General features: G+C 45.1%; 6 protein-coding genes and 1 long non-coding RNA gene across 13 annotated transcripts; 1 reads left to right on the top strand and 6 right to left on the bottom strand.

Annotated features, from left to right (window-relative positions):
- Positions 1–29,168: 29,168 nt before the first annotated feature.
- Positions 29,169–30,256, bottom strand: LOC113748284 (uncharacterized). Its single transcript, XR_003464223.1, has 3 exons — positions 30,198–30,256; positions 30,048–30,093; positions 29,169–29,322 (listed from the first exon to the last, which is right to left on the bottom strand). It is a non-coding gene; the product is annotated as an uncharacterized LOC113748284 (long non-coding RNA).
- A 98,492-nt stretch (positions 30,257–128,748) lies between these two features.
- LOC104928572 (transmembrane protein 182) lies at positions 128,749–132,560 on the bottom strand. The gene is made up of 5 exons (XM_010742879.3): positions 132,356–132,560; positions 131,445–131,550; positions 131,243–131,371; positions 131,030–131,167; positions 128,749–129,264 (listed from the first exon to the last, which is right to left on the bottom strand). The coding sequence occupies exons 1-5, from the start codon at positions 132,524–132,526 to the stop codon at positions 128,993–128,995; spliced, it is 816 nt and encodes a 271-aa protein (XP_010741181.2). The 5' UTR covers positions 132,527–132,560; the 3' UTR covers positions 128,749–128,992.
- A 369-nt stretch (positions 132,561–132,929) lies between these two features.
- LOC104928563 (actin-related protein 3) lies at positions 132,930–137,568 on the bottom strand. The gene is made up of 12 exons (XM_019273356.2): positions 137,372–137,568; positions 137,000–137,055; positions 135,732–135,856; positions 135,546–135,656; positions 135,356–135,451; positions 135,144–135,251; positions 134,918–135,061; positions 134,222–134,395; positions 134,041–134,133; positions 133,830–133,955; positions 133,639–133,722; positions 132,930–133,531 (listed from the first exon to the last, which is right to left on the bottom strand). Exons 1-12 carry the CDS (start codon positions 137,413–137,415, stop codon positions 133,436–133,438), a joined length of 1,257 nt encoding a protein of 418 aa, XP_019128901.1. The 5' UTR covers positions 137,416–137,568; the 3' UTR covers positions 132,930–133,435.
- Positions 137,569–142,870: 5,302 nt separating this feature from the next.
- LOC104928564 (ly6/PLAUR domain-containing protein 1) lies at positions 142,871–149,453 on the bottom strand. The gene is made up of 4 exons (XM_010742873.3): positions 149,070–149,453; positions 146,989–147,123; positions 144,333–144,594; positions 142,871–143,461 (listed from the first exon to the last, which is right to left on the bottom strand). Exons 1-3 carry the CDS (start codon positions 149,116–149,118, stop codon positions 144,359–144,361), a joined length of 420 nt encoding a protein of 139 aa, XP_010741175.3. The 5' UTR covers positions 149,119–149,453; the 3' UTR covers positions 142,871–143,461; positions 144,333–144,358.
- Positions 149,454–150,737: 1,284 nt separating this feature from the next.
- LOC104928573 (nck-associated protein 5) lies at positions 150,738–266,515 on the bottom strand. 7 transcript variants are annotated; one of them, XM_027291374.1, is made up of 20 exons: positions 266,277–266,515; positions 257,674–257,776; positions 227,844–227,917; positions 203,576–203,639; positions 193,250–193,383; positions 181,959–182,049; positions 179,085–179,285; positions 176,998–177,066; positions 175,540–175,578; positions 175,327–175,446; positions 171,104–171,208; positions 170,036–170,224; positions 165,906–169,489; positions 165,322–165,427; positions 163,247–163,334; positions 159,972–160,295; positions 159,061–159,170; positions 158,845–158,974; positions 158,578–158,753; positions 150,738–152,644 (listed from the first exon to the last, which is right to left on the bottom strand). In XM_027291374.1, the coding sequence occupies exons 1-20, from the start codon at positions 266,405–266,407 to the stop codon at positions 152,333–152,335; spliced, it is 6,150 nt and encodes a 2,049-aa protein (XP_027147175.1). In that variant the 5' UTR covers positions 266,408–266,515; the 3' UTR covers positions 150,738–152,332. The 7 variants fall into 7 exon arrangements, with proteins under 7 accessions (XP_027147175.1, XP_027147177.1, XP_027147176.1 ...); XM_027291376.1 differs by lacking the exon at positions 266,277–266,515 and adding an exon at positions 259,101–259,192; XM_027291375.1 differs by lacking the exon at positions 266,277–266,515 and adding an exon at positions 258,894–259,001.
- Positions 266,516–273,130: 6,615 nt separating this feature from the next.
- LOC104928565 (glycerol-3-phosphate dehydrogenase [NAD(+)], cytoplasmic) lies at positions 273,131–277,420 on the bottom strand. Its single transcript, XM_010742874.3, has 8 exons — positions 276,994–277,420; positions 276,404–276,581; positions 275,530–275,670; positions 275,227–275,365; positions 274,926–275,038; positions 274,612–274,845; positions 274,399–274,505; positions 273,131–273,665 (listed from the first exon to the last, which is right to left on the bottom strand). The coding sequence occupies exons 1-8, from the start codon at positions 277,032–277,034 to the stop codon at positions 273,569–273,571; spliced, it is 1,050 nt and encodes a 349-aa protein (XP_010741176.1). The 5' UTR covers positions 277,035–277,420; the 3' UTR covers positions 273,131–273,568.
- Positions 277,421–277,981: 561 nt separating this feature from the next.
- Positions 277,982–287,730, top strand: osbpl11 (oxysterol binding protein-like 11). Its single transcript, XM_027291425.1, has 13 exons — positions 277,982–278,397; positions 278,616–278,684; positions 278,801–278,976; positions 279,224–279,303; positions 279,781–279,969; positions 280,936–281,134; positions 281,928–282,073; positions 282,205–282,345; positions 283,380–283,812; positions 283,927–284,113; positions 284,213–284,395; positions 284,487–284,640; positions 284,892–287,730. The coding sequence occupies exons 1-13, from the start codon at positions 278,282–278,284 to the stop codon at positions 284,946–284,948; spliced, it is 2,130 nt and encodes a 709-aa protein (XP_027147226.1). The 5' UTR covers positions 277,982–278,281; the 3' UTR covers positions 284,949–287,730.
- Positions 287,731–288,358: the final 628 nt, after the last annotated feature.

Raw genomic sequence — 288,358 nt, 5'->3', positions numbered from 1 at the left:
CACACATTCACGTCAGGATTCCACGGAGAAGACTTGAACCAGCTGAAGACGGATTTAGTTTAAGTTCTTGTTGGACTGTTGTGACAATCCACACGGTAACGTCACATCGTCCACACATCACCCATCGCTTCATCCTCAGAAATAAGAGACACATAAACAACTAATTGGATCCATACATGCAAGATACAAACACAGCTGTTGGTGTTTTCTAAGAGCCCCCCATCTCCTCGCAGACACACATCCACCCACAGGCAGAGAGAGGTAGGTGGGGAGAAGAGGATGAGACATCGAGAGCGATGATATCACAAATCACAGGGACAATCAAGCCGGTGTCATCTCCGAGACTTCACAACGAACAGGCTGTTAAGAAGAAGAGGAGGAGGTGGAGGAGGAGGTGGAGGAGTGATGGATCCTGAAGGATCTCCTGTTGTACACCATTAGACAATCCCTCCACACACTCCAAACGTCTCTCCCGCCTGTAGCTTCATGACAAATGTTACGCGTGGTAACCCGCGTCGCGATGAGACGCTTAAAGAACGCCTGTTTTGATCAGCTTCTGTGGAGTCGTATGATAATGCGACACAATATGTGGACACCCAACACAACATCTCATGCATTTATTAATTTGTTTAGCATAAAAGCGCTGCCACATCCGCAGCGTTTTCTTTGACTTTCCCCAATGTGTGACAAAACGTACCATCAGTTGGCGTGAAGCGACGAGGCTGCACGTGCGAGAACTCAGAGTCCGGCCTAATGAAGTTGGAATATCGCCTTCACTTCAAAACCAAGACTCAGCTTTGAACCTATGGCGCGTGCGTGTGAGCACGTCTTTACAGCTGCCTCTTTGAGGCAGAAAGACAAAGAAAAAGCAGGACCGGCTGCGTGTCAAAGGATCTCTGCATTAACCTTGCTGCTGGCTATGACCCCAGCCAACACACACACACACACACACACACACACAATAACACACACATTTACTCAGGCGCTGGTTTATCCGAGGCACCGGGCCGCCACCGCTGCCCTCTTCCTCTTCCTCGCTGTATGTGTGTAAAAGCTGCACTTAACCTCGTCCCCACCGCCGCCGCCTCCACCCTACTGACAGCTCACAGGCAGGCCGCCTTCAAAGGTGCAGCGCTTCAAACAGACAGCTCGCACACACACACACACACACACACACAAACACACATTACAGTACTTCTTCTTTTTAACCTTTATTTATCCGGGGAAAGTCAAACTGAACTTTTTCCCAGCAAAGCCACTTTGACTTCACACCTGCAGGCCTCACAGTCCGACCACACTCCGCTCCAGCCGTGCACGCTCAGAGTCTGAGGCAGACCTCTGAAAGGTTTGAACCAGCAACCTTGTAGTCATACACAACACACACACACACACACACAAGACATGTAACTGCACCAGAACAGCAGTGACTCATAACAACACGAGGAAGGAAAACCAACGAGCTATGAAACATGCGCTGCCTGGCACGCTCGCTGAAACATATACAAACACGAGTCTGATTATTGTCTGCGGACACAGCGCAGATGATTTCATTCCTCGCTGAGAGAGAAGACGGGCAGAGGCAGAGTAAATAAACTTTTTCAGAAAGGAAAATGCACCAGTTGGTTTTTGTGGGGAAGTGAAGACAAACACCAGAAATGACGGGGAAAGTTACCGACACGAGAATTTACTTAGAAAATAACTAGTTACTTTTCAAAGAAAGTAACTAAATGCTGTACTGCTACGGCTGAACTTTTTAGTACAAACATGACACTAAATAATCTGACATGTGACCTGCCCCCTCACCGCTAACTCTGGTCCGAAAACTCTTTTAAAGATTTAAACGATTATGAAACATGCTGATCCACATGAAATAACACAAACCTGCATTCATATTTTCAGGACTCATCCTTCTACAATCTGTTACTGTATCACTGCAGTGTGGAGTGATGAAACACTTTGAGGGACCCAGAAATCCTGCACTGATGAAACCCTTCGAGAAGCCTCGAAATCCTCCGTCGACTGCTATCACGGCCGTGGATCTACCTGGCTGTCTGTTCTCATCAGCTGCAGCCTCGGCAGACTCCACTGCAGGGAGGGTTCAGCGCTAACACATGTCGGCCTAACTCTCCCTGTCACCATGAAATAACTGACACCAGGCCCGGCCGAGGCCGGCAGCAGCAGCAGCAGAGAGGCCGTTTGAGAAAATAGCCTGAGCTGCAGAGGCGGGGGTGGAGGAAAAATACCTCTCTGACTTGTCACAGAAAATGTTTAACTGTGAGTGAAGGAAACATTGTTTGCCAGGGATGTGTGTGCATGTATTATCTATGCATCTCACACTCAGGACTACCGGTGGAGGTCTCGACAGGCTCACATGGCAGAGGGATGTGGGTATGTTACAGCCACCCGGGGCCCTGCAACCTCAGACTGCAATCGTACTGGGAGCAAGTGTACAAAAGGCCCCCATCCTCATCAACACAACATACCTCTGCCAGACAGAACAAATTACAGCGCCAGCACCCCCTGACCACTGCCGCCCCCACCCCAAAACAAGCTCGCATTACCTCACAACCAGACTACAGCGTCTGCATACGCTCTCGGTGCAATGGTACTTCTGTTGTGAGAGACGAATAGGGGAAGCGCGGCCTGATTACTCAGTTGGTCCTATTTGTTTTCATCTGCTTGCCATACTTTATCATACAATCTAAGGCCACCTCCAACCCCGAAACCCCTTTAACAGAATCAGGCCGATTCATCTGCCGTACGCTGATGGATGGATGCCCGCTGTTTATATTCCGTTTCTGGTTCCAGAAGAGGAAACTCCCATGCCCAAAAACAGAGCAGGCTTTGAGCGGTGGTGTACACTGTTGTGGCTCTGGACAAGGTTTTTACAGTTTGTTGGAAAAGAAGAAAGTTCAGCCACAGTAATGTCAGAAATAATGTATAGTGCAAAAACCTATCCTCTACAGCCACACCAATGGCTCTATGAGTTTGATTGTTTGCTTGAATCAGTAGTTTTGGAAATATTTCAAGTCTGACCTCATGATGGAATCAACAAAGTTCTCATGGTTTTGAGAAAAGGTCAACTTCCTGAGGGCGCAGCATGAGAAGTCAGGATTTATTGTCGAGATATCAACATGATGGACTGGCACAAAGTTTGATTCAAAACATTGTTCAAAACAACAACAACAACAAAGTCATCAGGGTTCATCCTCTGGGGATCATCAATGTTTGTCCCACATTACACGGCAATCCATCCAGGACTTGGTAGATATTTCATTATGGCCCCAATGTATCCTTAATTTGAAAAACGATCCGTAAAGTAGGACAACGATGGCTGTTTTGTTGTTGACATGTTTTTGTGTTGCTTCAATCAGAAGTTGATATCAGTTAAAAATATGAGTACTGAAAAGAAAATGTTTTGTCTTTTTAAAGATGAATTGAATAAATACTTTTTAAAAAGATGGCTATTTATTTAAAAGAGCAGATAACAAAGTGAGAATTTCAAAGTGCTGCAGTTTGAAGTTTCAGGTGCTGGTTCATTTGCAGTTAATTACATTTCCGCCCAATGAATCTGATACGGTAACTGTTTTTCTTCCATCCACTCGTCTCACATCTTCAGCTTTTTGATGGTCTGATGGTGTTAAAAATATATCCTCCTCAAACAAAATAACACCTTTTTGAATCTTCGGTCCAAGCAGAAGCGCTGAAATAACGTACATCTGTACAGCAGATTGTCCCTGTGCCAGGTGTGAAGTAATGTTCATTAAAAGTGACAAATACCTGATTTGTAAAGAAGTCATTGAAAGCAACATGTGTGATGTGGATGGTGAGAGAGAAACTTGTGAAAATTTCAAGGCTTTGTTTTGAAACCCAGGAAGTCAAGCAAGAGAAGAGATGTAACAGATTCTTCAGCACATCTGTGTTCAGATGCTGATGAAGCCTCCATGTCATACACAACCAAATGTTAGTCATTGCTTCACTATATATCCACTTTTACTCCAACTATGGCTCCGTCATAAACCTCAAGAGCTAATGAACCACTAAGGACGTGGATCCAAGGGCGTAAGCGCCAAAAACATGAAAATGTGTCCATCTATCCATGCTGTAGAGGCGTTACAGAGATGAGCTCATGAGCACGTTTCCTGCTCAACCAACAAAATCACAAATCAAAAAACCCAACTTCCTCTTTAATTTGATATCCAATATGTGGCCTTTACCAGGACAAACAGCCTATGTGCAAAAGCCACAACAACTCTGTCAGTCCTCCCCGACGACTCTTCTGCAAACTCTCCCCAAGAAAACATCCTCCGCCTCCATCCCACATTGTTCTAACAAACAATAATGTAGTAGTAGGTTGCGTCTTTGGCAACATTTATGAAAAAACATCTTCGAATTTATGTAGAAAAGTCACAGCAACTCTGTTAACCGGTGAAGTCTCCCCAAGAAAGGAGCCTCCGTCAGCTCTGGACTTAATTTTCTGTCCCTGTATCAAAAATAATTAATTCCAGCATTAAGGTTTGTGCCAATATGTGGCCTATTCCTAAATGAATGATAACCAAAAGAGATGAAGATACAGAGGGTTAAACAATGGACCTGCAGCCCTGAGACAGAAGATGAGCTTCATCCATCCACGAGGAGAAGAAATGGAACGTTGCTTCAACGCTGGTGGTGCTGATTTAATTTCATACCTTCATTTGTTATGAAGAAACTGCATGAAGACATTTATGTTGGTTCGAGGACAAACTGATGATCCGACGATCAAACCTCAATTCAACCTCATCGACAGAAATGTCACACTAGTGCTCTGCAATAAGATGTTGGTCATCTACATTCAGGTTTGCTGGTCCTGCACATGAACTAGCTACTGCTCGCTGTGAGGTAGCAGCTCTCCAACAAACCGGACTCCAGGAGCTCTGCAGCGATGCGACTTGTGACCAGTGTTAGGATGAAAAGGACAAAATCAGACGATCTGATGCGCTGCGGTATTAATCTAATAAATCTGAAAGTCTGCTCTTGATCCAATTTGTGTTCCACGTGATCAACATGTTCATTCATCTTTTAATTACATATCATTACTAAGTCATTGTGATACCAATGGATTACTCACTGCAGAGTGTAACTAATTGCTAGACACACTTGGTACGAGTTAATCAAGAGTTTCCCCTTTACTGTAATCTAATATACAGGAATGTTCTATTCTGGAGCTGGCCACTTCCTCCTGCCTCCTCTCCTCCACATGTAATATTCATGACAGTGAGTTCTTCCCTAAAACCCTCTCCATCTCCTCACCAGGTGGGGAAAAAGCAAGCATGCGTCTCCCGACAAAAAGCAGCCAGCCACTCTGTGCTTTTTATAGACTCTCCCTCTCACTCTCTCTGAACGGTTAAGCTGTCCCTGGGTTCCTCTTAGCTATTGTAATCCATACACAATACCCACACATTTAATGGGAGAGACGCCTGCAATAAAGCAGAGGGTGCATTTCGCAGGGAGCAATTTAGCCTTCAAACAATATGCCAAGGTTTGCTTCCTTGGGACAATACTGCTGCTGGCTTTTTTTCACTCGTCTCAATGCAGAAGACGCGATATAGTCGTTACAGACTCTGAATGTGAGCATATGCCCCTTTAGTGGAAGAAATGTTCTGGACGACGGGGGCGGCAACAGCCCAGCGGTTTGTCCTTTTAGAGAGCGAAGTGTCCGGCCGCTATCTCTCATCTCAGCCAGCTTTCAGGCTAAATGCGAAACCCACCTGGGCTAAAGGAGAGGCCCTCGCCACCGCATGCTTTGTCCCCGCCCTTCTCCCTCTCCACCACGAGGACACACAATACCTTCCTCGCACTAACCTGTGGGGACAATGGACAATAAAAAGCAATCATTGTCACTTCAGCAGCACAATTACTGTACAACCCCCCCACTGCTGGCAAAAAGTGAGAGTACAAGAGCGATAAAAAATAAAAAAAGATCTTTTGATGCGAACATGGCTGCGACTTTCTCTGCTGCTCGCTCCTCTTCCCTCCATTTCCCTTGGTGATAAGATACACAAGACTGAGCACACTGGCACGGTGCATGCTGGGATGATGTGGCAGCGTGCTGCTAAGCACTTCCTGTCCACGGCGAGTGCAGCGGGGTTATGTCGCGGGGTTGCAACGCGTTTCCTTCAGCTGCGATGGTTTCCTTAAACTCGGCGAATTAAAAGTAGAAGAAGAAGTGCACAAACATGCGTGTAGCATCCCGAGACGGCGGCGCTGGCTGGCTGTACTTCATTAAGATGGCACAGATATCAGTATCTCCTGTCATTAATAATGACAAGGCCCACCGCTAAATACATGACCACTGTTAATTATCAGAGGCCGTGTCTGTTAAATATCAGATTCCTCCCTCTAAATAGTGGGCAGTTCTCCCTTGCAGTCTCATCTGTCACTGTAAATGTCATCACTTTATTCTCTCGTTGGCGACCGTGACAGGCCCCACTTTGAGCCCCGCTTTATCTCCTTTGCCGTCCATTCTCCCCGCTACAAAGATTCCCCTTTCTCTCGCTCCCTTTCTTTCTTTCTTTCTTTTTTTTTTTCCACCACTCACTGCTGTATCCGCTTTCCACACGTGGCAAATGATTGCCCGGGTAAAGGTATTTTCTGTTTCAATCTTACACTTTTCCCAAGGGAGAACAAAAAAGGGGGACAAGCTTTCTGCAGCTGGTTTCACTGAGAAAATTGTTCAGAATTGCCTCATTCCAGGGCAGATTAGCGAATGCATACAATCCCAGGCTAAGTGCTATTGTGCACCACAATTTGGCCATTATACTTTGTCTTTTCCATTTAGAGAACCCCTACCCAATTAAAGTAATACAGCCCTTCCAATACCTGCTCCCAATTAAATCTGGGCGGTATTACCTGCCTTGATAGAGCTGGCCATGGCTCCTCAACACTCACTTGCATTCATTAGGCCTATTCAACGTGACGGAGCTGATGACAACGATTCAAGTTGCTCTCCCTCCATCCCTCCCCCTTGCCACTCTCTTCTCTCTTGTTCTCCCCCTCTTTCGGACGGGCTCTCACTTTCTTTCTCTGTCACTCCTCTCAAGACTAGAAATGCCTGCCGCTTACTCTGAGGACTCCGAATTGGCTGGGGAATAGAGGGGAGTGAGGAGGGTCCCCCACCCTCCACCCTCCTCCACCACCTCCACCCCCTTTTCTCTTTCTTCGACATTTTCTCGCCTGCCCCTGGTTTTGTTTCCCAGGTAGCTAGGATTTTTTTTTCCAGCTCATTGTGCCTTTTTCAAATCCTTCGTCCATGCTGCTTGGTTGGCACCATTTTAAAGCCCCAGCGTCACAAAGAAAGAGCTTGTCCAGGCCACTGACTCGATTGACAATTTCAGAGTGTTAAAAAAATCCACAAAAGCCGGAGCTCGGGGTGTTGCTGAAGTGGGAGGAGAGGGGAGGAGGGGGGAGCCGTCAATATGACATGTCTGCTGTCCAAACCCATAACCACCAGGTGTTTGTAGCCTTTCAGGAGAAATCCGTCATATCCCACTGTTCCAATTGAACTCGCGGCTCACGCAAAGAAACTTTTCTTTCACTATTCACAGTGTCACATTTCATAAAGCCACAGTCCTAATGAGCCGGGCCAACAGAGGAAATATGCTGACAGCAGTCCGACTTATGTACTTAAAGCTGGGACCATCAAACGTGTGTGTATTCTGTATTTAACATGCTAAACAGTCCCGAGAATATTAGTGAAATTCCCCAGAGGGGCGCGACGAGGCGAGCGGGAGAGCGGCTCCATTTCAGTTCATGAATAACAGGAAGGAGAACCTGCAGTCATCGATGTACAGGAGGTGAATGGATGGAGTTATTATTCCATTATCCGACAGTAAAGATGACAGATCGACCATATTAAAGTCTGCTGATATTCTATATTTTTGTTATTGTCAAAAAAAATAATATTTTGTGGCTCTGAGCTCCTGAACCGTCGTTTTTATTGAAGACGAACATTTTAAATTAAAGAACATCACATTTTATTTTAAAAAATGCTTCTACTACTTCTACTTAAACTTCAGTAACAAGGCGTTTGCTGGGGACTACAATATCAAATATGTCTGATGGCACAGAGGAATATTAATGTCAGGGTTTAGTTGAATAAATAATACTTTGTTATTGATTGTCGCATTGGTATTTTTGTGGAACTTGTTGACAATAATAAAAATCTTTTAAAGGCCGTGAAGACGTCACATATCTAAAATCGAGTACAGACAAATAATATTTCTGAGCCTTATGGAGTAAAAGAAGAATTTCAGAGACAGATATAATAAGTGGAGTCGCAGCCGCTCTCTGTGTGATAAATGTATTTTACGTTACGTGGAGCTAGAATCGCTTCTTCAGGTTTGCATGCTTCCATCAAACACCTTCCACCCAGAAGAGCAGAGTGCCTTCTTGATAAATCCTCCCTGTGCTGTTGGTTTTACTCTGTGACATTTGGAGATAAAGTAGGTGAATATAATGGCAGGAGGAGGAGGTGGTGGAGGAGCAGGAGGTGGGGTCTCCTGTATGGGAGTGACATTCTCAGGGCCCCCCATGAGGGGAAACCTCTGGGTCCTGCTCAGCCGACAGTGGGAGCGATATCAACTTTCCCTTGTCAATCCGCCGGAGGATCAGCGGCTCCCTCCGCCCGCTCGGAGCCCGAACAGCTCCGATAAAGCAGTCAGCTGAGCTGGGGGACGCGAGGGGTTTATTCCAGCCTGACAGACTCAGAAACAAACTACGTGTACGTCATGTGTTCGGATGTGTTTAGCATATTTGAAAAGCTTCGTTTGAACTTCCACATGTTTCCTCACTCTGCATATGCAAAACATTTTGTCGCCTTGATGGAAATTCAATTTACAACAATGTGATAAACAAATAAAAGGTAGTTAAGGGATTGTGTGCTATTTCATCATAATTTACAGTCAAACAGCTCCACAGCACGTTCATTTGTGCACTTTGATTACTTGTTTAGGGGGAAATACATTTTCTACCTATACTCTAATGGAGCCCTTTTTTCCACTTAGGCAAATATGCAGCAGCACTGAAGCAGCCAGCCAATCAGAATCAGGCGAAGTAGGTCTGTGTGTTCCCGACCTTGGGAGCCACGGCAACCCAGGGATCGCGCTCCCCCTTTGATATGCCAAAATCAAAGATCCCGCTCCTGCAACTGAAGGCTGTTTTTTGTTGCTCTAGTACTTGTTGTTTTTCCCCGTGTCCATGTTAAAAGGGAAATTGGCCGTGACTTCCATTCACGCAGCTCGCTTGTAAAAAAAAAGAAAAAGAAAAAACAGATCCACCTTTCTCACCTTGGGGGAGATTTTAAAGTGAACGCTGCGAGGATGCTTGACATGCTAAACTGGAGCTTCAGTAACGAGGCACTGAGAAAAAAAACATTTAGATAATAAGTAAATAAAATATCCGAGATGCCCCCCCCCGCCTCCGCCTCCGCCTGGTCTGCAATTTTGCTGCACTGGACTCTGAAGACACATGTATGTATGCAACCACTTAGCAAAGACTGAGAGTAAGGAAAGGAAGCCGGATGGGAGAGGAAGATAAAGGATGGCTAAATTCAGACCACATGGCTGCACAAGTGGAGTCACCAGGGGCTACTTCTAGTCACGGTAGCTTTATGAAACTGGGATAAGAGAGCGAAGAGATGCTGTTATTCATACTTGAGATTATCATTACTGAGAGTGTCGTCAAATTCCAGCGGGAAAGCTCGGCGGGGTGCGTTTGTTTTGCTGCTTTTACACCAGACAGGATCTTATTTCAGCTGATCTCTGAAGACGAAGCTGCACGCGGCTGATCAATACTGGAAATTTCAAGGTTTCACTTTCACCTTGCACACACACACACACACACACACACACACACACGTGTGACACTCCCTCCCTCGTTTTTTTTTTCTCCTCAGCAGATGTTAGTGACTAGCCAGCATTAGCGCGGACACTCACCCCAGCCGGCTTTTAATTAATTTTACACAGACAGTAGTGCAGTGACCCCGTGAAAAAGGACGAGGCACACCCGACTAATCAGCCTGAACCCCATGACATCACTCCTGGACCTGCCGAGCCAGCCAAAACAGGGGGAGCGTCGGTAGTTTACTGTGGATACAAAGCGCCAATTTATCACTATAAGCAAATGCTAACCTAGGAGCGTTGCCCCCGGCAGAATTAATTGGCCCTCTCCCTGTCTGTGAAGTGTCTGGCCTTGTTTAAAAAGACAGGCTGCCCCAGAGACCCCCGCTCTCAACATGCTGCTCTGAGGAGCTGCGCTGCTATTGGCTGATTGATAGCCATGGAAACCCCTGCTCTGCATAACCAGGAAGTGCTCGGCGAGGAAAAAAATGATTGGACGCTCAGAACCTGAGGCGAGCGGATGTTGTCGAGAAGTTTCACTGATGATTTTATACTTTAATATTCCTAATAATTGTTTATTAAATCTTGAATTTAATCAGCTGATTGTCACATGTCCTCTGAGCACACACACACACACACACACACACACACACACACACGCGGTGGTCAGAGCAATCAGGGCGTGCAGCGAGTGCCACGTTTAATGGAGTTCCTGGTCACTGCGCCGGTGCTTTTCCTGCCAAAAACACCATCCACACGACATGCTCCAGGGTCTCACAGCGGAAACACAAGGATGGAGGCTCTTTCACGTGTCCTGCACGCCGCCGCTCGGCCTGATAGATGGAGGGAAAAGAGCAAAAAGGCCTTGTGATTATCTACGCCATTGGCTCTTTCAACCCACTCTACTGTGACTAAGAAAGTGTGGGGACATTGTTAGAGCAACTTTCTAGTACATTAGCTGAGAGCTGGAGATTTAAGGCTCCTACTGTAGGCTGAGGGAGGAGGGGAGGGAAAAAAGGGAGACAACAGAGCTCTCCCCCCTCCTCTGCCTCTCCGCCACCCCACCACCCACTCTCTTTATCTGGCCTCTCTCGTTCAGTTGAGAGAGTGCAGCCCTATCTTGCTGGCCCATCCGCGGTGTCTCCTTTCCCTGGCTCCTGTACTTGGGGGAATAATTAATCGGGCTAACAGGTAAGAGATACCGAGACGTGGCATAAGAGCAGCTTTCAGAGCTTTGTGTGTGTGGGGTTTCCACGCTGAAATGGATCCGCTCGCCACTCAGGGCCCTTTTCACCGGAGGAGCCGTTGAGGAGGGGAGGCAGCTGTGAGCGGATCTCATCGGACAGCTATAGCAACGCCCTCCCCTCCACCTCCTCCACCCTTCACCTCTCCAACCTTTCCTTTCCTTCCTTCATCCAACTTTTTTTTCTTTCCCCTCCTCCGTGTCTCAGAAACGAGGCTCATGCACGCAGCGAGGACGCTCGGGACGCTGCAGCAAACTGGAGGGTGCTTGGACACTTTCCTTCAACTGTCCTCCACCAGCACCACCTACACCTTTCACTCAAAGCATGACTCACCTCCACACACACACACACACACACACATGGCCTCAGCACTAATTCACTCCATTTCTGAATTGATTTTTTATTTTACAATATCTAGTCTGAGCCCAGAGTGCTGGCTAACAGAGCCTTTCAAAATAAAACAAACAGAGCTGATGTGACAGCAGAGTTTGTGCAGCGGTGTGTTTCTGAAGGATTATTTCCTGGAGGAGGCTTCAGTTTCTTCCTGTGTGTCAGCTGATTGACAGCGAGCAGAGTGTAAAGCAATACTCGTGCCGGTGTGAAACAAGCGAGTCGATACGCTGAAACTGGGATAAAACGGAAACTTTGACAAAAACCAAAGCGAGGCTTCGTGTCTGCAGCTGTTACAGACGCTTCAAAGTCGATTCATGCAAACCTAATATCAGAAATTTGCTTTACTGTTGATTCGAAGGAAAATTTCAGCTTCATTTAAGATCTTGATTCTTGTAGATAGAGCTGGCAGGAATCTGCTGAAACATTTCAGCATCACACGTGGCAGCAGCTGCAGGACGAGTACAGTAAAAGCAGGATTATGCCAACAGCACACGTCTGCACGACTTCTCCCTTTTCCCCTCTCCTGTTCTTTTTGTGAGCAGCGTGTCACTTCAACAGCGACGCTCAATGAGACTCCTGCAAAGAGGGAAAACCTTCACAGCTCTTCCCGGTGTCACACCCCGAAAATAGACTGTTAAACTCTTCGATACTGAAAATGAACTAAGTGAAATATTATTTATAACAGCCGACACCGAGGTGAAGCTGCTCGTCGTTTTAGGAAAGTGCTGCTCAGGGACGAGTTTGACGAGACAAATGAGTTCACATTGATTTTTTTATCCGTTCAAATGCAAATAATTATTTTTTTTTTGGACACGTAACCCCCCAAAGAAAACAGACAACTCCACCGGCCTCCGACTCTTTCTGATATGACAGATTCAGAGATGAACAAAAACAAACTGTTATATCATTCCTGTGTCATATTACTGAAGTCACTTTAGAAATATTCTGTGTATTTACTTAAAAAGTTTATACTAAAATAAAATAAAATAACGGTGTAAATAAATGTGATCGTTTTCCAGCTCCCCCCTCGGTGTCCCCCCTCCCTCCCTCAAAGGTCAGCGGTGTTAAAGTACAGCTGGACGTGTCCAAAACGCCGCACTGTCCTCGCCCGCAGAGCGCACAGCTGGACACAGGAAAGGCCAGAGCGAAGCCGCCCTCGCCATGCCGCCCTCGCCATCGAAGGGGGAGGTCCGACCAGGCTGCCACTCACCCAGGGGCGCGCTTGATGCACGACCAAAAACCAATGGGATGGACTGGAGCCCCATGCACAGAGAGCCTCCCCCCTCTCTCTCCCATCCTTCCTCCGTCTACCCTCTCCCACCTCTCTTGTACTCCTTTTACTTTTCCTTTTGTCTTACCTCCCCCTGCTGGCTGCCTCTCTTTCTTTCCTCCTCCTCCCTCTGAAACTCTCTCATGGCTTTGCTTTAGCATTACAGCTCCAGAAGAACATAAAGGAAACGAGCGGGCGATGCTGTAACGCACATTTGCATTTTGCCAAGTGCTGTGTCATGAGTTTGGGAAATGCAGAGAATCCCTCAGCGCTGCTGCAATTAGCATTATTTTTACATTTTACATGGCAGAGAAGCATCAAATGCTGCTGAGCAGCTCGCAGGTCTGAACGCTCAGAGCGCGGCCTGCAAACATCCCACTGTGATCACTTCAGATTAAAGCAGCACGCGTTCAATCAATGGTATTGATAAGACCTCATCGCAGATGAAATCAATCGTGTAATGTCAGCGATGATGCTTCATCATCTGACTCGGGTTCATCAGCGGCGGTGATTGACAGGCCGCAGAAGAAGCAGGGGAATAATTAATGGATACAGATATCCCTGTGACTGTTAGCGATCGCCTTCATCATCATCTCCACGCCGTGGCGGCTCTCGTGGTTGAAAAGGATTCTGCTGACAAATTCAATTATTGAAGGAAGACGGGCTAATGGTGCGCTGATGATTCATTTCAGTATTTCTGCCGTATGTTTTAATGAAAGCTTACGATGTCACCGTGGCAAAGGCGGCGGACGCCTTACACCAATTACTACACTGTCACTGAGGGTGCATGTCGCAGCAATAATCCTCCCCTAGACCTATATATATATATATATACATATATATATACATACATACATACATACACATACACACACACACAGTGTATTAATTCACACAGCCCAGACGTGTGTGTGTGTGTGTGTGTGTGTGTGTGCACAAACCACAAACAGTCTGCTTCCCTTTTGTGCAAACACAAAGAAACAGGATCCTCTCTGTTATTCTTTATTCCTTTGGTTCTTTCTTCGCCGGGGCTGGACGCGGGGGTCCGGGCGCAGCCTCTGCCCCACCACGCTTCACCATGCCTGGGTGTGAGAGGTAGAGGCAGGGGCCTTAAGAGTGTGGAGGTCCGCAGGTCTCAGGAGGTGGTGGTGGTGGTGGTGGTGGGTTTGGGTGAGGGGGTTGGAGGCTGACATACATCTGCAGCCCAGAGAGAGAGACGGGCTCAAAGGCTTGGGGAGAATGAGAAGGGGGTTGCAGGGGTCAGTGACAAGTGGCACACACAGGGTGGGTGTGCGGGTGAAGTGGGGTGGAACAAGTGCTATAGAGGGGCCAGGGATTGTGTTTTTCCCATGGTCCGCTACCCCCTTCCCCCCCATTCCAAGTTCCCCTCATGGACCCCCACCCAAACCCCCAGAACCAGCCTCCCCCGCCTCCTCCTCCTCCTCCCTCATCCCGTGGTACTCTCTCTCTCGTTGGCCTGTCAAGAAAGGAGCGGGCAGGCTCAGTTTCACTCCACAGGGCCGGCGTGTTTTCAATGAATTGATACAGATGAAGAAGTTCAACACAATGGATGGATTACCTCAGCCAAAATAGAGTGGACCCCCACCTCACCCCTCATAACCCCACCCGCCCACCTGGCTTTTTCACACAGCACACTGACGCAGACATGAGCTTTACAAAGTGATATATGGACTTCAATATTCAGAACTTTTGCAAAGCATCAATCCAAAAACTGTTTAAGGTGCATTAAACACAAATATCCATATTCAGACTCTGTGTCCCAGTTTTTGGACTTGTTTGTGCCACAAGCCTAAAAAATGACGTCCCCAAAATAAAACGGTTCCCGCTTGTGAACCCAAATGTTTAGTGTGATTGGACGTGTCTGAATTCTATTTTTAATCTGAAGCGTTTGTTCTTACTCTAACCCTGAGGCCGACGTTCACTCTCCTTTCTTTTATAATAACGTACGTTATTTGGTGGAAGCCCAGCTTGCTGCACCATGAGGGCATGCGTACCCTTATTCTTGGTGGTTTCTGAGGCCTCCCACGTGAGCTGCAGAACTATTACGGAGCCAAAGAAGCTCCGGCTTCATGGAGGTGAGCGTGACACACGATGCATTTGTGTTTCTCGGTCCACTTTCAGGACGTGGAGGAGCTTCTCCTGCTTCACGTTTCTGGATTTTAGCGAGGACGCTGGGCTCTTTAATCCAAAGAGCTGTCAGCAACATCAATACTTATCAGAACCTGTGAATACATGCTGGACAGAATGTACCGAGCATGGTGGGCTGTGAACCACAGGACCCGCCTCTGCGGCGGCGTTCTTAGCTGTCCGGCCTAATGGCTACGAATGGGCCCTAATGCACGCTCCTCCCCATAAATCACATGCACAGCGCCCTGCTTAGACATTCAGCAGCTTGGCCGACCACTCTGCTCCATCACACACCCTGAGATTAATGAGCACACGCCCATTTACCTTGCACTGCTGGACAGCAGGATACACAAAGACACACACACACACACACACACACACACACACACTCTCCTTAAAGCCTTCGAGGGATAGAATAGATTTATTTTGGCACTTCTGAGGACATTCATGACACACCGGTCTGCTTTTACATGCAGGTGTACACACACACCTTCTCAAACTTGCGTTCTGTCTCGGGGACAAAATGTCTCATCCTGAAGATCCGCCGCCGCCGCCACTGCGTCGGCCAGACGAACGAACACGCTGACAGAGGGAGACGAGTAATAACGCTGGGCATGCCGATGATTAATAGGAGGAATGCACGAGACACAAGTCCTCTCTGCTAGTTTGGGTAAACTTCCTCCCTCAGGCGGCTGCAGCGTCTTTTGATCCTTCATTTAGAGTTATTACAATAAAACGTTTCACGAGCCCAACGTTCTCCAAATGTTTATTTTAGTGAGAAATAATGCACTCAACTAACCATATCTCCGCCGTGATCATCATTGCCCGGGCTATTTACAAACTGTATCTATTAATCATTTTTGAGCATGTACAGCAATTAAATTAGGCCGGGTCACACTCGAGCAATAATAAGATTTTAATTGCGCGGGGCAACGCTCTAATTCAACTATCTCCGGATCGCTGGACGGGGGCAAACACAACACATCAGGGGCACGAAGGCAGGAAGAGAGGAAGGGAAATAAAGAAGTGGAGAAAAGTTCCATAGGAGACAGTCTGTCTTTTTTTATGCACCTGGGTGTTTGTCTGAAAAAGACAAGTGCAACTACAATAACAAAGCGGGGCCAGACATCTGGATCTGCCTCGCCTCCCCTCCGTGAACCTCCAAAACGTTTCAATACAACTCATCTCCAATCACCTTCAAATACAGCTCTGCCATCCGCGGGTCAAACCCCGTCTACACCTGACGAGCAAAACAAACACACACGCAAACATGCAGGATATGAGTGTGTAGGGGGGGGCGGGGACGGTGGTGCAGAGAGAGAAATGGAAGAAAAAACCAAAAGACGAGGCGCTCCGCAGCAATATGAATGTTTACTTGTTGAATCTTTTATCAGTTTTGTTTTTATCTCTCGCCTCCTCCTCTCCTCTCCTCCTCCTCCCTCTCTCCCTGTTATCTCTGCAGCAGGTACTGAGCTCTGCATCGGGCTGCGTGGAGCTGATTAGAACAGTGATAGATGGGAGGGTGGATGACCTTAGCTTCCGACTAAACACAAGGTTGGACATTTGTCTCCTCGCTGCATTTGCATGCTTTCCGCCCGTTTATGGCAATTTGTCACCATACTCGCTTTGCCATTGAGGAGACGCTCTGAAAAAAGAGAAAGGAAACAGTCGGCGGTGCAAGGCTACGTTTCCCCGGAATAAAAATTCAAAGCAGGCTATGATGAAGCACTTTCATTGGGATAATTCCACAAAGTGCAAAAACTCACAGAGTGAGTCCTCCTCGTGCTCGCCCTTCCCTGTTAGTAATGTGTTAACTCATGGGAGTGTAATTAAGGGACACTGGTGCAGAAATTCATCTTGGTAGCAAAACAGGGACAACACCAAACATGTGGCGCTCTGTTCGGAGGCCGTCCTCCTCAGAACCCTCCGCTCCAACCTCCCGCTCTCTGCGCCACCCACGAAAACACACACGTATGCCGACACACACGCTGATGAATGGCCTGTCATGCTGTTTGGTGATCAGTGAATTATTTACACTCATATGCTTTTAATAATTCAGGAGCCCGAGTCTTAACAAATTAGCCCACCGCTCCCCCAAACCAACAGAGCTCACTCAGCCACAGCGCCGACACGCAGCAGCCCGTTCATCCACCCGCCTCCCAACGCGCCCGCGGAGGATGACGCCGACGTTTCTGTGGGAGTGTTAATTTGATCATTTCCAAAGAAGATCAGCTTTAGAGCAGATCTCCACTGTGATCGCAGGAAGTGTGTTTGCTCAGTCAGAGAGCTCGTTTCACCACGACGCTGGAAAGTCGGTTTCTACAGGTGGAAACATGAAGGTGTGGATCATCATCTAATCAATCGGCATAATCATTAATCAATCTGTTGATCATTTTCTGGATTCGATCACAGATGCAGCCGCTGAGAATCGATGGTTAGCAGGTCTCTCACACAAACAGTTACCTGTCAGAAAACGTTCAAACAAACGTTGAGCAAACGTTTTGTTTGGGCCACAACCCAAAGAGATTCAGTTTACTGTCAGAGAAAATATTCAGATTTTAGACATTTTGATTTAAAAAGAGTCAAAACAATCAAAATATCTGGAGATTCATTTAATAGTTGACGACTAATGGACTAAAGACAAGTGAGAGGCATCAGGGCTGAGTCATCATGACATAAGATCTTAGAGAGAAGTGAGCGCCTCGTGTCTGGACTTTTACTGAAATAACTGTGAGGACAGACAGAAAAAAAAGAAGTCCTCATTCTCATTTCGAATCAAACAAACTGGAACCAGAAACAAGTCATACAGATAATAAAGAGGAAACTGGAGTCAGATCCAAACGGTTCTACAACGTTCAGCTCAGATAGAAAATGTCTGCACTGCAGCTCAGTGACAGAGAAGAAACCAAAGAAAGCGACAGGACGTGCAGCTGACTAAGTCTGTGTTAATTTCAAACATTTCATACATACATCAATCAGCTGCTCTCTCAGGTGTCTCAGGGCAGGAACAAAGGCCCAGGTGAGCTTCCCTCCATTTTCTATAAACCCCGCCCCTTTGCCTGACTTCCTGTTTCCCTCCCTTTCACACTAAAAGCTGCAAAGTCACAAATTTGCACCACAGCCAGTAACCTCTGGTCTTTGAGCCTTGATTGAGTCCACACTGAAAGTATGGATGCACAACATGACAAAATGATAGGTTATAGTAGACAGACTGTAGAGAGTGTGAACACAAACATTTAAGATTTTTAATCTGACGTTGAGACATGAGACTTCAAAAAGTTACAGTTTGTATTCGTGTGTTTCAAATCTTCATCTCAGCTTCACGGTCGTGCAGTCGTGCCTGTTTCAACTGGAGAAGTCTCACAACATAAAGTCGGTGAGTTGTCTTTAATATGTACATGTGTGTGAGCTGTCACATGTTTGTATCCACGGCAACGGCAGCTGATGGAAATCTGTTCCCATGACTTCTACGTCAGCTGTTTGTCCCCGAAGCAGAATCAGAAACGTTCAGCCTTCATAAACACGTCGCTCAGTTTAGCTGCAGACGTCTAGATGCCATAGAAACCTCCACCGCCACCCACAATGCATCAGCACACACGCACACACACACACACATCAACCAATTGACTCACAGTGTGAGCATCCTGTCAGTCACACAGGGTAAGCTGGTCATGTATACATACAATGAGAGATTAGGCCCTTACTCCATGGCTTCTCAGTTCTTCTACTCATCAGCTAACACACACACACACACACACACACACACACACACACACACACACACAGAGGCCCCACCAGACACTTCCAGGTCCCTAACGAGGTCGCTAATTAACTCTCCCACTTGCGCTCGCTCGTTTTCATCCGAGGTGCACATTGCTTTTTTGACAGGAGAAAATTGCCGGGCAATTAAATCATCTGAAGACGAACACTCCAGCAGCTGGTATTAACAGCTAAATGTTACATCCATTTTCAAAAATGCGATTGTGGAGAAAGTGTACAGTGGAAGAGAGTGACTGCGACGCTCTCCTTAATAAGCCACAGCTGAGGCTTTATGGAGCCGTACTGTAGTGATGCCGCACGGCGTGTTGATGCTCCAAATATCCATTCATGCAAACCACCTCTGTTATTATTCTGCTGCCTGCTTTCTACAATTATTTATCACACACAGAACACAAATATTTAATCGGAGGCATATTTTATGTGAGCGCTGCATCTAATGCTTCTTTTCATTATTAATAATCTGGATTATTTATCAGCCAGGATGTCTGACCGGTGTCAGAACTCAAAGATATTCAACATACGTTCATATGAAACTGAGAGTTCCCACATTTAATTTAACTGTCACTCATAGAAACAGAATAATTCTGCATTTTAGCACTTTTAAGCTGATTGTTTTGATTTTCTGAGGCCACAGGAAGTTGTTTTGGATCAAATATATTTAAATTTATATTTTAACATTAGGATCTTTAAGCTCACTGTTTTGGTTTTCATGGAATAGAGGCCACAGGAAGTTGTTATGACGTTACCGCTGGAGAACACTGACTTAACAAACAGAGACCCGGCCGTGATGATTAACAACGTGTTTGACATGTTGTCGCCTCGTTGAGTTGTTATTGTGGAGCGTGTTCTGCTGCCCCCATGTGGCCAAAAAAAACTTTATTATTGTTCTAAATAAGTGAATCATTGTGTCAGCACGGCGCTTTAAAGACATACATTTAAAATTAATTTCACACTTGTAGACCTCGTCATGATGCACCAGGCCTGTACGTGCACACACACACACACACACACACACACACCTGGGTCCCCGTCCTCTCCTCAAACTGATTTTTGTCTCCTATTTTGTTAACCTCGCTCACAATTAACCCCACGCTGCGAGCCAGCCACACATGGGCCAATGGAGGCGGCCTACAGTATGCGAGTGCCCGGCCCCGTGTGAATCACCGCATTGTGTCATCTGTCCTGGAAAGAAAGGAGTGGGGAGAAAGGAGAGTGACACACAGGGGGAGAAGGAGTGCTGTTTTTTGGGGGTCCACTATTCTGAGCCGGGTACCCCCAAGGGGCGATGACAGCAGCGTTAGGGTGGAGGTTTGTTCGTGCAGCGAGGCAGGAGGGGGGGTTCCCTCCTGACAGGTTCTTTTGTGAGGGAGGTTTGGGTCAGAGAGGACGGAGGGTGGAGGAGGTGGGGGTGAGCGTAGGTGAGGGCCGGTTTTGTGGTTTTTGTGGTGCCGTCACGAGCGTCGGAGATGGCGTGAGTCGCCAGCGATGGGGGGTCATTGTACCCACTCCATTCTGTCTCCACACTCTGCTACTGCTCAATGGGCGGATTAAAGAATACGCCTGAGTCTTAATCTTTGAACTGCACACACACACACACACACACACACACACACACAGCTGAATCCAGTCTGTCAGCTCATGTGTGTGTGTGTGTGTTTAGCTAAACGTTCACCTCGGCGGTTACACTCCAATCTATAGGTCTCATCTGCATCGCTGAATGCGTCGTAATGATGTTACCCGCGCTACGGCGCATACTGTAACGCTTCTTTTTATAGATCCCTCCGTGATTTTCCCCCCTCTCCCTCGTAATGAGAGAAAAAGGTCAGCGTGCGGGGGGAGGAGGGGAAACGTGAGAGGGTATTAAGGCAGCTCCTTGGTTTCTTTACAGTTCTCCAAGTTCACCAACTCCAGCAAATGAGCATGTACAACAAGCCACGGGGCCTTTTACTGCAAATCTAATTCATTTCTCTAGACAACTGTGAAATTTGCCATTGACATTAGTCATTACCCCAAGGCTAACGAAAAGATGATCTCAGTTAATAAATGATCCCTAACAAGGAGCTCTCTCTCTCTCTCTCTCTCTCTCTCTCTCTCTCTCTCTCATTGTGTTAATGGCAGGGGCAGCTGTTAACGGCATGCAGTTACAGAACAACACTGCTAACACCGACTCTGGCTGCACTCCCCTCTCAGTCCTTCTGCTTTCATTTGGCTGCTGGGTACCCCCTCTTTCCTCATCTCCCCATTTCTCTCCTCCACCCTGCACCCAGCTCCATCTCCTTTGCCTCCCTCCCTCCCTCCCTGCATCATCATCACCCTGCAGATCCTGCATTATGCAGTGGCATCATTAGAGCCTTGATTTCAGACGCTTCCGGCGCAGGTCCTGGATTGCGGCCGCGGAGCTTCCGGATGCCGGGCCGGGCTCGGATTCCAAGGCGAGCCGTCGGGAACAGATGTGACTGACAGGAATAAGAGGAGACGGAGAGAGAGAGATCGCAGCGATTGGGGAGGGAGGAGGAGGGCGGCTAATCATCTGGAAGCGAGTCTGACCCTCCAGCTGGCCCTGGCCATCATTGATACTAAACAATGAGGAAGCTGTTCTAAGCAGCACGGATGAGGGTCAGGCCAGAGGACGGACGGCGTGCAGCGCCTGAGCGTTTAACAATACACAACACTGTGAAGCGGGTCACTTCTAAGAGACAAAGAAGAAGGTCGCCAACTGTAATCAAGCACTTTTGTTCCCGTCAATTTCCATAATTTGAAATAAAACCTGAATGGCGGCTGTGCCGGTTTATTCCCAGCCTGTAATAATTGTTTCCTGAAAAGTGAAATCCATTATTAGGGCAGCGAGGCATCAGCGTTCGTCTATCTCTCAAACAACCAAGTCACATTTTCTCATCGGAGGAAAATGGAATTGTTCAAATTGTGTTTGCAGGAGAGGGGTCCCCACGTCTAGTGTGGGAAGCACATAATACGATATTCACATTTTTACCCTACTCGCAGTTCCAATTTATTGAAGTAACCGAGCAGAAAATGCACTGACAGCTGTAGCACTTTATTGCGAATTAGTATATACATTCTACACCCCGCGAGAAAAGCCAAGCCTCATTGTATTTCTGTAATTGCTGGAGCCTGGGAAAAAAAAACGAAGGGGCAACGGCAACTCAAGCAATTACAAGCTAAAGATGACAGGGTATACTTTTAGCTTCAGATCCTGCTCCGAGCCGGGGATGAAAGTTGGGAGGAGGAAACAGCAGAGAGGTCTCGTAGTGGGAGAGTGGGAGAGCGAGCAGGTGTTAAACTAATGAAATGCAAATAGTGTTGGTCAGCGACGCCGGTCAGCAGCAGTGACGTCATTATTGTCACAGCCAATCAGATCGAGTGTAGCTGTGTTTTTATAGGTGGACGATAAAAAAAGGCTTGTCGTCTTTATATGGTTACAGTGTGGACAGCATGAGCAAATGAACAATGTTTGATTCCCCTCGCACAGAACACGCCAGAGTACGATCTGCAGTCCACACAACACTGTGACAACAGAGGAAGTGCTAAAAAACTGCAGTTCCTCTAACGTCCACTTGAGGCTGGCTCCAGAAGTGAGTCAGTCTCCATAAGTCCCCATGTTTCACAGCAGAAATAAACATGTTTACAGCCTGGTACAAAAAACAGTTTTGGTCTCTGTAGCTAATTTAAAATCTTTAAGAGCAGATGACAGTTTGTTTCTGAGCTTGTCCGCAGTACGTTATGAAGACGTAGAAATGTGCACATGTATACGGTTAGAAGAGGAGACGAGAACACGCTGCTTTGATTGTTTCCATCAGTCGGCTCTGCAGACACGCAGGAAAGTGGAGCGGAGAGGTCTCCGGCCTGATTTGATCCTCGACCTGCAGGTGCACGCTGGATCTCGAGCGGCTACGCGCTCCCCTGACGGCTCCTTTCATGATTCCAGGTGACTCCTCGCAGCGCCCTCGCAGGCCTGTTGCTCTTTCGCAGCGTGTGAAGAACATGGTGTTTTCTCAGTCTTCTGTATTTGTCAGGCTGATGTGCTGTTTGGTGTGCAGAGCTGCTGAACTGTGAAGTGCCCGGGGCACTGAGAATAAAGGAGGACTGCTGGTATATGAACCAGGCCAGGCTGTCCTGTGTGCAGGTGAACTGCCCAAGGCCCTTTATGGACTGTACAGAGAATTGATGTCAAATGAGAGTGACTTCAGAGGTTGGTCAGCGGCATGAAATATGTATCGAGATGTATTCCAGCTTGAGTCAAACTGTCTTTGAAATCCTTTTCTCCGGTGACTGATGGATTGATTTAGACTCTCAAACTGGAACCAGTTGAAGTGAAAAATCTACCAAAACGATAAAAATCTGCCTTTTCAATTTGCAGCATAGTTTCATCAGATCAGCCGTGCGCGTGTTTTTATTTGCTCCTTTCCTCGTGGAGAACTGTATTTCAGTTGTGTTGCATACGCTCTGCTAACAGTGAGCGCAGCCCGGGGGATGCTAACACAGAGATGGAGAGTACTTAGGATGTAAAACGCACAGAGCTGCAGTGTAAACACTTGTCCTCCTTCATATTACATTTTCCATCATCTTCATTGCTCCTTCTTCTTTTTGGCGAGAAGCACATCTCACACTCCGGCGTTTCAATTTGCAACGCCGCCGTTCCAAAGTACACGTTCATTTATTGCTGTTATTACTTTGTCATGTCGGATAAATTGATAACATGACATAACTTGTTTGCTGCCTTGTTGCGCCGGCAGTCTGATTATGAGGTCAAGCGCGTTAACAAATGACAAAGCGCTGGAGATGTTGCCATCCATTCTCTTCAAGTCTCTCTCTTAAAATTAAGAGCGGTGCTCTGCCAGGCGCACGTTCCTGTTCACAGCTAATTCACTCCTTCAAATGACTGTTAGTGAGCGGAAGAAGACAGGAGATGAAGAGTTTTATCACCGTGAAGTCGATTGAATGCCCCCAGATGTGATTTAACGCTCGTGTTCTTTCGTTGTTTTGAGCGTTTTTATTGACGCGTTTGGGGAGTTAAAATTTGGTTTCCAGATTCGTCCTAATGATCAAATTTTAGAGGGAGTTGGCAGTGATTAAGAGGACAGAGCAGAAGGAAAAGCCCTGTCAAGGTCACGCAGGGCTCATTATAAAGGTTGCTAAGCTACAATCTGTGACAGGCGGAGAAACCAGAATAGGACGAGAGAAACTGTGACCCCAGAAATCTGCAACATACCTCCCGGTCCTAATTTACAGCGGGCTGCCGAGCTCTTCTCCCACACTGCTTTATTCAGGCTACTCGAATGGTCGAGTTAAACTCCAAATTAGCTCTCACGAAGCATCCGAAGGGTTCACGAGGAACACCGCGTGGATGGAAAAGTACCAACATCTGCTTGAAAATGTGAATCCACGACCCCGAAGATCTCTCTGGCATCACTCGCTGTGCGCATATTTATTAAAACAGATTTTATTTGTATTCCATTAAACAGCGAGAGGTGCACAATTTGAAGTGACCTCTTTTATACGGCGGCAGTGAGCGGTGCAGAGAATGTGGCGTGGAAACACTTAATGAAAAGGGAAACGCCTCGCTCAATAGAGCGCTTAAATGACTGTGAACGATGCACAGACAATGCGGGCCGTACCTTCAGGGTGCAAACATATCTGCTGTCCTCAGGGGACGACTATACTGTCAAAGAATCCCCCATTATGTGTTATCACAAAGTCAGACAGCAGAATCTTCAAACCCAATGTCTGTGATGGGCTAAGAAAGAGCTGACAAGAGCGCGTGAGCCGCCCCTCTCCTTCCCCCGTTTGAGTCACTTTGAAAACTTAGCGGATCCACCTTTTAACAGTCCTACGGGGATGAATCAACCTTGCGCTCCTATCTGAGACGGTACAACCAGCACACCTAGAATTACAATGGAAGCACATCAAGGGACGGCCAAGCCTGACTGACAAGCAGCTTCCCCCTTCATAAAAGCGCCGGGCTGCCTTCATTTGCATGGCACGGTTTGGACTGGTGGAGGGAGTTAATCAGGGCTTTCCATGGTGCCGTAGCAGGGGCTCCCCCCTCTAACCGGAGCACCCTTCCCCACGAGGGCCAGGCGCTGAAATCCTCTTAAAAAAGAGGAGTTTGCACCCACCTCGCCTCACGGGACGAGGAGGGGGCTCCGTCGGGACTGACCTCCCCTCCACCGCCCGGCACCTCCCCTTTGAAAACAGCTTTAATTACACAGAGATGACTCCTCCAGTCCTCCCTCCTCCACAGACTCACACTCCCCCCTCCGCCCTCCCCACGCCTATCTCTCCCTCTCCACGGGGGAGCACTCCTTGTCTCCTCTCCATTAAGATTGAGAGAGTGAGGGGCGAGGAGCCTGCAGAGACTACCACTTCCACGCATGCAGCAGGGAGCAAATACCATTTTCAGCTTCAAATGTCTTTTCACAGACTCGCTTTATTTCTTTTTTTCTCCCCTCTCCCCCCCATAGATGACACATTTTTTGATCCATGAAGCAAATTAAAAATGATTCATGTGTTTGAGCATGTTTGCGTACACGCTTTCAGAAAAATCCAGCCGGCTGGGTTTTTTTTGGACAAACTTTGGGGAAAGATCCGGAGCTTGTCGACGTCAAAATAAAAGCTTGGACGTTGTCACGTCTTCCTCTCTGTCCTCTGGCACGAGACTTCATTTTCTTTGTGTTGAGGTGGTAACGTCTCCGCTGTCGTCCATTCAAACCTCGATCACCTGAGCACACGCTTCCTCTCCCCACCCGCCCCACCTCGCACTACTAACCAACTGTTATCAGTTAATTCCAGTGAGGGGACGCTTGATTTATGTTTCCTTGGATAATAAAGTACAGTATCGCTAACATGTGTAAAGTGTTCCCCAAGCGCCACCTCTGTCTCCTTGATTAATGCCGATTTAATTAAGCGGCGCGCTAATTAAGCAATAAATAATGACAAGGTGTGCGTTTATGCAAAGATAATAGCAAACCGATACCCGGGAGAAGTTGCCCAATCGGATCACTTCTCTGGACAACAATGGACCGAGATTCAGTGTTTGACCAAACGTGTGTGATAATCATCATAATGTCTATTAGCCCTGAGTCTATTAGAATATTAATTAATACAGTAATAATCACCAGGCAGTCCTGAACAAAAGGAGGCCTTCTGTTTCTTTGTGTGTTTTTGGAAACTTATTTTAGCGGCAGTCCTCCATCGTCACCCAAATTATAACTCAATCGATATTCCAGAAAGTGAGACGTCGTCCTCAACACGGGGGACGTCCGATGGAGCCATTAATCAAATCACAGGCTACTGTCCCCCCAAACTCCACAACCTGAGCCCCGCAGCAGAAAATACCAATTTCCTCCGGGTGAGCGTCAGCAGCACTCGTCGCGAGGCGAGTCAGCTCCTCGCCAAACATCCGCGAGCCGCTTTTCTGATCATCCGGTCACACGCCTACTCGCTGCAAATGTGCTTCGCCTGCCGTTCCCCCGTGTCAAATGTCTCCGCGTACGGACTCCTGATATGTGTATAAGAAGAGCGTTATTTACACTGATTAATGGTCCCCAGCTTTGGCGGGGTGTAAGCTGCTCGCGTCCAGACAACAGTGACAAATAAATCTATCAATCATAAGAAGGATTTTCTAATCCCCGAGCCATCAGACAGAGTTGCAACCTAAACACTTTGTCACGGAGCGAGCGGCCCTCCCATTTGCACACTTAGCGTATAGTTAACACAGCACTTTGAGCGACAGAGCCGCCTCCAGGTCGCCACACAGAGAAGAGAGGTGCTGGAGTGTTTCACATTTTTAAGGAGTTGCAGAAGCAAGATCACACCACAGACATTCATATAAATACAGCTCTGAAGCTGAATCCCACCAGTCCGTCATCAGGAGTGTCAGACGTCGTTAACACGCCCAGGTTTGTTTGTTGTTTTTGTATATGTGATTTTAAATATGCTAAGTAGTTCATTTGTTTCCCGCTTGGCTGTTTTTTAACGATCTGTGGTTTTCACAGAGTGTTTTATTTTGAAGATCTGCTGGATTCTCTATGCTATGTTTGTGTGTCTGACTTCCTGTGCAGATTGATGCTGGCTGCTCGTGGCGTCCATGGAACGTAGAATTTGGCAAGCACGTCCTCTCAGGTTGAGGCGTCTGCTCAGACCCTCCCTGCGCTTGTTTCACCAGCCAATAGGGAGACAGCTAGAGTGTGGACCAGTGTGTCCCTTCGCCCTTTTTGAGCGGGTATATGGTCTGTTTGTAAAACTGCAGCAAGAGTGCGGCGGCCGGGATGTGAACCGGCGTCCCATGGTTCAAAATGCAACACACAGCAATGTACCTAACCATTCGACTGTTGTCACACTGCTGTGCTAGTAAGAGTATTTATAGTATATAAAATATATCCCGTGAATATAAAATTTGGAAAAATCTAAACTACGATAACTCTTTTTAGGATTACTTAGATTAATTATACATAAATAAGCTGGTGTTTTAAATAGGTGACGATTCAAACAGCTGGCTAATATGGTAACTTATTATTATTATGTATTTTAAGAGAGACAGAGACGTGGATCATCGGCAGACCCGAGGTGGGCCGATGTATTAATAAATCATTTAAACGTGTCTTGTTGACGCTGTGATCCTCACACTGACTAGGTATGTAGAATATATAGAGCCCTTACACTGTACACTATTTGAACATTACTATATTATAAATCCAGCAGAGTAACTGTTGAGAGCAGAAAAGCAGAAACATTTTGATTCTCTCGACGCTCCCACAAAATAAATGTCTTCAGCAGAACATTTGAGCGGCGTCTCAACCCAAAAGAGAGAAGTTGAGGTACATTGCACAACGCTAAGTAGAGACATCAATCGGCATCCCGAGTCCTCACGGGTCCATCAGCTCCAGTGTAACAGCATGGCGGTGGATTGCACAACAAGCCCCTGGTTGCTCTCAACCATCTGTGACTGAAAACAAAGACTGTGATCACATTAAAACGCCATAGAGGGAAGAGAGAATGTATCAAACCACAGCACTCTCCATAATCTGCTCACAGGTCTCGGCCATTATACAAACACAGGGCGGATTCAATAAACCCACAACTGCCATTTAATTAAACATTTGGCAGCCAAAATTCAATTAGGCAATAATAGCTCGTTTCCAGAGATGGCTAATATGTTAGACACAGATAGGAAACTCGGGGTTGATATCCTGTGTCAATTCCAATTATTCAGAGCTCCCCTTTAAAGCCGCTTCGCCAGATTATGTAACAACTATTTTCAAAACAGCCACCGTGTGCGTGTCCCTCAGGTGGCGACGAGGCAATGTTATTATTTTTACCTCCTTCCAAGAATGCAAATGAATAGTTGTCATCTCGTGGCGGAGATGGCCGCGCCACCGCTCAGTCCCGTGTGGAAGTCAGAGTAAGTAATGCTGAGGGAAACCTAATAAGATCTTACAGGAGGGGGGAAAAATGATGATTATCTTTAATCACTAACCTGCCTCTAGTGGCGCCACCGCATTATCCAGCACCTTCATTCCTTATAAAAATATCTATCACACACAATACCGGGCCCATGAAAAGAAGCAGCGGCGGCGGCGATGGGAGCAGAATGCCAATGGCCTCATTACTTGTCATCGCACATTGTAACTGGAAATTGCTTCTTTCAGGTTTTGTTTGCTCAGGCAATTACAATAAACTCTCGGCTTGACACGTTGTTTGCACAGATGTAGGACATTAATAAACATGAGCTCTAATCTGAATTATTGAACTGCTCGCCATAATTCTGACAACGGATTTGGAGCCCCTGACGGATGGAGGGACAGGAGGAGGAGAGGCGACGGGATCCCTGGGACATTGCCCCCGCTGGCTGGCCTCATCACCTGAGAAATCCTCTAATTGAATGTGGGAGAGCAGAGCAGCGCTCGGCAGGTTCTGAAAAACTTTAGATACTGCCGACTGCCACCACACAGATTCACAAGGAAACTGATTACACCAATAAGAGGAGGCGACGTCCTCCAGATTGAAGTCCTCCTCTGTAGATATTTACTATCTTGATCATCACGTGTAACGGCTGCAGAATGGATGCTTCAATGTGAAGACACACAGTACACACACACGGCTGGACAGCAACAACCGTGTGAAGAATGGACAGAGTGAGAGTGACGTCACCTGTGGGTTCCCAAAGCTGAAAATATGTTAGCTGTACATCAGCGTGGATCATCAGTGGACCTGATGACGCCTGTGAAACCAATGTCTCCAGGTAAGTGCAACCAATGACTTCAAACTGGCTAATATCAGAACTCTAGGTACGACTGCGGAGCCTGAAGTAATAAAAGGTCAGCAGAGAAGTTTAAGATATATATATATATATTGTACAAAGTTATAAACAGTCATTTACACTGCCTGCCTATCATCGCCGGCTTCCTGAGTGCACAGACGCACGATAATGAGGCACAAAAATAAATAACTTCAAAATAAATAAGTTCATGATGTGTGTGATCTTATCTGGGATGCTGACGGGTCCAAAGATGCCACGGCGGGCCACACCAGGCTCTCGGTCCGGTCACTGCTGACTTCAGGTTCAGGTTCAGAAGATCTCTCATCAAAAAACATTCTATGCAACATACAGAACGCATTAGTCGCTATTATTGCCTCATTTCTGTTTAAACTGATCTCCATCATTCACATGTCACATCAAGTAATAACCACGTGTAAAGGATATGAATGTTGTAATCGTTATGTAAATGAACAGATACACATCACTTCAGATAGGTCAGTGCCAATGGACAATCAATCAATCAATCAATCAATCTGTCGTCATCAACAATTATATATGTTCAATTAAATATATATATTATATATATATATATATATATATATAATTATTTATTTAAGCTTAAGTCTCTTTCTGCATCTTCTACATCAAACATATAATATATAATATAATTTTTATAATATAATAATATATATATAATATATAATATATTATATATATATAATATATATAATAATAATATAATAATATATATACTATATATATATATATATATAACGGCGCCTGTGACGTGTGACTGCTGCTAAGCAACCGTTACCAAGGCGACGAGCTTAGCCGAGTTAGCAGCAGAGCTAAAAACCAAAGCTAGCGATTAGCGATCTTTTATAAACACATAAAACGACCTGAATCCGAGTCTGTGTGACACCAAACACCGAACATCAGGGTCACGGCTCCGAACATCAGGGTCACAGCTCCGAACATCAGGGTCACGGCTCCGGTTAGAAGAATTTAAACTAAACTAAACGAAATAACGGCGCTAGCACTGTTAGCATTAGCATCCTTACCGGAAGCTATCTCGGTGAGCGCGCGAACTCTCTCTCAGCTTTCGACCTGACAAACAAACAATATAAATATAAATAAAATAAATATAAATATTTACACTCATTATTCATTCATTTAGCTGCTATAAGACTTTATACTGGAGATTTACATACCAGAGTGTAGTGTCTTCTAGTTAATTCACAGCGTGTGTGTGTGTGAGTGTGTGTGTGTGTGTGTGCGCCCCCTCTGGTGGAGTAGAGGATTGCACTGCAGTACCACATTAATCCTGCAGAACTTTAAACCTTAATATAATGTGAACAGAGACCAAAACTGTAAGCATGTTGATTTCTGCTGTTGGACATTTGAACATGGGGACTTATGGAGACTGACTCTCTTCTGGAGCTAGCTTCAGGTGGACATTTGACACTTGCATGTTCAAAGATAAAACATAAAACAATTAACCGTATTAAAAGAGCTCCACATGCACAGAGATGCAGCAGAAACAGAACCCAAGCCGTCAGGACTTCCTTTCAGGGTTTGAATGATCATTTACAAACTCTGCTGTACACGCTGCACGTGAACCGACGTGCAGACGAAGTCTGGGGCTTTTCTTTCCACCAAAAGCTGCTTGTCCTTTACTTTCCTTCAAAGTTTCAGCCTAAAAACGCTGGAGACCCGGCAGCTTCCCAGGCAGGCGTGCGGTGGGAATATCTACAAGAAGAATGCAGGAATAGCATTTTTTTTTTGTCAGAGGAATCTTAAGATGTTCAAAAGGCATAGCAGAGGGAGGGCCTGGCTATTCTAGAAAAATCAAAAAGACTATGCGGACTTTGATCACCTGCATCTCATTCAATGCAAAATTACTGCGCCGGGGTCCTCGGCTTCTCGACATGTGAGCAAGATGGAAGCTTATTATACTGTACACAGAGGCAGACAGTGAAATGAAAGAGGTCTTTTGTCAGTTCTTTGATTACAGTGAGGCATTGTGACTGTTAAGCAGACTACCAGCAATTACAAGAGCCAGGGCGAGCGGCGGCGGCAGAGTTTAGAGGGGAGAGGGACGGAGACAGACGGTAGAAAGAAATGATCCCAAACATCTCAGCCCTCTTCTGCAAACACAAGCGGAATCAGCCGTGAATGATGATTCAGGCATGCGCGGCTCATGAAAACGCCACTTCAGGAACAGATCCAGCTGCACGCAGGCGGCTCGGGTGTTCGCCGTGGGTAAACTCGGCTGATTTGTACTCTTTGATTCCACAGTGAGCAGCATTAGCTGAGAAAGATGAGGCCTTGCTCGAGCGTCTCCGTGTTCAGGCCTCCCATCCTCCCTTTCTGCCATAAATATTGACAAAGAGCGTGAGCCATCGGCCCGTCACAGGTTGTTAAAAGCAAAGTTTATTGTGCGTTCGCTGTCTGTGAGTGTACAGTACGTGTGTGTGTGTGTGTGTGTGTGTATTTGCATGCACATTAGCATATCAGTGTTTACTCCAGAAGTTACTGTGAAGCGCCCGTTTCTCCTTGGGGAGAGCTGCTTGGCAAACACCTCGGAGTAAACAAGACAACCAGTGACAATATGCTAATGGAGCGATTCATTATTCTGCCGCAACAAGCTCCGCCTCACCAAAGACACCTCAGATCTCCGACATCTCCATCACATCGCCGCATTTAGGATCCGAGCTCAACAGTGCTGCTCCACCCCTCCCGCCGCTGCCTGATTAATATCTCATCAAGCGCTCCACTTTTCCTCTGAGCGGGCCCCATCAGTCATGTGGCTCAACCATGTTTCACTTCTGACAGTATCAATCTTCCCAGATTGCACCGAGGTGATGTTCGTTTAAAAAAAAAAAAAAGTGGCAGCAGATAAAGTTGTTCACCTTTTAAATCTCTGAGATGGATGCCCGATTTGACAGAGGTGCCCCCCAAAAGTACCGCGCTGCGTTCGAGTGCGTTGATGAAGACGTTTGAAGCCACCATGACCACGAGCGGCTGGATGAACCAATGGGAGGGATCGGATCGCAATAAGGTTCCCTCTTAATTCAATTGGACAACAGATTAGATTTATTAACTCCACAAATATTTACTTTGTTGCCGGTGGCCTAAACTCATTACTCTTCTATGGATTTCTCCTCCTACACATTCACTGCTGTAAGTTAATAAAAGTGCTGTTCACAATCATTTCCACGAGCGATGCCGAGCAAAAGAAGACCTCTTAATGATGCACACATATGATAGAAGCACCGCGAGCTCGTATTGATTTACCAACAGACTGACTGTAAACGTGACAAAGCGTCTGAATTAGCCCCAAAATGTCAAGAGATGTGTGTCGAGCGGGGTGCATGCACCATGTGTGACCAAGCAAACCCAAATTATGAATGAAGAGAGGAGAGCACAGACTGTCTGTGGGAGCTGGAGCTTCTTTAAATGTGTTGTTTCCAGAAAAACAGAAATGTATCAGTGTCACATTTGCATGTTGGAATAATGTTAAAGGAGTGCTGAGAGCGGGGAAACTGGGGTATGACTCATCTACACGAGCATGGAGCTGCAAGAAAGCAAGAACCACGTCCGACCCGCTCTCACTGATCAGCTGGCGGGACACTTAAGTCCACCTGAGACTAACTTATCACATCATAACGTGAAACTTTTCACGTTTTAACAAGAAATTATCGCGATATATCGGAACGTATATCAGCTTATATAAACCCCGTGGCAGAGTGGACATGTGGAGCCTTCACCCAGAGTTTAAACTCAGATTTTCTTTCCCATCATTTATTTTCTAAGAGCGTTTTCAGATTGTTTGTTTAACTCAAAGTATTAATGAACTGCACATCTGAAGAGTCCAGAGGGGGGAAGGTAAATCAGGTGATGCTCACCATCTTCCAAAGAAGATTTCCAGGCGTTTCCAGCTCCTGAGACACAACTCATAATTCATCAGAGCACCGGGGTAATTTATTTCCCTTGGTTTTAATATGTTACAGACGAGTGCTCGTGTGTCTTTCTGCCGTCGGAGCTTTACAACACGGAGGCCAGGCGTGTAGCGCGCCACGCTACAGCACGCTGCTGCACGCCGTACAGCCAATACCTGTGGTGCCTTTCATGGTTCAGGGCCCTCTAATTTCAACGGGAAGTTGCACATATTTCATGGATACATCCCTGCATCAGAGGGGAGGACGAGGAGGGAGGGAGGTGGTGGTCTCACACAGGAGGAGGCTGATGATGGACTGTACCTCTTCTTACTGTGCATCGCAGGCCGTCCACTTCACAACAGAAGGTTCTGGATCATTCGGCCGCTCTGAAGCTGGCACGGTTTGATGTCACCGACCAAGACTGTTTGATTGGACAGACAGAGTGGACGACACAGAGTCACCATGTCTCACAGCAAAATTCACATCTAAAATCCTGTTTTATGATACATACACACACCATGCTGATGATGGAAATCCACGTTATCTTACAGCTGATCACCAAAATCAGGTAAATGTAAAATGACCCAACATAAAGATTGGCTTCATATAGGCCCAAAATACAGCCATACAAACAGTAGCGATACCCTGAGAGCAGTGAGAGGTTCTACCCGTCCACACTCCACGCTGTGGTCCGTTCTGGACTTGAACCAGCCGTCCTCCAGTTCCCAGGCCAAGTCCCTAAAGAGCTACTGCTGCAGTCACAAGTACGATGCCTCGTATCTGTGACCAAACAACAGGAAGCGTGACGGGACTCCAGCTGATTAATGAAACGTAACGTCTTACCTTTAAGCAGATTTCAGACAAACGTTCTTGTTGCCGCGTGCAGCCTTCAGTTCAGTCTCCATCACTGTGGTGGAGATGTTACAATCAGAGCTAACACGCAGCAGGTGTGCCAGCTGATTGCTCACTAACATCAATTAGGATAATGACGACACGGGCTCAGACATGATGGTGATTTGTAAGACAGAACAACATAAATACGATTCCCAGACTTCAATAAACAGCCGCAGATCTTCAGAGCCCAGCAGCGGCTCGTTGGAGATGTTCTGCAGCCACCTGATGGAGAAGTGGATGCACTCTCCATTAAACAGCGTATTTTACACATGTAGGTTTCACTGCATCGTTCCCCAGGTGTGTTGGGACCTCGAGTGTTATCCCAGCTGTTTGGATTGCCTCTCCTCAGGGCTACAATAATGTGGTGGGTTCTAATCAATACCCAGCGCCTCGAGAAGAATAGATCACGGAGCTACAGCTGGACTCCACCTCACCGTCCGTCCCTTTGCTAGTTATGAATCAGCATCGTCTTCCTCTGGAGGACAAAAAGCCCACAGTGCATACATACACATATACACACAGAGTTAGAGAGAAGCTGAACTTTGACCCCTGACATTTGGCCCGTGACCCGTCTGTCTGATGGCCTATCGATTACGTCTGGCCTCGCCTGGGTAATTGTTGCCTCGTAATTACTTCACGTGTTGTGTTTGGAGCCACAAAATGGCAATTTCGCCGTGCCGAATATTACACGAGAGCACTTGAGACCACGGGACACAAGTCTGGCCTCATTTCAGCAAATTACACCACGCACTGCACTGGACAGACGATTGCAGAGAGTTCTTGTGGCTGCGATGAAAAATAATTGCTTTTTTCCTGCAAAAAAAAAATTCAGATTGGAGGGAGAGGCTGAAATAAAGATGGCAAAAGTAATCAGGCGTATTTGGGGCTCCTCTAAAAGGACTCCTTGGATGGTTTTGAGGCATGTCATATGGTGCACTGAGACGCTGCCTCCTACTGTCCAATTTCCTGGCCTCATTGCCTGGGTAACCATGAGGAAACGAGGAGCCGACCTCTCTCCGTTTTGGTGGCAGTTCACTGGAGTGGTCTGTTTTGCTATGAAATGGATTCAAGTGTCTTTTTTGGATAAAATGCACGATAAGGTCTCACCCCCGAATATCAATATTCATATAAAAACTCTGTCCACCTTTAAAAACACAACTCGACCTGTCACCATTAAAAATGAAAGAAAGGATCTCTGTTGTCTGTCATCGACACGTCCATGAAAGATCTCACAATCGCCGCGGCAAATTGAGTTTGTTGTGTATACAAGTACCTGCCAGATTTAATATTGAATGGATGATCCAAAATGGATTTTTGATCCCGGGAAAATGAGGGGAGATGTAACAACAACAACAACACACACACACACACAAAAACAGGGAGGGAGAGGAAGAAAAAAAATCCATAACCCTCTCAAGCTAAAATCCTGCTCCTGGGTGCAGAATATATTATTCTCTCCCCTCGCTCTGTCTTTTTCCCTTTTACGAGTTGTTTTCATGTAAAGAAAAACCTATAGGCTTGACCTCTGCGTCAGTTTGCCTTTGGCGATCCGCAGATTGCAAGTTTTCAATGCTTGATCCTCGGGGAGGGATCCAAGTCAAACCCTATAAATATTTCAAGACTATTTCTTGCTCCCAGGACCCCTTCGCTAACACACTCGCCTCTGCTGGCAGGCGAATCTGGCCTGTTTACACTCGCCACTTACTTGTCATTGCTTCAGATACAGAGTGTGTGCAGTGGCTTAATGAGACGACCAAATTGCACGTTTAAATGTTTTGCCAGCAATCAGAAAGGATGCATGGATGACCATCAATATTTTTCAAGTTTAAAGTGTTTTTCCCTTAAACCGATTTTTTTTCCTCCTCTCGTGTGTGAATGACAGACCGAGAGAAGAATCCGGTTAAAAAATTAAAATGTTGAAGTGTTGGGAGTCTTTAGAGATACGTCTCGACATCTGGTCGCCATCTGAGGGAACCTGGAGGAAGGCCAAGGATACAACAAAAAAAATGAAAATGACTTCATTATGAGGGAATTATCACCGGATAGCTGGAACAGTCTCACATGCTGAGGGAGCCGCGATGAATCTTTAAAAAACTTTACATTTATGTAACGGACACTTTTTAGTGTGTGGAGCAGAAACACACACACACACACACACACACACGACTCGTAATATAAAGTGACATTATTTGTTCACATGAAAACAAGTGCTGTTCAAAATATGGTATTTTTATCAAGGCTCTTAGACTCTTTGAAGTGATATAAAAATGCTCTTAGAGGGGAAAACACACAGCAGCGTGTGGCTTAACAGTTTTAATTGTTGCTTTAAACAAAAGGGATCGAGGCGCTGTAAGAGGATCAGTGTGACAAACAGTCCCAGCGGTCCCTCGATCATACTCGCCGCTCAAACGGTAACAAAAGGCGAGAACAAAAACAGCGCTGGAAAAGTTCCAGAAATCCATTTTAACACTCAGGAGTCGGACTCGACGCTGACGCTGCCTCCATACAGCACAAACTCTGATGAAACCACGTACAGCAGGATTTAAATCCACTGCCACAGATCCAGGTCTGAAAGGATGATGGGTAACAAGCTCGGCTCGCTAATTGTCAGCCTCATTATTTTTGTTGTTTCTGGGTTAAAACCAGCAAAAGTCCAAAATCTGTTGATCTGTTGACGTCCTTCAAATCTCTGTGAAGTCTCTGCAACATCAGATATTTATGATAGAAATCAATAAAGGTCCCTATGTTCAAATGCCCGGCAGCCAGAGTCTGTGGGTGACGTCACAGAGACTGCATCCAGGTTTTAGAGTCTCTGAGTTTGACACTCACACGCTTCATCAGATGTGACTGACAGCGAAAAAACGACCTCCTAACTCGTCATTCAAATGTTGCTAAATCCTGATCGGCCCGCCGTCATGTCGGCCATGTGACCCGAGCCCGTTTGGAAACTTTAAACTGAAGGAGTCCGTCACAGTGTTGAACATTGTGTTTGTTTCAGTCCTCCATCCCTGAACAACACTCACCAGCTCGAGGTTCTTACTCTGATTTGTTTGTTAGCGGCGAGCGAATGCACGGATAAGTGATACAAATGGCTTACATAATCCTGTGCGACGACTCTGACGTAAATTTGGTGGACGTGTTAAACCTATTGACAGGAGCAGAGGATGCTTGGGATGGATGGCCCACTAAGTTGTGTTTTAGTGCTACTGTAAACAGGATTAGCATTGGCAGGTATCAGGCGAGGAGGGATACTAACAGCTCCTCGCTCCGCAGGGAATGGACTGATGCAAATACCGGCTAATGAACTCGCCTGTTGTTTGTAACGAGGGAAATAGATGAGCAGGGGGGAGAAAAAAAAGAAAAGTTGAGGGGACAAGATTGATTAGTTTGGAAAATGTCCAGCAGGTCAGTTTTTAACGGCTTATGGAGGATTTCCAGAACTTCATTTGCAGCCTCCGGCTTTTGTCTTTCCCGCGCATCCTGAGTTAATGGCGAGGCGAGTTGATCTACTGTATTCCCATCGAGATCGGAGGGTGCTGCATCAAGCTGTCTCGTCTAAAGACGGGACTTTATTGGGCCGTCTAAATCTGTCCTGTACACAGAGCCGAACAATGAGGCCAGGAGAAAAATGGACGCCACCTGGCAGTTTGAAAGAAGGACAGCCGTTTCCCGCTGTAATCCATTCAGCGTAATCACCTGGGGGCCCCGCAAGAGAAGCATCGCCCACCCCTCCCTCTGCTCCCTAAACACCATTCAGCAGCGACACAGTGATGAAGTGCGGGGCGAGCAGAAAGCCAAGTGTCCCTTTTAGAGATGATCAACTATCATGTTTTTACAAGCGCTCTTCTTTCCCCTTCCTCCTCATGTCGATGAACTCTTCTTCTTCTTTCTTTCTGGTACACTTCCTCAACTACCTGAGCGTGAGAGCAAACTGTGATACATTTTTCCTCGCCTTGCCCACACACACACACACACACACACACACACACACACACACTAAATATTTGGTGTCACCTATTCAGGAGAGGAGCCGCTGTAAATCGCATGTCTGTGGGGAGAGATCGAAAGCAATTACCATTAGATGGTGGCTATCGTGAGCCAAGTGTGCATCACCCTAGTGGCTGACTCTCAGGGCTCCCTCTCTCCGCCCGGCTCGGTGTGCATGCAATTTAACCGACGGATCAATAGCTAAAGGCAGTTAGCAGCCTCGCAACTCCCTTCAAACTGCTTCGGAGCGAGCAAATGTCAAAGCGAGACGCCGTGTGTGAAAAAGCAGCCAGAGAAATTGTTCTTGTGAAACATTATTGACACGCTTTAACCTGCGTTTCCACCTCGCACGACGCGGCTAAGTCAATTCTCATTTGGAAAAAGGTGGTGGTGGTAGCGTGGCGGCTGCAGGGACCAGCACGAGGGAAGGAGGTGGAGGAGGAGGTGACGGGAGGTCAGCAGAGGCTGCAAAGGGTCACGAGGTCAGAGGTCAGGGATTGGCCCAAGGTCAAGGTGACAGCAGGGTATCTGAGCAGAGAGGCCTTCATCTCCACCGTGGCCTTGGACTGGATCAATACCATTAGAGAATCTGTCTGATCCATCACTCCCCTCCCTACCCGCTCCTTCCTCTTCCTCCTCCTCCTCCTCCTCCTCCTCCTCCTCCTCCGCTCTCCGAGGCTATAATATCTCCTATTTTCACTTCCTTTTTCTTACTTCAGCCCTATTCACTCTTTAGTGGATTCATTTAATCGCTTGTCGCCTCGCTCCCTCTCTCCGCTTTTCACCGCCACTTATGAAGGAGCAGATCTTGATACTGACCCCCCGTCTCCCCGTGCAGAACCCCTCGACTCCCGGGCCCCGCTGGAAACGGACAGGCGGAGATAACTTGGACCCCATATTGTTTGAACAGCATTTTATTAAGCTGAGCGCTCTCTTTAATATTTACATTGGTGCATCGGAGGCTTCAGAAACGCTTTAGGCAATTACACACATGACCAAGTCGATAGCCACAGAAACAGCAAAAAAGCCTTTATCACGCCGCCAGGAGAGTATTGCCAATTCCGCGGCCCGGCCGCTGATGTAGTTTGCATTTCAATTAAAAAAGGGCTGCAATACTGGTCTTTTATTCAAAGTCAATGTCGTAAGAAGGATCCACAGAATGCAGCCAGAATAGAGTATTTTGTGTGCAGTGTAATAATGCGGGGACATCACACAGGCCGCTGTTTGGACTCATAATGCAGGGTTGCAGTATTTCAGTGTCATGGCTGAACGGGGAAAGTTTTTAACTACACGAAGCAGAATGACACGTTGTTGAAGAGCTGGAGAGTTCACGACCCTTTTTCACGCTCAGGTTGAAAATATGACGATGAAATATGTTCTGTTGTCTTCTTAAAGGGAAGGGACGGCTCGTTTAAAGGGAGTGCGTCATGTTTTTCTTGATGGTACTCGAGCATTTCTATAAGCAGAGCAGAAGATGGAGGAGCACATAAACTACACTAACCATACTATATATACTGAAGGCCGCGTGCAGACCGTCCCTTCCTTTGATTGCGACCCAAACACTTCACCCTAAACACACATTTTCACTTCAGCCTCTTCAAATTCAAATCAAACCTGCCTCCGTCTCTCCTCTCGTATATTTTGCAGCTGTGCTGAAAATGACCCCTCGGATTTCAAACAGCCTCGGCGCCCAACAAACAAACAGATAAACAAAAGCAACAGAGAGGTTTGGCAATCAGGGGATTCTAATAAGGTCTATGAGGTAGGAAGGAAGCGAGCGCTTCCTTTGAAGAGCGCCCATCAGCAGACAGGCAAGGCGGCGAGCGTGTATGCTTGGAGGATCATAGGTGGCTTTGATAATCACTCCCATACTCCTAAAACAAATGCAATTACTAAGTTAATTGTGTTCAAAGTGGAGGCTGGCAGTGGAAGGAGAAGTCAGCAATCATGACTGTGCTGACGGTGCAGCGAGCGTGGAGAATAATGGATGCATGCGGGGCAAATGCCGGGGGGGTTGTGGTGGTGGCGGTGGTGATTGCAGAGGGGGTTTAAGGGGAAAAGGGAGCGAGGGGGGTTTGATGAGCGGTCGGGAGTGTGGGTGACACGGCGCTGAGGGATGTGGCGGTGAGCGCCACCCGGCTTGACCTGCCATTTATCAGAGGATAAACAGCGGGTCACCTGACCACGATCGGCGCGGCGCCATTGGCCGGCGGAGCTTATTAGTATGCAGGTGCCATTGCGCGGCCGGCGCTCGCCATGCACACACCGCGTCCGCTCCATCACGATGAATTATTGGTCAGAGGAATGATCAATTTGAATCGGCTGCATCCTAAAGCCGCGGTCAGAGGAGGAGTGTGTGTTTGTGTGCAGGAGGGGGTCACAAAGTTGTGTGTTTTCAAACTCCGGGGCTCTCTTTGCTTTTTCTCTTCTTCTTCTTCTAAATTTTTTTTCCCTCACTCCAGAGATAGGAAAAGTGGGGAGGGAGCAGGGGAGCGAGGAGAGGAGGGGTTGGAGGGGTGACAACAGATGTGCTCCCTCCTTCAGAGAGCTGCTTGTTTGATGGTGACAGTGGAGCGTATCATGTAGCCTGAGGTGCTAACAGTAAATATTACAATACCACAAGATGCTCACTGCAAACACCATTTCTTGCTCTCTGCCAGTCAATTTCTCCTTTTTTACCCCTGTGGTGCTGCAAGACAGAGAGTGTGTGTGTGTACTGTGTATGTGTGTATATATATATTTATATATTTATATGTAACATGAGTGTGCAGGACCAAAATATTCCCTCTGTCAAACACATTACGGTCAACTTAAGTCATGATGGAAAAGAAAGTAAATCAACGAGGCACCATCAGCGATAAAAAACGGCACTTTAAAAGGGCTTTCTGCAGAATAATAGGCGAGCCCGGGATTCGTGGGATTGCATTTGGCTTCCTGCGGTGCCGGGGTGTCTTTGGCTCGCTCAGTCATTTCAGACAGAGCAGTGGTGCCGTCCCACCCTGGGCGCCGTACAGATGGGCTCATGTGTGGAGAAATGAGCCGCGAGCAATCATTCTCTCCTTCTCTTTCTTCCCCCCTCCGTCTCTCCGTGTGTGTCGACTTCTCCTTGCTTTCTGTTTACCTCCTCCCTCCTCACTCCCTTCTTTCTCATCTCTGTCCCTTCATCTCCTCTACCTCTCATTATCTCCCCCCTTACCCTTCATGCATCTTTTTCCTCTCTCCTCTTTCTTCGCCCTCCCCTCCCTCCCTCCCTCGGTTATATCCCCTCTCTCCCCCCGTGGTGACTGTGTCCTGGGGGCTGCAGAGTCTTGTGTCTGTGCAGCGGCAGTAGGGGGACTCGGCGGGAGGCCCCGGCTGAAACGAGCTCACCGAGACGCAGGAGCCCATCTCAGGCTTGTGCTACCGGAAAATCTGCCCGTTCACGCTCCGACGCGCAGCCAGACGCGCTGATGGAGGATGCGTGATGGGGAGATGTTGCAGAAGGAACACGCAGCCTCTCTGCTTTTGTTTGGTGGAGTCTTTCATCCCAGTGGCTGCAGTACGCTCGGGCTGTTTGAATACCTCCACAGTGAGCTCCCTCGTCTTTTCTCTTCACCCACACTGACCTGCAGTCTCTTTGTTTTTCAAGGCCTGACTTCACGGAGCTTCAAATATCTCAGAGCACAGGAGCCGACCATGTGATGAATTATGTTCACTTTGCCTGAGTAAAACTGGATTTGGTGAAATGCAAACACACATTTTAAATAAATTGATGAATCAAAACAACCTTTTTGAATTGTGACATCATAAAATGAAGTCACTGCTTTGTCCTGGCGGCATTTTAAAATGTTTCATGGGCCTAAAGAGGAGTAGAAACATGTTGAACGCATCCTTAAATCTGTACAGTCATGACATGACTTACAGTTATTCATCCACCTTCATCTTCTTCTGCAGATTTACATGTTGTCACCAGACTGTTCCTGATATCTGAACTCTTCATTTCCTCGATGATGAGTCCACCGCCCGAATCAACGGAGCGGGCTCGGCGAGGTGCCGGAGGCCGCCGAGGGTCAGCCAGTTAAAGTTTCTAGTTGAGGACACCGGAGCGCCGTCAGCATTCTTTCTTTCGCTCTCATCCTCCAGCAGGCTGCGACGGCACTCCTATCAGGTTCACATGCATCCTGGTTTAAATTACAAATAGCTTTCGGAGGAAGCGGGCAATAAACAGCGAGCAATAAAAGAAGAAGAAGGTTTGGATCTCTCGGAGAGCTTTGTTACCGGGAAGAAGATTAAATAATGTATCGATCAGGCGATGTGTAATTAGTGCGGTCAGCAAATGTTTTAACATAATGATGTGATTCTTGTTTCTCTGCAGGTCGTTATGGACAGATCAAAGATTCTCCTCCACCTTTTGTTCGCTCCATGTGCGGCTGCATCTCTGCATGTTCGTACATATTTGTGCTGACTGTGCCAAAGGAGACAAACACGAGCGCGCTTCTACTCTTGTGAGGACACGAGGCTGCTCCTTCAGTCTAAACCGGATCAGAATCAGACCAAGGTTAACGTTGAAGGCGTGACTGTGATTCTGTGTGTCTTCTCCTAAAGACCACACTCTGAAGAAGACGTGCTCTAATTACTGGTTTCATCGATTTACAGAAAAACGTTGCCGTCTCAAATATCCCAAATATTTGGTCAATTTCACGTGAAATTCCCCCAAAATAGAGCATTGCATTTAAATAGAGATACACATATTTATACATGTGCATACATACTAATCTTTATGTAAACTCCATGTTTTCCTCGTGTTGTGTACCTGAATGAGATCCTCTGACGTGCACAGCACTGTCTCACTTCACCACCTCGCTTTATTAAATCACACCCTCTTAACCTTCAGCTTACAGGGCTGCCACCCTGCTCACTTTTATTTCCTCCCACCTCTCCTCGTCTAGTGTCCTGCTCTGTCTTGTTGCATTAGGCTTTATTGTGTCCTCCTGCCCTCCTCCATCACACATCGCCTCTCCTTTCCCGCTCCACATACGCCACATACAGTACACGTGAATGAGGCGGGGGGCAGGATAAAAGAAAAGGAGGTGAAGGTTTGGGCTACAGTTTGTCCTTCCCCTCGAACTCCCCCCACCCCCACCGTCCACTATCTGGAAAATTCAATAGACTAACCTTAAGAATTTAATTGATGCTGCCAACGGGATTACAAAAGGGCTGGCCGGCGCAGGCCGGGGACAGCTGATTAGCAGCAGGGGTAATTGTTAATTGATTGATGTATCTCCTTACCTCTCTCGCTCTATGGGTCTTTTACAGAGTGTTTTGTTTGCCACAGCGGCAGCGCCAGTGCAGCCGGACAGCGCATTACCATACATCCACTCTGCTTTATTCTTCCCCTTCCTCCTTCTTTAAAACTCCTGGTTATCTTTAAGACAAAAGGCTGCTAAGTGTGCTGGCTCTAAGGTCACTGATATGTGCGGAAAGGTCAGCGATTCCCATTTCTAGTTGACGTGCTCGAAGGCGACAGCCGCAGGAGGTGGATTCCATTTTTGCTGCCAAATTTCGTTTCCCGCTGTGTTTTGTTTGGTTATCCTGATTCTGCAAACCTGCGTTTTCTATTTCCAGAAACGAGTGCAGGAAAGATAAAAGCCGGGTGATTAACAGGAACAACAATAATGATTTTACAGGAGAGAAAAAAGGAGCTCTGTAAAAGAGGAAGAAGGCGAGAGGAACCCAGCGAGAGATTTAGATTTGTGTGTGTAAAGTGATGCTTTTGGGGTAACACAATCCTTATTGGGTTCAGCAAACAGAAACAATCTCTCCATTATACCCTCTTTTCTCTGACTACAAGGCGCTGTTTCATTGGGGCCCCTCTCAGTGTGAAAACCCTCGGCTGTAACTGTCCAAACGGCGACTCCGAAAGCTTCCGCTGCAGCTATTTCTGCTCACCCCTGTCCGAGCCAACACCAGACTGACTGCCAAGCGCTCCCCCCGGCTCTGGCACGACACCGGGCTGACCATCAAGCAATTACACGGGAACTTGGCAATCAGGAGGAAATCCAGTCATTAAAAGGGCTTAACACTGGCAGAGGGTCTCCGTTGGTGGCGAGCCGAGGCGCCCGCTGCACCCGTGTTGAATGGGACCACTGGGGGGCTTGTATGAGGGGTTTCATATACCAAAGATTTGGCAGGGATTGAGTGGGTTTGTGTCATTGTGTACATGAACACGCAGCTGTTCACAAACACACACACACTCTCCCTCTCCGACCAGATGTTCTCATTCACACACCAGGCTTCCACAGCAGGATACTATATCATCGCTGTAGGGGAAAAACCTTGTACTTCTAAAATGTCAACTTTTCAGCAACTCCGAGAAACAGTCTGGCTTTTAGCGTGATGACAGTGTGTTTTCCACGTCGCCCGGCTGCCTTTGAAAGAGCGTTGTGAACCCCGAGACGCTTTGAGATTTTTCCCTCAACCCACAGCAAAGCCTGCACTCTTTCAACTGAGGTGAAAACATGAAAACCAGGCCAGATCGCAGTCGTGAGGTTTGTGCACGATGACAGCGGCGATGTGAAGGCGAGAGCTGCGCCCATGTCCAAGGTGACAGACGATCGACCGCAGCAGACATAAACAGTATTGGATTAGAAGTAGCACCGGTTGAGGTTTCAACACATTGATTGGGCTTCTCATCAAGGCAAGGCCAGCACACTTTGGTTCGACACCAAACAAGTGTGTTTGGTGTGCATGGTGAGTACCGAGTGAAATATTAAATATAGTTTTGCATTTGTGTGTTGATTTACATATCGCATATCGTTATAGCAGTTACATCACAGCAGCTTTCCCCACATGTGGATGTTCACAATGCAGGTGAGTTTAAACCAGATCTGCCTGAACCTGACCTCGACTTCTGATCTCAAACATCTCCTCAAAATGCGAGCTGACATGTTTGATCAACGCGGACATGTTAATAATGAATATACCTGCAGACTGTTGCCAAGAGGAAATGTTCTTACTGTCAAGAAAGTTTCTGTTCAGAAACTCTTTTGGTTTGGCAAGGACAGTAAAGTATTCGTGCACATGATGGGACGCACTGAAACGTCCAACATTAACAAATGAAGTTAATTAGTTATTAAACATAACAAAACAAAAATAGCATTAATATTTGTAATTTTGCTTCGAGTATTTTAAGTTTGATGCACATCTGAGTGAAGTATATTTTTGCCAAAAAAAAAGTGCACTACATGTGCCAAATATTTGATCTATTTCACATGAATAACATTTAAACATTAAATCAATGATACCTAAAAAATCTACATATATGCAGATGATATCGATGTTTATCTACAAGATTCCAAACTAATTGTGCACAAGAAGAAAACAAAGTTTCCAAGTAAATTTAAATGTTTCATTTCTGAATACCAAACTATACGGCTGCGTACGCCTCCTTCCCTGTTCAGTCAGTGCATATCTCTCCCACATTTTAGTCTAGGTATTGTTGAAAACACCTGGAACCTTCACAGCGGCCTTCAACGTGACATCCCTCGTCCATGTTCTCCACTCAACATCTACATCTAACCAACAAAATCCCATTAAACCCTTAAATCAAATATTGTTGTGGCTCATGAATCTCTCTCCTGAAGCTTAATCAAGTAATCAGAAGCCTAAACCCAACAACACCTGCTGGACAAAACAGCTCGTCAGTATCCTGACGAGTTATATTAGTTATATATCTATGTTAAGTGATTCTGCGCCTCGTGATTTACGTCCAATGCCGATGTTCAGTGTCGATGCGAGAAGAGCGGTTTACAAGGCGGAAAGTAAGGGTGTGAAGGTCAGGGTGGAGGAAGGGCATTGACTTTAATGGAGGAGACTGGAGGATGTGTCGCTGAAAACGAAGCACAGGTTTCCAACAACCGAATGAATTCATACATTCTCTGCAAGGTTTTTAAATGAGACCTTTATTAAGGGATGAAACGTGAATTTGTAGATGTACGTGAACGTTAACCTGACGTTACTTTGCTTGTGTTGTCCAGCTCTCTATGGGAATAAACTCCAAATCAAAATACACCAAGAAACATCAAGAGAAACAACAATTTAGACTTCTGATTTCTGATCTGTTCACGTGTCCAAGGGTGCAGCGTTTCTTGTATATTTGATGGGTCATGGGATCTTTAAAATTGATTTTATTATGAAGGTTATCCATAAACCAAGGTTGGTCCAGCTTTTAGGAGGAAAGCCGTCCTGCTATTCAAACGAGATGCACAACAAACACCGAAAGCACATCAGCACCACCAAGGTTATGTTGACTTCACTAGAGTCTCTGCACGTAAGCTGCAATAAATAAAGCTCCATGAAGAGACAAGTGTTTTCTGGTCATGTCAGTATGAAGAGGGAGAAAAAGTTTGAACACCACTGATGATAGCTCATCGTTAAAGGTTACAACCCTCTAAAATCAGCGTCAATGAGGGCGCTGCGGACACCAGCGTCCATCCGACATCGCTCTGCCGAGGCCTTGGAAAGTGCACTCCATGTTGAACTGCCATTGAACTCCTCACAATTAGTTTTTTTTTTTTCTGTTTCTTTCCAGCAGGGGCTCTGAGCGGAGAGCCGAGCACTTTTCAGATGAAGGTATCCCTTAGAGATATTTAAACTCCCTCCGTGCCGGCGTTGCCTCCGGGAGTGTGGATGGGATGGTTATTAATGCATTATTTACACACGCTTCCTGCTGTCTCCTATTGTGGCTTGGCTTGATTAAAAGGGATATTGCTAAGGAGGCACTTTTTGCACACTGTGATATGAGGAAGAGAAGTTACTTTGTTGTCAAGGACTTGTTCTTTCTTGAAGTTTCGAAAATGGGGTCCTGCATTAAAAACAAGTGTTGATGCACCAAGATTCAGTGATTAGGTTAAATGATTATGTTCAGGTACTGTAGCACATTTTTTACCTGGTGTTAATGACCATGATGGAAATTCTACATTGTCCATTTTCACGAAGAGGACACGTGAAGATGATCATCTAAATATTATAAAAATGTGGCGTTACTGAGTCCAAATGTGTCTTTTAACGCACGCTGAATTATTTTTACATTCCTAATTGGACTTAAATGCTTCATGCTCCTGTTTTAATTAGAACATTGTCTCCGAGCGCGATGACGAAGGATGAAGCACGGCCTCCTCGTCCCCCCTATCGTAATCCCCCAGCTAAATAAATAAAAGTCCTCCTTACGTTGGACGGTCATTGAGGAGCATGTTTTAGTGGTATTCTAATTGAAATACATGATTCCGACAGCTTGTTTCTGCACTTAGTCGCAATGAACCATATCTGATTCGTCATTAAGTAATTATGAATGCTAATGCAAATAAAGCACCTTTCAAACAGAGCTCTGCCTCTCGCTCTGCCTCTCCTGTATCTCTCCTTACGAGGGAATTAATCACTCGCTCCTCGGCGGAGGGGGAAGACGAAGGCGAAGGAAGACAGCCAGCTGTGGGACGGTCACTTCACTCTCTTTCTGTCGAGATATGAAAGAGAGGAGAGACATTAATGATGTCTCGGGATTCCACCGGGGAAAGTGGAGGGACTCAAAGGGAAAATGAGAGCACTACTCGTCTTTTTTTCCCTCCCCCTGTTCCTTGTTGCTTTAATAAAGCAAGGAAAGAGGGAGAGAGGGGGGAGGAGGGGGGAGAAAGAGAGAGTCGCTTAGAAGTCTCCCATAAAGCACAAGCCGGAGCATTTTGCAGCAATTACAGACAGATTGGGGATTTAGATATTAGTGCCCGGTGGTCCATTAGCTGGTAATTTGCCTGTCTTTTTTCTCCACTCTCAGCAGAGGAGTGTTCGTGCTAAGATCTCTACCACTCTAATCCTGTAAATAATAGCTGCATGGAAAGAGCTGCTCTCTGATCGCTGAGTGACACTGAAGATAGCTGAGTGGATGGATGGATGTCTTCATGGTAAATGTACACAGTTAGAGCTGGTGTCTCTGCACTGTTAGATATCAAGACATAGTAGCTTGTCATGAAAGTGTGATGCATAAACAGCTAAATGTTGGACTCTTTAATGTAGGATAGATAGAAGGAGGACAGGAGGACATGTCACATGGACATTCATCTGCATTAAGCTGATTTCAGTCTGAAATGATTAGGCCAATGTGCTATCGATAGTTTGCCAACTGAGGTGCACGTAAACTCAGAACGACCTGCACGTGGTTGCTCTTCATCAAACAGCAACGACGTGAATCTCAGAAATCTGAGTCACAGTTAGCTGGAGCCAGTCGCAGCTCATCATCTATGGCGTCTTTGGACTGTGAACCTGGAGAACATGCAAACAGCCGAGTGTCCAACCAGGAACCTTCCTGCTGTGAGGCGACAAATATAGTTTGAAAGCCACTTCATAATGCTGCTGATGATCAGCCTCATTGGTCGACCCTGATGTTGGACAATTCTGCCAAACACTGGACACAGCTATGTTTGATTAGAGCACATTCATGGATATTTAGAAGGTTGTGGTTAATAAACAGAGAACTGAGGAAGCCTCGAGGTCTTCACAGATCTACGACCAAGTCCAGTTTCCTCAAAGAAAGACGACCATGACCTCCATGAGGGCGGTCCAACTCCATCTGCACGTCTCTATCTTTTTGGCCCTTCCTTCCAGCTGTTGTTGACTGTTATGAAGCAGTATGAAGACATGGAGGAGGAAGCTCGGAGTAAATCGTCTGCCGTAAAGCAGCAGTACAGTAATTGGCTTGTCCATAAAGCCGGTTATGAGCCGCTGTTAGCAGTGTATCGAGGGGGGACAGTAGTAGTCCCTGTGGCCCAGCCCTGGGACATGCAAGCTTGGGGTGACATTAATCACGGTCCCCCTCTTCATCGATCGCCTGGATAATGGTTCCGCTTATCACCTCGCTGGTTTCTAAAGGGGCAAAAGGCGGTGCGTTCAGGGACATCCTCGGCGTCTTCCACCTCTTTTCTTTCTTTTGTTTATTAACAGGAGTTCATCCTCTTTTATAATGAGATGTTATTGCTATAGAGTCCAATTCATATTCCAGTCAGATCCACTGAAACAAGTACATTCATAAAAAGCCAAGTCAGTCTGCACTTATTAAAAAACAGGTTTTTTCCACATTGTTTACATAATGAGTCTGTTGCATTGTAGGTTTACTATATCAGCAGTGGCATAAAGAGTACCCATCCATCTTTCTTGTCTCCACCCCTTTCTCTGTCTCTAATCTCGCCTCTCTCATCTCTCTCTCTCTCTCTCTCTCTCGCTGCAGAAGGAAGAAGGTTAGCTGAAACCTCCACAGATCAATTAGGAAGGGGACCTGCCCTTCAGACGGAGGGAGGGAGTAGACGGAGTGATGAGAGTTTAAGTGAAGCAGAGGAGTTGTAGAGGTGATGAAGGGAGGGAGGAGGAGAGAGCAAAGGGCCCGGACAGAAGATAGGAGCCGACGATGGATGGAGAAGAGGACGATGGTGACATTTGCATATCGGCGCTGCAGCCCACAGCGGCGTGCACACGAGCCGATCTCGGTAATAAGTCAGCAGCTAGTTGGCCGGTTTCCTGCTCGCTCCCCTCGGCTCTCTGCCCTCGCGGGCCGTCTCCACGGGAGGAGAGGCGTTCACGCTATTAGTATCTGTCAATCTGGCTGAATTAGGCGAACTCTGGGAACCCTCAAGATCAGTGGCCCTTTGGGAGAGACTTAGCAGGGGCCCTTAAAGCCTCAGGAGAGGCGGCCCCTGGAAGCTGTGAGAGATAAGACCTGATCTTGGAGGATCTGGGGTTCAAGGCAAAGAGAAGAGGAGGCAGTGGAGGGAAATATGAAGACAGAATAAGACAGCAGAAAACTAAACGAGCCTCATGATCATGTTTCTAAATCTGTGCACAGAAAGCAACGTTTAATGATCAGCTGTCTTTCTGAGCTAGAAAAGAACCAAGTCGACATTAAAGAACACATTTCACACAGGATTCATATCCAATATTAAGAGGACTGATGAACCAACGTGGGTGAATCTCAGGCGTATGATCGACACACGATCTCTGATGAAATAACCTGCAGGATCTCTAACGTGACGCAGACGCCTGCAGAAATATTCTGACACTCTTTGATCGTAATGACGGCACAGATCTGCTCGTCCTCGACTGTTTTCATATATGAACAGAGTGGCATTAAGTTGGGAATAATCATGTTCTGCCGCTAATTTAAGGTAATGACAGTGTGAGTATGTGAGTGCATACTATCTCCATCTCTTCCCCCACAGCCCTCCCTCATGCATTGGTAATGAGGCGTAGGCTTATTGACTGAGGGTGGAGATATGATTATCTCTCCTCCCTCCTCCTCCTCCAGCTCCCCTCTCTCTACATTCTCTTACACTCTCTCCACCCTGCCCATTCATCAGAGGGGATAAGGCATGTTTGTTGCATGTATATTGATTTGTGCTGATTGTAAGAAAGCGGGCTGACTCATTACGCATCAAAGATGGAGGCAGAGCCCGCCGCTGGTGGTGTCTCTGCAGGCCTGCACGGTCTCCAGCGTGGATGATGTGGTGGAGCTTCCTCTCTGGGTGGATGCTCACACAGGCGATGAGTCCTCACAATGTTTTCGCTTCAACGTTTCTCAGTTTTCTCACGTTGGAGTGGCCGATGAGAAAACGTGGCATCATCGATCAGACGAGCCTTAAAATCAAACTTTTCTGTCAAAACAGTGAAAAATGTTCAAACACAAAGCGACCTTTTAACGAGAGTGTCGCTTCCTGATTCAAGATATTGACGCTCTGTTAGAGAGAAAAGTGATGCTGCATGGAAATATATATTTCCTCCCATATTTCATTGTTTTGACTGTCGACCTGCAGCCAGATTCAACTTTTTAGAGAAACGCAGCCTGATGTCACGCTGTGGCGTCTAATCAGATGATCAGAGTCTGACCCGCTGCCTTGGTTGAGCAACATAGACAGTGAATGAGTAGAGGGAGCGCTGGTATCGATGGTTTCAGAGCAGTTATGTTGGTCACCTCTACACATCGCTGTAGTCCCACCAAAGTTTTTACAGTGCGTGCAGTATATTTCATAGCACTTGGAATAATGCGTGGCACACTACAGTCGCACAATGCACGCTTCATCTTATCAATGTGACCTGATAGCCTCCAAACCGGGAGGAATCGGAGCACTTGAAAACTCCGAGCGTTCAGAGTATCCTCTACGAGTGCATTTGTTGCTCGTGTTGTGACTATACGAAGAGTTGGGTCACTTCCACTCGGGCTAATGAGTTTGCTGGCAGCGTCGCTCTGTGTCTAATGACATCGTTGACACTGATGCTACATATTGTGTCACGGGCCTCTGGCAATCGCTCAGCAGCTGATGTCCCCACTTTGCCACCGGGGGCACACCGCCTGGCACGGTGAGGCTCACGCTTTTTGGCAGGCCTCGGAGTAACCCGCTGCTACCGTGGCACAGTTTGCAGGACACATCAATTTGTTCCCCGCCATTGTGAGAGAGACGATCTTCTCTGGCGCCGATCCAGAGCTCGCCGCCTCGGCCCTCATCTGCATATCTTTGTTATCCGGTGCCGGTTCTGAGGCGAGAAGAGAAAAGGTAGAGAGGGAAGACAGACAGAGGGATGACGAGTTGTGCCTCGCCATCTGGGCTCTGTTTCTTCAGCGGCCACAAATTAAAACTCAACCTGTGTGCAGAGGAGAGGGGGAAAATAGAATTGTCAAAAGGCAACAATACTTCTAATCTCTTTCTCCCTCTGTGCGCTTTCAAAAGGGACGAGGGGGGAGAGGAAGAAAGGCGCTTTAATAATTAGAGGGGTAGAAAGCTCAAACAGATGAAACAATGTCCCCCTCCTTTTTTTCTCCCCCTATCGTCTGTAATGACTCGCGCGCTGATGGAGAGGCCTCTTTGAGGATGACATTCAAATGCTGACATTTGAATTATGTCTGTTTATCAGAGGGAGAATGGCCCGCCCGCTTTTGTTGTGCCTCCTTCTGTGCGCGGGCTCGCCGCCGGTTGCAGGTACTCAAGCTGGCAGCGGCGGCTTCATCTCAATCGCACGCACGCGCACGTGCACGTAATGGCTCATAGGAATCCTGAAGGGGCAATTTTAGATGGTTTTGTAAAAGTACGGGAGAGTGTAGAGACAGTGTACACTAAAAACTTTAATGGGTTTTATTTCAAGCATTTACAGCGGAAGAGCCATCAAATTGTAACAACCAACATAAAATCAGTCATCGTCACTAATCCCCGGCTGGATTGCCAGTTTATCTGCGTGGCGTATTTCCTCACGAGGACGAGCACGGACGCCGTTTTGTGGCTAAAATGCTAAAATTCCATCACAATCCATGTTAACCTTCAGGAAGCATCACACACTTAAGGGGAGATAAAAATTTGCATGGAGAAGATTTATTGTCTATCAGTAAATGGGCTGCAATGCAAAACAAAGGCCACTCCACAGTGGTGTGGTCCCTCCTCGGCTGCTTGTCAAAGTTGGGGATCTAAAACATCGGGACGATCCATCACGTTGGCACATGAAAAATTATGGAATTCACCCCGAGGAAATGTATTCACGGGACGCGGGTGTAAATGGCTGTTTAACAAAGGCATCCAGAAGTCAGCGGTAAACGCAGGTCTGCTGCAAGGTGTGCAAAACAAGACGGGGAGGGGGAGGAGGGAAGGAGTGAGGAGAACTACACCCTCCCATAATCAAGCTCGCCATCTGAGGGTGATTTCACTGCTGTACCCCCCCCTCCACCCTGCATATTACATATTGCAAGTGAAATATTTAAACAAGCATACATATTGAAACAATCAGCGGGGCTGGTTTGATTGTCAAAAGGAGCCCCGCTAAGGCTGCTGGGAGACAAGTGGAAGGCAATTATCGACATTTCTCCATTAATTATTGCAAGAAAGTTTTGGACCCGTGAGGACGCCGGTAACGTGTGTACACTACATGATTACAATGTATGCATATTTATATGTGAGCAGACTAAACCTGCGTGTCAGTGTTTGAACGCAGCCGGACGTTTTAATCAGATTTATGCTGCCTTCAAAATACGAGTCAGTCTCCATAAGTCCCCATGTCCAAATGTCCAACTTCACAGCAGAAATAAACATGTTTACAGCCTGGTACAAAAAACAGTTTTGGTCTCTGTAGCTAATTTCCCCGTTCATGACAACTGTACTGAGGGTGAATTTATATACAACTCACCTGTTCACATTATATTAAGGCTTAAAGTTATGCAGGATTAAGAGCGTGGACACTTTGATTGACAGGTGAGCGTGGTTACAGATGACTTGTTTGAGGAACCAGGTGTCACTCAGCCGCCTCAGGTCCACATCTCTGGAGGAGGCAGGACTTTCACCACACCTGTGGTACGTCCAGGTTTTAGACAGTCTGCAGCCCCAGCTCAGGTCACCTTCACAGTTAAATGTAACGTATTATGTAACATGTGAGTTACCATCACATATATAACACTTATATATATCATATAACATTTATACATATATCAGGACATATTGCATCCCACGCTGAAGTCTATGAAACAACTGAAAGTATGTGTGCATGTCTGCACACGTCATGTCTGAGCGTGTGTTTTTCATTCAACATTCACCATGAGAACCTGTATGCTAATCCCTGTCCCCTCCGGTGGATGAGCTGTATGATCACCATATTGGCATGTGAAAATAATATAGATTGGGAACGTGAGAGGGAGACCAAGTGGAAAATGAGATGATTGCTAAAGTATGTTCTGCCCGATAAACTGAAATTGCATTTGTCTAAGTGCTTGCAGGAGCCAGTCCATATAAACGTCTCGATGTGGAGACTCCTGAAGGAGGATGTTGATGGACGTGGCACAGACCAGTCGGGACATCCTGCAGGACAGACTTCCAGATAATCACAGCCACATTCTCTCGCTGCGTTTCTTTTGGTGGCTGCAGTTTTAGCGGTTTGTTCCCGTCTTCAGGTCACACTCAGATCCTCTCTGTGTCAGACATCTCTCTCTCTCTCATTGTTCAAATTCACTCTGTTTCCCAGCAGGCCTGAAGGCCCAGCATGCACTGAGTGCCGCCTCATGTTCGTGAGTCTCTCAGGTCGGTGGGGGAGCCTGGCTCTGCCGCTGAGTGGACGCCGGCTAAAAACACAAGCAAGGTACTTAAAGCTCAGCTGACCGCTCGGTCAGTCCCAGAGGTTCAACCAGACTTCTCTTACTGCCAACACACGGCGTGAAGTGTAGTTCGTTTATTTTCATTTGATCGTGCAGACATGTCCTGCTGTAAATACTGGCCACAGCACCAGTGTGTATTAATCCACCGCTGAAAATAGTCCCAAGCAAATGCACCGTTTCCTCCAGTTTGAGTAACGTTTGATAGAAACTACAGTGCCCAGATGTTTTTGGAAATCAGTGAGCTGCTTTTAGAAGTAAAACCTTAAATATGGGACTGTTTTTAAAGAGTCTGTATTTATATATATCCATAAAATTAATCCAGCCTTTTCTGAAGCACACAGATGAGAAGACGACACACACACAACCTTTCTGTGATCAATAACTGATTATATGAATTAGATGCATCTTGACTTTGTTCTCTAATATTGACGTATTGATGATTGAGAGATTCTTCACCTGAATTTAAGACTTTAAAACTGTTATTAATTATTTCTTATGACCTTTCAAAGGTCAGTTTTTTTTTTGTGTGAAGTTTGTGGACCAATCAGACATGAAGTCGCGTGTTCATCTTTGAGTAGTTCTGTACAGATATTCCACATGTTATCAGTCCTGAGGTGAAACATGGTCACACACTGACAGTTAATCAAAGATTTCACGTGATGCTGTGACTGACAGCAGCTTTGTGGTCCAACACACGAGGTGTAATGTGTCATTTCCAAACAAACAGCGCCTTCTCTTACAGGTTGGGGTCAAGCTCGGCTGAGGTCAAGGCCCCCGTACAACACCGGGGTTGTTGAAAACACACAACAGCTCCTTTGTTCTGGCAGTTCCTGCTTGAGTGAACACGCTTTGGGTTGAGACTGCTGTTTTCATTTAGTTGTTGCTCCTGGGGCAGTTTTTCCCCCTTCTTCCTACTCCTCCCTAGATTTCATCGCCCATACGCTGGGAGATGATTTTGTGAATGAAACCATGCATATCCTCGCAGCCTTTATGATGCTAATGACTAGCAGTGCAGGAACAATGGAGGGAGAACGCTGGGATTCAGAGGTTATGGTTGTGGGAAATAGAGGAGGTGCGTGTGAGTGTCTGTTTGTGTCACTGATGGGTGAAAACCTTCAAAATGTCAAAACTGTTGGTTTTTTTTAGCTTGCAGCCAAAATATATTTAACATAATCCACAAAAAAAAACAAGTTTCTCCACCCAGAAAGAAAGATGGAGGCCCAGAAAAGTATTTTAGTTTCATTACTGACAACTTCAAACTTCATAACGACAGGTGAAATCTAATATTAGATTTCATTATTTACTTATATTGTTTCATATTTAGAATCATGTTGAGGCCACACTGACGTAAAATCAGGTGATGTAGCGCACACAGCAGCAACTATCTCACTGATTCTGGTGAAACTGGATCATATTTTATGGAGGAAATGTTTTCTGGTTTTCCCTCTGATGTCCTCCGGCTGCTCCGCCTCAACTCTCTGTGATTTACAGAGTTTATGATGGACAGTGAAGTAAACTGCTGACAGCTGTAGCTGCTGTTAGCTCATGTTAGCTCAGTCTGTTAGCCGTGCTGCCTGGACTGTGAGCTCAGAGCACCGGGGCAGTGTTAGTGTTTGTACCGCAGGCGTTTTGGACCAACGGGAGGAAGAAGAAGAAGAACGGGGGAGCGGCAAACTTTTACTTTAACTTTTAACTCAGCGTGCTAAGGAAGAAAAAAATGGGCAAACTTCATTTGAAGATCACAGGATATGAACAAAAGCTCCAGAATAGCGACTCAAGGTTTGATTCCCAGCCTCAGTCACGATGAATAACTTGATAAAAACAGGCCCTGATGTGAAAACGTGGCAGTAACTCTGTTTTCACACAAATCAACGTATCTGCGTAGATTTGTCTGTCTCAGAGGTCAGAGGTCAGAGGTCATCGTCAGGCATCCTCCCTTTCTTCTTCATTCATTCACGTCCCAAACTGCACCGCAAAAAAAAAAAAAAAACTGTCAACACACAACATGCCTGGCAATGATCCCTCTCGCCATGGCAACGGCAAACAAGGAAAAATTTCATCAGTGGCGGGCGAGAGAGAGAGAGAGAGAGAGAGAGAGAGAGAGAGAGCTGGCAGGAAGTCAAGAATGCCAAACGTTCTGGCCGCCCTGCACCCGACAAAGGGCTCCGACAATTAGGATGAAAAATAAGCCTGCTGTCGTCCGCTGGTTGCCATCCTTCAGGTGCCCTTCACGAGCGCGCTCGCTGGTCATACCGCCTTAAAAACATCCTGGAATTCAAACGTGTCCGTCTGCTGCAGCCGAGTAAAACATGAAGATCTGGCAACGTGCAAGCAGCTCATGAAAGCTGATCTAAACATCCTCTGGACAGGAAGTCACCTGAAACTGAAGAATGCCATGTACGCACACACACACACACACACGCACACACACACACACACACACACACACGCACACACACTCAGAACATGGACAACCTGCTGAACCGTCTTCATGACGTCCACAAGTGATGAGACAAGATCTCGGACAAAGGTCGAGATTTTTAATTAATCAAATATCAAACCATCGCTGTCCCGTTTATTAACACGTTAACTCATCTGATTATTTCTGGACTTTATTTATTGATCACTAACGAAGCCCTGAGAGATATTTGATCGCCTTGTGTCCCTTCTCACTCCCTGAGGTCCTCGGTCGCGTCGTTCTTGGTTGTTCCGGTCCGGTTCGTACTCGTGCTGCAAACTCTGTCCTCTAATAAAAACAGACTTTAGTCATTTTATTTGACTCTGTTTGTAGATTTAGAACTTTCAGTTCATCGTTATTGTGGAAAAGTTTCATATTTTCATCCTCCTGAAATGTGAGAATCTGATTTTTAATCGCTAGAAATTAAAAATCTTTGGGATTAAATAATAAAAACAGACTTTAGTCATTTTATTTGACTCTGTTTGTAGATTTAGAACTTTCAGTTCATCGTTATTGTGGAAAAGTTTCATATTTGCATCCTCCTGAAATGTGAGAATCAGATTTTTAATCGCTAGAAATTAAAAATCTTTAGGATTAAATTTAATTTTTAGACTTTTTAAATCATCTTAATGATTGAGCAGTTATTTTTAGAAACAGCAGTTAAGTTGATTTATAATGACCCTAACTGAACTCTGAGCTAATTCACTGAATATATTTATTTATTTATTAAGATGTAAACGAGTCAATGTGTTTCTCTGTTCATATGAAACAGCTGTAACACACACACACACACACACACACACACACACACACACACATCTGGCAGCGCTCCTCTCTGCAGTCAGCGTCCGTCGTGACACCGAGCGGCTGAAAAAAAGAAATTGAGGGGCCGCCGCGGTTTAATCGTTACGTGATTGTTTGAACATGTTACAGCTTGTAAGGCATGTAGACGCAGACCACACCAGCAGACACACACACACACACACACACACACAGTCACAGGTGTCCACACACACACACACATAGGCGTACTGTATGTGGAGAAAGCAGACGTCATTGATCCTGACATGTGAGATTAGCCAATCATAAAGCTGTGTGTAAGTTTGGGTATGCCAGCATTAGCTGTGTGTGTGTGTGTGTGTGTGTGTGTGTGTGTACAGTGCTGGTCGGGCTGCTGTTAATCCCTCACAGTAGGTCAACCACTCAAGGAGCTGCAGCCATTATCGGCTTTAGCTCGGTTTTATTAAATCATCGCTGCGTCCCTGTTGTGTGTTAATGGGCTAATTTGTAGCGACGCCGAGCGAAGGATACAATCAATGATTTGGTTTTATAAGGACGCCTAATCAGATAACAACTTTGTTCCAGCCGCTAATTAGAAGCAGGACTCGAGCTGGAAGAGCAGACCTTTCTCAGCCTGTGCCCCGGTGCACCGTGGGAACGCAGGTCAGAGGTCAAATTCAAAATTAGTTAAGCTTGACGGGCTGCCACTGACCTGCACAGGTGCTCCCACTTCCCCTGCCGCTCTGTGCTTCCTCCCCGCCGACCCCACCACCCTGGGGGTCACAGACACTGGGCCTTTAGTCTCCATGTTATCCCCACCCGCCTCCATCCGAGCTCCCCAGGACCAGTCTGGATCCATTAGCAGAACCAGGACAAACTGCAGGCCTGCTGAGAGGACCAGAGACCACCACAGGGCTGCTGCAGAGCTGCAGCACATGCAGCAGAAGAACACTCAGGCTAAGTGTTTGCACACCTTCCACTGTATGGAGGTGGACTCATGAATCCTGATCAATGCATCATCTGAGTTCAATCTGCTTTTAAACACACACACATGAAAACAAACCCCCCCCCCCCTCACCTCCTCTCGGCCTGCCGTCTGTATGCTCAGTATGTTGGGGGGTTTGGGGGGGGGCTGGTTGTTATTGGCGCGTCCGACCGAGAGAAGCTCGGCCGTTGTTTTTGAGCCCCGCTGCGGTGCGGCCCCCCGCTGCTCGGCCTGCCATGTGTAATTAAACATTTGGCCTCCACAATTACTCAGCAGTGTACACATGCCAGTGTCGGCCTCGCAGAATATGCATTTCAAAGAGCAGCAATTCCCTTAAAAGTGCTGAACTGACAGCGGCAAGGAGGGGAGAACCTTCGGGGTGGGGTGGAAGGGAAAGGGGGAGGAAGGAGGAGGGTGAAATTGGGGAGTCCGCAGGGATGGACTGATTAGAAAATAAATTAAACCTGAAGTAGAAGTTGAAAGCGGACCGGGCCGGTGAGGCTGTGTTTGACAGGTCCTGGGCACAGCTAACATGCTAACAATACACACACACACACAATAACTCCCATCAGTCCTCTGTGTATCAACAAAAACAATCACACACACACACACACACACACACACACACACACACAGCTATATGCTACGTGCTCATCAGCATGCCAACAAGTGAAGCTCAGTGTGGTCCCATCCTGCAGCCCACGCTCTGAATCCTGCACAACTTTAAGTCTGAGTATAACCTGAACAGGTGAGTTCTATAAGCATTCACCCTGACTCACTGACTCACTTCTGGAGCCAGCCTCGTGTGGACGTTAGAGGAACTGCAGCTTTTAGCACTGCCACAGACTGAGACAAACTTTTAATAATTCCTCCATCAGCTCCGTCCCTGCAGACGTATCTCCTGACGTGGCCGTGCTGGAGGAAACTGGAGGTGGTGGAACATCTCTACATCAAAACCATCTTGGCGCTGCCACTGGCCTGCTGTTTACCTCGCTGACAGTAATGAAATTCACACACAGCCGTCGTCTGACAACACAACTCCCGGCAATTTATGCGAGCACATACATTAACATTTGACATTGTGTGTCCACGGGTGAAAAGGTTCGAAATTGCAAGCTGCCATTAAAGGAAATAAATAAATAAACTGAAAACAACCAATCGGACGGCCGCTGTTGTTCTGTGGACGGTTTACGCCGAGCTCGATGAGGAGAGAGAAGGTTCCAAAGAGTCTTTAAGACTCAAAGCTGCACTGCATCATGCAGACTGATGTTTGGTGACGTCATGGCCATGATGCTGTAAGTCCGTCCTCCATGTGGCTTCAGATCAACCAGGAGAGTTTCAGAACACTTTGTTAACTTGCTCACATGCTCACATTTTCTCAGTTTATGCAGCTTCTCTTGTTTCAGGCTGCAAATATGTAGAAACACAACAGAAACCTGGAAGACTGCTTCACAAGCTCAAGCTATGTTCAGAAACCAGATGTCAGCAGCTTAATAACAGCATCACAACGTAAACTTGTAATGGTTCCTTGGCAACACAAGGTTCCCAGATTATCACAGATCATTTTTCTCCTTTCAGGATGAAATGATATCCAGGAAAGACGTTTAACCAAAAATCAGCTGCAGACTGAGATGATGTATTTGCACATTTAATTCAAGGTTGGATAAAGACACATTGGTTTGTAACGTACATCCACCTGGAAAATACAAGATGCATTTTTAGAGAAATTATGAAGCATCAAATCCAGAAAAATCTGATGTAACACCACCTGACACCTTTGTGTTCAACCAAACTCGATGCATCGCTCCGACTTCCAGACTCCTCCATCACGCTTCATTTATCGCAGAAGTCGGTAAATACCTTCTCGTCTTCACTGGTCGCCATTTTGTCTACGTAGCTGAAGGTGGAGGAACCACACATGGAGGAAACGGCGGCTGAGGAAGCTGAAGCTGGAGTTCTAGATATAAGTCGTACAAATGTTTCATTTTTATATTTTGGTGCTCATGCTCCGCCCGGCTGCAAAATGTTACAAACCAGTTACAAGCAGTACGAGGATGCAGCATCAGCAGAAAACATGTTTGTCTCATTTTGTAGTTTTGGATTTTATTTTGTAGAAAATATTTTGAACGTGACCTTCAGGGACCTTGACAGCGCCGTCACACACCCTTCAACTTTGTGTAACCCAGCCGGAGCCTCCGGAGACGCTGAAGCTCTGTGAAATGACAAACTGGCAAAGAGCAGCCAGACAACATACGACACCGTATCGTGACTGGAGGAGCGGCACGCCGGCATCCTGACTGTCACTCACGCTCGCTGAGAATAAAAAAAATCCTCTCCTTCCTCTCCAGTTTACCACGACATGTGAATGTGCCACTTCTCTCTTATTGATAAGCTCTGACAAAAGTCTGAAGTCGGCGCCGTAATGTGCAGTAAGCTGCAGAGAGGTGAGGAAGTTCTGGGATGTGTGTGTGTGTGTGTGTGTGCTTCATGTGAGAATGAGCGCACTAAGCTCCCCGGCACACAAACACTCATCCTCTCGAGTCCCCCCGTGAACAATGTGGATTTTAAAAGAAGAAACCTCTCTGCCAGCCCCTTGTCAGCACTGAAAGCTGCCGACACGTCACAGAGACGTTGGCAGCACCACCTGCCTGTGAGGCCCCAGCATCCCCTCCTCAGCCTCTTGTGTGCCATAGAGGTGCCTGTGTCCATGTCCCTCTATTGTGGCGTGGACTAGAGGGGGTATTGTGAACCTTGTCAACGGCGCTGCCATCTCCGTGCCAGCTGGCCGGGTGTGAGCGGCGAAGGGAGCGCTGGGAGGAGGAGGAGGGGGCCGAACAATGCAAAGATCTGTGCACAATGGGCAGCAGTGGAAAGGCGGCATTGTTCCGCCATGATCGGCCATGCCAGCCTCCCCGTGCCGCCGCCTCCTCCTCCTCCACTCGTTAAAGGTGGCCTACATCGGCTGAAATTTTACCCAGAAGCGCCGCTTCGTATTCGAGACGTCGAGCAAGGTGCAACCTTTTCATCGACACGGTTTCCATTTTCTCAGTTCTCTCTTAAAAACGTCCACATGTGCGCGGACACATCCACAGATCAGCCGCTCAGCCTGTGGCCTGAAGCCGGCCCACAGTCGCTTTTAAAATCAAAGAGTGAAGGAAGGGGAGGAGCGGCTTGAAGGGAACGTCTGGAATCCATCTGAGATTGAGAAATCCGACCATCGTGGTTGGATCCAATTGAATGAGGCAGGCCTGAGTAACACGCTCCGACACGGCCTTTCTTTTCCTCTAACACCCCGGCCATGTGGTCCCACAGCTCTGCCAGGAAAGCATGTCACAGCTCATCACAGTTGCAAATGAATATTCATGCAGCCTGTGTGTAAAGTATTTACGTGTGTGCCACAAAGACAGAAAGTGAGTATGTGCGTGTACTGCGAGTTTTTTTAGCAGGATCCTGTAAAAGTGATTCCCGCCGCCGGCCGCGGCTCTCGACATGGCCGCCGCTCGTAACACGCGGCGAGGCTCCCGGCGGCTTGCTGGCCAAACACAGCCCGAGTTAGAGTCAGTGTTGGCTGGAATGTGAGGTCTCACGACACACACACACACACACACACACACACACACGCATGCACGGGCTGCCAAAGCTCCACAGATGTCCTGGCTGTTGCTGCATGTGAGTCAGCGCGGGCCGAGCTCTTTGATGGCGAGGTCTGGTGTGAGGTTCGGGTGTGAGGATTGAAATGCGAGGCAGGTGCACTGCCACATTCGGCTTCCAGGACATTCTGATGCCCAGATTGGCCCCTGACCTCTCGACAAACAGCAGGCCCGACATTTTCGGGTACAGGAAGGTGACGCACTCGACTCCAAACTCCAAAACTTTGGGACACGTTCTCACCAAAAATCATGCTCACGTCGTGACACCAAATGACAACTGTAGTTTGTTCCCACAGTGACTAGATTAGCATTGCGGGTAGCGTCGACAGCGGCACCATAAATGTGAAAGGTGGTTACTTTCTCGGATCATAAATGTACTCTCAGACGCGCAAACCTCACACCGAATTTGGCGACGACCGCGTCGCTTGATGCAAATAAAAAATGGGGAGCAATGAAATCAAACTGGATCAAAGTCGCCTGCAAGAAACTGCAGAAACTTACGTGTGCGTGTCCGGGTCAGACTCTTTATTGAGTAGAAAGGATCGCAGTGAAGCTTGTCCTCCATTATGTGCCGGTATTACCTCCAACATTAGCTGCTTTTTAGAAGGCAATCATCGCTGAGATGATGACGGCTATGACAATAAAGTAATTGCCCGTACCGTCCATTTTTGGACAATTGGTTTTTAAAGATACTGAACATAAAAAGGTGGATGATGTCAAACTCTGCAATCCTTCACATGCAGGGAAGTCTGCAGCCTTCATGAATTTATGATATATGATATACTGTATATATAGCAGCATGAGCAAACACTAACACACACACTTCATCTCCTCATGGGGCTGATAATTATATAAATATCTTATTAGTCAGAAACACGTCATGTCTGTTTTTATACACAGCAGAGCTCCATCTTCTTCAGTTGTTGGGTCTCTAAATATTAGAATAATTCAGCGTTTCTCAAACTTTTTACACCCTCAGGAAACATTCAACTCTTAAAATGTAAACTGTTGATTTATTGTTGACTGTCGTTGATCAGAACCGGTTCTGGATCATGAAAGTATTGAACAAATTAAAATGTCGATGAAGACGCTCGGTTCACTTTGTGAACATTTGGACTGAATTTTGTTGCAGTCTGGCAGGGCACGCCATGGTTCATCACAGAGCTGCATGCATGAACGTGACTTCTCACACTGTAAGACTGTTACACTGTTACTGTATGTAGCAGGTACACAGGACAGTTTGAGAAGCAGGTGTTGAAATTATTACAATCAAGCTCGTGGAGTGGAGAGATGATTCAACATGAATTTTATTCAGCTTCATCCAGGATGCATAATGCATCTCAAACAGAGTCGAGAAGCATCGTTTGATTTCTAGAAAACTGAATTTTTTCTTTGCGCCGCTTCAAGAAACGACACAAATCAAAGACGAGGCGCTCTGGACTTTTTCCTTTCGTGCTATTGTTTTTCTCCGCTCTTGTAATGAGATGACGAAAATAACACTTTGCGACGCGCCTACAGCACGCCGGTTACAAGCCGCTTGGCAGAGAGTGAGAACGAAGACTCCGACAAAGCCCGAGTACAGGTGTCAGTGTGATTAATTGCACCAGGGAGGAGAATTAGCAGTCTGCTAATCAGGTCGACCAAACAAGGAGGGAGAATTAAGTTTTTAAAGTGTTAGTTTTTCTTACAATCATGGCCCGTTGGAACAGCACAGGGAAGTTTGTTAATGGCTCATAAGTCCATCCCCGAGGACCAAATTATCCTGAAGGCAGCGCTGTGTCTGGGAGTGCCAGCTCGGATTCTGCACACCCACACGGCGCCCAGCGACGAAGCGGCGACGTGCAGAGATCCTCGTTAAAAAACAGAAAACGTCTTCACACTAATTGAAGCAAAACAAACTCCAACGTCTGGCCACACATACAACAGGAAGTGGAGATCACATCCAATCAGGTGTGGCTATTAATTATTGGAGGTTTTCGCTGCCCTTCGTTTATGAAAACAAGCGCTAAATAACGACTTCTGACATCGGGGTGATGAATGATAGAAAAACAACAGCGTCCCGCAGGTTTTTTTCATGTTTGCATGTTCACGCCGATAAAGTGCGAGAACATCTGGCCTCGCCTGAAGAGAGGCCGGCTTCGGATGTGCAGACATTCGGGGTCAGTGGAAATGGCCTCCACTCCTGCCCCCTTCTCTCCACGCCTCCGGGTGAATATTTAAATTTTGACTTCCTCGATCAGAGAGCGCTGCTCCGTTCACACCTGCCAGTGTTTTTGCCCTCGGATGAAGAAATATGATCTACCCATGTTCAAATGTCCAACTTCACAGCAGAAACAAATTTCCCCGTTCATGACAACTGTACTGAGGGTGAATTTATATACAACTCACCTGTTCACATTATATTCAGGCTTAAAGTTATGCAGGATTAAGAGCGTGGACGTATACTGCGTCCATTCTTTTACCATCTGTGGCTAAGACTGAAGGAAATGTCATGCACGCTGACTGAAAAGTTTAGGGCTTCATCCTGAGGGGAACATGAACATTTGGACCCCATTTTATTACAATCCATCCAGTATTTGTTGAGATCCTGGAGCCAAACCCAGTTGACATTGGCGAGTGGTGGGGTACGGCATGGACAGGTAGTTAATTCATCACAAAGCTGGTGACCAACACTGCCATCCGTTTACAACGGAGCTACAAACACTTGATAAGAATAATAGCTGTCAACGTGCAGATTGTAACCAACTGAAAACCCCTCACCTCACTGTCCTCACAGAACCTAAAGTGGGTGGGAAACTTGTGATAGACCCTATCTTAGAGTTTGTGTTTGATTTGTCTGTTCTGGGCTGCCGTAGAAAGAAGAAGTCTCATTCTGAGGTGACAGGAACAAAATAATTCTTATTTTCAGGTGATTATACACAAACAAAAACACACTCATGGGTTGTGTAGTCCATAATTAGCCCTTTGATTTGATAAATCTCACACACTGGACCTTTAATTCTGATGAATCCAAATTAGTTTGCACACTTGGAGTGGAAGAAAAATGAAGCCTGAAGTGGTCTGATGGAGTTTCAGCTGGAGTAAGTGAGCTTTTAATATCCACAAACAGAAATCACCAAAGTGAATGTGACAGTGAATACACCGTCCTCACTGTGTTTGTGTTAAATGTTAATGCCCAGATAAAGAGCAGAGTGATCTGGTATTCGGCTTCTTGCCGGCACACCTCCACAGATACAACAAACAAAGCTGACCGTGCTTTAATATTTTAAACTGTATCGACTGCGACGTCTCAAAATGAATTTCAGGCCCTCAATCATCCGCCTTCAAAGAAACTGATCATGTGAAATATTGATGCTTCATCAGGTGAGTCAAGGGTTTATTGATGCTCCGTCTGGCTGAGGCAGGATATGAATTTTATTTTGAAATAGTCCAAAGCCAATCACACGGCAGCAAGAAAACTATACCTGATTATTACCTTCATGTTCTTCTCCTTTATTTAAACCTGCAGCGATGAATTTTCACTGAACTAACGGGTCGTGACATGAAACCGAGTCCTTGATATGTTCTTCAAATGTTAAATATGTTAAATATCTGACACAGTGAAATGACACATCTTATTTATCTCAGGCTAGTTTATCCAAACTGTTTGTTTAAAACTATTATCTTAAATTATTGATGAATGAGAAGGTGTCATACTCTGAAACTCTCAATCCACTCGAGGTTGGACAGACTGGAGGGAGGGCACTGCATCGTGTTTTCTCCACCTTAAGGGCACAGTATTTCATTTTCTCCACCTTAAGGTCACTGCAGAGGGCACTACATCACATTTCACTCAGTGGAAGGATGTCCCTGAGGGTGTTTTCTCCACCAGAAGGGCATCAGTGGCACCGTGTAGGGCACTGCATTGAATTTTCTCCACTACAAGGACAATGTAGAGGACGCTGCACCAAGTTTTCTCCACTGTTGAGGCACTTTATAACTCCTAACCACTGGAAGGTTACCATAGAAGACACAGCTTTGCATTTTCTCCACTAGAAGGGCACTGTAGGGGGCACTGCACCAAGTTTTCTCCACTGCAGAGGCCTTTTTTCCATTGGAAGGGCGTAGGAGCATCCAAGAGGACACGTCTACAGCATTTCTACGAACCTGTGAACTAATCCAAATCAAACAGAGCTGATAAATGTATGTTTGATGAAGGTTAGGTTGGACTTGTTGTTGACAGGAGGACACAGCTGGGCTGGACTGGCCCATTGAGGTAGAGCCACCCTGGGAATAGCTCTAATACCTCAGCGCACAATGAGATTAATCCAGCCACTAGATTGTGTCACACCATTCAGACATAGCAGCACACAGGCCATGAATGAAACGTCTGAATCCCTTCACTGTCATCTGCTCCCCTCTTCCTGGCGACGTTCCTCTCCGGCTCCACCCCTTCTCCTCTCAACCTCCTTTCTCTCTTTTCATTCAGTGTGGTTTCATCCCCCTCCAACCACCACCACCACCACCACCACCCACCCGACTGTCTGTTAGAGGAGAAGGAGTTCCTTTCAACGGGCGAAAGGAAGAGAGAGCGCGCAGGCTGGACATGAAACCTCTTCCCAACCGTCTCGCCCACCCAGGCCAGAGCCTCTCAACTCTCAGGCCCTTCAGCGGCATTTTCCAGCGCTGTGAATTCTTGTGCAGGTAAAGATTAGCAGAGAGCCCTCGGCAACAAAGCATTCAATCACATTCAAGTAGGGCCCTGTATCAAATACACCCTCCACCTCCACCTACTTTAGGAGTGCAGGTCTTTCTTCTCGTCTCCCTTTTTACTCTCTTCTTCTCTCCTCTCTTTGGCCTTTGAAACAGGCATCTCTTCTCCTCTCCCCCCTCCTCCACCCTCACCCTCCTCCTCCCCTTCATCTCTTGTCAATCTGAGAAAGCCAGGAAATGAACGCTCTTTGTGGGATTAATTAATAGCGGGAGCTGGTCAGTGCGCTAGCAGAGCTGTAATTGCTACTCAGCAGAGGAAGGAGGACGGCGGTGGTGGTGGTGGTGGTGGTGGTGGAGGGGGTTGAAGAAAAAGTTTGGGTTGCAGTTTTTTTGAGTGCGAAGGGCGGCGGGCGGGCGGGGCGGGTGGAGGTGGGGGGACGGTTCCTGAGCGCTTTGAACTGAAGGGCTCTGCTGCAGTGGATTAAAGTGAGAAGAGAGAGATAGAGGAGGAGGGAGGGGGGGCTTTGAAGTCTGCTGAGAGGTCTAGGAGAAGAAGAAGAAGTGAAGTTGGGTGGTAGAAATTCTGTCTGGCAACATCAAACAGTGTTATCGCCCACTTTCACCTGTTGACACTCAAGGGTGAAGACACTAGATCCTGCAAGGCTCCGTCTTCTTCTTCTTCTCCTCCGTGCTCACACTTCTCTCAGCTCGAAGACGCTGATTCGTTTTGTTTGCGTGGTTCACGCCAGTTTATCAGACTCGACTTATTTGGTTCCTTTCCAAATAAAAAAACGTTTTTCTCCACCTGAACTCGCGGGGTCAACGCCTGCATGAGCGCCTGCATATGTGCGCTCGCATCATTAGAATATTTTCTTTTTCCCAGCACACTCCCACACAGAGGCCCGGCCGAGCTAAAAGGTTTTATTCAAAGTGTGCGGCTGATTGTGAAAAAATAAAAAATCACAAGGTCGTCAGCTGATTACTGAAGTTCACCGCCTGAATTTTTTATTCACGATGCAAAAAAATTGAACTTTAATTAATTCTTTACAACTTGAACAAATAACAGAAGCTGTGATGTTTTCTTGGCTGCCGCACATTCACAAGTTTTTGACTTCTGGTGAAAAGTTCACGACAAAATAAAATATGATTAAATACTTTACCGAGCGCTCGCATGTGATTTTAAAGCTCTCAAACGAAGCTGATGTTTGTCTTCATGTCGGCATGTAAAGTCTGTAACACACTCGTGTTCATACCTCCTTGAAAGTTTATGTACGTTTTTTAAAAACTTTGCAGAAGTCCATTTTTTCTTCTTTTCTTCTGTTTTTAATTTTTTTTTGCTGAGCTGTCAAACGAGCGTCAGAGCCGACCGTGCGTACGGAGACTTAATCACCAATAATTATTCAGATTATTCAGCGAACAGAAGAAAAAACTGTTACAATGTGTCTTTGTGTGACGATCAGCTGAAAATATAGAAGTGCTGATCATCTTCAGTAAAATATATGAATAGAAACTGAATATTTTTGATGAGTTATATGCTGTAATTAATTAAATTGAAGGTTTTGATCATTGTTGAGATGCTAAATCATTAAACTGATTAAATAAGTCACTAAACGAGTGTTTGCTCATCGACAAAAATGAATTTTTCTCAAACAAACATTTCAAGAAGACGCTGTGATACGAGGCCACGCAGAAACTTTAATCCATGGCTGTTGGTTTTTTTAGTTTTAAGTAAACACAGGTTGTGATTATGCTGCCAGTGGTCGACTGAAAATAAATAGATCAAGCGTGTGCAGCTCATGGGAGTGGACAAGTGCAAATGAACACCCTTAAAGTCAAAAATATGCACTAGACGGAGAAATGGTATGCATATCCAGTGAAGTGAGCCCACGTTCACTCATCCATTATACTAGCTTGGCACATTTTAGACACACACACACACATACACACACACACACACACACACACACTGGACAGTAATATCAAAATTCAGGAAAGAGAGAGATGTAGTGAGGGGGGAGGTGGAGGTGGAGGTGATCCTTGATTTTTATGCAACGCCTGTTCAAAATTCAACTATCCTTGAGGCGCGCTTGTGCAACACTTTGCTGATGTCTGGAGGCCTGTAATTGTGCACACACATCAATTATGGATCGGGGCTCGGCGCTCCTCGCCTCGTCCTCCGCCGGCTCCAATCAGAGCGGGGGCCTGTAGCCGGTCGCCCTCCACCCGGTGCTTTTTTTTGGGAGCAGTTTGATTACAGGTGTAGTACAGGCCGCCTTGTTATAGACTGCTGGATGGATGGAGGGATGGATGGATGGATGGATGGATGGATGGAGGTCCCCTTTTACTTCTTTCCTGTCCACATGAGGGGCATGTTGGTGGGTGGGAGGGAATTAGAGAGGAAGCAAGGGTGGAGGGAAGGAATAGTGAAGGTGGTGGTGGGGAGTGGAGTGGAGTGGGTGGGTGCGTCTGATTCGGCCATCACATCCCGCTAACAATTTCTGTCAGGTCCCCAGAGGTTCCCTAATGAGCCCCACCGACACGGCCGAAGGCGAGATCCCCGCGCCGGCCCACTGAAGTGAGAAGCCAGAAGATCGGCACCTAGCAGCCTCGCAATTATTAATCAGACTTCTCCCTTCTTTTTTTCTCCTCCTCCTCCTCCTCCTCCTCCTCCTTCCCCTTTCACTCCCTCTTTTCACTCCCTCTCTCCTTTACTCTATTCATCAGTTAGTCAAAGTGTTCCCGTCTCCGTCTGCAGAAATCTGTGCGTTAAAACGTGAAGCTGGATCTGAACACGTCCGTGCAGATAGCAACAGGAATGTTTTAATTCCTACACGAGTATTTTCATTTTAGAATACTTCATAATATTCTTCTTTTGTCTCTGACAGCTACAGTTTGACTGGAATATTAAAGCGCTGCTCCTGGATTATTAATCGTTAAAGTATTATGTCACAGAATTATAAAACACAGAATTCATTTTAGCTGCTCAGACTTTTTCTGCTAAATTCTGAATGTTTTGAACTTTTTTTGTTGGTTTAACTCCAGTAAATAATCGATGATCAATATTCGGACCGACTTCTACACTGACAGTTAGTGATTCAAGTCAATTTTTGACATTGTTATTTTATTTAGAACTTCCTGTCAGGTCACCAACAGGAAGTCAGCATTAGCCTAATTTCTGATCCTAAAGAGACGTTCAGGTTCATTCTCCCTCCACGTTTGTTTTCTTTGCTCGTGTTCTGCAGCAGTGTTAAGACACACACACACACACACACACACACACACACACACACACACACACACACACACACACACACAGGTTGATTTCCTGACGCCTGATTACTGAGTTTAAAATCAGTATCCTGCTGTGTGCGCGACAGAGTCCAACTCCAGAGTAATGAGTAAATAGCCCGTCGAATGGAAAGTGTGAATCTTTATTTAAAGACAGAAACTTTCTATTAAAAAAGGATTCTCACATTATTATGAGTTAAACTGTGTCAGCGTGTTATTATTCATGTCCTCTACATCATCTCAAAATTACAGATTTAGACTAAAACATCCTGTATTCATTTTTTAAAATGTGAAATAATAATCATGTATCTGATTTAAAGATTTCACTGTGACCTGGTCCGGTTACTGGTCCACATACCATGTGTTTGGAACCACTACTGTTCTGCTTTTGTATGATTGACGATAAAAGAACATACATGAACCTCAGATGATACATTTAGACTGAAATATGATCTGTATGTACGGTACATAGTGAATATTATCGGTTTAAAAGTCAGAACACGACACGTCGGTTTGGAGAATTTATTTTCGTGCACGATAAAAACAGAAAATGTTTTTATTTATAAAAGATGTAAACAAACCAGTTATTCAAAGTTTAAAGACGTCTAATGTCAAGATAAATTAACTGGTTAAGTGTACATATAATTATATATCATTATTAAAGTCCACTTCACGTGTGGCCTGGTACCGGTCCACATACCAGGAACACACGTTACATTAAAGTTGAAGATTTATTGTTAAATATTATTCCATATATATATTTAATATGTTTATAAAACTGCATGTAGGAACATGTTTGTGCACTGTAAAAACATTTTTAAATATTTTAACAGAATATTTTTATAAAGCTGTGTTAGCCTTAAAGCTAACTGTGTCCTCTGGACAGATGATCTTGATTTATTGTGGAGAAACGTGACACCGTGAAATATTTAGAATCTTTTTGAATTCAGACTTTGTTCGTGTGTTCGTGTGAATCCACGTCCAACATTTTGAATGAGTCTTTACATTCCTCCTCTCTGACAGTCGTTCGGCTCGAAGACGAGACAAAGAGCGAGCGGCGAGGGACTGGGTGGCGCTCTGAGCGAACGCCCCCCCGCGTGGCCGTTAAACAGCCCCATTAACAGCAGCATAATGTACAGGGTGTATCTGGACCAGCACACACACACACACACACACACATGTGCAGGCGGACTCTCGCCCACACACACACACACTTTTATCCCTCCATGGAGGGAAAAAAAGGGAAAGTTGCTTCTCTAAGTCTGGGCTGACTTGGCCTGAGGCGAAATCTGACCTTTGCACCACAAAGGTGAAACGCTCTGTTCTCATTGGTTTGAGAAAAATGCCTCCAGAAGTAACATTTTCCCTCCTCACATCTCATCTTTTCATCGGTTATTGTGGTTTTTTCCTGCCCCCTTTCTTTCCTCCGCTGAGTGAAAACCTCCCCTCCGAACCCGACCCCTCTCCCCCTCCCTCACCCTTCAGCCTCCCCCTCCTGTCGACTTCCCTGACAGGCCCTGATGCTGCGGTAACATTTTTATCACCGGGCGGCTGAACACCTACGAGCTGTGCAGGACGGAGCGTGTACTGTAGCTGGTGGGATGAACACGAGGTGGAGGAGGTGGAGGTTGAGTGTAAGCGCTCGCTGAACAATGTTCCAGGTAATTCTCGGGAAATGGCGGGTCCGCCGCTTCTGGGTCAAGTTCACGACCTCGCTAAGAAGAGGCTCGTTGACCTGGACCTGGGCGCAATTACAAAAATATTTTCCTGTGCATGAGAAGAGAAGCGTGACGCTAAATATTAAACTCAATATTAAATGAAAGGTTCGATGCATGTTCACTGTCACGATGCATTTAAATGAGGAAGAAAGACTTTACTCAGAAGCAGATTGATTTTTACATTTGACATTAAATTCTAACATGTTTATATAACTAAAATATAATTAAATATATTTCTCATTAAACCCAAATAAATTTCTACATTGCATCAAATTTCCAAAAAAAAAACAAAAACATAAATATAAAAACATTTGAAGCCTTTGCAGCCACCTTATTTTAGTTTACGATCATTTGCATGTATTTAAACAACACTAACATAAAGTGTTAACTTTATTTAAATATAAATAAATGTATTCGATGTTTTCTAAGCGTTCAGAGACTCTTTAAAGGTTCAAATGATGCACACATCTTTAAAAAGGCGTTTCTGTCGGGCAGTGCAGACATGAATATGTGTTTACAGGTGAGAGGTCAGCAGGTAAATCCAGACGATGGAGTCACAGGTTTGTAGAGATGAATCATCACTGGACTCTGAGCTGCTGATTGATGACGGTGCAGTCGACAGACTGAGTGTTTCCTAAAGAGGAGAGAGAGAGAGAGAGAGAGAGAGAGACGATGAACAGCGTGGTGATGAAAGAAGAAAAGTGTCTGAGCTGCTTCACAAATCGATGAACGTAAAGAAATGTCACGTTCAGCCTACGACCTGCGCCGACGTCACATCCACATCAACACACTAAAGCTTACGTAAGAGGTGCTGACTCCAAGGTTACGTGAAGAAACATTTGAGTTTAAGCTGCAAGGAGACGGAGAAGGAAAGGAGGGAGGGAGGAAGGAAGGAAGGAAGGAAGGAAGGGAGGGAGGAGGCCATCCACTTCAGCTGAGTGGCTGGAACTGGCACGGCTAACGGATGGCGAGGTGGAAGGATGATGACGGTTTTTATTTTGAGCTGAAATCTTTAAAGTTTTAACGACAAACTTGAATTGGTGCTTTCACACAAACAGCTCAGACGTCACGGACACGGTACATGTTACACGGGACATGGTACACGTTACACGGTACACGGTACACGGTACATGTTACACGGGACATGGTACACGTTACACGGTACACGTTACATGTTACGGTGTGAGGAACATATAAAGACACCATGAGACAGGAAAACAGCTTACTGCAAGTTCATGGTAGAAATCAATTAAAATAAATGAAATGACACATTTCTACACACACAGCTGTAATTTACATCACACTCTATCTTTATTATTATTATTATCTTAATTTATTGTTGTTAATCCAATGACAGTGAGATATAACGAGGTCACAAATCAACATCAGCACTTTTTAAACTCACTTACTCGACATTTTTTAAATAAAACTTAAAAGTTTATTGTGTCAAAATAATCCGATTCTTTAATTAGTGTAAGTAATGAACAAGTGAAGCTGCTCAGGCTGTTTTCATTTATTTTATTTTAATTCTAATTTATCTTTATAGGTCTGATTTTAATTATCTAACTATCTGTCTGTATAATTATCAGGATGTTCCTTAATAATAAAATACAACATATGTGTCTTACCGTCTGTAAATATTATACATATTCAATTTGAATATTTCACATCCTGACGGTTTTACAATCTATATTAAATCTTTTATTTTCTCGGATTATTTGGATTTGTTTACGATATTTAAACAATTAAAAATTCTATAAAATCGTATTTTTTCTTGGATTTTGCCACCTGTGGCTCCTGCTGACGGACACGGGAACTAAATCATTTTATATTCACAGACTTTGTGCACAAATGATGAAATGTCATCAAAATATATTTATTTATATTTTAAAGTAAGTTTTAAAATCATCTGCACGTTACTATAATTAGAATATTTTTATAATTTTCTGTTTGCAGTTTATTTTTTCACTCTGAGCGCTCGTCAGCTTCGTCCTCATCAGATGGAGCTTCATGCTACGTCCACACAGGATAACCACGTCAGGTGTGAAGCCGAAGATCAAAAAGATAGTGTGTGTGTGTGTGTGTGTGTGTGTGTGCGTGTGTTCATGGGGGTGAGTGATGGAGAGAGAGAGGCGAGGTGGTGGTGGAGGTGGTGGAGGAGGGGGGCTGGGTGGTAGCCCCGCTGTTTGGCCATACGCTCCTGCCTTCTCTTGCCTTTTCAGCCTGGCTGACCAGAGAGCTCATTTGCATTAGTGGTGTGTGTGTGGGGTGATGGAGGGGAGGTGGAGGCGGAAGAGGAGGAGGGTGGGTGGATTTCGCTTGAGGCCTGTCTACTCTTCCAGGCAGTAGACTGGTGTGTGTGTGTGTGTGTGTGTGTGTGTGTGTGTGTGTGGCATGTAGCGGGGGGGTAAATCGTGCTCTGGCACCGAGGACGTGTCACATCCGTGTAGCCCCCGCTAATCAGGGCCGGCTTGAGCCGCGGCCAACAAGCCGAGGCCTCGCTCTGCCTCGCTCTGCCTCGCTCTGCCTCCACGCCATGTGAAGAAATGCAGATAATGGCGCCCGCTACGGCAAGAGAGAGAGGCATGCTGGGAAAAAAAACACACACAAAAAAAAGCTACATACGTGTAGCTGGTGGAGTGTGTGTGTGTGTGTGTGTGTGCGTGTGTGTGTGTGTGTGCGGCTACGCTCTGACAATCCTCCAGCAGCAGCAGCAGCAGCTCCTTTCCATTGCAAATCCTCAGTCATTTGGTGAAGTGCTACTGACCCCTATGGGCAAGACGCTGTGAATTTTGGCTATTCATGATGTGCATGGCTGAATTTGCACTAACCCAGAGAGAGAGAGAAAAAAAAAAAAGAGGCGTGGGGGAGGTGGAGGAGGGAGGTGTGCACGTGTAAAAAGGGATTGCAACATTGCAAACACTCCCCGAGCTACAGCCAAAATGGAAAACCTCTGCTCCTCCTCAGTCCACGAGCTCCTTCTTCTCCTGCAACAAACAGCCGTGAACATCCAGCCTGACCCCGACCTGTGAGGCCGGGGGACGGAGGCAGACCTGGCAACCCACAGACGGCATAAAGCGAGTTCCTTCAAAATAAAGCTCTTTTATCTTTGACTTGTTCTGGAGTATTAGCAACATTTTCTCCAGCAGTACTGAGGGTGGAGTGTGGGGAAGGATCAGGACAGTATCAGCGGCGAGCAGCACCCACCTCCCTCAGGTCTCCACCCCGCCTGAGCCGAAACCTGCCGCTCCTTCTCCATCATCCTCTACAAACAAAAAGCAGCCGAGCGAGAGACAGGGACAAGGAGGAGGAGGAGGAGGAGGAGGAGGAGGAGGAGGAGAAAGGAGAGGGAGAGTAAACCCACAGGGAGAGGTTTATCCAGGGTGGGTTCAGGATTTGAGGCGACCCCTGTGTGTTCCTTCTTCACCATCAGCTGCCCTCGACGTGGTGAACACACACACACACACACACACACACGCACACACACACACACACACACACTCTCTTAAAGCGTCTAATCCGCATCTTAACTTAAATATAATGTATTCCAAAAAATAATATGACACAAAGGGCTGATAAACAGCAGGATGAGGCCTGCATTAAGCTAAAGGGGCTGTGTGGATAATAACCTCTGAGCATGGAGGAGACCGGGGCCCGGCGTGTTCCTCCTCTGCCTGCCCGGGAGCTCTAATCCTGGGCTCTGAGAGGAGGACGGAGGGGCTGGAGGCTGAGTCAGTGTAAGATGCATTAGTGTCTTCGACACATGTGCGTCCTAATCCTCTGCTCTCCAGCTTTTTCTGAGCTGCTTTTGTATTTCATGTCTGCCTCCCTCCGCCCTCCTCCATCCATCCTCTCCATCCTCTCTCCTCTCTTGACCAGTTAAATCCCGGCGGGGCTCGGCCGAGTGACAGGCCCCATTCAGCGGTGTGCTGGGGGTGACAGCTGGTGAGAGGCCCGTGTGAAAGAGCGCTGCCCCCGCGATGCCTCCACCACCACCACCCTCCTCTCCAGCCAGCAGCTGAGCCGTCCCTCGTCGCTTTAACCCCCTTTAAAGTCTCTTCGGACCGGGCCAGGCCGGACCCGGCGAGGGGCGAACAGGTAGTAAGAGTCAGTCTGTGAGTTTGAGTTCAGGTGACGTCTTCAGCCTGTCGGTCTGCAGATATCTGCTCGTCATCACTGCTGCTGCCTGGAAGTGACTCTGAAGCTCTGCAGGTTTATCAGCAGACTGGTTTGATTTATTCAACTTTATTATTATTATTTATTAAAGTTTGAAGAGTTGTAGTATGACCGGCAGTCTACATCACCTCCTTTAAATATTTAAAATTTCTGTGTTTATTTAAAATATAATTAATTTTCTTTACAATTTGGATCTTAGTTTTATTTTTTCAGTTATAATGACGCTGCTGTCTGTCAGGATCATTCCTCATAATTCTCATGTCATGACGTCATTTCACCCACACTGTCTCTTTTTAATGATTTATGATCTGAATTTTGTAAACAGAAAAATAAATCATATTATGACCCTTCAGATGTATCTTGTCTTCCTGACCCTCAGAGCAGAAATGATTAAATAAAACTTGAATTCTCTTTTTATTTGAATGGAAATCATTTAAATTTTTGTAGAATTTCTAGATGAGGAAAAACGTTGGAGCTTCTTTCAGATCCTCGTCTGAACCTGCTTCATTTTTATTTTTCCTGAACTTAAACTGGATTTCAGTGATGACGAGGGCCGCGTGTGTCGGCTTGTTCATTTTTAGCAACACTCGAGTGTCCAAACACGTTTATCTGCGTAGAAAGAGTCAAGGACAATGACTCCAGCCGTCACTTTGCCGTAACCTGGAACGATTTGAACTTGCTTGGTGGGTTTGAACGAGGCTCCACAGCGTCCACACACTTGATCCAGCCGCCCTGCCTAAAGTAGGCGAGCTGCTCGGCTCTCAGCACGGCTCTCTAGTCAGTTCACTTCATTAACAAGGGGGAGCCTGTGCTGCTCTGAGGCCTGTAGTATTGTGTGTGTGTGTGTGAGACCTACAGGAGTGTGTGTGTGTGTGTGTGTGTGTGTGTGTGTGTGTGTGTGTGAGGCCCGTCTGGTGCTGCCCTCATGTCGACCATGACAGCATGTTCTTTCTCTGCCCCCAGCTTGCTTGCGTTGCCTCATGTCCATCAATCTGTGAGAGCGCCCTCACCTGCACCTGTTTGTGTGTGTGTGTGTGTTTCATGAGTTTCCTCCCACATTTCGGCTCGTGTGTGTGTGTATGTGTGTGTGTGTGTGTGAGTGTGTGTGTGTGTGTTGCCTGCCCGCCTGCCTAACGAGGGTCCCTAGTCCATATGTGACTTCCTCATTAACGGGCCCACATGACAGGGACAGAGGCGCTGGCCGCTGGCCCAGAGTCGGGCTGACACCGCCGGACCCCCAGACGCCAGCGGGACCGTGTGTGTGTGTGTGTGTGTGTGTGTGTGTGTGCGGCCACAGATGCCCTAACCATGTGGCCCCCTGTTCTCTCTTCCAGTTAGGACCACTAATTACAGGCTGGATCTCTCCCCTCTCCTCTGCCTCCCTCCGTCCCCTCCATCCCTTCCTTTCTCCGGCTCTTTTTGTCTGTTTTTGAAGTGTTAATGGCGTCATCGGGTCATAATTGGCCGGCTAAGATTGATAGTAATTGATAGGAAGGGAACACGGTGTGCTGCTGCAGTGATGCGGGGTTGTTAGTCGACGTTTACGGTGCAACTGGGGGCGAGTAAACAGAGAGGCAGAGGCTGCAAATAAAAAAAAGTTCAGCTTGTGACAAAATGACAAACTAGTTGCGCACAGCAGTGCGAACAGTGGATGTTGGCAGGAGTGTGTAAAGAGAGCTGCACCAGGCAAGCCGCCACAGGCAGTGATTGACAGGCTGTCACGGGGAAACCGGCTTTTTCGGGACTTCAAGTCGACTTTCGCAAAACGCCGCTCTGCCTGCCGTACCTGGCAGAGGCACAACTGGATAACAAGCGAGGCCTGTTTGTGCCGCCGGTGCCACATTGAGTGGGAATCACGGGCGAGAACAAATAATGTCAGTGCCTCTCTCTCTCTCTTTGTGTGTGTGTGTGTGTGTGTGTGTGTTGTGCAGTTAGTGGTCACAGGGAGTGTTTTTCCCATCATGCTGAGCTGCAGAGAGGAAACACAAACACGAGCTGACACTCACCTCCACCAGCTCTGCAGCTGAAAATAAGACGATGATCAGAGATCAGCACAAACACAGACCATTACTGCGGCATCATGGGTACCACAGGGTTTGTGTTTGTTTGTTTTTACATATTTACACACTAAAAATACTCGATTACTCTGGAACCACAGCTCCTTCATTCCAACAGCTGACAGACTCTTTAACACCAGCAGGACTTTCTGATCACCTTTGTGTTCACGATCTTATATAATCTGATTATTATGAAGAATTAATCTGCTGATTATTTTCTGCATTGATCGATTTATTATTTGGATTCAAATCATTTAAAAGAGGAAAGCAGCAAAACGTCCAGATTCTAAAGGTCGGATCATGAAATGTGTTTTTATTTGGTCTGACACTGATTAAAACGTCATTAATCAGAATAAATCAGGTTTGTTTGATAAAGTACACATGTATTCAAGTTGTTGTTGTCATAGAACACTTCTCAGTGTGACGTTCAAACATTATTGGTCTCACCAGCGTTTCTAAAAACATAACTGACTTTATATTTGGTCAATCGCATTAATTTCCTCTGATGAAACATTATTTGAGTTAATTACGTCCTGCCCGTCCACGCGGTCTCTCTTCAGAAATCAGCACTGACTTTATCCAACGCGTGTAGTTCAGGTTCAGTCGGTCAGAGTGACACTCTGCACAGCTGCGTGCAGATGTTCACTCCAGCGAAACATGACAGCGACACTATATCGAGGATGTGCAGGAGAGACTGATCTCAGGTCTGCGTCCTGGAGATGTCCGCCGCCTTTGACAACCGCCACCTGCTCCTACCTGCGACCTCGTGATCTCCGGGCGTGAGCTCTGAAGATTCGCCCGACGACTGTACCTGTCCAGTTCACACGTGTAACTCTTCTCCGTTACACGTGCGATCATTTCTGGGTCACGGGAGAGCGTGTGAGCAAACCTCGACTATTTCCATTAAAAGTTTGTCACGAGCGTTTCGTCACTTCCAATCAAAACCTCCGTCAACACGGGGGTGTAAAAACACACAACAATAATTAGAATATGTGATTATTCACATTGTGGTGGTTTGTGGGCAAATGTGCGGCAATCATTAAGGTATTGTTTGGCTAAGAAAGTATAATTTGCAGACTGTGCTATTGTACAGGACTTAGCTGCTAATTACTCTGTGCATGTAAGACTAAAGATCGCAGAGGCGGCTGATTGTGTTACACAGCTATTCAAACGTTTCTGAGATTTTTCTGTTTACTTCAAAATAATTACCTGTCACACAAACGTCCAGGCCTCAGGGGAACTTTAACATCCTCAGCAGAGATCATTTTCCCCCTAAGCGGGTCTTAAACTGCCTCCCGGTGTTAAAATTAATTGCCCCCCGCCCTGAACCGCCCCGGCCTAGACACAGGGTTGACCCCAGACAGCCGTTCTGACCTCCGACCTTCCAATTGTGTTGTTGCCTTTCCAGGGTAAACAGAGGCAGAAGGCGGCCTGTCTGCCGAGCTGATGGTCCGTCTGTCTGGAGCTGGATGCTCGGCGCTGACAAACATACGTGTGAGCTGAAGAAGAAGACACAAACATAACAGCACACTGAGTTACAGCTTACACCTCTTAAATTCAGCCTGTGGAGTTGTGCTTTGGGGTTAGAGTTTATCAACCCGCCCGTGTGTCTGCCAATCAAACGGTCCGTCTGTCAGCCAGTCAACAAGCTTCACAGATAAAAACAGAATCAGCTGTTCTCTCAGGAGGAGCACTCCTCCTCCTCCGACGCCAGCACAGATAAGACGGAGATCTCCTTTTCCCCTCCAGTACGATGGAGTGAATGAGTGATGGAGCGAGCGGTCACCAGGTGCAGCTTCAGGCCTCACAAAGCTTCGTCCTCTCGCATGTCATTTCTTCACCCACCCTCCATCTCCAACATGCCTCCCCCAACACACTATCTCCGCCCTCGAACGCAGCCTGCGGTGTTCAGGTTCGAGAAATCAAGTGAAAGAGGAAATTCATTTTGTTTTAACTCATCTCACCTTTGAACGTGCCCCCGGATAGCCGCGAGGCGTCGAGGAGAGAGGTTGGACGTGATAACGGCTATCTGCTTATGGCTCTTTATCCCCCACAATGCACTGCCACAAGGACTGTTCAGGGGTCAGCTGAGATACAATTAATGTCAGCGCCCTTCTGTTGAAACACTCGGAGCTGAGGGGCCACTCCTGCACAATGACGGAAGTCCATCCAGATTTTTTGGAGTCGTTCATTCGTTATGTAACCTGCAGTTTATGTCAGCTACACTTTCATCTCTACAAACATTAACCTGAGCCCCGTCTGTTATTGGCTGACGTAAACCTCAGAACATCTTTGAATGGCAAAGATCCAGGTCCAGGTTCGATATCTGTTGGCCAGCACTGAAATATCCCAAGAACTATTGGGTGGAAACTGGAAGTAACAACAACAACAACAACAACAATAATAATAATTCATGCTCTTTTGACTTTTCCTCTAGTTAAAGCTTAAACCCAGACCAATCCAGGTCCCAGGTCAGATCTTTCGGGTCTCTTTGTGGTTCCTCGTATCATATTTGCATAAATATGAAGAACTGAAGTCTCATTTGGTTCAAACTTGTCGCCACATGCCAACGAAGTCTAGAAAGGACTTCCTGCCTCCTCTGGATTTATCGCAGCAGGAGTTTGTGTGCATGCATGTCTGCCGTCTGTGGCAGACTATCCATTTGATCCTGTGCTGTTTGCATTTTGTGTATACATTAGTGGACATGAATGAAAAAGAAAATGAAAAGAAAGGATGAACTGATAGGATCTGTGGAAAGAAGCCTGAGGTTGTTAAAGGTAATGAATCTGTACCTGTGTCTCTGCAGCCATTGTGGCGTATAATTGAGGCGGTGTTCTTCGGTGGCTGAGAAATGCCAAAGAGGGACGCTCAAACAAAACACCTGCCCCAGCTGTTATTTTACTACAATATTTCCTCCCTGACAATCCCCCGTCTCAGCCTTTCACAGGCTTCCCCCGCTAAGGGTCCGCCAAAGAAGAAGAAGGAAAAAAAACAGTGTTAGTAGAAAGAAAGCGAGGAAGGGGCGCCACTTGGGAGACAAAAGGGAAAAGTGATGACATTATGACGTGCCTGTGATGTTAATTAAAGTAAGAGAAAGAGTGCATTCAGCAATGTTTCACAGATACCAAACAATAACCTTTTGTGTTCAAAGAGACCCTGTACGGGGGTTTCACTGAGGTTAGCAGTGGACATCCCCCCTTCAATAATAAGCTTTACAATGAAATGTCACTTTTCTGACATTTCTACAAGGATTCAGGCTTCTGTGCTGACGGGTCTGTGTGAGGTGAAGCGTTCCCGTTTATTTCCTTTGCTTGTCATTTAAACATTTTGTCACTGGTTGTGTATATCGCTCTGCTTTGTCTTTGCTTGTCATCTTTCCTGAAGGAGTTGATGTGTGTTTTTTTAAAGGCCCTTAGGGTTTGTTTTATTTCACGTCAAGAGAATTTATATTTCTGATGCGCTTCATCACTGAGCATGTAAACACTGTAAGCCAATCTGAACGTTTGGATGTCAGGCGTGCGTCCTGTCACTTTCTATCTCGTCCTCATTGGCAGGATGAACGCATTAAAACGGACTTAGTGTCTCCAAACTATACGACCATTACAGTCCAACTCAAACTATATGTGTGTGTGTGTGTGTGTGTGTGTGTGTGGGCATACGACAGAAATCAGTCCAGAAATATACGAAGACATTTCTAGAGAAGCTTGAGTCCATCTGAGGTTCAGCAATGTTTAAACGTGGTGATGCAGGGTGACGTGGAAGGTGTTTGACTTGCTGCTCATGAATCCACTCTCCGGTGTGAACGGGGACATCATCATCTCGAAATATGGAAGCTTCATGAATGAAAAGCACTTTCACCGCGGGGTGCACCTGTAAAAAAACTACATCTATATCCTCGTGTCATTTTCCCACCGTGAGGAGGAATCAGCGGAGTTACGGCTCTCTGGAGATTGTTATGCATGTGTCTGTAGTTCATATAAAGATCTACCAGAGGTTGCTGTTGGGATGTTGGTGCAACACTTTGGGCAATATCTCAACAACCACTGGACGGGTTCATCAATGGGTAAACATAGACAGAGTAAGAGTGGACGTCGTATCCGTGACGTCATCCAGCTGTTGTGGAGCTCAGTGTGCGCCAACGTAAATATAACACGTATGTACTGTATACTGAAGTATTCACCTCGCCGTCACTGTTTGGATTCATGCTGCTTCGGTGTTTCATGTTGTCAGTCTGCTCCTCTTTATTAATAAGAGTTTGTATCGCAGTACAAAGACTGTATGGATCGTCTTTGATTTGACAGTGACGGAAATAAAACTGAGGAGCTCTGAAAACAGAACTGGGCCATTTCATATCGCACATGATCATTTTATTTCAGCCTGCACGGATACAGTAACAGCTAAGATTTCCTCTCACATGATGACTGCTAACAAAATAGTTTCATAAGTTATTATTTGATTATTTTTTGCTTTTTCTCAAACTGAGGATGATGGACAGTAATGGCCGGTTCCAGCGTCGCAGAAAAGTTACAGGTTAAAAGAGAAAGCGTATTCATCTGCTCACAGCGCTCGTGCTGCCTTTTGTTCCTGGTACGTTGAATTTCTTTAAGTGTCTAAATGTCTAATTACTACTTTAATAATCCCTTCCTCTGTAACTCCAGTAAAGATCGAACAATCGCTGGACAACAGACAAATGTCCGTCAGCAGTGTCCAAAGAAATGCAAGCACCCACCAGAAATGCAGAAAACTTGAGTATGAACTATGTTAGTCGACTTTGGCACACTGCAGAGGTGGAGGAGGTGGATGGAGGTGGATGGAGCAGCCGATGCGTCGACCTCCAGCTCATTTAACTTCACTGAATGTTTAAGATGCCAAAACCTAAAACTAAGTTTTTGTTTGCAGCGTTCCACTTTCCAAAGTTCTGTTCCCCGTCCTCCGCTCAGTCCGGGCTGAAGCGGAAGAAGAATCGAGACTCTGACAGCGAACAGAAGTGGCCCGACATGGATGAAGCTGCAGGAGGTGGTGAACGCTCCGTCACACACTCTAAAAACTGCTTTTCCCTGTCCTCTTTTCTCTCGTTTTACCCCTCTAGGACACTATAGGTAAACAAATTCTGTACTGTTTACTCGGTTGCAGTCACCTGGGTACTTGTCAGCATCAGGTACATCTGAGTGGTCTGCGGGATCTGAGGCATCAGGGAGGCGAGGAAGACGAGGGAAGAGGTGGGGGATGTTGTACGAGGGGAATCGATGCAAGCCTCTTTTAGGTTCAGTTCCCCGGCTGTGCAGCTGCTAGCAATTACCTGCAACGGAGAGGAAAGACTGTGAAGTAACCCAGCGCTGAAGGCCTCTCCTCGGCTCACACCCCGAGGCTCTCTAATTACTCCGCCAAACGCCTGAATATCTGTCAGAACCAATCAGAGGCGGCCAGGAAACAGGAGCATGGCGAGGCATTCATTTGTTTGCGAGGCAAACACTCGCCAGGTACTTAGCGCTGAATCAATGTTTGATTTATTAATGCGTGTATGCAGGTCAGAGCGCCACGCTTTATTATGACAATTCTCCCACTTGCAACAAAAACTGTGGAAAACAGAATTATTAAGTGCAACCGCCTTTGTTTGGCTTTTTCGCAGAAGCTTGTTTCCTAAACGGGGAATTTTCACTCAGCTGAAGAGAACAGCGTCGACCGAGCGAGCCGAGGGGCAGAACGTGAAGTCGGAAACAAACACAGGAGGTGATAATCTTCATCCTCCTGTTCTTCATCGTCTTTGCAGGATTGGTTCGAGTGCAGCCGCCGCCGCCACCCTGCCATATGCTCGGCGCTGCTCGTCTTTTAGAACCACTTTGTCACTCTCCTCCAGTTCGGAGGTAGACTTTGAAAGTGATGTCGCAGGATGCAAAACACCCAGAGAAGGTGGGCCAGCACCAGACAATGATTAATACCGCTCCCAGGCATCTCCTTGAAGGGAACTGAGGCATCGCTGCATCGCAGGAGAATTACTTTGGCTTTGGAGGGGAGGGTGGAGGGTGAGAAAGCAGCGCCATAATTCTTTGAATCAGATGTTTTTTAATTAAAATGTTTAGTGAATACACATTATTCACAACCTTGAAACTTAAACTTTATGCAGCGGGAGGAGGAGGAGGAAGTGCTGAGACTTTGTCACATTCACGAAAGCCTCATCTTGATCTCCGCGCTCTCCCTCCAAGGTCTTCCATTTGTGTTTTAAAAAAGTGATAAATGGTCGGAGTAAAGTTTGCACACTGTTCTGAACTCTCACAGAAGAATTGGACACTAATGTTGGATTTTTGGACTTTTTCTTGTTGGGGAATGCCGGAGCGTGCCGGTGCATAAATAAAGTTTGGAGTGTTGGCGATGTGTGGCCGATTCTCCCCGCGAGGCCTGGTCAGTTTGAGCTCTGCGAGGTCAGAGATCGTGTGTTCTCAGAGGCTCGCTAATATGTGTTGTCACACTCTTTAACGTACTAATTAAGACCAATAAGACATAATGATCAGGGCGCCCTGTGAGTCACACCTCCTGTGGGAGGGTGGAAGGTGTCTGTCGGCTTTCTTCAGGGACTATACTTAAATACGTCAGTGTGTCTGTATGCCGGAGGCACACGCAGGTTGTCAGTCTAAAAGTCTAGCTTGAATTTTAGTGATTAAATATGAGACACTCGCAGACAGTTTAAGTTTCACATTTTTAACAACATGTGGCAGAAACTGGATGATCATGACAGACAAGAAGACACAAAGCACGGCAAATGCTGCTTAAATAGCAAAAAATCAGATGTTCTCTATTTAGGTAATTAACACTGCACCTGGTAATCACACGTTTAGGTAACGACCAATCAGCATCCAGCATTGGAACAAAGAGGAAGCAGGAGGAAGGTGAAAATCAGAAAATCTAGAAAATGCTTCACGTGGCTGAGCCAGGATTCAAATCTTTAAGGAATACAATGAATCAAATAAACATTAAGTGATTTTAAAGATGTTGATGATGAAAATATGTAATCTGTCTCTGTAACCACTAAAGTCTACAGTGATGTCCAACCCCTTTAACATTGTCACGTTGTTTTATATAATAATATTTATTGTTTTAGGGACTTTAAATACTTCCACAAATGGAAACACTGGAGCAGAATTATCTGATATAGCTGAGGTGAAAAAGCTACAGTACAGGAACGTTGATCATTGATGCAGCCACCGACAAAGACCGCATGTTTGAAACAGTGAGATGCAGCCGCCTTCACAGGATGAAATATGAAAGAGGTGAGTTATGGAGGGAGTAACGCAGGAGATCATTTTGAAAGAGTGCTGAGTAATACTTTACAGAAACAAAGGCTCTTAGTCATGACTCACTCACTCACACACTCAATAAACCTAACTACTGTTCTTTCATGAAGCAATTCATCCAAAAAAATTAGAGGCTGCGACTAACCCACAGATGAAATCTCACTTAGTGCCTACCATGCAAATTAACACCACGCAGTCCATATTCCATTACACATATCATTACAAACGCCGGCCCACTTCAAAGCCCCGGTGACCAATAATCAATCTTACCATGTTGGGGAATAAAATGCAGAGCGCTGAATTAACAAGCAGGCGTGACAGGCTGATTATTGATTTAATGTCAGCGGCTGGCTGGCATATACATCTCTGAGGCACGGCACACTATTAAAACGTCCTAACTAGGGTAATTGCATTAGACACCTTTTTATACCGCTTTGTGCAGCTAATCGGCATGTAATAAGGAGAGCGAGGAGACAGGAGCCGAGCCAGCCGCTGAGTCAGTGGACCTGTGATGTCACTCTGGAGGTGGAGGGATGATGAGGAGGAGAGGGAGGATGGCAAGTGTAGAGAAGAGATCACAGGAGGAGGAAAAATTAGGTCAGGGCTCAAACGTCCACTTGAGGCCGGCTCCAGAAGTGAGTCTGTCTCCGTAAGCCCCCATGTTCAGAATTAGGAGCGTGGACGCTTCGATTGACAGGTGGGTGTACAGGGAAACAGCCTGGTTCGATACAAACCAACAAGTACAGGTCTCGAATATCCTTCAAGCTCCATGCTTGGACCACTTCCTGTTGCAGCTTCATCACGGACCACCCTATGAGGATTTTGAGGGGGGGTGGCCAGGTGCCAGGTGCTCTCTGTGACGGGACTCGGGTCAGAGGCCACGAGGTGGGAGTGGTGCCGCAGAGAGGGCGTGTGCCAGCGGGGTGGCCGGGCTTCGGCATGAATTACCCGCCCGCTGAGCCGGCGCTGCTGTGGGGATGCTGGAGGAGAGGTCACGTACTCAGTGGCCCTCAAACACACACACGACAACAACAAGGCTCTGTGTGCGGCCAGATACTCTGCATTTAGTGTACACACACACACACACACACACACACACACACACACACACACACACACACACACACACACAGAGGATGAATTAGGTTAGCTTGGCTGGTCACAGAGAACGGCTCCGTCCACAGCGGGGAACTAAACACAAATTATTCTCACTAGAACGCTTTTAACATGAAAGACAATCAGCTGGACCTCCAACATTTGGACTGTCCCAGCGCTCAGTGTGCAGCCACAGCTTGTCCAAAGAGCACCTGGACACAACAACACCTGAGCACAGCGCGCTGCACTCAAGGTGAGAGAACGTTAAAGTCTCCAGGAAGTCAAACTCCATGTTCAAGAGTTTATGTCCCGTCTGTCCTCCAGAATCTGGACCACCTCCAGATACAAAGTCTTTCAGGACTACAGTGGAAATAAACGAATCATCTGAAGGCCTCACAGGCTGAATGATGGAGAACAGCTGAGTCGAGGCTTTGTTTGAGGATTTGTTGCATTTTCTTGAATTTATTCGGAAGTTTTCTTCTTCGTCTTTCTCAAAGTCAAACAGTGAAATAAAAGATTTGACCTTCTTTATTAGAAAACTGTTTCTGCGGATCAGTGAACCTCCTCCTCACTGCGATGATCCCACTCTGTCGGAGGAGGGCCGGAGAGAAAGCGAGAGTCCGGGCCGCGCTGTTCATCGCCGAGGCCAGAGGCCGCTGCGTCTGCCTCCAGCCGCCTGACTGCCAGAGACCCTGGATCAGTGCCTCCATCATCTGACAACCTGTGAGAGCGACTCATCCATTCAGTCCTCTCCTACACACCTCGCAGCGTAATGAATCAAACAGTCTGCCAGGAAAACATGAACCCCCGCACACACACACACACACACACTAATGATTGTCAGTGAAGACAAAAGAAAGTTTGCTGACGAGTTCACGACTTGTTCTGACGGATGCACAGCGGCAACATCGCCGTGCTACGTTCCATTTTTTTGATATCTAATCACGGCAGACGTCAACAACGCCGTCCTTATTACGGCGGTAATGAAAAGTGAATCAGTCTCACACGGATTAATTTGTAAAAGAGAAATAATTAAGACAAAAGGTCCAAATCAGAACGACAACAAAGTACAACGCGTGACACTTTCCCAGAGTCCTCCTGCGGCGATGCAGGCCTGTCCTTTGTGTCATGACTAGTCGCTCTCTGGCATTAATCAGAGCGTCGTCCTATCTTATTAGGCTGAGCTGGGAGATGATAGGGCGACTGCAGGTCTTTAATCAAGGTTAGAATAATCTGTGATGGTAGCTGATTATAAAGCTGATCATCAGCAACATATTGTCACCTCCTAATCATCCAAATAAACAGAGAGCTGCCCTCGTCCCCCGACGTGGAGGAATAAATTACAAAGGCGTGCACGCGCTCCTCCGCGCAGATATCAGCACTTTTACATCAAATACTTTTAATGCAAATACAGCGTTTGGAAATGTTTCGCTCTCAGCGATGGGGAAATGAATGCACGGCTTGAAAGACATCCATCAAGACGCTGGATAAACAATGAAACGGGCCCTCTCAAGTCCAGGATAACCCCAACTTCTTTCTAATCTACTTTCATGTGCTTTGTCTCCTTTTTTTATTTACTCCCACTCTCGGGGTGACTCTCTCCTCTTCCTCCCTCCTCCCTCTCTCTCTCATTACCTTGGGACCGAGAGTCTCGGCTGTTTTCAACACAGCTGAAATTATAACACGACCGGCGACGGCACTCGTTAGCAGCCTTGTCAATCATCCGCTCGGGCACGGGGAGAAGCAATCGGCGCCGGGGTCAGCGATGAAGATGTTCATTCTCTATTCATCCATCACATCTTCCGGGGAAATCAATTTACACCGCATCAGCGTCACGGCGCCTCGACAACAGCGGTGATATGAAAGAGGAGGGAAACAAGTTCTGAGGAGAGCTACATTCGTTTAGATACAATCTAATAAACGTCAGTCATCTCGGCTTCCCGTCACCTCGAGGTGAACACACTCCATTGTCCTCTGCTGGAATTACTATTAGCTAATAACTCTCATATATATCTTCAAGTAGCAGCAGCTTTAATAGCTACCAATAGCTAGTTAGCATGTGTATGGTCCTCACTCTGTATTCTGTTTGGGACGTGGCAGGTGACAAGGCAGAGATTTGGGACGCCGCCACCGCCGCCGCTCACGTTAATGTAGTTGTAGCTTTTCTTGCAGGTGTCAGCTCCACGGTTCATTAATTTGGTTTTGAAGAAGCCCCGAAAGAAAGAGAGAGGATGAAAGAGTGAGCAGAGACAGGCAGAGACGGAGGAGAAGTAATTGGCAACATAAACGAACCCGGTGGCGTCGCGCTGACACCGTCCACGTTAAGACTGCGGATGAAAAACGGCGATTCTGAGCCGGACATGGCGGCGCAGAGAAAACCTGAAGTGTGAGGTGAGAAACAGTCGAGTAGAGGGAAGTGACTGAGCAAGAGGAGGGCGGCGTGCCAGTGTGTGTGTGTGTGTGTGTGTGTGTGTGTGTGTGTGCTTTCATTCCAGGAGATGTCATGCTGTTTGAGCAAACGGTTCTCCGTTAAGGCCATCCACCGCCTGCTGCCGGCGTCGCCACCCCTGCTGTACCCAGCCAGCCTCGTGCCAACGCCTCCGACACGGCAGTCGCCAATGCCAGGAGCCCGCCGCCTGCCCCTCGTCTCAGCAGAGCAGATGTCACTCAATTGCCCTCCACCTCCCCCTGAAAACCACCACCACCACCACCACCACCACCACCCTAACAGGCAGCCGTGCCGACGTGCCAAGCAGGCGACACCCGACGTGTGAAGAGAGGGAGAGAGGGAGGGGTGGCGGTCGTATCGGCGGGAGGCATCAGGCAGCGACGCTCAGCGTGGGAGCGTTGTAGATTTTTCGCCCCCCCCCCTCCTCCCTCCCCACCTCCGTTGCTTCCCACTCTGCCCCCGAGCCACCCACTCACCCACCTCTCCCTCACAAACACCATCGCCACACCACACCACGCCGCACATGGCACATAAACACATGCACCGTCTATTCTCTCCCTGCAAAGAAAAAAAAAAAAAAAGTAGACACACTTTCCCCTCTTTCTCCCGAGATGACACCCCCTGCAGGCCTTTGGAATATTCTAATTCTGTTTCCTAACTCTTATTATGTGTGGAGTGTGTGACATGTGAATTGTAATTAGTCGCTCTGGGGTGAGCAGAGAGCGAACCCCCCCACCTCCACCACCACCACCACCTCCCCAAAAAAAAGGAGAACCAAAAAACACTGCAGGGCGAATCCAATTTTAACCCCCGAGTCACCACCCGCTCCTGTCGCGCCTTTGATTCTCTCACATAGGTGTAGCACACACTCCCTCCTCAGCCTCTCTCCTTCAGCGCTCTTTGTTCCCCCCTCCCGGCGCTGATCCAAGTCCATTCACCTCCCCTTAAGATCCATATGGTACAGGAGCGCTGCTTCCATCTTATCTGCAGCCGAGGCCTGTATCAATAACCCCGCAGCCTCCGCTGCACTCCGCCACAAAAGGGCCCGGGCGGCTGGGGCTGGCTGTAGGGATGGAAGATAATGGTATTGAGGTGGTACTTAAATCTCAGCGAACCACAGCAGCTCGAGTAATTAGTGGAGGGGATCCATACTGGGGGCGCTAAGCAGAGCTAATGCTACCCTGGGCTCTGCTACCGGAGCGAAATTAGCAGTATGGGAATGTGTGGAGCTATCGCGGAGGATTATCTTCCTTCTGTCTCTCAATCTTTGTGATAGACAACTTCCAAAGAAGCCCCAACAGAAAGGAAGGAGGGAAGGAAGGAAGATGGAGGAATCAAGCTGGCAGGGAGGGAGGAGGGAGGGATGGCGAGGAAAGGGGATTGTAATTTCACAGCAGTGTCAGAGGAGCCAGCCGAGGCCCTGTCTTTCCATTGAGGCTTCATTAGGGCGAACAATGGACTTCCCTGCCATCTAATTAGACGAGGTTAATGAGGAGAGGAGGGCCGCGGCGGATCCCCGCCGTGCACACTGTGTCGCGGGCGGAGGAGGTGGTCAAGGGGCTCCGAAAGGGCACGGAGGGAGGGTCACCTCGAGGCCGCGGCACAGATTATTGTGTATTTGATCAGGAAACGAGGAGCAGCGTCGAGGCTAAACGCGCTCCTGCGTGGGAGGAGGCGTAAACTGCATCTCAAATCAGACATATTGATCCCCGAGGAGGGAGCGGAGGGAGGGAGGCGATCACAAAGTCTGTATTTTCTATTACCGCCGTACATTTTCTCAACATTAGAGAAGAATTAGAAAGTGAAAAGCAGTTTCTAAATTATGCAGAGACCTTTAAAGAGCGAGCATTAAACTCATCTTTACAAACACAGGATGTTTGGAGATGCTCAGCTTCACTTTGGATTCATTTAAATCTGTTTCCAGCTGCACTGCACCTTTAAGTGAACCCTTTAAGACTTGGCTTGTTGCACAGTCAGCCGGTCATTAAAGGCTGCAGCATGCATCCTCCATCCCACCGGCTATTGAAATTCATGGGTCAAAGGAGCAGCTCACCAAAATGTTATCAGAGAGAGAAAAATGGTTTCTCTGTTGAAACGATGCTGCGTGTATGTGAGGAATCATAACACACATGGTGTATGATCATGTTCAGACCAAGGCTGTGTCAGATTCAAGGGGAACGCCTCTAGAAGACGGCGAAACGAGGAGGTTGCAGTCAGTAACAGTAACACCACCAGGTGTCAGACTTAAATTATTAACACAAACATGTGATAAACAGGTGAGTTCTGATGCATTATAAACAGTCTGGTGATGCCTGACCCCTAAAATACACAGCATGCGGACTGGCTGCAGAACCGGAACAACTGCGCCAACTCACACATAATCCGTTTGTGATGCGTCCAGGTGCGTCTCCGCCGGCTACCAAGCGTCACGAGAACGCACGAGATCTCGTGAATTTACGCATAATCACGTGATATTTCCGGATGTAGTCTCTTTGACTCCTGCGATGACATTCCACGCCGCATCTTTTTTCTGGTGTCCTTATAAAAAGGATGTGAGGTGTCATCAATGATTACACCTGAAAACCCCTCACCTGTTGACTTCAGGTCGGCCCCGCCCATTATGACGTGTTCCTGTAATGAAACTCGATCCATGGTGAACACGGAGTATTTTATTTTGAAAAATCAACCAGGGTTTTATTTTGTATTTTGTAGCTGATTTCCTTCCCGCTGATGATAACCGAACTAACCTCTGTGTGTGGCTCCAGAAGGGAGTCGGTCTCCATAAGTCCCCATGTTAAAATGTCACAAAGAGACACACAGGAGCACAAGACAGGACAACTAGACACAGGTGAGACTAACGAGTGGACAGGTGAAACAGCCAATCAGAAACTGGCGGGAAAACACAACAACGAAGACAGGAAGTAGAAATACCCAAGGCACAGAGAGGGGAGGACTACAAAATAAAACAGGAAACACAAAACAACAACCTTCATGACAGTTTTAGTAATCAGGTTCTGTTCAGGACTCTGAGCTCCTCATAAACCTGGATCAGGTTTCATATATTATCATGACACATCTGCAGAGCGAGTACTTCTACTTGTAACAGAGTATTTCTGCATGAAGGTAATGGTACTTCATTCACAGCTTGTTCTCCGTCTACCTGAGGGGAAGTTTACGATCTATCGATGCTTCTATCGAGTCTTTGGTGTTTATCGTCACGTTTAATCACAAACAGGTGAGAAGAACATCACACCTGTAAAGAGACGATCAGACATGACGACGACAAACAAACTACAATCAGCTCGTTAGTGACAAAGTCATCAACAACAACGTAAGGATGCGGCTAATTAATGGGTTAGGTGTGAGGGAGGTGAATTCACCACTAGAGACGCGACAGACGACGAGGGGATGAACGGCGTCGCGTGGAAGAGGCGAGAAAGACAGTGACACTCTGGTGACACGAGGCACAGCTGGCGCCGAAAGCACGAGCTGTAACGTACAGACGGAAGTTAAAGCATGGTTAGAACACGGCGTAGGACATCTATATAAAACCTTTTACGCCGCATTACAAGAGACTGAGGCGCCTCAGCTGGAAGATAGCAAATGGGACGCTACTCTGCCATTTCTGTGAGCTGAAACAATATTATCACTGCACATCATGACTCCAACAGAGTGCAGCCTATAGCCCAGACCGGGCTCTCACAGATTCAGGTAATTTCCAGGTCATGGTGTGCCGTAATGACCATAATCACAGTTGCTGTTAGGCTAATTTCAGATAGATTTTATGTGTCCATTGTCACCAAAAAGCCATTTTGTTTTATTAGACAGAGATAGAAGTCTCTGCCGTGTGTTCCACAGTTTGCACAGCCTCCGTCTCGCCTCTTTTCATTTCCCCACAGAAATGACGCCGCCGAATCTGACATGCGCGAGCAAAATGTTAATCAAACAAACCCCATTTCTGCTCAACAGCTAAACCAAACAAACGGGCCTCAACTTTCCCATTCAAGTCAAGAATGACAGCGTAACACAACACAACAGCGGGCGAACGCAGCGCTTCTTTATTCAGGGAACGTCAGCCGAGCGCCATTCTGTTGAAAATATCAACTTCAGATGTTGAGGGGAGGAAAGAAGACGGGCGTTTTGTCTGCCTTTGTTGGCTCGGGCTTGATATGCCGCGTGAGCCTTTCAAGCCATTTGTTAGACTCAATTTCTTCCTCTGTTACATCTGCAGATTACGTTTCAAGCAAACAACCAGCAACATGAAGGCACAGAAGCGCTATTATGGTGAGAGAATGACAACTTGCATAGGTGGAGAGCAGGCGGAAATACAAGAGAAGAATGGAGAGAAAAAAAGAGTTGATGTAAAGAAGCCGGGGAGATTGGAAAGAGGCGGAGAGAGAAGTGATGAGATACTACAGTGATGGGATGTATGCGTGTGTGTGTGTGTGTGTGTGTGTTGTAAATGCATGTAGGATATGCAAATCCAGCTGCTTTGATTCTCGGCCTTAAACATAGTCGCCCTCTTGTTGTTTTCTTTAAGTCTCCATCTCGGTTTTTCATGTCTCTGCTGCAGGTTTCTTCTTCTGGAAACGTCACAGAAAGTTTCAGACGAACCTGAAACTCATTTATATGATCACACACGGTCCACATCTGAATATCCATGTAACAGTGCCCGACAAGAAGCAGCATGGGTTTGACTAACCGGCCTGTGAAACAGCAGAACTGGGCTCAAAGTAACTAAAACGGGAGCTAAAGCTGCTGCTGTAAAAACATCCATGTTTTTCTGTCCATAAAAAAAGACGTTTGAACGCACCAATGAGAGAAAAGTCATTAAGAGAGGAGTTCAAAGTGCTGGAATAATAGTTAGAGGAGTTATCTAGTTATCCTGGCTAATCTTCATAGTTCAGTGTAGCCGAAACAGACTCAGCTGAACAGCTGAGAAACGTCCTGAAGCTGCTGGAGAACTCGTATATAAATAAAGAGATGTTTGCATTTCTTCTGTAGGCTGGAAATATGCCGTCACAGCAGATATACTGTCACAGAAACAGAATCTCAGAGACTGGTGGTGGTGAGATCTCACTCGGTTAAACTTAAACCCGACCTGGCTCGGTTAAACTTAAACCCGACCTGGCTCAGTTAAACTTAAACCCGACCTGGCTCCATATTCTGCAGCTCTACATGATGAGCTGCAGCAGACTGCCGAGGCGTTCCTGCTGCCCAAAGCCTCGACTGCTTTAACCTAGATCGCCATCTAGTGATCAGGTCCAGTACACCACACCATCCTCCACACACACACACACACACACACACACACACACACACACTCGAACACTGACTGTCTGTGAGGCATTTTCAGGATTTCTAAGTGTTTAAGACAAACGCTCTTTTGTCCTGACATCTTTTATAATCAGTTACACATTTTTCATCTCATGGTGAAAATATGACTTTGATGACGATCAATACGTCCTCGTCGCTGCTGCTGACAGTTAAATTACTGATTTCCATAATTTGTTTTCAGGAAGTAAACAATAGACACTGAGCGCTGTAACCTGTATGACTGCGAGTGTATCTGCTTCCTGTTAGAGCTGCTTTCAGGCTCCAGACCAGTTTCATATTTCTTAATTTAAACATTTTCCTTATGTGGATTTGAATAGATCAGGTACTGCAGCTTATATCATGTCAATCCTAAACATAACGTCACTTTAGTTTGTTTCTGGTGTTTGTTGTCACTCTTATATTCCTGGTTTGTAAAAAAAAAAATGAATTTTTTATGGATTTTTATTCATGTAAATTTGAATGCAGCTTTTTTTGGTCTTAAAACTACAAAACACAACCTGTTCTTTTGTAGTAAAATGATTCCTGGTTTATGAAATAAAACAGATTTTTATTAATGTAGTTTTGGTTGTATCATGTCATTCCTGTCTCCACAGTATAACGTTATTTTGTCAATGCGATTTGAATGGAGCTCAAACTGCAGCTTGTTATTTACAGTCTCACATCTGCAAAATAAAACCTTCATTTTCACTTTTTATAAATGCAGTTTTGAATGCAGCTCAAGCTGTAGCCAGTCAAGTCATTATTCATGCAGTTTTAAATAGGATAAGATATACTTTATTAATCCCTCGATGCTGCACAAACTGCAGCGTGTATCATGTCAGTCCTGAACACAATCTTAGTTTTTGTTTCTTCGTTATTCGTTCTCCAAAAAATATTTGCGGTTTATGAAACAACAAAAAAATGAATGTAAATATGAATGGAGCTCAAAGTGTAGTTTGTTTCTGTGTCACAGTTTATCTGCAGAATAAAAGCTCATTTTTATTTCCTCAATGCAGTTTTGAATAGATCACATTCTGCAGCTTGTATTTCATCAACGCAGCTTCATTTTTTTTAAAATGTATTTTTGAATAGTTGAGATAAATTATTTTTGTTTGTTTGTTGTCTGTAGTTCAAGCTGCAGTCTGTTTGTGTTGCTTCACATTGTCACAGCAAAATAAAACCTTATTTTTAAAACTGCAGCTTGTTTTTGTTTCATAATTTCAGACTCGCTCTTTGTTTTTATTCATCGTTTGAAACGTCACACACACACTTCATTTAAAGAGACTTTATGTATGTGCTGATGCATATGTTCGCCCGAGTGTACATATATATGCCTCAACTGTATTTATGCACATACCTCCTTGTGTGTGTGTGTGTGTGTGTGTGTGTGTGTGTGTGTGAGTGTGTGTGAGTGTGTGCAGAGGCCATGTGCCTCACCTCTCTATAATGAAATCATGCGGGTCAGTGAGGCCGGCGAGGCTCGGGCAGGTCACCCAACAGATCGGAACTAAGCTGCTTTGACCCGGCCTGGTACTGCATGCCAAACACACACACACACACACACACACACACACCGTACATACACAGTGCTTACAGCACAATGAAACCACTGTACAGAGGAGAGATGGGTGTGTGTGTGTGTGGTAATGATTAAACACACACACAGGACGAACGATTCTTTTTATTTGGCTCCAAAACTAATAAAAGCGATCAGGGGACGTCGTCCTTTACAGGCGGTTTGAACGACGACGTGGTGGAATGAAATCAAACGACAGACGCGTCTGTAAACGCTGAAATGCTACATTAGATTACAGTAGAGCAAGTCGTGTTTGAGCCGGGTTATTACGGAGGAAGCTTTAATCATTTCTCTTCTATTAGCTGCTGCTCGTATCGCCCAGGGACTTCCATTAGAATTAAATTAAACAGTGGAAATGTAAATATTGACAACATATGCATAATTATTTATTCCACAAGCAACAAGATCAGAAAATTATTGCTACAGCGTCGTATTAATATGAAAACAGAAACATTTGCATCCGCTGCTAATAAAAATGCAAATCACATGACAGAGCAAATAACAACAACAATAATGTCGGATATCATAAATATTATGAACGTCCACTCCTGATCTCTACTTCAAACCCGGCCACAGGTCAAAGGTCAGCGCCCGCCCTCCTCAGAGGATAATCAATTACCAGAAGCCGATCGCCGCCGTCATGTTCCCGCTCCAGCACGTCGGCCCCCCCATAAATCTGAATGTAAAACAAGCGCACCCGCGCGGGGTTAAACACGTAATTAGCCACGACAAGTGAATATGAGGAGCAGACTTTAGTCGGGAAGAGAGGCGATGGTAATGCGGAGGAGACTTCACGGAGGCCCCTGCGAGGCATCGAGACGGGACGAGGAGGAGGAGGAGGAGGAGGTGGAGGAGGAGGAGGAGGGTGAAGAAGATTTCACTTGCAGATATTAGAAATGCAATTGTCTTCTGCAGACGGAGCGTCGGTCTGGAAATTGACTTTTTCATTATTCAGTTAGTGCAATAATTAAATATTCGATGCCCTGGGTTTGGTGAAGCTACTGAACCACGCCGCGGATATTTAACCGGGCCTGACAGATGTTTTAAATAATGTTTATTTATCAATACTAATATAAACTGCCCTAAACTGTCGCTCTCCTGTGACCTGCTGACGAGTTCTGCAGGCTTTGCATCAGCAAGTCGAACCGACATGAGGAGAAGAAGAAGAAGAAGTAGAAGAAGAAGAAGAAGAAACTTCCAGAACTCATAAATCACGTGTCACCCCGTCTGATTGGCCGATCCGACTTCCGGTGATTCAAACTGAAGCGGCGAGCGGCCTCGCTCGTCCACACGACCCAAATGTATAAATTAATAAATGAATACGTGAACAAACATCCACACAGATGAATTAATACATAAACACACAGACATATTTATTCATTATCTCCATGGCAACGCATTTTCTCCGGCCCCGGCAGATGTGAGAGGGGAAAAATATCATTATACAATAATTAGACTTTCCATCGGCGGTTAGCAAATGTGAAATATTCTATGTATTTACATCTGAAAATGTCAATCCTGTTCAATATCACGGCGGTGATTTGCAAGTCAGAAGACCCGTGAAGGGCGAGGATAAAAGGCAAAAAGGAACGAGGCGAGCGCAGAAGGTGTGTGAGCGGGCGCGAGGCGAGGCCGACGGACGGCGCTCGGCGAGGTCGTCCCTCGTGGCTTTCATGCGGGTGAGTACTCTTGTCTCCGCGCTCTCCTCGTGTTTCATATTGGAACGTATCACCAAACGTTTACCTCGGACACTTTGAACTGCCATGTGCTTCCTCACTATATGCGCCTGAGCGTAGGGCCCCGAGGGGCCGCGCTCGACCTTTACTCCCCCCGATCTCGCCGTAAAGTAACATGTCCACTCCAAAGAGGCGAACAGAGCGGACTCCAACGCTCTCAGCACTGGAACAATGCGCTTCCTTCCTTTGGATCTTTTGAATCTATTTGCATTGGCAACAGGTAGCGGCGGCGCTCGATACGGGGCCCCATAAAGAGAGAAAGAGTTAGAAATTCATCTGCTCCTTCACATCAGAGATCTGCAGCCGGCTCAACGAGGGTGGAGGGGGGGACAAAGTGGTGGAGTGCTTTTGTTGACGGGCTCCCCAACAACTTCCAGCGATCCTTCATCGGCTGCGTTTGATGGACGTCTGAGCACCACTTGTGAAAAAGTGTGGGGGAGGGTGGCGGGCGGGGGCACGGGGTGTCAGCGCGGGGACTGATGGAGTGCATTGAAAAAAATAAACAAATCAGAAACAATTAAGTGTGAACTCTCATGGAATATTCATAGGCGGCGAGCAGCAGCAGCCTCTGCGTGACAAGCCATCACGCCACCTTTTTTTTCTCCATCTCCATGTCCTGCACACATGGAGATGTGCCTGCCACTTAAATCAAATTAGTCATTAGCAAATTGAATCAACAATTAGAGCAAAAGAGCTACATGGCATTAGCGTCAGCTCAGTCAGGAGTTTTTCCTGCGGTCCGGCTCCTCCGCGGTGCGTTCAAAGTCCGGACTGTAGCTCAGGGCCGTCCTTCCTGCCACGGTCACCTAGCATCAGCATGTCACTCTGTGTGTCTGTGTTTTGTTGTGTGGCGGCTGACCTCGCCGCCTCTTCTGGATTATTCGTATCGACGTTTCTCACTCCGACCGCGGCTGTTTTAGTTAGAGGCTGTCACAAACATTGCTGGCGGAAATGGAAGTATCCTCATTATGCAAATGTCCGGCTCCACTGATGGCTCGTTCTGTTTTGTAAATTGCATCCCTCCGTTTGTCAGGAGTCAAATTGTGTTTGAGTAACTTCAGAGAAATTGTCACAAGATTTTCAATTTGGCAGTTTAGTGAGGACGAACACAGATGTGTGTCTTCACTTTAAAACTGGAGCGTGTTGTTGTGGGACATTATTTTACAAGTGCAAAGTGTGAGAGAATTCATTTCACATATAAAATATGATAAGCAGCGGCGGTTAGCGTATATTTTGAAATGATTGTCTGCTCCTCCGACAGAGTTGACGGGGCGTCCTCCGTTAATAATCGTGTTTAGGAGCGATCTCCTCTGAAGCCGCATGAATAACCTGATAATTGTAAATCTGATTTGTAAATTTCCTTTTTGGAGTCGAGGATTGCTCGCACGCATCGTCGTTGAGTTCATGAATAAAAACCTGATCAGGGTTTGAACTGGAACTTTAGAGAAATGAAATTTAACTCTTCATCGTATAAAAAACGGAAACCTTTAATCCTTTAAGGCCAAAAAACTCTTTAAAACTTGATCAATGCTCGCAGGAGAACTTCCTAACCTCGGTCTTATAACAGCGAACGCTGAGCTTGCACTTTAAAACTAAAAATGAAACTGAAAATAAATATGGAGCTGCGGATGCAAGCAGCTCTGTCAGCACGGGTCAATAGAAATCCACTTTACAGGATGCAATTTCAAACAAAACTTCTTTAACAAGTTTCCTCCCTGAATTAAGGAAGTCTCCGAGAGGCTTGGAGGGATCAGAGAGGACTCGTGTTGATCTCAAACCTCGGCGATCTCTGCGTCTGCTTCACTTACAGGCCTCCGTCAAACTGCATCCAGAGCGAGCGACGCCAATAAACCCGCTTCAGATTTGGCAAAACGCAGGACTCTGTTGTCGCCCGCTAACCCCTCCGTCATTGTTACAGCAGCGAGGAGTGGGAAAGGAAACGCGACGCCTTAACATCTCTGACAGCAACAAAATAAATGGCGCCTGGCTACTTACTGCTGTAGACAAGCCAACACACACACACAAGAAAAGAAAAAAAAAGGAGAAAGCGAAAAAAAAAAAAGTCAGGGTCGATTTTAATATTCATGAATTTTCTACCACCAGCTCAGTTCAGCAGTTTCGATTAAGCATTAATTAGGAGCCAGAGGGGAAACCAAACAAAAATAAGGAGCTGAATGACTAATGAAGGTGCTGGAGATGTGGGTAGACTGCCATGCCACTAATGGTTTGGTGTTATGGGTGCTACATGGGCAGGAGTGCCAGCGGATGTGGGCGGCTAGACGCACCTCTGCCCACACCAGAGATCACACTCTGCTGGGAAGAGAGAAAAAAAACTCTGGCCGTGGAAGAAGAAGAATAACATAACTCGCCTCCAAACAGCGAGCAACCGCTGCTTTTTCCTCTCCGTCAGAAAAACTCCAAAGTCCTCTGGGTGATGGGAAATTCCTACAATCTGGATTTCCAAACCAGATGGATAAACTTAAAAACGTGCACGCCGAGGTCAAAGTGCACCGCCACCTCCGCACGCCACACGCAGCAAAGTGTGAAGAAGTGCTGTAAAACTTCACACGAGGAGTGAAAGGGTCGAATCGATCGGGCGATTTTAGGTTTCATACAGAAACGATGAATTCCAGCCTTAACAATAAAGAAAATGAAACATAAGCAAGCGGCTGCAATTTAAAATAATCTGGCTCTGTGTTCAAATGTTGTTGGACAAACTACAAAAAATTTAAGTTGTTTGAATTTGGTGACAAAGCTGCACTGTAAAAAAAACAAAAACAAAAAAAAGGTTTTTGTCCATCAGAAGAAATGTACATGTACAAATAAAGGTTTCACTATTAAATAAAGTGTTTTACTGTAAACATGTTAAAAAAAACTGTACTGTTCATTTCACATTTAAGGTTTTATTTCATATTTTATCGTGAAAATATTTTTTTTTCACTTAAAGAAATGCTGTTGCCATATAAGTATAGACACTGCCTTGAAATATTAGTGTTTTACTGTTTAATCAACAGCCTCTAATATAAAATACAACTTTATTCTGTATAAATTCCTTTAAAATTCTGTATTAACAAAGATTTTTCCATTAAACATGACTGTGTTTTACTGTACACTGTAAAACAACTGTTGTTTCTAAGGTAACTATTATGGAGTAACTTTCCTCTGCTATGACATTAAAAGGTTATTAGTATTGTTGATTTCATGTTTAAGGTTGATGTTTTAATCCATATTTTACTGTATAAATACGTATTTTCATCAAAGAAACGCTGTTTTGCCGTATAATAGACACTAAGGTATTGCCATTAAATATCAGTGTTTTACTGTAAAATACTTTAAAGACTTTCCTCTGTGTAAATTCCCTTAAAATTCTGTATGAATAAAGCTTTTTCCATTAAATATGACAGAAGTGTTTTACTGACAAATAGCTGCATCAGTGTAATATTTTAAGTTTTTTAAATAATACCAGAGACATCTCTGTTTTATGGAGATTTACTATGAATATTTAATGCCATGGTGACCTTTAGAAAAGAAAATATAACTATTATCACCATCTTTAACATTATTATGGTTTTTATTTATATTGTTCTTTTAATTTCATCAGTGCAAACAGCAGCTGCAGGATGACTTACACTGCATGCAAGTAAAACAGTGTATTATAATTAAATGCAGTGTCAAATACTGATGCTTTAAGTACAAATTATATTAAATTTTACAGTTTATTAAATTGGATTTTATGCTAACACCAGACAAACAACATTATTAGTTCATGAATTAGAGTTAATTTAGTTAGAGGAGAAATAATAACATAAAATACATATTTATTTTTCAATAAATAGACTGAGTTATATCAGATTATTAAAGATGTTAATTTCTATTACAGCTGTATTTATTATTCCTACATAAAGTCAAACAGCCCTCAGGTTTGTTGAATATGTCAGCACTAATATGAAGCTTAATTATTAGGGTGCTTCATGCATTTACAAGAACACTGTAATGTATATGTATGATTGTGGATAAACAGCATAAATATGAATCCGGCATAACATTTTCATTCATTATTGTCATGACTCCAAAATGTCAGCCAGGGCACGATTTACATCACATAAATAATATTATGATACAAAATAAAAAAGAGAGTTCGAGTGAAGCAAAGTTTAAATATTATTTTTCTTCTGGGTTTTATTTTTATTGGCACTTTATGAAAAAGTGGAGAGGGGAATAATAATCCGGTTCAGGAACAGAGGAGGAGGTTATCTTTACTTTTATCTGTTTGAGGAAAGGCTTTGCAGCCTCCTCTCTCCGTAAAACAAGGATAAAGGGAACACGGAGAAAAATAAATGATATTGTTACAGAGGTATTATCCTTAAGCCTGCCCATGATATTTGAATTGTATTGGTGAATTGTAATCAGGTATTTTAGCTTAGCGCTTAGCGCCGGTCTCGGCGTCGAACGCCTACCATCTGGTATTGGACGACAGCGTGACAGACAGAGGGGGGCCGGCGGAGGAGGAGGTGGAGGAGGAGGTGGAGGAGGAGGTGGAGGCAAGTCTGAGAGAGGAAGCCGTTATCCGAGTGAAAAGCCGGCTGACTTTAGTTTCCACAATCTCTAAATCTACACATTGTAATGTAAGTCCACAGACAGGAAGCCCAGAGCAAACAGTGTCTGTACGGCCTCGCATGAGGCTGCAGATCCTCCAATCAGGGAGCAGAAAGTTGGAGACTTTGGCGAGGCTTTGTTCGCTCCGGGTAGGTGAGGAACAGAAAGAAACAGTGTTTAAGTTATCGGATGTTAAAGCCCCCGAACATGTTTTCATTATTCTGTCTTCACGTGTTACACGGGGTGAGCTTGTTTTCTTTTTAAATGAAACTAATGAACGCGGCGGGACGGGAGGAGACACACAAACACACCTGATAGGACGACAAAGGTTAACAAACTTTTAGATTTTAACACTTTAAAGATCAATTCATCAAATTACCGACTGACACCCAGAGAATTGAAGACGTTCAGTTCGCATAAAGACTCAAATATGAATCATACTTCGCCTCAAAAACAACATTTGTTTCACATAAATGAGCCTGTTTCAGCTTCGATATGCGTCTGTGCTCGTTTAGCTTTGCTGCTTTGATGAAGTATAAGAATCTAAGTGTGCAGCACATGAACATCTCGTTTCAAACCCAACGATCAGCTGCAGAGCTGCACGATCTGAAGGATGCACGGACTCGGTTTCATTTCTGCAGACGCTAAAACGAAGCTTTAAAAAGAGCCTCGCTCTTCTAACACGTATATCTGCTCTTCCTCGTTGGTGCCTCACAGAGAAGCAGACAGAGGAGCTCATCTGTACCTCCGGGCGCTGTGGTTTGACCCCTGTGACCTCTTGGCCCCGTCTAATGAGAACTCTTGTTTCCGTTGACGACGAGAGAGTCCTGCTGTCGGCCCCGCGACTGAATCATCGCAGCAGCGGCGGCGGCTCGAGTGCTCGTCACCCGCTTCACTCTGCCAGAACAGAGCGGAGCTCGGAGAGCACTGTGTGCTTTCTGTTTGGAGGTTGTGCAGAAAAACTGAAGCCACCAAACGGCGTCAAGCTTTTGTTACATGAACTCCCCTTCACGGGCTCGGCTAACGCTTTACATTTGTTCTCGTGGAAGCGAACCTGAATTGAACATCTTATCTGGTCAGCGAGGGTCAAACACGGAGAATAACACTGATTATCAGCAACACTCCGGGTGAGCCCTAACAATTAACAAAAGGAAGTGTGTGTGTGTTCGACGGAGGAGGGGTGAAGTTTTCTTTTCTTTCTCTGCCTCGCCACCTATCACAATTCATTACTACAAATTAGGGTTCAATAAAATTGCTATTCAGAGATAATTAGGAGTTTGCGGCGGAGGAGGAGGAGGAGGAAGGGTGAGGTAAGAGGAGGGGGGAGGAGGTTCCACATGTCATCCTGACCCAAACCAACAAACCAAAGAGGTCTGCAGCTGGGGCAAGTGAAGTGAGACCCCCGATCCGCCACCAACGAGACCCCGAAAACCAGCGCACAAAAACACTTTCTCCCCCCGCCGTCCTCTCACCTGCTGAGCTGGGAGCCGCTCCAAATTAAACAAATTATTTCAGGCCTCTTTCTTTCAGCCTCCCCCTTCAATAAAAAAAGCAACGGCTCACCGACAAACAGTGGTCCCACATAAGGACGGCGGCTAATAAGGCTGTGTGTGTGTGTGTGTGTGTGTGTGTGAGTGGCTGTCTAAGTGCCTGCATATGTGCACCGCGCTGAAGAAGGTTTGTCTTTCATTAATTAACACTTTCCTTACCCATCTCCGCATCGGGAGAAGGAGTGAAATATTTGTCGGGGTGACAGAATTTGCCTGAGAGCGGTTAAATTTAATTAAGACGCAGAGCTTCTTTTGTATGAATTCATTCTTAATTATTAAAATAAATTAGTCATTTGATGTGCGAGCAACAGGCCTCAGATCTGTTGCTGCTTTAAATTGTTTTTCTTCTACAACAATGACAAAAAGTGAACGCCGAGTTTCTCTCCATAAATAATTAATAGACCCTCTGATTGAAAATATTTAAGTGCACCATCGAATCAGTGCAGAGCGCCGCTCCTCAATGTTTTATCCTCTTCTCAAGATCGTCCTCTTCACTCAACAACTCTTTATTCGACAGCCGAGCGCCGCGGTTTTAAGATTCAAGTGAATTATTCGCAATAAAATACAAGGCTCGTCCTCTCGAAGGACGCGGAGAGTTTAAAGTTTGACATGTTGGGTTCATTTGTTCATATTGTTGACTGATGCATTAAAACCTGTTTCAGCTTTATTGTTTTAGAAATGTTAACTGACTTTATTCAATTGATATTTTAACATACAGGTAAATAATTCAGACAGTTTTCTTCTGCAGTTTGCATCAGATACGCTGGTCTAAATGTTTATTTATGTACTATAAAGAACATTTTGCATTGAAGCTTGATGTCTAAATATGATTAGCTGTGTTTGTCATTTAGCTTTAAAACTTTAAAACTGACACTAGAACAAAACAAACATTAGCTTGAAATAAAACCAGAAAAAAATACAAAATAAAAAATAAAAAAAATTGCTGTAGCTTCTGTTTGTAGCTCCAGGAGCTAACTTTAGCACATCATGAACATTTATCACTTTAGCACGATGATTAGCTTTTTTTAATTCAGCTTATTAAAAACTAAAACCTCTACGTTGGCCGTTTTTGTGTGTCCACGTCACTGCAGATTTATTTATTTATTTGTTTATCAGACGCAGATCTAAATGTGATTTAAAAACACACTGACCACAAACAAACATAAATGAAACGTTGTGATGTGTTCACTGCTTTGGCTTCTGTTAGTGACATTCAGCTGCTCCGCTGGACCTGTCAACTTTAACTGTTTTCTCTCATGGCTGTTTGTGCCCTCCATCCTCCTCCACCTCCTCCATCCTCCTCCTCCTCCTCCAGCTGCCTGCGTGTGACTCTGGCTGCAGCCCGAGCGCCACTGGAGGGGCCGTGTGAACCGGCCAGTCCGGTCACCTCGCATCAGTGTCGGGCTGGAATGTGCCGTGGCCCTGGCCTTGGACGGGGACACCACTCTGGGGGCTGGTGGTGGTGGGGGTGTGGTGGTGGTGGTTGGCGGCTGAGCAGGTGCTCGGTTAGGAAATAATGTTGATGTCACGTCCCCGCGATCCTTTGTGGTCGGTGGGGGGACATGGACACCAAGGGACACAGAGAGCCTGTGGGTGTGCCTCTCTAGAGGTCACCGTGCCAGATCACAATCACACTGTGAGCCTTTACTTATTAAGTGGCTTTCTGTGCACCCGATGGTTAGCCAGCGCTACACGACAACCAAGCCTGTTCGCTCGCACAAAAAGACCCCGGTAAAGAGATACCGGCCCGCTATTGAGACAGCCACTCTGCTGTTGTGTTTGTCCCTGCTACCACCAGCCACCGTGAACAAATATGGCACATGATACCAGAGGTGTAGCATTCCTTCCCCCTTCCCTTCTCCACTCCTTGTTGAAAGAAGTCCTTTACACACCAAACAGAGCATCGCAGACTCTCTGATCAGCAATTATGCACTTTAGAGGTATTAAATACAGCTGACGGGAGGGGGGACAGGGGGCCTCCAGGGACCACCAACAGTCCGTAAATACACTTCTCTGCTGCAAATGAAAGGAAGAGACCTGCCACTTGTAGACATTATTCATGCATTAAATGTAACGTCTGGGTAAAACAATTATGCCGCATATATTTCAGCTTTATTTACTGCGTCTCGTCTCGTCTGACAAGTTACTCGCCGAGCCTCGTTTGTGTTGTGGATCTATATTTATCACCAGCGCGGGTCACAGATCACCCATTTCTAAGTGGTGAACTGGCACAAAAGATTATCATCAATTAATATGCCATAATAAGTGGGTTCACTTTCATATTCGCTGTGTGCATTTGTCTTTTAAAGTGATCCGGTTTGGCAAATCGAGCCGCCTCTCCTCTAATATATGCTAATGTGAGTAAAAAACACTCTGGGTCGTCTCTGAGGAATAAGAATCCATATCGGGATTCATACCAGCGTCGAGAAAAGTTCTCCAGCAGCCAGGATGCCTCACCAAACTTCACGTTGTTTCCCAAAAGTTGAAGCCTGGTGAGCAGCCAGAGCGTCTGATTATTCAAACCGAGGTCCTGACACCAGTTTATGTCTGAATTACATTAACTCGCATGGAACTCCTCTTCAGCTGTGAGAAGGAATTGTTAATAATCACCCCAAACTCAGCAGCGTTGGCTACCCTCGACGTCCTTTGGATATTCCATGTGACCCAGTTCATTCACCCAGCTGCACCCCACACGCAATAAAGATATCAGCTGTTAGAGGAAGAAGATACGTGTAAAAAAAAAAATCACACTACTGCATGTGAAAGAAGCTTCAATTAACTGAAACTGATGCTATCGCCCGTCCTGCTTTGTGTTTTTGTTGCACCTTTGTTGGCAGTGGGGAGGTTTGCAAAGTTTCTCGGCTGCTTTTAAAAGATGCACGACAATTCAGGTCTTCGACGAATCTTAAAAAGGTTCTTATTTATTTTAAAAAAATAAAACTTAAATTGACCAAATCTGACCAAGTTAACAAAGTCTGGCAGGCAGATCGCTGCTGGTGGGGTTTGAAGTCGCGTGGAGGATGAACGTCAGGGTTACGAGGAGAAATCAGGGTTGTAGATGGATCGAGGAGTTCAGAGAAGGACCGGTGTCGGCTGGTGGTGACAGGACGACGGTAGAGAACTATGAGGAATTCAAGAACCATCTCTTCATCGCTTCGGCACCATACTGGTGTAGCTTCGTTATGTTTCTCTTCAGACCTTTTGGTGTTAACTTGATGTTCGATGTTATCTAACAACCTTTGTGGATCACACGTTAGATCTCGTAACCTTTGATGACTTTGGTTAAAGACTTCCAGAAACAAAGTTTTAACAGATGCTAAGCTCTGGCCTCCCACCAGCACAAGTCAACATCTTCAAACTCTGTCCTACATGAAGACAGTGCAGCTTGTTGAGCGGCGAGGCCTCTCGAAGTGCACTCTGCAGTTAGTGCGGCACTCCAGCTGCACGGTAGCTGAAGCACCCTGGGCGAGAGGGCTTAAAGGACGGCGTGAGTGACGCAGCGCCTCGGCGAGGAGAAGGGGAAGTGACAGGAGACAGTTGCTACACACTGTGTCAGGCTGGCGGTGTCACACCTGGCAGCTGTCAATCACCGCCGCGCTCCCGAACACCTCGCTTCCCTGATATCGCCGGAGCCGCTGCCAAACATGCCTTGAGTGGTGTCATCCATCCACACATGAGCACTGGCTTCACTCTGACTGCACTCATCCTGTCACTGCAAGTCAGAGACGAGGGGAGAGGAAGAAGGGGGGATAGAAAGAGGGGAGAGAGAGGGAGGGAAGCATCCATCTATTTACATATGGAAAGGTCACAAATAGCCTGCAGGCACTGTGCTAATTAGAGAACGTGGTAAAAAAACTCCAAAGATAAATTGAAAGACAAAAATGGAGAGTTATCTAAGTATGCTGGCGTAATGAAAGTGTTGATAAGGTGAATGAAAGGAGAAAGGAAGTGGCTGAACCCCACAGGAGGTAGAAGGTGGAAACCCGAAACACAAAGTTTGAATCTGAAACCACGGCGTGGTCTTTAAAATCCTCTCAGGAATCATCGATTCACGTCGGGGCTCTGCGACCGACCTCCAACGGTCCCGGCGATGATGTAGCTTCAGCTCGGCGTGTTTCGCACAGGTCTCCACCGGCAGACGTTGACCATATGATGGTGTTGGTGTGTGATCTCCCTTAGCCAGATAAGCGAATCAACCTTTATAATTCATTGTGACAAGCTGACAGGGAAAATGAGTGTAAAATTTTATACTTACATGAATTTTTGTGTCACGACGCCGTCTGGTGCGCTTGTTTTTCTGCCCTGGCCATAGCCGAGGGCTCCTTCCTCTGCGGGCGCTTCACGGACTTTGTTTCCAGGCCTTCAGACACATCGCCCTTCGCCCTAGTGAATTTGCTGATTAATTTTGGATGCTCCCCTTAATTAACACCCCAAAGGAAAAGTGTAGATTTCCTAGCCTGCCTTTGCTGCGGAACAAACAAAAAATGAGAGAGTCTGAAGAAGGATGACCTCGGGGAGACAGACGTGCTGATGTCCAAAATGACATTACAGGAGCGATGTGAAGGCCCCATGATGCCGAGCCTAGACCTGGACATGGGCGATGCCTCAGGAGCTCCCAGGCCTTTTAATCAGCGGCTGGAAACGAGCTCCCTATTAGTCTCATTTCATTTGCTTTAGCGTCGGTGGAGAAGCAGGCCTCGCATGATGCCACCCGACGCCTGAAACATGCTGTTCTTGTGCCAGTGCTGGTGCCGCCTCCGGCCCACGGTCATTAATTGGTGCCACTCTCTTACTTCCAGTGAAATTGGCAGATGACGGACATTTCTTTCTCTTTTTATTCCCCCTCTCCCCAACATCAGAGTGGATTTCACTAATTGGGTTGAATGGCGCCCATCTCGTCTTGTGACAGCCACGCAGGATGCATGAGAAGCTGCGGGCAGCTTGGAGAGCTCTCACCCGCCACGCCATGCCAGCTCGGGAAGACACGCCGGCAGGAGGCGGCGGCGAGGGCGGCGGGGGGGTGGTACACACTGAGACAAAAGAGCACAGCGAGAGATCGCACACTCACTTTTTCAGAGAGACCTTGAACAAACAAACTTGCACTTTGTCTCGCTGAGGGCGAGAAGGAGACGCACATCATCAGTCAACCAGAAGGTAGCAAATCAGCTCAGGAAAACACTCGGGGTAGGAGTCCTCGGAGACTTTCTGTGTCTCCTTGGCCTGTGTGTCGTCAGTACTTCACTTTGAATGGGTAATAAAAAGGTTGAAGTGAACACAAATAGCAACGTGGACGAACAGGAGGCCACAAATCCACGGTTTGTGTTCATAAACTCAATTTCTCATCATGTTTGGACGTCTGGACTCTTCAAATGAATTAAATGTGAATTAAATACTTACATAATTGAGGACTAATACAGTGTCCAATTAGGGCCATTAAAAGCACATCCGATCCACCAGCCTCCAGTAAAACAGACATGGATGTTTGAGCAGGTCGTCTCAGCTCCATGCTGGACAATTGTCCACTTTGTGTTCGCGGAGATTCTGGGAGGGGAGGGGAAGAAAAGAAAAAAAAGCAGAATTCCTGTTACAAAAGGACAAGAAGTGCAGGTGTAATTGGGATATTTGGGAGTGTCTAGTTTCAGGACCCATCAGAGCTGCAGTGAAATGAAGCCTGTAAGACTAGAGCAGGAGAGGCTGCCCTCTCGCTCGCCTCACCGTCTCACTTTTTCGTCGACTCTCTCTGTTGCATCACCCGCCTCACCTTCTCCATCCTTTCTGCTTCACTTTCTTCACATTCTCTCCATTCTTTTTGGATAGGTTCCTTCCCCTCTTTCTTTCTGACACCGGCCCTCCACTCGGCAATGATAGCAGCTTGATCGGGCGGGTATGGGTAACAAATGAGATCAATTAACGTGTCCAAGAGGGGCACCTACCCGAGAGTCCGGTTGCACTAAACGATCTCCTCATCTTTTGTTTCCCTCCGCGGGATTCCATTTGCAACCTCATCACTTTCCCGTCCCCGAACAACGGAGACGATTGTTCCACCCAACCCTTAATGGGGAAGGCCCAAGAAAGGCCTGGCCTCTTACCCTGGCAGCCTATGTATCTTTACTATCAGGACTCCGACTCTGGACAGGAGGGCAACCTCGCTCGAAATGAATCCTCGTCCCCCTCCACAAGAACTCGCCCTCTCTCCCCCGTGTCGACTTCACGGGACATCAACAGGCTCGATTTGTAGCAAATTTGTTGCTTTAATTGGACAACTTTGGCACTAACAAGGAGCTGATTGAGCTCAATAATGGCGCTGTTGACGGTAGAAGGAGGCCAGAGCTGCATTACAACCTCAGATTACACACGTCTTTAGCGAGGGGAGACGGATGTTTCAAACAGGTATATCACACGCGTCAACGCCGAATGAGATGTCAAATCAATCCTCCAACAGACGTTGTACGTTTTTTCCAATATTCAACATCCTCTTATTTTTGACAAATTGACGGCCACTCTCGCAAATTTCATCCCTCCTAAATATTACAGGCAACTCGACGGAGAGAGATGGGATAACTGAGTGAAGGTCTGCAGAGAGAAATCACAGAAATAGGGGCAATTATCATGAGTTAGAGAGACGGAGGGGAGCGAGCGCTGTGATGGCAACCATCGAACCCTCCGTGAGCGTTCGTTTAAATCTGCTTGATGAATGTGATGTTCGCTCCTTCGTCTGTCCGCAGCGGTTAGACGGGGATTGTTTACTATAACCTTGTAATCAACCTGGCTTGGTTTGACAGCTCACCATTACCCCGTGATAACAGGTCTGCTGCAATTTGTCCCCCAGAAAGAAAATATATATATTTAAAAAAAACTCTTCTCTGATGCCTTATTGATGGAGCACCGGCCCCGTTATCTTTGTGCGTAATTTGTTTTCAAGAACTGTGATTTACATTTCAGTGGGATTACACCTTTTAATGCTACACGCCGGCGAGAAGTGGGCAGCCGCTGAATACTCCACATCTCCACCACAGGAGGAGGAAGAGGGATGGAGGGACGGGAGGGGGTTCAAACGATGCATTTCCAAGTCCTCAAGTGGAGAGGATTACAATTACAATTAAAAATCAAAAGGCCTGTGTGTCCATCAAACGACTGCCCATAACCCTTTGTGTACCTACTGCCAAATAATTGTGGCTAGTGGAGGGTTGGCAGATGCAAAACGCTTTCCAGCTTTAATTGTGGTGTATTACCGGAGCTCGTTCATCGGGGATATTATGCAATAAGTGTTATTTCAGGCAAGAATGCAGCTTTCTAAATGGCATGCTAATGTGAGTCCCTTTTGGCAGCATGTTAAAGAAAATCCATGCATCACCATTAAAAAGAAAAAAAAAAACACACACAACAGGCGCTGGAGGAGGAGGCCAGTGGCAAAGTTCAATCATCTTGTTTTGGATGTCGCCTGGATGTAGTACAACAAAGTTCAGCTCGAGTCCAGCTGTCACAGAGGAGGACGCAGCACAGGTAGATGAATAAAATAAACAGCTGATCACGTTTAATTACCAGAAACTCTGCGTGAATCTATATCACCTAAAAATATAACATCTTTTTATTTCCACCCGTAGCTCCACCTCCCCCTCCGCCCTCCACATGCATCCTAATCATGTGCATTATTTCAGCAATTCAGACGACAGCATTTTACATAATTCTTTGTTTATTCATTTCTTCCTTAAACAGTCGGTAAAATTATGTAAAACAAGCTCTCGCCGGCGCTCGGCGCGTGTAATAAAATGCATGTTATTCCAACACGTTGGCTCACTTGGAGGCAGAGTGTCCCATTTAAATGAGAATTACACTTAAATGTCACATGGGTTTATCTAAATTTATAAACAGTGCATTTATTATATTAAATTTGGTGAATTGTGAACGTGGATTTCGGGGAGCTCCGAGGGTTATGACTTACTAATGCCTATTTGAATTGTAAACGCTTCCTCCTCTGTTTTATTTACCCACCGAAAAAAGATGACATGGCACCTGAAGAATTGCCCTTTGAATTTTCCCAGCGAGGCTGCCATTGAGACCGAGAGAGAAACATCATTTGCTTTTGTTGAATTAATTCACTCATTAGCTGCCAGTCTGAAACCTGCAGCTCCTCCAAAGAAAGGAAAGCATAATACCATTTCTGCCATTCACGGCAGCCCAGTGTCTCCTGATAGCCGGCAATCTTATCATCATTTTCTGGCCCAAATTGTAACACGGGAATCGTCATTGAGCGAGGTGCAAAAAGTGTGAATGCAACAGTGAATGGTGGAGGAGGTGGAGGAGGATAAAGACCCCCACACCACCCTCAAATGTCTTCTTTCAGAGTGGCAGCAAAACAAGGAGATTACAGGGGAGCGGGTTTACCTCATCAGCGGCCTTTGTACGCCGTGAGTCAGCTTCTGAACACAGAGTAGTCCCTCCACGTTCACAGACATTTATTAAAAGTGTTTGAAAAATGTTTAAAAATATCACGAGTTATTCTTGCAAATCAACGTCTCCCTCGCCGTGCACACACACACACACACACACACACACACACACACACACACACACACAGCGAGCCTGCCTCCTATTTCATAAACACACACCGAGGATTGTTTCCATATGGGACGGCGATATAACAGCAATAGGGTACATTAGATCCCCTCCATACAGATGTTCACCTCAATTTCTGCAGCAGTTTGGTCCATCTGTGTTAACAGTGAGCTGCTTAGCACACGCCTGTGTGAAGGGAGGCATATCAAGCATATGGACATTTTACAAAAGGTTACCCTGCATAAATTAGGTTGAATGGCAATCTGTTGAGGAGAGGTGGCTTACTGTGAGCACTAGGTGGTTCAGAGTAAAAATGGATAGTAAAAGGCATCTGGTCTGAGCTGTTTATTAAAGTGGGCGACACAAAATGATCCAAAATGAAATATAAACAGTTTGAATTTGTTGGACTAATATGAGATTTAAAAAAAAACAACAAACATCTGGGAATGTTTTAATTAACACAGTTCATGTTAAATAAACATAAATAAATTCAGTATTTTGAATATTAGCTCCTCGCATGTTTAAAAAAAGATTAATTTATTAATTTCTTCAGTCAAAAACTGAAACATTCAAATCAAACCAAAAGCATTTGTGCTTTAAAGTTTATCTTAGATCAGCATGAAATGTTTTTAAGTTGTATTTAATAATAAAAACGTTTTTATTGATGTTTTGCAACTTGCTGATATTTCAGCTCAGGCTGGCTTTAGATTTTAATCACGTCTTAGAGTGACATCTAGTGGCTGTCTATGTCATGACACCACAACCCCACATGTGCACTTTACATTAAAAGGTGAATTTTTAATAGCTTATCTTGACCAACAGTCACTTTTATCCACTTTTTATGTTTAATAATGTGAGTTTCTATCAAGACATGTGATGCTTTGAGCTCCAAGACCACGCAGGAACATGCAATTTAGGATTTTTCATATGCCAAGATTACAAACTGCATACGTGCAACCATTTCCTTCAACCTCGATGTGCTTTGAAACCATTTTATTAGTAAAATTTTAGTGTTTTTCATCCCAAGTGCACCTTCTCCTTCAAACAGCTGCAGAGTTTCCTTGTGGCACAACACTTAAAGACATTTGCCACCCATCTGTTCCCGTCTCCCGTGAATATGATCTAATCAATCAAATAAAAAAATAAAATACGCTTTTAAAAGCTCTGAAAACAAACCCACGTCTGCTGCACCGAAGCATCACGCTGACCGCCCTTTCATACATCCACCAACGCATCTAATACATTCAGTCTAATCTGCCTCTGTTTGCTCTCATCTGTGAGTTACCTTCATCACCGTGTGGGTGGTTAAGATTGATTAACAATAACAGCAGCTGACTAGGCAGGAATAATTCACCAAAAACAAAAGCGGCTGTGAATCAAGAAGACCCGTGATGAGAGCGACAGGAGGAGGAAAGGGCCGTTTCCTACGAGTGTTCTGATGTCGGCTAATTGAAGCTTTGTAACGCAGATCGGGCCAGACGAGGTTCAAAGGCCGCCCGGGCGACAACACACGGTTTTCGTGACGCTCGGCGCCTTTGATGTGCACCACTTCTTCTGCTTTGATACAAGAGGTCACCGCGGCCGGTCGAGAGGGCTTTACCGGACACAACGGGGCCTCGAGGGAAAAGGATCGGATGCAGGTCACAACAGGAAGAAGAGCAAGAACCGGACACGAGAGTGCTGAAGTGGACGAGATTCATATTCATGCAAAGATCACACGACATCAAACAGGTACAGTAGCTGCGGAGACAACAGGCGCTTTTTAGGATAATTAACCTCGTCCTTTGGCTGCCGTGTTGAAACTACGGCCAGTAACTCAAAGAAAGGCCGCAGACAGTCAGGACGGGCAAACTGACCATTACTTCATTATGAGATGACATACAGCGTTACTAATTAAATGTAGAAGCTGTAGGCTGCACGTTAGCTCTAGCATTAGTTTGCAGCTCAAGTCTTAAACTCTAGTTTTTAGAGTAGAGGCTTCACCTAAAGACATGATTCAAGATTTGGCACCAAATCTTAAGAGGTGGAGGTGAAGTTGGAGTAAAGGCAGCAGGTGGTTGGTGGAAACTTGGAGTGGAATCTCCCAGAACAACCTGGAGGTAACTTTAGTGATGGGACATCCAGGGAACGGAGGTCAATGGCCACATGTGGCGACACTAACACTTTTTTCAGCTTCCTGTGCAAGGATCTACGATTATAAAAGTTTCCAGAATAAATGATGTTGATCTATCATGCATTTCTCTATTTCTGTGCGCTGTACATTAAACATGAAGGTTTGTGTAGCTTTACAGTAGCCTTTCCATCCACCCACGGCTCTATTGTTTCCTCAAGCATTCACAGGTGATCTGTATTGACCTGAGTTGAGTGATGCCAGAGCCACCTATAGAGGGTAAGAGATAAAGACGCAGAGGATGGATGGTCCTTCCCTTCAGCCTCATAAATACGTCTTCAGCAGAACTTGGTGACAGCCAGTCGAACGCCTCCTTTTGGTTTTGTAGCAGAACGTTAGCAGCCCTTAACTCACCCGTCCAACGTCTTTTCATGGCCGCCTCTTTTGTTCTTCAGCATAAAAGGACGAGGCTCTACATGGAGACACTTTGAATAACGCACTGATCAATAAAGACCATCCAGCACGGAGATAATGTTGGGAAATTTAGAGTGCGAGTCGTTCAAGTGTCATCGATAGCGCTCGTGGTGAGAAAGGGTTCAGGCTGCAGGTCGTCCGCTACGACGGCTCGTTTGACCAAATGAGGCTGAAGGTGACGTGATGTCAGGCCTGCTTTACAAATCTTCTCTTTGATGGGGAATGAATGAAAGTGGAAGGTTGATGGTTCGAATCTTGAACCAGTGCTGGGAAATGTTAATATCAGAGCCCTGAGGTGCTTAACCCGCAGACAACGTGGGTATGGACGATGTTTGGAAGTGGTTTTTACTAGAACTTGTTGGATTTGTTGGAAATGTGTCAGAAAATTATAGATTGGTGCAGTTTTTACTAACAAAGAAACGTTTGCCACGTTTAGAGTCACATTTCATTAGAACAACGTCTTTTATGGCTGATTGTGTTTTGTTACGGCGTCTAAATCTGGACATGTATCAACTTTTTAGACAATATCCAGCCCAGCTTGTGAAGTACCATTTACATCATCTTATTTATGTATTGACCTCTGCACATTAAAGATTTGCTGTTATAATAAATCATCTTTACAGTCTGTCTGCAGCCTCTGTAATGCTCAGTGACCTCTCAGAAGTACAGTGCGTCACCGTAACAGCGTGTAGTTTAACTTAAACTCTGAAGTCAGGTCTGCAGGCCTCACGGCGTCGCCTGCTGACGATGAGGTCTGCTGAGCGAGGAGGATATCAGCATTATCGCCGCTCCTTTCACTCTCCCCATGATGAGCTGTGCTGCCGAGTGTGTTGTTGCCTAATTCCCTCTAACTACAGCCCTGTGTAATCACATACCCCAATTAACCACCTCGGCTCCCCGTTTCCTGCATCGTGCACGCCGCCCCGTCTTCTCGCCACGCCGCGTAATTAGCTTTCATCTGAAAATGAAAAGAAAGGAGCACCTCAGCAATTGTGCAGCCACTCTCTCTCTCTCTGTCTCCACGTCTCCACCCGTCTCTCCAGCACTCCACTCCTCATATCATAATGGCCTGCAATTTCAATCAGATGGATTTTTATCGCTGACACTAAGAAGAATTGGCCCTCATCCTAGTCCCTCCTTCCACCACCCCCAAACAAGCAATCCGCCTCGTTTGATAGCTGCTGCTCGTGAGACAGCGATCCAGAAGAGTCCTTGTTGTGACGGGGAGGTCTTAGTTTGATATTTACAAAGGATTTAATTCCCTTTTGTGGATGTGTGTGGCATAATGGAAGGATCATGTTCCACCAAGGTGTAGTACCAATTAATTTGCATCCACCTAAACGAGGGAAAAGGACAAAATAAATCCACAGGAGGTTTTTTGGGTTTAAACATTTTGTTGGTTCATTTTTTAAAACCTGTGTTCATCATTTAGATTCTTCACATCAGGCCTAAATTTCAGTTGGTCCCATTCATCTCTGTGTAAATATGTTTGATATGAATGAACACCATGATCTTTACTTTGTTACAATATGAGCTCATCTCTGAATGTGTACAAGAAGTGATTGTTTAAAATTTATTTATATTATATGTACTGTATGTATGATGTCTTTTTTAATCATCAACATGATTTCTTATTTACTTATTGGAATAACACTGAATATAAATGATTCCAGGTCATCCTGTATACTGTACATAATAATTAGCAGGATGTAAGCCAAAAATATGAATGTGATAAGTGTAATCATGTAAAATGACAAAAAGACGTCAAATGATTTGGCAGTTCCACCTTTTTTAAGATGGAAACAAAGTGTTCAAACACTCTTTTCACACTACTGACACCTTTAAAAAAACACAAGATAAAAACAGTACGCTTTGATTGACAGGTGGGTGTCGTCACAGATGGTTTATTTGTTGTGTTCAGATGGAGAGAAGAGCTCGGTGCATCATGGGAAGTCCCCCTGCAGTCCACAGGCCTACAGCAACATAAATAAGACTCACCTGAGCCTGACTGGACTCCAGATACGAGGCTGGAGCTGACGTCTAACTCCGGCCTGAGCACAGGGTGTCAGTAAAGATGCTGAGAATCCACAAATATTAAGAATTATCGGATTATTACTGATGCATCAGCACACTAAAACATTCTACTGGTTAAACTTTATTATTGACTTGATATGAGTATATTTCATGTTTGGCACTTTCAAAGACACATTCAAAGATTAAAACACCATCAGGTGTTTAAACTGATCTGATTGTTCCTCTTTGGAGTGAAGCGGCACCAGAAGTTCTGCAAACAGGCTGAAGAAAGTCAGACGACTTATCACGAGAGGAAAATGAATAAACGTCTGTGCGAACAAAAAGCTGCGTGTCCTGCGAGGCAGAAAACGAGGATTGCATCAGGTAAGAGAAAAGAATATTCCTCCTGTTAAGATGCTGACGACACCTGTTCTACGAGCCGCGCGCCTGTTTTAATCTTGTTTTTTTTAGGCACACGCGTGAAGCTTTGGGTTCCCGGGAATCCGGTTCTGTAGCCTGCCAAGTGAATTCGTAAAACATCATCAAAGAAGAGGATGAGGAGGAAGAAACACCGGGGTTTGTGTTCCCACCAGCAGAGAGATAAAACGAGTCACGGAGACGGGTATGGAGAGGAGAAAGAGACAGCCAATCTCCCTCTCGGTGCATTCTGGGAGTTGAACCTGGCAGGAGAAATTAGCGGCGTGCGCACTAAGTGAAAGGGATAATCCCTCTCTGACGGAGAGGAGTGCAGCAGTGATCCCTCCTGTGTTCCTGTGATTTTAGGTTCCAGGTTTATTTATTAAGAGGATAAGCCCTTCCTCTGTATGCAAACCTCGGCGGTTACAGAGGGGTTGCCTTCAGTCGGCGTGGATTCGAGGGTCGGCTGCTGGCTGCACTGCAGCCGAGCGTGGCCTCACAAACTTCATGGAGTAAAACAATGAAACCCTCTGAGGGCTGCTGCAGTCATCTGTGGCCCGGCCTCACTGATGACCTGCTGAAGTCGCTAGACTTTCAAAATAAAGCTCATGTAATGTTACAGCATCACTTTTTGCAGTACAGGGCCATCGATCGGGACTTCACACAGAATAAAGCAGCATGTTAATGCCCACGGGTTTGGAGCCAGATGTTTAGCTTTGAGTATCCACACGTCCATTTGGATCTGCCACGCAGTATTAATCTATATTGTCTTAGAAACGGAGGACGCCTCACTGACTCTGGGTCAGCATTCACCAAACGATGGTAGGAGTGCTTAATCTTAAAGCGCTCCCACCTCTGATGTAATCTTATTTGCGACACACAAAGGTGAGTCGCCATACGGGAGAGACGTGCAAGGCGGGACCAGCTGCACGTCTGTGACTGGCCAGAAGAATGTCAGATTTGGACGGACTTAAAAGACGAGGCACATCCCACGTACTCAGTGTTGATTGAATGATATCAAAGACTAACACAAGATCAGCCTCCTACACGCACCACGTGAATAGAAAGTACACAGGAAATGGCTGTATAAATTATATGACAAGCAAAGAAGCACTAATGAAAAATGAATGCATTGCTTGGCAAACACAATCTATTGAAACTGAAAGAGCGTATCAACTGCATAAATATGTTTACCCGCATTGTGTTTGGTTCTGTTTAGGACAGTAATGACATCAGAGCGCTGTGGTTTATGTTGTTACTCGTGTCTATCTGTCCATGTCTGCTCTGCACCACCACGACCACAGCCGCTCACATCAGTCCTGTGCTCGCAGGAAGTTTGTGGATGTTATTATCTCCCCAAATGGAAACATTATTCAGTGGAAATTGTGCTGAAATAACAAATGATTACACATTCCTCTCCCTTTGCTTCAGCTTCGGATACATATTCATGCTCAGGCTGCCTCTCGTGTCGATGAAGCCATAGTTTGTATGAAGCTGCTCCACTCATGTGAGATGGAGAGCGAGTTGTTTTAATGAAATGTGACGAAATGCTTCATCACCACCTTTTTTTCCTCTTTAGGAAGTAAAATGAACTATGGTTCCATCTCTGATTATTTGTAGGATGTATAGATCCAGCACTTGTGCAGACGTTCATGTCCACGCAGGGCTGCTGTAAGTGTTTGTTAGTGCACCTCCACACATTCCTCTCTCTGTTCTAGGCCAATCTCTTCTCAAGGCGAGCGCTCGCCGATGAACATCCCTGAGCTAACGAGCGCCTCATCGATTCGTTCAGGACAAGGAGAGATAAGAGAACAAACAGGCTGAGAGGCGGAGGAGGGGGATGGTGGGGTAAAGAGGCGAGAAGAAGAAGAAGAAGAAGCAGGAATGCAGACAGCCGTCGCCGTGTTTCTGAACTGAAAGGTCTGCGGTTCGTTCCACCTGCAAATCGCCCCCGAAAGGAGATCTGGGTGAAACACCTTATTCCATGTTAAATGTCAGGCCTGTGTCATTAACAGGCTGCTCACTTGTATGACTGAACAATGATTCACCCGGCTGGAACTGTTCCTGGTGACACAGTGAGGTGTTCGTGTCACATTACCGCTGTACCTGTGAGGAGCGTTCACGCTGCTGATAACTTCTTAATGATATCATCTCTCTGTTCGTCTGCAGGGAAGCCTCTCGCTAACAGCCCGCTCAAAGCGTCTGTCTTACCGAGCGTCAAACTTTCTCTTCCAGCTGCGAGCGCTCGTCACATGATCACATGTAATACCTACAACAAAGGCGAGCGATGCTGATGCTGATGCTGATGCTGGTGCTGATGCTGATGCTCGCCATCACAGACAGTATGAAGCATGGACGTCCAGTGTGGAGGCCATCTTGGCAGTCCTGCCAACAACAAGCAGAACAACGCCCACCTGTCAATCAAAGCGTCCACGCTCCTAATCCTGCATAACTTTAAGCCTTAATATAATGTGAACAGGTGAGTTGTATATAAATTCACCCTCAGTACAGTTGTCATGAATTGGAGCCAGCCTCAGGTGGACTAGTTACCGAATGACAGATATTAATCATACTGTGTGCTCTTTTCAAAGAATGAAATAAAATACTTTGACTTGTAATCAAGTATTTTTTGATATGATGCACACACACACTCTCTCTCTCACACACACACACACACACACACACACACACACACACAGGGACTCTGATCGTCTCTGACCAAACTAAATATTCCACCGCATGTCCCATCAACCCCAAGGCACTATTGGAAATTACATTACTGTTCAGGAAGCCAGGAAGGCACCATCCATCTAACCTCAGCCACATGTAGACCTCGGAGTCTTCAGTCGGCGTGTGTCCTGGGACTCAGCCTGCTGATTTGATCCGTCCCCGGCTGTAAAGGCGATGACATATATGGGTAATCATGAAAAAAAAAAGATTCACAGCGGCAGGGTTATATCTTTTCTTCACCTTTCAGGTGTGTATGTATTTATATCCGCTGTGTTTACTCAGCTCTGTCTCTCACCTCCGGCTAATTCTCACACCTTGATGATGAATTCCACATCCGGCTGTAAATCGTATAAGCCGGAGAATATACAGTAGGTATCGTGGTTTTCATGCCTGCTCAGCAGGTTTGGTTCGAAGGCGGGTGGCGGAGAAACATTTGATAATCCACACAAACACTGCAGGTTCGTGTGGGTGATGGGTGTGGACGCATGGACGCTGCTCGCCCTCAGTGGAGGGCTGAATGAAGCCTGGTTGCAGAAATAAACCACCTGTAACCACGCCCACCTGTCAATCAAAGCGTCCACGCTCTTAATCCTGCATAACTTTAAGCCTTAATATAATGTGAACAGGTGAGTTGTATATAAATTCACCCTCAGTACAGTTGTCATGAACGGGGAAATTAGCTACAGAGACCAAAACTGTTTTTTGTACCAGGCTGTAAACATGTTTATTTCTGCTGTGAAACATGGGGACTTATGGAGACTGACTCACTTCAGCTAAATTGCCAGATAGACCAAAATCAGAGAGAATATTTGACTTATTTACTATTTATCACGAGACCACAAACACATTTAGAATGAACTCTAATGGTGTAGTTGCTGATTGCAACCCCCTTACCTCACCCTCTCCTTCCGAGTACGAAGGAAAGACGATGGTGGCGGCAAACCCAAAAAAGTCCTCATGACAACATAAATATTATTATTTTCAGGTGATAATACAATAATAAAAACATAGTTAACGTTTATGCCATATTCTGTAAATAGAAGCCTCTGAATCTGACATACTGGACCTTAATGTTTTGTTGTTTTTAAGCCAGAATACTCATGATCGTCACATTTCTAACATCCCTGTCTGTAACAGACACAATAATGTAAACGTCATGTTGACCTGCTGTAGTGTCCTGATACATTTGATGTCTATAACCAACAGGAAGTCATTGAAACTGAATGGAATGATACCGATTTCTACCCACTTCCTGTCAGTGTCACCCACGGCCTGGCTTTTTCTCCCCCCTTCCACCTCTTCAAGAAGCTTCCTCCCTCTGTGCCTCCCCCCTCCACCTCTTTGTAAACCTCAGTACGCAGGGGGGGGGCATCACAAGTGTCGCCGCCACAGCCGCCGCCGTTATCCCGTCTCTCCCCGGCTCACATCGGCTGCTGCTGAGCTGTTTGTTTAGGAATCTGGGCCCGAAAATTGTATTCCATCGACCATGCTCGCTATCAACACACAATTATCTGGGTTAATCATGTGGAACTGTGGCAAATTCACCTGGGGCTCAGGAACTAATGACATTCGCGTCTGGCCCTGCTTTAGTGAAATGGCCCCAGCACCTGCAGCAGGAACACGGAGATTGCCAAAGAAAATTTGGTCTCATTTCGTCCTCCCTCCCTCCCCCATCACCCATCACCCACTTCCTCCCTTTCCAACCGCCGCCCATCCCCCCTTTCAATCTCTCTCTTTCTCTCTCTTCCCACTTTGCCCTTAAATTTATAAATCTTTCTCCTCGTCTGCTGCTCCTCCTTTTGCACCTCCGTCTCCTGGCGAAAGCAGGGACGCCCAATCACAACGGCTCGTCGTCTTCACGCCTCTCGTGTAATCGCTGTATTTCCGGCTCCGCTACCTGGCCCGTGTAACACCTGAACAGTAGATGGCGGAAAAGTGAGGAGGTGACATCGAGGAGATGATAATATCTCGCAGCGAATTTGTGACTTTGGTTCCGGACAGACAGCGACTCGTGTTCTCGCTGTATAATTAAGAAAGTGATTGAGTGCAGTCAGCGGGGTGTTGATGCTCTTTCTCGATCACACTTGCTCTCTTTGTCTTTCTCTCCGTCGCACACACTCAATCACACGCCGCCGCACAGAGTCATTTCCAACCAACTTAGAGGAAGTCGAGGAACTCAATGCTCATAATTATACATCAATACAAACATATGTTTCCCAATCACAGATGCCATCCATGTGTGAAATGGGTGTCACACCGTTGGAGGTCTCATTACTTGTGAAGTGTGCGCGTGTCTCAACACTTTGACGACCACCCACACCGGTCACAGTGACTCTGTAATGTACCCACCTCCTCTGCTGATCATCATCTCCAGCAGCTCTTTGCATGCCGGGCGCGCCGTACGTCTACGAGTCTATTTCCAACAATGGAGGTGCGAAACAATCCTCCGTCCTCGAGGGGACGCGTTGGTCATTGAGGATGGACTCCAGATGAGTTCTTCTCATTGGGTTTGTTTCTTTTTCACACCTTGTGTGAGAAATAAATGATAATTGTTGGGGTGTTAGAGCTCGCCTCACTGCCCACTATGAAGCGTTGAAGCTCTTCCAGTGGGTGACCACCATCCGGGGTCAGGTCAGCGCTGTATCTAAAAATGTCGTCACCATAGAAAGAAGTCAATTCTTCTTGATTGATGATTTGCAAGTTTTTTGGGCTCCAAAGTTTTCATGTTTGATGCGTTTAATTTGGGTTGTCGTGAATGTCCGGAAACATGATAGATGTCCTCTGTTGCATCTCCAACTACATTCCACTGAAGGCAACATCTACAGGAGGCGTCATGTCACTGGTAAAGAATACAATCAAACACACCTGTGTACTGCTCACGAACTCTTCGGTTCCTCTGCACATCAACAATCGAATGTCTGTGCTGCACGATTCTTTGCTTTGTCGCCTTATTACAGCCTCTCTGAGCTTTAAATACCCCGTCTGCACTCTTACGTTTGCACACAGACACATTTCTGTTGCACAGAAAGATATTTAAGGCCACGATTGTGAGGCTAATTGAAAAATGTTCACCAAAATAATCAAATTTAAAGCTTAAGGATGCATTCGAGCCCACATAAGAAGCACACACAAACACACTGGGAAGCTCGTCTTGTTGCTCTGGAGTCCATGACATGGTTTAACAGTCTCACAGGATCCATAAAACGCCCCCGAAGGCTTCATATAATCTCTCCTTTTTTTCCCGCTTAATAGGAGATAATACAAGCGCGCACCCTGATGAATCAATATGCAACAGCAGCTTTAGTTTGATAATTAATACCAGTGTCGGAAATAGATTTGTGATTTGGCAGCACAGGTCTGATATGACTCTGGTCTCCTCTCTCTCTCTGCATCCACATCTCATTGAACTAATCTCATTCCTTTTTATTATTATTATATTTTTTTCTCCTCTCAATAGCGTTAATTCTTTGACTAAAGCCTGTTATCTCATTAAAAAGGGTCCCGCGATGGGATTCGATGGCATCCTGACATCTGTATTCATTCCCCTCGAAATTAGTCCTGACACAAATTTAATGAAAAAACACTCAGAACAGTGGAGATTAGACGTCATGCCAAGTGTGCAGAAGGGGGGAAGAAAAAATCATCGATTTAGTTTTGGTTACATTTTTGGAAGGCTGGATTAACGTTCAGATCTGTTGGCCCACCTCGAACTCGCCTGTTTTGACTCTTTTAAAGTCGGATTGAGATATTTAAGAGTGCGCCGGCTCTCCGTAAAGTGTTTTAACTGCAACATTTAAGCGGTGATTCAACACTGTAAGAAAAAGTCTGTAGATTTTAATGGTGAAGACTGTATTTCAAAGTCATTTATACAAAATGAAGTCATATTTTAAAATCATTCATATGTATATATTATGATGTAAAAAAACAACAAACAAAACTGCATTTCTTTGATGTATTAATACCGTAAAATACAGAATAGAAGGCCAACATTAAACTGAAACAGTACTAACATCCTTTTACTGTAATATTAGACAGTTGTACTACATTTATTACGGTAAAATTCTGTCAACTACAGCTGCCAGTTTACCGTAAAGACAAGTTGTGGATTTTTTTGCAGGCATGTTTCATTGCAACACCTTTATTTATACGACATGTTATATTATTATAATATTTTAAATGAATGAAGTAGAATACTGTAATATTATTTGATGGAAAATGTGTATTTATACGGTAAATTAAGGAATAAAACCTCGACCTTAAATTAAAACGTAACATCTTTTTACTGTAATATTACAAAAAGTTTTTATGACGGTAAAATTCTGTCAAATACAGCTGCCAGTTTTTTACAGTGCAGGTGAGAAGACAGAGCAGCTGCCCTGGCTTTCAGCAGATAAACCCAAGAAGGATGCAGAGAAGTGGATTCCCTCTCCGATCTGCAAACTTCCCACCCCTCCTCGTCTTCCTCCTCCTCCTCCTCCTTCTTCTTCGCCATCGCCCTCGTCAAAGCCTGTGTCGGCTGCGGCGCTGATAATTCCCTCTGTTTGAAAAAAAAAGATGAAAGCGTTCATGGATGAAAGAAACTTGGATTTAATCTTCCTCGCCGTCTTTCGCTCTCTCTTCCAGTACACGCTGTTGATGGTTTTCTTGAGGAAGAAGAAGAGGAAATAGAAAAACAGCTCGGCGGTGAAGCCCGTTTGGAGCCACGAGGCTCCGGCTTGAGGAAAGGTTGAACAGAATCAGTTTACCCTCTGTGATTGTACCCACAGTGACCTGATGGAAGAGGAGGAGAGAGTCCAAAGATAAAGAAAAGCCATTGTCTTCTTCCTGTGCCTATTTGGCCCTCGCCACGATAAGGCCTTCAGCTCTCTGTATGTGTAGGCACAACGTAAGAGGCCTGTCATAACGGGAGATACAGAGCGGACTGTGAGGACAAAGACCAAGCAGGATGGACACGAACCCATGAGGTGACCACGGCGGGTCTCAAACACACTGTCTGCATGTTACAGCTGCAGAAATGTGAAATTCAGCCATCTTACCCCATTAAATCAGCAATAAAGACGTTTGTGAGGCCATGTTGGAGGTCCAGTGATGATGACCAGCTGCTGGAGTAATGATGTGATGCCCAGCGGTCAGTGTGTTTTATAAACAGTGACATGAAAACTACTTCTGTGCAGCCAAACAGACCATGAGGCTTTTATTCATGCAGTCAGGACCAGATGAAATCAACATCAGCTGCAGAATTATCCATGAATGCACCCACTGCTGATGACTGTACCCGTAAATCCCACAGGGCACGGCTGCACCACGGCCGGCGCCGGCGCTTTAAACAATGATTCAGAAGCAGAAGAACACATGCTGATCTATGATTGGACGAGGATGTGTATGTACATGTGCTACACATGGATATATACAGTCAGATGAATAAAATGAAGCAGCAGCAGCAATAAAAGATGCCATGTGCACCTTATGTTCGAATGCAAAAGAAGAAGAAGAGATGCCACAGAGATTTCAAAATAAAACATCCTGTGCAGAGAGGGGTCGTTCTAAAGTTTGATGCTGACTTCCTGTAGACGTTCTTTTTACAGCGAAGCTGCAGCAGCCTCAGACTGGCTCTGCTGGAGATCATGAAGTGAGAAGTGATGTCCATGATGCTGAGCAGGGCGATAATACAGATACACAGTGTAAGAACATTTCACACGTCTAATTAAAGACAGCAGCAGCAGCAGCAGCAGCAGCAGCAGCAGCCTGTCTGATGGAAGCATGTCTGTGTTGGTGTCTGTGATGAGGACGTGTTCAGGTCGGCTCATGAGCTGGTGCTGAAAAACCAGCTCACTAAAGCTGATAATTAAGAGTCACTGAGTCATTCAATTAATAAAGCCAATATTAAAGCTGTAATACAGATTTTATATTAACAGTGGATTCAATGATTTATCCTCCATCTCTGTGAAGCTGTTTGGCGTCTTTCAGCTCGTTGTTTTGGTTTTATAATCAGTGTACGCTGCCTGCAGACGAAGTAAATAAATATAAAATATCTAATTATTGCAGCTTTAAGTCTCCACATGTATTTAACACATGATCCGGTTTCCTCTCCTGTGACTCTGAGTTTGAGCGTCAGTGATTCGGGACGTCTTGGTTGCATCTTTGCTCTGAGCGATGCTTCTATAAAGAGCATAAGGTTAATGTTATGCATCAAACGTCGCTGAATCAGGCACACAGTGGAGAGTAAAGCACAAATAACGGACGTCTCCACTTTGGTAACATAAAGCACAGATATAACGAGCAGCCATTAAAAGCTGGACATGAGATTTTCTGATGAAACTCCTCCACGCTGGAACACTGTGCTCTACCTCCACGTTACCCAGAGGCCAACCCAGGGGGCGCAATTATTCAGGCCTTTGCTCAGCCAAGTAGAAGAAATTAGCCTCTTCTCCTGAACCAAGACCTTCTAACCTGCACCAGGACCCGGGGCTGCCTCTCTGACTAGCATGACCCCCTGTGACTTCCCTCTCCAGACCTTGTTTTCCATACATATGAGCCCGGGCTGGCCGGAGCCACGCTTGGCTGCCATATGGGCTCTCGCTGCCCCGGCTGGCAAAGTGGGACTACAGGGGGGCTGCAGGCTATAAAATCCAACACCCCCACACCTCCACCGCACCACCGCCGTGCACCCCTCCTGGAAGGATGCTCGTGTCCTCGGGCCGATGATGTGCTTTTACAACACTTCAAGTCGAAGACGGTGAGCAGCTGGGCTGAGATGTGTCATCACTGTGGCTTTAACGGCAAATTAAAAACTGAATTTGCAGAAGAAGTCGTGCAACGAATCGTCAGAGCTTTCAAATTACTGCAGGTCGGCGTCTAAATGAGCAATTACGGAGAAGAATAAAGTTATATGATGAGTTCTGTGATGACGGAGTGTGTTCTCGGGGTGTAAGGCCAAAGAAGAAGAGCTCTCCTCCTCCTTTTATTCTTCTTCTTCATTAAAATCATTTCCAGTCACAGGTGAGTCCATTTCCCACGTCTCCTCCGCTCAGACCTTTTTTCTTTTCCCTCTCCTCCTGTCTGTCTTCGCCTTTTCCCACCTTTCCATTTCATCTATTCAGGACAGCCACTGGTTGGATAATGAGGTCTGTGGCCTGCCACTGTGCTCCCTGACTCACAGAGCTGGAAGAGCTCTGCAGGTGCATTACGAAGGCTGCTACAGGAACACAACAGATCGGCCAGTTTGCTACAGATTGTTGAGATTTTGCTCTTCTGCTGACAGAAACACAACCACATCTGACTTTGATGCGATCGATGCACCAACGCTGCAGATGCAAATTTATTGCAGCGACTTTCTCGTGTCATGCTAAAAGGAATTAGCATGTTGGTCCCATAAACATAGAGATGAATGGACAGGTGTTTGTGTTTGTGTGTTTCTAAAAGCTAAATATCAAGGGTCATAAATTAAATTCAATTTTTACGTCTTTAAAAAGCAAAACTAAACTAAACCTGACGAGTTTCTTCAGTTGCGTCTTCGTTGGCCTGCAGTAATTGCCGTGGACAGTCCTATCTACTGAGGACAAAGACCCAGTGTGATGATGTGATGTAAAGGACGATGAGGTGATGGTGCAGAGTGTGTGTGTGTGTGTATACTATATATAAAGTGTATGTGTGTGTGAGAGTCCACGGCTGACAGCTACAACAGCACCACATCCACTCCTGGACCTGCAGTAATGAATCTGCCACGATGCTGCAGTGAAAAGATTGAAACCAAAGTGATATGAGTGGAAAATAAAGATGGGCCTTTAAACCCTCTGACTGTGCGTTGGCTGTTGGCGGCGGCGTGACGAGGGAGGGGAGGTGACAGATGTTTAAACACGGCGAGGGCCGGGGAAGTGAATGTGACATGCTCAGGTGTAATTATACTCACCTAGTTCACAGCGGAGATTAAGAAGAGAAGGGATGGAGAGGCACGGGCGCGTCAGACATGAAAGAATATTGAAAGACTCACTGATGAGCAGTGTCAACTCTCTGCTTCTCCCTGCCTCACCCACCTCCGCCTCCCTTTCTCTCCCTTTTGTCACTATCATTGCAAGGTCTCACTTCTGTTTGCCTTTTCCAATTATCAAGGTGTGACTGTGGGCTTCCACCAGCCTCCTCCTCCTTCCAATATAATAACCACACTGAACTTGAACGTGGGGGGAGAAAAAAAATCTTTTGTTTGTCAGGAAAATTACAAGTTGAATTAATTATCACTTACAAATTTCTCTGCTGTAGGTTTAATCTGATGCGAGCGCAACAACTTTTGTTTTTTTTTTTATTTCTGCTGCCGTTATGTTGTCGGACATCATCGTAAAGAAGATGGCAACATTATCCTGAGACAACACTGTCCTCTGCTGGCTGCACCGTGTTTTACAGACACTCTGAGGTGTCCCTGAAGTGGTCCTCCTGTCAGAAAATGGATTATGACAGTCTAATTTATTAATATCTCCATCCTCTCTGACCCAGTATCTCAGAGCTTCAACCTGATGTCCTCATGACAGACAGGCCTGGTCGCACTCAATCTACTCAGTCTGCTCGTCCACTTTTGTCCAAATTGATTCATCAGTTCTGATGAAAGCCGAGCGGAGGACGACGACTCATCACAAAGGGATCTGTTAAATTGATTAGAAAGATCTTCAAATTAAAAGATTCAAATTATCCGCGCAGATGGAAGATCCACATCTGTGATTTTGATCTTTGGTCATCTCTGAACAGTTTGGAGCGACCGGCTGTCAATCATGTGTGGCTCTTTGTCTGTTAACTCAGGATTTCAATGGTAAAAAAGCATGTTTTGTTTTTCCTGACTTCTCAATTAGTTCTTCAAAATATCAATTAATTGTCAACACTCTTAATTCTGCAATTTTCTGTTATTTGTTATGTGCAAATAACATTTTGGTTAAAGGTATGGTTTGACTTTTTTGCCCAGATTCAGACGAGGAGACTGACAGCGCTCTCACACCTGTGCGGTCCATGCTGTTAATCCTGAGACCAAAACTGTTTTTTGTACCAGGCTGTAAACATGTTTATTTCTGCTGTGAAACATGGGGACTTATGAAGACTGACTCACTTCTGGAGCCAGCCTCAGGTGGACGTTAGAGGAACTGCAGTTCTTCAGTTTTCAGCTCCGACATCGGACTTGTCTGGACTTATTTTGGATTTTTGCAGTCAAACACTTCACGTCTGAATAAACGAAACACAAAAGAAATAAGAACAAATGACGTTTAATATGATGATATTCAGTTTATAGGTCCACCAGAAAAACAACACGATCATCTCTGACCATCCTGATATAATCCTCCAGATTTCAGAGGGAATCACAGACAATCAGAGGCTGGGACTTCTGGAAGTTTCTCTCTTTTATCCGGCTGTATCCTCTCAATACTCCGTCCGACCATGATGAAGAGCAGGCCGGCCAGCAGGCAAAAGAAGACGGCGACCGGAGCCAGCAGGAAGGACGGACCGTGCTGGACGCTCATGTGGAACGAGGGGCAACCGGAGACTCTCTGATGGTGGGCGAACTGTTCCAGAGTGTCCAGGACCTGGACCCACATCAGATACATGACCACGACGGCGAGCAGACCGAGACCTGACAGACAGAGAGGGAAACAAACTGTCTGTCAGACTTATTACACTCAACATCTTTGATGATTTACAGAAAGTTAATGCTGCAAAACACCCAAGAGTTCATTTTTAATCCTAGTTGCTGATTTCTGAGCTCATAATTGCAGAAGCAACATCAACTTTAGTGAAAATTCACATCAAACTTGTATTTTTTGTGTAAATTTGCTTTATCATTATTTTTATTTATTTGTCCTGGACAGCAGGAAATCTGCAGAACGGCTGAAGATTTACAAAGAATGACGTGACACGGCGACCAAAGACACACAAGTTTAGTTTGTGTTTCCATGTCACACCTGGACTTCCATGTCTTGCATGAAGAATAATCTGAGGCATGTTGGCTCACAGATAATGTTTTCTCTGTGTTGATGTTAGCGAGGCTTTTGATTTATAGTGAGTGACAGCGAGCACATTCTCATTTCTCGTGGTTTGGCAGCCACAGAGGCCGAGGCTGAACACAGTGATTGTGTGTGATGGGTTAGTCAGATTCTGAGGTTTCAGATTCGAGACTTTCCGAGAGATCGCTGTCAACTTTGTTGTCTTTGTTGAGCAGCGGCAGGACAGAAACTGTGGGAAAACTACGACCCTGAGAGAGGACGGAGGAGAAGGTTCAGCCAGGAGCTTCGAGAGATGCTCAAAGCGTCCTGAAACCAGAACAACAGAAAACACTCAGAACCACGACACGAGCTCCGTCAGGCGGAGGCTTCTTAAAGACTTTGACCAAGCTGTGGCTAATGAAAGCTAACGAGCAGCCACCAGCCTCCAACGACGTCTAATTAGTGACTTTTTTTAACCTTGAAAAGTTTGTTTAAGCTGAATTACGTCTAGATTTTCCAAATAAACCTCCAGTTTAGTCAAACTTCTCTCTTCTTTAAGATCATTTTCAGAGAAAAAGATACAAAACAAACATTAAAATATAAGAATACATTGAAATAAAGCAAAAGATAAAAAGTTAATATTTACATTTAAACAATCATTTATATTAAACATTGAACTGTTCACACCACGTGTGCCATGTTTTTAACCCACACATCCATATTATACACATAGATGCTTTCAAAATAAGAGCCCATCAAATAAAACATACCTCCAATCTAATTTCTAAATATAAATATCTTCAGACACTTTAATCAAATATCTGGATATAAATAGGATAATAAAAGCCTGATCAAGCCAAAAACACTTGAGATATTTTTATGATTTAAAGCTCTTAAACATTCACAACACTCAACATGAATTTATTCTAAATTTGAGTGAACAGACTTTGGATATGCGGAGGTGTAAAACTGGATGTTAAAGGGTTAAAGAAATCTCAGAATCTGGTTCCATCACTGTGAATAAACAAATATTTTGGGTCGAGGAAAGAATGACGAGAATCTGAAGCCGTTCAAACTTTTGGCTGAAATGTGCTGCAGTTATTTTTTCCATTATTACTTCACGGCACGCATGAACGTGGCTCAGACTTCTCGGGCATCTCACAGATCAACCAGAGAGAGTTAGTTTAGAGCATTCAGGTACGACGTGTGCAGAGTTCAGTCCATGAATCCACCGGGATGCTCGATCGCTTGATGAACTGCAGCCACAGAGAGCTCACACGTTACACTTTATATGTCTTAAGTTATCGTGTCACCTGACCTCGATCAAGAACTTCTGGAGGTCGTGCGATCCCAGTCTAAAACCAAAAGTTTCGCTTCGACTTTTGTTACGACATATAACACGTGTGTCGATGTTACCGCCACAAAGCTGAAGGGACCCGCCCACTTTATAGAGCTTGTGATTGGCTCCTGGGGCAGCACAGATGACCACGAACCCACCAACGGCGACGGCCGTCAGGCCTGTGACGAGGAAGATGCTCCAGAAGGTTCTAAAGACTGAGAGACAGAGCGAGGTGTCATGAAAGATCTGAACATGAAATAATTTGAGGATTCGTTGGAGGAAATACAAACCGATGGCGGAGCGGTGTTCGTACGGTTCTGTGGGTAAACCGTGCGGCTCTACCCACGAGCTCATTGGCTCGTTCACAGGAAACGGGAAGAGGAAGGCGGCCTGGCAGAGCTTTGATGGTGGCTGGTTGGCTGAAGGAGAAAGAGGCGGTTATGATTGTTCGCCTTTAAGTGTCAAATGAATCTGCAAAGTGACGAGTCTTACAGATCCAAAGGTCCCAAATGGAGAATTCATCTGAGAGAGCCGTGAAGGAACAGCGCCAGAACAAACCCTCGTGGAAGATCCTCACACCGTGTGGACCCTGAAGAACCTGAAAACCAGACGAGATCCTTTAAATCTGAAGAACATGTCTGCTCAAGTCCACGGCAGAATGTGTGTGTGTGTCAGCTCTCTGGAAATAGACGGTGTTTGATTGATGGCGTGAAGTGAAGACAGCAAACCACAGCCGGCAGGAAATTCCTGTCTGACCACCGGGTGCGTTAATGAAGTAAGGCTTTAATAATGGGACGAGGCCGACGGAGCAGAGCAGGATGTTTGAGTTCAGAACTGAAGCATGACGGAGAATCTGACGGAGATTTACAAGAAATAAAGTTTATTCATTTTACAGGAAAAAGTCGTTCATTGTTGTAGAAATGTCAAAACTCACACTTGCAGCCGTGGACGAAGAAAAAGTAGAAATACTCTGACAGAAGTACTTCATTCAAAACTTTATTTCATTCATTTAAAGTATTGCTCGGAAATATTGGAATTTTAGTCATTTTTTCTGGAAATATTCAAGTTTTACACGTTTTTTACAAAAACAAAATGTAGAATGACTTTTAAAGGTTCAGTGTGTCAGATGTAGATTTACAGAATCATCACCTGAAGTATCAGAGACATGTGGCGGAGTCCACCACGTTTCCACAGAAGCCTAATAACAAATGAAACGCCGGCTGTAGACGCAGACTTTGGTAAACACATTTAGTAGTTTCTCCATCAGACGATGAAAGACCGGCTGAAACCAGAGGGTCTAATCAACGCTGCTAAATCCTACACACTGGACCTTTAAGGTCTGATTACTCTGAGTGAATGTATCTTCCTGATGGTTTGAAAGGAGCTCCACAGACTTTAAATACCTCCCTGCTGCTCCTCCCGTCTCCTCCATCGTGGTCCTCCGCCCGGCTGCAGGACTCGGTGGCCAGCAGCCAGTACTCAGTGCCGCAGGAGAGCAGCGTGAAGAGAAACCCGACGGCGGCGAAGAACAAGGCCAAGAAGAGGAGAAGCTTCAGCCTCTCTGCAGCAGACATGTCGGTCCGACTTCATGCTCGGACACGGAGCTTCAGTGGAAATAAACTCTGACATCATGTGTTGGTCAGTTTGAAGGGATACAGTTACAGGAGTGTGTGTGTGTGTGTGTTTGGGTCACACACACTCACATAAAAATAGCTGTTATGTTAACACCTTTAAAAAAAAAACAGATCACAACTGTAGAAATATCTCGTTGGCATTTATTGGAATGCCGGCATTGAAATCCAGATTTGGTACAGTACAAGGCTATCCAGTTTAACTGAGATCTTCTAGGCAACAGTGACGGTCCAACAACAGTCATCCAAACTCATGTTCATATATTAATACGACTTTTGTTCAAGAGATGATTCATTAATAAAAACAGAGACAAACATCAGGAATGATCAGCTGATTGTTGCTTTCTTTTTTTTTTAAACACGTTTGTTTGATGATTTAATGAAACAACCATCGTTTTTTTTTTTTTTTTTTAGAGTACATAACATATCGCAAGAACCCGACCCATATACACAGAGAGGTGCATTTATACAGGACTCCATGATTAATTACATATTACAACCCTGTGAGGATATTAGATGAACGAGGCACGCAGAAACTATTATTAACCTACTCGCAGTAAACATTTGATCAGTCGAGGATCCTTTGGGCTGAGTCACCTCTTTTCCTCTAAAATATTTCGCCGCTCTTCTTCTTTTTTTTTTCCTTTTTCTTTTTTGGCAGTTTGTTTGGTCCGCTGTCGCTCGGTCCGATGATCTGTCGGAGCATCCGTGCAAAAGGCTCATGGAGTTTTTCCACAGCATGTGAGGTGGGAGGAGTCTTGGCTCCCCCGTGTGTGTGTGTGTTTGTTTCCTCCTCGGGAAGCCTCCGCGTGAATACGCTCTCTCGCCCTCGACGACCTTTTATTTTATTTTTTAAGACATGACGCCGAACACGGGGTTGTGGCGGCAGATGCTCGGCCCGATCTCCTCGTAGTCTTTCTTGGTGTGGCACACTTGGTAAAACTCGGGCTGCAGAGACAGAAAATGAAAAATGATCCGTTACTTTGACATAAAACCAACAAAAACTTTCACGTTTTAATCGTCCGACGATGATCATCACGTGTTTTTATACTCACAGTCGACGCCAGCATTGATCCTCCGAACCAGACGGCGTACCGCTGCATGTGATGAGTGATGACCTGCACGTCGATGGGTTTGGGCTGCAGAAGAAGAAGAGTTAGAGTCAGACCAGCGAACATAATGCTCTCTGCTTCATAACCGGAGTCGGTCGATTCAGCCTCATTCCCTCGTCCCCTCGCTGCCTCACCTTCAACTTGCCGCCGCTCAGCTCTTCGCTCATCTTCAGCCGAGCGTCTACGGTCCTCTTCAGGTCTCTCTGCAGGCGTCGGCCGAAGTCCCTGAACATGGTGGATCCTCCGGAGAGCACGATGTTCTGCGACACAGAACAGAGAGGAGGTTCACTACACCACACCGACAGTTCCATGAACTGTGAGCGGCTGAGCCGGCACGTGGCGTACCTTGTACAGCGGGCGTCTGACGTCGATGGGGCAGTTCTGGATGACTTCGTCCACGACCTCCGAGATGGGCTGGGTGAAGTCTGGGTTGGCAAACTGGACGAGAGCAAACAGTGAAAAATGAACCGTCAAATCAGAAAAAGACGAGTCAGCGTGAACACGGCGTGTCTGCGGATCGTCGTACCTCCGGGTGGAAGAAGATCTCCGGGCCCAGGAAGCGCTCGTAGCCGACGTCGATGGTGAACTCCTTCTTGGTGATGGCGTTGACGCCCGTGTACTGTTTGATCCACTTCGAGCCGTCTGTGTCGTACTTGTTGAACTCCTTGACGAGGTCGGGGCAGACGTAGCTGAACCGCTCCTGAAACATACGAGACATGCGAGATTCAGACAGACGAGGGGAAGCAGTCTGAAAGGAGACTCGTCACGCAGGAATAAAAACTGTTTCCTGCTTTCCACTGAAGACATGGACTGTCTGTGGCTGCACTGACCTCCTGTGGCCAAACTGAGAATTACACGACAGTCTGCTCAGGTTTCACTTCTTCTTATTTACATCCTCGTTTGGCCGGTTTCGATGCAGAAACGAACTAAAAATATCAAACAGATCGTCTGTTTGCTTCCCAAACGTCTCGTCTGCCTCAGGGTGGAGTTTGAAACGGTTCCTCCAGTTTTACCACTTAAATGCTGTCAGGCAATGTTGGAACGCTTGAAGGAGTTCAAGTATCTTGCCAACAAGCGTGAGATGGACAAACAGGTGGGCACAGCGTCTGTAGTACTGTGGACGCTGCTCTCCATCTTCCAGTCCATCTACATCCCAGCCCTCACCTCTGGTCTGCTCCCCAGATAAGTGAAAGACAATGGATGTCAGGGTTTGGACACTGACCTTGACCGCCTTCGCCGTCTCCAGGGACTGCTCCGGAGGAATCCCCACCTCTCGCTCCCTCAGCAGCTGTTGGGTAAAGTACGTGATGTCTCGCCCAGCGATGGGGATGTGCTTAATGCAGCTGCCAATGACGTAGCCTTCAGCCTGGAACACAAACGCAGGTTTAGGGTTGAGAACGAGGACACGGTGAAGAAGACGAGCCTGAACTGAAGCCGCACAAACTCACCACCGGGATGACGTGCGTGACTCCGTCTCCGCTGTCGATCACAGTCCCCGTCAGCGTCCGTTCTCCGACCTGTCTGGAAGTCCAGGAGGCAGCCAGCGCCAGGACAGCCTGAGACAAAGTCAAGAGACAGAAACTCAACAAAGAGGAAGCGACACTGAACACTTCCTCATTTCAAATATCAGCCAGCCGCGCTGAGATTCACGGACTCGTACCTGAACGGCGATGTAGAGACCGGGCACGTTGAAGGACTCGAACATGATCTCTGCTGTGTACTCTCTGTTCTCTGGAGTGTTGAGCGGAGGCTCCGTCTGCAGAGGAAACGATGTTAACACAACAACAACCAGCTGAAGCAACTTCAACAGTTTGTCCTGAAGACTCAAACTTAGTATTGACGTCTGTTACCAGAAGGAAGTAATGGTCTTCAGGTTCTGCCCGCAGATACTTGAAGATGATCTGCTCCATGAATCTCTCCATCAGGTCCCAGTCCTCCACGATGCCGTGACGGATGGGCCACTGCAAACCCAAACAAACGTTAGTCTCTAAAGATCAGATCCAAGACTCTCAGAGTTCTTCTTCTCCTCCGTCTACCTTTGTGGCATACGACGGTTTGTCGATGGCTTCGTCCCCGATGAAGAAGTCAAGGTCGTCCACGCCTCTCATCATCCGGCGCTGCGCCTGGTCTCCGACCTTGGCGGACTCTTTGATCGCGATACCTGGAGAGGATCGGATAAAAGTGCCGGGTTGGATCCTGAACTATAAGAACATCTAATTAAGTTATTTAACGAACAATAAAACAAGAAATAAACTTCATGTTTTCAGATTTTTCTCTTCAGGGAAGCTTCATGTTCAACAAACAGCTTTATCGAACACGTCACAAGTCACCGGAAATATTTTAAATAGAGCTAAAACTGTCAAATCTGTGAGTGAATAAGTTCTGTTCGTCTTTCTTCAGGAAGGTTCAGTCTGCTTGTCGACCCGAGAAGACATGTCAGCTCTCATCCAGTGATCCGGTTCTGTGTGTTCATACTGGGACAGCTCGCTGTCTGAGAGACGAAGCGTCTTCATGGATCTACAAACAGTCCAGCTGACCCAGACTGAAGTTCATGAAGACAACATGTAAATAAAAGTTATTCTCCTCATTTAAATTTGCTGCTTTTGGTCGTTAGACAGACTCTGTGTGTGCAGTGATCAGCAGCGTGTCACCTTTACGACAGAATATTCATGTGACACATTTAAAGAGACTCAAACTCATTTAAAGAGACTCAAACTCATCATTTAAAGGGACTACAAACTCATTTAAAGAGACTTCAAACTCATTTAAAGAGACTACAAACTCATTTAAAGAGACAAGAGACTCAAACTCATTTAAAGGGACTCAAACTCATTTAAAGGGACTCAAACTCATTTAAAGGGACTCAAACTCATTTAAAGGGACTCAAACTCATTTAAAGGGACTACAAACTCATTTAAAGGGACTCAAACTCATTTAAAGGGACTAAAACTCATTTAAAGAGACTTCAAACTCATTTAAAGGGACTCAAACTCATTTAAAGAGACTTCAAACTCATTTAAAGGGACTCAAACTCATTTAGAAAGACTCAAACTCATTTAAAGACTCAAACTCATTTAAAGAGACTCAAACCATTTAAAGACTCAAACTCATTTAAAAAAGAGACTCAAACTCATTTAAAAAAGAGACTCAAACTCATTTAAAGACTCAAACTCATTTAAAAAGGGACTCAAACTCATTTAAAGGGACTCCAAACTCATTTAAAAAGGGACTCAAACCATTTAAAGACTCAAACTCATTTAAAGACTCAAACTCAAACAGATGTTTTGAAGTTTCTCTGACTCACATGACGGGATGATGAACTGTGGCTCTGTGTTTCCCGCGTATCCAAGCTTCGTGTACCTGAAACAAACACACAGCGACAGAATCTCATTAATCCGGATTATAGCTCACATTAATCCGGATTAGACTCTCCGTCCAGGAAGTGACATTAGCTTCCATTAGCCAGCAGCGGCTAACTCCGAAGCTAACTCTCAGGTCAGACTAAATGAAGGTTAATTAATTAATCTGCGAGTTAACGAGTTAATCTGCGAGTTAACGAGTTAATCCGGATTACCGGACGGTAAACACGTCGCCGTGCTAACGTTAGCTCGCAGGCTAACGGCCGTTAGCTCCGGTGTGACAGCTAGGCTAACGCTAACGAGCTCGCGCTGCTCACCCCGTGCCGCAGTCCACGACGCACGCGGGCAGCCGACCAGCCATGCTCGCTCTCCGGTGATGTAGCTGCAGGTAAACGCGGCAGGTGTCCGGTACGAACGGGTCTCGAGCGTTAACGGAGGACCGACCGAGGCTCGCGGACTGAATGAGGCGCGAGCGCTTCCGGGTTCGGTGGGTTTTTCTTCTCGTGTGACGTCAGCAGCTTTAACGGAGAGCGCGAGGGCGCCGCCGCGCGGCCGGAGAGCGCGAGGGCGCCGCCGGAGAGCGCGAGGGCAGAACAGCAAAAAATTACAAATAAAAATAGCAAATAAAAAAACACCAGGAGAAGTCATGTTTACATTACTGGTATTATTATTATTATTATTATTATTATTATTATTATTAGTATGATTATATTAGGTCATTTCAGAATCAGAACCAGAATCAGAAATACTTTATTAATCCCCGCAGGGAAATTGTTTTTGTTACCGCAGCTCCCAAACGGTGACTGACAGCAAGAAAACAGTAGTAAGAAAAGAAAACCTTAACAATATACCCTATACAATATCCTATTTTAAACAATATATACACATGTATAAATAACAGTGAAATGGAACCAGTAACAGTAAAACATTTATAAGAGACTGTTAAATATACACATAATCATTTTTATTTCTACGCCCCCTTTCTATTTTTATATAGTTTTTGTAGCACAGCTCAACTTCTTAACACAGTTATATATTTATTTTCTATGTAAATGTTTAACTCCTCTGCACATTTTAATTGCTCTGTACATATTTAAATTTAGATCTATCTGTGGTTAATTTTAATGTATGGATATTGTGTTATAAGTTAATTAATCATAAATTATTATAAGTAATCTATCTATCTATCTATCTATCTATCTATCTATCTATCTATCTATCTATCTATCTATCTATCTATCTATCTATCTATCTATCTATCTATCTATCTAACCTTTATTTATATGGCATTCATGCAGTATTTTATATGGCAAACAAGTGTTTGTTTCCTTTGATGGAAGTTAACTTGTATCCATACAGTAAAATACGGAATAAAACAGCAACCTCTAAGTCTATCTTACTGTATTTAAACTTTTTTATTTTTATGTTTTTTATGTTTTTTATGTTTTTTTGGGGAAAGATTTGTCATGTGCCGTCAAATGTCGGGTGAAAACTTTGTGCAATAGATCATAATATATAGGATGAGAGTGGATAAAAATTAAATAATAAATATAAGGCATAAAAATCATAGATATGATTTAAAGAAGAGAAAAGGAAGAACATATACACACATTAAATGACCTGAACGTCTTCATGAAGTACAGTCCTCCACCACCTCCACCTCTTCACCCAGGATGGAAATCTTTCAGGTTAGGCCTCCTGAAGTCCACGAGCATCTCCAATGATCAGTTAACACTAAAGCAACACTAAAATGACAGAATATTTTATATGCATGTATTGGAGCTTATATAAGTGTACAAAGTCAGAAACGTTGTTGCATCCAGGTCTCTTGTTTGTATTTTTTGCAGCCTTTTTTTCATTGAGCAAAAAATAGTAACCACCTCATCTCGCCCTGCTGACTCCACCAGATGATATCAGTGATTTAGGTACCATCAAAGGGCCAGACAAACCTCTCCTCGGCCTCCACGATGCATGCAGGGCCACTGATAAAGACGATAGATGAGCATGAAGCAGCTTCAGGGAGCCCGACGCTGGTTTCAGAGCGCCTTACTACATTAGAGCCAATCCCAGGCCTGAGAACATTGGCTCTTTTGTCCTCGGGCAGGCTCATCACTCACACAAGAGACTCTTCACCCACTCCGACTCTCCTAGAAAAGCCCTTGGCTCTGCAGCTTCTGATAGAAACAGTCGGCGCGGAGCCGAGGCCAAACTCTCCATCAAGAAGTGTAGTCGAAACAATTTGTTTCAACGCTGTCAGCGGCGGAGCAGAGATTCACCAGCAGCTCGCCATCAAAGGAGAACTTTCCTTTGACGCCGCTGAGATGAATGGTGGAAAACACAAAGTGATGCCTTTTGTTCTGTTTTTTAGCCAAACCGAGCAACAACACTGTAAATCTCTCTTTATTATTCACAGGAGGAATCAACTTCAGATGAAGCATCATTTATAGACGAGGAGTTTTATTTAAAAACCCAAGAACAAGATGGATAAAATAACAGCGACCATAGAATTGTCTGTTTTTCTGCTCATTGAAGTCTCGTTGGTCTGGTTTGACCTCTGTGGCTTCTCTGCTTGTGCTACTGTTTCATAATCATCCTGCAAGTGTCACATGACTGTTTCAAATCAATAACCCAAACACAATCTTAATAAGTAACTTTAACTTAACTGGCTGGTTGAGGTGAAACTAAACCAAATAATCTGTCTTTCCATACAGATTTGGTCTATTATGAACACTGAAGCTTGGTTTCCATCCAAATGAAACTCCAAGTTTTGAGAAAATTGGGAAAGAAATGCAAGTTTTCATCCACTACTGTTATGCAATCATTAAAGGATCCAGTCAGGTACCATTGAACTGTGCAGAAGGTGACTTTAATGTCACAGTTATATAATTACGTTTAATAACATGTCACCCAATAAAAGTAAGAGAATACTGACACAAGGTGTCAGACTGTGTGGAGATGTGTTTTAATTTGCCTGTGGGGTCTCAGCTGATAAACACCTGAACTCTGAAGCTCATGTCAGATCATCTTCATCTGCAGGTGCTTTCCATGCCTGGTCTGAATACTAGAGGGCACCAGCGCTCTGGTTTCTAGACGAAGCATCGTGAGGAAGCAGTAACACACAAAACATGTTGATTTGTGGTTTTTATCTCATGTATCAAACATCCAGTAACGAGGCGTTTTCACAGCCGTTCTTCAGGACCGCTTTAGAGATGCAACATATTTAACACTAGTTAACTTTCCCCTCAGCCACAGATTCATTTCCCGCTGCACCGGTGCAACTTTAATCCTGTTTGCTTCTTTTTATTGGCCCTACTTACTGGAATGAAGATTTGTGTTGCGGCACTAAAGTGGATTGAAAATAAAGGAGCTTCGGGTTTGTGTTGCTAAGTCATCAGATTTAGGCTGACTGTGAAAGAAGCTCCTTCTCAGACTTCATCTCATTTATATCTGATGTAATATTTCTAATGGAATTTGTGATTGAATTTCTTCGTCTGTAATCAATCGCACGACGAGGCCTGTCGATGCGTGGGTTAATGTGTTTGATTCATGCATCATAGCTAACTAAATAAACAAGATTTGATGCATTTAATGGAGCAGCTATGATTCATTATACACAATGTATGGTATCTGTACAGCTGAACTCTGGGTAATTGAGTCTCAGGTGGGTTTGATCTCGCTGTCCTCTGTTAGTGCTGTGATCTGAGCCGCCCACACCAGAACAGATCATCCCCCTCCGCCCCTCTGTCTCATTTCCAATACTCTTAGCCTACACAGTAAACAAAGTAGATGAGTTGAGGTCCCTCATCAACTGAAGTATTTCCAGCACCGGAGCTCCTAATATGACTGTGTTTGCACGCACGTCATTAGAGCAAAAGGCAGAGGTGGGCCTTATTATTTTTAATAATCTCCTCTTTCTGCTGCTTCTTAATCCCAGGAGATCTGCAGTCGGCACTTCCCCTCTGTGATCGTCAGTCCTTCCTCCTCCTTCTGTGTTCAGGCTTAATGATGCTCTGTCATCCCGGCGCGCCCTCACACTGCACGAGTCTTTGTGCTGCGAATGGACCCAAAGTTTAGGCTGCAAACTGCTTCTGATATCGCAACGTTTGATTTGTGTTTGAAGCTCATTTCTGCAGGATTCATCCAGAGGGAGCTGCTCCATTGAGTCTCTAACAATGCAGAGCTGCATTCTTAGGAAAATAATTGAAAATGGTTACTTGGAAACACTTTACAAGTCGATGCAAGTGGACTGTGTCTTTAGAATAACTCCAGTCTGAGTGCTAACGTGCCAGATAAGCAGCTCTCATGCTGTGTTTGTCCTAAATAGACCAATAACTCTGAGGCATGTGCACATTTCTCATCACGTCTTTGCTAAATTACCCAAATTTGAGAGACAAACGCAGCCAAACTGCCAGACAGCTGTAACACAGAGTGGATTATGTCTGATCTGTATTCTCTGCTTGTGCTCACAAACCTTTAATCTTCTGCTTCAATATTATCAGCGTCAGTGCACGCAGGTAGGAAGCACCACAAAAAGGACTCTCCACTCAATAATGCGATGCAAAAAAGTTCGTGCATGCTGATTTTGGAAGCCACAGAGGAACAGCATAATCAATAGATGAGTAATTGAGTGATGGTAGCTTACTGAGATGTAGCTAATTTAATAAAATGCAGCTTTCACGCCGTCCTGAGCTCCACCCTGTGAAGGTTAAACACACAAAGAGAGCGTTTAAGCCTAAGTATCCTCAGAGGGACGCCGGCAGAGTCAAGTAAAGTCACCCCCCCCTCCAAACACAGAGAAAGTTCATCAGTGCACCTGAGCTGAGGTGAATGGATGTACAGTGAAGATTTAAACTCTCTCCAAACTCTTGGAAACGTGTCAGCTCCACTGCTGGGATGTTACAGGTCTCTTTCATTTCCTAGAAAGGAACTCTCAGGTAACTAAATGTGCAGGAAGGCTGAAGGCTCTAACGTGGTGCTAATTATCGTATAGGGAAAATGAAAACAGGTCTCATTGGGATACTTCCAATTAATTAAATCAAATTAATTGCTCAGAGGCCTTTAGTCAGCGCAGCAAGTCTGCAAAACAAAATCTGATATTTGCCTTCTAGAAAGCTCCAATAATAACTGAATAACTCATGAATGTTTACTTCTAAATATTTGAATTACAGATTAAACTGATGCTGACAGCAGAAAGAATGGACGTCGGTGTTGGGGCTCAGCCACGGCCACGATCAGCTACATTAGTGTTTATCTGGATTTATGTTCATGTTTCCAGGGGAAGGGTTAGACTGAAGCAAAACAAAGCACCCAGCCTGACAGCTCCATTTTTCTGCAACATTTATTTACATCACACAGCAGCAGAATACAGTGTTACTCTTCACAGAAGACCAGTCCACCAGAAGACCACCAAACAAAAACTGCCATGAACATTTACTGGATGGTCGTCTCATCATTTCTTTCTTTTAGTTTGTGTCCAGAAGAGTCACACGACGCTCGGAAACAAATCTTATCACGCTGATCGACACATCCTTTTTCAAACTGTTCATCTGTTCATGTGTGGCGTTAAAACTCACTACATATAAATATAACACCAATATTCATCCAAATCCAAATTTCATGAAACAAATAAAGCAGCAAATCAATAATTTTGGGATGGACGACGCCCAAACATGGACGTCTTTTCTCTGGTGGTGGTTATAAAATGCAATATTTGGTGTACAGCGTTGGCTACATGCAATATAAACTATGATTTAATTTAATATCACCCTGAAGCATTTCTTCAGAGAGACTTCACTTGTGCTTATAGCTTATTCTTACACTGCACTACATCTATGTAATAGGAATTACACAGATTTCACAAAGGAATATTATAATTCATTTGTCTGATCGGCTTCTCGTGTCACAGAATCAACTTTTAAAAGTTACAGTCGAGGATGATTAAGCGCCAACGCAAACACAGTCGGTAAATGTCAGTTAATACTGTGTGGAGTGGAAAATATGCAGAAATATGATGGACAGTGTTCGCCTGAATCAAAGTGCCTCCTTCATCACAACGTATCAGGAATATTTGAGGTTTGTAATCAGTTCAAAATATGAAACACAACAGTGCTGCCTCGAACTAAAGCTCACAAAATAAAAGCTTCAAAATATCATTTTCTACAACGACTTCCACCAGCGTGTAACAACCAGAAAATAACTCCAGAGCCGCGTCCTCACACAAAACGCTCCACTTCACAGAAAGCAAAGAAATCAAAGATGATGGTCCGAGAGCGATGAAACCATTCAGAAAAGCTCGATGGCATTCTCAGTGATTACATCAAACAGTTTTTAAAAAAATGTTTTCATGACGCTGAGAGGATACGGAGCCGGTGTGGAGTCCAAAGCTGCTCCAGAGATCCAAGAAGAACCTGTGACAGGAAAGAGACAGGACGTGTGATTAATCAGCATTTTCTGGTCACTTGTAGCATTAAATAAGAGCAACACAACATTAATGTGCTTAATGTTTTAACAGTCTTTAAAGACCATTTAGAACTGATAAGACTAGCTTAAGACTGTCCTGAGGTCGTGGTTCCAGTTCATTGGAAGGTGTTGGATGTGGTTGGGGTCAAGGCCAGTCCAGTTCTTCCACAACAAACTGGGAAAACCATTTATAGTATCACTGTGAGATATCTGTCCATTAAACAAAAGGCTACCTCCAGTAGCCAGTTAGCATAGGATTGTCAGTTGTACCAAAAATGTGTTTAATTTAATTTAATTGGAAAGGGGTCGAGTCCAAACCAAGAAAAACAATCCCAGAACAGAACAATGAGGTCGAGATCGTCCGCAGACACAAACTCGATTTGGTTGGAGGTTTTTTGTGGACACACTCTGATGTAAGCTGCAAACTCTGGTGGCCTGATGGGAGTTTGTTAGGAGAACAGACGGTAAAACAGAAAATAACCTCACCTGAACCCCGTCCACTCACCTCTTCATACCCTCAGTGTTGCAGAAATCCACTCTTATTACTGCTGGGATGCAGCTGCCTCTATTTGTTGGCATCCAATATCGAGCAGCACAAAAAAGTGCAAACAAGTTTATCCTGTTTAGCTGAAGTTGCAAGGACAAACTGATTTGACTCCCACTCGCACTGTCAGATCTCTAACCCTGCAGGACGACGTGTCGCCAAGATTCCGTCTGTTTACAAGTCTTAATATAGTTTCAACTAAGCCGTGAATGAACCAAAAACAAGCACAACAAAGTGAGAGTTCTACGGTTTGGACTACAGAAAACAAACTGTACAGCAGAGACAGGATGGGCTCCGTGGTCTACGTCAAAGGTCGGAGCAGGAAGAAGGTCAGGAAGAGGAGAAGGGGCCGGTTCGTTCGCATTCCTGCCGCCGCCGCCGATGGGATGGGACGCTTCTTCCTGGGCCCGTTGCACAGCGGGGTGCTGCAGCAGGAGATGCACACTGAGTTCATGTTGCCGGTGCAGAACTGCTGGTAGCCAGAGGAGGCGATGAGGCAAGCCCCGGAGGACGCGCAGGACTTCCTATAATGTATCCCTGCAAATAAACCCAAAAACAGACGTCTGGTTTCTGGTTTCTAGTTTCTGGTTTCTGGTTCGGGTCTGATTTTTAGTGAGTCCGGACAGACACTGGAGCTCTAAGATGCTGCAGATTTCCCCCCGCTGTAATTAGATTGCTTGGACATAACCTATAAGAGCCTTGTATTTTGCAATGCTGCAGCATTTTATTGCACTATAGGGTTATGGAGCTATTGACTTCCTGTCTGCTCTTATTAACTGATGTTTGTCAGCGTGCTGTATATGTTACTACAGTTTATACGCTTGTATGAAGAAGAAAAACTCATATTCGGCAGTGCTGTAACTTTTTATTGCACTCCAGAGCCGCTGACTCCTTTATCAAGTGGAGTTTCTCCGTCTGGTATCCACTGCTGTGTTTCTGTTGTATGTTATAGCAGGTATTTTATCATTTATGTGGCGGTTATTGCGTTATTTATCTTGTGTTTCTGGTTTCGATTGAATCAAATTTGGATAAATTCAATGGCTGTAAGCCGAACGTTCCACTGTCTGGTGATGCTTTTTATTGATGGAGGAGAAATATGAACAAATATGTGTCTTTGTGTTGCATGTTTCTGCACAAAACATGAATGAAATTAAGATATAGAAGATATAAAACAAAAAGCTGCTGCAGACCCTGAACCTCCAATTATAAGATGCTGTTTCTCACCACCTCGTCACCTGTCTGATATTCTTCACGACGCGTATGGAAATGGAAACCTCAGGCTTGACGACTGAAAACAGCTGAGTAATGTGACCTTGGACGCACGGCTTTAAAAACATCTCGACATGTGCAATTACAACTGACGAGTCCTTGATTTCACAGACAGAGAGAAACAAAAGCAGCTTTCTCTTTTTTTTAATTTAATCTTTTTTTAATTGATTCTGCTGATTAAGATAATGTTTGACTAACTCTTTAAATGCACAATCTGACTTCAGCTCGGTCGCTTTAGATGTGGCAGACCTGATTTAATTTATAGATCTGCTGTTTCGTCAAATACAGACTGTCATTTCTGTAATTATGTGCAGATGACATTTTGGTTAAAGGAAATATTTCTGCTCAGATTTAGACGAGAAGATTGAAATCACATTCGTGTGTGTGCACTTAGCATAGCTTAGCACAAAGACTGCAAGCGGAGGGAAACAGCTAGCGTGGCTCTGTCTGAAAGTTACAAAATCCACCTGTAAACACGTTTAAAGCTCGCTGACATTTCATTTGTTTAATCTGTACAAGAAGAGTCAGAGGAAGAAGCCGGTTTGTTTAAACGTGAATGAGTGAATGAATCTTTTCTTTTTTACTTTTAAAACCTGTAATTAATTAATTCATCTAGTCAGTAAATGATGAGTCTTTGACTTGAGTCACTCAGTTACATTAAGCTGGTTAGCCACATGTGCTGATGGCAGCTCAGTTACTCTGTGGCACACAATCCTCCAAACTCTTTAGCAAATGGTCTGGTTGGCGGCCTGCAGGTTGAAGCATTTTATTTTCAGTTACATGGTGCAAAACTAATCTAATGTCGTGTCAGAGGCAGCGAGAGAAAGTCTCTCTCCACTCTGACGAATGAGCTGAATAAAGCATGAGCGTAAAAACAACCGAGGGCCGTCCATTTGTCTGAATAGGGTTTACGCTGCATGTCTGTAACACAGAGCGAGTCCGTCCACACATCGATCAGCGCTTCTCTCTGAGGCACACGGTCACAGATACCAACGTCATTACACTTCAAATCACGGCAGATTGTTTGGACCTCTTCTGCTGGGTCACGTATCAGGATTTAAAGGTGTTTTAAAGGTAAAATGCCAACACCTGGAACATCACAGCTCATTTCATTTGATGTTTGTGTCGGCTGTGCTTGTGCATGACTTTAAATAAATGTCACATTAGAGCAAAGACTTCAGACTCGGAGGTCTCGTACCTCCTGAGCGCTCAGCCTCGTGTCTCCGGCTTCCAGACGGTCACCTTTCGTCTACAGATAAATATAAATGTGGATACTTTTGGCTGAGCCCGACAACTATGAGCCTATAGCTCCACCAAAGATGCAGCATAGAAAATAATAAATCTCCCTTCAACATGATGATCATCACTTCATCATCAAGCAAGATGTCCACAAAAGATATCGAACAATGTCCTGTTGTCCTTGACCATGTCTGGCTGCTCTGAGCTGATCCAAAGTTCTTTGTAAATCCACCACCAAGCACAATATGTCTGAATATTTACACTCAGGCCATAAAATTCAACATCAACATTAATTCAAGCTTCTTATATAAACGATTTTATTATCTGACATTTGCTTCATTTTTTATCTCCTTCCTCTTTATGACGGGAACATTTGTTCATCCAACCAAATTAAATTTTTCTCAGATTTAAAGCGTCGCTCACCGTCGGGTTTGACCAGCACCTCCTTCTGACACGTGTCCTGTACGTTGACGGTGCAGTTGACGATGTACTCCGGCGTGGAGCAGTCATTGTGCTTCATCTCTTCACACTGGTAGCACTGGATCTGAAGGGCATCTCCTGCAGAGGCGAAATATTCAATCGTTAGTGATGTGGCAGATATGACTGAACCAATAAACACAGCAGGCACCAGATAAGAATGCTCTGATTATTGATTTAACTTATAGATCTGCTGTTCGTCATCATGGACTGTAGACTGACAGAATGCAAATAACATTTTGGGTAATGGAAATATTTTTGCCCAGATTTAGACGAGAAGATGATTCCAGACTCGTGTGTGTGCACTTAGCATAGCTTAGCACAAAGACTGCAAACGGAGGGAAACAGCTAGCGTGGCTCTGTCTGAAGGTTACAGACAGAGCTTCAGGCTGACTGTGGAGCTTGGACTGGTCTGATCCTCTGATTCGTGACTTCTCGTTATTTGAAGGACAAACGGACGACCTGCTCTGGAATGAATGGAACAACCTGCATTTTCCCAAAATATGGAACTATTCCTTTGAGATCAGAATAAAGTTGGTTATTAATACATTAAAATCAGTTTAAATATTCAATTGAATGTCATCTACTTCCTGTTTTGTCTTTTCTTGTGTGCGTCAGACCTTTGTTCTGTCTTTGCTCGTGTTTTGGCACTCGGTGAGAGTGCAGCGTCATCGACTCTGTCTTCTGTTCTGACATTAACGTCCGTGAACAGAAGGGCAGCACTGAGGCGACTCCTTCAGCAAAGTCTAATCTGTTTTTATTGGCCGTCTGAGTGTCAACAGAGAGGTCATCTATAGATTCACACGGCGAGGTGAGAACAAGCTGGAGATGCATTTTAAGTCATGCATTTACAATACAAACAGGCACTGAGAGGCACAGAGTGAATCTCCATCAAATGTGCAAACTGAAGCTTTTAAAAGCTGCACGGACGTGTGTCCAACGCAAGGGACCTGAAATGGAGGAAGAAACTGACGTCTTAGTGCCATTTAAGAATGTTTGAGCTTGAAAAATGTGAAATAAAATGACTTATTTTCCATTTTTACAAAGCTAAAAATGAAAATGACTCACACAAACTTCTTATTCTGCAAGTTAGTGATGACTGAGTCGTCAAATTTGCCAGATTTATTTAGATATCTTCATCAGGACGGCATCATTCAATCAAAAATAACTTCCACGCCTGCCCTTGTCTTTTCTGAAATATCCCACACAGGCTATCCGTCCCTCCTGACATATATTAGTGGTGTAATTATTGAAATGGCACCGAACATTAATCTCAACTCTTGACGGCGCCATCATCTGATAAAGGTCCACATATAACATCACAACCACACCTAATTATTTTAAAGCAAGCAAAGCTCCATCCATCACCAGTGATAACGCAGAACTTTATTATTTCTGGAGGATTTCTGTCACACTGGAGGGCAAAATAAAGATGATCATCCTCAGAGAATGAGTCTAAATCTGTTTTCCACAGCAGTAAAACAGAAGAGGAGAAGAAAAAGAAATCTTTTAAAGCTTCAGGTGCAGAAAAAAAAAACACAAAACCAATATTTTCTGATCACAATCGTATTCACTGTAATCACTGCAGGCGCCAGGAAACAAAGTGAGATCATAAAAATCAGACAGTTCTGAAAAGAGCATCAGATTTTCTGATACAAACAGCTCGTGGGTTGCAGAAAATCACAGATCTGACCGCGCCACCAGTGCGTAAAACCAGCACTTTGTTGAATACTGCGCATTATTTCAGCATGTTGCTTCGAGTTTTGAAGAAAGTGTATAAAGTCAGCAGGTAAATGTTGGTATTTAACAGATCTGAGTTACCAAAAGTCAAAATTTGAACTGGAAGCTGAGAATATCGACATTATATCATAATAAATATCATGCAAATAAACCATATAAATGATAATATTTGTATTTTCCCCTTCGTTGCGCATGAATGTGTGGAAACCTTTTGCGCAATCTGCTCCAAACTGTCCCCTCACCGCTGCCTGAGAAGCGGCCGCAGTCTCTCCAACTTGGCGCCTTACCTGCGTCGAGAAGGACTCCGAATAAAGTCACAAAAACGAGAAGACGCATTCTCTCCCAGATGACGCTCGGAGGGGAAACATCCGACCAAATGAACTCGTTCAGACGGAGGCATGGAGGACGAACCGCCGCGGAGGAAGGAGCCCAGACACGGTTCCGCTCATCATCATCACCGTGGTCCTCGGCTCGGTTCGCTGAGGTGAGAGCCACAGAGAGGAAAAAGGAAAAGCTCCGCAAAGTGGACGCTCTCTGCTTCCCATGCGCAACTGGAGACAAACCCGGAGCGCAGAAACCATAAAGCGCACCACGTGATGGCAGCTCGGGGCTGGTGTTTGTCTTCACGAGCTGAGGAATGACTGAGGAGTTTATTTCTGACTGGCTGAATGTTCGAGTTTTACAGTCCAGTGAAGTCATGAAGCCACCTCTGCTCCTTTAAATCTCCTCTTATATTACATTTTCTTTCATTATTCTTAGAAATTATATAAAGCATGTCAATTATTTACAGGCTTTACAAAGATTCCTGCAAATATACGGACTTTTTAAGGGTATAATGGGTCCACTGTAAAATATGATTACAGTAAATTAATGGCTAATCATTGCAGTAAATTCACAGTAATTATTCGACAGAAACACAAATCTAAATAACAGTATTTTACTGTTTCTACAGCAACCAGACACATTACTGCAGTGAAAAAATACAGTGATTCAAAGTAAACGTGTAATTTACAGTAATATGCTGTGTGCTCTGTACAACAACATTACTGTAAAAGTACATTATTCTACTGCTAAGTTACAGTATGGGGATGCACCATAATTACAGTAACTGTTTGTAATTCACCATTTTACTGCATTGCAACTCAGTGGACAGTAATTACTGTACATTTATATTAAAATACTGTAATTTTACATGAAATAATGGCAGATTTCTTTAAACATATTTAAATATATTAAGAATATTTCAGCACATTTTAAGAGTTTGGATTTATTGTTTTGTATTTATTTGTTGCTGTAATAATGTTTTTACATTTTTATTGTTCTTTAATGATGCAATAGCATCTATCTTCCTGAAACATTAAACTTGTTTCACTATTTTAAAACATATTTAATACAAAATAATTTCAGGCTAACCATGTTTTGTTTTTTTCATATTTGGATAAAACTGCATTTGCTGTGTGGTTCAGCCCAGACAGACACATAAAACATAGCCTATTAAAATTAGAATGATCTCATGTGTAATGATTTCAGAGGTGTTACTGCTCCACTGCATATATAACCTACAGAACTGTTTTCCAATAGAGAGATTTGAGATGAGCGGTGTGTGATTTGGTGGTTGCTCTTGGTTTGTTTTGGTTTTGGGGGCCAGTTCAGGGCCACCAAATCCTCGGGCCGGCCGAGCCAATACAACATATCGAGCTTATTAGCGTATGTGACAGGGAGAGAGAGCATCTGTGTGTGCATGAAACTAATTGTGTTTATTTATAAGCACATAATTACCCATCGAGGGACTAATGGTTACAGATCCCTCCACAGTCTTGGAGCTAACCGTCACCCGGCTCTGAGCTTCGACTCCGGCTGACAGACTGTGAGTGGGCAGCGATGATCTTTGGAGTGAAGCTTTTTATTCCCACACTGAATATTCCCACAAATGAAAACACACCTCACAGCTTCAGTTTGAAATAGGAAATCTCATATTTATTTAGGAAATAGTTACATAAAATATAGCATTAAAGTCTGGTGTAACAGACAAAATTGCACACAGTAATAATAATAATAATAATAATAATAATAACATTAATAATAATTACCAAAGTAACACTGCTGGCAACCATTTCTCTTTACAAAGGAACATTTAAGGAGAGGGGTGAAGCATGACAATCACACTACAGTCTGACAATACAAAATGTGGGTATAAATACTGGACATCTAGAAAAATACACATCAGACTCTGTTCATACAATATTAACAGTTTCATAGAAAAAAATGGAGACACACACGCACAGTCGGCTCTGTTGATTAGCACCATCTGGTCAAATTCCAGATAGATTTTGGCATTAACTTCACCTAAAAGTTCAAAGTATGTCTTTAAAATAAAGTGATAAAATATTTTTTTAGCTCTTATTGATCAAAATAAAGATTTTAAACCCCGAAAAAGAAAAAAGATTTCAAACTAAAACCTCGGTTGAATGATTGGCAAACATTTTTTTCTTCTTCTCATTTGCATATATCAATCAGCAATGCCCGTTCTGATATTAACTTATAACTCTATATACAACATAATATACAAGTGTGACATGAGCTGAGGTTTGTGATGCTACATGAGACTAGTCTGTTTGGATCGTGGAGTTTTGCATCAGGAACTCTAAAAATAAAAAGTCTTATTTATTTCCTGACGGCTGCATTTTGATTCTTACAATCTACGTTAGTCCAGTATGTTCCCTGAGCTACCAACAGTGACGCTGGGCGTGTTCAAGCCAGAAAAGTTGGTCGTTGGCTGTACCTGCGTACGAGCCGGACACTGAAACATCATCATGTACCACATGGCATCATCGTCTGCTTCAGCTTCTGCTGCTAGAAGTGAGATTTGTTCCTAGTTTTTGTTTCGCCGTTATCAAAATAACACAAAGACAAGTTTGGCAACCTTTTAAAATGGACAGAAATGTTGTTGTGTAGTTTTAAAAGATGAACCAGGCGTGTTATTTATGGGCTGGGCAACGCACTTAGCAGCAAACATAAAATGACACCTTAGGTTTAAACCCTAGCAAACAGGAATGCAATCAAAGCAACAGTTCTGTTGCAGCTACACACCAATGTTGCCCATCAGCTCCCAGAAGTCAGCGCTCGAACAATCGTTCACTTTACACTCCTTACAGACTTTGTACAGTATTTCTTACAGTGCAATGATAACAAGTTCCCCCAGCGTGTGGAGGAGAAAACAGACGTCGTGTTATTGCCGTCCAGTCCACCACACCCAGAGTCAAACTACTTAAAGAAAAAGTCCTGGTTTTGGTGTTCGGGTTGAGGTTTCATCCTCGTGTCTCCGGCTCCACTAAGTGCTTCGTGTTGTTTGTTAGAGGACGGGGCTGAAGCAGGGCGGCAGTCAGGATCAAGTGGAAGCCGAGATCAAGGACTATCTTTTACTTGCAAATGCAAAAACTAAAATCCAAATCTACCTGAAGATCCACTTCAATGGGCTCCACATCCAAACAAAAGTTGATAATGACCAACCCAGATCTTCACTGCAGCCCTGCCGCCCTGCTCGTCGCCCCTACACGTCATTGGAGCCCTGACTGGTGCATGAGGAGAAGCTGTCGTACAGTGAGTCGCTGAGGGATCCCACGGGATCTGCCCCGGGCTTGCTCGAGAAGCTGGAGGAGGAGGGCTCGTCCACCTTGCAGCAGTCCTCCACGCTCTTCCCGGCGTCGGCGTGGCAGTCCCTGCGGCTGCCTAAACCGGCATCAGGATACAGGCTGCCGCTGCAGGAGCTGCTGTGATTCAGCTTGTTCAGGGACTCCAAGGAGAAGTCGAGAGACGGCGGCTGGTTTGCGCTGACGGGCGTCTTCTCCAAGGGAATCTCCTTCTGCAGAGAGAGAAAAAAAGAACCACAGAGACACAAAATATGTTAATTTATTGAAAAGAAAGATTTGCTGCATCCTGACTATCCTGCACTGTAAGCAGTTGTAATTTCCAGTCGTGTCTCTTTGACAGAAGTCTATCATCGCACTGTGTAGCCCATCCTGTTTGCAGCGTGGTGCTGCAAAGCAATAAGAACGTCGCCTCTGGAGAGCATGACAGTGATCTATATTCAGATTTTTATCACGCTCAATGACCAAATGTACGTCCTGGGTGTTGGCAGGCATGGATCTCTGGGCATCGCAGCTCACCCACTCTCCCTGTCTGATTATGTGTGTCGTACGCTGTGTTTCTCTTGGCCCTCTGCTTTCGAGATTAGCATAGTTGGAAATATGTTACTCGGGGGAAATGTTGCGTCTAAAAGCTGCTATCTGTTAACAGTTTTAATTAGCAGGAGTAGTTTCATCCTGATGATTAGGGAGACGTGGAGTCGTGACAGTTCAGGGGACATTAGAGTTGAGAAATATTATTATTATCACCAGAGCGGATCACATCTTCACATCTGAGCCTATTGGCCTTTCAGGGGTACGAGCCCTTAGGCGACTCCGCAGCGATTAGATCAACAGTCAATGTGCAAAATGCTGCATTAACCAGCTGCTTCTTTGGTGCTTCATGGTTTAATTCACCGTCACACAACCCAACGCCACATCATCGCAAATGACCTACGAGGCTGCAAAACAGAAACAACACGCGAAGCTGAAAATAGCCGCTTGTTGTTTATGATCTGCCAATTATTTGAGTATTCTTTGTGATCTCGACTGTGCGTCTCAGAGGCACTTTAAGGAGCTAGTTACTGTCGCAATCAGCATGAAAACAACTCCTCAGAGGCGGTAAACAAAATTCTTGGGTTGCTGCATTTTCCTTCAGCAATTACAGCCTGGGCGTCGTCTACATCGGTATTTTTGCAGGGGTAAGTACACAGAGGAGTAGCTGGAGGGTCCAGGTAACCTCTGAGGGATCCTCTGAACCCGGACCATTTAGCATCTTGCTGCGAGGTGTATCTCCCCTTAGAACTGAACCCAGAAGTACTCGACACACGAGAAGCAAAAACACATGAACCGCATCAGAAATTCAGAGAGCAGTTTTCTTTTTTTTATCTCACCACATTAGTCACTGAACTCCTGACTGACATACTAATGTGGCAAAGAAGACAACACTATACAATATTTAGAGGGAGAGGACAGACAAAAACAATGATCCTGTATATACACTGTGGATGAGCTGCAGCCTCTTCCCCATGGTAACAGTGGCATGTATAAAATGAAGACAAATCCACCCCTGATAGGTAAAGTCTGTCTGTAAATGTGCTGTGATCTAATATTCCCAAATCTTTAACTTTTCCTGCATTTTCCAAAAGTTCCACAAACACAGCTGATTTTTTGCTGCATGTGTAGGTGGAGAGAGTAAAAACAATAGTGATTGTTGTTCTCGGTGCTTTTCCTCACGGGGCTCAAGCCTTGCTCGTTTCCTCTCCTACCAGCTAGTTAATTGCATTCACCTGCCAACCCAGGTCTGTGATTTGGGCGGCTGGAATAAAACCAGCAGGACTCAGGAGCCCAGATAGCCAAGTATGAGAACTATTGGTACTGTACAATAAGAGGAGGAAGCAGGAGGAGACGGAACATAGTGTCTTCTTTCTCAAAATGCAACATTTCAAGTGTTTGGTTCATCGAGGCTTGAAAATGTCAAAATAAGAGAGAGATTTATGTAAATTTGTAACAGAATAATGCTTTTTGAGGTTGAACTCACTGAAAAATATCAAAATATTTCATGATGTGAAGCTGCACTGCTCTGCAGAATCAACCTTCCACCCAGAAATCCCTCAGAACCCCATTAATGTGCACCGACGTGACCTGCGACCGGGCACGATCGCGATAAATCTGTAAGTTGAAGGAAAAATGTGCCCAAAGGTGGCATCTGACTCACACATGATAGAAAATGTTGAGTATTATTTTGCAGGTGTGGAGGTTGAAGCCAAATTAAGACACAGGCGCTGAATGTAGATTAACGCCTACGCTTCATCACTATTTTTATGTCACGTCACTGTCAGCCCTGAAAACTTCATGGCCTCGGGATACGAGCCAGCCTGTGACGTGACGGGCATCAGTGATGAGCAGAGCTCAGTGACAGTGAAGAAGAGTCCTCAGGTCCAAACCTTCCCTCTCTGTATCTCATTGTGGTCAGAAACAAGAGCAAAGAAATGGAATGGGCTCGTCTTATCGCTGATTGGATTTGATTTTGGAGGAACCCAATTACCGGCGGATCGAACCCTTCCCGGTGCTCCTCAGTCTCTGTACCACCTGCGGGTTCAGACAAATGATAGCTTCACACATAACTGAGGCTGCAGGCAGGCGGCTCGGTGAGAGCGTCCCACTTGAAAACATGGAGAGGCCAAATCGGCAATTGGTTCTGCATCACATGTCAGTAATGGGATGTCCAAACTCGAATTCACTACTACAGTAGCTTATTGAAAGGCTCTTTTATTGTGACATGTTAAATCCTTTTCTCTCTCTGTTTTTGACCTGAACATGAAATATTAAACTCAAAGCTGCCAGATTGATCTGACTGTATAAAATATGCATCTGTGACGTCATCCGCAGGTTTCTGAAGAGCCGCTGTGAAGCTCAAGTTGGACATTTTATCATGAACTGAACTTTAATTTAATACAACCTGCACCACATGCAGCACATCTAAAGTTGAGTTTGGAAGTTGAACAGTCTTACACGTTCACGTTGTGACGTGATGGTGGAAACAATAAGAAAACATGCATAATAAAGATGTTTATTTTGCAGATATTGTATTTCTGGCTCTGTTCCTTCTGCAGCAGCCTGACGGCAGCTCAACAGGAGCGCATATTCCTGCTGCTGATATTTATTTGTACACTGACGCAGCAGCCCATATTTCAAATTACACGTCAACTGAAATGTCCCTTTCCCCCCCTCACCATGTAATCATTGCTCAAGGTAACAATCTGTTCCATGCTCGAGGAGACGCTGTGCATGCTGATTATGTTGTCGTACACCAGGTTTGGACCCGGGTCACAGAAAACTACAGGAATCCCTCTGACTTGACAAATGACACGCTTTGCCACAAGTTCTGATGTTGTTGTTTCTCCTGCAGCAATCTCTTTCTCCCCTCATGCAGACGAAGGGCGGGAACAGGAAAAATGAGAAAAGTTGGGAGGGGAAAGTGTTTAAAACAAAGCCGGGAGAAGTCAACTGAGAAGAGGAGGCAGAGAGAGTTGTACGGGAGGGACAGAAATAGAGAGAGGCAAAACTGAAAGGAAGACGAGGAAAGACACGTGGGAGGAAGAAAGAGAGAGAGACTCGGAGGAAGGAGAGGATAGAGGCAGAAGGAGGCGGAGGGCCACCGTTAGCAGGACTGTCAGGTGCTGTCAGGATGATGAATGGGAGGCCAGCGCAGGCTGTGAGGGCTCTGATGGGAGCCGCAGAGCTTTACATCACTCTCCTGAGTGTTTGTGAAAGGTTATTAAAGGCGCTTAAATCACCGGGCTCTGACACAGGCCTCGCTACCAACCACCAAACTTCCCCCCAAAACTGCCGCCAATGACAACGTCTCCTGAGCCGAACGCTCCGCACAGGTATGGACGTGCAGCGAGAGGGGTGAGGAGGTGATGGCACGCAGATGGATTGTCTTTTTACGAGGAATAATGTAGGGTAACTGGGTTCAACAGCCGTCATCCATCATTACGGCTGTTTCACAGCTCAAATTTATATTCTACTTTTTTTTCAGAACGACAGAATAATACCGCTTCCCATCACAGGAACTTTATCAAGGGTTGTTTCTTGATTCTGCAGCAGCGACTTCCTCTTTTTTTATCTTGAGAACACTCAACAACACAATTTAAACATTTTCCTTTGGAGATATTCTTCACACATGCTGGAAAACAGCGTAGAGCTCCCTCTGGGTTGGGAGAGAGTCGCTCCCCCGTGAAGGAGTTCAAGGTTTTCGGGGTCTTGTTCACGATTGACAGGAAAATGGAGCGTGAGATGTTTAGTGTGTACGGCGGATTCTGTACCAGACTGTTGTGGGGAGGCATAGCTCTCGGTTTTCCAGTCCATCTACGTTCCAACCTTCACCTATGATCATGATCTTTGGGTAGTGACCGAAAGAAGGAGATGATCGTGGATATGAGCAGCGTAAATGAGCTTCCTCTGCTTCATCCGGAGTAGAGCCTCAAAAGGAGCCAGCTGAAGTGGTTCAACGCGGTGTTTCCAACTGGTTGGACACTCCAGAGAAGACCCAGAACTTGCTACATAGGAGCAACATCGAGCCTCTGCTAAATCTGCTGCCACCACAACCCGACCGCGGATAAGCAGAAGGAAGTGGATGGATTTTAATGTACACCGGATTCAAACAGAGCTCAGAGTTTGAGGTTCAGTGTCGTGCATTATTCTGGCTGAAGAGGCATTTAGATGCTTTAGGGGTCACACTTTTGGCCACATATTGTATATGCATGAAATAACTGGAACATTTTTACTGATGCATAACCACATCAGCAAAGTTTCAGAGCTGCAGAAGGTCAAAGCTTTATAAACTGTTGGGTAGTTTCTTCGTTAACGGTGCATGTTAATGTTTTTAGTGACGCTGCACATGGACCTTCCAGCACTTCTGGTCTGGGCCTTGGATTCCAGGTTATTTTCGGAGAACTTCTCCAGTCCCTCCCGTAAGCACTACAGGCTTCCCCACAGCCCTCAGAAACGTAGCCTACCGCATCCAATTAAGCGACAGCCAGGTTTGAGGATGAGACAAACAGAGCTCGTGTGCTGTCAGCTAATGGACTCGTGCTTGCAGCTTGGTTGCACAGCGGCACATCGAACGAGCGTCCTTGCATCTCTGCTGGGACTCCGGATCGAAAAGAAACCCCCTCGCTTCCAGGTCAAGTGCAGACTCAACTTTGCTTTCAGAATGTGTGATTGCTAAAGAAAACCTCGGAGCTCAAGGGCGGCAAGCATCCTTCATCATTTCCTTGTACACAATCGAAGATAGAAGAGGAGCAGGCTTCCCTCACTACTGCCTGTTTAATGGTGTAAGCTTATTCCAGCCTCCACCTGTAAATTATGCGAAATTATTCGGCGTAAATGCTTTCAAATGGTCTAAAATCTGATTCTGAGCTCCAGAACACCAAAGGTCATGAATAAAAGGCACAGAATAAATCCTCCCTCTGCTCATACTCGATTCTTTTTTGAGCTTGTGTTGAGTTTTTTCTAAATATGGATTTTGTGTCAGGGTGTTGTGGGGCGGGTGGCGGCTGTGAGAGAGGAGAGTTTGGTTGTCCCGTTGCACGCTGGAGGCCATTTCATGGTCTCTGATCCTCATTTGTCATTCAGCTGCATTAAATACTAATAGGCAAATACTCGCTGACACGAGAGGGCGAGGCGATCGAAAGCAATTACGAAAGCGTCTTTCTTTTTTCTGTGAACAAACAATTCCAGCGCTGAAAAAAATATCGTGGGAGTTCAGCGCATCGGCTCGTGCCTCGGGAGGCGTTTTTAAAGGTAACGCTGACATCGCCTCAACGGGAAATCGCTCTGACCATCTGAAACCGAACAGGAACTGTATTCATCTTCACGCCTCTGCTGTGAGGAGACAGAAAATATGCAAACTCTGTGACAGTGTGTCTCTGTCACACTGGATAAAAGTTGATGCCTGACTTTTTCTCCATGAAATGAGGATTTATTTTAGAGCGACAAACACGAGGCACTTCTCATTATCTGCTTCAAATCGAGCCAGAACAATCAGTAAGAGTCAGTTTAACGAGACTAAAACTGACGTGAACACCGATTCGCAGCGAGTGTTAAATATCAGAAGCCGCCGTGATGAGCGGTAAAACGCCTGTGGAGCTGTTTTAATACTCACGCTGAGTCTGTCTCCTGCTTTGCCATCGAGCGATGACTCTTTGTGCAACAGGTTGTACTGGGAAATCCTCCTGCTGTCCTTCTCCAGATGTGAAAACACGTCATGCTGGTAGTAGTCCATGATCGACAGCGGTTTCTCCACGCTGCTTCTCTTCAGGGTCTCCTCGTTCTGGTCGACTGTGGACGGATGGAAGAGATTTGTTAGAGTGAGAAATAAAAGAGGAATATGCAGCTTAGTTTTGTTTGTTGGTCTAAGTTCAAACCGGACCTGAGTCGCTCTTCTTAGCTCTGTAGATCAGCGTCCGTTGCGGCGACACCAAAGTGCTTCCGGTCCCCTCGAGTTCAGTCTCAGTGTCGCTGCTGCTCCCAGAGTACGTGCACACCTGGAGGGCTCGCTCCTGCAGGACACAAACACCCTGAATAACACGACACTCACTGTGAATCTGGATATTTCTGGAGCTGTTGATGTGTGTGGATGACTTACACCGGACATGTTATGGTCCTTGTTTTTCACCTTCCTCTCTTTCTCTTTGTCCTCCGTGGAGGTGTTGCTGCGTGGAGCGCCAAGACTCAACCTCTTTGTCCTGATTGCATCTAAAAGTCCAAAAACTGGATGTTAACTGACAAACTGTCACATGAACTCCTAACAGGATGCATACAGACTGTCTACATATTCATGTTCTGCCCGTATGAACGCTGCTGCACAAAGCCGAGCTATCAAACATTAATGGCGTTCGCCCTGTGATTGCTCCCGGCCGTGACTCCTGGCAGCTCTGATCTAACAGCTCTCAGCTGGCTGCTTTATTATCGCTGCCTCGGACAGACGCCAGTTTAACTGTCTCCTGCTTTTTGGACGAAATCTGCATCCAGATCATGAAAGTCATTTCACCTTCTCCCTCAGTGCGACAGACGTCGCTCCCTTTCTGTCATTCTACGTGATGAAGATGCACGGTGAAAGCGCTGCCTCTGTAAGCAGAAATCATCCCCGTGTGGCTGATTGCATCCCACACGTCACCTTTCTGTCTTTTTTTTATGATCTACTGCTGCGTTGGCGCGCTTTAGTTTCCCCTCCGGGCACGTCAGAGTTTCTATAAGGACACATGGACTCCCTTTGTCATCTCAGCCGAGCACCGCATGTCAGCGTTGATGCATTAACTCGAGAATTAGCTGAACAAACAAGCTTTTAATCAGTCTAATAAACAGAACCGGACTTGTTCCTGTCGACTCTTCTGGAGGCCTCGAGCGATGTTTCACTCACCTGCTGAAAGGTAAAACAAACTGACTCTGTCGTTGTGCGTGATGATAGCAGCTTTTACGGACACGTTTCCATTTATTTTACTTGTTGGCCTTGAATGAGGCCAACAAGTAAAATAAGAAAGTTAGAAAGTTTCTCACCTGTCGTTGCTAGCTTGGGCAGCCGGCTCTGGGTGTCCTGTGCGTTGTTGCTGCTGCAGGTCACGCTGGGGTCGGACAGGGAGTGACCCATGCTGGTCGGGGCATGCAGGCGGGTTTTAGGGAGGGAAGGCACTTTCACATCAGGTCGTGAGGGTTCTGGGTGAGAAGAGGAAGTCTCCCGACTGAGCTCCGAGGAGCCGGCGGTCACCCTGTCGGGGCTGGATTCAGATTTAGGGATGTGGCGACCACCGGCCCGGGTGACGGAGTCGGGGAGAGGGAAAGTGCCGATCCCGCTGTCCAGGGTTCGCATCTGACAGCCGGAGCCTAGAGTGACAGGGAGAGGAGGAGGAGGTGTGACGTCTGGGAGAAGCAGGGAACAACAGCGGAGGAGGCGAAAGGAGGATTCACATGCACGGGAAAGGACTGTGAGTAAAGAGGGCGTCTGCGGCAGGTTCAGTAACACAAAGAGAGAGAAGACAAACATTATCGTGATGTTTGAGAATTCATCTGAGCAAAACAATCGAGCCACAGCCCAGAGGACAGAGTGCATGCTGGGTTGTAATGAGGAGAGATGACTGCGAGTAGCAACAGATGGACGGCGTTTGCAAAGCCACAGTTTGACTCAGGCCTGAACAGATGGAACAGGTCCCTGTAACTGTGAACGTTAACGGCCAACAGTTACATCGTTATGCAAGCTTTGCAACTTTGTCATTTTGCAAACTTCAGCTGATTATTTCACATCTTCTCCTGCTGCCCTCCGAGACGAAAAACCCTCTGAAAAATATTTGTAAATGAAAACTCTGGCCTGTGTTTTATTTTCCTGTGCTGTGGAGATGGATCGATATCAACAGGCTCTCTGCTTCTCGACTGCGTAGCCTCGTCTCGACGGGACGCGGGAGCACAAACACGATCCGCTCATGAGCTATCTGCTCGAAACACAGTTGAGCTTCAAACAAGTGTGTTTGGAGGGTGTGGGGCACTCTTTTAGCATCAGCTTAATCCCGAGAACATTTACTCTCGGGGTCTGAAACTAAAACTATTGATCCATGTTCTCTTTGGACGGCTTTTTCTCTGGCTGTCATTAGTAATGCATTAAAGGAACGCAGCATTTCCCTCCGAATGTCAATAAATTCACAAATAAGGGCATTTAAGGAAGAACTCAAGACCAGTGTTCTTGTTTTTGCATCCACCAACACCAAAGTATGCATACAGAAGCTGTGAAAATTAGTCCATTGGGTCCATGAGTCCAAGCATCGTGAGCCCTTTACTTGGATCCAAATCTGCTGTGATCTCTGATCCAAGCTTAAAAAACACACATGAATACTTATTTGTGTGTGCAAGTTAGAGAAAGGTGCACAGAGCTATAGATTACACAGCTGTATAATTGAATGCCAAGCCGCCTGGCAGTTCAAAATACCCTCTATAACCAAACCATAACAAGGTCCACAGTAATTCCACCCAGAGGCAACAACAACTGGACATAATCTAGTTTTTCATGAGCTCCCTATCACTTCTGTATACAACCTCCAGGGTGTTTAGGGGGGTAGGTGTTTTTTTTATACCTCCATGGTGCGGAACAGACTTTATGCAATGAGGAGGTGTCAAAGGGAAAAGAAAGAGCCATCACTAACAAGCGTAACCTCATCTTGGAGATATTCCTGTGTCAGCAATCAGATGAAAAAGACACAATAGAGACGAATATCCTCCGTTATGAGAGTAAAGATCCAAAATGTGGAGGCTGGAGAGTAACTGTTGAAAGCCAAACACATCAGCACCCGCTGAAGTAATTGCTGAATCATTGGTATTGATCAACAATGCCATCAAACCCTTGCAGATATATTAAGGTCGTTCGGTGCTATGGGCCGGTCGAGGTGTTATTTATCGTCCTTTTACACAGAAAAAAATATACAGCCTCGAGGGAAGTTCTTCTAATATGCAACAAACTGACCGCTGTGGAGTGAACTTCAGAGTCCACATTCATAACTCGAGCTGCTCGCGTCATAAACCGGCCAGCTGTGAACCGTTTCTATGATGGATGTGTTTGTTGGTGAAGGGTGCACTTTGGAGAAACGTGACATTAAAGCAGCGCCGAGGAAACAATGAGCTTCATGAAATATTTAATTCAGACTGTCTGGATGTGCTTAGCTGGCAGAATATTAAAGAAAAGGCAGCGTGTTAATCAGAATACAGAAAAACAATTAGCTGTTTTATTTTTGGCCATCGTGAGCTCTTTTCAAACTGTCGAGATTATCACCACCAACGCTCGTCACTACCAAAACATCCAGTTTATTCATTTTTAAGAACTGAGTCTATTTAAATTCTTCACGACCAACAAGTCGACATCAATCACAAAAAGTACAACAAACTTTTACAAACCAACATGACCTGCCCTGTCCTGATCAAAACTGAGTACGTGAACATCTAATAAACACGATGAAACCATTTCTTCACCAATGCTTGGACTGGAAAACTCTTCAGGTCAAAGTAACCTACTCAAGATTTTGGTATTCCCCAAAAAGCCAAGCGATGTTGGAGCGTGGCGTCTTGAAGGCGAGCCAAAGGGTGACGCTCGTCGGCGTGCATCAGATTGACGATAAACATAAGATCTGTGATCTGCAAGCAAGAATAAGCGATTGCCCTAGCAATTTCTGTTGACGAGATGCCGAAGAAGATGCAAAGAAACTACTAAAGGAATGAATAAATAAGACTTATTCAAACAGGTGTGGCCCTAAGTTAAATGAAAAAGAAGTGATGAGTCTTTACTGCCTTTGAAATCACATGTACTATTTCCACAGTTCCTCTCTGCTTCCTCATGTTAAATTACATACAATGTAGGTTTGTCACACTGCGATGATGACAACCATCATCCCGTCTCATAAACTGTTTGATGCGTCTGCTTGTTCACTTCCTTAGCTGCTCAGGCTTCGTAAAATATCACACTGTCGCGCATCAAACGCTTGACTAGACTGTCAACATGCTGTTTGCAGCCGCTGCTATTTCCCCACAGTAACGGCAAGTGAGGAGAAGGAATTGAGTTGTCAATCACATCAGGAAATCCAAACTGTAAAATGTGTTAATGCTCTGCTGCACCGGTTCATTCGTGATGTTTAGTGACAGCTCTTTGTAAAAAAGAAACGTATGGGCTGAGGTAAACACTCGCAAATGTGAAACTCAGCGGCGTAAAACAGACAACATGAACTTTTGGCATTGTGAACGCAGCAGAGGAGAATATTCATTTCAATTTACTCACGAGGTTTTTGTTCTTTTTAACTTACCTATCATGTGGTCTTGACAAGTTGTACCAGCGATGCGTCCCTCCTCGTTTTCAGCCCTCAGGTTGATCTTCTGAGTCATTAGAAGAGTCTACAACGTTCACAAACAGCCGGTGAAAAAACAGCTAAAATATAAATACATAACATATACCACAAAATACAGTTAAGGAATGTTTGAAAGGAGATTATACAACAAGTAGTTCCAACCAAGCAATCTGATTGGTCAACTAGACATTTATTCGTTAAATACTGGTGTGTGCAGCTCGTTAATACAGGTGTGCAGCTCGTTAATACGGGTGTGCAGCTCGTTAATACGGGTGTGCAGATCGTTAATACTGGTGTGCAGCTCATTAATACAGGTGTGCAGCTCGTTAATACTGGTGTGCAGCTCGTGAATACAGGTGTGCAGCTCGTTAATACAGGTGTGCAGCTTGTTAATACAGGTGTGCAGCTCGTTAATACAGGTGTGCAGCTCGTTAATACAGGTGTGTGCCTTGTTTGTTTCAGACCTCAGAGAAAATGTTGTTTTTTAAAACCAAAAGTTGACTAGTCTGGCCAGAAGCTGAATATTTCATTAAATAAAAACATGTTGTGATCTTTGACTTTTGGACTTTACAATGCTGTGGAGTTACTGGAAATGTTTGGATCACATCCTCCATCAAGTGAGTTGAGCTGAGTAGGCTTAAAAATTAAGTTTACGGGCTGAGGAGATAAATCTTTTTCAGCAGTCACTGCAAGACAAACAAAGAAGTTTATATGTGTGGTATTTATTCAGTTTGGGAAACTGCACAACCTCTCGAAAGTTACTAAGGCTCGGACTACTCGCTGGAGTAGTAAACTGGGTTCATTACATATAAAGGTCTACTGCCATGACTGATTGTTTTCCAGGTATTGGTCAGAGCTCATATATCTCCATGGAAACTAAGATCAGAACAGAAACGGCGAGCAAAAAAAGTTTATTTTGAGAGCAAACTGCCTCAAAACAAGAATCTTTTGATTGTATATTACTGAAGTTCATATATTACATTCGAGGATGTGCTTTCTGTCATTATTGGCACTTCAGTGATGTTTACTTACCTGACTGTTGTGCCAATAATGACGTTAAAGCACACCCTCTCATGTAATATTGCTCAAGTGTCACATTGTCTAACATATAACCGTAAAGCTTGAGGCAATTTGTAGAAGAAAAGTTGAAAAGTTTGGTTATTGTGCCTACAGATTTACATATTTTCAAACTCCCTGATGAAAAGACAAGCTTCTGGCATTGTGAAATACATTCAAAGTTTTGTTCAAAGAGAAGCACAGCATTAAAATACTTTCCTGCTTCACTTTAATTTGGTTATTTAAAAAAAAAGAAAGTGGTTTGGGGGTTGGTTCAAGAGCAGGAGCTTGTAGGTCATAAATTGTCCCTCTTTTGTTGTATTTCCGTGGGGAGAAGATAGAGAGAAAGCCTGGAGGATGGTATTAAATGGCCCCTTTGTCAAATTGAGTGCCAGCGATAAGGAGCTCCTCCATGTTATCAAAATTCCACATCATGTGGATTAAATTTCCTACATTATGCAGTGAGACTCTCTTTTTGTAACGCTCTTCCTCCATTCAGCCCGGCTCTCTCAGGCACTCGGCTGAAACCCTCCATCATTTCTTCTCCGTCTTTTGACTGACAGATAATAAAGAATAAATCTGCAAGGTCATAATTTTTTAGCCCTTTTGCTTACAAAGAACGGCGGCGGCTGAGAGAAGCATAATTTAAGTTTGTATTACATGCATCCATGCCTGATGGCTGTCTCGCTGTGTGAGATATAGTTTTGAAACCTTCAGCCTTGTGGAAAAAACAACAACAACATGGGCCTGGGTAGATAATGAAAAAGTAGGCGATGGATTGTAGGCTGAGTCAGAACACGATGTGAATCGATAGCGTGCCTTCGGGGGATGTGATGCTGAAGAGGCAGCGGTGATCTGGGATGTGTTTGTGAACATGCACATGTGCTGTACGAGTGTGAAAACCTGTCCAAACAAACAGAGCCTGACACTCGATGTAAGAAAGAAAGTCTATTACGGTGGCGTGTTTGCTCACTTACAGCAGTATCAGGACAGATCTCCATATCTCCCTTCATTTCGCCGTGTTTCTTGGGCGTCGAGATCCCAGGCGGCGACGCAACCACCGAGTTGCCCTTCACAGCAGTCCTGTGAGGAAACAAGATTTGATCTGTATTTATGTCTGTGTGCCGAGCTGGAACTGATAAATTGCACTGACCCATTGCACATGCCATCAGACCTCTATGAAGTGTGATTGTTTGAAGTTACTCTGGATAAAAAATCTGTCAGCTGTGATTTGAAGTGGCAAATCAATGAAGTGTATACGGATCTTTGCTGGTTTAAAGATACTTTACCTTGAGTGTGCTGACTATGTGTCTGGATGTCGGTCCAAGAAGTGCTTATGCTCACTGGAGCGGAGTCATAACTCAAAACAGACAGCTGCTGTTTATTTATCAGTTTCCTGCAGTGATGGCTCATGTTTTATTTAATAGAACAACCAATTTGTTTTAGTGCAAATTAATTTGATAGAAAGACGAATCAGAGACAGCTTGGTGACAGGACGTAATCAGCGTCGGATCAATTAAACACAATTCATTGTTGACAATCAAGATGTTGCTTCACCCACCTTCCAAGAAGCTCTTTCACGAACTGATCTTTGCCGATAAACGCTGTCGTACAATGGATCTGGCTGGCAATCTGACCCATCTGGTTGTTGCAGTGGTCCATGATGGAGCTCAGCTTGTTGTTCACCTCAGACAGATTCTGCGCCTCCTGACTGTCTTTCTGCTGGCTATCATTTTTCTTCTTATCCTTCTTCTTGTCGGACTTCACCTGTTTGCCTCCGAGCACAGATCCGATCTTCAGTTCTTTTTTCTCCTCTTTTCCCTTGGGGGAGTCTGCTTTCTTACCACCGCTCAGAGCTGGAAGTTTGCTCTTACGGAGGCCGAACCAGTTTGCCAGAGAGGGGCCGGTTTTCTGTTTGGCCTCGTTGGCAGCGACCTTCTCCTGTTCTTGACATTTCTGCAAGTTCTGTTCGATCCCCATCATAACTTTCTCTTCGATGGTGCAGACTGTTGGGCTGATCTTTTTCTCCTCCATGTCTGGGGCTTTGTTTGGGGAATCTGTCTGGGTTTTGACATCCCTGCTGAAGTCTGGTTCGTTCGGGGTGGTTGCTGTGCCTGCTGTCTCTCGCAGCAGGTTTTCTGAACTGTAGACGCAAGAGGACGGAGGCTGAAACTGCGGATGGGAGGCAACTTTTGCTGGCTTAAGGATGTTCAAACCGATCCTGTCACTGATGGGTAAGCTGCGCACCTCTTTTTGAGAAGGTGAGGTGACCGTCTCCCCCTTCACTGTGGCCTGTGACCCTTCACCTTTGGAGCCGGATTTAGAAGTCCGATCAGGGACGATGTTGTGACTATTCGACCCTGTCATGCCTGCGTAGTAGCTAAGCCTCGTCCTGGGGGAATGGACAGGACTCTCAGCTAACCCAACACTGGGAACCTCCAAGGAACTTTGCCTCGACAATGAGTTCCCCCTTTCACTTGAGTTGGTGATGATCTGAGTTCGGATTTTTCCCGGCCCGTCTAGAGCATTGATGTTGGGTTTCTCGATGTAGTTGGTGCTGAAACTCTGGCTCCGGGCTTTGGCTCCATTCATCCCCAAGGCCGGCTTTAGATGAGGCTTGGTAGTAACAGATATGGATCTAGAGAAAAGTTGACTATTCCTTTTCCCTTTGTCACAAACATCCCCCTCCTCTGGTAACACAGCAGCGTTTACTTCCTTTTCCAGTAACCTACACTGTACCTCACCTTTCCCCTCTGTAATGGACGTATTGGGTGGTGGATCAATGCACGCTGGCTGCAAGCTGTCACACTGAGTGGAAGCATTTGAAGTCACAGTCTCCTTGGAGACTGAGTTGATATGATCTTTCTCTTGCTTGCCTGGTATAGAGGGACTATTTTTATGGCTAGGGGGAGATTTTAAAAATGCTTTAAACCCCATTGGGATGCGAGTCCTTGAGCCTTTTTCTGGGGAAATCGTGACTGAGCTGGGTGGGCTGACTAGAGATTTGCCACTTTGTGGTTCGGTTTTACCTTGAGGCGGGTCCTGAAGTGTTATAGGTAAACTAATAGAGGTCTTCTGCACTATGTGGTGGACATTTTCATGGCCTGATCCTCTTTTACTTGCAAATGAGGACCCTCTGAGGGCACTGTACGGAGGAGGGACATTCTTTGAGCTTTTAGGTGCATTTTCAGTTTCTGGAGCACACCCTGAGTTTGCAGAAGGGAGGTAGTCTTTTGTGGCCATCCTCTTGGAAGTGCCTTTAGTAGGTGTCTGAGTTGTGGCAGGGGACTTTTGAAGGTGCTGACTGGCTTTGTCGACCAGTTTCTGAGGTGCAAGTGCAGTCCCGTAGCCTGCATCCAATTCTAAACAGTCTTTATCCTTGATGGGTAGCGTAGTTTGCATATTTGGTAAAACTGAGGTGTGGTAACTTGGGGGAGGGCCCCTCACAGTGGTTGGTGTGGATGGTTGAGCCACCCATGTTTTATGTGCTTGAGGCGACCCTTCGTAATTTGGTCTTATCAGTAAGGAGGTGGTGCGGCCAGGCGGAGGGGGAGGAGAAGGGGACCTGAGTTTATTTTTGCTGGTTTCACAGTGTTTGTCTCTGGTTGGCTGTTCGCCATTGTCAGCATACTCCAGGTGCCTCCTTGGGAGGTGTGGGGAACTGGAGGAGGAGCCCTTATTCCATTCAACCCTGCTGGAGATCTTGGAGTTTACTGCCTTTGGGCTCTGCGAACAGGTTCCCGGTGTCTTGATGAACCTGGATATTTTGACTGTAGGAGACGAGGGGGATTTCTCCTGAACAGAGGGTCCTGAGTTTCCATTGTTAGATGGTTCATTGATGGAGTCCTTGGACGTTCTCAGAGGGGATCCTGAAGGTTTGTTACGACCGGGTATCTTTGAACCACTGGACTTTGGACCTGCAGGATCGTTCATGGGAGGGATGGAAAGGCGTTTATTAGATCGGCTGCTCGGTGGTTTAATTAGTTTCCTCTGTGGTGTCAACTGCATTGACAGCCTCTCTGCACTGCCTTCCCTGCTATTGCTCGTTTTGCTAGACCTAATTTGATGCTCGGATAACTTCTCTGGAGATTCAAGAACACTGTAGTTTCTTGCATTTCCTGATTTTTGCCTTGTTGGCCTCTCTTGGGGCACCAGTTCTGTGTAATCGGAAACTACCTTACTACCTTGAATGTCATTTCGAGACCCTGCACCCGTACAAAGTTCAATAGGCTCTCCTTCTGCATCAAATATGGCCAAAATGCTCTCCTCAGACTGAGTACATTTGGCCACTTTGGGCTCCTTAATTAGGCTGAAAGGCCTGGGCCTCCCATCTGCAGACTGGGTGCGTCCCTGATCTCTTCGCAACCACTGTTGGGTGATCAGCTTAGCAGCGTCTCTTGACAGTCTCTTGGAGTCCCTCTCTGCTCGCTCTGGTGGCTGGCTAAAGGACGTTCGCATGTCACTGGACTCAGAGTTGAGTTCCTCTGGATCGTCCACATCGGAGAGGTGATTAGGACCTTCTGGATCAGAAGGGTTGAAGTGCAGCATAGATGGTTTAGTAAAAGCTGATGTCCGCCCTCCCTCAGGGAGAAAACTGTTTATGAAACTCATAAGTTTCTCAGGACGCTCTTTAGAGTCATAACCAGAAGGGTGTTTCACAGCCGTGGCACCTGAGCTACCGTCACCTCCACCTCCACTGTCCTGTATCCCCTCCCAGCTACACAAACTGTCTGAGATGCTGTGCGAAAGCCTCTTACAGTAAAACCAGCTGTCCTTGGTGGGGATGTTATCTCCACGACGGGAATGTGCCAACTCATCATCAGCATCATCCGAATCATACGAGAACTTCCTGCTGCCAACAGCTAAATTTCTACCCACATGGGTAGGCTTGGACACCCCTTTACTGCTACTCTTGATACCCAGGGAGTAGATGCCCTCATTGGAGTTCATGCAGTCTTTATCGCCTGACTTGGAGACCTTGAAAGAGGCAGAGGAGCTCCTGTGTTTCCTTCTCTGAAGCTTTCTCAGTCCTTCCAGTATGTGGCTCTCCTTGCGCCTTGTGGGCTGCTGCTCCTCCAGGGCGGCGCAGATATTACTGGGGGCCGACGAACCCAAACTCAGCCTCTTCTCCCAGGTTAGAGATGACTACGGAGCAAAAAGAAAGAAAGGGTCAACCTCACAGAAATTAAACATCATCATCATCTTAAAACATTCATTCAATTCTATACAATACAATACAATTCAATAAGTTCATTTTATGGGTCTTGAGTCATGTAGGTGCACCATTCATCATCAATTATCTCAAGGGGCATCTGTGAACAGTCTCAGTCATCCAGGTCATCTTTCTTCGAGAAGGGTTAAATCTGGGACAACTGGACCTGGACCCCTCATCCAAGAGGCTTCTTTAGTGCTAACCCTAATCTAACGCTACTGTATGTGGGATCGTTGTCCGAGGCGTTAAGGCCACCTGAGGCTGATGTGAACGACACTCGTTAAGGCCACCTGAGGTCCAATGTGAACGAGAGTCATTAGGGTCACCTGAGTTCTGGTATCTTAAGGGAGTCGGAATCAATGCACTCTTAGTAAGATGAGGGATTAATTAAGGTCTCAAATGAAGGACTACATCTTTAACGGGGATCTTGACGAGCCCCTGTACCACTTTTTGTAGAATTATAAAGCAAGGCGACTTACCATTTTCTCACAGGAGCGTCCATCATTCCAGGTGTACGAACCGCTGGAGAATTCACTGCATGCACTTGACAGCGACAACTCACTACTGCTGCAGCTGCTGCGTGGGTAGACAGGAGCTGGCACTGTGAGACTCAGCTGGCTCAGACACTTGGCCACAGGGAGACCTGCCTTTCCATTCAACTGAACCTCCTGCGGGACAGAAAGGAGACATGTATACGGTCATGTATGGCTTTCTTCTTCTAATCTCATATATCGCCTAGATATGTAGATTTACTTGGGACGATGCATCAGAATATTTGAGGTGTTTGTTGTTGGGTAGTATTGCATATCTAATTGCTATCCTACTGTTAATTCTGTGATGAAGGATATTTAACAACGACTTGACAGGCCAATCAAATATTCTGGGAACGTTCTGCGCTTTTCAAACTTAATTTTAAAATGATCAATCAAATTTTCATGTGCAGTCATCACAGCACAGCAGATGTTTCTCCAACTCCAGCATCTGCAGAGACGTGAACATTAAATATAGTTTAAAATCTTATTGTACAGTTTGTATTTCACTAATCTCATAAGTGCCACTGGAGTGTATCACCTAACCAACCCTTTTTTATAAGGAGATGTGGCGCATTAAGATAACAGGATGATTTATAATTCACAACTCAGCCATTATTATTTCATTTTCTTCTCTTCTTCTGCTCTCAAAGCACACATTAGAGTTTATCCGGTGGCATTCTCAGAGGGGTAAAGGGTAAGAATGGAGCAAACTCATTTTCAGGCCTTAATGCATAATACATAAGATGACTAATGTACCACAGTGTCCTATGGAGTCATTTTTACTGACGGAGAGTCTCAATCGATGGCTTTCTGGTAATATGACAAGGATTTATTCCTCTTAGTGCCGAGTGATACTGCCAGCTCTTCCTGCTGAGAGCAGAGGAGGGGTCACAGCTTTAGATAGTTAGATCTGTATTTTAATATCTTGTAATGATTTCTTGAAGGGGGAGGTGGGGTACCTGGCCGATTCATATGAAATACATTGCCTTTCTGCATGTTTCTTATTAAGCTTACATTGGAGGGAGAGTCTGTATTCCTGGAAAGCAGGAAGGCCTTGCTTCTCTCCGGCTCCAGAAGCAAATCTGCCGCAGATAAATCCATGATCCGAGAGTGGAGCTTCTGAAAGGCAAAGAGAGGACACGGGCAGAGTCAATTTTGGGATTCTAAAAAACTAAAATCAGACTTTTTCTTCCCCTTCAAAGTTCATGAATACACACTTTACAGAAATAAACAAACAGCATCTCAAAAGGTCCGACAGTTTGCGTTGAGGATGTGTGAATATTTCACTGGCCTTACATGCAGAGTCCTGATTCCTCCCCGCTCAAAGTCATTAATGTCACCGTCCAGAAAAAACCCAACATGAATAGGAAGTAATTGCATCAGGGAGTGAGGGATTCCTTTGATTTTTTAAAATTCATATTCCAGTCCGTGGTCTCCTCTGTTATTTAACTCTTGTGCTTCAGAGGAGACACAAAACCAAAATACATTTCCAGTATTAATCTCTGAACTTAATTAAACTCAGTTCCCCGCGCTCAAATGAACTTAAACTGGAACTGAACACTTGATCTCCGGCTGCCGAACTCTCACTCGGGGAGGATACGCATGTTTGTACCGTTGAGACGCAGCAGAAAAATCAAGAAGACTGCGTGTTCTGAAAGTCACCTTCTGAGGTTTAAAAATAAAAGCTTCCATAAACATTTTAAAAACAAGAGCTGCTTTTACTGCATTGCATAAAACTCTTTGCTGACAGTGTGTATTGACTTTTTGTGCAGCTCCTAATGATACCAGAACTTCAGCGCTTTTGTCTTTTAAGAATAAACAACCTGCGTCGCATCGCCTGTGGCCAAAACACAAACCATCCCACGTTTTTTCTTCCTCTTCAACTTCCAGCCAGAAAAAAAAGAAAAACATCCAAAGGGAAAGCTTCTTTTTGTATTAGTGAATACGCTTTCAGAGACCGGCTTTTCACCTGCAGTGACGAGGTGGTAATGGTGCCATGGAAACAGATCGATGGCCTCTCTCAAAGCTTTTTCAGATAATGAAAAGTATTCTTTACTATTCTGAGGATTATAAAATAAAAGAGGTTCTGCATCTCTGCACTGGTTAGATTTAATCTGTTTAACCCAAAAACACTTTATTAAGCTGGATCAATGCCATTTTAGTTTTACTAGTTTGGACTCAGGCGACCACTTTCAAAGTCATGAAACTGGAATCGGTCTGATGCCGGGCCTCCTCCTCTGCTGTCCACATGGGACAGGGAGTGGCTGAGGTGTCATGGGAGGCTCTGATCTTATCGCAGGGTGCAGGATTTCACCTCCTCAGCATCCTCATCAAGCATTCAGTCAATAGTGTCACAGGGTCGCGGTGGTGGGCGGAAGATAGTCCAAGGAAACGGTAGATGACGAGGCCGCGGTACGGTATTCATCTTGATCTTTTTGAGGTTCAAGGCCGAGAGCAAAGTCGAAATGATGAAATGGCCGTTAATGCACGCAAGATGTGCAAAGTTTCGTGTGTCACGCTGAAGAAAAATCTTCCTGCTGTTGTTTTTTTGGTTTGACAGCAGTCGTATTTCAAGATAATGAATATCGGAGCCAGAATAGCAGCGATCAGCGGCTCCCAAACAAATACATCAGTATCGGCAGCTGCTGTCAAAAACTCAGCGGTTGAACACACAACAGGTAGGCGGACAGTCTTATCCTTGCATCAAAGGCTTGCTAAAACCACACCGAGAAAATTATGCAACAGAAATGAATCCACCTCTCTTCCTGAGAAGTGGCATCGCTGCACAGAAACTTTGAGCTGATTGCCGCAGCAGCAGCAGCAGCACAGGTTCGACTGCACGAGCGGTAATGAGGTCGAGGCGTTCATGCTGTGTCCTTCCTGACGTCTTCTCAGGAAAACACCCAGCATTTGTCCCGGTAATGGGCGACTCGACTGCCGCTCGCCTGTCACATTCGATAAGCGGCATAAGTGGATAGGGATGCACTGAAGTTATTATTCCTCATCTTGCAACCAGGTTTTCTAAAAAAAATGAAAATGTGGCACTTTTGGAACCAATTCAACGTGTTGAAGATTGATGTCCGGAGAAATCACCATTAAGAAGGAGGATTCTGGTTCTTTATCGGAGAAACTCAAGACGCCCACTGGGAACTACACGATGTTTAATTACTGATAACCAAATGGTCCAGAGATGGACGGGAAATAGTACACTCATATTCTGCTCGAGGATCCACAGAGACAGAGAAAAGAAATGAACACGCTCGCTTGTTATTTTCATATTTTCATAAGAAATTCTGCTCGGGTGGTTTCAGAAATTGCTGGTCTGGAAAGTGCAGAGGCATAAATGAAGTTAAAAAAAAAAACAGATAATTTTATTCTGTGCAACCTCTTTATTGTTAATGTGTAATGAGAGAGACTGACCCGACTACAGGTTCAATACACATAAAATTAACATTATTTCTTCAGTTGGAGAATGAAGATAGTGTCTGCAGGTCCTTTTTTTTTCAGGCTGCATGAACCTCACAACCTCCATCATGAAGACCTGAGAGGCAGAAGATGTCTGAAAACTGCTGCTGCACCACTTCAGCTGCTCAGATGTGTCTGTTTAACATTTTTTAGACATTGCTTGTCTTCTCTCATTTATTTTATGGACAGTAAAATGTCAACGTTTAGACAGATTTAATGAATCAGAAAGTAAACTACTAAAAGTTGGATAATACAGCTCTCCCACGCGTGACTGGAGAACTCATAATGGAGGCATCGAGCATCGGGAGCAGCCGGGTCACGGTGCGTTTAATTCTTACGCTTACTGATGGTGAAAAAAATGACGTTATCAAATCGTTTTTCAAACGTTTGCACGTGCCACAGGTAAAAATAATGTGAGCCGTTTGTCTCATCTCCAGCTAGATTACACCTCTCTGTCCCCGTCCTGCTGTCATCAATATCCCTCTTCAGGCCTTTTATATTGCAGTTTCACTTGACAATGTCCCTGCCTGTCCAATAACAGCGCTCCAAGTAGCTTCAGACTGACTGAGAGCTTCTCCACAATCCCAGAGTCACTCCATTTATCTACCATTTCTTATTTTGCCCTTTTTTCTTCCTCTCCTCCTCGTCTCGGCGCCCGTGCTATCTCATCTTTCTCCATTTTCGTCCTTCCCTTCTTATCTACCCTTGCTTGCCTCCTCTCCTTTCATCCTCTCCTCCTCCTCCTCTTCCCCGTCTGGACGGACTGACGAGCGTTTGTGATTTTCATATCGACAGCGAGGAGTCCCGTGGCAATTTGCACAATTATGTGAGACCCCACTTCCCTGAGCTGAACCTTTAGCGCCCCGTGCTCGATGCTGCATCACTGTTGACAAGAGATGAGTAAAGCATACAGCGGCAGGTCTCATAATTACACTGAAAAAAATAAAAGAAATCAAGCTGGAACACACACGCAGACGTTTTTCCGTAAATTGGTGTTTTCCGAAGATGAAGTGAGGCAATTTTCAGCTGCTTCACACGGGAGGACGTGGAGTTTGTGGAGAATATAAGTACTGATGGTTACAGACGAGATGGCTGCTCGTTAAAATCCTTGTTGTGTTTTTTTTAATGTGATATGAAGGAGACAAGTCGTCCTTCATGCAGCAGGTTACAGCTGCAGCTCTGCAGACATTTCTCTTTGATTCAGGAGGTTTGCACCAGCGAGGACTCTGACTGCTGCTGGGAGAATTTACATGAATGTTTGTGTTTTTTAAGCTTCCTAAATGGTTTTAGGAAGTTTAATGCAGAGGTTTAACGTGATGGATAAAGGTGGGAAAATAAGCCTGAGCTCCGAGGCCTTTCACGTCCTTTATGTTTGCATCAAAACAAACAAAAAAAAAACAGCTTCTGAGGAGGGAAAAAGAGTTTTTCTGGACTCCATATCAAAGTATTTACAGTCTACTTTGCAGCTCCTGTCTGCAGCTGAGACCTCAGAGCAGTTTAATAAGAAACCAAATGAAAAACAACTTCAAATGCATGAAGAGAAGAAGCAGCAGCAGCTCAGCCGTGTTTACTGGAGGAGCTGCAGAGTCTTACAGCACGAGTGTGGCTGCATGATATAGATGAATTATGCTGCTGTTAGCTGAGTGGATGATTAAAGTTCAAACTAGCCTCTACAGCAGCATGTATTCTTATTTCTGCATCTTTAGTGTTGTTGTCTGTTTTTCTCTTCCCCACAGTGAATCTCCCTGCCGGCTGAAAAGGTGTGAGCATACCTGGAGAAGCAGATCCGAGGCGGGTTTGATCCGCTGCTGGAACAAAACGCTAAGCGCCCGATTCTGCTGCTCGAGGTCGAAAACTCGAGTGCGCAGCTTCAGACACTCTTCTCTCAGATCCTGTGGGAGCGAGAAGAAGCAGCACAGGAGGACGTCAGGAAAACAAAAGCACAGATCACGGATGGAAGAACAGAAGATGTGATGGAAACAAACCTTCTGGGTGAGAAGCGCCTGCACCACTTGATTTGCAACCTTTAAAGAGAGAAAAGACAAACAAGGCGTCATTGAAGGACAGGCCACCTTTGCACTGCACAAGATGAACAAAGTCACACTGTTTCTCCCGGTGTGTGTGTGTGTGTGTGTCTTTTACATGTCTCACTTCCTAATAGTGGTATTGACAGGAGAAGCGAGCGGCGTCTGGGCTTCTGGTCTCACAGCGGCTAACACACTTCAGACCACAGCGCCGGTGGAGGAGCAGCTCCGATTACTCCTCATTGATTGCTCATTAATACCGTGTGAAGCCACATCGGCTCCTCTGAGTGCACTCGCTCTGCTTTATTGAATGAGGACACACCGGAGTAAATATGGTGAAATGAGCCCCGGGCGCCCGGAACCGCAACTTACAGATCAGCCTCGAGTGAGACGGGCAAGAATGTGAGAGTTTGATCTGTTGACACAAGTAATTAAACTACAAATGAGCTGGACGAGCAGCCGGCACAACATGGAAAATAATCATCCCTTCTGCCACGAAGCCAACTTTAGGCTTTCCCGCTGAACTCGTTAGAGTGGCACAGGATCATTACCGAGCGCTCCTTCAACACAAGTCGACCTCACAGGAAAATAGCTGACAAGTAAACACAACAAAGCCGAGCGGCGCCATGTTAACGAGAGCGGGCAAGCAGAAAGGAGACGAGGCCTGAATTCAACCTCTTCTTCTTCCTCTCCTCTTGGTTGCAGGACAAATTGGGCAAGTTGTCCCTGCTGGACATACTTTCCCAGCCTCCTCCCCTCATGGAGTGATTCAGCAAGCAGCCACCGCCGAGAGGCAGCCGGTTCATTCCCGTCATGTGGACTCCCTGAACGGCATTTATCGAGCTCTCACAAATAACCAGAGGGCACACAAGCCGCATTGTTATGTAAAGCATTAGCTCCAGCAACACCGGTTCACGTCAGGTTATTAAACTCCAATGCTTATTATGAAACCTCCTCTCTGACATTAAAGTCCTAATTATGCAGAAAAGTATGAAAACATGAAAGTCTGGTGCATAAATCAGACTGAAGCTTTAGCTTAGCACAGCTAAACAAGCAAACCTCTTTTATTAAAGAGAGATAAATGTGACAAATGAATCGTTAATGTCAAACCTCAGTCCAGATCTGATTCAAGCTAATTGCAACCCGTGGGAGAACATACAGCACAGTACACAAAGGCCGGTGATAAATATCCATAACGTTTGATGGACATAAATCTAAATCTCTAAATAAATTTCCCTGTATTTGATCAAATATTCTCCTCGCTCAGATCACACTGAGGTCCAGAGGTACCAGATTACATCCTCCTGTGATCTGGTGTTTGAATGTTTGGTAAAGCGTGGCGGACACACAGCTTCGTTGCTCAGGTGTGCTCAGTCATGTGGACTTTTCAAGGTGACTTGGAGATGAACAGGCCCTCACCTCGTCCAGGCAGCGCTCGTACTGCTCCCTCTGGCTCTCGTTCTCCGAGGCCAGTGCCGAGTTCTGCTCCTGCAAACAAACAAACACAGACAGACGTGTTCAGTGACTTCGCTTTACATCTGATGCAACGCCGACGGACGCAGCAATCAAGCCGAGCCGCAAAGGTCATATGTCAACGCTGAACCGGAGAAGGCCAATAAAAAATGTACAAAGCAGCACGGAGAGAAAGGTCAAGGGGACGGAAGTTATGATGCTGAACTTTGGGCCGGCAGCTAGCCGCTCGAAGCTCACGGCTAATAAGAATATCTTCCCCACTTGCCAAGCGATGAGGCCGGGCCCTATTGATCTCTGGGAGTTTCCAATTTGTCAGAGGCAGGCAGCGTATTAGGAGCTGTCAGTCGGCCTCGCTTCTCTCGCCCTCTGCCCTTTAGTGGAAACTACAAATCCCTTGATGGAAACATGGGAAACATAATTACAACCCAAAACATCCCAATTATGCCGCCGCAGAGGGAGCACAGACTAATTAAAGCCTCAAAGGTTTCAGGTGCAAATGTAATGAATTAAAGGAATCTCTTAAAATTCATTAAAACTAAATATCCTGTCATGATTTGTAAAACGCTTTTTACCCCCTCAGGAACTCTGAAGTGTTATCTGACTCTGTGGGCCAAAGTTACAAGATGCACTTCAGCTGTATTTAGTTACTGACGTCAGTTTTATTATCGCTGCTTTATTGTTCAGCGACACACGAGCCTTTAAAACGCTGAAACGAGAATCTCAAAGTCGTCTGGACGTTCACCGCAGTAACACTTTCCTCTGAGCACAAAGTCGATGTTTGAAGTGGAAGATGTTCATGGGGTGACGTGGTTATTTAATCATTTCAATTTACTGAAACGCTGACATTGCATCACCAGTCTAACCACTTACACAAATGTAATGTGGTGTAACGTTCACTCCTCTTACAGCTCTGGTCACTGGCTGGAAGTTAACGTGAGGGTGGAGCACCAAAACAAAGAGCTAAAAGAGGCTAAAACGCTTCACTTAGTTGAGGGGAGAGAGTTCGGTGAACGCCTCTTTTCACTTTGTATTTCATCCATTCTGAGTATTATTGCAGCACACGATGGTGACTCATTAATCATCACACATAAACATTTCTAACTTCACGAAGCAGCTCTGATCGTCTGCGCGGGTAATTCCAGCATTCATGTTCTCATCACTTCACGATGGCCAGCGTGCGTTTGACTGCATTCATTTGAGCTCCAGCTATAGACCGCAGACTGCCAACTTAATGAATCAGTTGGAGAAATAAGAGCCGGGCAGGCGGTGCTTACTTAGTGTCAGAGGAGTTTATGCACAATGCGGCGAGCGGTGATGTATCGCCTCTGCTGCTTCGGCCAGGCGGTGCATCCATCACCGGGCGCAGCAGAATGAAATAAAACGCCAGATAAGTTTTGATAAAGACGTTTAATGTGGAGGTAACATGCTTCATCTGATGGAGCACAAGGACAGGTGGAGCATACTTCCTGCCAGTACCTGAGAGATAAGTTACAGCTGAGGAGCAACAGGCAATTATGTGCCGCTTCGCTGTAATTAGGGACTATTTTCTATCAGTGAGTGAGTGTAATTGTTTCTTCTTTCTTTATGTGCACAGTGGAAGGCTCGAATAAAGCTTCATGAATACCAGCAACATTTGCTTTATTATCACGAGGGGAAGGCTGCATGTCACACTCAGAGACGGCAGCTAAATTTAATTAAATCTGAGAGGATGTGTGTCCAAAACAGAAAGCACAGCTCGCTGTTGCTCGGAGGCTCGTGGCGAGCTGCAGCTCAAATCCCTCGAGCGAGCGCAGAGGAAAACAAACCACAGCCGGAGTACAGCCCGAGGCCCCCGACACCGACTCTCACAGGAGGACTTCGCTCTCCAAACGAAAAAGAAGGATTTGATGAGCTGTCATGCTCTCAGACACAACTGAACAAGGACTCTGACAACTGGCAGACAGGCTGGCCACAAAAGGATAGCTGGAGGTGGCATGGAGGTGCAGATGAAGGAGAACAGAGAAGAGAAGGAGACCAAAACAAAGCGCTGTTACCTCCAGGGCCTTGAGGCGCTCCATGAGGGGCTTGGTTTTGTCTTTGTCCTCTTCTGCTTCATCAGGATCGGCATTCGGAGGCGGCGGCGGCTGCAGCCTGGCGGGGTCTGGCTCCGTTTGAGTCGCTGGCTGCGGCTGCTGGGGGGAGCCGTTCTCTTCTGGGCCATCGTGCTGCTTCTGCACTTCCTCTGAGAGTTTATCCTGACACAGAGATAACAAGACGAGGGTTAGAGGGAGGGAGGAGGAAACTGGCAAGAAAAAACTGGAGCAGATGGGAAGAAAAGTGAGGTATGACAAATGTTGAAGCCATGACGGGAGGCAGCTTCGACAACAGAGCTCTGAAACATCCCTGATCCCTCATCATGTTTCACTAGTTTCAGAGAGCGGCGCTGACCTTGAGGGCTCTCGCCTCGTCTCTCTTGTCTTTGATAATCTCTCAGTCTCTCTGCCAGCTTTTCTCTTGTCTTTTTTTGGCTTCCTGGCATCTGCGATAATTAACTACTAGTAATAATTAGCTACTAATTAGTCACTGTCTGGCTCGCACTAAACCACAGTGAGATTATTCATCATTTTAAGAAATCTGTGGAAGGCGCGTCGTTCTTCTTCTTCTCTGATAATTAATGATTTTAAAGTTGTTTTTAAGATTTTCTGTTTTAATTCAAATAAAATGAATCTTTTTGGGATAATCTAAAAAAATCAAGATGATAATATTTTCCTCTAAAACTCAAAATTTAAATACCTGTTAGAGGTCTGGAGACGTACAGCTGCATGATGGTTTGATGATTTTATAATATAGTGTCAACTCATCATTTAAATTAAATCTTTGAACAGTTACATTACTAGTAAAGTTAGTTTATCCCTTACATTTTTATAGTATCTCACTAGAAAATAAACAAAAGTTTGATTTAAATTTGAGAATAATTTAGATTTTGTTGTTTGATTTGTTTAGATTTGTTTCTGGAAAGCTGGTCAAGAGAAAACAGCTCATTATTTTAGATTAACTTGGAGTTTGGCTTTGGAAATGAAGTTGAAACCATGTTCAAGTCTCTAAGTTTCAGACCTGAAAAGGAAAACCTGACCAGTAACAAACAAGAAGAAGCAAAAACATCAGAGAAAGGGTTATCTAATCTAATTTGAGCAGCCAAATAATAATTTTCTTATTATAAATCATAAATTATGTCACAACCCCTGAGATTAATCTCACGAGCCCTTTGAAGCATCCTGACCCTGAGCTTGGGAACCAGAGAAAGCTTTAATTAAAAGTACAAGGCTGATCCTGAACGTAGCCTTTTCTCATCTTTATTATTACAGCTGTTATTGGACCTCATAGCTGCGTCTGCGACATGTGAATGAAGAGACGTCGTTATGAGTGTGATGCATCGCCGTGTGCACACGTCACATTTTTCATTCCCGGCTGAGCTTTGACAGATCCTTGTCAAACCTGAAGACAGCCGTGGTTAGAGATGCTAATGGATGGCTGCAGCTCATCTCCGATATGTCCGAAAGCTTCTCCGTCCTAATAGGAACTGGAAACAAAGTCCTTCACAGCACTTTGTTTTCAGCTCGATCCAATCTCCTCCAAACATATATTAGGTTTTCAATCTTGCTTGATTCCATCAGACAATTGTATTCGAGGCAATGCTTTAAAGTCACAGTTTGCTTTTGTTTGCCCTGTGAAATCTGCAGCCTCCTCGTCAGGAGGCGTTAAAAAGGGCTCGGTAATAATCTCCACAGAGAGAGCGTGGAGAGGGAGAAGGGAGGAACCCGTCCCTCACACTGCCCTTTAAGTTATTGAGTTTGTCTGCTGAATATACAGAGTACAGCTGCAAAGGAATGGAGGTTACACAGCAGCTGAGAAAAACACATAATGTGACTATTTCTGTTTGTTCTTCCATAAAAACTATGGAACATTTTATACAGATTTAATAATGACTCAGCAACATTTGATAATTAGCACTAAACAAACTAAGAGAAGTAAATCTGAAACAAGAAGCTGCTCAGAAGTTTCACATATTTTCTCTGTGATATGAATTTTGTTGGATTGAACCCACGCTCCATCACCTCTGTCACACTGCGCCTCCTCCACATAATCCGTTTGTGGTGAGGATTACTCCGCGTGCACAGATAACATTATTTACATACTGACTATTTATTCTAGAGAAGTCATATTTTCATTATGAAGCTCCTGCACCTCAGGACAGCTCACAGAATATCAGTTGCCATGGTTGATAATCCATGTTTGACATTTAATCTTACAGTGATCGTTTTTTATTCTGGCCACTTTTATTCAGACTCATCGTTCACAGATGTCTTTTATTCTCAGTGATGAAGGCGTGCAGTAATTCATAAAGACTTTTTTTATTGCGTCCTTGCTCAATTAGCGCTGAAGGCATCGCTGACATTAAAATCAATATTGCAGTCGCTGCTTTACGGACGGTCAAGTTATCGCATGCTTCCAGTGACAGTGGAGGAAAGTCTACAAATGAATGCATCACACATGAAGTGAAAGAAAAGACTCTCAGACACGGACGGGAACAACCGATGACAAACACGCTGAGGCAACACCGTGTAGACATCTTGAAGTACGACCCGGGAGCTGACCCCTCGCTCCAGATATATGTGGTATTATTTATTTTTTCTGCCTCTCTGCTCAATCCCAGCAGCTATTTCGATTATGTAACGGGGTCAGCGATGAGCGCTCTCACCTTGGTTCAGTGGAAGCTAAAAAATAGACACAAACAAACACCTATACCTACAGAATGGTCACTGCCATACAGGGGCACTATATATAGTGACTATATATCATGAGAGAGGCTCATGTTGTCATCTGTGAGCTGTCAGGAAGAGTCGGACCCTCGTGGGATCTTAGTTTACCTTGTAGGCCTTCATGATGTCCACCGTGTCCACAGCGGTCTGCTCCACGACGGTTTGATTCTGCAGCAGCGACCGCACCGTCTCTTCCATCCTGCAGACAGAAAACATCATCGCGTTTAGTTACCCAGAGATTTCAACTAATCAATGAGTCTACGACTATTTGTAAAGCGAAAAACGGCTGCTTTTTTGATCCTCAGACTGTAAAATTGAGCTTGAGATGGACCGGCGTGTTGGTGCAGCATCTAAAATGTTGCGGATGCCGGAATGCAAGATAAGAGGAGGAAAATGAATGGACTGACTAAACTAGACGTTTAGAGAAATCACCTTGGACTTTGAGAAACTTCCTTTCCTCCCGTGGATAAACAGCAGGAGGACTCGTTGGGTTAAAGTTGAGGTTTGTCCTCAGATAATGGAACAAAAGCTGGTGGATTATCTAGAACAGGGACATTGTTTCCTGAAACACATTGCTATTTAGCCAGCAGCAGTTTCTGGCAGCCAGTGTTCCTCGGGCATGTTGCTCCAAGGTGTAGCAACCCTGATGCCAAGGTCCAAACGTGCCTTGTTTTTAATCTCAACTGTGAGACAGCGAGCACCAAGACCTCAACCTTATACCGGGTCAAAATGATGTCATCAGTAGACCCAAAGGTACCACCGTAAGCATCTGAAATGGGATTTTCAAGCTGTTTTTACTGTTTGTTGTTTGAAACGGATCATTGCATCCTTCAGTTGTTTCCCATCAGCATGCACACACACACGAGTGAAAATGAAAAGAGGATGGGACTGAACCAGCGCCAGAAACACAAGATGGATAAGTCGTGTTTGTTTGGACTGAATCGCAAATTCTGCTCAGTTCAGTCGAGTCCACATGACTAGACCGAGTGCAGAAATGTGCAAACACAGGACTTGACTGACTCACTGTTTGTGATTTTGTAGGCGTGTGATTGTTCGCGCAGTGATGACTTGAATTAAGAGCAATCACACTGAGCGAGTGTGACCTTGACCTTCACGGACCTGATCTGCTCGAAACAATCTTCTGTTTTGTGCCGCTAACGCTGCAGGCTGCATGCAAAACAGGTAAAGAAGAGCCTCTGAATAAGAGCCGCATGCCTCCGCCTTTGTCCCTCGAGCTGAACGAGCTGAAGGGAGAACTTTGACCCGACATGAGGAAAACCACGGCGGCAGATAAGCGACATAAGATGATTTTATGATGTTCAGGAGCAGCGGTGGATGCCCGGCATTGAATTTCATGACAGTCTAATTCACAAAGAAAGCCTCACGGAATAAACTTGAAGTAAAGGTTTAAAATGCAGATTTCCAGGGTGGGATTCACACATTGTGTTACGTATAATTCACATTAGCAACGACTCCTTTACTCCAGTCCCAAACCTGTGTGACAGAAGACCTTTCACTGCTCGTCACCACCGGTGAAGTGCATGAATTGCTTTTAAAAAAGTAACTACATTTAGTTATTTTACAGATTTTCATGGTCAATAACACATTTCACAGTGCCTGAATCAAAACTGTGATGTGCACATGTTTGATATATGTTTTATTATCTCATAACGTCCTGCTGCTGATCGTCCCTGGCTGTTTTATGACGGTGGGTGAGAATGAGCACAGGCAGGGCAGGGCAGGGAGGACGGTGCTAGCCACACCATCTGTCTGAGCTGAGCCATAAAGCTGCCTGTAATCAGGCCGCTAGCTGCTGACTGAACAGTCCACGAGCAGAGCCGGTGGCAGATTGCTCCAGTTCCTGCTTTAAACGCCGGCCTTAATCAGCACAACGCACAGAACGAAGGACGTGACAGAGGAAGACAGACGCTGACACCGGGTCAAGGACTAGCCGACATGCATGATCAGCATGAAGAATAGGGGCGGTTCATGGACTGAGGTGACCACCTACGGATATAGCCACACAGTATAATGTCACAGAGGTCAGCATCCCTGACGATCTTTTCAGAAACTCAGAAGCTTGTTTAACAACTCGAACATCCAGAAACCTCCAAGAATTTTCTACTTTCATCTGCACAATAAAAACATTTCTGACCCACGAAAACAGAAACTAAAAGGTTCGACTCGACTTCTTTCTGCAGAACAGAAACTCTCTTTAAGGAAATTGTTTTGAAAATTCCCATTTTCTCTCCTCTAATTGTTTTTTTTTTTTTTTTTTATTCGGCTGCCAGCAGAAGAACCGAGTGCTAGTAAATATGTAAATGTGGGAGTTTAAAAATTAAACCTGAAATGAGAAATAGCAGAAATATCATTAGTCAAACCAACAGATGGAGTCAAAATTATTCTAATGCATGAATGAAAACATGCTCAAAATGAGCCAGTGAGGCAATCAATGTAAAATTAAACTAATCACATCAGCACTTTGCTTTTGTAGCTGCAGAACTACCCAAGACCTCGACGACCTTTAGTTACACGGTGGCAGGATGCTGAGGAAGGCTTTGATGCCTGTTTCCTCGTGTTATGGTGGGGGTGGGTGGCTGGGTGGAGGTGATCTGGATGTGGTGCACCTGAAAGAGCCTCTTTGTGTTTCCAAACAGACTTTGAAAGCTTTGAAAGCTACCTCGCTTTCCATACCGCTTCTGTTTCAAAGTTTTCCTGTCAAGACAGGCGGCGGCATCTCGCCGGACAGACTTTGGTTTTGCTTTTGATGGCGGAGGACGGAGCGCTGAGGAGACTTTGAAGTTTAGAGGAGGTGGCGAGGGACTGAAGAGACTTAATGTGGACAGAAAAGTACATTTGGAAGTAAGATTTATAGTAAGAATAAAACATCTCTGCAGCTCTGCAGCTCTGCACAGATTGATGGGCTGGGGTTGGTTTATTAACTCGATGTGGTGGTTAGATTTAGGCAGAAAGTCAGAGCGGTTAAGGTTAGGACAACCATCTGGGAAGGCGTTCCAGGATGTTCAAGGATATCAGGTATGCAGGTATGTAGACGAGATGTTAGCATCAAAGAATAGTCGGTTAAGGTGTTACAAACTATTTCATCCACGTTTCTACCTCTATCGTCTAATTTTCCTCGGCTCCTCATGCAGAGCGGCGACACAAATAAGAATTCTTTGGATGATTACCCCCGACTAATCACTATTGATGTTGCACTAATTACAAATACCAACAAAGAGCTTTAAACACAGTTTAACAGCACTTCTTTGCAAAGCACGGAGCACTAATTATGAAAGTTTAAATAATCAGACGTGTGTTTCCAAAGTGGTAAATCCAGCCGAGAACAAACATCCCATAAAATAAAGAGTGTAATTTGTCATTACTGTAAAACTTGTTTATATGTGAGAGAGAGAGTCTGCTAAACGCTGATGATGGATGGAATATAACTCTCAGATGACAGAGCATTACTTTACATAAAAACATGCTCAGTGTGATGGTGTGATTAATCTCAAAGTGCTCGCCAACGACCGACTGAAAACATCATTCAGGGGGAGGATGGAGGAGCATTTGGAAGGAGGCGAAAGCAAATCCTGACTCCTCTGACCCTCGAGCCGAAGCTGAATTTCAAACACGGCATTCGTCAGCAGTCCGGGAAATACAATTAAGGGTCTAATCAATTTTCAGCCTGAGGTTTGACGATCTTTAGGCCGGCACACGCTCCTCTCTATCTCGCAGTAAACACACGATGTTCAGGGCTTTGTGTGAACACACCGGGGCAATTAGAGGTGAAATGTCGACTGGTTGACAAACCTGCGGTTAACACGAGGAAAACTTACCCTGGCTTCTTCTTCTCGAGCTGTCAGGAGTCACAATGACACAGAGACTTCAAACGGGGCGAGCGTTTTATTCCAAAGTCTTTCTATTCATTGAATCGGCGGTGGCTTTACGCGGCTCTAACCTTCAAATGACAAATTCCTTCACACACCTGAAAGTGATCAAAGGGCTCCAAACCTCGCTCAAAAGCTGACAAGGTGAGCTCAGAACTTACCCCATCTTGAGCTTTTCTCCATTTTTAATGCTGCTGCCACCTTTTCGGAAAAAAGCCAGAAACACGGTGCAGATGTCCCTGAGCTCCATACGTAGAGACATCCCAATGCACACTGCACTCACGGCGCTATAAAGTGACCCAGACTCTAAAATAGGCCATGCAGTCATCACATAAGCCTGAGTGCTTTTCGCTCAATCAATGGTCAGTCCGGGTTACCGAGTCAGCCTGACAGCAGGTCTCCTGCTCTCATTTTCTACTTGCCGTGTCTCTGGCGTGTCATTATCCGTGCAAGACAGCGATCTGGCAGGCAAAGACTTTCCCATATGTCCCACGTTAAGCCCTCTCCAAAGGAGAAGGGCCCCCGCTGAGAGGCAAGCAGGCCTGCTAGTCTCAGATCAGACGGGAATCTGGGATGGACAGAACTGAAAACAGGGATCCCCGACCCTGTTCTAACAGCCAGTGTGCGTGTGCATGCAGTCAGTGGTGATTAAGAAGCTTTGGCGTCGCTAAAATCAACACGAACACGAACATGCCAGGACGCTCGCTGCATGAGAGATCTCTGCATGCCATCTCGTGTTTTCTAGCTCCATCTTCTCTCCAATTGTGCCACCACCGCTCATTTGTTTATTTCAGTTAATCTCTCTCCTGCCAACGACCACCCGCATCTTTGGACGTTTCACAGCTCGGACCAGGCGAGAGTCGCTGATCCTCCACCGACCCCCTGCCACGGCTGGAGATTTGGGCTGCCAAGCATTCCTTCATCATCTCAGCTGCAGTGTGTCGATATTTTAACCGTTTCAGCCTCTAAAATCAGAAGTCAGAAATCATGCTTCTGATTTTCTCTGTCTGACTCTCACTTTATCAGTGCTGTCAGAGGTCTCAGGTTTACAGAGACCCCCTAATCAGATTTGACCAGTGAATGATTGGAAAATCCTAAAGCTGCTGAAATGATAGGGAGAACAATCACCTGGTTGTGCGGCTGAATCGAGGCCATCGGGGGCCCTCGCGTGACTGCTGCATCGACGGCTTATGCGACCTCGGGAGCCTGAAAAACTGTCCGCTTTGGCTCAAGAATATTCCATTCTTCTTCTTCTCAAACTCCTTTCCAGCAAATCACTTATGTACGCCCACCGGGTGATTGCCTAGCTTAACTCAACGCTAAGCCACTCTTATCCTCTTAGAGCTGTTTTGCAGGAAAAAAAAGGGAGACCCTTTCTTAGACGTGACCTAAATGAAGGAGAGCTAAACTAAACTGGACGCCTTTGGTGAAAGGTTTTGGTCAAAGTTTAGAGCCCTGCGGACAGTTCAGAGCTATAAAAATCACGCACATCAGTCATGCACGTTACAGCGGGGTAGTATTACAAAAGGTCCTCGCCCTCCTGACCGCTGGCTCTCGTCGGCGACCTTTAACTTTATCAACAAGGCACACATGCCACAGAGTAAGAGATCAAGAGGCCAAAGCATTTAGTACGTGCTCGCAGTCGTATTTCATTCTGATATTTGTTGACCGACTGCTGTGAAAAGCAGCACAGAATGCCCAAAGATCATCAAAATACACTTAAGTCTTGATTTAACTTACAACTATTAGAAATGCATCCATCTTCCATGGATCACCTCAATGATTTTGACAGATCTGCCGCCTGGGTGCAATCAGGGACGAGTCTATAAAGGAGCGTAAATTAAAAGGGATGTATAGAGGGAACCAGAGTTACTTCCTCTTTCAGCCCTCCAGCACATTTGGAAAGATTTAGAAGTGCGAATTCACGACAACTGTCCCACATGTTCAACCGCTGGCCAAAGGAAGCAGTTAGCAATGAGGAAGAGCATCTCGGCTTGTATCTCCCCAAAATGGGCTCACAGGCATGTCATGTGTGTTCCACATGTGAGACAGAGATAAAGACTAAAGGAAGACATCCCAGTGGGAAACCTTAGTCAAGATGACAGCATGGAGTCCATTACTTACACCGGGAGCCTTGATGGCTCCCAAGCAGGGTCATTTGGGAACTGGGAGGATGGAGTAGGAGGTGGGTCAAGGCAGAAAGAGAAGCAGCTGACACAAATAAAACCTGATGTGGCTTCAAAGTGGCAAAAATTCTAATCTACATGCTGATATTTGTTGGTTTTCTGAAGTTGTGGGCTGATACCCGCAGCTCTGCTTGTATGTAATCTCATTTTGACACACATGTCTGATTTTATACAGGCAAAGATATTAAAGTTAGAATGAATGCAACCAGCTGAAGCTCTGTCAGTTTCACACCAACAGACACCAAACTTCACACTTCCGTCTTCAATTTTGTACCATCTGCCTGCACTCCAATACATTAAAGGTCAAAGTAATTTAGTTTGTGGTGGAAAAAAATCTGTTTTTAGACAAAGTGTCCCAGCTTCTTTGGACAATCCGAGAACATGAGGTGAAAGAAGTCCTTTTTGTTGCTTGTGTACTGTACAGATAAAGAACTGGCTCATAAAACACGATGCATAACAGCAGCCTGTGCGTATATGTGTCAACCAGAGCAGCTGCCAGACATCCAGATCTATACTGCAACCATGAGGTCAGTTTGAATTACACGCTGTTTTAGCTTCAGGCTACAATCTGTGAGCTGCGAGCTATCGCAACGTGACGACGGATTTGCCCTACTTCCGCAAAAAGCTTGTAATCTGACCTCTGTATAAACATAACCAGCATGTTTAATCCAAGATGGAAGTTTGACATAGTTACAAGCCATAGGCCGAGCTGTGACACACAAACCCAGCGTGGCGCTCGAGCGACAGGCTTTAAAAAATGGGAGCCACCAAAGCTCTCTTATGGGCCGGTAATTTAGCACAAGTGATGAAGTGGAATAACCCAAATTAACTTCAATTAGACATGCTTCCTTGTTCAAATGTGGAAGTTAAAGAGAGGGGCCAATAAATCCTCTAAATATGAGGTTCTCCCAAAATAGTCCAGACACCTATTATCTATTTAACAGCCCCCAACAGTCGCTATTGGGCAAAAGTAAGGAAGTAACTTCAAAAGACTGACCCCCCTCCATCTCCATCCTGTTAATGACCCCAGATGTGTTGTCTTGAACAGGGGCCTGATTCATCCAGGCTAAACCCTGCAGCCGCCAAGGCGTGCAACGCAGGGGAGGGGACGAGGGGGGGTGTTCCATTTCGAATAAAATTAAAACACTCGGTCCCGGCGTGGCTGGATGCTTGGATGATTAGACGAGAGTGCAATCACTCTGCTCGCTCTCCTCTGGGTGTTTGAGCCTTTGCCGTGTCCAGCTGTGCAGTGTGGCGGTAATGAGAGTAGCACATGGATGCATACAGTACCCTGCGGACCGTGGAGGGATTTCAACCTGAGCGTGACCGTCCAAACAACACGGCCAGACTTAAAAACGCTGCCATTCTTGTCTGTTTACATCACCGATGTACACACACCACACACACACACACACACACACACACTGATGTGAGCCTGTAAATCTGAAGGCACCAGTCATCATCTGCTGTTGTTGTTAGTCTAGCCGTAAGTCTCCCATATCCTGCCACGAAGAGGGCCCTTCAGGACGGCGATGACTCAAAGTCGAGTGGACCGGAGGGTCGGCTCTAAACGGCACGCCGATGACAATGAATCTTATCTGAGTTTATTCCCAAACTATCTTTAAGCTTCTCTGGAGTGACCAAAAGTGACAAAAACACGATGAATCGCTGTGTATACCTACGCTGTAAAAAAAATGTCTGTCAGTGAAAACAGTAAAAGACGAGTGTGTTTTCCTTTATACAATAACACACAATTATACTTTTTATATTCATATGACATTTTAAAGGAATTTATACAGAACAAAGTATCATTTTATATTAAAGAGACTTAATTGTACGGTAAAACACCATAATATTTAACGGCATATTTTATGGCCTTTTATGGTTTGCCAGTATTTCACCATAAAATCTACAGACATGTTAAAGTATTGAATCCAACACCAACCTTTAACTTGAAATCAACAGTATTAACATCCTTTTACCGTAATATTAGAAAAGGTTATACCGAATTTATTACGGTAAAATTCTGTCAAGCTGCTGTTCTCTTGCCGTAAAAACAGTTTTTTCTTTACAGTGTAGGCCTTTTTTTTTCCTCTTTCTAGAAGTGTCTAATCTCCATTACAGGCAGAGGAATGACTACAATAAAGTCTTTAAGAGGATAAGTATGGTAAGCAAAACAAAGTGCAGTGGAGTGAAACCAAACAAATTGCCTCCGAAGACTGAAAAAGTTGCTCTTGTCTCAAGTTCTTTGCAGAAAAGAAATCTAAGAAAATTGCTTCTCATTACCTGGAAAAAGCTTCCCTCATCTTCAGGCCACGTAGGGCCCCGAGTGGCCCCCATGTTCCCGTCTGCTCACCGGGCATCCCGGACGTGTCCTTGCTGGACAGACGTCCAGATTCACTCAATGGATCACAGCTACGATTCATTTCATTTTCTGTGAAGGACGTGAAGTCTTAAGTGGTCGTGCCCCCATCTTTCCCTCTCCTTCCTGCCCCGGCTCTTAAATGTCTTGCCCATATGGAGTTGTGGGACGTCCAGGCTAAGGCCGAGCAGGCTTGTTGTTGGGTTGTGGGCTGGAGTCTCCCACTAATCCTGGAGTTTAATGACGGCAGGCCATGCTAGTGGTGGTGAAGCCCCGGGGGGTGAAATCGGGAGGGGGGCTGTGAATGTGACCAACACCAGGCTAAGAACCCAAGGCTGGGGGAGGGTGTGTGTGGATATACCTATGTCTATGTCTGGAGCCCAATGACCAGTCACTAGAGGAATGCAGACTTTCTGAAACAGGCAAATTGAGCCAGTCGTTCCAGTTTCGTGCCTCACATTCAATCCCTGCCAAAAAGTTGAAGTGTTACAAACAAAGGCTGCGAGAAGCCGTCGGTGAGCGACTGATCTTTGCTGTTTGTTTGTGTGCGTGTGATGCCATGAAGTGCAACTCTAACAAGCAGCTCATTATCTTTGTTTCATATCATCACAGCACACCTCTGCGGCGAGCTTTAGTCAAACCAGAATCTATTTTGGTCTCTCTGTTTCAAACATTTGCATACCGTTTGATATCTGTAACATTTGCCCGGCCCGGCCCGGCCTGATTTCTCCTCCATCATCGTCGTGATTCAAAGCACAATCTTAATTAATTAGCAATACGCAAATCAATCGCCGCCTGAGGTCAAACAGATCACAGCCTATTTAAAAGATTGGACGTCCACTTAACATGATTTGCCGTTATCTCAGAAGACACACTGATGAACTGAGGCTGCTATTCCCTTAATGCGCAACAAATAACGAGCTTAAATCAATCAGGAGACGTTGGTGAAGTCTGTTGGTTAACGGTAAAGCGTGCAGAGCAAGCAGCAGATGAAAGTGGGGCAAAGGTTCATGGGACGGCGGCGCTCGGCCGCCCGGTGACCGAGATATCTTTTTTGTTTTCCTTTTTTTGTAAGTTGCTAATTAAAGTGACCTCATTGATGTCCCATCTGCCACCGAGTATTGGCTGCCATGTTAATCCACTGAAGGAGCAGGTACACACACACACACACTCATTCACATTCAGATAGACACTCAGCAACGCTTAAACAAAGATTAAGACTTTGACAGTGAGACTAAAATCCTGTTAGCGTGTTTGTGTGGAGGTAGAGGCGGGTATCTTTGTGGAAGCTCCCACAGGAGGAGTCGCCGCTAAAAACAACACAAGACGGCACGGCGGGCGGAAATTACAGCAATCCAGCATGATGACAACAAGCGACGCCGCCAGAATGACAACGTTCCCCGTCTATAAGCACTTTTTGAGGACGTAATGCAATCTTTGTCTTGGCGTAGCAGCCGATGAGAACCATCCATCTGGGCGACCCCTGCCACGCCGACAAATTCATCTGTCTCCGTGGAGACCTGTGCAGGCCGCAATCAGGGATAAGCTTCGCAGTACATCCTCCACTCTCATATTGCTGCTGCCCTATCTACTAATTCAGACTCTCCTGCTGTATCTCCACAAATATTATCACTTTTTCCCCATGTGTGAGGTGTCGACACACTCAGGTCAGACAGGGGAGACGCTTTTGTCTAACTATGAACCCCAAACAGAAGACAGGTGCAGCCAGCAGTGCTGGAAATATGAAATTGGTTGGGACAGGTTTACACAGGATGTTGTGATGATTTATACACCTCTGACTGAACAGGAAGTCATGCTACACCAACTGGAAACTACCTGCAAACCATCATTTCAAAGGTTATCTTGTGTGGACTGCAAAACAAAGACAAACTTGTTAAAAACCTGCCACTAAAGGACACTTTGTGTATGTGGACTGCAAGTTAAATTCAGAAATATGTGTGATAAATCTCTGGAACGGCTCTTAAATATTTTATTCTTCCCCCTCGGTGGCGGCGGCTCTGCCCTCGTCTGCTCTGTAACACTCAGACCATTAAAACGTTCAGGATTTTCTCCACCAGCTTAATGAGAAGATAAGCAGTTAATGTGAAATCCTCTGGACATTTTTTTTGTTGGATAAGTTAACGCACTGAATGTCTATCGCCTAATTAAGGCATCAACTCGACTCCAACTCTTGATTTGCTGTCCCGCTCTGTCACACCTCAGCGGGCTGCGAAGGTGGAGGGCGAGTTAATGAAAGAGAGGTTCCTAAAGTTGTGACAGGAGCGTTTGTGTTTGAGATGTTTAAGCTGCAGTAATGTGTCTTTTTCTGCTGATGACAAGGTTAAGCGACCAAGAGAAGTATCACTGAAGAACGGCATATTGATTGTGATATAAAACAAAGCGCTGATCGTGGGAAATCGCTGCCAACGATCCATTATTTTTATTGAAAGATGGAAGTTACAGAAACCTTTGAGAAAGAAGTTGCCGCCTATCTTCGTATCCTCCCTGTTCTTGATTCGTCTGCTCCACGTTGAAGTATTTAACCATTTTTAACGTATTTGACAAAGATGGCGTTGGTTTAATCGTGTATCTATCATGTAATGTCTGTTATCATGACGCCTGAAAGGAATATTTGATCCTAATTGGCTTAGAAATGTTGATTATTTCTCTAAACTGATGTTCTGCCTCTCTGATCTCAATGTGTTTTACTTATTTACAGGATTCATGAGTCGACCCGACACCTGTTTGCTCACTAACACAGTTTAAATGTCACAAGAAACTACTACTACTAATTAAACTGACACAAATGTCCCCAACTGCAGCTACACGACTAAAAAGAAAGATTAATTACTGATCTCAAGTGTTGAAAGAACTGTTAATTTTCAGATATTTTAACCTGGATCTAAATATCCCTTTTGTCTTTTGATAATGTAAAATATGCCTTCAGCATTCGGCTCTTTTTACCTGGAGAATTGCTGCTGCAGTGAAACCATCTGCGCCCGTCCCAGCTCAGACTCCTCCGTGACTTCCCGGAGACGCTTCTCGCTCTCCAGTCGCAAACGTCGCTCTTCCTCTAGCTCGTGGATCAGCTTTTCTCGCTGTGGAAACACAAGAATGAGTCTCTCAGGGCTGTGCGAGCTAAAAGCTCCAAACATCTCTCAGTCATGCCAAATTTATGGACCTGGAATCCCCCAACAGATCCAGGATGCCATTTCCTCGCTGACCTCTGACCCCCTTTTATTTTGAAAAGATCATCAAAACATATGCTTCTTTTGTAATATCAATGGCAGGTCATCCAATCCCCATCATATTTTTCATGCTTTAGTGGTGAAATAAAACAAAAAGAATAAGGGCATGATGACATTTAAGCTGTCAGATTGGCATTACCTCTGTAGTTTGTTGTTACTTTGAGATGTTCATAATGAACCTCTTCCTCCTCCTCCTGTCGCTGTGACAGAAAGTTCACGTTAAATGTCAAACAACGTCACCGAGCTCTTTCTTTCACTCTTACTGTACATTTCATCTCAGCGCTGTACAAAGTGTGCATGTTAACGCCGTCAAGGTCCCCGAGCCTTCACACTTTCACCATCGTCAACTAAGAGATGCGACGTGATTTGTTCACCACAGAGAGATGTGCATTCTCTCTGTGCTGAATTTATTTTGTTTATTTATTTATTTATATTTATTTTGTTGTCGTTGCTTGGTGAAAGTTATGTTTTACTGTTTTTTATTGTTTCTTTGGCAACTGAAGATTCACAGCAGACAGAAAGTAAAGAATGAAACAAACTGATCTGTGACTGATCTGAAACTCGTGGTGAAGATGCTGATATTCATATTTCATCAATACGTTTCTGATCGTTCATTTTCTCTGAATCTAACGGTGTCATCCACTTTGCATGAGCTGCTTGCTAACAGGTAAGTCGTATTCATCTATCACGCTGCAGTCTGGACTAACATTAAGATCCATAACACCAAAAACTGATCAGAATCAACACTTCTATTCAACAGCTTATCCAAGGCATGAAAAATAGTCCCATCATTCAGGGTCTACAACGTTCACATGAGAGATCAAGATTTTGTTGATATCAGAGAGGTCTATGTAACACCTCTAGTGTTTGTGCATGTCAACATTCAAAAGAAGTGAGTCAATGGGCTCTTCAAACCCATCGGCTCTCATCTGTTGACGATTTAGCCTTTGGGGGCATCTGATGTAGCCAGATATCTAGAAGACGGATATCCAGACTAAGTCCTCCTCTACAGTCCGATTAGCAACTTCATCCTAGAGAATGACGAGGAGGACACATTTCTGCTGATCTCTATGAAGAGATATCTGCACATGAATGCAGATAACTTTAAATAAAAAGGTAAATCAACGGCAGATGATAGCTGCTTGGTTCTGAAACAGCATTTCAGGTGATGCCTTCCGCCTCTTTTGCTCTCCACATGGACTGTTGCAACCGAGGCCGGTTAAAGCGTGATTGGTAAATACTGACTCGGACCACAAACAGAAACCAGAACCAAAATCTAGATCTTTTGCCTACAGACTCTGCATGAATATGTTGATATCTGTTCAGGATTAGTTCATGGGTTACATTCAAGAGGGGGATATAGTGCATTATTTAGTTTGACCTCACTGGACTTTCATCCACAGGCTGAAGGCAGGTAGTAGACCTGCAGACGTTCCTTTGCCACAAAGGTGAAGAATTAAAGCTCTATAACTTGGAACATCATCATGGAGCTTTTGTTCCCCTTTCACTTCATTTAATTGCTGTTTTATGGCCGAGCACTATGGATTTTTGTCTCTGAAGCTCGGTTTGGTGTGAGTTAACCCAGGCATCCTCGTGAGGAGCTTTCATAGAGTGGTGTGCAAGGTCTCGGCAGATCATATAACCGTTTTTATCTGTCCTTTCTCACCAGAGACGTTTCCAAAAGCTTTTTTTTTTCAGTCTTTAATTGGATTCCTCTCTGTCTGATGGCCTCAGCCATCTGCTCCCAAAAGAGAGAACCGTTCTCGCCTCAAACCCAAACTTCAAAAGACCGTGGCCCTGTGCTGGCACACTCCCTCCTCTCTTTTGGCATCGCAAGTGAGTTTTTCAGTGACAAAGTTGTGGAGGAGCTTTGAGCAAACCGCCACCAGCAGCAGCGAGGCTGAGGATTTTAGCTGACAGAGCAAACAAGCGAGTCTCTCTACGCAAAGCTCCGCATCTTCTGCAAGTGGCAATTTATGACAATGCAATTGGCTCCATTTTCTTAGCTGGAGGTTGCAAGTGATCAACAATCTGTCATCATCTTGTCAGCCGAAAATACAAGACTGTAAAATATCTGGGAATTGGTTGGAGACTAACTGGGTTGCCATCTGGGGGTTAAAACTGTGCAAAGCAAGGTGTAGTTTTTGCTGAATAAGACACTTGAATTCAAAGTGCACTTCATCTCATTTGTTTGGCTTAACAAGAGAGATGTTTCTCCCCCAAAAAGACAAAAAAGAAAGTCATTATGACTTTAATACTGCCTGCAAAGAAGTCATTGTCAAGAGGATTATCCTGTCAGCGCTCGGTAAAAGATTATACATCATCAGCCGCCTTCAGAGACTTTGAGAATTTGTCTGTCCTCACTGCAGAAACGTCTGTGATGCCTCATCGGGAAATCATTTATCTCTTCTGACTCTACACAAGTCTTCCCCTCCTGTTTGGTGGATGCAGAGATGCTTGTTCACAGGCAAGCGTTATGGGGACATCTAGTGGTGTGAAAGCATAAAAAGGTCCAAGATTCAGACGGTCTTTTTGTTCAACATGTGCAGCCATGATTTAAAGTGACACCATAAAAGTAAAATATCAAAACAACTGCCTGTAAATTACCCAACATTTTTAGAAAATTGCCTTTTTTACTGCGGCCGCGTCGCCTTGATTGAAACCATATTTCATTACAGTGTGTTGTTCCTTGGCAGGAATTCTGTCACAAAAGCAGATTTTTGAATCGGTCTCAGAGAGAGAGAAAGAGAGAGAGAGAGAGAGAATATTAAACCCAAGTCACCATTAAAACCAGTTCTGGTCCTCGCAGTGGCTGTAAATTCATGGCTACTATGTGGAGCGGCTCTTTACACAACAGGGAGGCTCCTCCTGTCAGGAGTAATGGCCGCTGTAAATCCAGACGTACAGGAGCAGTGCATCCCCCTGCCAAGAGCTGGACTTATATATCTGGACTCGAACCAAAGACTTTCTGGCTCTTCTTCACCTCCTCCAGGCCAAGAGACGCAGAACGTGCAAAGGAGGGCGAGCGTATTAAAGATATTCACTTGGAAATATGTTTTTAATGATTCAAACGTGGCACTAAAAAGCCTCAATGCAAACAAGCACAAAGGCCTTTTCTTCGCGGCACCGCGTGTATTAATGTGTACAGTATTGTTCTGCAAGTTGGCCTGGATTCTCATAAAAGCACGGTAGCTTTAGTCCTGATTTTTGTTGCCCACACGGCCTAACTAACGCCCCAGGCATAAACCACTGACCGCTATGTGTCTGCTGACAGGGTCTTGCCAACAACCTCAATAACAACACAGGATTTATGGTCTATGTTGTAGTAAAAAAACCCTCTATTGCTTTTGTTCAATATATAATTTCAGCAATTTAACAAGGCCTAAAGCCATTAAATCAAACATTACCATATCTTTATGTGGCCAGAAATCCCCAGCAATACATTACAGTTTCTCTCAGATGAAATGTTTATTGTCTACACCGACCTTCATGGCTTTTAGAGTATGCTAATTGAAAGCATATTCTTTAATAAGCCCTACAAAGGCAACACGCCTTTAGCAATAGCCTGGGAAGATCTCTGAGAGTCAACACAGAGACGCAAACATGCTCGACGACTTTCTGTGAGAACATTTACTTTAGTTAATCCAGCCAACGAGCACTTAATCCTCCTCACTTCACTGTCTTTCATACCCCAGGCTGGATAGATGCACTGCTTCGTTTGGCCTGCGGAGGGCGACGTTTTCCTGGGATAAAACTGCCAAACAAAGCCAACCAACAATACAGAGGTTGGAAAAAGCAATATCAAATGGAATAGGCCAAGTAATCTATAAAATGGCCCAGGCAGGATTTTATACTGGTCTACTGAGCCATATATCTGAAAGAACCCCAGATTGGGTGTTTCAGGATTAAATTTGACCTCTGTCACAGGCGAGGCTGCTTTCATTTCCTGCTTGATAACGAAATATATCCATCTAGATATGACAGAATTTATCACCATCAACATGTAAAGCTCAGAGATTGAATGGACTTACGAGGCGGTATTGATTTCAATACACTAAAGGTGGAGAAATAAATGGAAAATCCAGGATAAAAGCACCTAATTTATGTGTGTGTGTGCAGTTTTGTAACATACACTGCATCCCAGAGTGCCTATTTCTTCTTCTGGAGCCCAGAATGAAGCGCGCCTCTGTAATTGGGCAGCATTAGATGGTAATGGTATTCATCCAAGCTGAATTACTCGAAGACTCGAACCCCCCTGATGCCCTCCAAGATCCACAGAGGACTCTAAATTAATTAGAGACCTCTGCCTCTGCTTGTTGTGCCTGCAATCCCCATAAACGAAAAGCTGCAGTGTTATCAGGTTAAGTGCACATGTCTGGCGCTGCTTCTATAGGACGTCCATCTGCAACTGTATATGTATGTATTTGTGTTCATGCAGGGTTTGGGGTACAGTTCTGGGGGCTCAATAATCTCTTCATTACACAGAAAACACCCCCCCTCCTCCTCCTCGGTTTGCCTAATCAAAGGGCCCGGGAGCGGGTCTCGCTGGCTCGCTGCTAAAGCAAACATCAGGGACACAATACACCGAGCTTCAGGTTCTTCATTCATAAATAAAACATGGCTGTTTGTGTGCGCTTGTCGGGAAAGCCTGAATTCAAATGAAAGTGTAACACGAGGTGGGTTTGTACATGAAACGTCCGGTCAAGACGAACTAAGAGCCAAGTGTGCTTTTACGCTGACGATATAACGTCGTTTGGCGCCTGACGAGGGGAAATGTGTTTCTTTACTCACTGGAACATATGTCTTCTGAGATGACTTGTTATATAAATACGGCTCCGTTAAAACTGTTTTATTCACTCAAAATCTGTGTCTCATGTCCCCCAGGGCTCCATCAATTCAATTATCATGGACAGCCACTACATTAGAGTCCAGCACTTCTCTCTAAGACAGCCGCGGGCACTATTGCAAATAATACACACACCCCAGGAATATGCTAAATCATATGAGTGGCCCATTTATCATTGCCAAGGGAGCTCCCCTCACCCCCACCCCACCCACGCACTCCCAAGTCATTCAGTCAGTTGCACAAATACACTCCGGAGAGTGGCTGAAAGAGACGGTGTGGAGATGCGATTTGTGCCTGGCTGTCAGCGCTCGTCACCCCCGTGAATGTGCCGAGCACCGAGAAGGGGGGGACCCCCATCTCAGGGCCCTTCGCCCCTGTCCGTGGCTGATAAGGCCAATCTGTGAGGACAGCACCTGAGTCCCCCAAACCTCCACGCTGTCACACGTCGTCCAAACAGCTGTCAGAAACGCTCTGTGAAGGTCCCTGAGCGGTGCATCGCCATGAGGACTGAAGCTTTTCTTCCTGTCCTTTTTAAAGCCGGGAGCCCCTCAGACCCGCTTTTATCTCCTGAAAGCACGCTACCAAAGATGTCCATCCTCAAGCTGCTTTTCATGGTAGTTCAAACACTAATAAATCATTGTCAAATAAACCTTGATCTAATTAAAACTAATTAATCCACGTTTATGCCAAGCACACCAGAGGAACTGTGCTCAATATTAAGACTGCCAATCACACCGTGCCTGTGTGAAACTTGGAAAGCTTTGCTGAGGAAGAACATCAGCTGTCTTTGAGTAACAACCAAGAAGATTCCTTATAAAAATATGACCCAGTTAAGCTCCCGCGAGAAGTACGTAACGCTTCACGGCACTAAGTCACACAGCAGCAACTGTTTCACTGATTCTGGTGAATTTTATTTTATGGAGGAAATGTTTTCTGGTTTTCCCTCTGATGTCCTCCGGCTGCTCCGCCTCAACTCTCTGTGATTTACAGAGTTTATGATGGACAGTGAAGTAAACTGCTGACAGCTGTAGCTGCTGTTAGCTCAGTTCGTCAGCTTGGCGGTGAGCTCAGAGCGACGGGTACCCGTCGCTCTGAGCTCACCGCCAAGCTGACGAACTGACAGGCGTTATGGACGACCAGGAAGAAGAAGAGGAGGTAACCAGGCTCAGCAGCTTCTACGGACATAATGGCAGAGGAGAAGAGAGTGAAGAGGACGCTGACGGAGGAAGCTAAGAAGAGAAAAGGAGAGAGTGAGCGAGCAAGAAGCCGCCGGACAAGAGTAAATGTGGGACTGACTTTTAGTGGTTGGTGAGAGCTTGGTGAATGAAGGACTCAGGACTGTATGATTTGTCAGGAGCAGCATTCAGTCGTCGTCTCGGGCTGTAAATCTCAGGACAAACTGTCACACACAATCTTGCATACTGTAGCGTATGAGAAATCTGCTTTCATGGATAAAAATAGCTGATTCCTATCTTGGCTCCAGGGCTGATTTCACCATCCTGTGCCCACCATCGTTCCCATTTTCCACCCACAGTGGCTCCATTCTTATCTTAACTTCATTTTCTACATGAAATCCTCCGCAGAAATTTTTTATGAGCGAGTTAAACAATTAAGCTAAGTTCAAGCAAAAGCCTTTATCCTGCTCGGCCAATCAACCCCTGAATATCCTGTGTGAATTCACTATGTATCTGTTGAGGCTCAGATATCAGAGCGTGTCCACAGAAACCCAAAGAAAAATAAAGCCAGTTTCTCTCCAAACCCAGAGAGTTTATTTTCACGTGTTGTTTAGACAGCCGTTTCCAGCGGTCATAATCTCACCCAACAGTTTTAAATGCCTTTTTAATGGAGAAGCCAGCCCCCGCTCCGCTCAGCTGTGCAGCCTTTTTACGAGCCTCCATGTGCACTTCTGTTTTCTCCCTGACAGGAAACCCGGCATCCTGCCCCTGACGGACTTAGATTGCACTTCAGAGTGGCATCAAACGAGAGTGAGCCCTGCCCTGGACCACGCCTCGGGGGCTGGGGTGTGAAGAATTCCTGAGAAAACCTACAGCAGCGACAGACGAGGCCGTGAATGAGCGGTTTGACTCGAGACAGGGCGGGCTTGTTGGAAAGAAACTGAATAAACCGTGACCTGTGCTCTATCAAACACCTAACGGGAAGTCCACTGTTTTTCTTGTCAGAGTTTTAAAGATCGTTCTCAGCGCCGCAGGCCAAAAGCACCACGATATAAAGTTTAAGACACAAACAGACTGATCTGCTGATCTTGCGTGGCCACATTTGAACTTAAACACTGATTGCCGTGCAAATTATTCAAAAGCTTTTTGCACGATTCTCCCACATGATCTATAACAAAAGAGTGTTGTGCCTCAGTGCTGCCAGTAGCCGTCGTGTTTCACAACAGGAGACCCAATTAAAACACACGCTCCTCTGTAAAACTGTGTTGTTAATGCTGTTTCATTTACACTCACGGCTGTGTAACTGTGCAAGCGAGACCTGCGGCTCACAATCGCAACAGTGTGCACCACAATCATAAAGATGCCTTTCACATTCTTTGCCTGCAGAAAGTAGCAGTGATGGTACTGCATAACACGTCCCCGCGGAGCTGGGGGAACTGCAACGCGGTGGCACTTTTAGTTTCTCTGATCGCGTTACACAGAAGACACTAATGGATGTAGAAAGGGAGGACCAAGGCGGCAACAGAGGCTGTTAAAAAGAGGAATCAGATACAACCACTTCAAAAAGTCTGGGCTGTTTTAATCTGTCTCTCTGCGTTAGTCCCTTGGCAGGCGAAGATGGGGGTTGGGGGAAGCGAGTGGGCATAGAAGTGGACGTGGAAGTGTGGGGGTTTGTGGGGCACAGGCTGAAGCTGGTGTGCAGTTCCCACTACACACCGCCAGCACTTTTGACAATTATCTCCTTGATGCAGCAGTCTCTTTTTCATTTCTATTGAAGAACTGTGCCTGAGCTCCGAAGCCTCCCAGGAATGCCAGAGAGAGTGAGAGGGGACTCCAATGGGGATAATCCCAATTTCAAATGGAGCTTAGTGCTATCCCCCTCCTCCCTTTCTTCCTCCTCTCACCCTCCTCCTGTCTGGCACAGATAACTCATCCCTCTCGCTCTCTCAGCGATGTGCATGCGCAGACAGCACCTCTAAAGAAGTAATAATTAGCATGTCATCCACTCGCGTGACTCTGAGAGCCGAGAGTCTCACAGCGTGGCGAGTGATATATTTTTCTTGGGCTGTGTTGAGGTCAGAGGATGCGAGGTGTTGGTGTTACAGGAGGAGGCGCTGACACATGGAGGTGTAGCCTTGAGGTGTGGACATGAACGAAGAGGAAGAAACTGATCTCAGGGGTACCACAAACTGGCAAAGTATTTGGACCCGTCTGGAGTGGTCCAAACTTTGACTGGGCTTGTGTTGGTCATTAAAAACTGAGTGAGCACGCTTGATTTAACAGCTCCTAGCTGTCCAGCATTGGTTGACTTCTCTGAGATCTCTACAGACCCCCAAAGACAAAGAAACCCGTAAAGAACAGTGAGCTGGAGGTAGTACAGGTGTGAAACTGACCTCGACTGATCAGTTTAGCCAGCATGCATTGCTAGAAACATCTCCAGCTGCTCACATGACTGTCGGTCATGCTGTAAGGGCTCACTGGAGGATCCACACATTCCTTTCATTTACAGTATATATCCCCACTGTGGAAATCAATACTGGACCTTTGTGTATGTATGGGAGTAACAAAGAGGTCAGTGAGGCAGGGAAGTGGAGGCTAGACGCGATGGCCATCTTTACTTGCACATATCTACTTGAATTAATCAGATTAAGTTCATGAAGTGACGCTAAATGAATGCATTCATCCAGAAGAACCACTCACATGACAGATTCCCGTCTCCATCCACCCATAACATACAGTTTAACATGACTCTGGTACCAAAATAAGCCCTTCAGGAGCACGCTGAACCTTTGCCCGGCTCCGGCGGCACTGTTCTGTATCTGACCCCGTGATCTGACCTCCTCGAGCACAAGAGGAAGAAAAAAACAAGCGCCCCCTCCCCCTTCAGGGATCAATAGAGAATCACACAAACTACTGCGAAAATCTCGTAGTGCATCGGCCCTTCGTGTGCTGTTGCTTTAGGCCTGCTGCCATAAAGAGAATCAGAGGCATCACTGGGGTGCAGTCAAACAGCTGGGCCTGTGGTTAGAGCCTCCACTCGGAGGCTGCAATCAGCTGAGCTCCGCTTTGTCACGTGGTTCAACTCTTCACCTCCCTACTGTACGCACACACACACACACATGCAAACACACACAAAGAAATAAAGATATGCACACGTATGAGCAGATCTCCACCTCCTGGATTCTTTCCTCCATGTTTACACAAGTCCTCCTCTTAAGAAGAAGTGAAAGCACAATGTCAGCGATTTCCAACAAAGCTCAGCACAATGCAGTGTTGACGGATTAAGCCCAGCTGCAGCTCGATAATGTTACACAACCTGATCGGGCACCTGAGCACCTGTTGTTCCTGCAGAAAGTTTATCCAGTCTACAAACCTGAGTCGTGTTTAGTCTCTGATCACATTGCCTTGTCAGGTCTTACCCAACATGCTCCTGGCACAGGCTGTGGTCACCTCCAACACCTCCCAGCCTGCACAGTGACACCTATTTAGATGATCGCCTGGTCTTCAGCTCCACCGGCTACCAGCTGCAGCCCACATTAAATTCAAATACCTAATGCGGACTACAAAGAAGTCTCCGGTCCTCACTCCTACCAGATCAGGGGCGTCCCTCTCTACCTTCAAACCTCCTGAAGACCTCCAGCTCTTCAGAGAGGACCTCCACTCAACACTACCAACAACTGGACATGATACATCTAGTTCTTGTCACACTGTACCTTGATTGTTTCCCTTTTTGTAAGTCACTTTGGATAAAAGCATGAGCTGAATGGCTAAACATAAATGTTTGAATCTAATTTTAAGTCTTAATTTTAAATATTTCAGACTGTATTCGACTTTGGAAGTTACTTTCCTTTGAACTGTGACATTTCTCCAGGATTGTCTTCTTTACGATCAACTGATGAAGTGTTGAAACACTAAAGGTCAACTCGGCTTGGCAGAGCTCGACAGTGTGTGAAGTGCATACTGTGGCTTTTCTGTGGCTTTGTGCAGATTATAGAGGACGAGCAGCTCCACTGTACTTTACCATTGTTCCTTCGCTTTTGCTCCGTGCGACTTCCCTCTGCAGGCGAGCCACGGCCAGCTTTTCCCTAAACAGAGAGGAGAGAGGAGTGAGTCAACATGTGATCAGTGGGTGACACATTCAGACAATATTTTTGTATTTCAGCGGAACACATGATGTTTAACTCTTCAGTTTTTTTTTGTCTCCAAATCAACAAACACGTCTTCTTTCATCCATCAAAGCATGAATCTCTCAGGCCTGCCAGCGAATCAGCAGATAACACACAAACACACAGCAGTGAGGATCTGTCCAGACTAAAATAACTCTGGAAACAAAAAGCAGGGCATCCTTAACACACACACACACACACACACACACACACACACACACACACACACAGGCTAAACAAAGAAACTGACTGTGCGCGTCCAATCCGTTTCCCACGTGAGGGCATTCCAGACTTTAACGGGATAAATCTTGGCACACTAGCACGGATAATAAAGAAGCCTGTTTTATGGCCTCTCCTGAGGTATCACAACAACTCGAGCACAACTGAAGCACGCCGCAGGAGACGAGACGTATGCGCTGCTCGGTGAAAGCAACAACGAATGTGTAGAGGAGGAAAACATCTTCCCAATCTGCAGGTTAGCGTTCAGAAAGACGTAAATATGATGCTGTAAACAGGCACGAGCTGCCTGATGTCCTACAGTTACAGTGCTACAGTGCTTTAATTAGAATATGTTTAAGATAAAATGATACTTTGTTGTCCTGACAGAAAATGTGTTGGGCTGCAACCGTTTTCCTCATTTCCTCAATTAATCGTTGGTTTGTTTGGTCTATAAATATCAGAAAATGCTGAAGAATTTCGATCATGAAGCTCCACAAAGTACATCATTTCACTTTATAGTGACAGAGGACTAAAACAAACAGAAATTTTTCACATTTGAGGAGCTGAAATCAAAGAATTTGAAATTCTTTCCACAATAAAAACAAAAATCTGAGGTGTAACTTTAAAGTTTTTCATTCCTGGCTGTCTGTGTTCACAACAATACATCAAACACACCTAATATGGGACCCTTGGACCTAATAAAGGAGTGTGTACAGCAGACAGCCACAAGTAATCACGATCACCTGCTCATTTCTCACATTTCTTCAGTGCAGCAGACACCCAAACCTCCTCAAGCTCCCCAAAATAACTCATGACTAACGTCTTCTAGTCGCCCTTTGACAAGACATCATTGTTCCTGAGCGTCTTACCTGCCGGGAAAACCCCCGGTGATTAAGCAGCAGCTGGGGGACGAGTGTTTGACGGATGAATCCACCGTCTGAGCTCCATACGAGCTAACGCTGCTGCTGCTGCTGATAATGGGACCAGGCTGAATTAAAGCCGAGCCCGGAACACGGAGGATTGTGAAATAAACGGTGCAGCGGTGACAAATCCAGGAGGTAGTTAAGCAAAGTGCCGAGGCTGTGAGACAAGGGGTGTGTGTTTGGGTGTGTGTTAGTGTGTGTGTTTGCTTTGAGAAGTTAGTGTGGGTGTGTGAGTGAATGAACTCATTAAGGTTAAGGTGTTTTGACGTGTTTGACTGCTCGTAAAGGTGAAGGACAACGTGAAAGTGTGCTGCACACCTGAGACTGACTAATACAGTCATGTTCCAGTTACACAATGTGTCTCTTCTTATTACGACATACTGTATGCTTCAAACCATTACACCACGGCCAGAGAGAGAGAGAGAGGGGGAACTCTGGAAGTTCTCACTGCAGATACTGTTTTGTTAAACAGGACCGGCCTGGCATTCCTCCAGTCTGTGTTATGGCTGAGCGTCAGCCCTGTAAGGGGTTAAGTTTCAGGCCACTTATGCACAGGCATGTTCCAGGAGCAACGGAGCATGAGCCAACTGCGCCCGGAGAAAATCATCCCCAAATATAGAGCAATTTGACATTCTGTGTTAAACATAATTATAGTAACTGGCAACGAGCAGAAGTCAAAACAGTATTCAAGAGCAAGACACTCTGCGGCGACAACCGGCCTGGAGTTATATGAGTAATCTGTAATCTGATCGATGCTGTGTTAGACGTTTCATAGCACGCTGAACGTTGAGGTTCTTGCGTAGGAGTGTAAGTTGGACCGGCAGGTCCAGGTTGGTGCGGCGTCAGCAGTACTGCATATGCTGTATCAGACCGTTGTGGGGAGGCAAAGCTCTCGATCTTCCAGTCCATCTACGTTCCAGCCCTCACCTATGATCACGTTCTTTGGGTAGTGACCCAAAAGGTGCCTTTCTTTGGAGGTTTTCCAGGCATGCCCAACTCATAGGAGACCCCGGGGCAGACCCCAGAACCCGCTGAAGGACTATATTGTCCATCTAGCCTGGGAACGCCTCGGGATCCTGCCGGAGGATGTCTAAACCTGCTGCCACCATGACCCACGATAAGTGCAAGAAAATGAACGGATGGATGTTCAGTGACATGGACTTGATGCTCAGGTTGTAAACTTTTACCAGCTGTGTAAACCGGCCTATCAAAACAGTCAGCAGACTGAGCGAGAGTCCAGCCCGAAGGCGGTCATGTCAAGACGTTTATCTCAAGCCAATGACGTGTGCTGAAACATACATGTTTCCTGTCTTAAAGGATAATTCCACTTTATTAGTCTCATTTTTGTAGTTATGGTCGTCGTTATAAAAACACAAAGTAATTAGTGAAAACTGGGAACGTCGCTGAAACAAAAAGTCTGACTGGGCGAGCGGTCAAACAATCAGCCAACAGCTTATAGCTTAACAGTTTTTTCCACATTATATAAACTTTATTTGGAGGTAAAATCAGAAGTAATGACTGTGTGGAAAAAAGTCCAAATCAGTTTGGCTAACCTGAGCTTTGTTTACAACCTGCTCTTGTTGAGTTAAATCTTATTAGTTTAGATCAAAATGACGGCCAGGACTGCAAAGATGAGACACACACACACACACACACAGGAAGAAAAGCTTCCATGGTGGCTGGATAATGAATCACACTTGTGCCGTTGCTCTATAGGATGTGCACATTGTATATATTTCACACTCCACTGTTACTAAAGGGGAATTATTTCAGGCCACAGGCCGTGCCGTCGTCGCAGACATTCGAGCATGTGATGAAAGCACAAGCTGTATACATTCCTCTTCTTCCTCTGCTGGCTTTCTCGGAGAAACAACACAAAGCTCGAGTAGCCAAACACGAGCGGCGTCGACATGGACCTCCATCAGCTCGTGGTGACCTGGAATCACCTGATAGCACCACCGGAGGAAGGGAATCCTGCTGATCTTCAGCAGAGCAGGCCAAACAAGCAGCTGATACACCCCCTCTGCCCTCCACACACACATTTTCAAGTTTTACACTGTGTCTGTGCTTTAGAGGTTAACATGCCAAGAGGCAAACCATGGCCACATGGATAAACACACTGCTGTGCAACTTCAAACCCAGCATGGAAGATAAGCAATGTGCCGCTGGGAATGAGGGCAGTAACAAAGAACATTTCAGCCCCCTAAAAAAAATCAATATCAGTCTAAGTGTACACTATATTTAGAATACTTTCACAGCTTTGCCTCGCTGTCAGACGGCTCCTTTCTGACTGGAAACTGAAGCATTTACATCGATCTACGCCCCCTTCAAAGCCACCAGGCTTCATTGACAAAACGACACGGGAGTCGCTGATCCACCGCTGCCTCGATCGGTTTGTTCGCCAGTGTGTGACTTCAGTGTATTACACATCCAAACTAACGCCAGTCGCTGTGGATCGAGGAAACTGCTGCGTCCTGCGAGGTTAATTCTGTCTTTTTGTGAAGGGAGCAGGAAGAGCTGCCTGAGGCAAGTTAAAGGGGTGAAAATACTCTTACACTTTTTAATGTGGGCATTTATTTAGGGCTCAAAAAAATGATTTGTTGCCGCCCATGCACACCAGTTCATTGTAAATTGTAAAACAACAACAACCCCACTTCACTGAAACTGTCCTTTAAAGGCACAAACGTAGTGATTGAACCTTTAAAATGGATGCTTTAGCATCAGTGCTTTTATCCACGTACAGGTTTTCCTCTCATATTCTCAGTTGACGTCCACCCACGCAGACGATCCCCCGTCTTTGCACATGCAGCATCACAGCCTCGTTTCCTCCACACAGACGCTGTGTAAACCTTCCTCAAACGTCGAGACAACGCGCCGACTGTTTGCTTCGCGGCGGCTGTGGCGGCGGCGGCATGCAAAGACACGATCTGTCAGGGGCTGAGGGAGGATCAATCACGGACGAGACCGTCTGCCAACCTGAGCTGACATGTTGGACTCGTGCTTTGAACTGCATTGTGGGAGGCAGAGCTGTGTTTTCATCACCGTTATACAGGTGGTTTAATCCATTGTACATTGTTTGCTGTTAAGCACATAATGAAAGAGGAAAAGTGCTGTCTCTTGCAGTTTTAGTTTCCTATTTCCCCTCGCTGTGCCGTGCACCGTCTTATTATCACGTGTGGTTAATCTCTGCTCTGTACAGAGATGTTAACAGATTAAACACCACATAACACTGCAGCAGTTACTCACGCTGACATCAGGACACATAAATATAAACCGTCTTTTCCAATATTGTCATCCGAGGCTAAACACTTCAATCGTTCTGAACCACAAATGTACACAGAGAGGCCGGGGGGATGCATAAATGTTTGGATGAGCGAAGCTGCCATGCATTTATGTATTAGTGTCTGCACTCCTGCTGGGTTAAGAGCACGAAGTCCCCGTGGCACACATCGGGCATCCTGTTCAGAGGGCTACATTTTGGCTCCGGACCGGTCATTCTTCCCATCCCTTAATCCTCCAATGTAACCAATCCAAAATCTGAGCCTCCAGTGTGACACAATGAGTTTATCGAGACATTTGATAAGTTATATATAAATTTAGATTTTAACCCGAGGGAAGCTGATTCCCACATCCTCACATCATCAGCGATGTTTCCTGAACATTTAAATGCAGCCGAACACCAAACACGCTGAGCTTCAGCCCCCAGCGTAAACACTTTCAGAGGGGTGGGGTTCGCACATCTGTGACCGCTCAATTGGTCCCAATGCATTAGGCAGGTCCAATCAATCACCAACGAGCGCCATCATGGGCGCTGAGCGGCAGCCTGACCTGCGCCTGTTCCCACCGCTTCACCCACAGCTGGTTCCTGACCCCCCCACGTCTCCAGCCATGGACCCCGTCTGCACAAACAGGAGCCACATGTCAGCACCCCACACACCCAACCAACCACCCAGCCAGCCAGCCAGCCAGCCAGCCAGCCAGCCAGCCAGCCCAGCCCAGCCCAGGCACAATGAGCCTTACCTCACCACCACAGCAGACCATCAATTATTGACGAGGTGAAATGTGATGAGGTTTTACTGAGAGCACAAAGAACACACGTCTTTTCATGCTGCCATGTGGCCTTGAAATGTCTTCACTGTGTAAAAAGGGACATTTCTCAACAACATGTCTGCTTTCCTTTGTCAAATGATGAATAACTTCCTGTGAACCTGAACGGGTTTGGACGTCAGAGCGTCTCAAACTTTTTATACCACCTCAGAAAATATTCGTACCACTATTTTGACGCACTAGCAGCGTAGGCCGACCCTGCTCAGTTTCTTCCTATGTGTGCAGGATTTAGTGACAGCTTGCGGTGAAGTTGCCACGATTGCAGCATTTTTCATTTGTTACACTCGCTTATGTCTCATGTCATACTTTAACTAATCGTGGATGTACACGTGCACAACGTGAACGAATGTGACGACATCTCAGGATGATACACTGCAGGAAGGTCGCGTACTATTTCAACTAAAACCTTGGCATGACTTCACCCTCACTCCTGTGAATGTACGAGGTTGTTTGTGCACCACAATGAGTCATTTGAGTTGAGATGTTCAAGATTAGCAAGATTTATCCAACATAAGTCAACAACATGTCGAGCACTCAGAGTTTCTGTGATAACACCGAGCCCTCAGACTCAGCTCTGGATATCTTAATCACAACTTAACCTTTTTGTAGTTTTTTGACGTTATCGTTTGAGTGTGATTGATGGATGCAGTCATAAGAATGTGTGAAACAACTTAAAGGAATTATCTGCAACTTCGGAGCATCGCATTGACTTGAATGTCGTTTTGTGGGTCAAATGTGTGCACTGCATCCAAACTTCTGAAGCAGCAAAAATCAGACATGAGGAATCCTCCGAGACTCCTCATGAGCTCCGAGGAATGCTCTCGCCAAGCGTGGATTACCCCCGACTGCCTGCCTGACTGTCTGTCTCCCTAAATGTTTTCTTATTCTGCGAGCGGGGCCTGACCTCAATTGTTTCCAAGCCACAGACGCATTCCTGTCCAGACCAAACGAAACGTTTGCGGATGAGCAGATGTGCTTTAAAAATGACCGCGGCACCCGCCGGCCCGCCCGCCCGTCTGCTGCTGCGAGGCGTTTACTCACCAGCACGCCTCATGAAGAATGAAGATGGAGCTAGACGAGAACACACGAGGGGCAGCTCATAAACACACGCATGAACACACAGATACAAACACACACTGACAAAGGCGTGCAGAGACACGCAAACACACAGTTTTGAATCTTTTATGTCCAAACTGAAAAGATGCAGCGCTGCTGGACCAAAACATCAACAGATGTGAGGAGAACTGAAGATATGTTGATACAGAGGCTGTTTTGAAATCGAGCTTATCAAACGCAGTTTCCAGCCAAACACTCACATTCCTACAGGTAATAATCCAGAGTGTGTGTTTAAGTTTTTCCAGCGATGGCTGTCTCGCATCTTGAGTCACACACTGTGACACATAATTGAGTTTAAGTGAAGCGCCCTTAACGTTGGACTACAATTACCTCATGATTTAGGAGTTTACCTGTGTTCAGACGATAAACAAAGTTTGTTTTCTTGGGAATCACACTTAGAAGAAGTGAACTACATGTCATCCAATTAAAGTGTTTAGACCTTTTCCAACCACATAAAGAGAGGCAAGATTGGACAAATGAGGATAACGGCGCCTCTCCTCGAGTGCAATCTTGCCGTTCAAAAACATGTGGGAGAACAATGTTTGTATGAAGCATACTGATGCCTTCAAAGGCATCTGTAAGCAGACGAGCTTGTGCAACTCTCGAATCACATCATGTCTGTAGGTCATGTAGGTATAAGGACAGAAGTGAGCAACATTATTCCCAAGGTCAGACCAAGAAAAAAAAGAGGCTACGCAAATGTTAAATACAAACAAAATGTTGCTACTGATTCAAACTGATCACAAAAGTTGAATCCTGTATGAACGATGTGACAACAACAAGAAGCCAAAAATGTATTTATATGGTGAAAACCAAACGCTATGTCAGCTGCCTCGACATACTCAGACATAAAACTGCAGATATACTTCAGGTAAGTCGCATGTTTCATCCACTGTTCAGTATTTCACACATGGCTGACCCAGGTTGAAGTAATTTGGGGGGGACGGGGGACTCGTATTGACGACTGTACCGTAACACTAGAAGGTTCTGCTGACTCATGGAGACTGCAAAAGGCTAAAGGGTTTTTTACACCTGCTGTCAACACATCGCTTTCAGAGAGGCGGGCAAACAGTCGGCCTTTACAGAGGCAGACAAACGTCCGCTTCACATACAAAAGAGACAAAGGTACGGTAAATAGAAGCACTCAAAATGCAGGCCATCTTTACTGCTACCCACCCTGTTTGTGAGCGCAGGTTTCGGGGCAGCTGTTGCAGATGTCCCATTGACATCCACTGACATTCGCCTTGATAGATAACCTGAAAACTGTCCAATAAGTGCAAACTCTCTGCTCTATGTTCTCTCACTTGTTGCAGGATTATCGCCATAGCGTCCCCGTCCAGGCTCTCTGGCATGCCGGTAATAAAGTCATTAAAAGTTACAGCACTCACTGAAAAGTAAAGAGCTTCACCAAATGGCTAAAAGAACCTAAACACAACAAGAGAGGCTGTTTGGAAAAGAGTTTTACAGCACGAAGGTGAGCTTCTCCAGCAGCCCTCTATCCAGCTGTGCCAACACCTCCAGCCACTGGACAAGGTCCTGCATGTTTCTCCCACTATTATCCCATGATTTACAGCCCAGATAGCGGCGGGAGGCTGAAGTTTGTTGACATTCCCCGCCCCGCACAACCCTCAAACATGACACCGACCCGCTTTCTCGTAAAAACTCGCTCCGTTCAAAGCGTCGCCGTGACAAAGAGAGAAATATGAAACAAGGGTGACCCACTTTGATCTGAAAACTTGTGACATGCATTCAGCTGTTAAAGTGTGTCAGCTGGAAGGCGGTGTATAGTAAACAAGTACAACGCCGTATTATCTTGTAAAGTGTTGGCATGCATGAGTATGACCTAAAAAAACAAATCCAATTTGGGGATTTCTGCTTCTTCAAAGAGCCGAAACACTTGAGACACGATAGAAACAAAAGCTTTTCTGAAGAGAAAAGTTTCAAGCCAAAGAGAGGATGATATTTCTGAGCCGTTGAAACGTCTTCGCACCTCGGTGAACTCACATGGAGCGAGTTCATCCATTTAGAAACCACAAAAATGCCCCCGTCTCTAATGACATCACTTAACAGTCAGCGAGGGTGTCTGGGCAAAGCTTTGTCTCCAGGCAAAACAGTCAGTGCATGCAATAAGCCATTGATAGCTTGCAAATAAAAGCTTTTTATTGGTTATAAATTGTGTTGGACCATTAAACTTTATGTTTTTCCTGAGTGACATTACTCTAAGTTAAGCCAACAGGAGACATGGAGAAAAGATAGTCACATTTCTGACTTCTTCAGTGAGTTTTAGCTCTTTGAATCAAAAATGTGCAGTCTGGCAAAACGTCAACATCCAAAATTGGATGATGTATTTGCAAAAAAAACAGGTTTGTACCAGCCCACAAGAGCTCTGCGGGAGTGTTTTTTTTTTTTTAGAGTTCCCACGTGCTGTTCGTGGGGGGAAGATAAATGTAGAGCAGGCTAAGGGGAGGAATGCATTCAAAGCACCCTTAATTGAGCTGGATGGCCTGCAGTCACAGAAGCAGAGCGTCTCAACAAGGCTCGGGCTAGCGAGATCCTGTGATGTGCCTCACACGTACACATCATTAAACTTTGGCTCACGGCTCCGCGGTACCAATGAACGCTGCAGTGGGAGACAGTGGGAATTATATGGGAAAGTTGTCTGGAAGGAGCCCCCCAGCCCTCCACCACCAAAATGAAAGTCCCCTGGCTGTCAATGAAGGGGAAGTGCTCCCATGCTGAGGCCCACTGGGCCAGCCATTGAACAGGGGAACATTCCTCAGTAATTCAGTTTGACCTGAACCCAAAATGCTCACTGAGGGTCAGCGAATACAGAGCGCCACATACAGGGAAAGGGGAGGAGGAGAAGTTGGGAAAATCAGATGTTGAGTTGGAGCTCTGATCTAAATTTTGTTGACTGGGCCGATGTTTGGGCAAACTATTATCACTCTACGGGTATCCGAAAAGTCTCACTGCTGGCCTGTCTCGTGACTTCAAAATCAAAAATCAAAACTGCTGAAATGTAGGACACGTGACGTCGTAAATGGGACGTGTTGGAGAAACAAAGACACAGAGAAATGGCTGCGCTGCAGCACAGTTGGGAGAGAATTACAGTTTTAATTCTATAAAATCAAATCCCTCCCCTTGGCAATCCTCTTATATCCACTAATCCCCAGGTAGGTTTCAGAGGGCAGCAGGCTCAAACTGCCCAGTGCAGCGACACATCTGCCCTGGTGGCAGGATGATACGGCCAGCTGCTGCTTTAAATGGACACCAGTACAGTAATGGTGACAAACAAAAACAAGAAGGCTATCAGCTACAAGCTACCTGCACTTTTTGCATGTAGTTTTGATCAAATACTACCTCAGAAGTACTCTACCTTGTAATACACCGGAGCCTGTCGTGGTCTGCTAGGAGACAGTAGGTTTGCTTGCCTCAGACTGGCAGCATCCGTTGGCATTTCCAGTTATAAAACACTACATGACAGACGCTATTTTTTGCTCTTGCGTTGGGAAGCACCAGTTCCCATCGCACAAAAAAAGAAAATAGACAGAATGGCATTCATCTCTGGCACTTTGACAACGCCAGAAAAGAGAGTGATGATACCTCCCCATACTCTCCCATGCTCTCATTTTCATGTTCCCTCGCTGCTCTGTTTTTTTAGGTAAAAATACGAAGAATCCCACATTTGGCATCCTTGATGTGTTGCTTGCAATCATCCTAGCCTCATTCTGTGTCTATGAGTATCAGGAAAGACCCCTGACCTGCCATGACTTTGACATATGGACGCTAATACTGCAGCACTTCACGCTACATTAACAAGAAGCTGCAGAGAGGCTGATCATAACAGTGAGGCTATATCCCCATAATCCATATTCTCCTCACCACTTAGCTGCATCCACACCCAGTTCAAACCCAGTCATTTCAGCGTGGGATTAGTGGGCCGAGTTTAAAATCTTAATCTGCCTGAGAGCGAGAAAGAAAAGGAGCAGTGGGAAGAACTTGCATTCCTGCACATACAAATCCCCCGCAAGGGTCGATTGTTTTACCTCTTGCTAGAACGACGGGTATCCGTTTCCTTCTGTTATCAATCAGAAAGTGGTTTACGCAGCACAATGGGCCAGCATGCTGTTGCCACTAGCAACATGACACGCGAATCCCCCTTTGCAACTGGCTAAACGGACTCAAATCAGACACCATCGCCTTGCACATGTACAGAGATGCTGTATGAAATATGTTCCCTCCTCGTGCAGCTCAGGATAAAGTGAAAGAGGTGCCGTCAAACAAGAACAATGTACATCAACCAACAAGCCAGCAGAAGAAATAATGCAAATGTATATTATCACGTATGCTGACGACTGTCCGCTTCTTACCCTGGTGAAGATGCAGCATCCTGGTACATTCAGAGGACACACATGGTAATCCACCGGCACGCTCTCCTCCTGCTCTGCAGCTGCTACCCGCTGATCCCACAGACGATAAAGTTTACATCCACAATGCAGCACTGCCGGCTCTACACTGCTCTCGACTTGACTGCCTCCCCCTCGAGCTCTCTCAGTCCTCCCTTCCTCACTTCCTTCTCCTTTCCCTCGCTGCTTCTGTCCTCTACCCTCCCCTGTCTGTCTCTCTCAATCTAACAACATGCATTGAGACTCGCTGCTTCCTCTCTCCTACGCTACATACACTCTCCCTCTGCTCACACGGTGCTGTGCGCCTCCCCACCCACCCTCCCTGCCTCTAGGCTTTATCTTTCCTCAGAATATTTCTTTCTCGTCCCTGCTTCTATCTCTTCCTCTCTCTCTCTCTTCTTTCTCCACCGGCTCTCTCTCTGATTGCGTCCCTCCTCCTCCTCCTCCTCCGGCTTTCTGCAGGACGTTTAACATGTGTTCAGGGAGACGGCTGCTCCGCTGCCTCACTGAAGGTGGCTCTTTCCTCAGGGGAGGAGAAGCGAGGTTGGGGTGGGGGTTTGCACAGAGGAGGAGGAGTTTTTTTGGGGAGGGCGACAACAGAGAGGGGGGTTTAACTCCAACAAGGGGACGTGAACAGGCAAGAGGCAGCCGGCTTGTGATGATTCACTAACTGGGTTGTTTTAATTCAGAGATAAAGGCAGAAAATAAAGAGTCAACAATAAAGGTCTCAGCGAGATGGAAATAAACTAGATACGATGTGTCGTCCAGCCACGCTTTAAGGCTGAAGTGTGCCCGGACGACGACCCCTGAAGGCAGGACAAGAAGTGACAGAGGTCATGTGAAGAAAAGTTCAGATCCTGCCTAAAAACTCCAGGCAGAGCATCCTATCTCTGCTGGTTTCAGATGCTTTCAGACAATATGACAAGCACTTTGTTTGAACTGTGAGGCCCAGATCTTTGTCGCTCCGTTCATTTTTTAAAACCCCTAAAAAGTGAGCCGACAAAGAAAAGAGAAAAGGTGCTGACAAAAGACAGATAAGGACAACCGAGGAAGAGATCGAAGGACAGAATCTGAAAGCCGGAGGGGTGAAAAAAGGAAGGAAGAGAGAGAGAGAGAGGCGAGGCGGATGAGGGGGCGAGAGAGAGAGAGAGAGAGAGAGAGAGAAGTGCTCGGGTCTGCCTCGGCCGAGTGACGGACCAGGCTCCAGCCCATCTGCCACAATCACAATCAGTCTCAGCTGAATGGCTGTGACAAACTGCAGCCTGGAGCCCACAACCTCAACCAGGCAGGACGCCTGCAAGGGCTGAGGGAGATGAGAAGGGGGGATGAAGAGGCACTGGAAGAGGAGGTGGTGGAGGAAGGGGGGGACAGCCTCTATTGTCTGATCCCCAATAGGACCAGTGCAAGAGGGGGCGTGCACCGGAGGGGTGAAAGGGGGAATTAAAAGGGTCCTGGTGACAGGAGCTCAGTTAAAGAGAGGAAAGAAAGGACGGTGCTGACTTAGAGCCGGGGCCATCACTGCCACTTTGCCCCACATTCACTGTCACTAATGTCCTAAATGAACAATGACACTAACCATGTGAGAAAATTAGTTTGGGAGGAGCGAGAGCGAGGTCGGGGTGTGGGGGCTGGAAAACTTGGTGGAAGGTGGAGCGGAGCCAGAGATAAATATGCGAGGATGAGTTGTCACTCATGCTGGGAAACCTGAAGCGATCATAAAAAAATTGACATGTCCTGTCAAGTTTTTCATTAACAGGCTGTGAAGCTTCCAGGCCACATTCCTCATTTGTCATCATAAAGCTCAGAAAGATTCATGATGCCTGATTATTGCGTATATGCGTATAAATGTCACGCAGAGGGGGTAATTGTGTTTATCATAAGCGCAGCTGTCTCACGAGGAAATCTGAATATAGAGCGAGGGTGATTTGATCATGAAGAGCAGGTGGTCACCAATTAGACACCATTGTCCCAAAAACAAGACAAATGGACGGCTGAGTCAGCAGTAGCATATACATATGCGACGTAATCAAGAAATATTGCAGTACTACTCGCAGTGGGGCAGCATGTTGAGCTGATTTTCCTGCATGACCGGGAGGCAACGTGATCAGAGAAGGTTAGCGGGTCATGGATCATGAGTCCTAAGTTTCTTGCAAGAGAGAGAGTCAATATTGAAATCATAAAGCGATGGCTGCAGTCTGCAGAGTCCGGTATATCGTGTCCAAGCACCCCCCTCTGTCCTGCCCCATGTTCATTTACTACATTATACGTGTCTGTATTTGTAATATTCATACGTGTACACGAGTGTGTGTCGGTCCTGCGCGCCGAGCGATCTGCTGAGCTCATTAAGGCGCTGCTTATTGCTCTGCCAGGGGTGTCAGTGACAGATTCCACTGTTTGGAAACACTCGGCCGCCCACACAGCCAGCCTGGCTCCACCACTGTCACACACACACACTTTAGGTTAGCATTCCTCAGGGAGGAGAGGCGGCGGGGGTGGAGGCGGGATGGAGAGACAGGACGGTGCTGGGACAGTGGCTGCAGGGACGGCTGGGTCGATATGGATTTGTAATGGGGTGCAGGGTGTTTAAGGGGAAGGGCTGCTCGTGGTTGTTTGAGTGTTTGTGCGAGCACCTTCGAGCTGCGGTAAACAGAGATGCTCGTGGTTGTGGTCGTATGTGTTCAGCGGTGGAAGAAGTATTTAGATCCTTTACTGAAGAGAAAGCAGCAATTCAAGAACATAAAACACACAAGTACGAATCCTGTTACTCTGTGTATTTTGGGACACTTATATATGTGTTTTAGTACTTTTGAGCCTTTTCAATTCAAGTTTGTGTCCTGGATTGGCCACTCAAATGTGACAAGTCGGCAATATTCTATAAATTTAATTAAACTGATGAGAAAACTTCTTCATAGCATCATAAAGAGTTTTATTTTGGATGTATTATTCAAACTTCATGGCTCCGTTTTCATCACAGAACTGTCTGAATTATTGATGCATTATTATTATCTCAGAGTTGAATTGAACCATTTTATGTTGTTTGATAGTTTCATCTTTTGCAATTTATCATGTTTTATTAGATTATCATATGTTCTGAATGTAAAATCTTCAACTGAAGCCATCAGATAAATGGAGTGGAGTGAAAATTACATTTTACACCTGAAATGCCCAACCTTTATCTTCATCAGGGTTATGGAGCCTATCCCAAATGACTGAGGGTGAGAGGCGGGGTACACCCTGGAGTCGCCAGCAAACAACCATTCACACCTACGAGTAATTTACCAATTAACCTACCAATTAACCAGTGCATGTCATGGACCATGGGAGGAAGCTACAAGCATGCACTATTTTCTGTTGTCATGGTGCCGTGGGATCGGCAGCCAGTTACAGTAGCTCTGAACACTTGATGATACATCAGGTGACCTGTTCAAATAAAGCCACGGCTCCTTTGTTTACACTTGAGAACAGCTGTTAGAGTTAGGCAGTGTTACATACTCTGTGGTACAAACCATACGTACACCTGTTATCATGGGGAATCTCTTCACAATAAGATGGAGGAGGCTACAGAGGGGGGATGGAGAGTGTAGCATCACAGACACCAGCCGGTAACTCTCATTTTAAGTCAGAGTACGTCTAACTCTGTAGTGAATGTACAAACATCCTGTCAATGGGAGGTCCAGGGCTCAGGCCACACTTTGCCTCTGTGACATTAATCCCCTGCAGCTCGATCACAGATGAGTGACCACGAGCGACCAGGCGAAGGCCAGGACGCGTCACTTGAGCTCATTTCACGACCCAGTCCGCCGTCTAGGTGTGTGTTCCCGACACAGACATTAATCACACAAGAATAAAAACTTTGTTTCTTTCCCGTCTCTCAAAGACGATTAGCGTGCATGCGGTGTTTAAGCTTAGACGTGTTTCCGAGAACAGCCATTTAATGTCTGACAAGTGAGGAAGTAAAATCATTTGGAAGCACATCAGAGGTATGACGCACGGTTCAAATCCATCCAGGAGATATTTAGTTGTCAACATGGCTCGACTTCTTTTAGGGAAGACGGGGGTGGGGTGTTTCTGCATCAGGACGAGCAAAGGAAATGCCGCGGCGTAGACAGGCCGCGTGTTTGTTTACCCAACACAAACCCGCTCAGGATCTCCACAGCTCAAACAGCAAACGCCCAGACAGATGCAAATCACATGATGGGTCATGCTGAGCTACAAAGAGCCCCTCTGGAGACTGTGTGTGTGTCATTTAACTTCTGTGTGGCAAGATGAAGTGTGTAATACAATGAAAGCGATAATGCACCTCCGTCATGTTTCATTAAGCAAGGGGATGGGGGCGGAACGACAGTCAGGATGGTGGTGGTCCGGCGAGACAGAATTTTCCTCTTCGTGCAATTCAGGAAAGTCATGGAGACGGGAATGAGTGGGATTAACGCTGATGGAGCTAATCTGTAATTAATCTTCAGCTAAATCTTAAAGAATTACTTAAACATTCCTCGTGTGATTATGGTAAACAAGAGGGGCTATTATACCGTGGATAATTTCTCTATCTCACACTAGGGTACTGTTAAAAATGAACAACAACAAAAGCTTCTTGTTGTGTCGAAAGAGCAGTTCATCCTCCAGTTTAGTGCTGGGACATACAACCAAGCAAAGGCTGAATGTAAAATCTAGTGTACTGACTAAAATTCAACGTGGTAGCAGTTTATCGATGTTTAATAGTAATAGTTAATAAAACCCTCCAGCTTTGTGCTGTAAAGCAACAAAGACCATTTACAGCTCTGGAAAATTGAGTGTACTTCCTAAAAAAACATGTTGACACACACCAAGAGTGTCTGAAATCAGTGTGTACGAGTTTATTCGTGTTAAAATCCAATTCATTTAACATAAATCCTCCTGTTTTGTGTCTCAGAGTCCTGGGAGTCTAAATCTAGCTCCAGAAGTGAGTCAGTCTCCAGAAGTCCCCATGTTTCACAGCAGAAATAAACATGTTTACAGCCTGGTACAAAAAACAGTTTTGGTCTCTGTAGCTAATTTCCCCGTTCATGACAACTGTACTGAGGGTGAATTTATATACAACTCACCTGTTCACATTATATTAAGGCTTAAAGTTATGCAGGATTAAGAGCGTGGACGCTTTGACTGACAGGTGGGTGTCATCACAGGCTTCATTTTTGAGTTATCGCCGGTCGTGTAACACCCGTTTTTATATATCATCACTTCGACACACTCATTGGTCATAACTACTTGTTATGAATTCTCCTCTTCCTGTTTCCTTGTAGAGTTTTTTTGTTCAAAGAGCCTGAGCTGGAGGTAAATAGCGTGGATGCAACCACTGTGACTTCCACCAGCCAAAACCACACGGGATCTATCAACAATCCAAACCACACAGGATCTATCAACAATAAGAAAACCACACAGGATCTGTCGCTCTTCTTATCTCAATGTGGGAGATGTTTTCCAAAGCGCTGTGCTGCACACATATTAGTCAAAATAACTGCACGCTTTCATGAGTACAAAAGGAGTCCGAGCACATTCTCCTGAAGCTGATCTTTTCATTGCACAAAGGAGTGGAACTCTGCTGAAGTTAATAGACCTGAATGTTGTGCGAACCTTCACTTAAAAACGCCAAAGTGACTCAAATCAGATTAAAAGAAAACTGAATATTCTGAACCAGTGCATAATTAAAGTGCTTTTCTCACAGCACAAGACATTCAAATTAGTGCCTGAGAACTCACTTAAACAAACAACAGTGGTAATTAGCCATTATGCAAGACTCTAGCTCTTAAACACAGCTAATTGCCTCCAGGAATGCAGATAATACCCTGCTCAATCCAAATGCCAAGAATACGTGTCACAATTCCAATAAAACACGACGTATCCATGTTGTGAAACCACTACATCCCAGTTGGCCCCAGCAAAAATTGTTTATTACGACACTATATCTGCTGGGAAAGGTTAGATCCATTATGCTAAGTATAGATATTTTGTGCAGCGGACAGCTGCTTAGCTTTTAACCTTGAATGCATCAGGACTGAAACTGAAGGCTCGTGGTGAATGATATGTGGTGAAGAAGACAGTGCGTAGCATAGCACTGCTTAAGCACCTCAGCCCAGTGTGCATGGGAATGCAGCGCCGCCACCACCAGCTACGAAACGACCTTGAGGGAGCATCAATAAAAGGCTTCATTAACCCATTCGATTAACCTCTTCCTCTCATAAGCTCCATAAAACGGCTGCATGTATTTTAGCCGGGGCCTCGATTTTGTACATGAATCAGGGCAGGAGTGTCTGGCGTTTACGGGACTCAGGAGGCATCTTCACTGAGATAAACTAGCAAGCGTTGACTTGCGCCACCTCCTTAGCTAAGTGCTTTGGGAGATCTTGTTTGCGATCACTTTCGGTGGTTTCCGCCTTAGATTGATCAGGGTTATCCTTCAACATGAAGAAACTAGAAACTAGGTCTGTTTACCAAAGTCCATGGACACCTGAATGTAACCGGTGTCTCCAGGTAAGTGGAACCGATAACTAATTTAGTTAATTACGACTTAAAACTGGGCAATATCAGAACTCTAGGTACGACTACGGAGCCTCAAGTGATAAAAGGTCAGCAGAGAACAGAGAAGTTCAAGATATATATATATTGTACAAAATCATAAACAATCATTTACACTGCCTGCCTATCTACGCCGGCTTCCTGAGTGCACAGACGCACGATAATGGGCCCAAAAATAAATAATTTTAAAATTGTCCCTCAGCAGAATTGAAAGAAAATAAAGCTGCTTCCTTGAGTCCATGAAAGTTTGTGATGTGTGTGTGCGTATGTTGAAGTATGTATGTTCTTTTCACTACCCGGGCAGGTTTACGTGTGATCTTATCTGGGATGCGGACGGGTCCAAATGCCACGGCGGGCCACACCAGGCTCTTGGTCCGGTCACTGCGGACTTCAGGTTCAGGTTCAGAAGATCTCTCATCAAAAAAACAATCTATGCATACATACAGAACGCATTAGTCCTATTATGCCTCTTCTGTTTAAACTGATCTCCATCATTCACATGTCACATCAAGTAATAACCACGTGTAAAGGATATGAATGTTGTAATCGTTATGTAAATGAACAGATACACATCACTTCAGATAGGTCATGCCAATGGACAATCAATCAATCAATCAATCAACAGAAATGAGATTATGAAAGTTACATAGATGTTATATTAACTATATTATGTTTTTTAACCTGAAGCCTATTTATGCATCTTAACATTTGAATCATCACATTTTAATATATTCATTCCATTAACAGTTAGATAAACTCTATTTCGCATATTTAAATTAAACATATATTGGGTTAATGAACTGAATCACCATCATCTTACTATATTATATATATATATATATATATATATAATATTATATATATATATATAATATATATATATAATACATATTATCTTACCTATGATAAACAAAAGAGTAAATACTGTTACAGAGGCTAGATTAGCATGCGGCTGCACGTCTTTTATAAACATTTAAACCAGATGAACAACCTGAATCCATGTCAATGTGACACCAAACACTGAACACAGGGTCACAGCTCAGATTGTTTTTATAGGAATTTAAATAACAGTAAAAAACGGTATAATGACGTTAGCACAGTTAGCATGACACTCGCATTAACGTTATCATCCTTGGAGCGCTGCACTCCAGTCACCTGTGTGGGTCACCTGTGTGGGTCACCTGTGTGGGTCACCTGTGTGGGTCACCTGAAGCTTCCAGCAAAGCTTTCATGGATTGATTTATTCGCCTGCTGATGGATCCACTCCTAGCCAGGCCTGGACTTTGTATCTGTGAGTCTTCGCTAAGATAAACTAGCAAATGTTGACTGAGAAAGAGAAACTAGAAACTAGAAAAATTTTCAGAGCACCAATTAAAGCTTTGTCAATCAATTGATTAATCTAAGACGATGACGCCTCCATACACCTTTTCTGCTGTTAGCTAAGTGTTACTACCAGCAGTGATGAATGCTTACTTTCTTGAAAAAGGCTCTAATGTCCATCCTTCATGCGTTCGCGCTCTGCTCTTGCCGCTGTGAGGTTCGGCTCTGTGTACTTCAGAGGTAAACACGCAAGCGGCAGTGAGCAGGGTCGCATGGAAAACATGGACTGGAGTTTCAGTGATGTGGGCGTTCTCTATATGAAAAAGTGGAATGGATTGTATAATGACGCACTGAAGGGGCTCTCTCTACCGTACCCGATGAAATGAGATTTATGATCATATTTAAGTGAATAATGACAGTTTATATGATTATTGGTTTAAACTCATATTCTGGCCACTTTGTATTGCATAAATAGGCATTTTTTTGTGAAAAAAAAATTTAATGAATAAAAATAAGCCCCCCTAAAATAGGCCTAGTGACGCCACTGCTGTTTACCAAATTCCACCAGTGCCTGAAGGTTCCTACAAAGGTTTCATGGATTGATTTATTCCCCTACTGATGGCTCCTTTGAGATATTTTGGATTCTGGACTCCTGGGCCGTAAAGTGACCTCTAATGGAAGGATTAGGCTAAGTCATTCACTTCAGAAGGCACACAAATATACTTTGAGAGTGCATTAGATCTCTTTGGAGCTTAGCATGATCAAATTATTGCATTAGACCGGTCAACTTATCCAATTAAAGTTGTAAAAGGCATGGCTTTTGCCCAAGCGAGACGGGGAGATCCTTGGGGCGTTGGATGGTTTGCGGGAGGCTGAACCCTATCCGCCTCCTCATCGACAGAACAGTCCTCGCCACATACTTCAGCTGAGGATTACAGCCTTTCATCTCGCTCAGACCGCCGGCAGCACACAGGCGTCTTTGAGGCCAGATATGCCTTGTAGTAACATCAGCAAGGTCCAGATTTGTAAAGCTGTTTCCCAGCTTTGTGCTCCTGTGGTCTTTTTCTCTCTTGTGTTTACACTCTTACATGTTTTTGTTTTTTTTCTCTTTTCACTTAACCTTGACGTCCTCGTCGGAGGGCGAGGACATGTTCCTCCATCAGTGTCCCCTTGATTGAAATTTAGTGAACACTCATTCAAAGTGCTTTTAAAGATATTTTTGAAGCCTTAAGCTCTTCCACTCCAGCTGGCATTACTGCCTTTCTCAGCTTTAAAGCTAGAGTGGAGTCAATTTTGGCAATGGACATTCTCACTTCAAGGTATCTGAATGAAAACAGGGACTATGGGTACCCACAAGTCTAACCTTTACCGACATGCCAAGTTTATGCAGTTCAGGCACAATCACCTAGTGTAATTGAATATTTCTGCATATTGAGTATCTTAAGTAGAATTGGAATTGCATAAATTAGATATGACTGGAAAGCTGAGACTCTTGTGGATTCAAGGAGCCCAGTTGTATTCATGTGTGGTGATGTTAGTCCTCAAAAGAGCCATTTCCGCGTAGTATATTATTATATATTATAAACATATATTGATTGATGACGGGTTTTTTGGGCAGTTTCCATAAGAGAAGTGCTCGATGGTTTTGATACCAAATCCAAGCATGAATTTTCTTATGGTGTTCCTCAAACTTTTGTTTTCTGAATGTGGTATTTTGGAGGAATTTGGAACAGTTTGAGTGGTTTAAAACGGTTAGATTCTGCACCAAATCTGTTTGTTTTTGAGACATAAAAGAGCATGAGATCTAAAAAAAAAAAAAACTCCCACTTCATGGCTAGAAAAATGTGCCCTGTTATCTCCCTCGGTCCCGATGAAAAGACAAAAATATGTTTATTATAAAGAGAGAGGGAGAGTTGTTGGCATTTTTATTCACTAGTGGCTTTACAAAACCTACACGAGGTCGAGGAGTTACAGGACAAAACTGGTCAATTTTCTGCCCACAGGCAAATTCACTTACACAAAGAAAGTCCTATTACCTATAATCCCTCAGCTAAACGCACATCTGATCTGACCTCCACTTTCCATCTCCACCATCTTCGAAGCACCGTTGCTCTATGAACATGACAAATAGCTTATTGATCAGCAGATGTCGTCGCTAATGTCCTTTCGGCTTGGGCTGCAGCTGCCTGCTCCACGCAACCTGTCCTAAGCCTCATGGAGCTCCAGCTGAGTCCCCTGCCTCCTCCTCTACACCTCCCCATCTCTTAGCCACTCTGAGCGGGGGCCCCCCTGCCTGCGAGCCACCCTCCTCATCCCTCCTCGTCCTCTAAGGTGTGGAAGGGGTCACAGAGAAACGCCATCTGCTCTAGCAGGCAGAAAACGGCAGGTGAGGCCAGATTCGGGCCGTGAGACCTGATACTGGTCACGCTTAACCCACTGAAACAAGGTCAAAAGAAGATTGAGGGAAACACCAGCTCATCGCAGACGAATCACGAGAAGGGAAATGGTTGGAAGCGCAACTCGAGTGCGAAAAAAAAATCTAATCTACATTGTTTTAATCCACAGGGAAGATTACACAGTCACGGTGCCTTGACACAGCAGCTTGTCAGAAAGAGGTCACGCAAACTCACTCCCCAGCCGTCATGCTTTTTAACACTGCAGAACATCCGTATGTCCCTCCCACACATGTCTGTCACTCAGCACAAGTCTCAAATAAACTCAACTGTCTCTCGCCAGCATTTCAAGGCCGCCACTAATGACAAGGACAAACCATCAAAAAGACATCTGATCATACTTAATGAGATTATGTTGAAAACAAATGATGAATAACTTGAAACCCGCGGGTCAGCGTCCTACTGTACGTTGCATCTAAATGTTGCCAAATTTGGATTTGCTCCATCTGATGTTGACACTGTGCCGCGGAGCTTTTGTTTCCGTCTGTCAAGGACGTGGTCACATTGAATAGATGGAGCAGGAAAGCCCGGCCAGCATCCCACTGGGGTTTTGTGCTCGGTCGAGCAATGATGCTGCGACCGAGTGCGAGAGACGTTTGAGTGTCTTTGTGACAGTGCGCGAGGCTTCAGCATTACTGTATACTACTGTATGCATTCATGTTATTAAACATCTAGACATTTCCTTTATCTTTTCACCTGTAGGCTTCTTCATTGCAAACGTAACAAAGCAAATTATTTTGATTTTTGCAGCATATTTTTTGATCTTGCATGCTCCAAACCGGACTTGTAGGATTGTACACTTGGCCATAGTTCCCAGAGGACAGACACCTCAGACGCTGCTTATCTCCTACCTACAATACCGGCCTTTCATCCTTTCCCAGGAGACTAGATAGAAATCCACACTTGGCCTCATGTGACTCAAACAGCCATCATTCACACCAGAACTCAGATGACTTTAACGACAGCCAACAACAAGAAGGAGCACTAACAAACCAAGTGTATACTAGGCTAAATCAGATCTCCCCACCGGTCAGTCAGAACTGACGAAACCTCTTGGATGAGAGGTGAACTGTCAAGTCCATTTTCCCTACATTTAACCGTTCTTGAAGTTTGGAGAGTGACTTTCAAATACACAGGAGTATTTATTGCTCAAAGGTTAGATATTTTGTGGAGCATTCCCAGAAATTCCCTTTTAAGGACAAAAATACCAACCATAACAAAGAGGAATCATACTTCATGTTCATTTGACAAGATGGTGTAGATATTTGATGTACCTGCATCGTTACTAACTCAAAAAAAGTTTAAAAAGAAGTCATAATTGTCCAATCTGTGTACTTCAGTGTGAAACTACCCTATAATATGGTACAATGAGAGTCATGAATGCAGTGGGTCACTGGGTCATGAAGTAGGGATGCAGGGAACTAGAGGAATGTAAAGGCTTCCCTTTCTCCTCTTGACGGATTGATGGGCCCCATATTCTAATCTATAGCGACGTGAGACGCTGCCTAATAAGGGTAAGGAGGCGCTGTTTTGGACTTGCGGTCTATGTTTTAGCCGAACAAAGGCCTTTGTGAAGTCATTTATCACTGTCGCCGCTCTGTATCAAGCAACAGTGCAAAGAGATGAGTGCAAATCCTGCCTGGTGGTGTTTTGTTTCTAAAAACTGTGCTGAATATGTGGTGGTTTCTTCACAACAAGTAGATGCTAGAAGTTCCTGCACTTGAACCACAAACACTGCACTAACCCACATGTGACGGACTTTTCTGATCCTCAGCTTAAAAGCAAATCCTACTTCAAGTTTGAAGTATGTTTACACCATACAGCTTTTATGGTGACGGAGTACTCTCAGGTCTACGAAGCACATTGAAGGGAGTTCTCCAAAATAAGAGTATTAATTCAATAAAAGGTTGACTCCTGTTGTACGTAGCATAACTCATATCAGTTCAACTGTTGCAAAAGTTAGTTTGTTAGGAGCGTGTTGCTTCAGCATGCTAACGGTAAAGTTAGTGTTAAGCAGGAATGATGTTTAGTGTGTTAGTAAGTACAACGTACAGCTGAGGTTAGTCGTTAGTACTTCAACTTTAAGGTCATATATTGTACAACTTTTAAACTGTTGGTGGCGCTACAGGAAAAGTGAGAGTGCCTCCAAAGTCATCAGGATTCATCCTCTGAACATCATGAATATCTGTACTATACTTCATACGAATCCATCCCTTGCATGAGTAAAATTACACGCCAAACTTTTGCATTTATATCTGTAATATTACCATCGCTCAGAGTCAGTACAAGTTCATGGCGTTAAAACCACCTCTGGTCCAAACACGGGTCAGTCCCTACAAAGAATCTCACTGGCCATTAGGTCACCGAAGATGACTCCTGAGTCTTATAAAGAGGGGTGGGGATGATATAGAGGAGAGGGTCATTCCTTTACACATCACTTCCTTTATTAAGGGGCTGCCCTGGCCTAGTAAAGGGGATGGTCAGTGGTCATCCATCCCCCCCAGCCACCCACCCTGAGACCCCTATCCTCCTGTGTCCAACCCCCAGCCCCTCTCTGCTCACTCAGGGGGAAAATTACTTTGAGCCGGGGGAATACAGCTCCATTGAGATGGAGAGAGGGTTGTACAAAAGAGGGTGAAGTTTAAAAAATTGTCTCTTTTTTCTAAGGGGGCAGTGCATAACTGGAAGGGCTAAGATGATAGGAGCACGGAGGGGACAAGGTCATTAGATTGGCATCTCCATAAGCTCTCCATTCCCATTGTCCGGGGCAAATCCGCTGCAAAGGACCTCCATGAGAAATGCCCCCAGTCAACCCCACACTGGGACCAGAGTCTCCCCTTTGTCTGCCACTTTTTAGTGTGCTTCCAACACAAAAAGCATTTCTTAAGAACAGCGTACAAAGCTTGTCTCACACTCAAAACCAAACAACATTGTTCTGCTGCCTCTGGTTGGGAATGGATTGCAGGCAGCTGCTGATATCCTGAAGCAATAAAACATCTGCCCCAAAAAGTCTTAAGAACCTCTTACCTTCGGACATTTCGGCGCTCTTCCTCAAGCTGTTTGAGAAGCTCGTCGATGCATTTGTTGGCGTCCATGTATTCCTGCAAAGAAGAGAGTCAGTGAACATTCATTGACGAAATACATGCAAGAAGATGCTGTAAAATCATGACCGGACCGCGTATTTCCTGCGATTTGTTATCATAAATGTGTGAAGAACAGCGAAACAGAACAGAAGTACTCTTGAGAAGGTGCGATTAATCAGTTTAGTCTCTCTTCCTTTCGCTCTTCGCTCAGTGTGTAACTCCAGAAGCACCTCTGGGTAACTTCTAACGGCTGGCCCAGAAGCGAGCCCAGCTGTGTAATGTCAGCTGGGAATAGCCCACACTCACAAAACGTGAGCTACTGAGTTACAGCACGGGCGAAATGAGCTAAGGCTAAGAGCAGAATGGAAAAAACAGATGTCAGGATTTCTTGGCTACGGCCTAATGATTTGCCTCTTAGTGGTCCGACTACATAAAGCAGAAAGGGGGGAGTGCAACTGTAAGAAATAGGCCACATAGGCACCAACCATCTGGGTTTTCAGACATTTGAGGTCTACCTACAGTACATAACCGAGCCGGTCGTGACTTGCCGCTGTCAGATCTGTGTAGTCTAGGTTTAAGACTAATTAATTAGACGTAAGCTTGACAGCTCGTGACGCATCTCCTGGGTAAACGGTTATCTCAGTGGGACAGATGCTCTCCATTGATTTCCAGACACTCTGGTCATGTGCTGGCAGAGCGTAATTGAATAATGGGGATTCCCATGAAGAGGTCACTAGGCCAGGAATCTCAGACTCACAAGGAAAAATACTAGCAGTATCTGTGAGAGGTTTATTTTGTGTGCTCTGTTTAGATGATCCATCTCTCTATGTATTTACAGCAACTGGAGCTCCCTTTTTCTGCTTTTTTCTTATATAATCACCTGCACAAGTATGTATTTTTCTTTGCTGCTGTTGTAATCTCTGTAATAAAAGACATAAAAGTAAACTTCAAACTTTTTGGAGGAACCCTGAGGTGACTTTTGGTGCAATAAGTCAAAACATTGCATATTTCTTTGATGAATCTGAATCTGGTGGATAAAAATAACATGTTAGGCTATAATCCAACCAAAAACAGCGACAGAGCCCACAAACGTTTGCCTGGAATACCATCCTGACCTCCCTATGACCCACCTTCCAGGACTAGCCAGACTTTAAGTATTTCTGTTATCACTACATTTGTGGCCTTGAGAGTAAACTCTCATCGAGCCAGATGTTCAGAAGCTGCCGGTCTAAATGCAGTAATGTGAAGTGTTGTTTTGTCTTCTCGCTCCTCCTCGGGTGCCAATCTCCCACTGCTGCTTCTCAAGCAATTATCGCGCTTAATCTAACATCTGAGACCGCCACTCCAAGACACTCCTCACCACCAGCTTTTGCCCCGGTGCCAGCAGAACATGGCAAAAGCCCAGGCGTCCTGTCGAGTCACCAGTCAAGGGCACACTGGGTGACCATTAGGGAAATAGGGCCGATGCCAAAAGCCCGACAACAGATCGATGCTGAACAGCGTGGTGCCACATTTTCCAATTTCGGTCATACTTTGCACCATTTTTCAAAAGGAACCAAACTAAATAGCTCCAGCTCCTGATCTTTTCATCTTGTCGTTCATCAGCGTCATCATTAATTTTGACTTAACTGGTGTGACAAACCTTTCATGTTTGGAAAGCAACCAATTACAGTGAAACAACGGTGCCCCAAAGCCATCTGCTAGTGCCACAGCACCCAGCCAAGAACGCCACTCACACCAAAAAACGCCAAAGCCATTAGCGCTCAGCTAAGTTCCCAAAGTTAAATTTGATGTCGGCTCCAACCAGTGGCCAAAACAATGACGGATGGGCATGTTGTTCTTTTGAGTGGGTGGATGGGGCAAAGCTGGTAGCTGTGATATGTTTTGCAGAAAATGTTTCAGATATCAGAAACTTTGGCATTGTAATATGCAGGAAACCAGCATCATTCATTCTCACTCTGCCATCAGACAAAAAAAACCTGTCTGGGGTAAAACGTCTGTCTCTGAAAGACCATTAGCAACGCGATCCCATAATGACTTCAGCTGCAGCACAAAGGGGAACCTTCTTTGTGAAAGCCCCCATGTCAGGGGAAATATTTACAGGCCACATCAAACGTGAAGTAAAGCTGCCTAAGTCTGTGTTGTCATCGCGTAGACCTTTCCTAATGACAGGGCACTGAAATAATCCTCGGCACACATGGAGGAATGCGGAGAATGCGGCATGCTTGTTGTCATGTGCAATGGGAGGGTATTTAAAGCGGAGATTTAAAGGCATGACTCATGTATGTAATGCCGCGTGTTATATCTTCAGCTGGGCATTATTTCTGACGGTTTTACAGCGTGAGTGAAAGCTGCACCGTTCCCACGAGGACCAGGTACTCACGTGTAGACCTAAAAAAACACTGAATTTACTGACTTGAGACTTTATCGGAGGCATATTTCTCAGGAACAGGGGTTGCTGCAACTGCAGCTCAGCCCGGTATTTCCTCATAGTGGTTAAAACGTCCTATAAGAGCTATAAGCTTATAAGGAGTGCGTAATCACCTCTAACGTACACTAAATCATAAAAACTCTTTCCTGGACAACAAGGAGACATGTACTGAAGGAGAGGAGACCTTCAGGAGACTTTGTGGTTGTGTTAGATGGACTTTTCATCGACTGCTACATGTCATTTTTGTATTAAGGTAACAGATATTTTAGTGTTTATATACAGAGTTTTGCTTCTTGTACTTTGAGGCCATGGTTCTCTGCTCTCTCTGTGTCTTTAAATCCAATAATTCAAACTTTTCAGGCTGCAAAACTATCATACAAGTTCAAATATCAATGCACCAGCTCCCTATAGAGAAATATTTCCAGTTACATGAGAGCAAACACACTTCCTGCCTCTAAAACTGGATATAGAATATTGAAAGCTTTCTTAAGGTTAGCCATAGTCCCTGTTTGGTTGCTGGATATTTCATTAAAAGCCAGTATTGGAGCTTTGAGGGGGCTCAGCTCGGGTTAACCTGGCAGGTAATATGTTTGCTGATGTTCCTGCTCTATGACCGCAGGTTCTCAGCAGTGTTTATCTGGGCCATGTTTACTCGTGTGTGTGAGAGCGTGTGATAAGGAGGTGCTCAGTATCTGCCGAGGGAAACGCCTCCCCGCCTCGCGCGCAGCTTCCAGTCCCCGCCAACTGCTCGTGCACCTTTATGAAATTTTAAAAACACGAGTGCCGTCCCGTCCTTCCTGCTGCTTTTGGCACCAAGCGAGGAGGGAGGAATGGGAAAAAGACTTCTGTTAAAAGGCACACAAACATGCACAAACAGACAGACACACAAACCAGTCTGTTTGAGATTAATGGTCCAGATTTTTCAGTCATAAAACATCAGATGCATTTTTCTTCCTCGTATGAGCCTCGCTCTGCTCTTTCACACATTCTTGAAGATTAACAGGGATGGACTCACATCTTAGACAAGCGTCTGGTTCTTATATAGACCTCTTTGGAGAAAACAAATAAACCTTAAGCTAGATGAAACTCTGCCCTCACTGCTGCAGAGGTCAGGCTGCGTATTCCCTCCAACCACCTCCACCTTGATGTGTCTACAGATCAGAGAGGCTCAGGCTGGCGTTACAGATAAGACACCCTTTTCTCGAGGTCTGCAGCCCCTAAAATGAGCTCTGGGAATAAGACCCCTGCCAAAGACAAGGTCGCAACCTCTCTATCCCTGCACACCGGCCTGATTCACCAACCTATCTCTGCTTACTGACTGATGACATGCCAACGTGGCCTCTGGGACTGCAAAACCAACTGCAGGTTTGACAGAAAACGGAGCTCCCACATGAGCTACCACAAGTCAAAGGTTATGCCAATAGAATACAAGATTTCTTTCAGGGGTGTGTTTTTATGGCACGCATGAGAATGAGTTATGATTTTTAAGGTGTGGGAGATACAGCACATCGGACACGGCTGTTAGTTTTGGCCTCCCGCCAAAGACACGACTGGATTTGCCATCCGATACTCCAGAGTTTATGTGTGCATCGTTAGCAAAGATGTAAACGTAGCAAATTTAATCAGCATCAATGAAAACGCACTCCTGTATTATAATTCAAAATGACTGTGATCCTATCGCAGCGAGGTAATGAACTAATCAGCATGACTAATGCTCCCTGTGTGCAGATTCATACAAACCTACCTCTGCTTGTATCAGCAGGCCTTGGTTAAATTCATTAGTCTTATCAGGATGTTTCTGAGGCTCTGCGCTGATGATGCTTCACTCAGAGGTCGTTACTCACATCCCAATGACCCGCTGTCAAAGCATCAGCTCAGCCATCGAGCCCTCATATCCTCAGACCCTGATAACTCTGCTGATAGCACAAAGGGCTGCGACTCCATGTGAAAGATGCAGAGATCTGTAAAATATGATTTGGTGTCAGGGGTGGATGTGATACAAGGACGACTGTTTCCTGTACTGCAATGATTTGATGGATTCAAAGAGGAAATTGTTGATTGACAGAATAAAGATTTAGACGTGGACGGGCTCTGATATCACAATAAGAGCTTCATGTCAACTCAAGCAACCTATCAATGTCTTATTTAGTGCCAAAAACTGCAGTTCCTCAAACGTCCACTTGAACTGGCTCCAGAAGTGAGTCAGTCTCCATAAGTCCCCATGTCCAAATGTCCAACTTCACAGCAGAAATAAACATGTTTACAGCCTGGTACAAAAAACAGTTTTGGTCTCTGTAGCTAATTTCCCCGTTTATAAATCCCTCATGCATGTTCAGGCTGTTTAAATCCAGTATGGGAATGGCGGACTCCGCCATAAACATTAAAAACTACTAATGTACAATCGCAGAATCAGACCACAGGGGGTTTGATTGTTTGCTGCAGATATCGTGGAAGAGTCTCTGAATCTATCCTCGTATTCAAACAAAGCTCTTCCACCACTCAGTAAATGACTCTGAATCCGAGCTCAGCACTATACTGCTTAATTGTACCTCAAACCTGGAGGACGGGGAAGTCGCACAGTGGCCTTATTGAATCGAGGACATTGGTGTAACAAATGCCTCCAGTGAGCAGGATATTCTTCATCTGCCTACCTGCCCCAAACGGAGGAGTGTCAGGGAATATGGATTACTTGAGATACAAAAGAGAGCTTGTTCATCATCTCGGGTTAGTTTCAGCGGTTCTGGGATATCTGATGTTCTTCCTCCAGCAGCACCTACAGCCCGGCCCAGCCCAAACATCAACACCTCGCCACCGCCAGGAATCCAAATCCCCGCAGATTATCTTTCCAAACATTAAGATACGTCCAACGCTCAAATAACTCCCCCTGTCTGCTGAGGGCTCCTACTCTCGCTCTTTGGGTTTGACAGAGCGGACCATTCATTCATGCCTGTTGGGAACAGTGGCAAAGCTGTTTGTGGTGCAAATCTCACAGGGGAGAGCCGAGGAATGAAATACATCGGACCTGACATCGCTATTCGGCCACTTCCACAGAGCGAGCTGTGTGGAAGAGCGGCTGCAGACTTCTGCGAATTTGTGTGTTTTACTGAACCTTTAAATCAAGACACACCATCCATTTTTATCGCAAGTTTCAAAATAAAAGCACCAGAATGGAGTTAGAGAGGTTGCCATGTCGTCTTTTGTCTCTCGTTTGATTTAAAAGCGAGGTCTGGATGTGTTCATTACTATTTCTCAGCCACACGACTACTTATTTTTCCATTTTTGATACCCTCTCTCTGTTTCCACTCATCAGGGAGGAGCGGTCGAGGAATGTCGCTGCTTTTAGGAATAAAAAAACAAATGTGTCCGTGCTGGTACCGATGTTTTCCAGACAGGATGGGAATCGAGGAAACAGAAAACATACATGAGGGCAGAAGTCTGCCCAGATTTTACAAGCCTGAGGGGGAGTTTTCTGGATTTTATTATCATCTGGGGGCCAATATTCAGCCAGGTGTAGTCGGAGCAGGGAGGGAGAGCGGCGGTGACAGAAATGAAAAGGAAACCTGGATCTGGCAACCCACAGGAGCGAGAGAGAGGATCAGAGCAACAAAGAAAGGCGAGGACATGAAAAACTGGATAGATCCTCAGCCGGTGTTGACAGACAGAAAAACAGAGAGGAAGAAAAGGAAAACCACCCTGCACTGTTTAACCTGCAGATGAAATATTCACCTTTTGATGTATTCTGGGTAAACCAGAGGACGTGATGTCATCTGAAAGAAAGGATTGAAGTGAAAATCTCTTTGTTGTTCTTCTGTTGACTGTTGATTACGTTCTTTAAACAGGATAATCAAGATTTGACTGATCACTGCGATTTACAAAAACATCGACATCATATCCAGTTTCATGTTGAAATGACTCGGCTCATTTTCTCACCACCAAATCTCGTTTTTTTGATCCAGCATCGAGCAGAACCCGATACAGTACCAGATACGTCACTCAAAACAATGTTGTACTGTCGTAGTCAAGACTTTGCAGGACTGAGACCAAGACCAGAGTGTATCAAGACTAAGACAAGACTTCAAGAGTCGCCTCATTAAGCGTCGCCTCGCACTATTTACAAAGTGCTGTGTTCTCTCTCTGTGTTCGCTGTTTTGCAGATGAACTCTTTGTGGTTCAGGAAATCAGGATGATGATGTGTCCTCCCAGACAGTTAACAAATAAATCAGGCAATTAAGTAACATCTCCAAAGTTGTGGTCTCGACCGGTCTTCAAATAAAATCCAAAGTCTTTGTCTTTGTCTGAGACTGAGGAGTTTAGAAAGACTGATCGAGTACTCCAACACTGTCGTCAGTGATGTGAATGATTTAATCCAAACATGAGTGAAAGGGAGACAAAGAGACAAAGAGCATGGGAGACTGAGAGAAACTCTCTGGAAAGTGACAGGGGAAGGGGCAGATCAGAGCCGAGGCCTGATGCTAAACAGATGTTGGTTGGTTCACAGGGGGAAGTCAGGCTTCTGTTTATGCAAGCTTTGACAGACAGGCGCCGCACCTAACCGAGCCACGCTGTACAGCGCTGAAGCTCGAGCAGGAGCGAGGGCCGATCAAGTAGCAGCGACTGTGTTCCTTCACGGGAAATTAGGCACATTACAGATCGAGCAAAAAGCCCTCAAGAGGATCCATTCAGCATTATCTGCACCGTACAGCTCGCCTCTGCAGCTTTCCCATCTCTTCTCATTACAGTTTGACGGTTTGCTTTGTGTCATCACGTTGGACTGTGCTTACTTTACATTAGTAGGTCGTTCCAGCTCATCGTTTTTTCTTTGGCTTGTCAATGGAGGCCAGAGTTCTCCTCGCATGCAGAAATTGATGTTCTCACAAAGAAAAATAAATAAAAGATACCTGAAACGATTCGCAGAGCTTGTTTTATGAGGCAAACTGATGACATCCAAAGAAAAAGAAGAAAAAGAAGTAAGAAAACATTACCTACTCTGCTAGTTCAGCTGCGAGGACAAGAGACGGTAACATCCTAGGTAATGAATCAAGAACCACAAACACAACAAAGTCTATTCAGCAACAATCCCATGACCTCCAAGCACGTGTTTTCACACAGATATTTCTTTCCTGGGACACTTCGTCAGATTCCCTGACATTTCACGTGCAATAGCTTCAGGCCTCAGTTTTATCACAGCTTCTCCTCTGTTTAATCCACAGGCTGATTTATTGACGGGGGTCTGTCTGTGCGCCGAGTCGGCCCTAACCCAGGTGCCGGGCAGATGTCGAAGCGAGCGTGGATGCGAAGCGTTGCATTCCTGCTTGAGAAAGCATTAATGTCAGCTTCTGATTTTCTTGCCTCAGGATGGGGAGTGAAGATGTCAGCTTCTGATTTTCTTGCCTCAGGATGGGGAGTGAAGACTTCCCCCCAGCAGGCATGCAAGGAACCATAACCAGGCAGGTAGATGGTGGGTGGGTGGAGGGTGGTGGAGGGGGGATGGTAATGTTCGTTTGCGCTCCTGTCATCCCCCAAACCCACCTGTGCCACTCAGGCTTATCAGAGCAACATTTCCTATCTAACCTGACAGTGACAGAGAGCCGATCGAGATACAGTGAGGTGATTTCTTATTTTAAACGGGGGGAGGGAGGAATAATAATGAGAAATGTGAAAAGAGATGGGTTGTGGTGACTTTTGACCTCTGCTGCAGGATGATCATTCCCGTGGTCATGAATTATTTCTGTGGCAATCCGACTGTGTTTTTCGCTCGGCGCATCTTTCCAGACAGACTGTGGGGGTGGCTGCAGCCTCGGGATTAACTAAACAGGCTTGTGGCCAAAAGGGTGTCTGTTTGTATCCGAGCGCTAACTACTAAATATTAGCGTGGTGGGATCGGGGGGATGTGAATGAGTAATACAAACACTTCCCTAAACAGATATGTGCCCTTGACCAACACCAGACAACCAATAGAGTGGCTTATTTGACTGTAGTCGCCCTGGCGTGGGTGGTGTAAATCTAGGTAACCCCCACCCTGCAGGCATCGCTGTAAATAAGAATGTCCTCAGTGAACTTGCCTTGTTAAATAATACATGTTAGACAATGCCTCAGTGAAGCCTCAATCTCAAACTGTCTAATCAGAGATATTTTCAGCCGCAGATATGTAGATTTTGGTTTTTGTTCACCAGCACATTGCTAACTGTTGTTTTCGTACTCGGTGGGGCTGAGCGGCTTCATCTGCTGACTTTTTATGTAAAACCAAAACAAAGCTAAAAGACACTAGAGCTCTTTGGAGCTGCAAAGCAAGGTAAGGACGCATTTATTTGCATCTAAACTCTGATACTCTACATGTGTGTTCTGGCTTTGTTTATTTCATGTACCCAGCTTCTAAAATCGAGTCTGACTCGATTGATTATAGCTGCAAAATAGAGACACAAAGAAGTTTAATTTAATTTGTGTTTGACACTTTGAGATAGAGTAAGCGAGCGCCATGAGCCTCAATAAAGTCCATAAGTTTTTCCTGATTGTTTCACAGCGGCTACGTTCAACACAAACAGATGCATCGCCGCACAGGCCTGTGGCAATTAATCACAGCACCTGATCCTGCCTGAATGTGGCCTAATACTGTAGGTTTAAGTCCTTTGACCCATGACGCACACAGAACTCTGTGTACCATGATTACACTTGTTTTCCTCGCTCTGCAAGCCTTTAAACCGAACAAATGTCATTTACGCTGTTTGACGCCACAGCTTACGTTCAAGAAGATACAAACAGCGACACATTTCACTCATCTTAACATCACACTGTCGACCCGTGTGCTAGCATTAACACCAGAGCTGCAGGATTTACAAATGTCACCACACTTTGCTCTGCAAATCTGCTTATAGCAGATCCCAGGAAGTGCAGTGCAGCCGCTCCATCAAGTGATCTGAATGAGGATGAGAGTCCAATCATTCAACAGCATAAAATATTTAAATTGACCATCATCAGATCTTTACTGCTGCCTATTTCAGGGAGCTTTTACAGTCAGAGCTCAGCCAGGTTGGGAAGGAATTTCAATATGAGTCTGAGGCCAACCACACACTGTATTTACACAGTTAATGGCACTAAATCCTCCTTATCATCTCAAGTGGAGTCTTTATTTTTAGCAGCCATATTTGTTTTATTTCTTCCAGATGGGAGCTGCTGAAGAATTTGACATCAGCGCTGTTTCCCCTTAAGCCTCTCAGACGAGGTGACATCAGTAGACTCGAATACTCGCTTGTCACGGGATTGAAACGCGTCGGATTCCTCCTGTGTGAAGAACTCCCCCGGAAATATGAAGCCCGTGTCAAAGGTCTGTCTGATAAATAAATTAAATTTCCAGTGTTATTATAACTGGGAGTCCTAACAGGAACCTGACATCAAATATTTGTTCGTGAGCTTCACATCCTGAGGCGTTTGAGATATTTTAGGATCAGAATGTGATATTTCCGCCACTGTGGGAAAATGTCGCAGTGCAAGGACTTGAATTTCCTTCTCTTAGGCCAGCTATTTGCTCTTACAATAACAACACTGTTCCATCATTACTATTTGTTTACTCAGCTAACCCTCTTTATCTGGGGCAGCCAACGCTCCCTCGTCTAAAAGCCCTTTCTCCAAACGGGCTGATTGAAGTGAGGTAGCGGCTTCATTCTGAGGGTTACAATAGCTCGCCCGTCAGATGCCCTCCACCTCTGAAAGCATGAGCCGTGGCATTATATAGAGGACATGCTCGAGTGTTCTGCATTGTTCCTCTTGTAGGTCAGAAGCTGGAGTGACCATGTTAGTTGCAGTATTTGTGGAGGTGGACAGAAAAGACATCCACTTCAAAAAATATGACTGATTTATATCTTCAGGTTAGTTTGTGTGTATTTTTCTGGACTAGAAATCTAAAATTAAAGAAAAATTTGACATTTTATTCAATATTTCTTAAAGCATGGGCAGAGAGTTAGATGAGAAGCTGACAAAATCCACCGCAGAAGCTCGCTAATGAACCGGATATATCTTGTTTGTTTAATTCATTTTCATTTTTGCACATCTGTCTTCTGCATGAATTAAACCAACAATAAATAATCAGGCTAATTAATGTTAATTAGTGAGCTTTACAGGGTGACGTCACCCACAAGTTTCCGAAGAGGCATTTTGTCGCTCACTGTGGATGTGGTGCCATGTTGTGCTAAGCTCGATAACTAACTAACCCCGGGCTGTCTCCAAATATTTAACAGACACGTACGTGAGTTGGTATCGATCTTCTCATCTAACTCTCAGAATAATGAATCAGAAATATAAATGTCCAAGAATTACTTTAGAATCATTTAATCAATGAAAAGTTAGTTACGGCTTCTCAAACGTGAGAATGTGTCACTTTTCCTCATTTTGGTCAGACAAAAGCAGCCATTTAAAGATGTAACCTTGTCCTCTGGGAACTTTATACACCAAATAATCTTCTTAATGAAAGAAATAACAGATTAACCCATTATGGCCATAACAGTAGGCTGCAGCTCGAGATAAGTCAACACAGAGTGAAGCTCCAGTTACCTGTGAGTTGCGTCTATCTGTCACCGTGGTTTTATGAGGCAACAAATTGCTATTTTCTGCATTGTTGTGTTGTTGTGTGTCAGAAGTTGATACCTGATCACACTATTAGTGCAACGAGGCCTGAAAAGAACTCGCTAAATCCGTCTGAATGGGAGCCTGAAGAGCTTTCACCGCTGCCTCATTTCAGCATCCTCTCAGCTGCACATAAGAGGTCCATTTACAGTGAAACGTATCCCGAGACCAAATGCTTTCCATGTACACAGATAGACCCCATGCTGGAATCGAGCCATGCAAGCAGTAGGGGAAGTGGGTCAGGGGAAAAAAGGCTTAATAATGCACTAATTCAGCTGGTTCTTGAGTCTCACAGCCCCCTCCTCGATGCTCAGGCAGAAATGTGACAGAGGAAGGGCGGGGAAGACGGCCAGGAAATGCCTCCAAAATAAAGCTTGTTTGTAGCTGAATGAATTGGGGGCTGGGCTGTAGCGTAATATTTAACAAAGAATAAATATAGATTGCTTTGTTGGGCTGTTAGCACATCCGAACAATTTCCTGCAAAATGATGATAATCCCATGAAATTAATGTAATGAAATAATCATAGGAATCTTGTTTGCTCTGCATAATTTCCTGCGAGGAAATCACTTGCTCCCCCAGCTGTTGCACCAGATGGATGCTGGGCCTTGGCTCGATAGCCCGTCGGCTGCCACGGGTCCCCACAATAGCCCCCTTGGTGACCACTGTGACCACACACAAAGGCAGTCGTTGACCGCTGACACCGCAGACAATCAGCCCTGAGGGTCAAACGGTCCAGAGCGAAGCATCCCTCATTCAATCCTCACCTCACCTGAGGCTCAGCACGCCTCATAAAACCTCAATCACTGCTCTGATGTCTGGCCGAGGGGGGCGAGGATCCCGGAAAATCATTGAGCGCCACAAGAGCATCACCATAAAGTTGAGTTATGGACTCATGAAAGGCTTACAGATCATATTATCTCTTTAGAAAGTGACGGAGACTCAATAATTTGAACGGCTCCAGCTAGGCGGATGACTCAGGCAGACAAATGTTGCTACATGCAGATGATATTGATTCTTTTCATGGATCTTTTGTAAGAATAGCCCGCCTTTAATGACAAAGAGCCGGGCATCCAAATTACTTCATCTCAAGAATCAATGACTGACATTAGAAATGAACTGCCACACACTGGAAATATACATTAAGTCGTGTAAACATTAAGTTTCGAATCCTACTTTACTTGAGCCTCTTTGGATGGGAGGTGGAAAATCTTCACGGTTCTTAAACCAACCCTACTCAAAGAGACAACTTCAGTGCTTCAAGAGATCCAGATTCAGATCTAGAAGTTGCACCCTTGTTGGCTGGACGAGGATGAAAGGACTTGGACTGGATCTCCAGAAATAACCGGCCATCTTCCAGCCACTGACTCTTTATAACGGTGCAGCTGCTGCATGAATTTCCTTCTAATCACAGTAATGGCTTTGCCCTGCACCTCTATATTGATGCTTGGCATTTGAGATATGATGAGTGCCTTAAAGCCCTGAGATAACTACACTGTAGTCGCAGGCAGGGTCTACCTATCGGCCCTGACAGCAGCCGACTCCTCAAACGGTGGGAGTGGCATGAAGGTCACTGCCTCCTGACCACGAGGTGGATGTGCTGAGCTGGACTGCCCTCGACTCCCTCTTCCCCTCTCGCTGGGCCTTTTCGCATTGCGGATACCAGGCTAGCATCAGCCGCAAACGCTTCTGACAGAGCACATTAGCCACGTCAGACAAAATCAGGTTCCCTGCAGACAACACCTTATTATAATGCAACACACCGCAGCGCTTTTTGAGGCAAGGCAGATCTCTCTGCTTTTGTTGCATCCGCTCTGTCGCTGTGTTTGCATATGAGCGAGTTCCAGTGCAGGATATTGTGGAGAAACATTGCAGGGAATGGCTCATACAATGAAAATAACCACCGGCTGTTTTCTTTAAAACATGTCAGACAGAATTAAAAGCATATTCTCACGACGAGGAGCAACACAGGCCGGTTATCAGAGCAGAGGCTAAGACAGAAACTCAACACGAGTTCAAGCACTTATAAAAATAGATTAATCCACCACAACTCGCATCAAATGGGTCGAATCTGTCTGAAGTGCTTTCAGGGAGATAATAGGAACGCAGTCACGGCACAGTAACGAACTTCCACATGAGGCTGCAGGCTTTTCCCTCAGGGCTCCCACCCTGCGACACATCACACAGCCGGGCAGGTGATCTTTTGTTTGGGATCGAGATGCACGCAAAAAAAAAAAAAAAGCAAACAGTTAGTTTAAAACAAAAAAAGAAAGAAAGAAATGAAAGACAACTGTGCTGCAGGCTTTTCCCCAGTGTATAGACAATATACAGGAGCCCTATTGTGTTGTGTCTAGCTCTGCTGCTGAGAGCTGACAGGCCTCTTGAATGCTGCAGAGCTGTCTGTACTCAGAGGCTGTCATCTATAGAAAAGCACAGGGGGGACCAGAGGACGGCCGGTCAGGGCCGGGACACGGCAGGGGTGCGACCAGCTGGAGCACCTGGCGTCCAGAGAAAAGATAGTATCTAGTCCTCGGCAAGAACACAAGCTACACTGTAAGATAACATAAAAAAAAGTCAAAAGACTGTGAACGTTCAGTTTTACAGATAATTACTGTTTTTACAGATGTTCACCAAATTATCACGATCAAACACCTTCAAACCAGCACGCATGCGAGATGCCCGCTCACTCCGCTCACTCCTCACACCATTAAGTACTGTATATGTATTTAGTTATGCATGGACAAGCAGTGATAGTGTACATGCATTCACTGCATGTCAAACTCATTAAAATCACACGTTTTTAATCCTTTAACCGTTTTATTTAAACTCTACACTCCTAAAGATAACTTCTGGAGGCGGGTTTAACCACCCAGTCTGCTGTCAGAGGGATTAGGTTTTAATTTACGACACATGATTTCACATATCAGACTGTGATTTATTTGTTGGAAACAGCTGAATATTGTGACGTGTGAACATACAAGTCAAAACAGATCGTTTGGGGCGGCGTTTAAATCAGTTGGTAGAGCAGCCGCCCCATGTGTGAAGGCTCAGTCCTTTCTGCAGAAGCCCAGGGTTCGAATCCGACCTGTGGCTCCTTTCCACATGTCATTCCCCGTCTCTCTCTCTCTCCACATTCCTGTCACTCTTCAGCTGTCTCTATCAAATAAAGCTTGAAAAGGCCAAAAAAAACAGATCATTCACCTGCAGGTCATTAAATCCCAAAAAATCGACCTTGACGATTATAATTGCAGCCATTCGTAGCTCGTTATATCAGTCAGCAGTATTTGTCGCCCGTTTCCTGTTAGGGCAGCTTCATTCTGATTAGTGGAAAACCAACACTCAACAAAACCGACACCTCGCTCTCTGCTGAGCAGCACAACCTGCCCAGAAACCATTGTAGCGCAGAATGAGTAACAACATGACCTCAATATTTCTGAAGTGTGTGTTTTTGTGTCTGTTTCGGGTGGTGGTGCTGCTGACTGTGGTGTTGGTAGGAGGATAATCCATGCAAAGCTCTGAATCTGAATTTCGGCTGCTGAAAGCCAATAAGGCGGTATCAAAATGAGGGCACAGTTAATTAATCATCTCGGCTTCCTTTTCATGGCCCTCCCATGACTGTCCCGGGGGCTTGTGGGAGTGTGTGTTTTGTATTTAGTGTGTGTGTGTGAGGCAGGGAAGCAGGAGGGTGGTGCAGGTTGCAGCTGGGGGATATTAGCATAAAGTAATGTGAGCCAGCAGACTGCTGAGCTCCTGTAAGCTCAGTGCAAACCTCTTAGGAGAAAACAGGAAACTACTGACACCTGCTTTATTCACTGACCACTGAGCAAAGACTGACACTGTGTTAGCCGCTGATGCTGCACTCACTAAACAAAAACTATCCTTTTTATAATACGAGTCATTAAAAATCACATACTTTAGTGCTGAGACAGAATGTTCAAGGTAAATGTGGGGCAACGAGATCCGTGTTATCCAGAAGTTAAGGCCTGGTGGGATCGTTAACAAGGTCAAGGTCTTGGTTCGTTAGTGCTCCGCTGGTTCATATGTGAACGACACATGGGTCAAAATTAAGACCCAGGAAGTCCAAACATTCACAGAACACATCGACTCAGAGGAACATCAAGTTCACATGAGGGGACGCTGTGAACAACAGCTTGTCTTTCTTTGACTATGAGGTAACAAAGACTGGAGCCTCCATAATGGGAAACACACAGACCAGTATCCACTCTTCAACTCTCACCTCAAGAACACGAACCAGACTGTAAAATAAAAAATGAGAAAAACGATCAAGAGACTGTATTCTACAGATTTTCCCTGAACCATTATGATAAACACCTTTAATAAAGTGACAGTAAGGACAGAGTCACTCATACAGACTGGCATTACACCCATCAGGGTTCAATATATATATATAATTTATATAATTCAATATAATAATATATAATATATCTAACTCGAGGACACTCTGACTGTACTGAGGGAGGAGAGTATCAAACCATCTGTGAGAGCAAACAGACATTTCAACACATTCCAACTTAAAGACAACAGACACTCTTTCAGTGACAACAAGTTCAATACAACAAAGTCCAGTTGCTCCAGATTGATGACCTGGACAGCTGAGAACGTTCACAGACTCCGCTGAAGGAAGCTCTGACATGAGATTATATACAGTAAGCATTTTAATTCATACTGTTACACAAACAAGTAAACATCAATCACGCTGTGACTCTGGGTGCCACTGCTAATTATGCCAATTAAACTTCACAAAGACAAAGCAAAATGTTTTTCTAAAGATTTGAAACTTTTTGTTTTGTTTGTTTGTTTATTTGTTTTCCAAGATCCGTCTGCGCCACCATCCATAATTACATTTAATGTGCTGCAGCTGTGTGGAGCTCATCTCTTGTTTGGGAGCGATGCAATGAGACACGACGATGCAAACAAAAAAAACAAGTGTGTCGACTCAGTTCACTGTAAGCGAGGTTATAATATTTATTGCAACAGTGCTCTAAACCTGGATTTCTTTGGGGGGCCTTCTGCAGTCTGCTTAGTAGTTAGTTTAAACTGTGATTTGTCAGTCCATATTATGAACAGCTGATATCCTCTGATTCATTTCCAACAGTACAATCTCCATAACTATAAGTTTTGAGAAGACTTTTGCTTTCAGACATGTCTGTTTCTTTTTAAACGTGCAGAGGTGGGTTCTAATTTTCTAAATTTCTTTTTTACCAATAACTGCTCTTCTTATTTAACTGTTGCTCACAGGGATCTTTATCCATTTCTGCCTTTAACTGTCAGTATGGTTGAAGCATTGTACATCATCTTGTAAAGAGACGTTCTAAAAGCTCTCAGACATCTGACTTTACCCAATCAAGCTTTTGTTTCAGCCGACCCCGAACGTTTCAACGGTTGGCTAAGTAACTGGGATCTAAGAACCCCTAACGAATGTTCTTTGTGGTGGGCATCAGGTCAATCTTTTTGCACAAAAAATCCTGCAACTCCTCTGTCCTTTGGCCTAAAGCAAATGTTCATGTTTATGTGAAACCTTTCACATTTTAGTCTTTTGTATATATTTTATATAAAACACACACAATTAAGACTCATTAACCAAAAACAAAACCCTTATGAGGAACAGAAACAACATATCTTCTCCCCTTACTGACATAAAATGTGTTTGTTGCAAGTCCTGCCATTTTCTAACAGAAGATCTGTTGTAAATCAGTGGAAACCCCAAACAGACTGCGTGCATGGTGTTTGAAATAAAGGCCTCAGTGTCACGTCTCTCCCACGTGTGTCAGGTGAGCAGCAAACTGACATTTCAGACACTCATGAATCACCGTCACTTGGCGTCATCGCTGCCAGGTGTGCTGTCGCACTGAATCTGACTCACAGCGTTTTGGAAAGAAGATACTGTCGGTTCACCTGTTTGCTCACCGAAATACATTTTAATCACTGTAATCGTGCCTCCAGTCCGTACTGGCTCAACCAAACACTGTCCCATTGTCATGTTTTTGTTTCAAACTGAAGTTTCCCTGGAAGAGTCGCAAGATGACCACAGCCTGTGTCAGGTGCTAGCATGTTGAGTCGGGTGTAGCGGGACTCGGAGGCAATGTGATCAGAGAAGTTCAGCCGGTCCCTGATCATGCCACCCAGGTAGGGCCGAGACATCTTGAGTCAGTGTAGATGTTGATCTCATTGGTAGGTTTGGCTGGGAGGAGCAGCTGTTCAGTTTTTGAGGGGTTCAGCTGGAGGTGGAAATGACAGAAAATATGTGAATCTATCCTTTAATTTGGGGTGAATTACGTGTCACAAGCAAGTTTCTGCAAGCTGATATTAAAATGAATGGAAACCCTGAAGGAACTTAGATTATACTTCTGATTATGGATTTATTATCTAATGGGTTAGAGCGTTCAAAACACCCGTTCGTGCCTCTTAAAAACGGATCTGCTTCTGCATTCCATCTACTGTTTTTTACTGTTGCCACAGGCAGGCTGATAAGACTTTTATTTTGGCAGCATGAGCTCTGCTGGCTGGTGAATGATAAAGAAAAGGCACTTCTGGACTAAACAGACCTTAAAAGTGACGTTAACAGCGAAGGACTGGCCCTGACAAAGCTTTAAGTAGATAGAATATGACGGACAGTGCAGAATGTCAGCCGCCATGCCAACATTCATGCGTTAAAGCCAAAAAAGAAAAAGAGTCTTTCAGGCTGGAAAAAGGCTCAGTGGGTCAGTGTGTGAGTGGAGCTTTGGGGTTGTTGGGGGGGATTTTCTAAACGGAGCACAGGGAGCGATCTGGGCACGAGGAGCAGCGAGAGAGTGAAATAAGATGGAAAAATGCAATCATGCATCCCGGGCCTCTCCAGCGCCTCGTCGTGCACCCCCTCCTTCTCCTCCACGAGCCATTAGTCACTATCCAGCTCCTGTTAATGTAATTAGATAAAGGATATATGGAGCCTCGGAGCTCGGCGGAGACATTTGTCTGCATAATTGCGTCCATGCGGTGGCAGAGGCTAAGAACCCCTGGATTTCCACAAAACACCTCTGGCTCAATAACTCAGAAGAAATGGAGGAACGAGGAGGGGAAAGAAGGACAGAGATACTTTTTGAGACAGCTTTTGAGCCTCCCAGAAGAACACAAATCACTTTTTTCAAGCCAAATCCAGGAAGACAAAGGATCGCACATCCCTTCTTCCAAAAAGTAGAAACCAAAACAAACAGGAAAAGGTGATATGTTTAGACCTGGCTGTCGTTCTCAAGTCAAAAGTCACGATCCATCTCAAACACTTGGTGTGCAGATGGCAGGCAGGTCCCCCGATTCAGACCTTCTGGAGATGTATCGGAAAACAAGCTTGCATGTAATTAGTGGCAGTCGCAGCTTGTCGGCTAGTGACCTACATATGGAGCGAGATAGCTACACCCTAGATGTACCACACAGCAAGGACTCTGTTAGCCATACACTTCGACACACCATGCAGGCACCAAATAATGATCTTTACTCTACTTTTTAATTCACAGATTCATCATTTAGTTGATGAAATGCAGCAGTTTGGTCCAAACAACAGCCAAAAGGCAAAAGATATTAAACAATATATCAAATAAAAACACCAAATACAAGATAAACTTTTCCTTCACAAGCCGGCGTCCAGGCACCTCCGACCCTGGGCCACGAGCGATGTAGGTGGTTACGGATTTGGGCGCACTGGAGGGCAGCCTGATTATCACCCAGTCAGACCTACTTCCCTCTCCAGGCAGCCTGCCTCCTGCCCCAGATACATCCTCGGAAAAGGGATGTTGGGACATATGGATGGAGACTCACCACCAGCAGCTCCAGCAGGGGAACGTTTCGGATCCTCCCGTACGCTGATGTGATGCTGTGGTCCGAGAACTGGCTCATCCTCAGCCGTCCTCTCCTTCCGCTCTGTTCCCCACTTCTGCCCTCGCTTGCCTTTGCTGAGTCTCAGCTGCTTTCTGCCACTGTGCGTATGTGTGCGTTTGCATTCGATGTGTGTGTGTGTTGGACTGATGATGCAGCAGGCAGTCGTGCAGCCTCGCCAGCGAAAAAAGCCTCGTCTGAATTCTCATCTCTCCTCAGCGAAGGCCACATCAGCTCTAGTCAATATTTAACCAGCGAGTCAGTTCAGATTAAATCACCTGGGCACGACCAGCTGTGTTTTGCTGCCCATGAGAGTGTGTGAGCGTGTGATTTTATGTGTTTATGTGTAAAGCGGCGACTGCCTGATATTTGTGCATGCGTGTAAAGACATAAAACATTAACACATGTCAGCAGAGGGGTCTAATTCAGACTCCAAAGTTGGCTGTTTCTTCTCTTTCTGCGACTCAACACTGGCCGCTTCACTAATACTGCTGCCGCTCGGGGAGATCTGAGGACGTAAACGAGAGACTTGGCAGCAGAAAGTGAGAGAAAATGTGTTTGTGTGTTCATGGCAGAGCGACAGGACTATCAAACAGCCAATGAAAGGGCTCCTTGACATTTGCCTCAGGAGGATTTTTCCCTGTCTCACTGCGAGCTCAGCGCCTCTGTTTGACATCAAATATGCTGCATGACTCGCAAGCTCTGGCAGGAAAAGAGTGTCTCCATCCAACTACTCTGTCGATACGCCTTTCACTGGAAAGACGCTTTGATGGAGGGTGTAAAGTGGGAAGCCGGAGGTTTTATCCAATGACTTACAATAAACAAGCTAGTACAGGCTGAGTGTGTCACCTGATGACAAGCTTCTGGAGCTTTTTCTGACCCCACAGCTCCGACGTTCAGAGCTTCTCCTTCTTTCTCGTAATGAAACTGCTACTTGTAACAACTAGAAGTGCATGAACACTTTAAACTCCTTGTGGCTTTGACTTTGAGAACATTCATTGTCAGCAACGAACCTTAAAACAGAATCGTGACTTTCCAGTGGTCTGAAGAAAAACGGAAATCTGAACATTTACTTCCACTGAGGAAGGTCATGTGATATGATCGAAAGCTCCAGAACAAAATGGACCTCACGGTTAGAAATTCTTAACTGCCGTCAACAATGAACCCTGAAGCTCATTGAAGCCAACATGGACGTCGAGTCAAGACCAACAAAAGCAGAGACCAAGTCTCGACCTAGACCAGAGTGTATCAAGACCAAGACAAGACCAAGACTTTGAGGGGTTGAGGGGAGTATAACCCTTCCATCAGTTGAGGAAGATCATGTAATATGATCAAAGGTTCATGACCTTTTGGTGATTTGACTTTTCTGTGCTCTTACCACCTCCTCTAACCAGCTTCCCAAACCCCAAAGAATGAACTTTGAACCTCAGATTGCAGGTTTAGTTTCATTCATGGTGGTCTGGCCAAGTCGGCTGCACAATAGATAATAACAGTTCTCCCCTTCAGGTCGGAAAATGTGGAAGCTGTTCTGGAGACATTGTCATGTTTGCTTCCTTTTATGTCTAATGCGTCGTCTTTTAGAGGATCTGTGAGTCACATCACTATCTAAGGGTTTGCTAATCAGACTAGTGGTTCTTGAGTGGTTTGTCCCCAAACTTCACCCTTGAAATCTTTGATTTTCAATGTCTTGTCTTTCAATGGACACCTGTAAAAACACTGTATATCAAAAGGTTTTTGATCATTGTTGTCTGGTTAAGTCAAACTATTTGAGTCATAGTCCAATAAACAGTAATCTTGTTCTATTAATGACTCAAAAGGGTGGAGATGCGTCTTTCTGGTTTATTAACGCCCATATCCATTAAATGTTTCCATGCCCCTTGGAGCTTCTCCCAAAAATGGGTGAATTGGAATATCCAACCTTGTAGTATCATCAGGAACACTGTCCAAATATCCCCTAAAATATCCAGCAAAATCAAGTTTCTAAGTGGGTGTTAAAGTTGTTTGTTTGAGCGGGAGTGACTCACTTTATCAGCATGTCTGCTGGTTGTTCCAGTTCCCATCAGGCCAAGGAGTTTCATTGGAGGATTTTCAGACTTAACACTAAGTCTTGCACCAGATACTGATCATTGTGAGATCAGTTCGGCCTCAAAAGTCTTGTGTGACCATCGAAGGCCCAACAGAGTTTAAGGCCACAATTTGAGCATCTCGAATCATCGGTGCAGCAAACCTCAAATATGAATATTCGCCTCTATGACCTACATCCACTCTGTTTTCTCTTGCAGAGAATCGAGCCCACAACCTGCGGCGATCGCTGTGATTGATGGGAGTTGAGTGACAGATGGTGCTCCTGCTCAGACGGAGATTACAAACTCATCACTCAACAGGCGCCCAGGCAAGCCTCGCTCAGGAATTTATGACATCAGGCACAGTAGCTTGGTCAGGTTGTTTGTAACAGACTTGAGGTGATGCAGGTGTAAAATCGGCCTTGAACGCATTCCTGTCAGTGACTAATGGTTTTCCATCGAAGCACCAGTTACACTGGCACCATGAAGCCTTCATACAAGCAAACTTTCAATACTTGTTTGAAGAAGCTAAACCAGTGACTATGCAGAAGACATAATGAACATTTTATCAGTGAAATGAGCGACTATGTCTGTATAATAAAGAAATGCATCCGACTTAAGGATGCTTCATTTGTCAGTGAGAAGACACTAATAACCTTCTAATCATTCGGGACTGGGATGGAAAGAAAATTGAATCTGGGCTCGAGTGAGTGACTATTTTGGTAATGCATCTTTAGCAAATGAGACAGTCCATTTGTCAAAGCTTCAATTAGATTAATGATGAAATAATATCAATATAATATAACAAATTATGGGCAATTATTGTGGTTTGGAATAAAACTACACAGAGACAGAAATGACTAAATAATTCACATCATTTGTCAAATTCTGTGCAAATTACAAGGAAGTCAAATTCCTGAGGAGTTGCGTCAAAGTAAGCAAGTATGCACTGAGCAAAAATGAAAGCAGGTTTCGATCCACCAAACCATTTAAATTTAACCTCTAGCCCTTTAAAAACAAAGAGGTCACCAGGTGCCAGGAAGCACCACCCCCCTACGTGAACACCTGGTAGGAACTTACCACACAAGCTCGACCAGTGCAGCATAAATTTCCCTGGAAGGCATTTATTCTGAACACGTGCAGCATTCAACCTCCCATACAGACATGCGGAAATGCTCATATGTTGCCATCAGTCAATCTGTATCAAGGCAAACAAGCAAGGCCTTGAGCACTTATGTGCAGCCATATATCAAGTCTTAGTTTTAAAGTGGTTTCTGTATGTATTTACTCAGCGGTCGAAGCTAATGTGGAAACATGTAAATATTTCTGGGCGGGAAGAGATTCTAGGATCGTCATGGCACTTCCCAGACCACTAACCGACACAAAGCCCGACGCAAGGGCTGAATTTGGGGTCCGATTTTAACATTAAGGACCTAAAGACCACATTTTTTTCATTGGAACATTGTTTTTCAGACTTGAGTTAAAAAGCAAAAACTCTCATATCTTCCTGTATCAAAACATTAATGAAAAAAATAGAGGAAAAATGCTAAATTTGGAGGATGTTGTGGGTGGAAAGATGAAGGCAACAAGCCTTAAAAACTGCTATGTGATGTTTATGGTCAAAATAAGCTCATAAAAGTGTCATACGGTGTGTTCAGGTACCATACTCAATATGTGTGTCTCTCTGTTTTGAGCCTAAAATGTCTAAAACTGAAGACAGCAGAAACACATCTTGGATCGCAGTCATGCACGTGAGGAAAACTGTAATATCAGGCGATAATTGTCTGTGGTTTTGTTACTACAAGCGTCCCCCTTTCATGTGATCCACTGTTTTGCCTAACAGCTCAACAATCAGACTGTGTGTCCCTGCTTTAAAAACCCCTCAAAGATGGGTAAACCCAACAAAAAGCCTGGCTCCCCCCTCCATATTTTTAGCTCTGGTCTGAGAAAACCCAGCATGAAAGAGCTCTCTCAGATCCCAGCTGAGGGTTTGGCTCAGCGCCTGATGAGGAGGATGTGATCACAGGGCGGCCTCTGTGCAGAAGAATAGACAGGACACGCTTACCACCAACGCACCACCGCACCGCCTTCACCACCTTCTGCCTCTCACACCCACACCCAGCCTGCCAGAAGGCCGTAGAGGGAGCCCGTCCCGCCCCAGTTGCGGAGGTGAGGAGGTGGGCTTCACAGTGCTGACAGATGCAGCCCCTCCTCAGCCTCTGCCTCTCGCCTGTACACTGGGGTCTTAATCTGCACGTCCAATCCTGTTAGCCGCCCTCTGCCAGTTCAAACTCAAACCTGCGGTGCCAACGTTGGACCCAAAGACGGTGCATCATCTGCATACGATAAAACAAACATCCCTCGAGATGGAGGAGCTTCCACGCCAGGTGGACGGGGTTAACACCCCGGGATAAGCTCTGTGTTTGGATCATGTTTCAAGTTTCTCTGCTGAGACAGGCCCTCGATTTCAACACAGTGAACTAGAGGAATAACACATCTGTCAACACAAAAATCACACATACACTGCATGCTAACTGTCCGCGTGTTAATAAAAGATATGTGCTGTAATATGTAGGATTACTTGTTGATGAGAAACAAGGTTTAAACCTCTTAAACAGCTTTTAGAAAGCCAAAAAACATATTTACAGACACGTCTGACTCAGAGTCAGTTCACTTTAATGATTTCAAACATGACCTAAACCATTTTTATTTGGTGGTATTGTAAAAGTCAAACTTCCACATGCTGGGAGAGGCTGGCGGAGCCTTCTGAACGAGCCAACGGTGCCACATGATTTGTTCATTTCCACTTTTTTGTTGTGCCGTTTCAATAATTTATTGCCTTTGGGGGATGTTAATTGCATTTTCTGTCGCCGGCTGCTGGTTAGTGTGGTAACAACACGCTTTGTGACTCGCCAGTGTCTACGACAGTATAAAGAACGGACTGCATGTCCGTGACGTCATCCACAAGTTTCATATTTTTGCTCCCTTTAAGGACGTTTGATTTAACGGAGACAAAGGCGAATGTGAACATCAGATCTAATCAAGCTCAACAGCAACACATTTAACTGGGTGAGTCTTTTATCTTGACAAACCTCCACTTGAACATTCTTGAGGACGCGGAGTGGTTTGATGCAGTGTGGAGATAACAGCACAGCACACAGAGCGAGGACTGTCTTCTCTTTGTGCCTCTGAAAAGGCCCCTCTGTTCACGGCACCGGGCTTCTTTTTGAGGGGGAAACCACAAGAGTGAATAGAGATTGGTGCGAAAGCGCTAATGTTTGGAGAGCGACGCATGTGACTGCGACCACACACGGGACCCGGTATCAACTTTGATCTCCATGGCGGGCAAAGGGCACAAAGGACGGTCTGACTGAACGAGGGAAAATGGACGTCCAATTATAAGAGAGTTGGCACAAAACCTCCTCAATCAGTTTGGAACTCATCCAAAAGCTTCTTCTTTTATTTACCGACTGATTATAAATGTGTCTTTGATTGAGCGGCCAGTGGAGATAACATTGTGTCAACATCAACCAATGTTCAGCAGGCCGATGAAGTGAAGTTCATGCATTTAGCATGAATCACCGCTGAGGCGTGTAACGCACACGCAACTTGTGACATGGGTCAGAGATTTCAGCTCACATTAGCCCACATCAGGCAGGGAATATGGTTCACATGCTGAGCTGTGAATAAGCAGGTCAGCTGGCATCCAGAGCAGGAAAAGTGAAGATCTTTGTTGGTTTACTCACCTGAAATAAACCTCAAAACTCCGGACGACTCTACTTCACTCCAAGTGTTGTGATCGAGGAGACGACAGAGGCATTTAGCTCCACATGTGATGCCGAGATCCATAAAATATGATATAATTGCCCCAATAAAAACACATGCTAGGTATTCGCAGGGGACTGCCAAAGCTCATTACTTGGAGGCTGGAAAAACAGATGAGTGGCTCGCATCAAAACAGCCTGAACAATTATTAAACCAATTTAACAAGCGGATGGAGGCCGCTTAGTCTTATCCACAGCAGCGTGTGGTTGGCTACAAGGAGGGGAGACTGGAGTCTGGAGGGAGAAGCCAACGTTGTAATCGCTCCTCTGTGGGCTTGTGAGAAGACGAGATGTTTCCCATGAGACAAGAGGAGGAAAAAAACTCTCAAAGTGTCCCAGAGATTGCTGGGTTCCCACAAGCCCGCCGTGGGCCCCTGTGGCTACCCACGCTGCGAGCTCAGGTATGAACGGTATGCCACCTGCACACCGAGGGAACTGACAGAGGCTCATTTCAGGCAGAGGCTCTGCTGAGAAACTTGATTTGTACACTTGAGATGAAGTGTGAGACAGAGGAAGAGGGAGGTGATGTAAATCTTTTTACGTGACTGGCTTCAACCCCAAATTGTCCAATCAGCCTCAAGCCTCAGAACCGCACCAGTTCCTCAGGAATCGAGCTGACACACCGAGCAGCACCCAGCTCGGCATCTATGGCGTGAGAACCGGGGGCCCCACACTGAGGCCGGCATTGTCGGTGGATTTCTACTGTATAATTACGCTCAATTAGTTTGAACTGCTCAGTAATAATATCAAAACTCTCGATGTGGGAGCCAATCAGATTAGAGTGAGGACTTCTTCCCATACAGCTCTGGAGTCTCCTCCCCTGCTTAGTTTTATGTATCAACCAGGGCTGACGAAGAAAGGAGAAACTTATTTGTCCGTTTTTGGTGCTTGTTTCTCGCCGGTGGCACACAGGACATCAAGACAAGTTGCAGCCTGATATAAGAGCACGTAAAAATGACTTTATACGAGGAGGAGGAGGAGCGGGTTTGACAAAAGCCAGGGGGATTTAGCTAAAACCCAAATACTTTGGAGATAAACAGGAAAGCACTACCACATGCTGTTTATTCAATACAACTCACAACTATGCAGCGAGCGTTTAATCAGTAATGTGGAGAACTTGAATATTAACCCTCCCCTGCAGAGTGTTTTCAATTTGGCCTTTTGTTATCAATTATCTCGGAGCATGATTGCACCGCTGCACACGTTATAAATGCTGGCAGGGAAGAAAAGGGTGTGGAAGAGAAAATAAGGACATGCTTTCACTAATTTAGGCTTCCTCGGCTTGATGAGTTTCACTTCACTGTTTGAGGAAATGCATCCACAAGGCTCTTTTGTTTGACAGGAATGAGACATCTAGCAGACAAAGATGAAGAGAGGGGTGTTTTGGGGCATCCAGTGTGGTCTGAGTTTGTGACAGGACACTCATCACGTCCACTCCAACCAGCAATCACAAAGTCTGCAGTGTCAAAGCACCCTCAGGTGATTACACATCACTTCAGACGTGCTGTTTATCCAGTTTAACCGGACCTTTCATCTCTGATTGGGCCAAACTTAACTTTCCAAAAACCACAATCTGACCCCAGGGCCACATTCACATAGGTGTGAAAATGGGCCGAGTTCCAAACCGCTCTGCAACTGCAGCACCACACCAACCACTTCTGTGTTGACTGTGACAGAGGCGTGGTGGCTTCACCAAAAGACATGACCTGATTAGATCTGAAGCAACAGGAAGGACGGATATGCACAGAGTGATAAACCTCCACATTAAAATGACCAAAGGCAGTTTAAAGAGTGGACAGTCTGTGACGTCCCCCACAGGTTTCTGAAGAACCACTGGAAAGCTCAGTGTGGGGGCCATGTTAGCAGGAACTGCAGTTTCTCCTCAATCCTGATAATTTATCAACGTTAACCTCCATATAAACTGTGAATTAAACCCCTGTGAAAGCTACACTGTATAGGACAGACCCCTGGCAGAGCTTCTGCCATGACCTACTTAAAGCTGGCTGGCAGCAGCTCACAGATCGTCCACAGCCATCGGGCTCACTGTGCATGACGAAGAGAGTCTCATCCGCAGGCGGGCATCGAATGATAAAAATAAATAGAGCCACAGAATCAACCCAGCAACACGGCTTCGGTTATGTAATGCAAACGGTGCCCCAGTTAGTCACTAACAGAGCGCTGCTGCATCCACTGTTACTCTGGGCCATCCCAGATTAGATGGTGCAACTAGACCTACATCCTGTGACAGCACTGTATAGAAACACATCAATAAGACGCTGATAGCACTGCAGAGACATGAAGTCCCAGCCCAGAAAAATTCCCTTAAACCTAGCCTGCGTACATTGAGGAAACATATGCTGGCTCGATGTATTATGCATGTGTGAGGTGGCGGTCCTGACTGACATTCAAGCCCTATGTTCACCAAATTACCCATAGACGATTGATAGGAGCTTTGTATGAAGCTAGGCCATGTAATCCATCCAAGGAAGAACAGACATCAATATTTTACCTGCTCCTCGGCTGACATATGGTATTTTGTCTCCATGTCTGTCCGCTAGTGTGAGCTGAAAATCTGTCTGGGGGTGTCCCCGGTGGAAAATCATCATCCTAACAGGCCGTGAAACACTTCACCTAAAATGTGTGAAAGCGACAAAACAAGGCCGACCATTTTGTGGTAATCCTCCACGAAAAAAAAAGGGTGACAACCTCGTGACAGAGCTGAGTATAGCATCTGTCAGAACGCCGTCATCTGCGCGGGTCATGCACAACATTACGCAGATGTTCCTCTGTGTTATGTAAATTCAAACTGGACTGAACCGGCTCACAGGTGACACGGAGGGTCTGACGGCATGTCCGAAACGGCCTCTCGTGTTTTCTCAGAAGCCTGAAAAAATAAATGTATCGGAGGCTCATATCCTAGGAAAAGGAGTGTTTATCTGTGCCAGGAGCATAGGGGCCACGAGGGCCCAGAGATATCATGCCGCCCATCAGCACTGGAAGGAAGAGCCACAGCTCAGAGTCTGGAGGGAGAAGCTCCTGTTCTAGTCAGTGTTTGAAACCCAACCGGAAGCGTCCAGAAGTATATAAAGCAACATCATCTATTCAATCAAACAGGGTGATAAACTACTGCTGCACCAACCAAAAGCCACTTTTCATGGTCGCCCATGCCACTGAATCAAATCTGCACACTGCCACCAGATCTATGTTGGACCTTTACCGAAATGCTCCGGGCTTCCTCGTGTCCCACTATTAAAACAACCCGTATGCTCCTGCTGCCCTCGAGTGAGAGTAAATCAGCTGGGGTGGAAAGAGGAAGACGACAAAGACAAAGAGACAGATTTCAAAGAGGAAGTGAGCGAGAGAAAGTCAAACGAGTGCACAAGGAATGGAAAAAAGCATGCATGGATAGCCGAGCGCGTTGAATCGTAAACCCATATCACAAATATGACCTACTTTCAGCCGCACGCCGAGTCAGGCCGCCGCGTATCCAATTAAAACAATTAAAGCTGCAGTAAATCTCCTATCAACCAACAGCTATTAATGATAGTGATATGATACCTCTTTATGAATCACCCAGGCGGCAGATAAGAAACAGAATAAACCACATCACACAGTGATCATCCACTGTGTCAGCGAGTTACACATTCACAAAGCTCAAACAGTGTGGATGAATTATAAATTAAGCAGACTGCAGCAGCAGGAGATGATTCGAGTGTGACGCTCTCATGTCGCAGTTTGAAATGACCGACAGACTTCGATGTTTGTCTCAAAAATCAAAGAAGAAAAAAAATCAACATCAAGATTTTTTCTATGCTGGTAGATCATTTTTTTATGTTCTGCAGACTGAAGACATTTTGGGACGACTTTTTATGATTCAGTGTATTGGTTTTTCTATGTTAAGTCAATCTAGCCAGTATGGTATGACTGGACAACTGAATATATGTTCACCATGTTCACTAATGTATCGCCTGCTTCCTGATGCCTGAAAGAGCGTGCCTGTTGATATTGGAATAAGATGCATTTAACACAAATAAAGGGCCAAACAGACACAGGCAGTGTTTTCATTTAAGTGCTGAGGCTTCTTCCATGTCAGCAGTGGGTTAGGAAGGTCAGCACCAAGTCATAAAGTCAACCAGGTCAAGTCAATAAAGTATGTTGACGTCGTTCAGTTTCATTAAAACCTCATGGTCATCAATAAACTCCACCATAAACAACAAAATGAGCCCAGAAGTCAGCTTTAACTGTATTATTACTTAATGGTTTTACAGTGTTTAAAGGTGGATTCCCTTTGAAGAAATGCGCTTTTATAATTAGTTACACTGAGCGTGTGTGTGTGTGTGTGTGTGTGTGTGTGTGTGTGTGTGTGGTGGTTCGAGCTTCTTCACTGCCGTGCAGACACAACACAGCAGCCGCTATATGGCCGCACTTGACATTCCAAAGAGGCACTTGCAAGCAGATTCACCTTCAGTTAACCCTGAGCCAAAACAAGTTTCCACTCCTGTGATTCGCAAAGAAAGGGCCCCGGCATAAGAGATAAGCCTGCCAATCAAGCTCCGGGGGCCCACGGAGCGTTTCACAAACAGTCACAGGAGGCTGTTTTTTTCCCCCCTCGCTGCTGCTTTGACACGTGGATGTGTGTGTTGAATCTCAGGGTGTCCGATTGAAACGCCAGTTTTTAACATGAAGACAGAGGATCTGAACACAGGAAGTGAATCATTTGTCATTCCCAGCAGATGGAATAAACAAAACACAGAGTGCAGATAGCCTGAGCTGCTTTAGCCACTTTGTTTAAAGAGCTCCACCTGCAGAAACTCAAGACATGCTTCAAAACAAACCAAAGACTATAACTTCAGATACCTGATTGGTGCCAAAGTTACAAGAAACTTATTTCCAAATATTTCCTTTTGGGAAAAAAACTCAAAATAAAGACAAAGTGACCAATCCAGACGGCCGTGTGTTGAGGATTGACTTACCGGTATGCTGCTGTCAAGAGACAATCTCTTTAAGTGCTCCCTCCTCTCCAGGTGTCTGTTCATTGCCCTTCTGCCTTCCGGCGATTCACACACCTGGGAAGCCCTGCAGGGTGGGGAAAAAGGGGGAGGAGTGGAGGGAGGGAGAGGGAGAAAGTCAACAGAGAGCACTTCATGTCCGGTAGGTCACGTTTTCCACTGTCGGAAGGGCTTTCACCTTTTACAGGAGATCAGAGTCCAGCTGCAGAGGCAGACGTGGTTACAGCAGCGTTTCTTTCAGTTTCTATTGCAGCGCCTGAGCGGAAGTGTTGACCGCTCCTTAGCCTGACAGGACTCTGGTTCTAGATCTTCCCGCTTGCTCTCGGCGTCACCCGGGCATCCCACCCTCCAACCCTGATGCTTCACTCCCTTTGTTTTTCTAGGCCTCTCCAAACAGAGCTGGGAACCAGTCCGACCTGGCCTGGCTGAGGCCGCAGCAGAAGATAAACACTTCACTTCACGCATACTACTCCTTTACAAAGAGCCCCGGGCTTTAGACTCACTGTTGTGGCGCAAAGAGTAAGCACACTACTTCCTCGTTGGTGAAGACAGGGGTCAAAGGTTGGCAGATGGACGCCTCGGGGTCAGAGACCGTTCTGTGCAACATAACTTGATGTACTGTGTGCATGTATGCGTGGATTAACCCCTGGATGTAACTAAGAGATAACACTTTCACACCCATGGTAAAGCACAGCATATGAATCAAGCTAATTATGGGAAGATGTCATAAGTTTATTTAGAGAAAATATGACCGGGTGGTACCTAATGCACAAGAACCAGAACAAACTGGACCCAGAGACTGCTGTACAAAAATATACATTTTATTGACAATAGGTTTTATACGATACAGGGCTCCAGAGGGAGTAAATATATAATACATAAATCAAATCAAGCATTAAATAATTAAAGAGAACAAACATGGAACTAGACTGCACGACAAAGTGTGGAGTCAAACACATTTTTGAAACTATGACCAGCATCACTACACACAAACCAGTTGGAAGTCAAAAGTATTCTACTCAAGTTGCCTGTTCACAGCAAGCTAAGGTGACTCAAGCCACACAATAAAGCACACATGCAAAATGGCTGCACTCCCACCCAACCCCCTTTAAGGTGGCAGAAACATTAATACACCAAAAAAAAAACTTTACAAGAAATGTGTAATGTCAGAGTAAATCAGGTACCTTTCTAAACTGGAACATAACCCTTCTTCTAGTTGAAGACATGCAGATGACTGCAGTTCACATTTAGAAACATTTTGTGTTTAAGGGACTAAAACTAGTTTAAAATATCTCTTGTGTTAACCTGTTTCTTGGTTGATGTGTTTCAACAATCGTCCTGTAGTTTCAATATTAAAATCATGCTTTCAAACATTTAAAAATGGAGCCTACCAAACAAACAACAGCTGCTCTGCCAGGTGTGTCTCAGTGCAGGAAGAAGAGCCCAGGTAAGCTTCTTTATAGACTCTGCCCCTTTGCCTGCTCTTAGGGCTGGACTTCCTGTTACCCTCCCCCGCCCACCCTCTGATTAAAGGATCAAGAAAGCAGATAATCGTAAAAGGGGATTGTTGCCATATTCTGGGGATATCGCTCATTATTTTGAATTTCTGTCAAGTATTATTGTAGATTTATTTTATTTAAGTAGGGGTCAGAAACATACATTCACTGCCGTCGACTGTGTGTGCTCTAAGGTCCAGTGTGTAAGATTAAAGAGACTATATTATGCAGAATTATATTTTCATGAGCGTTTACCTTAAAGTAAAAGTCTCTGTGTTTTAGTTCTGTTAGAATGAAACTTTTATACCGCCATGTTTCTACGGAGGCCCAGAATGAACAAATCAAACACTGGCTACAAACAGGGAGTTTCACTTTTTTCAGCAAACATCCTAAAATCCTCTCATGACGCCTCTTCAACACCAACTTTTCAGCTCACTTGTGTTTACGGCTCACAAACCTACTTATGCAACCAAACAGCGTCCCAAAGCTGCTCCTGCGTCCGCTGCAGGCTGTATTTGTTACACCCCGTCTGAAGCTTCAGCAGCGTGACTGTGCTTGTCAAACATCCGCGCACATCAACATGACACGTTACATCCACCGCCAATCTGGTGAGTCCAAACTTATTGACAGGAAGCCGCAAACTTTCAGACTGCATGCACGATCAGACGTCCTCATCCAGAACTGATTGTATATGTCTGTCTTCATCTGCCCCATTTCTGAATACCCTTGGGTCAGCCTATCTATAGAGCAGGAAGTTTCCCAATCAGTGAACAGGATGTGAATGCAATGTCTTTAATGACACAGAAACATCAGACTCCCGCCTCTCTCTCTCTCCCGTCTGGCTTTGTAATGACTAATTGTGCAAGTGTATTGCATCAGATGATATACTCTGCTCTATGTTTAGATTGCATTTCATTTTGGTCCCTTTCCGCTGGAGATTAGGAGAGGAAGTAAAGCCCCACGGCTTTCCTCGGATACAGAGATAGTGGGGAGTTTATAGGAAATTGAGAGTAAATGATTAAAATGGATTATAGCAGTGTCTGATTGAGCCAAGCAGACTTAGAAAACACTGACACCATTTTCCTCAGGGTATAGAAAGTGCGAGGGATGAGGTAGTGGGTGGATCGGAAGTGATAAAGATTAAGCAAACACATTAAAAGGCAGATATCAGGGGGCATTCAGATAAAGGTCAGCCGATAAAAACATGAGAAATCTGCTGCCACTGACAGTTAAACAAACCAAATCTGTGTTTGTACTAAAGATACTATGATGTGACTACAGCAAAATATTAAAGAAATGTTCTCAAGAAAATAAACTCTGCATGTTCTTCATATCTTCACTGAAAAACGATGAAAGTTCTCGCTCAGTGAAAAATCTGCACGTCTTCATGAGATATCTGATTCATGTCTAATACTGAAACTACGGGACCATGTCTTGGATTGATTGTTTAAATACATCAGCCACGAAACAGGTACACACAAGAGATATGTTAAAATAGTTTTTAGTCCCTTAAACAAAAAGTTATTTCTGAATGTAGACTGTAGTCATGTTTACAGCCTGGTACAAAAAACAGTTTTGGTCTCTGTAGCTAATTTCCCCGTTCATGACAACTGTACTGAGGGTGAATTTATATACAACTCACCTGTTCACATTATATTAAGGCTTAAAGTTATGCAGGATTAAGAACATGTCTTTGCTTTGGTTTGACTGGGCTGCAAAGAGCACGTGTTGATGCCTCAGTATTTTTCTGAGGAACTTGAGACGTTTATTCCTCGGCCATCAAATATGATTTACAGAACTGGTGATCAGCATCTCATCCGTTAAGTATTCACCGAGGCAGAACCGACGTTCATGGAAGCATGGACTTCTAACCGGCTGTCGAAAGCTGACGTCTGTAAAAAAAGAAGCGCCATGGCCAATTTTCCCCAGCCGACAAACTTGTTGACTGTCCACACGTTGTTCATATCAGTCACGTTTCTTGGTTTGGCCGTGACAAAAGCTATTTTAAACATGCAGCGCTTTAACAAGAACTGGTTTGGTGACTAACTAGTGATTCAAAGATTAAAGTTAAAGAGTTTTTTAAACGCTCCTTTGTCAACGTTTATGACGACCCAAGCGCCTCTCTGCAACCGCAACCCATTCAGGACTGTCCTCCCTCCCTCAAGTCTCTGTGATTTACACCAAAAGCAATTACTGATATGTTGAAGTGGTTCGGTGTTGACCTACGCAGAGCGACACGCGTCGACGCCTGTACTCCACACACACACACACACACACACACACACACACTCACGGCCCCCAGCCGGCCATCATCCAGCCAGTCGGCAAGCCCAGCCAGTGGGGTGGAAAGGATATAATCAAAGGAGGCCAGGAGGACGCTGACATCTGGGAGTCTTTGTGCTGTAGGCCTAATTAGATGCCAGGGTGAGGAAGGGAGGAGGTGCGGTGGGATAGTGTCTGTCCATGTGTGTGTGAGCTTGTTTGAGGTGGGGATGGACGGAGGAGGAGGAGGAGGGTGGAGGCTCTCTTTTTTAACATCTGCTCCAGAAACAAGGGAGGACCCAGCTGAGGTCGCAGACAGCTCCAAACTACAACAGGGATAATGTGAGGGGATAACAGCTTAATGATAACACTTACAGCCCATTGAGAGATCGCTGCACCGAAAACAGACTTGTGGATAAATGGTGATAATAAGCCCAGATTGGCCATGAATATGGATTGTCATGGCTCAGATTTGATACTGTTCCTTTGTAAGCTGAGGAGAATTAGGCAGCTGTGCACTTCAAGTGCAATCAGCGGCCTTTAGCTGCCGCAATAATCTTATACATACATACAGTAAAGGTCCAGCCTCTGGCTTTTGACTCTGAAGTGTTCCCACAACTGACAATAGCGCCCTTTGTACCCATACAGTCAGGCATTCACCCACACATATTCTCATTTCACGCTGTGCAAAGAGTAAGAAATCTTTGTCGTGATAAGCTCAAATAGATATTGAGTGGGAGAAGTGTGCCGCTTGAACTTTATCCCTTTTCTCATGAAACAAGCCCTTTCATTGAGGAATAATTACAGAGGAATTCACAATAAAAGAATGCGTTCACTTCAAACATCACTTATTGACTCAGTCATGGGTTATACATTAAACTATACGATGAAGCGTGGCCATCTGGAGAGGTTAGAGCTAAAGATTTGAGAGAAGGGTGCATGCAAATCTTGTGAAAGCCCAGACTTGTGATCAATACCAGCCCTAAAAAGAGAGCAGGAAGTGCCAGGGCCTGAAAATGGATGGTGCAGAGGATTGGATGTTGATTAGTGCACCCCCCTTTTGCCCCAGGAACCAATTCATTAAGTCTCCATGCCTTGAATAAGGAGGGGGGGTGTAGAAACAGGGTCATCCCCCACGGTACAGAGCCCAGATCTCTCTTCTGAATGATGAGGAGAAGAATGAATGACCGGGAAGATTATACGTTTGAGTCTCGCTTTTAATACCCTGGAAGTGGGAGGGGATGCTGGAGGGAGGAGGAGGAGGAGAGGAGGATGGGGGTGCTATTACTTTCCATTCATTGAGGAGAAAATTGAAGCATGCATGTGTCTGATGTGGGGTTTAATGTGCACACACAGAGAAGAGAGGTCCATCTGTATTCGAGCAGCACAGATGGTCTCGGATGTTTTGAGTCCCCTCTGCTGGCCGGCCTGTCCGGTCCTGCCTCTGCATGTGTCCTGGTACAGTTGGCACGACCAACTGTGGCCGCCTGGCACCGCCTAACGTGGAATTACTGCGTCTGAACAATAAGCCGTGTTTTACACTGCTGTGTTGTTGTTTTTACTGTCAGCAAACCAATCATTAAGCTCAATGTTTCCACACTGGAAAAAAAAAGGTTTCTTTTTTCAGTAAAAAACTGGCAGCTGTTTTGCAATTAAATATTACAGTGTTAGCTAGCAGCTGTGGCTGACAGATTTTCACCCTAAAACAAGTTTTTTTCCATCAGAAGAAACCCTGTTTTTCCATAAAAAATGATATGAAAATATAGTATAAATGCCATATAAAATAAAGGTTTTCCCATTAAATATGACAATGTTTTACTGTGAAATGTCAAAAAACTAGCAGCTGCTATACTATAATAAATACGGTATAGCTTTTTTTAATATTACGGTAAAAGGATTTTAGGTGTCAGCATATAAATACAAGTTTTGTCCATCAAAAGAAACCATATAAATGTTTAATTATTAAAGGTTTTGGCATTAACATTTAATTAATCTAATATAAAATATGACTTTATTCTGTATAAATCCCCTTAAGATGCCACATAAATAAAGATTTTGCCATGAAATGTGACTGTGTGTGCTCATCAGTGTTTAAACCAGGCTGGTAATGACAACAAGGTTATATTGTAAGTATTTATAACATGGGTGTGAAAATGAGAGGCTAACCGTCAAGGCTAATAGGTCAATTTAACAGTCTCATTAAAATGAATGTTGATGCTGCAAGTCAGGGAGTATCCATATCAACAGTTTACTGACTTATGTAACTGTGATTATGTTCTCGCGGAGAGATTTAATCAAGACAAGGCCAAACACGCACACATCTTATCAGTTTTACGATCGCACTGCATGAGCTCGTGTCTGTCAGGTATTTGATCAGATTATTAGGGGAAGTATGGACATGTAACACCCACATTATGATCCTCAGGTAAGCATAGAAGCTCTGCACACGTGTTTGATTGTCTTTAGTTTACAATGAAAACCCAAGCACGGCCTAAACATTGCTGAATAAACAACCTTCGAACACAATGTGAGTCAGTGCAGCTGTGCGTGTGAACCATTGACAGTATAGAGAATGAAGAATAAAAACTGGTAGAGACGTGGATCATTGGTGGACCTGAAGTGGGCTCAATGAGCCATCTGTAACCTGTCAATCAAAGCGTCCACGCTCTTAATCCTGCATAACTTTAAGCCTTAATATAACCTGAACAGGTGAGTTGTATATAAATTCACCCTCAGTACAGTTGTCATGAACGGGGAAATTAGCTACAGAGACCAAAACTGTTTTTTGTACCAGGCTGTAAACATGTTTATTTCTGCTGTGAAACATGGGGACTTATGGAGACTGACTCACTTCTGGAGCCAGCCTCAGGTGGACGTTAGAGGAACTGCAGTTTGTGAAAAAACAAAGTTTATCATCACATTAAGCAAATTCTTGATTTTTAGAAGCTTAAAGTAGCTAATTTGCATTAAAAAATCTTATTGTCCATCAGGGCTGCAATCCTTCAAAGTCAGGGACGACGTGAGCCAGGGAGTTGAGTTTGCTCATTATGCTTTTACAGTCACAAATCTGTGAGACATGCTGGAGGAGCGTGAGGCATTTGTAAATCATCTGGTGTGTGTTTGCAATAAGCGGACAGATATGTGGCACCTTCTGCATTTTTAATCGCCTGTGTTTATATTCATCACCAGACGCTCCAGATCTGTCTGTCTTCAGCGTCGTCTCCACATTGACATTTCTTTTTTTTTTTTTGCTTCTTCTCATGCTGTCTTTGAAGAGTGTATTATCAATATTTGACTTGGCCTACTTGTTCAATAAAGGCTTGTCAAACACGACTTACACTCCATCCAATCAGCACTAAGAAGACTGCGCAAACACCTAAATTACTTCCGAACCAAAATCATGTCAAACAAGATAAACGGAAGCAATCTGCTAAGGAGAAAACGTGTTTCTCAGACACTTTTAATGATAAAGATTCAGCCAGAGCTTGTCTGGGCAGCTTTAAATCTTGTTTAGTCAGCAGTACTTAGCAGGCGGTTTAATGTGGGGGTTGGCTGAGGCGTTGGAGGTCTGGTGGAACAATGAATACAATGTCGTCATCCTGTTCATGAGGGGAGTCCCTGCAATTCCCTGCGCTTATCCCACCAGATGCGTAGGATGCTTTAATATACATCCTGGAAAAAAACTGCACTTCCTGTCAAGGGACCCCTCCACTGCCTCAGCCGACAGCATGACTCTCGGCTGAACTCTCTCATGATAGCAGTTCAGGTAGAAAAATATACTGTGAAGGCCCAGGGGTGATGCAAGCAAGCCAAGAGAGGGCAGAGGAATTTTTCCTACCGTTATCAAAATACACAACACAGTGCCCACCCCTCTCTCACTTTGGTATGTAAGCATCATGTGGTAAAAAAACCCAACGCACACATTTCATCAGCAGGCAGCTGACAAGCTTGAGAAACAACAGTGTGTTTATCGCTCTGAATGTGTTCCTGTGTGCTTTCTCTCACAGAAATGTTCCATAGATATCAGCTTCCAGTTAACTGTTAAGAGCATTTTAAAAACACAGAGCTGTGTGTCATCTGTCTGCATTAAAAGTCGACAAGTAAGAGTGATTGCAACCATTAAAGAGGTTTTTAATCTAGAAATCATCCTATGAATCATATAAGCGGCAACCTGGCTTGAAGTGAAGCCAACAAGTGCCAAAAACTGCAGTTCCTCTAACGTCCACCTGAGGCTGGCTCCAGAAGTGAGTCAGTCTCCATAAGTCCCCATGTTTCACAGCAGAAATAAACATGTTTACAGCCTGGTACAAAAAACAGTTTTGGTCTCTGTAGCTAATTTCCCCGTTCATGACAACTGTACTGAGGGTGAATTTATATACAACTCACCTGTTCACATTATATTAAGGCTTAAAGTTACTGATAAGTATTTGCATTATGTATGGTGTAAACACATGATTGGTTAACCTAGCTATGATTTTAGAGTTTTTCTGCAACTAGTTAGGGTTATCTTTCAGGGTTACAGAGAACATTGCACATCTTTCTATAGGTCGGAAACCAGGGCTAAAGTTGATACGTAAAATATATAAAGTCATGCTGATAATGTTGGTCAATATGTGTTGCTTGCCTGGTTAAAAATGTCAAGAAAAATTCAACTTATGCAACGTTAAACTGTCAAATACTTTGCAGAAGTGCTAAATGACTTTCCACGTTGCACAAATTTGCATTTGTTTCTGATCATGCTGTGCACAGACTTTTCACAGACTATCAATAAAGATCAGGCAGTTCAGCATACAAACAGTCCAAACTTACTCTGCACCGGCCGGATCCTCTCCACTCAACAGATCTGAAGCCGGCTCTGTAGTTCCCAGACTCTCAGAGGTGTTTTGGTTAGGAAGACAACCTGATGATGTGGAATTTCCTTTGATGGCAGCTGAAAACATGCTGTCGTAAATTCCCCTGGAAGTGTTGCAGAGCGTGGAGTGGCGTGGAGGTGGTGGGGGGGTAAAGCCACACACAAACACACTCTTAAACACACTATCTGTGCTGCCAGTGCTGGAAGTCTGCAGCAACACCCAGTAAGACTTGTAAATAGAAGGGAGGGAGGTCGGTGGAGGGAGTTAAAGGGAGGCGGAGAGGGGCGGGAGGATAAGGAGAGTGAGGAGAAGTTCCACATTACATCACCAGCAGCTGTTGACAGGCCTGTGTTTATTAACTAACTGCCAGGGCCGGAGGAGTCACACCACATGCCTCACGCCTTTACTCTACAGACAAGACGAGACAATGCTGGCTCGCTCACGTCTAAAACACTCAAACGACAGAGTATGTGCAGTTTGCAGACACGTGGATGCATGCTTTGGTCTGCTAGCATTACCTGTCATCTGTTTGCACTGGCTATAAGACTTGCTGACTAGACTAGAAAAGCTGTTTTCCTGACTCAGATAGCTTTACTGCGAGAGCTGCCGCTGCTGCCGCCGATGCATTCCTCAAGTGTCTCGGCTTGGCAGAGTCCCCGGCCTCTTAGCTCAGCCTCTCCCTCCCCTTTCTCCGTGTCTCTTTCCTTTCTTGCCTTCTCATTTAAATGGAGGCACATGACTCTCTGCTTTGCTGCCAAGTTGACTTCTTTATGCCGGCCGGGAGCCACCGGCGCTCTCTGCTTTCTCTTCTGCAGGGCACTCCTGCATTCCATCAACACTGCCATCAAACTTTAAAGTTCTTTAGCTTGAAATAAACTCATGTTTCCAGTCTGGTGGTGTCAATGCCCCCCAGCTATAGCATCAACCGCCCACTGTTCGCCATCCCCTAATTGTTGTGAACAAACGCTCTGCTTCAACCCATCCATCTCTGGTGCATTCCTCTGTGGTCTTGAATGCAATCATTTCTCCCGTGATTCCACTCTGTTGTCGCATTCTTCCCCTCTAAACTCACTGCACTGCAACATTGTTCGCTTACAGAGGCGGAACGAACGAGGGCCGAGTGGGCTGACGACATCAAGACTTTTGGGCTATGAAGTCAGGAAAGCAGATTCCAAGGCGAGCATTCAATTAAATCTAAATGTCAGGAGCTAATTAGATATAAAGGACAATTGTATTATACTGATGGTATGAAGGAGAAGGTAACAATATGAGGAGAATGACCAGTTAGCATTTGATCATGAAAATCTTTATCCATCCATTTCCTCCCGCTTATCTGGGGTCAGGTTGCAGTACGTCCTTCTACCCAGCAACGTTTCCCAGCTCTTCCTGGAGGACCCTGAGGCGTTCCCAGGCTAGATGGGCTATGTAGTCCCTCCAGCGGGTTCTGGGTCTGCCCAAGGACCTCCAACCAGTCAGATGTGCCCAAAACACCTCCAAAAGAAAAGCCTATTCTGATTCCACCTCAGCTGGCTCCTCGAAGGTGCAGCGACTCTACTCCGAGCTCCCTCCGGATGTCTCTAAGTCTGAGCTCTGGAGTCCAACACCCACTGAGAACATTGACTTTGGGCTGAGAAATGGCCCCCAGTACCCTGTACTCCCTCAGTGCCCCCCAAAGGATCCCCTGTAGACCTTTCCTAGTCTACAAAGCACATGTAGACTGGATGGTCAAACTCCCATGACGCCTGAGAGGGTTTATCATGCATGAATTTTCACTCTCCACAGTAAATATTGAAAAATAAAAACATCAAAGACAGTTACAGATTTTATTTTTTGGTCACTCTCAGAGCTTTTATTTTGAAATCTCTACAGGCCCGTCAGGTGCAGTCTGCAACCCGAAACATTGTCTTTGTGTATAAATAGTTGTGCGCTCATCTTATTTTAAAAGAAAATACTTTAAACTCCACCGTCTTTCCTAAATCACATCCTGTCGTCCATATCTGCCTCCTCCACTCGCTCTGATACGCTCTTATCTTGAAGTAAGGAAAGAAAAACACTTCAACTTTCCTCTGCTCTTGCTCTTTTTATTTTTATTGTCAAGGAGCTTAACTCATCATTTTGGCATCAGAAGAAACCGGCCAGGGCAGATTTAGGGGCATAAATCTGCTCAGTATTAATGATACACTTCAACAAACTATGACCTATCGGCAGCTACACTCTTGCACATGTTCATGTGTTAGTGCCCTGAGAGTGCAGCAGGGAGGTAATGGCTAATGATCCACCGAACATACATGTTGACCTGCGGGCACATCCGGATCCATTCCAGACATGTGGTGCAAGTCTTTCATGTCACAGGTCAGAGACCCGCAGGAGCACTGAGGAAACGATTGGTTTGGTGGTGAGAGGAAAACTGTATATATTCTGCAGCACCTCAGAGAGGATGCAAAGAGACGGGTCGAAGCATTTAGCATGTGTGCAAACGACTTGAGGAGTTACAGTCCTTTACATGCAACGTGTTCAGCTGAAGGAAATGTCACTCCTTCAAGGTCGTTGCTGATATTCTGCAGGCTCAAACCTTTACATTTTTTCCAGGGTTGCAGAGTAGATAATGCTCCCATGTATTCTTAAATAAAAATACATCGACAATCGAACATGCACACTACTGCCCAGGCCTCAGACAAAAAGACCAAACAGTAACAACATGCTACAGCTTAGGCATCTAATATCTTAATGACATACGGGAAAGACTCAAACCCTGGGCTTCCACAGCAAGGACTGAGCTTTCGCACATGGGGCAGCTGCTCTACCAACTGAGCTAAACGCCGCCCCATGTTTGACTGCTTTATCACTCAACCACAATGCCTCCCTTTGGATTGCTAGCTGCAATTGTGGCTAAGACCAGAGCGCTCATAAAGCAGTCAGCTCGATACTTACAGCTCCTTCGGTGTACCTGTTTTATGGAAATCCATCCAGCGTGCATTGTCTCCTATCGGTGGGACATTTTGAACGAGGCTACCGCAAATGTCTGTGATTGAAACACCAGACGATCCCTAAGGTCGAGACAGAACATAGATGGAAATTTATGAAGAAAACAAATCTGACCTTCACTTCTGACATGAAACTCATGTGGCTTGAACTAATAATAACGTGTCCCGGGGCTAATTTACATACTCGAACGCTGGAAAACGTATTGAATCTGATCAGACTGTTTTCTGCAGAGGCGGCTGATTCGAGTCTCCTGAGGAGCAGGAAGTGGCTTCGTGCATGGGCCCACAATACGACCAACATGTTGGAATGCCACATCGATGTTATTTGCAGCTGCACTGGGAACGCCAGCAATGTCCCGCTTTCACATCAGAAAGCATCTTTATGTGCATGTTAAGCGTGGACTCTGGAGAGAGACGAGCACGGTGCAGACGGTAAAGACTTCATCTTCCACAAATCAGAGAGAGGATTGCAGAGTTTTTACGCTGACGTCGGCTACTTTGAGTCCACAGGAGAACACGATGAGGAGATTTACATGTCATGCAGAATATAAAAAAGGGCAGAGACATTATCCAGCTTTGACTTTGTCAGCCCTTTGTCTGGAAAGATCTATACTCTGGTGATAAATCGTGGTTACTCTCCTGATGCTGATATTTAATCAAAGTGCTTTTCTTAAGCAGCAAACAAGGCTGGGCAGCCTGCCAAGACTTTACTGTACAAATTGACTTAATTTCATTGAATTATGTCCAATGATTTCCTGATGTGGACTGCGTTCCATTCGTCTCGTCTCTGTCCATTCCCCCGGCTGTTTTTCACAGAATCGATGGCCGACCCGAGGAGGAACGCACCGTATCTTATGGCTGTCTCATGCAATTTTTTCCACTGTCCCCGAGGTAAGAGGACGAGGAGAATCAAACAAAATAGGCCTTGTGTTTGTATGCAGTGCCACGGCCAGGCAGTCTGCCAAGATCTCCTCCTTTCCCCCCACCCAAGGCTGCAAAAAGCAAACCCGAGCACTGCTTTCACCTCCATCCACCCCCCTTTGCACCCTCCTGTTCGCCTTATTCTCTCATCAGAGAGCTGGCAAACACAAAAGGAGGCCGAGAGGCCGCACGTCCCTATGAACGTGCACAGATTAGACCAAGGCGATGATGAAGACGGTGACCGGGCAGAGGTGAAGGATGAAGGCAAGTAGGAGTGGTTGTTATTTCACAGACAAGACTCGCTGCCCTCTGCCATTGAGCCAGCGCCAGCTGAGGAGCGGCATCCTTCGCTTTCTGTCTTTATGTTTTCAATGAGAGCATTGTGTGAGCCGGAGGAAGGATATGAGGTCCCATTTGGCTGTCATTGACATGTAAAAAGAGTGTGGCGGTGACAGCTGACGAGATCAGTGGCCTGTAATTAGCCGAGGATGTCGGGTAGAATCTTGCCCCTCTGTGTCAAACACATCCAAAAACATAGGAGATTCCACACATCATAAAAAGGGAGATGAAAATATGTACAAGACTTGTCCGCCTGTAGGCGATATTATAAGTTATCAATTAGCCTACGTGTGAGGTTTCACACTGACGTAAAGCTCTGGGTGCTATAAATCTAAAGGCGTGAACCACGTGGTCTGGCTCGAGGTGGCCATGTATCGCTCAGGGGAAAAGTTTGGATGCACAACTGAGACATTCATCCACGGGAGACACAGGTGTGATAAGCCGACTGTGAGTAATAGCTCAGTCTCATCACACCAAGTAAATCACGTCCATGCCGAATGTGGAATGTGCTGAAAAGTGTCTTTGTGGGTTTTTTCGGTCAGATATCATCCAGAAAACATTCAAAAAGATTGTTGACATTGACATGTTAAGCACATTACTACAAGGAGAACATAGTAGTAGATTTTAGACCAGGGTGAGGGAACCTTTTTCATATCAAGGGCTATTTCAATTTTTATAAAGTCCTCCGAGGGCCATACTGTAAGGAACACATACCTAGGGATGCAGAAAGTCTAAAGTCGCCATGATGCATCACTTGTCATCCGTGTCAATCACTCCGGGCCAATGCAATGACACGTACATCACATGCTGTATTCACTGACCCTGACGTTGACTCAGAAATACATCGCCGTTTTCCCTGATTTTTTATTTCTTCATACTATAAGTGCATATATAAAATATAACATTTTTATTGCGTTCCGGGCCGGTTGTTTTAGACCTGTTAGAGGAGCAGTGTGTCGGATTTAATGGCATCTAGTGGTCTAGTGGCTAATTGCGACCATGTTGGTCTCCACTAACACCTGAGAAAGATATCTGGCTTTTGAGCTTGTAAATGTTTTGCTGTATTCATGAGCTCGTTGCTGTCTAACTAAACAACTGTTTGCCTGAATACAGCTAAGCTACAAAAGCTACAAAAGCCAAAACAAAGCTGAAAGATGCTAAAAAAAACAAAACATCCATAAAGCTGAGTGTGACTGCAGAGTTGTGTGTCACCTCTCTATCTTTCACTACATATAATCATGTCGTCCATTGTAAATATAAAAATCTTTCCAGAGACAGCGCTGGCAGACTTAACTGTCAACAGCTTCTTGGTGACTGCTTCTTCTGTAGAAAGTAGTCACTTTGTAATTTAACTTCAAAACACAACTCTCCCTAAAACCACAAATTGTTGTTTTTACGTTTCTCTTTCCATACAAGCTAAACAAAGGAGATACAAAGTGTTAATCAGTCAGCTCAGAGGTGCTGAAAGGCAGGAGACAGAGCCAGGCTGGCTTCAAGTCAAAGATCATCTCACTCTTGGGAAGATATTCCTTTAAGCAGGGCACCTGTGTGAGCTGCATCCATGCTGTTATGCTTTTATCCTCCACTGTCCAAAGGGCCTCTTACTGGAGGACAGTGGATGTATGTGTGTGTGGGGTTAGGGGGTACCAACAGACAAGTTACCATGGTGATTAAGCTCCTCTTTCAAACCTCTTGTCTCAAGGTGGGCCTTCTCTTTGAAACAGAGGACGATCTGGGCTCGTGTCAAACCACCACAAGGGTCTCAGGGCTCGCTCAAAAACCCACAGATGACAGTTACTGTTGGGAGATGAGAAGAGGACGTCGACCTGAGAGACCTGGCTCCCCCCAATGGGAACCTGTGGAGGCTCTTCATGGGCCCCTTGTGTGCCCCCCCTCTATAACTGGTGCCTCTTCCATCACCCTCACTGAGCTTTGCAGCCCTTTGATGTCCACAGACATGGAGGCCTGAGAACTTAGAGGCGGAGGTAGTTTGGAAAGTTAAGCCATCCACAGACAAATGAAGGAAGATTTATGGAGACTACTCACTGCTGGAGCCAGCCTCAAGTGGACGTTTGAGGAACTGCAGCTGTTCAACACTGTGCAGCCTCACAGAGCTCTGGTTTTCTGACGTGTTAGGTTGATATCTGATCGTTCAGTTTGAACTTATTTACACAGTTTTGACGACTACATATAATGTACTTTCAGTTTGAACTTGAACAAGTACAGAGAGACAGATTCAGACATGAAGATACACACAGACAAACTACATGGAAGCAGCGATGGGAGACTGATACAGGCCAACAGTGGGAGACTATCAAAGGTTTCACCGGTCTGACCTGTAACACGATTGACATCGAGGGACAAGGACGCTGTTTGTTCTGTAATCCACCTTCTCATACTGAGTTACCGCGGCCCTCGTGGGAATCTCTTCCAGCCCGTCACAGCCGGACTGTGGGACCGAACACAGAGCTCAGTCACAGAGCTGCAGATATCAGCTTCAAGGAACACGTTTCAGCGAATCGAGCGAGACCGACGCACAATATGTGTGAAAAATTAAAACAGAGAGTTTGTTACTCATTGATTTTATTGAGAAAACAACTTCACATGAAGATAAAAAAAAGACATCATTAAGTTTTGATTTTGAAATTGTAAACTGTCATGTAGTGAAAAGAAACCTTGACAAACCCCATACAAAATGACTTTTGGCAGTAGAAGTGGTTTGCCTCAGGAGGGTCTGCATTTTAACATGTGCCACTGAAAAACAAAGCTTATTAAACACGATATTTTTTTAGAGCCAAATGAACAGTACAGAACAATTCACAAAATAAGAGCAAACTTTTAAATAGCTAATTAAAAATATCCATGATGAAATGTCACCGGTAAAAATAAGTCAAAGTGCTCTTGTTGTTTCCGTTTGTGCGTCTCTGTCTGATGAATCTCTTTCACCCTCTAGTGGTTATATGTTGTTACTGAAGGAGCAGCAGCAGTTTGCAGAATGGTCCCGTCACATGTGCTCTGGGTGGTTCTGCAGACAGGTGATGAACTCTTTCACTTCTTTGCCCTCGAAGCAGATCTGATAGACGGCAGAGAACAACGGAAACCTGCGGAGGAGAAAACACAAGCTGATTAGACGACTGCTCGGGGTGGAAGGTGAGCAGAATCACATACTGTGTGAGTAAATACGCTGTTTCACCCTAAAAGATAATACATTTATTGCCTCTGTGTCTTTACTAATAACTAAAAGAGATATTAGAGCTTCGTGGGTGTCAGTTCCAGCAAACGATGCTTCGATTTTCTGGAAGTGCCCGTATGTTTGAGCCTTTCTTGACAGAAGTGTTTTTTCTCCGAGATTCTGGACGAGATTTGATTTTTCTTTTACCTTTTTGTACCTTGTAAATATTCCTAAATCCATTAATTCCTAATATAGGACATTTGCTTAGTAGTTCTTTATTAATACGCTGAAATAAAGTGAATCTATTGTGTGTCTTATCCTCTGAACACCACAGGATGGTGCCTCCAGGCTTGAATCTTGAGTAGTCCTGGAAACCCTGTTGTCAAGTCAGATCTAAAGTTCGTCTTATTTAAGAACCTTCAAGGATGGTAATGATTGTTCCAGGTATTAGTCAAACCCCCAGCGGTTACAGCAAAGATTTAGATTTGTGAAAAACTGAAACAAAAACATAAATTATCTATCTTAAATTTTTTATCTAAGTGACCGTGGTATAATGCACTTTGCGGTGTCCATTATCAGGATATAATACTCAACAATTCATTGATATCCACAAAGACTAGCTAACAGTGTTTAACAGTTCTTGTAGATGTGGGTGGACTCACTTGTTCACCATGTCCCTTTTCTGAAGGAGCTTGTAGACCTCAGCTGAGGTCTGTGGACCCTGAAGCTTCTGGCCGTTGAGCATTTCTGCCTCCAGCTCAGTGATAGACTAAAGAAAAACACAAAATAAATTAATATAAATTATTTAAGGTGTTCTGAAATAGTTCAACGGGAGAACTGGGAAGCTGACTGTCTACCCGTTTAGTCTGACTCACCTTGGACGTTTTGGCAAAGGCCTCTGCGACTTTCCGGTTTCGTCCTCCGTAGCAGGTGGTGATGAGGTCGGCCACGCCGCAGCTCTCCAGGAAGGTGGTGGAGCTCACGCTGCCTTTGCAGAACAACTTGGCGAAGGCGACCATCTCCATCAGACCCAGCCGGATCACCGCCGCCTTGGTGTTGTCGCCGAAACCGAGGCCGTCGCAGAATCCAGCACCTACAGCCACGATATTCTGACATGCAACGTTTTGTGTTTGAATAACACGCTGAGGGAAGATTCAAACTTTATAACAATAAATATTTAGTCATTTACCTTAAGAGCTCCGCACAGCTCCACGGTGTCGCTCTCCTCTACGACGGTGATGCGGAAGTTTGGAGTTTGAAGCAGCTCTTTGAAGATGGTGCCGTTTGCCTCATTTTTGGCCCCTGCATTGAAAAAGTTTATTTAAGAGAAAGAAAAACAAATGTCTCAAAATATTCCTAAAATGGGGAAGTAACCCTACCACACTGCATCCTCTTTTTAATCTCTGCATGCAAGCAACGTCAGGAAGATTTTATGCAGCTGAAAGCTAAAAGAAAAAGTTGACATTGATACAAAAAAAACAGCGTCTAACCGATGGTGGTTTCACAGAACTTCTCATCTGCCACCTCGTTGGCGATGTTGGCCCCCATCAGGACGCTGACCTCGATCTCTAGCTTCTCTCGAATAATGTCTGAGATGAGCTTTAGTCCATCCGGGCCCTCGTCGATACCCTGGATGACAGTAATAAGAGACAGTTGCTAAGCTGTTTCATTGTGGTGACTATCACAATGTGTTGCTCAAGTATTACCCTGTGATTCAACATGAGACAAGGTCAGGCGACTGAACATTTCCCCTTTTTACTGTGAGGAAACATGAAAAATAATTAGAGCCTCACTTTGATGAGTGATATCCCGATGGTTCCCTCCGTGACGTGAGGCTTTATCTGGTCACAGAGGTTGCCAATGAACTGATGAGGGATCACAAAGACCAGGATCTTTGCTCCTTTGACAGCTTCAGTGACGTCAGGAACAGCGACCTAGAGAGGCATCGACAACCAAAGTTAAAGTGTTTAGATCATAGAGAGCAAAGATTGAAAAGAAGAAACATTTAACTTTCTGTGTAGGGGAAATATAAAAACATAAATGTATTATGTATCAGAATAAATCCTGTCAGATGTACCATCTTGGGACCCATATAATTAATATTATTAATGCATTTCACTGTAAATCCAAAGAGGATACAGGTTAAGAAAAACTAAATATTATATTGCCATTTAAAAAATGCAAAATTATAGAAAAATAACAGAACTAATTGACATTTAATACAAACTAAACTTAAATATGAAAACGTGGTTATCTACGATGATTACAGGGGTCACAATATCAAATTTATATCGACCAATCAAAATGAGGTTTAGGTGTAGGTGCATGTGAGCTGTGTAAAGTAGCTCTCTTCATTTTGTTCAACAGTTTGTTTGATTGTTAAAATCACAAATTAAATCAAACTGTGACCGTATAATGAATTTTTAAACACTACCTCTCTCATGTAGTAAATAGTGTAATATGATACTTGGCTGGGGATAAAAACTCCACGTCCTCAGACAAGAAACTCTTATTGTGTGCCCAACAAGAAGGTAGATTAACTCGATGATATGTATGGGGTCAAAGTGAACTTACCTTATCGGCTTAACGACTCACTGTGCAATCTAAAGTTTGTGCCAAGATTTCAGTGAATTGCGTCACCTTTTTGACACAAGATGGTACACTCACCACATTCCTTGGCAGCTTGTGACCTGGCAGATATTTGACGTTTTCGTGCTCCGTATTAATGATCTCTGTCAGCTTCCTCCCTTCTATCACCTCTTCGTAAACCCACATGTTCACCATCGGGTCAAACCGGTTGGAGGCTTTGACATTGTGGCCAATTATTTTGGCAATGGAGGAACCCCTAAAAAAGGAGAGGAGAGATGACAGATTATCAAAACAGTCTGCAGAGCCAGACATGAATAAATCAGACAAAAACATGGCAACTCAAAGATGTAAAACCAAGCCTGGGTTTGCAGGGAAATGTGTGAGAACACAACCCCAGTACAGTGTATAAAGACAGCACACCAGGTGGGAAACCTAAAGTATGTAAGAGCCTGTACATGTTGCATCTTGTCGTCTAAACCTTCAGGTTGGTGTAAGATGTGTGCGAAAAGAAGAGGGAGCAGCAGCTGTTCTCTTATTTACAGTGAATATAACTACACATTATCGGTGTGCAAACACAAACACAAACACAAACGCCTTCAGTTTTGCCATTAAAACCCAAATATGGGTTATATAATATTTCTTTATCCAACATGCAGATGGAAACTTACCAGTTTCCAGACCCGACGATGCAGACTTTCTTTCCAGGCATCTTGAGAGAGCTAAACCTCCTGATCGGCTGAATTGAAGCCCCTATTGTTGCTTTCTGTTGCCTTCGTCTTTTATAACTTCCTCATACGCCCTAAAATGTTACTACCGACACATCCCTCCCCTCGACGGCCACGGATACACCTCCTTCCTCGGCGAGAAATGGTCCTAAAGCAGCCTCTCATACACGTCTTAACACTTGTTTTTAGCGTATTTACACGTGTTGTATGTGTTTATACTTCACTCTCTATGCACACGAATGAATACAGTGAGTTTATAAAGAAGGAATGAGAAGCTAATGTGTTGTACATCAACGTTTTACCGGACATTTATTGGTAAATATTTTCTGGATCCCGCCCGATACCGACCGACGTCAAGACACACGGCAGCGACACTTCCGGTCAAAGTGTTTTTCAAAATAATATGCAGCCGCTGCAACGGCTGTGTGTGTGTGTGTGTCGTTAAATTTCTAAATAAAGAAGCGAATAAACACGTAAATATAAATAAATAACCACAGACGACGTATTATATGTCAAAACATGTGAAATGATAAGTACATAAAAAATATATATTTTTTAATTTTTTAAATGTGTATTTATTCGCTTATTTGTATTATTCAGCTAAAATATTGTCATTTAAATAATAACATTCACGCGCATTTATTACATATAAAATGACATTGGCAATTAGAAGACATTATGTCTAAATCTTAAGACAAATATAAAATATTTATATAATTAATGTGTATTTATTATATATATATGCTCAACTTCCGGTTTAGTTGTCGTTCTTTTTTTCTTTCGCCATTTAATTTTTTTTCCCCTTGCTGTAAATTTATAATTTTTTGTTTTTTTTTATTTTTAATTATTGGACGAAGCTCGGGTGGATCTGCAAATAAATTAGTTTTTATTTTATTTTAATTTTATTTTCTATTAAAGGAGTCGACACACGGAAGTCCGAGCTCGTGAGCTGGTCACGTGACTGTTTTCCTGCCAGGGCAGTAAATATCAGGCGAGCTAGGCTAGCAGCACAGCAGGTACAGAACCACAGACGGACCGTGTCTGTGTCTGTGACAGAGGGAGCAGCACAGACCATGTCTTTAACTTGAACGGTTTACGGTCCAACGTCTGTTCTGTCCACGGGAGATGACCCGGCAGCTCCGCTTTGTGTCGTAACGGGAATCTGACAGGTTAGCTTCACGCTAGCGAGCCGAGTTAGCGTCTAGAGAAGGGGCTGTGGTTGCTGGTGACTATGCAAGGAGAAACCACGGGGATCCGACTCCCGGAGAACGAGGGCAAGCTGGATGTATTTCCCCAGAACAGGACTCCAGGCTCGGGGAGAGCGAGCGGCAAAGGCTGGCAGTATAGGTGGGTGTCTGTCCTGAAGCTAGTTTCCTGATGTAAGGCGGATTTTGTTTACCCAGCCAATAAGGCACCAGCAGCAGAATCACGATGCATCACTCTGATTTTGTAATGATCAAGTTTATGATGGAAACTGCTTCTAATCAGATTAAAGCTGTCATCAGGCATGTGTGTGTGTGCGCCTGTTGTGTTCATGGCTGCCTCCTCTTGACCTCTCATGCCAGTGACCACATGGAGAATATCGATGGCTACCTGATGAAGTACACCAACCTTGTAACAGGATGGCAATACAGGTGAGCTTTTAGTGGCCCAATCAAGGGACACAAGCCAAGTTCATTATTGTAATCCAGTCTAATCCAATTGAAGTAGTGCAGAGATCGGCGCTGACACACTGGCTGTTTTCTTTCAGATTCTTTGTCTTAAACAACGAGGCGGGCTTGCTCGAATACTTCGTCAATGAGCAGTCGAGGCCCCAGAAGCCACGAGGCATGCTCCCCCTGGCAGGGGCCGTCATCTCCCCCAGCGACGAGGACTCGCACACCTTCACGGTCAACGCCATCAGTGGGGAGCAGTACAAGCTCAGGGGTGTGTAGCTACAGATGTATAACAGTCATGTGTAGGTTCATCAGGAACCTTAATGTCTCTCCCCTCAGAGCTCCATTTTTACCTCCAAGCCATCACCATCCATCAGGTTCATACAATATTGATCTGGATGTTTTCCATTATCTGCTGCCAGTGATGCAGAAGAATACGGGAATCGATGCTGAGTAAGATCACCCCGAGTAACCGTAACAAGGTTTCACTCTCTTTGTTTTCTCTTCTTGTCTCGCAGCCACTGACGCCAAAGAGAGGCAGCACTGGGTGAGCAGACTGCAGATCTGCACCCAGCACCACACAGAGGCCATGGGGAAGGTAAGACGGCGTGTTCGACGTGCATATGAGCAAACAAGGATCTTATGTGCTGGATGTGAAAAGCTGTTGTGTGTATTAATCCGAAAAGGTCTTCTAAGCTGCACCTTGTGTGATGAGCCTTTGCTTAAACACAAAGACAGAGCGAGTGTGACCTCGAGTGTCTCCAGCTTCCTGTTTTTCTTCCTCACATGCCAGAAGAGTGATGAAACAAAGGCAGCAGCTGTGTGAAAATCTGTAGAGCTGTGAAATATTCATGTTTATGTAAAAATGTATCAGGTTTTACTGTGTGTGTAAGCACTGTAATCATTCGTATTGATCTGATTATTGACCTGCAGACTGCTCTGCTGCCCACATTCTATTTTAATGCTCATAGATATCTGAGAAGTAAAAACACAGGACTCCCCAAGGCTCTCGTTTGATCAGTGAATAATCAGGAGTTGTATTTTAAAGTTTGTTCTTCTGTGTGACTGTTCTCAGAGTAATCCCCCACCCAAGTCCCGCAGCTACTCCATGGCGTCTCAAGGCAGCGGCAGCTCCCCCATGTCAGTACGCCGACCCAGCCAAAACCCCGGCAACTTATTCGGCTGGTCGCAGGTCAACAAGGGCTCATCACTCTACTCCAGTAAGAGGTCCCTGCTGCCGGACCACCTGATGGACGCCAGAGAGGTACAAGCAAGTCAGAGACACGCTGCCAGCATGTTAGGCTGACTCAGAAATGTGTGCATCTGCAGTCACGCTTACTGCTAAGTTTTTTTCAAGGTTTGGAACGTCAAGTACAGTCCATTCAGTGAACAATGACACCTTCAGTGTACAAACGGCAGAGAACAGGGTTCTTGCATAGCAAGGGAAAGTATGGAAATTGTTTTCAGTGATTTCCAGGACTGGAGAAGTCTGAGGAACAAAGTGAACGTAACATTATAAAATATTAAGACTATAGTTTATAGTTGAGTTTTTGTTGATGTTTAGCTGTGATCATCTTCACATTGGCTCATGTGGCTGTTTGTCCACAAGATGGAGCTGTTGTCTTTGCCTGAACATAGTTTAGACTTCAACCTCTTACCTCATGGGACCTCCACTGACATATTTTATATTCAGTCCATGGCAATAAGAGAGAACAGCTGATAAACTAAACAGTGAAACAATAACCACAGGAAGTTTAGATGAAGCAGAATATTTAATCAGCGATGAGGCTTCTGATATTTTTAGGAGCTTTTTAAACAGTTCTGTCTGTAGAGGCACCAGTGTTGTGTTGTTTAAGTTAAGCCACTTAAACTGAGACCAAATCAAGACCAAGACCAGAGTGTATGTAGTATATTTGGGTAACAATGAAAAGAAAAATCAAAAACCAGCTATTCTTCGATGTCCAGGTTCAAAATAAAAGAATAGTACAACAGAATAATAGTAGTAACATGGGGTCATAACACAGGAAAAGCTATTATATAGATACTGATATTGATATTAAAAAGGTTTGTGTAGTTCAGGGTAAAGGGATAAAAAAAGACCATAAAATAAATTATAGAAACGACCATAATAAAATAAAAGATTAAGGGAGATTCAACAAGCCTTGTTGCCTCTTCAGAGACAGTCTAAAGAGACAATTGCTTGATTTTTAAACCATCCACTTTCTTCCAGATGATGAGCCAGGCCCAGGGCCAGCACAGAGACCTGATCCAGAGCATCGAGGGCCTGCCTGCAGCCCCCGGCCTCTCCCCTCTCGACCAGGATCTGCTGATGCTCAAGGCCACCTCCATGGCCACCATGAACTGCCTCAACGAGTGCCTGCACATCCTGCACCTGCAGCAGGTGGCCCGGCAGAGAGGCTCCCTGGGAGGTCAGTGTTTGTGTTTGAATGTGATGATACATGCAGGTTATTTTAGGGTGAACATGTGTGTCAAGGTAAAAGCTGTCCTTGTGACAAATGACCGTCTTGCACATGCAGAGCTGTACTCGGTGTAGCAGTTTGAGTTGGCCGGACAGTGGAATTATTTTGAATTATTTATAAGGAACCGTACCCATTCTTACCACCTGTCTCGAAGGTAATGAGATCTGAGACGGTTAAAGATCCACCTGAAAGAGTTTGTGGAGAAAACGCAGCTTTAAATCAGCTTCATATCAAAGACAAAACAGGAAACTTGCTGATTTCTTGACCCTTTATATTCACAATGTTCTGAAATGGGGAGGGGGGGAGGTCCCCGTCTAATGTCCCACACCAGATCTCATTACTCAATGTATATTTCATTAGGCCAGACTCATCGTGGCAGCCAATCAGATTAAGTTGTCAGACGACACACAAGGTGAATTTGAATGAGATCTGCCCACCTCCAAACATACATAAAATGAATGCCCACGCCATAGCGAGGCGGTTCAACCAATCACAGGATGGGGATGTTTCCTGTCGGCGTATCCTGATACCGGGCTCGGCAGTGGAGTTGGGTTACACTCTTAGGGCAGCTGGCTACGGGAGTAGCCGTCTGTCCAGTCAGCAGCCGGGCGGTTGTGAGGTGTTTGGCGGATGGTAGGCTGAGCGTGAAGTGTGAGGCAGCTGTGAGTGTCGGGGGGGATTTGGGAGGGAGAGGTACCAAGAGTACCTATATCTGCTTCTGTGCGCTCCCCGTCCATGGCAGGACCCACCATTGAGTGGTTGGAGCCCAAACTACCCGACATCCTGAAGAACGGCAGCAGTTCCCTGGGCAGCTACACGACAGGGGAGGGCGCGCTGGAGGGGAGCCGCCTGGAACTGAGCAGCCCCGAGTCCTGCAGCTTCTCTGGGGTAAGATCAGCCACTCGCCCCAGGAAGTGTTGTACCACCTGTTGATTTAGTTTATCTCCCTTCATGCTTTCTAAGCGCTCCGTTACTTACTTTCAACCTGTGCCTCCCCTCCCTCCCTTCCCCTCTCACAGGAACAGGAAGACATCGATGCAGAGGATGAGGCAGAGGACTGCTTCACGGACAAGGAGGAGGACCTGGGCGCTGTGGAGGAGGAGCGCAGCGTTATCCTACACCTGTTGTCCCAGCTGAAGCTCGGCATGGACCTCACGCGGGTAGGTAGAGTTCCACGTACCGCCGATCAGCAAAACAGCCCCCCTCTGACCAACTCTTCCCACACTTTGTTTGTCTGTCTCTCTTAGTTCTTTGAGGGTTTCTGTGTCATTACCACAAAACACAACACAAAACAATCCCAATAAAAAGTCACATATCATAATTTTTATTGTTTATGTCTTCACTGTGACTCCTCTCTTTCTGTATTTCCTCGTTCCTACCCCACATTTATCTCTTCATCACTCCAAATTTGGTGTTTTTCATTGTACAATATTTATTGTCTTAAAATAAATAAACCATTTAAAATCTCATTGGATGATGTGAGATCTCCATAGTAACGGTTGCCATTGGCAGCCATTTTGAGAAATTGGCAACTCATCCTTGCCAATAGAGCATGCAACAAAACATGCACCCTAACAGAGTTTAAATAAAACAATGCAAAGCAAATTTGGCTGTTTGGTTGCTGTAAAAAAACATGATTTTATGTCACCTTTTTTATGATTAGGAGATCTTAATTGCTGAAAATAAAAGGTGGCCACAAATGGCAACCATGTTTTCAGTTTCACTAACCAAAAGATGGCTGGCAACCCCTTTTTACAGAGTCCATACTGAGCCCTCGGATCTCTTTTATCAGGACCGATCTTCATTGTCGAAGAGTGGAAAAAGTTTGTAGTCTCGGATCAGGAGTTGTTGGCCAATCTGTTTTTCAGCAGTCTGAGGCTGAAGTAAGCACTTCTTGCTTTCTAATTACTTCTCCTGGACACATACACACTTTAAAAACAGAGAGTCGTGTCCTGGATAGACATTCTATCTTCCAGTGTCAGTTTGTTCTAGTATTTGGATATCCTCCTCTTGGGTTTCTGATTCATCGCAGTTATCTGCTGGATCCACTGGCTTACCTCAGATGGAGATCTAGTAGACGCTGTGACCCCGGGTCGAGTCTGTCGTACGTCACGTTGTCTCTTACTCGATTTTCTGATGGTAAAAGATGCAATAAAGTGCCTAAAACTAAAAATAAATTGTGTCCATGCACCAGGTGGTCCTGCCGACCTTCATCCTAGAGAAGCGCTCCCTGCTGGAGATGTATGCCGACTTCATGTCACACCCGGACCTCTTTGTGGCCATCACCGACGGCAGCAGCCCGGAGGACCGCATGGTCCGGTTCGTGGAGTACTACCTCACCTCCTTCCACGAGGGCCGCAAAGGCGCCATCGCCAAGAAGCCCTACAACCCCATCATCGGCGAGACCTTCCACTGCTCCTGGAAGGTACCCAGGAGACCGGGGGCCTCACACGGCGAACCACAGGACCCCTACCAATTGCGCTTTGTGGCCGAGCAGGTGTCCCACCATCCCCCTGTGTCCGGCTTCTACGCTGAATGTCAGGAGAGGCGGATGTGTGTGAACACACATGTGTGGACCAAGAGCAAGTTCATGGGGATGTCTATCGGGGTGTCCATGATCGGGGAAGGTAAGCCAGGACCGTTTTTGTACTCCTAAGAGATCAACTTGATTTTCAAGCAGACAACAGTCAAGTAAAGAAGTATTAAAACTTCTTTCTCCTTTCATCTGTTTGTCTTTCCAGGTTGTCTTTATTTGCTGGAGCACGATGAAGAGTACACGTTCACGCTTCCTTGTGCATACGCCCGCTCCATCCTCACAGTCCCTTGGGTGGAGCTGGGGGGTAAAGTCAACATCAGCTGTGCTAAGTCTGGATATTCGGCAGTCATCACTTTTCAGACGAAACCGTTTTATGGTGGCAAATTACATAAGTGAGTCCTCCCTCCCCAAACCCCTCAGGGTACAAGTCAGACTTCACCTGAAATTTGTGAATTCAGCTTCTAATGTTAAATGTCCCTGTCCAAACATAGGGTAACGGCGGAGGTGAAGCACAACACCACCAACGCGGTGGTGTGTCGTGTACAGGGTGAGTGGAACGGTGTTTTGGAGTTCAGCTACACAAGCGGAGAGACGAGGGTGGTCGACGTTACCAAGCTGCCGGTCACGAGGAAGAGTGTTCGGCCAGTTGAGAAGCAGGGGCCAACTGAATCCAGGTCAGGACAGAGACGGCTGTAACTTTATGCTTTCGTGGAACATACAGATGCCTCTATGACGTCTTAGCTTAACTGTCTGACTGCTTTTCAGGCGCCTGTGGCAGCACGTGACTGAGTCCTTGCGGGAGAAGGACATCGAAAAAGCCACAGAGCACAAGAGGCTTCTGGAGGAGAGGCAGCGGACAGAGGAGAGGCACCGCGCAGAGACCGAAACCCCCTGGAGGACCAGATACTTTGACCGAGAGGTAAGCGCGTGGGTGTTCCCGACATGCAGGTGAAAAGTCACGTGTGCTGACTCTGAATAAATTTTAAATAAACCTCGACCATTAACTCTGTCTCGTGTTGGAGCGTCTCTGTTTTCAGAGTGTTCTCACCTTGCACTGTGCTATTTTAAAATTCCTAAAGGATCTGGGTCACTTAAACGGACTTTCTTTGTCCCGTTGTTGTTTTGTTTGAGAAACAACAATACTAACGCTCATCTCTTCTTCTCCTGCAGGGTGAAGGTTGGGTCTATCACAAACCACTTTGGAAAAACTCTGCATTCAAATCCTAGTTTCTTCACTACGTATCTTGGATGTTGTAGATTCAGGAATGTGTGTGTCTGTGTGTCTGTGAGTGAGTGTGGTTGACAGTTATGAAATGAAAGCACGACCTGCACTGACGTACAAACGAATGCAACATGGGGAGACGGACAGAGAGACGGCATGGTTGAAGGTGTTCTCGAATCTCACTCATGAAGTTTCACGAAGCCTCGGAGTACAAGCTTTTGTACTGCGGATCAGTTTGTTTCTTTTTTTTTATAATCCAATGTCAATGGAAACATATTCTTGTACAGGTAACGGTACTCTATTTACACAGCCTTAAGATAGTCTGACGAATGATGCTCTTAGTTTGGGTTCTGCTGATCAACCTGGATGTGATTCTTCTTCTTTCTTTGAGTTATAGTGACGTTTGAGGAGTTTCTTTCTAAAATAAGACATCCGACAACAACATAACAAAAACTTAATTGGAATACTGCCTGATAAATGTAATGCTGTGAAACTTGTTGTAAAGCAACCTGGAAACTTTGCTTCAGATCAGAGTCATTCTCAGCAACATTAAACATTCTGACTAAATAAGCAGGTTAGTGTTTTAACAGTCAAAAACTCAAAAATGTTTATTCCCGATGAACATCTGAGGAAAAAAAAAATCAAAAATCGCGTCCAACTTTGGCAGAATCTTTCATTTTCATGTAGGAACTTGTCACTTCTAAGATTTCAGGGCCTTTCAACCACGAAACAAACGGTTCACCCGCTGTTATCAAGTATGTTTACATGCACACAATATCTTGATCTCATCATCTTATGGCAATACTTTTAATCAGACATTTATATGATACAAATGGATTTCTTTTTAGGAATTTGTCGGACACTTCTACATCTGCAAGGAGTGAAAAACATGTTTGAATATGTAGGATGAAAAAAAGACTGTCACTCTCATGTCTAGCTGAAGCTTAGCTTAGTATAAGGATGTGGATTGTAGACACTCATCTCCTTGATTGAATATCCAAGCGTCCTTGCACCCTGGGGCAGGGTTAGGGTTAGGGAAGGCTTTTTTTTTTTTTTGTCTGGGGTACATGGGAGCGCAGCAGGTAACCGGCCACGCTTATGGGGCTGAGATTAGCATAGCATAAAGACTGGCAACAGTCTGTCCAAATTTAAACCTATAAAGCTCACTGGTTAAACAAGTACGAGTTCAAGTCGGCTTTATTGTCAGTACTGCAATCTGTACATACAGAGAATTGAAATTGCGTTACTCTCTGTCCAAACAGCACTAAACATGAAATACAAAATATAAGTGAAGAGAGTTTGTGGGGGCAGCGGGCGGAGAAGGAAGGGGGGGCAGTACTAGGAGGGAGTTCAGCATCTTGATGGCCTGGTGCATGAAGCTGTCTCTCAGTCTGCTGGTTCTCGCCCGGAGGCTCCTCATTCTCCTCCCGGAAGGCAGGAGGCTGAAAAATTGCTGCACATGGCCAAGAAATTGTCAGGCACTTTCCCCTGTTTCCTGTCTTTATGCTAAGCTAAGCTAACTACATACCGGCTGTAGCTTCACATTGAAGAGATGGATATAAGAGTGCTATCGTTCTTATTTTAGTCTCAAAGTGTTGATCTTCTCTCTTTTGTGAATTACACTAATATTACTTTTAACTACTTATTTGAGATGCAGTCCCCCCCCCCAACAAAAACTGCAGCCTACAACTCCCATAATGCAACGCTGTGGACACTGTGGCCCATTTCACACTCCAGTTTGTGTTGCAGGCTTTCTGTTACAAATTTGAAGCCTCTGACCTCAAGAGGGGGATAACCCTGATGATAGTAAGACATCACCAGGGTTACATGTCAGAGTTGAGCAGTTGAGGCTGATTATGACTTAATTTGTGACGGTATTGCTATATCACTGTATATTGACTCAGTCACACTGCTCGAATGGCATGTTGTAGACTAGCTGACAAATAACCAAATTTAAAATTATAAAACAATGATTGAGTCACATGTGAATGAATCTAAAGATTGCTACCCCACCTCCACCGTTCATGTCTGTTTTTAATTTGAACTCTGCGGGTTTGCAGTGGATGGTTAAATTCCTACATGCATGAATGCTAAGTCTCTCAGTTCATATTGATTGAAGTATACTACTCCTGTGTCTGCATTACTTAAATTTCTAAATGTCTCTCGTTGAAGCTTTTAACCAAATTTGCTTGTTTTGTAATGCAAATAAATATTTTCTTCGAATGCGTGTTTAACCCCCATCTTGCGCTTTAATTGCTCTTATTTTTAGAGCCACTTTTTTGTAAAGACGTTCTGTTCTGTTGTTTTTCCAATCTACTATACTGTGACGTACACGTGATGAACCTTATTTTGTCTTTTCGCACCCTCCTTGAACTAAATTTTAGCCTCACACTCTCAGAGCCTCCCAGTATCAAGGACAAAGTTCCTGCTCTCTACAGAAAGAGGAAATCCACCCTGCCATTGATAAGCTACTCCCTCCACATCTCGGTGCCTTATGCAAACTCTTTCTGTGTGTGTCTTCCGGCTAAGGAGCACGGCATTTTCATCAGTTATGTATGTATAATTTGTGTGTGTGTGTGTGTGTGTGTGTGTTTTCTTTTTAATAACCGGTGCCCGATGTTGAGAGATGTCGATGAAGCACTTTTATTCTCTGTTTTGGTCTTTTGGTTGTTTTGGATTCTACTGGTTGTCTTGTTGACCTATGAAATGCACTGACATTGAAGGAAACACGATGTGGAAGAAATGGACATGTGTGACAATAATCAAATAAATTGCGTATCAGTTGTATGCTGTGTTACAAGTTTTGTTCTCTACCAAGTTAACGCCGACACGTGACAAAGGTCTAAAGCCGTGACAGAATGTGTCTGACTAAAAAACACGCAAACGTTTCTCGCAACATGTCATCATGTGACGTCCTTATCATCTTCACCTTAGAGAATGAAAGAAGTTTGGGGAATATGAGTTGTTTACCCACCAAAGTGGTTTAACTTGTTTAAATGTCAATCAAAAAAATTGTAACACCATCACTACATCATGCCCAGTGATAGTATTTAATTAATGGGAAACCAGCTGCAGTTGTGCTGCATTCGTAGAAGTAAGGCGTCAGTCAGCTTTCCAGTTTTGATCCACAATGGCTGTCATTATATCAGGTCTAATAATGATGGCAGTCTTTTACCTGCTTGTGTTGGGAATCGGCATCTGGGCATCTGTGAGGTCAAAGAAATTGAGGGAAAACGCACAAAATGGACAGGTAGAGTTTTCTTTTTTGGCCAACCGCAGTGTCAACTTGATAGTGGGAGTCTTCACAATGACAGGTGAGTTTAAATTTGTTTGTTTCATAGACAATATGTATATTCATTGAGTATTCTTTTGAATGAGTCTGTAATATCTAGTCTCTTTTTATTGTTGCACGCAA

The sequence above is a fragment of the Larimichthys crocea genome, chromosome XIX (assembly GCF_000972845.2).
Source record: "Larimichthys crocea isolate SSNF chromosome XIX, L_crocea_2.0, whole genome shotgun sequence".
NCBI lineage: Eukaryota > Metazoa > Chordata > Actinopteri > Sciaenidae > Larimichthys > Larimichthys crocea.
Note: the sequence above shows the minus strand (reverse complement) of the source record. Positions and strands in the feature narration are given on the sequence as shown.

What these genes read in the sequence shown, in the direction of transcription:
- LOC104928572 (XM_010742879.3), bottom strand. Translation starts at nt 132,526, where the DNA reads ATGTCTGCTGCAGAGAGGCTGAAGCTTCTCCTCTTCTTGGCCTTGTTC. An exon ending in ACGGGAGGAGCAGCAGGGAG is followed by an intron (nt 131,551 to 132,355) that starts GTATTTAAAGTC and finishes TCTGGTTTTCAG; the next exon opens with GTTCTTCAGGGTCCACACGG. An exon ending in GTCCCTTCAGCTTTGTGGCG is followed by an intron (nt 129,265 to 131,029) that starts GTAACATCGACA and finishes TCTGTCTGTCAG; the next exon opens with GTCTCGGTCTGCTCGCCGTC.
- LOC104928563 (XM_019273356.2), bottom strand. Translation starts at nt 137,415, where the DNA reads ATGGCTGGTCGGCTGCCCGCGTGCGTCGTGGACTGCGGCACGGG. An exon ending in GTCGTGGACTGCGGCACGGG is followed by an intron (nt 137,056 to 137,371) that starts GTGAGCAGCGCG and finishes TGTTTGTTTCAG; the next exon opens with GTACACGAAGCTTGGATACG. An exon ending in AACCGTCGTATGCCACAAAG is followed by an intron (nt 135,657 to 135,731) that starts GTAGACGGAGGA and finishes TTGGGTTTGCAG; the next exon opens with TGGCCCATCCGTCACGGCAT.
- LOC104928564 (XM_010742873.3), bottom strand. Translation starts at nt 149,118, where the DNA reads ATGCGTCTTCTCGTTTTTGTGACTTTATTCGGAGTCCTTCTCGACGCA. An exon ending in CGGAGTCCTTCTCGACGCAG is followed by an intron (nt 147,124 to 149,069) that starts GTAAGGCGCCAA and finishes TCGCCTCTGCAG; the next exon opens with GAGATGCCCTTCAGATCCAG. An exon ending in GGTGCTGGTCAAACCCGACG is followed by an intron (nt 144,595 to 146,988) that starts GTGAGCGACGCT and finishes GTTTATTTGCAG; the next exon opens with GGATACATTATAGGAAGTCC.
- LOC104928573 (XM_027291373.1), bottom strand. Translation starts at nt 205,203, where the DNA reads ATGACTGTATTAGTCAGTCTCAGGTGTGCAGCACACTTTCACGTTGTC. An exon ending in AGGCGCTTCTCACCCAGAAG is followed by an intron (nt 175,447 to 175,539) that starts GTTTGTTTCCAT and finishes TCGCTCCCACAG; the next exon opens with GATCTGAGAGAAGAGTGTCT. An exon ending in AGGACCATAACATGTCCGGT is followed by an intron (nt 158,975 to 159,060) that starts GTAAGTCATCCA and finishes TGTGTCCTGCAG; the next exon opens with GAGCGAGCCCTCCAGGTGTG.
- LOC104928565 (XM_010742874.3), bottom strand. Translation starts at nt 277,034, where the DNA reads ATGCCTGGAAAGAAAGTCTGCATCGTCGGGTCTGGAAACTG. An exon ending in AGCTGTGCGGAGCTCTTAAG is followed by an intron (nt 274,846 to 274,925) that starts GTAAATGACTAA and finishes GTTGCATGTCAG; the next exon opens with AATATCGTGGCTGTAGGTGC. An exon ending in AAAAGGGACATGGTGAACAA is followed by an intron (nt 273,666 to 274,398) that starts GTGAGTCCACCC and finishes TCTCCTCCGCAG; the next exon opens with GTTTCCGTTGTTCTCTGCCG.
- osbpl11 (XM_027291425.1), top strand. Translation starts at nt 278,282, where the DNA reads ATGCAAGGAGAAACCACGGGGATCCGACTCCCGGAGAACGAGGGCAAG. An exon ending in GGCAAAGGCTGGCAGTATAG is followed by an intron (nt 278,398 to 278,615) that starts GTGGGTGTCTGT and finishes CTCTCATGCCAG; the next exon opens with TGACCACATGGAGAATATCG. An exon ending in AGTCCTGCAGCTTCTCTGGG is followed by an intron (nt 282,074 to 282,204) that starts GTAAGATCAGCC and finishes CCCCTCTCACAG; the next exon opens with GAACAGGAAGACATCGATGC.